General features: G+C 40.3%; 3 protein-coding genes, 1 long non-coding RNA gene, 2 other non-coding genes and 1 pseudogene across 12 annotated transcripts; 5 read left to right on the forward strand and 2 right to left on the reverse strand.

Annotated features, from left to right (window-relative positions):
• The first annotated feature begins 7,770 nt into the window (after positions 1–7,770).
• LOC118716615 lies at positions 7,771–8,265 on the forward strand (annotated as a pseudogene).
• A 13,246-nt stretch (positions 8,266–21,511) lies between these two features.
• On the forward strand, positions 21,512–134,516 carry DENND4C (DENN domain containing 4C). 6 transcript variants are annotated; one of them, XM_036434143.2, is made up of 33 exons: positions 21,512–21,588; positions 50,681–51,002; positions 56,156–56,408; positions 58,443–58,512; positions 60,430–60,599; positions 64,385–64,623; positions 66,132–66,198; positions 67,057–67,115; positions 68,347–68,491; positions 71,742–71,917; positions 78,323–78,423; positions 78,931–79,149; positions 83,279–83,424; positions 84,553–84,588; positions 84,670–84,800; positions 86,662–86,794; positions 91,027–91,233; positions 95,123–95,251; positions 95,671–95,815; positions 96,134–96,280; positions 105,278–105,400; positions 106,376–106,522; positions 109,542–110,701; positions 113,205–113,382; positions 114,050–114,159; positions 114,451–114,626; positions 117,392–117,574; positions 118,705–118,900; positions 121,034–121,279; positions 122,407–122,524; positions 132,559–132,709; positions 133,924–133,988; positions 134,228–134,516. In XM_036434143.2, exons 2-33 carry the CDS (start codon positions 50,698–50,700, stop codon positions 134,362–134,364), a joined length of 5,868 nt encoding a protein of 1,955 aa, XP_036290036.1. In that variant the 5' UTR covers positions 21,512–21,588; positions 50,681–50,697; the 3' UTR covers positions 134,365–134,516. The 6 variants fall into 6 exon arrangements, with proteins under 6 accessions (XP_036290036.1, XP_045436227.1, XP_036290035.2 ...); XM_045580271.1 differs by lacking the exon at positions 21,512–21,588 and adding an exon at positions 50,569–50,590; XM_036434142.2 differs by lacking the exons at positions 21,512–21,588; positions 133,924–133,988 and adding an exon at positions 50,569–50,590.
• Positions 72,394–72,525, forward strand: LOC118716838. Its single transcript, XR_004987289.1, has one exon. It is a non-coding gene; the product is annotated as a small nucleolar RNA SNORA72 (small nucleolar RNA).
• Positions 133,718–136,329, reverse strand: LOC123652157. The gene is made up of 2 exons (XR_006741323.1): positions 136,068–136,329; positions 133,718–136,037 (listed from the first exon to the last, which is right to left on the reverse strand). It is a non-coding gene; the product is annotated as an uncharacterized LOC123652157 (long non-coding RNA).
• A 1,095-nt stretch (positions 136,330–137,424) lies between these two features.
• On the reverse strand, positions 137,425–141,040 carry RPS6 (ribosomal protein S6). The gene is made up of 6 exons (XM_036434156.2): positions 140,889–141,040; positions 140,215–140,346; positions 139,483–139,693; positions 139,164–139,310; positions 137,657–137,814; positions 137,425–137,553 (listed from the first exon to the last, which is right to left on the reverse strand). The coding sequence occupies exons 1-6, from the start codon at positions 140,892–140,894 to the stop codon at positions 137,458–137,460; spliced, it is 750 nt and encodes a 249-aa protein (XP_036290049.1). The 5' UTR covers positions 140,895–141,040; the 3' UTR covers positions 137,425–137,457.
• Positions 141,041–163,559: 22,519 nt separating this feature from the next.
• ACER2 (alkaline ceramidase 2) lies at positions 163,560–190,688 on the forward strand. Of its 2 annotated transcripts, XM_036434154.2 has the most exons (6): positions 163,567–163,815; positions 172,716–172,830; positions 173,564–173,705; positions 181,633–181,770; positions 184,211–184,348; positions 186,677–190,688. In XM_036434154.2, the coding sequence occupies exons 1-6, from the start codon at positions 163,708–163,710 to the stop codon at positions 186,861–186,863; spliced, it is 828 nt and encodes a 275-aa protein (XP_036290047.1). In that variant the 5' UTR covers positions 163,567–163,707; the 3' UTR covers positions 186,864–190,688. The 2 variants fall into 2 exon arrangements, with proteins under 2 accessions (XP_036290048.1, XP_036290047.1); XM_036434155.2 differs by lacking the exon at positions 181,633–181,770 and having other exon boundaries at positions 163,560–163,815.
• LOC118716804 lies at positions 185,625–185,780 on the forward strand. Its single transcript, XR_004987265.1, has one exon. It is a non-coding gene; the product is annotated as a U1 spliceosomal RNA (small nuclear RNA).
• Positions 190,689–210,769: the final 20,081 nt, after the last annotated feature.

Below are 210,769 nucleotides of genomic sequence, written 5' to 3' on the forward strand. Positions count from 1 at the left end.
AATATTTATTGGACAAATATTTGCATATATTTATTGCCCTTCATGCTACTGTCTGTCCATTTTTCCATGTAAATATAATTTTATGTCATTTCTTATGTAAATGTGTCATTCGAATTTTTAATTAATTTGAAAGAGCCATTCATATAGATGGCTAATAGTAAACCTTCATATATTTATTATAACTTTCTCTGCAATAAAGTCTTCCAAACTGGAAAAATCTAAAATACTAACAAATAAGTGATTGATTTAAATACATTGTTATTCGTTCATGTAATAGAATATACAAGGCTAATGTTAGAAAAAGTGAAGTAGCTCCATATGTGCTGACAAGGAAAAATGTCCATGATATACTATTGAGGGAGAAAGACTAGGTGCAAATATAACTCAAAATGACTCTTGTTTTGAAAAGGCTATGTATTTAGGTACACACAATATATATGTATTGTGAAAGGTCTGGAAGTATATGAACAAATTATTAAAAATAGTCACCTATGGAGTGAGGAGTTGAAGAAAGTAAGAAGATATTTTTTTTTCTACATAAAATAACTAGTTTGACAATTAGTATTGTTTGGAGTATTTATTTATTTATTTATTAATATATTTTATTGATTTTTTACAGAGAGGAAGAGAGAGGAATAGAGAGTTAGAAACATTGATGAGAGAGAATCATCAATCAACTGCCTCTTGCACACTCCCTACTGGGAATGTGCCCGCAACCAAGGTACATGCCCTTGACCGGAATCGAACCCGGGACCCTTCAGTCTGCAGGCCGATGCTCTATCCACTAAGCCAAACTGGTTTTGGCTGTTTGGTGTTTTTATATCAATATAAAATGAATTCATAATGAATATGTATTACTTTCCCAACTGAAAAATGTTAATCAATAAAAATGGAACACATTTTAATTTTTGTGTAGCCATATCTTATCTTGTATGGTTTTTACCTTTGGCTTCAAACCTAGAAAATCTTTCTTGAGCCAGAATTATACCATTATTTTTTATTTATTTATTTTTTTTTTTAATATATTTTATTGATTTTGTACAGAGAGGAAGGGAGAGAGATAGAGAGCTAGAAACATCAATGCTCTTCGACCAGCTGCCTCTTGCACACCCCCTACTGGGGATGTGCCCGCAACCAAGGTACATGCCCTTGACCGGAATTGAACCCGGGACCTTTCAGTCCCCAAGCCGACGCTCTATCCATTGAGCCAAACCGGTCTCGGCAATATACCATTATTTTTTATTTTAACATTTTTATAACTTTTTTTGACACAACTTTAATCAATTACAATTTATTTTGCTGTGGTATGACTCACAAAACAATAAAAATTCATTTTTTCCAACTTTATCTTGTTACAACTTGTTTTGTATATATATTATCTGTGGCTGAGTTAATTATTCTGTTCCACTCACCTATCTTTCTAATTGAATAATAATATCACACTTGTTTTAATCATTATACCTTTAAATACATTTTATTTTTAAAATATTTTTATTGATTTTAAGAAAGAGGAAGGGAGGGGGAGAGAGAGAGAAACATTGATGTGAGAGCACAATGTGGATTGGCTGCCTCCTGTGCTCTACCCACCCACTGGGGATCAAGCCGAAACCCAGGCGTGTAACCAGACCAAGAATCTAACCAGCAACCTTTTGGTGTGAGGGATGATGCCCAATCAACTGAGCCACACCCTCTGGGACTTAAATACATTTTATTGTCTGAGAGATAAACAAAAGATAACCTATGGTCTGAAGGGAAAATATTTACAGCACATATAATGGAAAAGTTGTAAAGAACCTAAATATGTCAAGAATGCCTTTAAGAGGATTTTAGCTGCAAGTATCAGATATTTATCTCATATGGCTTTAAAAATAAAAAAAAAATTTACTGACACACAAATGGAAGTCCAGAGGTGGGTAGGGCTTTAGCTTCTGTTTGATCACTCAGGCTCTGTTTGCCAGGTGATTTTCTCGGCCCCAACCCCTCCCTGGTAATTTGGCTTTATCTTGGAGACTGACTTACCTCAGGAAAGCAAGCTGGCTTCCAGCAGCCCCTAGGGCATTTCCTCCCAAACCTTCTCTTCCAGGTCTTTTCCTTCAGTTCAATTGTGCCAACCTAGGTAACTTGCCCAACTCTGGGCCAAAAACTGTGTCCCAGGTTAATGCTTTGTGAGCATGAATCACTCCCTGGCAGAGTTTTCTGTAGCACTGGCCCTTCAATGCCTGTCCCAAGTTAACTTCCCTATAGAATTCTTTTCTTATAAGCAGAAATCTCCAGAACTCCAGAATATGGCCCAGTTTCATGATAGACCTGTTTTATTTTATTATAGTATTTTTATAATAGTTTTGTTTCTATGGCTAAATTACATTAATGTGATCTATGACAACAAAAAAGCTGATACTTATTAATAATTTCCTTTTAGATATCATAACCAATGCCTAACACCATAGCCTCACTTAAAGGTCCAAGTTGAGGGAATGTCAATGAATATAGGCCAACATATTATCATTTTGAATCTTCAGTTAACTATTAAATGAAATTTATTGAGCACACTACTTGAAATTTACTTGGGAGGAAAAACCAACTTACAGAAAAATTTAAATCACAGAATATGTCATGTAATGTTCCAATTTTTGTCTGTATTCAATAACCTGGAACTAACAATAATAACCTGCAAGAGGAAAAAAAGGTAAGTACTATTAAAAACCAAAACACTGAGAAATATATAAATCCAAATAAAATAAATTAGAATAGTGTTATCTAGAATGCTTTAGGAATAATACTATTGGATAATAATGTAAAGGCAAAAAGCTATATTACAATTTGGTTGATAGTTTAAGTTTAGTTTTTTTTTAATAGAAGTTTGCATGTACTATTTGAATAGCCCAAAATTACTGATCTGTAATCACAAGAACATATTGAGGATTCTCTTGCATGTAAAAACACATCAAAGTTAATGGATATTTATTTATTATCATTATAACTAATAATATTTTTAATGTAAGTAAGGAGTGACAGATCCAGGTGTAGAAACTTTGGGGTCGGTGGGGGTAACTGGAAGTCATCTGTTCAAAACCCTTGCTTTCACGCACAATGTACTAAATTCTCCCATAATCTTCTCTTGGCAATTTCTTCTGCCCGTGTTTATCCCCTTCATAAGAAAATGTTCTTGGGAGAACTGATAAAAGCCAGAGCTCCAGAATCACATAGACCTGGGATCCAATTTAGTCTCAAGATCTCTGTGGACTTGCGCAAGTTATTTAATCTCTCTGAAATACAGATTCCTAATCTATAAAATGGAGGAAATAACAGCACCTACCTCGTGGGGTTCTTATAAGTCTTAACTAAGTTAATGTACATAATACATTCATTAAACCTCCTGGCAGCTATTATAATTATCATTATTTATCAAGTTTTCATTCCTGTATAAAGCAATGCAATACCATGTTCCCCAAAAAGTTGCTCTAAATTGATCTTGTTGGGTGGCTCAGTTGGTTGGAGCATCATTCCATATACCAAAAGGTTGTGAGTTCAATTCCTGGTCAGGACACATACCAAGGTTTCAAGTGTGGTCCTGGTCGAGTACATATAGGAGGCAACCAATGGATGTTTCTCTCTTACATTGATGTTTATCTTTTTCTCTTTCTTTCTTTCTCATATCTTTAGGTGAGGATTGAAAAACATTAAATTGATCTTAATATAAATATTCTAATATTTATTTTCTAATATTTCAATGGCACTTTCTATAGAAATAGGACAAACAATCCTAAAATTTGTATGGAACCACAAAGTACCCCAAAGGGCCAAAGCAATCTTGAGAAAGAAAAACAAAGCTAGAAGCATTTCGCTCTCTGACTTCAAACTATATTATAAAACTACTAGGCACCTGTTGCAGGAATATTCTTGCAGGACTTCCTGTGGGCTTCCTTCCAGCCTGCCCCCCCCCCCCCCCCCCCGCCCCAATCTGCAGCAGGCAGGACAGGGCCGCCTGCCTCACTGCACCTGTGTCCACTGCCACCACCATCTCCAAGGCTGTGCACACTGCCACCTCGGCTGCATGCCTTGCCCCACACACCTGACCCACTGTGCCCTCTGCTGCAACTGCCTCCTGCTGCCTCCAGCAGCCGCAGCTGCCTTGCTTTCCACTTTCTCTTCCCCTTCCTTCTATGCTGCTTCAGTCTTCATTCCTCCCTCTTCCCTCCCTCTGTGTATGCAAATTAACCAATATCTTTGTTGTGTTAATTTGCATACTTGTGCTGATTGGCTGATGGGCGTGGCTTGTGTAGCAGAGGGATGATTAATTTGCATATTACTCTATTATTAGGTTATATAGTAATTAAGACAGTATAATATTGGCATAAAAATAGACATATAGATCAATGGGACACAATACAGAGTAAAGAAATAAGCACACTCATATATCGTCAATTAATTTATGACACAGGAACCAAGAATATATGGGAAAAGGACAGTCTCTTCAATAATTGGTGTTGGTAAAGCTGGAAGTCACATGCAAAAGAATCACGCTGGACCATCCTCTTAGAGTATAAGACTTATACCATACACAAAATTAACTCAAAATGAATTAAAAACTTGAATTAGGACTTGAAATCATAACACTCCTAGAAGAAAACACAGTAAGCTATTTGACATAGGTCTTGGTGATGGTTTTTAAAAACATATATATTTTTATTGATTTCAGAGAGGGAGAGAAAGGGAGAGAGAGATAAAACATCAATGATGAGAGGGACTTATTGATTGGCTGCCTCCTGCATGCCTCCTCCTGAGATTGAGCCCAGAACCTGGGCATATGCCCTTGACTAGAATAAAACTGAGGACCCTTCATTCCACAGGCTGATGCTCTATCCAGTGAGCCAAATTGGCTAGGGTAGTGATGATTTTTTTAAATTTCTGACTCCAAAAGCAAAAGCAAGGAAAGCAAAAATTAAGAAAAACAGTTTCTGTGCAGCAAAGAAACCAATAAGATGAAAAAGCAACTTGCTAAATGGGAGAAAATAATTGCAAATCCTAGATAGATTTTTTAGCATGTTGCTCCTAATAAAAGAGCAACATGTTAATTGGCCATACCTTCATGACACCCACCAGCAAATGAGGATTGAGCATGCAAATTAACCTAACAAAGATGGTGGGTTAATTTGCATATACAGGAAACCAGTGGCAGGGGACTAGGTGGTATGCTTGCATCATCACCATGGTGACGCTGCAGGCATTCTGTACCACCCAGGCTCTCTGGGCCTCTGGGCAGCGTGGGAAGGCAGAAAGGTGGCTCTGGGCCAGAGGGAAAAGGAAGCTTCAGCCAGAGCAAAGGCAGAGCTGGTAGCCCGGGGAAAGAAGGCCCATTCTTTTGTTTTGTTTTGTTTTTTTAAATATATTTTATTGCTTTTTAACAGAGAAGAAGGGAGAGGGATAGAGAGCAAGAAACATCGATGAGAGAGAAACACTGATCAATTGCCTCTTGTACACCTCCCACTGGGGATGTGCAGGAAACCAAGGCACATGCCCTTGAATGGAATCAAACCTGGGACCTTTCAGTCCACAGGCCAATGCTCTATCCACTGAACCAAACCCATTAGGGCTGGAAGGCCCATTCTTACATGAATCTTCGTGCATCAGGCCTCTAGTATCTGGTAAGTAGCTAATATAAAAAATATATAAAAAATTCATATAGCTTAAGAGCAAAAACACAAAATCCAATTAAAAATGATCGGCTGTCTCCTGCACAACCCCTACTAGAGATTGAGCCCACAACCTAGGCATATGCTGGGAATCAAACCTGTGACCTCCTGATTCATAGGTTGACACTCAACCACTGAGTCTATGAACCGGGAGTTCATGGTTTGATTCCTGATCCAGCAATTTCACTTCTTGGTATTCATCCAAAGAAAACAAAAACACTAATTTGAAAAGATATGCAACCTTAAGTTCACTGTGGCATTATTTGTAATAGCTAAGATATGGAAATAATTTAAATGTCCATTGATGGATTAATGGATAAGTTGTTTTATACACACACACACACACACACACACACACACACTGCAATATTACTCAGCCATAAAAAACATCTTGCCATTTGTGACAACATCAATATACCTGGAGGACATTATGCTAAGTGAATAATTAGACAAAGACAAATACCCTATGATCTTTCTTATCCTATATAATCAAAGTGTAATATGCAAATAGACTGAACAGTGGAACTACCAGTTGGGGTGGGGTGGGGCCAGCAAGCAGGTGGCACCAGGCCAGCCAAGGCATGTGCCAGTGGGCAGAGAGAGGGGATGGTGGTGACCAGCAGCGGCAGAGGGGCAATTGGGAGGGTGAAAGGGGACGATGGGGGCCGGGGTGGGCCTCTCACTGCGGGAGCCTTCCCTGATGGGCCCGCTGGTTGCCTCCCGCAGAGGGAGGCCAGACTGTGACTTAGACCTGAAGCCATCAGTTGGACATCCCCTGAGGGCTCCCAGACTGTGAGAGGGCGCAGGCCGGGCTCAGAACCCCCCTCCCTAGAGCACAAAGATTTGTGCACCGGGCCTCTAGTATGTAGATAAAAACAAAACAAGAAGAAAGAAAGAGCTCAAAAGTATAAAGAACAGATTGGTGATTGCAAGAGGTAGGGGGTAGGTCAGTGGATAGAGTGTCAGCCTGCGGACTGAAGAGCACGTACCCCAGCTGGATCTCCAGTAGCGGGAGTGCAGGAGGCAGCCAGTCAATGAGTCTCTCTCATCATAGATGTTTCTCTCTTTCCCTATCCTTTCCTCTCTGAAATCAATAAAAATATTAAGAAAAACAAGAGGGCGAGGGATGAAAGAAATGGGTTAACTTTTTTTTTGCCGAAACCGGTTTGGCTCAGTGGTAGAGTGTCGGTCTGCAGACTGAAAGGTCCCAGGTTCGATTCCGGTCAAGGGCATGTACCTTGGTTGCGGACACATCCTTGGTGGGGGGTGTGCAAAAGGCAGCTGGTCGATGTTACTCTCTCATTGACGTTTCTAGCTCTCTAACTCTCTCCCTTCCTCTCTGTAAAAAAATCAATAAAATATATTAAAAAAAAAAAGAAATGGGTTAACTTTTTTTCTTTAAATTAGCTGAATAAAAATTTTAAAATTATATATTCTAGTTTTCTAAAACCACTCAAATTTTAATCAACATTGATATCAACTTATGCAAATTACTTTAATCTTTTCTATATTTTAAGATCCATTTTGATGTAAAATATAAATATATTTAACATTTTGATATATGTTTCTAATGAAAAACATCTCTGGAGATCAAAGATTCATATGAATCAGCCATAAGGTCCACATTCTATTTATTCATACACAAAACCCAGCTTAATCATTTTAGTCACATATATTCACTTCCTGGAAAAAAAAAAAAAGGAAGCTTTATTTCACCTAGGTTTATGTAATTAATGACTTGAATTAATTAAAAGCAAGTATCATGCCACATTTTAGAGTTCTCAGATGAGAAACGGAGACTTAGAAAGGTAAGTGATCCATTCAGGTTTCATAGGTAGGCAGTGGCATATCTGATATCAAAAGCCCAAAACTTCTAACTCATTTCTTTCCAGGATACTGTGCTATATTTCAAATGAAAAAAATTCTAAATTGAATTCAATCCAATCACTAGTTTATCTGGATAGCAAAAATGAGGGGACTTTTGCTTTTACATGCTTTCCAGCTCTAGAGCACATTAGAATTTATATATATTTTAAAAATGCATCAGGCTTAAAATAGAAGCTAAAATAGTGTTTTAAAAATTTTATTGATTTTGCTTTTCTGCTGGAGGCCCGAGTGGCTGCGTTCGAAATGGGCAAGTTTATGAAACCTGGGAAGGTGGTGCTGATCCTGGCCGGACGCTACTCCAGACGCAAAGCCATCATCGTAAAGAACATCGACGATGGCGCCTCAGACCACCCCTACAGCCATGCTCTGGTGGTTGGAATTGACCGCTACCCCCGAAAAGTGACAGTTGCCATGGGCAAGAAGAAAACTGCCAAGAGGTCAAAGATCAAGTCTCTTGTGAAAGTTTATAACTACAATCACCTCATGCCCACAAGATTCTCTGTGGTTATCCCCTTGGACAAAACTGTTGTCAACAAGGACGTTTTCAGAGACCCTGCTCTAAAACACTAGGCCCGACCGGAGGCCAAAGTCAAGTTTGAAGAGAGGTACAACACCGGCAAGAACAAATGGTTCTTCCAGAAGCTGCGGTTTTAGATATTTTTTTGTTTCTGTCATTAAAAATCCATAAAAGTAAAAAAAACAAAAAAAATTAAAAAAAAACATTTTATTGATTTCATAGAGAGGAAGGGAGAGGGGGAGAGAGGTAGAAGCATTGATGAGAGAGAAACATTGATTGGTTGCCTTCTGTATGCCTTTTACTAGGGATTGGAGCACACATCCAAGGCATGTGCCCTGTCCAGGAATTGAACCGGTGACTTCCTGGTGCATGGGACAATGTTCAACCAACTGAGCCGCAGAGGCCAGGCAGTTTTGAGTTTTTGTTGTTGTTGTTGTGTTTTTTGTTTGTTTTGTTTTGTTTTAACCTTAATTATGTATATAAAAAACAACTAGCAGAGAAGAATTAGTAGTGGAGGTGGAAGAGCCAGGGAAGGCTCAGTATGAAATAATGTTCTGGCTATGAATAAGGTCTTAAGTAATCTGATGATTGGGCAAGCCACCACTAGTCCAAATTCCTGTCTCTTGGAACCGTCTTCAAGATTCTAGCTAAGTGTCTAGTAAGTCCCTAAGAATTCTGCATAAATTAAAAGTGCTCAAAACTGACTATAGTTCCTATTGAGAATTGTAAGCACATCATCTGCAAAAGCCCCCTTTCTACTTCCTGGCATAATTGTTTTTCTTACATTAACTTTCTTTTGTTATATTATATATTTTTCCTATTTATTTTGTTTATTGTTTGTCTTCCCCCACCAGAATATAAGCTACTCAAGGGCAGGAACTTTTGTCTGTTTGTTTTTGTTCTATTCCCAGTAGCTAAATAGTGTAGGCAAGCAGCGGACATTCAATAAATACTTAATTTAATGAGTGAAAAATCACTGGCCCTTTGCCTTCCCTTTACTTAATATGAATGGCAATTTTGGCATGTTTCCCAGTTAAATTATATACATAATTGTGGGCCTTTCTCCAAAAGCAAAATCTTTTTCTAAAATTTTACTAAACACTCATTTTCAACATACTAGGACATTGCTAATAGTGTTTTGATTTTTAGGTGCCTTCTGACCAAACCAATCTATAAGTCCAGTTTTAAATAATATTTATATGTTTAAAAAGTGAAACAGTTAAAGAATATTAAGATCAAAGTTAAAAAGAAAATGAACTATTATTGAACTAAATCTAAACAGGTAAACTTAAAAATACTTCTGAGTTTTGTCCCAAAATAGATGGAATCTTCAGAAAAGTTTTCCTAAAGTACTGACTCTATGACTATTAAACAAGTTAGCACTCTGCTTGAAAATTCTTGTGATGCCATGACTTGCAAAATATGTAGTGAAAAAGGCTTGTGACGCTAAGTGATTAAAATAATCTAGTAGAGATGAAAGGAGAGTACATATTCATGAGACAACCCTTGAAACAACAGTGGAGATGTTTTTTTCCTTAAGCTTTCCAAAAATCACGATACTTTTACACAACTTTGCTACATTTTTTTTTTTAAAAGTATTTTAAATGATGATGCTATGTTAAAAAATAAAAAGCAAAAACAAATCAAAAGACAAGATAATGGGCTGGCCAGGGTGTGTGAGAAACTTGGCTTCCTCCATTGCCAGGGAAACTCAAGCCTTCTGCTTGCTCCATGGCTATAGCCATTTTGATTGTGTTAATCTGCATACTCTCTCCTGATTGGCTGGTGGGTATGGCTTATGGGTGTAGCGGAGTGATGGTTAATTTGCATAGTACTCATTCATTAAATAGGATGTTTATAGTCCCCACCATCATCTTCAGTCACTGTTCAAAATTTAAGTTCTTTTTGTCATGCTATTTGTGCTGCTCACATCTTTACTTCCCATTCCCGACCTCTAGTGGAGCACACCAATGGGGCTTTTAGGAGTGGGTGCAGATCTCCTATGATCTCCTTCAGCTACATTCTTTCTTTAGTATGCTGAGTGATATTTTTCCCAGCAATGACACGCCCAAGTCCCTTCTGTTACAGATATTTTGGAGCCATCACTACTCTCTCTTCCTTTACAAATCTTTCCACTCTGGCTTCTGAGATTTTCCATGATGAACAGATTTCTCCTCTACATACTTAACCTATTCACTGAATACTTTCCACCTGGCTCTCCCATGAGGACTCCTAATTTAATTAGAATTCTTCCATGAGCACATTGTTTGTTCCTGTCTGTAGTGGAAGCTGTTCACTCTGTAGAAGGCAATGTATCTGGAATTAGCACAATGTATCAGAAATTAGGGTCTCTACCTACATTTCCAGTATTTATTCACTCAATTTTGGTAAAAATCTTTGCTTTCTTTGAACTTCAGTGACCCACTCTCTAAGCCATGATTATCTGCTTTAGTTTTTGGCCTCCTTTTTGGATGGAACAATAAATCAAATTAACTTTTGTTGGTCTCCTAGTGGAGGAGTTGGTAAACTTTTTCTATAAAGGATCACATAGCATATATCAATATTTTTCTTTGCTGGCCATGTGGTCTCTGTTACACTCTCCAATTTTGATACTGTAATGCAAAAACAGCTATAGAGCCGAAACCGGTTTGGCTCAGTGGTAGAGCATTGGTCTGTGGACTGAAAGGTCCCAGGTTCGATTCCGGTCAAGGGCATGTACGTTGGTTGCGGACACATCCCCGGTAGGGGGTGTGCAAGAGGCAGCTCTTCGATGTTTGTCTCTCATCGACATTTCTAGCTCTCTATCCCTCTCTCCTCCTCTCTGTAAAAAATCAATAAAATATATATATATTTTTTTAAAAAAACAGCTATAGAAAGTAGTAAACAAATGGGCAAGGCTGTGTGCCAATCCCTGTCCAAATATATGCCAGTCAATATGACAAAGGCTTTGCATGTATTATCTCAAGAGAAACTACCATGACAATTTCCCTAAAGGGTTAGGATAGTAAACAATGAAAGTTAAGCACCTAGCATAGTGACTGGCTGGCCTATTGTAGATGCTTGATAGATGGTTGCTGCAAATGATAATAATCTTAAGTGACTCTGCAAGATGGATATATTATGCATGAGGAAATGGAGACCCAGGAACATCAAATAACTTGTACAGGGAGCAAGTAAAAAATACTAGGATTCAAAAAACTTAATTGTCTGCTCTATTCTTTCCTAATGAATGCAGTTTTGATTGCACTTTATCTAACTGTATAAATCTAGGTGAAATGAATAGTAAGTTCCAGGAAATATGGATCTGGAATTTAGGGGAGTAATGGTAGTAGATTTAAATTTTGTCTTCTTTTAATTCCTTAATTAATGATCCTCATCACAGTTATTAGCACATCAAAAGAGTATTAAAATCATAATTAACCTGTGTTACTAATGTAGACACAAACACAATTTTTTCTTTGACAAAACAAAAAAAAAAAAAGCTCTAATAATTCTTAATGAAGGTAACAGGCATAAACACACACACACACACACACACACACACACACAAAACTATTAAATTGAGAATTAACATGTTACTCGTTAGTTAAGACAGAATTGCTGGTCCTGGCTGAATAGCTCGGTTGATTAGAGCATTGTCCTCACACTTCAAGATTGTGGGTTTGATTTCAGTAAGGGCACATGCAAGAATCAACCAATGAATGCATAAACAAGTAGAACAATAAAAATTGATGTTTCTCTCTCTCTCTAAAATAGATGAAAAATTAATTTTTTAAAAAAGGTGTCCTGCCCTGGCTGGTTTGGCTCTGGATAGAGTGTTGGCCTACAGACTCAAGGATTCCAAGTTCAATTCTGGTCAAGGGCATATGCCCAGTTTTGGGCTCGGTCCCAGTAGGGGGTGTGCAGGAGGCAGCCAATCAATGATTCTCTCTCACCACTAATATTTCTATCTCTCTTTTCCTTTCCTCTCTGAAATCAATTAAAATATATATATGAAAGGCCTACTCCTCTGGCCCTGTCTAAAGTAAATTTGAATCCTGTATTATGTCACCCCAATAAATTCAATTAAAGAAAATAATTTGCTAATTTGTTCTCTTTCCATGGTTATTGCTATCGTAGAATTGTTCACAACCATATTTAATGCTCTAGAATTAACTCAAATAATTTTCTTACATACAGTGACAGGAAAAAAATACAGATAAGATTCCCAGAGATTTTCAGATATGCTCAAGCATATTTTCAGGACTGGAGAGGGGGCCAGCTGTGGTTAACTGATTCTAGAAATTAGAAATCCTAGGGATGGAACAATGACCAGAAACATGAAGGCTGAAAATTGGTGAGAATAGACTCATAAAAGTGCTGCTTAATTATTTGTTTGATTCACTAACAATTATTTACTATTACTATTGTCTAGGTACCAAAGATACAGTAGTGAATAAAGTATATGTCTTGTCCTTATGAGTTTCTATGCTGGTAGGAAAGATGGATAGGAAGCACATAAATAGATAGTAAATGTCAGTGACCAGAGTATGGGAAAATTTTAAAACAGGACAGAATGATATAATGTGAGTTCTGTTTTAAATAAGGTAGAGAGGGAACACTGAATTAACAACACTAACCATTGTATATAGCAGAAATAAAGTTAGTTTCCTGAGAGCATCTGTTCACATTTGTGTCAATTGATCAACACAACCTTTTCTAATGTTTGTTTTTATTTAGACACCTTATTTCAATAGAAAGATCACACCCCTCAATGACCAGACTCACAACTAAGGCAGCTGCTCCACACAACTTCATGTTGTGCACCAATAAATGGCAATCAATGGTCTGTAGGCCTTGGCCTTATGTGGCTCTCTGGCATTGGCCCCTGAAAGTGCTGAGCAGTTCTCCTAATACTGACCCCTGCTCCATTTCTCCTCTATCTTGCAAATGATATCCTCCCTAACTCCCAGTTCTTTTTTCTTTTTAAAATATATTTTTTATTGATTTCAGAGTGGAAGTGAAAAGGAGAGAGAATCATTGATTGGCTGCCTCCTGCATGCCCCCCACTGAGGATCTAGCCTGCAACCTGGATTGTGCCCTTAACCGGAATCAAACCTGGGACCTTTCAGTCTGCAGGCCTACACTCTATCACTGAGCCAAACCAACTAGGACTCTAATACTATACTAGTATTCTCTGAAGCATGGAAGAAGCTGGAAAAAGTTAGGATTAGGATAGCAACATTCTAGTTCACCAACCAAAGAGTGTATGGCAAATTCAAATTCTTTACCTACTTTAGAGGAGAACATCACTTGGCAAGAGAGAGGAAATAATGGTACCACATAAAGAAATAAAGTAGCTTAAAAAGAAAAAGGAATAATTTTTTTGGGGGGAGGGTGCAGATGAAATGCAGGGAGGAAATTAAGAGTTGTAATTTGAAAATGTAGTGCTAGATGCCATTCAGGTGCTGAAGGAAGTTTAATAGTTGAAGCAAAGTGATAGCTCAAGCAAATTGGGGTTGGAGAGGTAAATTTGTAAGTTAACAACATATGTAGCTAGCATAAACATCATTGAAATAAATGATATCACTTAAGGATAAAGAGGTTAAACCTGGAACAGGGGTTAAAAATCATTCTCTTTTCTATGGATCCTTTTTAGAGATAGTTTCTAGGATTTATTCATTTATTCTTTTCTGTGTGATAGGAATCATAAAAAGAGGGAAAAATTATATGTATTGATTTCAGAGAGGAATGGAGGAGAGATAGAAACATCAATGATGAGAATCATTGATTAGTTGCCTCCTGCACGCCCCCTACTAAGATCAAGCATGCAACCCAGGCATGTGCCCTTGACCTGAATCAAACTCAGGACCCTTCAGTTTGCAGGCCGATGCTCTATTCATTGAGCCAAATAGCCTAGGGCATGAGGAAAATTTTGAATGGATATTACAGGGTTGTCAGGATCAAATCCCAATTCTTTTTGTCAGGGGATGTAAAACAATACTTAGCCTATTGAACTTAAGTTTAATATAAGCTGGAAATTGAGTATTACTTCTGAGATTATTTTTAGGCAGTCTCTGGTTCTTATGATTAGACATCTTTGATCTGAATAATGAACCATCCTTAGTCTCTACCATAGTCCGGCTGGTGTAGCTCAGTGGTTGAACATCAACCTATGAACCAAGAGGTGATGATTCCATTCCTGGTCAGGGCACATGACCAGGTTGTGGGCTTGATCCCCAGTGTGGGGCATGCAGAAGTCAGCTTATCAATGATTCTTTCTTATCATTGATATTTCTATCTCTTTCTCTCTCCCGCTTCCTCTTTGAAATCAATAAAAATATATATTTTTAAAAAGTCTCTACCCTATACTAGTATCCTCTGAAACATGGAAGAAGCTGGAAAAAGTTAGGACTAGGATAGCAACATTCTAGTTCACCAACCAAAGAGGCATATGGCAAATTCAAATAGATCCTTGAGGAGTGGGGAGGGATAAAAGATGATGCAATATCAGTATTTCTAGGTTATTTTTCATTAAAAATTTAATAAAATATTTAATAAAATATTAAAATAGTTTTTAATGGTGAGAATAGCCTTGTGGTTATGGTTTTTTAAAAAGATCTTTTAGAAATACATGTTGAGGCCTAACTGGTTTGGCTCAGTGAATAGAGCATTGGCCTGCGGACGGAAGGGTCCCAGGTTCGATTCTGGTCAAGGGCATGCACCTTGGTTGCAGGCACATCCCTAGTAGGGGGTGTGCAAGAGGCAGCTGATCGATGTTTCTTTCTCATCGATGTTTCTAACTCTCTATACCTCTCCCTGCCTCTCTGGAAAAAAAAAAAAAAGAAAGAAATACATGTTGAAATATTTACAGATGAAATGAAATGCCAAGTATTTGCTTCAAAATACTTGGGGAGGCCCTGGTCAGTGTGGCTCAGTGGTTTGTCTATCTAAGGGTCTTGGGTTCAATTCTTGGCCCAGGGCACATCACCTGGGTTGCAGGTTCACTCCTCAGACCCGGTCGAAGAGCATGAGGGAGGCAACCAATCAATATGTTTCTCTCACGTTGATGCTTCTGTCTCTCTACTTCCCTCCACTCCAAAATACCATTGGAGGCTTGGTGCACAAATTCGCTTTTCCTCAATTCTCCACTATGAAATCACCAAAACTGAGACCGGGAGACTCTAGGTGAGTCCTTAAATTTTACTGGGCCTTAAACTTCCCATCTGTCAAATGAAATAATTAAAATAGATCGCCTCTAAAGATCCCCCTCAGCTCCAAACCTATGATTCCATGAAAAACTTAAAACAACTATTTATTGGAAAATTTCAAAAAGGCATACAAAGTAGGGAACAACATAAGAAAGCCTCAAGCACCAATCACTCTACTTCAATATATGTACACTTGTGTTTTACCTAAACCCCTACTTACTTATATCCCTATTGCATTCTTTTTTCTTTTTTTGTTCCAATTATAAGAGAATATCCTATATAATAAAAGACTAATATGCAAATTGTCCCCTTGACCAGGTACCAGGAGTTCAACCAGAGGATGGGACCGGCCCACAGGCCAAAGCCTCTCCTCCCCACCATCCTCACTCCTCATTGGTCCCCCCCCCCCAGATTGGGGGCAGGGCCAGCCCGACCAACCAATCAACTGCCTATGTCCTCTCCCCCAGGCTAGCCTGGCCCAATCAACCCTGATTGGGGAGGGCGGGCTGGACCCCACCTGCGCACGAATTTGTGCACCAGCCCTCTAGTCTCTTTAGAAAATTATAGAGATAGAAGTAATTCATAGAAGAGGTGGGCTGAGGAAGTGAGGTGGGTTGAGGAAGTGAGTTATGGAGGTAAAGGAAGGGCCCTAGGAGCTTGGGAGTAAGGAAGATAATGATAATGCACCAGGGAAAAGGGGATAGTGACGGGGAGGGGAGGAAAGCCTCCTGGTATGCTCCCAGGAGGGAAAGCCTACTGCATTATTTCAAGCATATCTTGGGCATCATATGAAATAAATTTTAATAAGTTATCTTGGAGCAAAGATAGTCCATATATAACAGATCTCGTAAAGTCAGTCTTTCCACTTCTGAATACCTTCTCTCACTGCAACTGTAAACATTATCACTAAACTCAGCATTATAGGACACTAAGTATCATATGCTAAACCCAGTTATATTCAGTAAAAGAAGAGCTACCATTAATGAGCACTTGCTATCTTCCAGGTATTACAGTGCTATATTAGTTATCTAATGCTGTGTGACAAATGACCTCCAAATTCTGTAGCTGGAAATAAGAAACATTTATTATCTCATAGTTTCTGTGAATAAAGAATCCAGGAGCAGCTCAGCTGAGTGATTGTGGCTCAGAGATAGTCACAAGGCTGTAATTGAGGTGTTGGCTGCAGCCATTTCAATGCGCAAGTTGGCTAGGACCTAATTCTGAATTCCCTTACAGGGTTACTAGATGACATGGTAGCTGGCTTCCCTGAGATTGAACAATCCAAGAGGAAGAGAGAGAGACTCTAAGATTATAGCCACAGTCTTTTTTTATTATTATTATTGATTTTTTTACAGAAAGGAAGAGAGAGGGATAGAGAGTTAGAAACATTGATGAGAGAGAATCATCCATCAGCTGCCTCTTGCACACCCCCAATGGGGATGTGCCTGCAACCAAGGTACCTGCCCTTGACCGGAATCGAACCCAGGACCTTTCAGTCTGCAGGCTGATGCTCTATCCACTGAGCCAACCCGGTTTCGGCTAGCCACAGTCTTTTTTATAACCCCATCTTGTTAGAGAAATCTCATCACTTCTGATGTATCCTGTATATTTGAAGCCAATCAATAAGTCTACCACATACTCAATGGAAAAGGATTACACAAGGGCATAAACCAGGAAGCAGGGATCATCGTAAGCTACAATGAAAGGCAGCCCATCATATACTAAGTATTAATTACTGTTTGATAGTTATGGCTTATTATAAATTAACTAGTGGACCAGTGCACGGATTCATGCACATTGAAAGGAAATTAATTAGAAGAAATATTTTAATCATTATTCACCCTTTCTCTATTATAGAAGTGTCAGAGAAAAAAAAATTAGTAAAATGTACATGAAAATAATTTACAAATTGATTAATAAACATGATATAACAACAAAGACATGATATAAAAAATAAGAAAAACATGATATAAAAACATTGATAAAAATTAATGACTGATAAATTGATTAAACTTATTCTAATATTTCCCTGATACCACATTAAGAGTAAAAACACTTTCAGATGCTTGGTTAATTTCCCTTGTGATGAAGTATTTATAACTTTAACTTTAATGTCACACACTCTTCGAACTCGAGAGAAAGCAACATATAACTGACTATGTCTGAGAATGGGTTCAGGTAGGAATATTCCTAGTCTGTCTAGTGTTTATTCTTGTGATTTATTAATAGTCATCACAAATGCTAGCATCATGGGAAACTGTCTTGGAATTAATTTAAATGGGAGGCCAATGTCAGATGGGGACAAATCAATTCTTGGAATCAGCACAACCTCTCCTTCCACAGATCTTGTTAATACTTCAGCTTCGATTATGTTAGGTCACAATCTTTTGATAATAAATCTAGTGCCATTACAAGACCCTATTTACTATTAAGATTTCTCAGGATTATGATGATTGAACTCACTTTCAATTTTAATCTATGGCACGGCATTCCCAAAGGAGTAATACTATTAATAAATTCAATGGGAAAAATTTCCTTTTCAGCATCATCTGTTGAATCGATGGAATTATCACTAAAATAGGTGTGAAAATCACGCATGGGCCAATCAATGTTTATTTTTAAATTGCCAGTGCATATCATATGTACTGGCTGGCAGGCTGGTCGGTCGTATGGTCGTACGGTTGGTCACTTAGCCTTTTATATATATACATATATATAAATGATCTTAATTCTTTTTTAAAAAATATATTTTTATTGATGTCAGAGAGGAAGGGACAGGGAAAGAGAGATAGAAACATCAATGATGCAAGGGAATCATTGATCACCTGCCCCTACACCCCCCAGTGGGAACTGAGCCAGAAACTCAGGCATGTGCCTTTGCTGGAGTCGAACCTGGAACCCTTCGGTCCACAGGCCTACGATCTATCCACCAGATAGGGCTGATCTTAATTCTTAATATAATTCCACCCACTTTACAGATGAGGAAAATTAAGTAACTTGGCCAAGGATGGAGTAGAAGAAAGTGGGGGAAACACAGACTGATTTACTACAGTCATTCATCAAGTATTTTATAAGAGCCTATTATATATTGGTTATTCTGCTAAGTACAGAGGATATGGAAGAGAAACATGACATGTGAAACTCTGTGACATATGTCAACTGCTCTCTCAGGGCTTACAATCTAGCATGGATTTCAGACATTAAGAAATTACAAAAATAATTACAATAATCAGATTAAACTGATAGAATTATAATACTTGGGTTAAACACGGAGTTGAGCAAAACAGATAAAAAGAAGTATAAAGTATAAAGGTCTTTGAATATTCCTGTGAAAAGCAATGTTTAGAAGTTTTGGATTTTGTTGTTGTTAATCCACATCTGAGGATATTTTTTCATTGCTTTTTAGAGAGAGTGAAAGAGGAGAGACACACAGAGAGAAACATAGATGTGAGAGAGACATATTTGATCATTGCCTCCCGACTGTGTCCTGACCAAGAATGGGGATTGAGCCTGCAACCGAGGTACATGCCCTTGACTGGAATTGAATCTGTGACCTTTCAGCCCACTGGCTGAAGCTCTATCCACAGAGCCAAACTGGCCAGGGCATGTTTAGAAGTTTTTGATTAGAACAAGAATAAGAAGATGAAAATAACATGGCATGCTGCAGCATTGAATACGACTGTCAAAAATATCTTAATTGAAAAATAAAATTAAAAAATAGAATTTTAAGAAAAATTTCAACATTTCCATTCAATTCTTTTTCACTGCTGATCCACAGAAATCTTCAGTGACTATACCCAGTCAGATGTCTGGATTACCTTCTTTAAGTGACAATTCTTTTATCTTTTATCTATATAGGCTTAACTGAAACTTCGATATTATAGTGATTATGACAATTATGTTGTTATTGGAGTCTCCAGTTCCCCTTCCACTTTTTAGACAAATATTTATATGTTAGCCCAGCTGGTGTGGTTCAGTAGTTGAGTGTCCACCCATGAACCAGGTCACAGTTCGATTCCCACTCAGGCACTTGCCCAGGGTTTTAGGCTCCATCTCTAATAGGGGGCATGCAAGAGGCAGCTGACCTATGATGATTCTCTCTCATCATTGATGTTCCTCTCTCTCTCAAATTAATAAAAATTTATTTTAAAAGATTAAAAAATATTTACATGTTAAAAATTAAAATGAATTATTTTAGCCCTGCATACATAAGAGGGCAGTTGAGAAGGTAGTTGAATCAAAAAGGCTTTTAGACTTAAGAATAGTTGTCTTAGAAAAAAAATTAGGTTCAAAACACACAAACTCATTCTAGAAAATTTTGCCCAGCTGATGTGGCTTAGTTGATTGAGTCTAGTCCCATGCACCAGAGGTGGCCAGTTCGATTCCCAGTCATAGCACATGCCCAGGTTGCTGGCCTGAACACCAATGGGAGTGTGTAGGAGGCAGCCGGTGGATGATTCTCTTATCAGTGTTTCTAAGTCTCTCTCTCTCTATTCCTTCCTTGGTAAGATCAATGAAAACATATTTTTAAAAAGAAATGTATCCATTAAAAATTTGTCTATATTAAATGTTTCTAAACTACAATATTAATTTCACCTTGAGAAAGGAACAAGAAGTCCACAAGCTAAATTTCTAAGCATTAAACTTGTCTAGATTGTCACTATCAAAGATTGGTCTCCAATGGCCTCAAACTCAATCCAACATATTACTAAGTAAGCCTTATTTCTATTGCTATGCATTTCTACTAAATCCATTGTAACTGCTAATGTGGTTAGGAAAGCAGTTTCTGTTATTGGCTACAAAATTCAAATGATCCATATTAAGCAACAAACTTCAGTAGTTGACAACAGGGCCTTCATGACCAAGTTCTAATCTCATTCTTTTTGCCAAAAATGCAGATTGAGTAGAGAGTAATTCTCAAGAAAATGTTCACATGGGAATCCTCATTAGCTAGATATGCACACATCTTACCAGTTCTAATTCTGACCTGCCATGGAACCTGTGAAGTCACTCCAAATATTTCTTAGTGGGGGCAGAGGTTAGGAGGTAAGCGTTCTCCTAATTTCCAATAATTTTAAAAAAAAGTTCTCCTAATTTGCTTCAAACCATTTGCTCCTTACCGGGCAACTATTCTTTTTCATTTACTATAAGAACTTCACACCGTTGTCAAAAAAAAAAAAAAAAAAAAAAAATCTCGCCAAATTTGCATCGAGGCGAAACAACCGTGCACGCTGTCCATGTAGATAAGGAAGCTGCACTTACTCAGGAGACAGGAGAGCACTGATTATTTAAATGAGCGATTTCCACATTCGCAGTTCCCATTCCGAAACGTCGGTGGCCGCGGCGGCCACGCGGAGCGCAGCTCAGGACTCCCACGGGCGCTGCGGCCGGGAAGGGACCTTCGGGAGCGCCTGTCGGCGGGTCTCTCTCTTTCTCTCTCGGGTCTCAGGGGCCCCACAGTCACGCGTGGAAACTCCAACTCCCACCTTGGGAAGGAAGGGAGCTTCTGACCCGGAGATCTGCATCCTCAGGGACTTGGAGCGACCGGGCGTCCCTTTACCCGGGAGCAGCCGCCACCTGCCTGAGGCCGAGGCAATAGCCCGCAGCAAGCGGTGAGTCTGGGCCCCGCAGGGAGGGGTGCAGGGGAGCGCCCTGGGCCCTCTCTCCCCCTCTGCTTCTGCTCCGGGCTGCATGCAGACGCGGAGCGGGGTCCCGCGGGCTGGCTGGGCTGGTCGACACCCCGCATCCGCGGGGGTCCCCGGGCGGGGGTCAGGGGGCGGAGCAGCGGCCGCGGCCTTGGCCTCCAGGGGGCGTGGCTCCTCGAAGCTCCGCCCCCGAAGCCGCCCCGCCCCGCCCCTCCCCTTCGCCCTTCCACCCGCCCCCGCAGTAGGAAAAGGAGAGGGAGGAGGGTAGGAAAGTGCTGTTCTGTGGAAAGGGGCGGAAGGAGGGCAGGAAAAAAGAAAGAAAAAAAAAAGGAAAGAAAAAGGGAACAGAAACATGGCCGTCGGCGGCCTGGACGGCCGCGCCGCGGACAGCTCCTAGGCGCCCCGGCGCCCGCACGGCCGGCCGGCCTCGGCGGAGAAGAGGCGCCGCCGCTGCGCGTCCGCGCTCGGCCGTTACCCGCGCTGCGCGCGCGGCGCCCCCCGAGACCCGGCCCGAGGCGGCGCAGGCGCAGAGAGGGCCGCGGCGGCAGCGGCGGCGAGAGCCAGTCCCCCGCCCGGCCCCGCCGAGGGCGCCCAGGCCGCGCAGCCGGTGCGTCCATGTCCCAGGAAGGGCCCGCGCCCTGAAGGAGCGGCGGCAGGTGAGCGGCGGCCGAGGGCCTTGCTTTTGCAGAGGATCCCTGTGCGCGCGCGCCTTCTCGGGGCCCGCGCTCCGGTGCGGGGAGGGCGGCGACGCGCAGGTAGCAGCGCGGGGTGGGGAGTTCCGAAGGCCGGCCTGCGGGAGGGGGGGGGTATCCGAGGAGGCGGAGAGTGGTCGGGGCCGGCGTCCCGGCCTAGTTTCTCCGCGGTTTCCGGGGGCGGGGAGTCCCCGGAGCCTGCGGGGCGTGATGGAGGAGAGGCCGGGCCAGGAAGGGCCTCCCCGCGCCGCCGCCCGGGCTCCGAACCACTGGTGGGGAATCCGGGGGAGGGGAGTCTGGGCCCTCGGGACGCCCGGGTGCGGGCAGGGTGGGGCGGGGATGGGGGCTGTGGCCGGGCGGGGGCTGTGGCCGGGAGGCGGGAGCGAGGGGTTCGTTCCCCCGAGGGATCGCGGGGCTCCCAGGCGAGGACGCCCGGGCGCGGACGCCCGGGCGCGGGCAGGGTGGGGCGGGGATGGGGGCTGTGGCCGGGCGGGGGCTGTGGCCGGGAGGCGGGAGCGAGGGGTTCGTTCCCCCGAGGAATCGCGGGGCTCCGGGGCGAGGACGCCCGGGCGCGGGCAGGTGTCGCAGGTAAATTGAGAGCATTTCCTCCTCCGCCGCCTACCTGGGCCGCTCCTGGCGACTTCTTTGTTGGGGAAAACTTTTAGAGAAAAAGGCAGGTTCCATTCAGCTCGGAGTGACGAAACACTAAACCAGCGAATGAGCCCCTAGTGCTGACTTTTGTAAAGAGCTGTAACTTTGCTGCATTGAGGAGGATGCTGTGTTTTCTCCGCCCCCCCCCCCTTTTCCCCCCCTGCTTCATAGACCTTTTCCCTCCCTCAGCCGTGCCTCATCAGAACAAATAAGGCATGACCTAGTTTCTAAATAGTGCTCCCCCCCCCCCCCAATTATTTGTGTGTTTCACACGGCAAACTTTAGGGCAGTTTGCTCAGCTACTTACTTGTGCGAACTTTGAGGGAAAGTGTCGTGTCTGGTAATGAACCTCCTCCAGCCGTCTCCGTGATTTTTCCCCCAAAGACATTGTCAAGCCTAGGAGTCTGGGAAATAGACTGCAGAATTGAAATCGCCTGCTTAATTGTGTGCAACCCCGTGTTGAGGCGTTCCCCCTGAGCCCCAGTTCTTCCCTTTCCGTCTCGCCGCAGGTGAAAGGTGTATGTGTGTGTGTGTGTATATGAGGTGGTCATGGGTATTAAGCAGCTATCTGAAATGCAGAGCTATTTTGTGAGTACACGTGAGAAGAGCAAAATTAGTTGCAAAAGGTAAACATTTCTGAGCTTTAATACCTTTTCTTGATTAACATAACCATGAAAAACCCCAGGTCTGTATTTTATTTTGTTGGTACTTCAGTTACAAAGTTGGCAAGCTGCCTTCTTGGTGTGGGACTGGGAACTCGGAAATGAACTTGGATTTGTATTCAGGAGGAAGCCTCTCATAGAGGGGCTCGTTTTTCTGGTAATGGCAAACTCAGTCTACCCTGTCCCCTCTTTGGTATCTCCTGTGGACATTGAGGATTATCCGTCTAATCTTTTGTGTTACTGGTTTTAGTGAACTGATAATTGTTCAGATTTGTTCATTTGGATAATAGAAAATCCATGATAGAAATGTTGAAGTTGTATTTTGGAGTATTTTACTATAGAACCATTTGTAAATTAGTGCATTATGTTGTTGAAGTAAGTATAGTATTTATAGTAGAAACTTGAACTTTCAAGCTGAAGAAATTGGCATGTGAGGATTGTTCTTAAAATGCAAATGTTTTAGTCGAAACCGGTTTGGCTCAGTGGATAGATTGTTGGCCTGTGGACTGAAAGGTCCCGGGTTCAATTCCGGTCAAGGGCATGTACCTTGGTTGCGGGCACATCCCCAGTGGGGTGTGTGCAAGAGGCAGCTGATGGATGATTCTCTCTCATTGATGTTTCTAGCTCTCTATCCCTCTCTTCCTCTCTGTAAAAAATCCCCCCCCCCCCCCAAAAAAAATCAAACAAACAAAAAAAGCAAATGTTTTAAATTACAAGGAACTGCAGTAGTGTGTAGGTTATAACAACTCATGGTGCCAGACTGGGAAGTTACTTGTTTGAAGATTCTCTATTAAGAAACATGTTAAATATCTGTGCGCTAAAAGCTAACTTGTAGCTATATATAGGATTTTGCTTGATGAATAATAACCCAACAAGGTACCTTTGCTCTTTGAATATCTGTGAGTTAAAAACCAAAACATTTTGTATTTTCATTGGAGTTTCTTTGCCAAGACAGATATTGATTTCACATTGGCTTTGCTGCTCAGTTTGAAAATTAGGTTTCACTTTTATCCTTGCAACTTAAGTACAGGTTGTATGTAAAAAGAAAGCTGCTGAGTCAGAGACAGGTTGTCTCACTTGGTCTTTCTGATTTGCAAAACAGAATTTCTCTTCTAGTTTGAGTTTCTAATATAATATGTTTACTGAAACTTAGGTAGTAAGGATAAATAAGCTTTCATAATAATACATGGATTAAAATTTTATCTTTTCTATGCTGGTGCCACAATTTGTACCTCTTTCAGATTGTCAGTTTGACAGACTTGTAATAATGGAGTGCTTTGTTGGAATTGGAGATCCCTTATAAGAATTAAAACTGGGAGAAAAAGTTGTAAATAGTATAGCTGGTGTGAAACAGGTCTTTGGCATTATTATTTGAAATCAATAATGTGGTGAAGGCCTGGGGTAAGGGGTTTTGAGGGGGGGCAAAAGTAGGGAGAATGGGCAACATCCATAATACTGTCAACAATAAATAAAATAACTTATTTTTGTGGGATGAAGTTAGTTTATAAAGTTCAATGTTTTTCTACTTATATCTACTTGACATAGTACTGTACTTATATAAATAGGAGTAGAACCAACATTGGTATTTGAAAATCTTTTTATTGGAAAAGAATGTAACATGATTAAAGGAAATTTAAAAGAAAAATTTTAATTCTTATAATACTTTACATTTTCCTGTACTTTTATTCTATTGTACTTGGATTATATATATTTTTTTACATTTAAAAAATTTTTTTGCTTTTAGAGAGAGGGGAAGGGAGGGAGATAGAGACAGACAGACCGATCAACATTGATTTGCTGTTCCAATTACTTATGTGCATTCATTGGTTGATTCTTGTATGTGCCCCGATTAAGGATTGAGCTGGAAATCTTGATGTGTCAGGACCAGGCTTTAACCAACTATATTAATTGGTATAATGTTACTACTTCTACCTATACTTGTTTATAATTCTGTTGTTAATGTTCATTTTGTTGTCGTTTTAAGCATAACATATTTTACTGTCACAGTTTATTTAACCCTTTTCTATCTTTGACATTTTAGTATATCTACTTTTTTACTCTTAAAATAATGCTATAATGAAATCACTTTGCTAACACGATGGTCCAAGCCAAATTACTTTTTACATCTTTGAAAAAATAAAGATTTTTTTGCTGTAATATTCTTTCTATAAGTTTTCAATTACGGTCTATATTCAGTATTGTTATGTATTAGTTTCAGGTGTACATTTTAGTGGTTAGACAATCATATACTTATTTTACTGTATGTTCCACTTGATGTTTCTGGGACTCATCTGGCACCATACTTATATAGTTATTATAAAACCAGTGGCCCAGTGTACGAATTCTTGCACATAAGGAAAGTAATTAGAATAAATGTTTTATGCTATTCGCTCTTTGTCTATAATAGAAGTGTCAACCAAATTCACAATTGGCAATGACAGATGCACAAGTCAGCTTAGCCTTTTATAGATATAGAATAAACTTGCTTAATTAGAGCTGCTTTCTGATTTAGCTAAACCTTTTACAGTGCAGTGAAGCAACCCCAACTTCTCTTTTAGGTAATTGTCAGCAACACAGCAATAAATATCAACACAAAGCAGATTATTGTAGATCATGCAGGGAGAACAAAGGGTAAAATATTTAACGTCAGCAGTGTTTGACTATATTGTGCACAATGAGAAAATCTGGTCATTTTCAAGGTCCACCATTTTTTCTTTTCAGTCGGGTCAAGTTTCTAAGCTTTCTAAATCTCCATTTTCCAGCTAATGAAAAGAAAATAGGATTCCACTGAGTTTCCTATAAACCTACTTGAGGACTTCTGTGAGGATCAAATGAGATGAAGGATGGGAAAACGCTTCACAGACATTTGGTTAAAGTGTAAAATGTTTCCACTTGGCTATAAAGCAAGTCGTGTTCTTGGGCTGAAGAAACTCCAAGGAGGGTAGTCACTAGGAAGAGGAAGCCAGGCATTGCTACATGGTGTCATTACCCGGGCGCCCACAGCCACTGTTTCTGGGCTGGGCTGGCTGTGGGCTGCATTTTTTGCCATGGCAGCATTGGCTGCGATTTGATGAGGTGTTACTCTAGGGTCATGGCGGGGCCTGTGTCCCACTTGAGGGAAACTGAGTGTTGGTTTGTTGGTGCCAGGTCTGTGGTGCCGTTTATTTTTAAATGGCCAGTGCGTGTCATGGCATCTCCTGTATTGAGTGTTTGCCCCCTCATGGTCAGTGCACGTCATAGCTACTAATCAGGTGGACACTTAGCCTTTTAGATATATAGATTGGCCTATTAGCTATACATCTTTTTTTTAAGTAGTTGCCTAAGACAACTACTTAACTATTATAAGGGTTTATAATATTTAAGTTATCACAGTTCAGCCTATATAATAAAAGTTTAATGTGCAAATTGACCGAATGGTGGAATGACCGGTCACTATGATGCCCACTGACCATCAGGGGGCAGACACTCAACTCAAGAGTTGCCCCCTGGTGGTCAGTGCGCCCTCAGAGGGGAGCACCACTCAGCCAGAAGTTGGGCTCTTGGCTGGCGAGTGCAGAGATAGTGGCAGGAGTCTCTCCCACCTCCGTGGAAGCACTAAGGATATCTGACTAATGGCTTAGGCCCGCTCCCAAGCCGTCAGTCGGTCATCCCCCAAGGGCTCCCGGACTGCAAGAGGGCGCAGGTCAGGCCTCTAGTCTTTAAATAGTACTATATCCAGAACTCTTAATTCAGTACACTCTGTTCTACATTCTCTTCCATTCTTTCTCATCATTAAAAATATTGAGCGGTTATGAATATAAAATTAATGTATGTAAAATACTTTAAACATAGCTCATGCTTTTATTTATATTGGGAATAATAGTTGAAAAGTTCATTAGAAGTTCTTGAATCTGCAGATTGCAAGTTTTTTCCAACCTGCCTCAGCTTCTCACTTCCATGATCACACCCAAGACTCTTAATCTGACTGAATATTACAATGGACTGGGCAGCTAAAAAATATTGATAGTTGTGTGCCATCTTTCGAAATTCTTATTTTACAAATGCCCCAGTGCACGAAATTTGTGTATATTAAAAGGGAATTAGAAGAAATATTTTAATACTGCTATTTGCACTTTTTCTATAATAGAAATGTCAGAGATGAAAGAAAATTAGTAAAATGTATATAAAATCTCCCTCCTGTCAAGAGTCTGGGGCATGCTGTGGGACCTAGAATCAAAACCCTGCCCATCACCCACAGGTGCTTCGAAAATGCAAGAAACCCAGACTGGTTCGACTCCATCCCCATTGGGTCGACCAAGACCGACCTCACCCCCATTGAGTGAGAACACGACTTGCTTTATAGCCAGGTGGAAACATTTCACACTTTAACCCCCCTGACAAGCACTTCGGGCAGCCTCAGGTCCCCCACCCAGGGGGTGTAGCTTAGGTCTCCCACCCCTCCTAGCACTGGGTGGGGGGCTGCAGCCTCAGGTTCCCTGGCCTGGCACTAGGTGGTGGGGAGGGGTGCAGTCTCAGGTCCCCTGTCAAGCCCTGCCAGGCGGGGGGCACAGCCTAAGGTTCCCTGGCCCTAGGTCCCCTGTCAAGCCCTGCTGGGCGGGGAAAGCAGCCTTAGATCTCCTGTTAAGCCCCGCCAGGTGAGAGCCCTGGCCTGAGATCCCTAGTAAGTCTGCTGGGAAGGGGGCAAGGCCTGAGACAGTGTCACACCTGCAGCTGGGGATGCAGGCAAGCAGCTTCACCTCAGTGCTGGGCAGGGACGCACACAGGCAGCATGACATTAGTGCTGGGGGCAGAAGTCCCTGCCCCTGTCCCCTCCCCCCAGCTCCTGTGCGTGCGCAACCCATTGCCTGGTCGTGACTCAGATACTGTTAGGACCAATTAGTATATTATCTCTTTATTATATAGGATTGGTCTGATATATTTTTAATGTGTTCCAGCTGGCTTTAATGTGGAGTCAGAGTGAAGAACCATTGCCCTAGACCAGTGGTTGGCAAATTCATTAGTCAACAGAGCCAAATATTAACAGTACAACGATTGAAATTTCTTTTGAGATCCAAGTTTTTTAAACTTAAACTTCTTCTAATGCCACTTCTTCAAAATAGACTCGCCCAGGCCATGGTATTTAGTGGTATTTTTTACTCAAAGGGCCAAAGAACTGCATGTGGCTCGAGAGCTGCAGTTTGCCTCCGTGGCCCTAGACTTATCACCCACTCTATAACTTGAAAACTATAAGCACCTAATTTTGACTTCCATGTCTTCTTTTGCCAACTCACATATTCTAGTTTCCTATTTTGACATTTCTGGCATTTCATTGAGACCTCCAGACCATTAGCCAAACCACATTTTCATTGTCTGTCATACTGTCATATATAACTAGAGGCCTAGTGCATGAAATTTGTGCATGGGTGGGGGAGTCCCTCAGTTTGGCTTGCACTCTCTCCAATCTGGGACCCCTAGGGGGATGTCCAACTTCTGATCTTAAACCAGCAGTCGGACATCCCTCTTGAAATTCGGGTCCACTGGCTCCTAACTACTTGCTCGCCTGCCTGGTCACCCCTAAACCCTTCTGCCTGCCTGCCTGATCACCCCTATCTTGTCCTCCCCGCCAGCCTGATCAGGGATGCTGCAGTCTGGCCTCCCTCTGCGAGAGGTGACCTGGCAGATCAGGGGAAAATGCCACCCCCATTATCTCGCTGCTGCTGCTGCTGCTGCTGCTGCCGCCACCGCCACTGCTGCCACTGCTGCCACTGCTGCCACTGCTGGCCTGAGCCTGGGCCCTTTGCAGCCGTCTGTGGCTGCCTGAGCCTTGGCTCTCGCAGCTACTGTGACTTTGTCCAGAAGGATGTCTGGAAGGTTGTCTAGAAGAAGTCTGCTCTAATTAGCATATTACTCTTTTATTAGTATAGGTTCTTTCCTTACCTAATTACATTGATCCATTGGATGAGAATTTTAATGCCTGCTAGTGCTCTGTACTATTTTGTGGGGTCAAGTTATCAACTCTCTCTTCCTCTCTTTTCTCTAATCAGGGCAAAACTTCAGACCTGATTAAACCCAATTCTTTGCCAGTTCTATGGTTCCTTGAACCTGAGCAGCTTCACTGAGAAAGCAAATAACAGTACTGACTAGGTTCACTTTAAGCTTATGGCCAAAAATATAAACATGTGCCCTTAGCATTAGCTAGTCATTTTTCTCTTCCAATTTCATTACTAAGAAGTCTGTTTTTCCTTTTCTTACTTTTAGCCAGATATATATGTATATGGCCCCTCCATCTATGCTGTTGCCTCTTGCCTATTTAGGAATTTTGCTTCTGGAGTTATCCTTTTTTTTTTTTCTTTTTTCTTCTATATCATCTTTTCTTTCCTGCTGAGTCATTTTTACAAGCATGTAAATATACTGTAACATCTCTGTTTTCTCTCTCACACACACACATCCACATCCACCTTTCTTATTTACAGCAAAAAACGTAAAAAAGAATTGCTCATACTCATTTTCTCTACTTTCTCACTTTGTCTTATTCTACCTCTCATCAACATTTGACAAAGTTAATTGATTAGTCCCTATTATTTTAAAAAATATCATTAGTTTTCTGGATGCTATAATATTCTGATTTTTTCTTTTTCTTTTCTGAATCATGGCAGTTGCTTCTTGGTCTTGCCTTCTAAAGGTGAAGTGCTCTATGCTTAGGCCTTATACCTTTTCTTCGTGTTATCAGAGAAATGTTTGGATGGTCTTTCTCCATTTCTAGTGGGAGTAGAGTTCTTGGGCTGCCATTGGAATAAGCATTTCCAGAGTCCCTACAGGAGGATAAGATATGCTAAAAAGCTTTATTTGTGTGGAATTACATCCCTGGATTGCAAAGTCTCATTTCCCTTCATCCAGGCCTGGAAGAGGTGCAACTGGGGATTCAACAGAGCTAAAAGTAAAGCCAGTGTCCAGAGTATCCATTCCAAGGTGGACCTGAATTCAAGGGAGCCAAGAGAGTACTAAGAATCCCATGGGAATGTAGAGAGAAAGAGAGAGCGAAGGGGGGGAAGGGGAAAGGAAGGGAGGGGGGAGGAGGGAGTGAGAAAGAGAGAGAAAGAAAATTCCTTTGTTTAGGAATTTAAGTATTCAAAATCTTCCCATGCTTGCAGTGGCCATACCTACTCTGGTGTGACCTGTTCCTAGGTGTGAGGGACAGACAAGTACCTTCCCTATGTCACTAAGACTTCATTGGGCATGCATCTGTTCTTCCCGTGTCTTGTCCCATCCCCCAGTGGGGGACAGATATTGGTACGCTGGAGAAGATTAAATTGCAGCTTCCTAACAAAGTTGCACAAATCACATGCCCACAATATTTGACTTTCTCTTTGTCCTTTCCAGTTAATAACTAGGTTATTAAAACAGTATCAATTAGTATTTGACACTTTTTAGGGTATCTTATCTAATTCCATGGTTATAAGTATCATTAGTTTGTTATTGATTTCATCTTTATTTTTATTGGACTGACTTTTCCACTTGAATGTTTTAGTAGGTATCTCAAACTTGTCCAAAACAGAATTTTTGGTTATTTTTTCAAACCTACCCTTTCATTAGGCATCACTATATGGCAGCTCCATTCACCTACTTGGTGAGGCCACAAACTGGACACCATTCTTCCTTTCTCTTTTTCTCTTCATACCTCCAATCCATCAGCAGCTATTTTACCTTTAAACTATATCCCAAATCTTGCTATTCTTGTCCTCTACTTCTTTGCCCTAGTAGAAGCCATTATCTCTCTTCTGGACTAATTTTGCAATTTCCTTCAAACTGCTTTTTCTGCTTCTGATCTCTTCTCTAGTCTGTTAATAGCAGCATGTGATTTTTAAAAAAATATATTTTATTGATTTTGTACAAAGAGGAAGGGAGAGAGATAGTTAGAAACATCGATGAGAGAGTCATCAATCAGCTGCCTCTTGCACACCCCCTACTGGGGATATGTCCGCAACCACGATACATGCCCTTGACTGGAATCGAACCTGGGACCTTTCAGTCCCCAAGCTGACGCTTTATCCATTGAGCCAAACCGGTTTCGGCGTGATTTTGTTTTTTAAAGACATGTAGAATCACTCTCATCTACAGATTACTGGTAGCTTGCCATCACATCCTATATAATAAAGGGCTAATATGCAAATTGATCAAATGGCCCAACGACTAGTTGCTATGACACTCACTGACCACCAGGAGGCAGATGCTCAATTCAGGAGCTCTCCCTGGTGGTCATTGTGCTCCCACAAGGGGAGCGCTGCTCAGCCAGAAGCTTGGCTCTTAGCAGGCGAGGGCAGAGGTGGTGGCGGGAGCCTCTTCCACTTCCGTGGTAGTGTTAAGGACCTCTTGGGGAATGTTGTCTGCCTGCTTAGGCCTGTTCCCCATGGGGACTAAGCCAGCAGGTGGACATCCCCCAAGGAGTTCCAGACTATGAGAGGGCACAAGCCAGGCTGAGGGACCCCTCTACCCCATCAGTGCATGAATATTGTGCCCTGGGCCTCTAGTTTATAATAAAACCCAAAGACCTTATCTTAGCCTAAAAGGTAATATATGATACCTCCTTTCACTGATTTCATCTTTGTGCCCTGACTGGGAGTCAAATGTGACTGCCTGGTTCATGAGGGACAGACAAGTACCTTCCCTATGTCACTAAGACTACATTGGGCATGCATCTTTACTACTAAGCCACATCGCCCAGGCCTGATGAACATTTTGACACATTAACTCTCTCTCTGCATTTTATTATTTTTTTTTACTAAACCATCTTTCCTATATAATAAAAGGTCTAATATGCAAATGTCCCCTTGGGAGTTTGACTGGGAGTTCAACTGCTCACTAATTCATGATTTGCTGTGACATGAGCTGACCACCAGGGAATGGGCGTCGATGACGTGGTGTTGGCAGAGGGCGGCAATGGGGGTGCTGCTGGTCCCAAAGGGCCCTGATAGGCCCCGACGAGAGTTGGACTGTGGCGGGATGGTGGAGTAGGTGAGTGAATGGCACCAGGCTCACCTACTCCACCATCCCACGGGGGCCCGATCACCCCACAGACAGTGACCAGCGGTGGTGGTGGGGTGTGGGGCTGCTGCCTGGCTCCTAGGTGCTGAGGGAGCCAGGACGGGGGCCCAGCCCCCATTGATTGCTTTGTAGGCAGGTGGGATGGTGAGGTAGGTGAGGGGGCAGTGCCAGGCCAAGGCAGGTGCCAGGCAGGGCTGTGGTGCTGCAAGGCTGTGAGGCTGGGGGTGTGAGCTGGGGCCCAATCCCCTCAGGCTACCCCAAGGCACTGGGCCTCTAGTTTGAGAATAAGTTCAGCATGTATTTCTGAAGAACAAGGACATTCTCTTATACAATACAATAAATACATTAGGAAAATTAGCTTTTTTACAAAATTATCTGATATATAGTCTACATTAAAATTTTCCCAATAATATTCCTTGACAGCATTTCTTTGTTTTTCTGTTTCCTGATCCATTCTAATATCACTGATGCTAGTATCACTGATTATGTTTAGTTGTTACTTACATGGTAGATTACTTGGAGTTTCTACATAGACAGTCCTGTCAGCGAATAGGGACAGTTTTATTTCTTCTACCTGTAAAATTTTTTTATTTATTGATTGATTTTAGAGAAAGAGGAAGGAAAAGAGGGAGACAGACACTGATTTGTTGTTCCTCTTATTTATGCATTCATTGGTTGATAATTACTATATGTGCCCTGACCAATGATCGGACTGCAACTTTAAGAAAAATATATATTTTATTGATTTTCCACAGAGAGGAAGGGAGAGAGATAGAGACTTAGAAACATCGATGAGAGAAAAACATCAGTCAGCTGCCTCCTGCACATCCCCCACCGAGCTGGGGATGTACTCACAACCAAGGTACATGCCCCTGACCAGAATTGAACCTAGGACCTTCAGTCTGCAGGCTGACGCTCTATCCATTGAGCCAAACCTGTTTCAGTTCAAACCAAACTTTGATGTATCAGGACAACGCTCTAATCAGCTGAACTACTTGGCCAGTTTTTCTTCTTCTTTTATTTTCTTCTCTTGGGGTTTATTTTTGCTGTGTGTGTGTGTGTGTGTGTGTGTGTGTGTGTGCGCTTTCTTTCTACTTTCTTAACAATTGAAGGAATAAGCTGTTTTGCATATTCACAACTGAAAACCTATTTTTCAGTTGCGAATATGCAAAACAGCCCTCTAAGTACTGCTTTAACTGTATCCCACAAATTTTTATATGTTGTCTTTCCCTTTTTGTTCAGTTCACAATATTTTGTAATTCTTTAAATTTCCTCTTGAACCATAAATTATTTAGAAGTATATTTAAATTCCAAGTGTTTAGAGCGTTTCCTATTATCTTCATGTTGCCACTTTTTTGATTCTCAGATTTTAATCTTTAATCTAGAATAATACCTTGGACTTTTTTTCCTTCATGATATTATTTGTTTTTTTAGAATTCTACCCTTTAGTTTGAGTTTGTCTGCCTCATCCCTCATGATTAGATGAAGGCTATGCATTTTTGTCACTATATAACTAATATGATGTCTTTCTTAGTGTATCACATCAGAAGGTATGTCATATCAGTTGGACAAATTATTAGTGATGTTAACTTTGATTACTTGGTTGAAGTGGTGGCCATCAGATTTCTGGTGATACATTTTATTTCTTTGTAATTATTAGTATTTCTAGGGAAGAGTCTGAGATTATATAAATATCCTATTTCCAACCTCCTATTCAATGGTTTTAGCATACATTGATAATTCTTTCTCAAATCTGAATACTGTGATGATTGTAATGTGGTTTTTGTAATTTACTGGTGAGAGAGAGAAAATACATCTATTTGTTGTTTCACCTAACGCATTCATTCATGATTCTTATATGTGCCCCGATGGGAGTGGGATGGTAGTGAATCAAAAAACAAAACCTTGGCCTATGGGAATGATGCTCTAATCAAGTGAGCTAGGGTGTAATATGGTTTTTGATTTTTACTATTATGTTTATTAGTTAGCATTCTATTGTGAAGAACATTCCTTTCTTTCCCTCCCCCTTTTTCACTTTTTATAATATCAGTATGTATACAGGCTTAAAAAAAAATCAATGTGTTATATATATGTGTGTGTGTGTGTATGTGTGTGTGTGTGTGTATACACACACCCCATTACTGTCATTCATTTTGATGCTGAATGATTCAGTTTGGCCAATGGGAGACTCTTGAAGCTAGTTCCTGTGTCCTTTTGATAGGACCCCATTAGTCTTTGAGCAATGGTTTTTTTAAAAATATATATTTTATTGATTTTTTACAGAGAGGAAGGGAGAGAGATAGAGAGCCAGAAACATCGATGAGAGAGGAACATTGACCAGCCGCCTCCTGCACAACCCCTACCGGGGATGTGCCCACAGCCAACGTACATGCCCTTGACCGGAATCGAACCCGGGACCTTTCAGTCCGCAGACCGACGCTCTACCACTGAGCCAAACCAGTTTCGGCTGAGCAATGATTTTGTTTTTGTTTTCTCCTTTGCATAAGGTGTTCTAAGGGTATCATGTACTCTTCCTGCCCAGTTTTAGTATTATTGGCCATTTTTCCAAGGAGCTCTAGTATCCTACGGTGGAGGATAGTTTTAAAAAATAGAAATTTAGCTGTGGCCAGTTTGGCTCATTGAATAGAGAGCTGGCCTATTGACCAAAGGGACGGGCTCGATTCTGGTTGGGGAACACGTGCCTAGGTTGCAGGATTGATCTCAGGCCGTAGTCGGGGTGCATGTGAGAGTCAACCAATCAGTGTCTCTCTCATCAATGTTTCTTTCTCCTCTTCTAAAAAAAAAAAATTTAGGTGTTGCATTTGTTTATTGTTTGTGGGGTGACACTGCTTCTGGATTTTATTTTTAGCAGAGAGAAGGAGGAGATACATATAGATACATTGCTAATAGTTTTATTGAGCTATAATTCACATACCACACAATTCACTGATTTGAAGTATATAGTTTGTTGGTTTTTAGCATACTCACAATTGTTCAATTATCACCATGATCAATTCTAGAACATTTTTATCACCCCAAAAGAAACCATATACCCATTAGCAATCACTCCCCATTTCCCCCAACCCCCTAGCTTTAGTCAGCCTACCATTCTACTTTCTCTTCTATTTTGAACATTTCATATAAATAGAACCATACGCTGAGGCCGGTTTGGCTCAGTGGATAGAGCATCGGTCTGCGGACTGAGGAGTCCCGGGTTCGATTCCCGTCAAGGGCATGTGCATTGGTTGCGGGCATATCCCCAGTGGGGAATGTGCAGGAGGCAGCTGGTCAATGTTTGTTTCTCGCTCTCTATCCCTCTCCCTTCCTCTCTGTAAAAAATCAATAAAGTATATTTTTAAAAAAGTTACTTGGTTTAGTTCTTCTTTCATTTCCTTTTATATGGTTACTAGAGGTCTGGTGCATGAATTCATGCATGGGAGGGATCCAGCTGGCCAGCCTCAATTGGGGCTGATTGGGTCAGGCCTGACTGGGGGGAAGGGACGTGGGAGGTTGGCTGATTGGCCCTGTCCCTGATTGGGGTGTGAGAAGCTGATCGGGAGTGGGATGGCTTGGGGTAGGGGCCACAGGCAGTTGGTCTGATGGCCCTGCCCCTGGTCGAATTCCCTGTCAAGGAGAAAATTGCATATTAGCCTTTTATTATATAGGATATTTTCAATTTGATACATAGCTTGGTTCATTGACTCACATAACTTTAATGGTGAAGTTAGATTTTTAACCAGGTTAGATTTTTTAAAGGATGTTTTTATTGATTTTTAGAGAGAGAGAGAGAGGAAGGGGGAGAAAGAGAGATAGAAATATCGATGAGAGAGAAACATCATTAATCGTCTGCCTCCTGCACACAATCCAGGCACATGCTCTGACCAGGAATTGAACTGCAAGCTCCTGGTGCATGAGAGATGCTCAACCAACTGAGCAATGTTGGCCAGGCTAACCAGGTTAATTTAATGGAATATAGAAATTGTTCTTTTGTAGACTTAACCTTTTAGAACCGGGGTGGTCTGTGGGCTGTATAAGGCCTGCAAAATCATTTGGTCTGGCCCTGCCAAGGCAACTTCAGATGGGACTTGAAATTCAAAAAACCTAGGACCTGTTTTCATAGCAACCTACATTTATATTAAGTGAATTATATTAAGTGAATGCTATAATAAATATGCAAATGGCCCCTGGCAGAAAAAAAGTTCCCCACCCCTGCTTATGTGTTTGTTAATCTTACTAGTGTTTAATAATTTTTATTTAGTTGCCAACATTTTAAAAATTGGATATTTACATAGAAATCCTGGGTTCTGACTTCTCTTAAAAAGGCAAAAAGGAAGTTCTGGTTTTGCTAAGTTCATTTGACAACAATTTGGATGGATCTGACTACTAGTGGCCGCCTGTGTTTTCTGGTTCCCATGACTGGCATTTGTGTTTGCAACTCTTCCCGCCCCACTCCTCCTCCTCCTCCTCACCTCTTTACACCTCCCCCTTGTCCTTCTCCCCCTCCTTCTCCCCTCCCCCTCCCCTCCCCTATGCTTCCCCCCCCCCATGTTTATATTGTTTTTATTGATTTCATAAAGAGGGAGACAGGGATGGAAACATCAGTGGTGACAGAATCATTGATCGGCTGCTTCTAGCATGACCCCTTCTGGGGATCAAACCTATAACCCAGGCAAATACCCTGACTGGGAATTGAACTGTGATCTCCTAGTTCATGGGGAGATGCTCAATCACTGGGCCACACCGGCTGGGCACAACCCTTCTTCTTTGTAAAACTTGCAGTGGCAGGTGTAATAGTAGAGGATTGCAATGCTTTGTGTTCTGAAAAAGGAACTGATTTTATCAGAGATGACTTACTTTTTCACTTTTGTAGTTTCATGACCCAGCCAGCTTAACTGTTGTTGATAATGTTTTCTAAATGGAATCACCAAGGACCTATTTCAAATTGCTTATCTGTTGCAAAAGAGAGTATAAAACTGTACTCTCTTCGTTGTTTAAACAAAGTTCATCTTTCATTTTGGATGGTTTGGAACACACAGATATTATTGAAACTTTAAAAAAAGTCTTTTTGTTACAGTGAGAGGAATTGTGTAAACTACATTTAGCCTTGTAAATTGAAGTTAATAACATTTTGCTGTTGTCAACAGCATTTACTTATTAAAATGTATGTCATTCTAAACAGTAAGGTGAAATGAAATAGATCGCTAAAGGTTATCTTAGCTGTATCTGGAAAAAGTAATTTAATGAATTATAAATCTAAGTTTTTACAAGTATTTTAAATTATTTTAAAAAACCCTCCTTGACCTGATAGATATTTATAGAGTTCTCTGTCCAACAACAGAACACTTATTTTGCTAAAGTCCACATAGTATATTTGCTAAGATAGACCATATTCTTGGCCATAAAATGTCTCAATAAATATAAAAGAATTCAAGTCATACACGTTATATTCTCTGAGCACAATGCAATTAAATTAGAAATCAGTAACTGATGATTCTTGGAAAATCCCTAAGTGTAAAATTTGGAACTGGAAAACACACATTTACGTATGTATGAATGAATATTTATATGTATTCTTAAATCCTCCACCTGGGGATATATATAGAGAGAAAAGAGTGGGGGGAGAGAGAGAGAAGAAAGGGAGAGAAACATCCATCAGTTGCCTTCCATACATGCCCTAATTGGGAATCGAACCTGCAATCCTTAGGTGTATGGGACACCACTCCAGCCAACTGAACCACTCTGCCAGTGTTTTTCAAACATTTTTTTTTATTGACTTGAGGAACAGAGAGAGACAGAGATAGAGACAGACATCAATTTATTCCACTTTTTTACACATTGATTGGTTGATTCTTGTATGTGGCCTGACAAGATCCAACCTGCAACCTTGCTGTACAGAATTACTCTAACCAACTGAGCTACCCAGGCCAGGGCTGAAAAACTTACTGTTAAATACCCTCTTGGACAAAGAAAATGTATTTTCTGAAAGGGAAATTAAGATATTTTGAACCAAAAGAGAACATGATAAATTTGTGGTATGCTGCTAAAACGTTGCTTAGGGAGGGATTCATAGCACTAAATATCTACATAGAAAAGAATAAAGATCTGAAGTTAATGACCTCAGCTTCCAGCTTAATAAACGAGAAAAAGAAGAGCACATTAAATTTTACATAAACAGAGGAAAGAAAATAATAAAGATAAAAGTAGAAATTACTGGAATATAATACAGAAAAGCAATAGAGAAAAATCAGTGGAATGAAAAACTGGTTCTTAGAGAAGATCAATAAAATGGATAAATTTCTAGCCAGACTGATAAGGAAAAAAAAAAAAAGACACACAAATTAATAATATCAGGAATGAGAGAGATGACATCACTACATAGTCTACTGATATTAAAAGGACAATAATTGAATATTATAAACAACTTTCTGCCAGTAAATTTGATAACTTATGTGAAGTGGACAAATTCTTTGAAAGACACTTGGTATAGACTGAATGTCTTTGTCCCCTTCTCAAATTCTTATCTTGGGACCTAAACCCAAATGTGATGGTATTTGGAGGTGGGGCTATGGAAGGTGCTTTGGTGAAGAGAGTAAAACTAAAACCCTCATGAATGGGATTAGTGCCTTTCTAAAAGAGACCCATAGAGATTCCTGGCTCTCTCCTGCCAAGTGAAGTTTCAGCAAAAAGACAGTCTCCTATGAACTAGGAAGCCAGCCTTCACCAGACACCGAATCTGCCAATGCCTTGATCTTGGACTTCCCAGCTTCTAGAATTGTGAGAAATAAATGTCTGCTGTTTATAAGCCACCCAATCTATGGGGTTCTGGTATAGCAGCCTGAATGAATTAAGACAGACACAAAGTATGAAAATATGCTCAAGAAGAAATTGAGTAAACTTTAAAGGAATCAAATTTATAGTTAAAAATCCTACACACACACACACACACACACACACACACACAAAACAAAAACAAACAAACAAAAAAAAAACCCCTCCAAATCCAGATGATTTCACAGATGAATTTTATCAAACATTTAAGGATAAAATAATACCATTCTATACTAACTCTTCTAGGAAATTGAAGAGGAGGAAATTCTTCTCAACTCATTGTCTGAAACATCACTTTGCTACCAAAACTAGATAAAGACATTGCAAGAAAAGAAAACTCCAGACCAATAGCCCTCAGTAACATAAAATTTCAAATGAAAATTTAGCAAATAGAATCCAGAATATAGAAAAAGGGAATATATCATGATCAAGAGGTATTTATCTCAGGATTATAGGGTTGGTTAATTTGAAAATTAATGTAAATCACCATATTAACTAGAACACAAAAAACCATATAATTTCAGTATTTTTTATCATATATATTTTCAGCAGAAAAAATACATGATAAAATCCAACATCTGTTCCTGATAAAAGTCTCAAATAGAAAGGAACTTCCTTGACTTGAAAAAAGTGCATGTATGGAAAACCTACAAGTAACATCATATTTACTGTAAAAGAAATAATGCTTTCTTATAGGATTAGGAATAAAAGATGTCCACTCTCAAACCCTCTCCCCTTTTTTGATCAAAGAAATGTGTATTTAAACCTTTCTGCAGCATCTTTACTCTTAACACCATAAACATAAATACAATTATAATACTCATTGGACAATAGATACATTATTATTGTCATGGTAAATTGGTATATTCTTTTCAAAAGGTAAGAAAGTAACATATAACAATAGTTACACAGGCATTTATATACTCTGAAATAGGAAGCTGACTCCAGGCATTTATAACTTAATAGAAGCCCAAAAGTTTAATTTGGGGAAATGATTATGCATTCTCTTTTTACTGTGGTAACATATATATATACGTAATATGTGTCATATATATGTAATATGTGTGTCATATATATGTAATATGTGTCATATATATGTAATACATGTCATTTTAACAATTTGTAAGTGTACAAGTTCAGTGGCATTAAATACAAATCAGTGTTGTATGACCTTTGCCACTGTACACTCAAAACTTTCTCATTATCTCAATATAAACTCTATACCCATTAAACAATAATTCTTCATTCTCCCTTATCCTAGCCCTTGGTAATCTCTGTTTTACTGAAGTGGAATCATATAATCTTTTTCCTTCTCTGTCTTGTTTATTTACAATAATTTAGCATAATGTTTTCAAAGTCCATCCATAGTGTAGCATTGATCAAATTTAATTCCTTCTTATGGCTGAATAATATTCCATTGTATGGATATATTGCATTTTATATATCCATTCATCTGTTGGTGGACACTTAGGTTGTTCTCCCTTTTGGTTATTGTGAAAATTATTGCTATTACTATGATCTTGAGCATTTATTCATGTGCTTATTGGGTTATTTGTACCTCAATATATCTTCTTTGCTCATCATTTCTTTTAAACATTGTACTGGATGATCTAGCCAGCACAGTGAGGCAAGAAAAATAAAAGGAAACTACATTAGAAAGAAAGAAGTAATTGGGTTTATTTACAGACACATCATTATCCGTGTAGAAAATTTGATATAACTTTCAAAACAAGCTCTGCAACTCAAGCAACTTTAGCATGCATTGCATTATGTAAAACCAATAGATAAAAATCACTTGTAAAAAAAATTCTCAAAGTCACTAATCATCCAAGAGATATAAATCAAAATGACAGTGAGGTACCATCTCACACCTGTCAGAATGCTATCATCAACAAATCAACAAATGACAAGTGCTGGCGAGGATGTGGAGAAAAAGGAACCCTCTTGCACTGCTGGTGGGAATGCAGACTGGTGCAGCCACTGTGGAGAACAGTATGGGATTTCCTCAAAAAAGTAAAAATGGAACTCCCATTTGACCCAGTGATCCCACTTCTAGGAATATACCCCAAGAAACTAGAAACACCAACCAGAAAGGATATATGCACCCCTATGTTCATAGCAGCACAATTTACAATAGCGAAGATTTGGAAACAGCATAAGTGGCCATCAGCAGATGAGTGGATTAAAAAACTGGTACACCTACACAATGGAATACTATGCTGATATAAAAAGGAAGGAACTTCTACCATCTGCAACAGCTTAGATGGACCTGAAGAGCATTATGCTAAGTGAAATAAGCCAGTCAAAGAAAGGTAAATATCACATGATTTCACTCATTTGTGGAATATAATGAACAACAAAAACTCATGAACAAAAACAGATCCAGAGACAGAGAAGCATCAATAAGACTGTCAAACCTCAGAGGGAAGGTAGGGGGTAAGGGAAGAGATAAACTAAAGGACTTGTATGCATGCATATAAGCCTAACCAATGGACACAGACACCAGGGGGGTGAGGGCATGAGTGGAGGGCATGGGAGGGGGGAAAGAGGGGTTAAGGATACTTATGTAACACCTTAAGAAAAAAAATGATACATGATTTAAAAAAATACATGTACTACTAGTGGCCAGGTGCAGGAAATTCTGCATGGGTGCAGTCCCTAGGCCTGGCTGGGAATCGAAGCACGAGCGTCAGGCGTTGAAGGGCAGATCCCAGCTGACCTCTGGCTCCTGGGCAGCACCTTTGCCTCCGGGCCCCCACACGCCCCCCTCTGCCTGAGTCCCCATGCGGAGATGTGGTGAGCATGGCTGGATGCTGCAGGCCAGGGCGCAGCGTGGGCCCCTGGGCCACCCAGTGATGCTGCATGGAAGCTGGGTGGGCAGCGTGCTCTCTCCTGGCCGGCCTTGCAGACTGGCTCCTGTGTGAACCCACAAGGACCCCGAATGGCCCCTGTGGTCCTGACAGCTGCAGCCTGGCTCACCCGGAAGAGGCTGTGCAGGTGCAGGGATGGGCAGGGGGAGTGAGAGCAGACTTGAACTCGGTGGACACCCTCCATTCTCACTGCACCTCTGGGGCCGTGGTCTATGCCTGCCATGTTTCACACTGTCCCCTGGTGGCCAGCACACACCGTAGCAAGTGGTTGAACTCCTGGTCCAACCACCACCCGAGGGGACATTGCATATTAGGTTTTTATTGTATAGGATTATCACTATACTGTCTTTCCTCAACTTAAGCCTCCTGTTTTTATTTATTTTGTAATGAAATTTAAAATAGAAATTCTGTAATTAGTTATGTATTGCTGAGTACATCAAGAGGAACTTTAAAAATACATAGAAATGATAAAATTACAAAGATATTTTAATAACATGGGAAAGGAATAAATCAAAAGCCAAAAAAAAAACCACACCAATTGTATTTTTAGATAGTAGCAGTGAATAATTGGAATTGAATTAAAAGAAATAGTATCATTTACGGTAGCATCTACAATAAAATAAGTACTTAAGGGCCAATCTTAGGAAAGAAGTAAGAAACTTATTTGTTGTAAACTATAAAATATTGATAAGAGAAAAAATTTAAAAACCTACAGTAATGCAGAACTGAACATTTTTCATGGGTTAGAAGATCCAATATTGCCAGTCTTCCTTAAATTGACCTACCAATTTAGGAATGTAAAATGGTACATCACTCTAGGAAACAATTTGGCAGTCTCAAATAAATTTTGCTAGACCTTTTTTTTTTTTTTTTTTTTAGAAATTGACAAGTGAATTCTAAAATGCTTATTGAGCCGAAACCGGTTTGGCTCAGTGGATAGAGCATTGGCCTGTGGACTGAAAGGTCCTAGGTTCAATTCCGGTCAGGGGCATGTACGTTGGTTGCAGGCACATCCCTGGTAGGGGGTGTGCAAGAGGCAGCTGGTTGATGTTTCTCTCTCATCGATGTTTCTAACTCTCTATCCCTCTCTCTTCCTCTCTGTAAAAAACCAATTGAAAAATAAAATAAAATAAAATGCTTATTGAAATGCAAAGGACATTTGCAAAGATAGTTTTGAAAAAGAACAGAGTTGAAGATGACTACTGTCTGTTTTCAAGATTTATTGTAAAGCTATTAGGTCTAGTAATAATGAATGTCGTTTTCTAATACTTTTTTTAAATCGAATTTATTTAAACGATACAACAAAATTTAATCAACAATATAGTTGCCGTTGTTTTCTACTACTTGTGCCCAACGCTCAGGAAGCATTTTAATCTCTCTGTTGTAAAATTCTTGTGACTTTTTTTTTTTTAATCAATCTTTATTGTTCATATTGTTACAAAGGTTCCTCATTTCTTCCCCCCTCCACCAGGTTCCCACCCCACCCTCCGCCCCCTCCCAATCCCCCATTGTCCTCATTTATAGGTGCAGTTTATGTTCAGTCTCTTCCTCCCTGCCTTTCCCCGATAGTAAATCCCTTTTCAGATAGTAAATCAGTTACTTAGCATTTTCTCATATCAATAATACCACCACATGCCCAATGATACATTTCACACAAAAGACATTTCCAAATAGGTCAACCAGCCTCATCCAGGCCCCACCCAAGGCACTCACAGATCAACACCCCAGCCCTATACTAACTCAACACATCCAGATCTAAGCCTTCATCACTTGATTCAGCAGACCCTCAAGTTCCCACAAAAGTTTCCAGCCATGTCTGAGAGGCAGCCGTGGGGTAGGGGCAGGCGAGAAGCGAGCTGTTCCGGGCCTGGCTGCTCCGGGCCTGGTCTCTGTTGCTCTGGTTCGTTCCACAACCAGCTGCTCCAGGTCTGGTCACCGCCGCTCCTGACCTAGTTGCTCTGGACCTGGCTGCTGCTGCTCTGGGCCTGGCCGCACCCGACCCGGCTGCTCTGGGCCCGGCTGCTCTGGGCCTGGCCGCTCCCAGCCTGGCAGCCGCTGCTCCAAGCCTGGCCGCACCAGACCCGGCTGCTCCGGGCCTGGCCGCTCCCAGCCTGGCAGCTGCTGCTCCGGGCCTGGCCGCAACCGACCCGGCTGCTCCGGGCCTGGCTGCTCCCAGCCTGGCAGCTCCTGCTCCGGGCCTGCCCCCACCAGATCCGGCTGCTCCGGGCCTGGCCGCTCCCAGCCTGGCAGCCGCTGCTCTGGGCCTGGCCGCACCCAACCCGGCTGCTCTGGGCCTGGCTGCTCCCAGCCTGGCAGCCGCTGCTCCGGGCCTGGCCGCTCCCAGCCTGGAAGCCGCTGCTCCGGGCCTGGCCGCACCAGACCCGGCTGCTCTGGGCCTGGCCGCTCCCAGCCTGGCAGCTGCTGCTCCGGGCCTGGCCGCACCAGACCCAGCTGCTCTGGGCCTGGCCGCTCCCAGCCTGGCATCCGCTGCTCCTGGCCTGGCCGCACCAGATCCGGCTGCTCCGGGCCTGGCCGTACCAGATCCGGCTGCTCCGGGCCTGGCCGCTCCCAGCCTGGCAGCCGCTGCTCCAGGCCTGGCCGCTCCCAGCCTGGAAGCCGCTGCTCCGGGCCTGGCCGCACCAGACCCGGCTGCTCCGGTCCTGGCCGCTCCCAGCCTGGCAGCTGCTGCTCCGGGCCTGGACGCACCAGACCCGGCTGCTCTGGGCCCGGCTGCCCCGGGCCCGGCCGCTCCAAGTCTGGCCGCTCCCAGCCTGGATGCTCCAGGCTTGGCTACTGCTGTTCTGGACCTGGCTGCTCCCAACCCGGCTGCTCTGGGCCCAGCTTCTCCGGGTCCGGCCACTCGGGGTCTGGGTATTCCTGGACTGGCCACCCTGGGCTTGGCTGCCTCCGCCTCAGGCCTGGCTGCCACTGCCCCAGGTCTGGCTGCTCCAGTGCTGGCTGTTGTTGCTCTGGTTCTGGCTGCTGCTGCACTGGGGCCTGGCCGTTGCTGCTCCGGGCCCGGTTGCCATTGCTTTGTGCCTGGGCACTCTTGGCCTGGCCGCCGCTGTTCCAACATTCTGTCCTTTTTTTTTTTTTTTTAACGCGTTTATGTTGCAATGTTGGCTGGTGAGTTGAGTTCTGACTTAGTCTTTGATTTTTCAAGATCTTCTTTGTATTCTTTCTTAAGTAATTTTACTATCTTTTGCTCTCACTTGATTTCTTCACATTGAGAACTTTGGTTTCTTCCTCCTTGTCCTGGGAGCTCAGCAGGTTGGCCTGTGGCACCCCTTTGTTCTCCGCAGGCTCCCGCGCTGCTCCAGCCTGTTGCCGGGGTCGGCGCCGCCCAGGAAGCAGCCCCTGGCCTTGGCTCCGTTGCCCGCGCTCAGAGGTCGATGGCTTGGGGGTACCCCCCCGCCCCTGGGGCCCCGTCGCCCGGCTCCCTGCCAGCGCCCAGCTGGCTGGTGTCCGGCAGGGGCTCCTGCTCCCTGTCGCATTCCTCCAGTCTGGAGCTTTTTTTTTTTTCTCCTTCCCGCTAGGGGAGTCTAGGATCAGAGTCAACAGACTGTCCTCTGCGCACAGTGCGCGCGACTCTGGGGGCTCCGCTTTTCGCCACTCCCCTGGGATTCTGCCTCACAGCCCTGTCTCCCCCTGCCCGAGCCTGGGTCCCCAGGGTCTGTCCAGGACTGGGGTTCAGAGCAGTCCGGACTGAGGCTCAGCGCCACCGGAGGCTTTGTTTCTTCACGCTAGGGTAATTCAGCATCAGAGTCAACATTCAGTCCTCTGCCCGCAAAGGGGGCCCTGCTTTTCGCTGGTCGCTTGGGATTCCGCCTCACAGCCCCGTCTCCCCCACCGGAGCCTGGGTCCCCAGGGTCTGGCTCATAACTGGGGGTCAGCGCTGCCGGTTCGGGGGTTTAGCCCAGGCTGGGGGTTTTATTTCCTTCCTGCTAGGGAACGCCAGGCAGCACCCAGCCCTCTCCTCCTCTCTGGCTGTGACCTCTCTGCGCGTGTGCGTGCAAGTGCGCAGCATGTCTCCGTACCTTAGGCTTTTTTTCAGCTCCTCTGATTTTCCTTCTGGTTTTCTCTTTCCTTCTTGTTGTAGAATTTTCAGTCAGTCGACTACCTGTAGCTCTGGGCGATGTCCACTCTACATTTTAGTTGTATTCCATTGAAATTGTTGTGTGCTGCTGCGGTTAGGTGTCTACCCAAGCAGCCATCATGGATCCTCCTCTCAAATTCTTGTGATTTTGATGCTAAAAATTCTGTCAATGCATTTTTGAGGCATTCTTCATTATTAAATTTTTTTCCAAGAAGAAAGTTTTGCAGAGAACGAAACAAATGGTAATTGGAAGGGGCAATATCAGGAGAATGTGCAGGTTGAGGGAGAACTTCCCATTCCAACTGGCGTAGTTTTTCAGCAGTGATTCTTGCAGTATGCGGTTGTGTGTTATCCTGGTGAAGAATTACACCCTTCCGATTAATCAGCGCGGGTTCTTTTTCTCTTAAAGCTTGGGCTAACCTTTTCCAATTGGGCACTATACACTGCACTTGTAATGGTTTGGTTAGATGGTAAAAGTTCATAATGAAGAATTCCTTTAAAATTCCACCAAACACACAACATCACTTTTTTCGCATGCAAGTCAGGTTTTGGCGTGGGCTGCGGAGCCTCATTTTTGTCCAACCATTGAGGCCGCCTTTTCAAATTAACATACAGCACCCATTCTTCATCTCCGGTAACAATTTGCTCTAAAAACGGCAAACGGTTTTGACGAGAGAGGAGCGAACTGCAAATTGTGACTTTGATTACGGTTGTTGTTGGTCAACTCATGAGGAACCCATTTTCCAAACTTTTGGACTTTGCCAAGTGCACACAATTGATTGGAAATTGTTTTTTGTGAACAATTTAAAGTTGTCGCAAGCTCTTGTTGGGTAATTTGAGGATTTTGCACCAAAAGAGCTTGAAGAGCTTCTTGATCAAAATTGGACACATGGCCTCGACCACTCTTGTCATCTAACGAAAAATTTCCCTCGCGAAATTTCTCAAACCAACGCTGGCATTTTCTGGCGCTAACTGCATCTTGACCAAGAGCACTACAGATGTTTTTTGCAGCCGCACTTGGTTTTCTTCCTAATTGGAACTCGTAAAGCATGCAGTGCCGAACATGCTCTTCATCCGCCATCTTCTTAGCCCTAGTTTTGCAACAAAAACCAAACCAAACACAAACTTTTTCAAGCAAAACTTGTTAATTGCACTTCACACGTTCTGTAGATACCATGTGTTTGAAGGTTATGTCAACGCCAAGCAAGATTTTAAACGAATGTTTAAAAACGACATTAATTATTACTAGACCCGATACATTAATCAAAAACAATGTGGTACTGACATGTAGACAAATAGATCAATGGAACAGAATAGAAAATTCAGAAATAAAAACAAATAATGGAAATTAATCTTTGAAAATGGGTGATATAGTGAGAAAAGATGGTCTTTCAACCAGTGATGCTAAAAAAAAAAAAAAATGGATATCACGCCAAAACCGGTTTGGCTCAGTGGATAATGTCGACCTGCAGACTGAAGGGTCCTGGGTTCGATTTTGGTCAAGGACATGTACCTTGGTTGCAGGCACATCCCCAGTAGGAGGTGTGCAGGAGGCAGCTGATCGATGATCCTCTCTCATCGATGTTTCTAACTATCTCTCTCCCTTCCTCTCTCTAAAAAATCAATAATATATATATATTTTTAAAATGGATATCACTATGTAAAAAAAATGAATCTTGACTCATACCTTACACCATATAAAAATTTACTCCAAATGGATTACAGACCTAAGTGTAAAACCTAAATTCATAAAACTTTTAAAAGAAAACCTGGGAGAAAACTTTTATGATCTTGGATTAAACAGTGATTTCTTTCTTTTTTTTTTTTTTTTTTAAGTCTTTAAAAAAAAAATTGATTTCTTACAGAGAGGAAGGGAGAGAGATAGAGAACTAGAAACGTCGATGAGAGAGAAACATCGACCAACTGCCTCTTGCACACCCCCTACCAGGGATGTGCCCGCAACCAATGTACATGCCCCTGACCGGAATCGAACCCGGGACCTTTCAGTCCGCAGACTGACGCTCTACCACTGAGCCAAACCGGTTTCGGCTAAACAGTGATTTCTTAAATATGGTACCACAACCATGGTTCATAAAAGAACAGATTGACAAATTGGACCTCATTAAAACAAAATTTCTTTTCAAAAGGCACTAGTAAGAGTTAAAGGAAAGCCACAGATTGGGAGGAAATATTTGCAAAGCAAATGTCTGGTAAATGACTTGTCTCTAGAAATATAAAGATCTTCAAAAGTCAATAATTAGTAAACAAGCAACTCAATGAAAACATGGGCAAAGATTTGAACAAACTTTATAAAAAACATATGAATGGAAAATAAGCACATAAAAAGATGGTCCTCATCACTAGTTAGTAACATGCAAATTAAGACTATAGTTAAGTTTCATTATTGATGTATTAGAATGTCTAAATTTAAAAGATTGGCCTAATAGAGTGTTGGAGAGGATGTGGAACAACTGGAACTCTCATATACTGATAGTAGGAATGTAAAATGGTACTTCACGCTAGGAAACAATTTGGCAGTTTGTTAGAACTACATACACCTACCAGGTGATCCAGCCATTTCATCTTAGAAATTGACCAACAATAAATGAAAGCATATGTCCAGAGGGTTTGTACACTGGTGTTCATGACAGCTTTAATAGCCCTAAACTGAAAATAACTCACACGTCCACTATATAGGTGAATGGATAAACATATTGTGGCATATTTAACAGTGGACTATTCAGCAATAAAAAAGAACAAGTTATTGATACATAAAATAGGATAGATGAATCTCAAAATAATTATAATGAGTGAAAGAAGCCAGACAAAGAATACATACTATAATGATTCCATGTATATCAATTCTAGAAACCAGCCTATGGTAATAAAAAGCAGATCATTCATCCTCTTGGTGGAGAGGGATAATGAAGGGTACAGGAAAATTTTGGGTGTTGATGGATATGTTTACTGGTTTGACAGGTGTATTTATAAAAGCTTACCAAATTGTACACTGTAAATATGTTTATGATTTTATGTAAATTATACCTATCAAGAAAGTTGTTTTTGAAAAGCATATAAAAATCTTTGGAAATATCTAAAATCTCAGAAGCTTAATTTTATTTTTAAAGGTATTGAGTTTAAAGATAATAGAAATTTTGACTCAAAGTTCATATTCTCTAGGTTTTTACCATGTAGTTCTCAAGTCTCTCAATGTGCATTTTCTATAATTGTATCTTCTTTGGTTATAGTTTTTTATGCTCTGTCTGGTATTTATATATGAAATATCTAATGATTCCTAAATATAGTTTATATGGTGTTTACATAAAGTTTCTTCACTATAAGGGACTGACTCCTAACTGGATTAAGATAGTGATTTAGTTACACGTATTACCATTACCTTTCTTTTTTGTGAGTTAGACCTTGACTAATTCATGATGAACTCTTTTTAAATGTAAAGTGTAGCCGAAACCGGTTTGGCTCAGTGAATAGAGCATCAGCCTGTGGACTGAAAGGTCCCAGGTTTGATTCCGGTCAAGGGTATGTACCTTGGTTGCAGGCACATCCCCGGTCAGGGGTGTGCAGGAGACAGCTGGTCGATGTCTCTCTGTCATCGATGTTTCTAGCTCTCTCTCTCTCCCTTCCTCTCTGTAAAAAACCAATAAAATATATATTTTTAAAAATGTAAAGTGTAGCTGTAGAAATTCTGTAACTTAAAAGAGAATGGTTTTTTAATTGGTCTAAATATTGTTTATTATGTGCATTTTGCTCAAAGGAAAGCACTAGAGCCCACCTCTGATAGTTTATTTACTTTCCATTGATTTTTAGAGAGAGTGGAAGGCAGGGAGGGAGTGGAGTAGAGAGAGTGAGCGAGAGAAAAACATCAGTGTGAGAGAGACACATTGATTGTTTGCCTCCCACATGTACCCCAACTGGGCTAGGGATCAGGGATCAAACCTGTACCCAGGTATATGTCCTTATTGGGAATCGAACCTGAGACCCATTGGTGTGCAGGTTGGTACTCTAACCACTGGGAAAAACTGGCCAGGGCCAGTTTGATTATTCTTAATAGAGGCTTAGGCACATGAAAGGATCATAGTAATCTTGCAAATGAACTTATGCTCCAAATTTGTACTTTGTAGGAGGTAAAAGCTCATAAGATGATACTAACATAGACTTTAATAGAATGACAACAATCCTATATAATAAAGAATAATATGAAAATTAACCCTCATGCCCTCACAAGATGGTTGCCTATGAACAGGCTGGCAGGGGGGTTAGTGAGGGATGACCAAATGACTGAACAGGCAGGCTGCATGGGGTGACCAGGCCGGCAAGGGGGGTAGTTGGGGTCAACCAGACTGGCGGCGGGGGGGCGGGGGGGATGAGCAGTAAGAGGTGACCAGGCTGGTGAGGGGTTGCACTTGGAGCTGACCAGATTGGCGGGGAGGGGAGGGGGCGCGCGCACACAGTTGGGGATGATTAGGCAGGCAGGGAGTCAGTAAGGGTTGACCAGGCTGGCAGGGAGGGTGCAGTTAGAGGCGACTAGGTTGGCACTCAGAGACAGTCATGGGCAATCAGGCTGGGGGGTGGGGGGGCAGTTAGGGGTGAGCAATTAGGAGCCAGCGGTCCAGGATTGTGAGAGGAATGTCTTGACTGCTGGTTTATGCCTGATCCCCGGGATCAAAGCCTAAACAGGCAGTTGGACATTCCCCCAAGGGGTCCTGGATTGGAGAGAGTGTAGGCTGGGCTGAGGGGACTCCACCTACCTTACCCCTCCCCCCCACATTAATTTTGTGCACTGGGCTTCTAGTTTGATTATAAATCCAGGTGGGAAATGGGTTAGTTGATCATTGTTAACTCAGGAATACTTTAATTTTAGAGAGCCAGCATAAAGTATTTTATTTAATTGATTTTTTCCCCTCTTCTAGGAAATATAATAGCAGCCATGATAGAAGACAAAGGGCCAAGAGTGACCGACTACTTTGTTGTGGCAGGTCTCACTGATACATCTACTCTATTGGATCAAGAAATAAATCGTTTCGATACTAAGTCAACTGGACCTAAAGCTCCAATTATAGACATTGCAGTTATTAACAAATCAGCTGGGGAAACAGTACCTGAAGGTTATACTTGTGTTGAAGCCACTCCATCAGCTCTCCAAGCAAATTTGAACTATGGAAGTCTGAAAAGCCCAGAACTTTTTCTCTGTTATAAAAGAGGAAGAGATAAACCACCCCTTACCGACATTGGGTACCATGACTTATTTTCTTTTGCTATAGTGAAGGGAAAAATTTTTATTTAAGGTGCATGGGAATAGGAATTTGAAGTCCTTGATAGTTCTATTATTATTTGTTATTTCAGGTTCAAGTATTATATTACATTTCTCTGTCCACCCTTACTGAATTTCTTTGCATTGTACTTAAATCATTAAATCAATTCCTTTAAAAGTGCTGAAATGAAGACATAGAGCCTGAAATGTGATTCCATTTCTGTTGTACTTATCAGATAAGGTTATTAAATATAAAAGAATAAGAAGGTACAATAAAAGACAGTTTTTTTGTTTGTTTTTTTAGGAGCTACTTGGGTTATGTGATGGTTTTTTTTCAAAGCCCTGAACTTATTTAACAAAGTGGTATTTCTGTTTTAAAAAATATGACTGTGCTTTGTGGTTTTTAGTACCACAGGGAGGGTATTTACAGTTTAGAAGAATAGTTGTTATGAGATAGTTACTATCTAATCCACAGCTAATGAACAGTTTTCTCTGCAAAAGCATTTTATCCAAATGTATTTTTAGAATAGCTATATTTTTCCATATATACATGCAATGTATTACACTGTTCTGTTTATTACAGTTACCATCAGTTAGTAAAAACATAGGTTCTTGAGTATCTTGGAAAATATTTAGGATCAGCTTGTCCCTTTATATAAAACACTCTGTTGGAATTTCCTGAAGATTGCATTTAATTTGTAGGTCTATTTGGAGAGTATTGCCATCTGGAACCCTGCAAGTTTGCTGAATTTAGTGGCTTTAATAGCTTTCATTTGGATTTTTAAAAATGATAGGATCAAGTCCTCTGCAAATAGAGATGATTTTCTATTTCTTCCTTTGCAATTTGCTTTATTTGCCCCCTAGTTTTATTGCTCCGGCTAAAAATTAGAGCACAACATTGAACAGCAGTGGTAAAAGCAGGCATCCTTGTTTTATTTCTCATATTAGGTAGAAAATTTTCAATCTTTCACCATTGAATATGATGTGAGCTGTGAGTTTTTCATAGATGCCATTTATTATGTTAAGGAAGGTTCCTTTTACTCTTGTTTTTATGAGAGAGTTTTATCATGAAAATGTTGAATTTTGCAAAATGCCTTTTCTTTGTTAAGATGATAATGTGGATTTTTCTTTTAGTCTATTTATGTGATGTATTATATCAATTGATTTTCTTATGTTCAAGCTCTCTTTTAATGTAATTATAATACCACATCTCAAAAAATTATTAATTACTTAGTATCATCATATACAAATTTTCCTGATTATTCCATGGATTATTTTTGTGTTTTTCAAAAAGATACTTTTATTGATTTTAGAGAGGAAGGGAGAGGGAGAGAGAGCTAGAAACATCATGATGAGAGAGAATCATTGATCAGCTGCCTTCTGCACGCCCCCTACTGGGGACCGAGCCCAAGCCCCAGCATGTGTCTCTGATGGAAATCGAACCTGGGACCCTTCAGTCCACAGGCCAACACTCTATCCACTGTGCCAAACCGGCTTGAGCTCCATGAATTATTTTTAAGCAGTTGGCTGCTGGTTATTCTGTTGATAGTTGTTCAGATACTGTACTAAGAAAGGTAACAAGCTGCTGCATTTTACTACTACTTGTTGTGCTCATTACCTCCTCCAGTGTTGCAGTAGAGCTCTGGTGAAATTATCCTAAGGTCTTTATTTTTAAATTTATTTATTTATTTCATAGAGGAAGGAAGAGGGAGAGAGAGAAACATTAGTGATGAGAGAGAATCATTGATTAGTTGCTTCCTGAATACCTTTCACTGGGTAGCCCATAACCTGGGGATGTGCCCTGACTGGGAATTAAACTGAGACCTTCTGGTTCATAGGTCTACGCTCAAACACTGAACCACACAGGCCTGGCCAAAGGACCTCATTATGTTTAACTTTCCAAAGCTAAAAGATGGACCTTTCAGCACCACCCTTTTAACTCTTTTTAGTATCCACCCTGTTTAGCTTCCATCATTTTCCTTCAAGTCAGTGCAATTAGGATCGTAGTCATACAACTTTATAGGATCACCAGAGGCCCTGTGTATGAAATTTGTGCCTGTGGGAGGCAGGTGTCCCTCAGCCCAGCCTGCACCCTCTTCAATCTGGGACCTCGCAGTCAGACATCCCTCTCACAATTCAGGTCTGCTGGTTCCCAACAGCTTGCCTGCCTGCTTGCCTGATTGCCCCTAACTGCTTCTGCCTGCCAGGCTGATCACCTAACCACTTTTCCGCCAGCCTGATCATTGCCTAACTGCTCCCCTGCCAGCCCGATTACCCCTAACTGCCCTCCCCTGCCGGCCTGGTCCCCTCCAACTGCCCTCTCCTGCATGCCTGATTACTCCCATCTGCCCTCGGAGGCCTGGTCCCTCCCAACTGCCCTTTCCTGCTGGTTATCTTGTGGTGGCCATCTTGTGTATTGGAGTGATGGTCAATTTGTATATTACCTCTTAATTATATAGGATTAGTTACAGGAGCCAGGTTAGAAAGGGTTGAGAAATGATTGGCACTTGGAGTCATAGAGGCTTCTTTTTGAAAGCTTGACTTGAAGGAAAAGAGAAGATAGTTATGGATCTTGCTATTCAAGGTGTATTGTCCATAGGGCCTGTGAGCATGTTAGATATTCAGAATCTTAGGCACTACCCAAATTTACTGAATCAGAATCTGTATTTTAACAAAATTCTCAGAAGTAATGCTTTAGGACACCTGAGGGGCAAGGGGATGCACAGTCAAGGGCTGTTTTTTAACATTTCTTCCAGGAGATAAATAACTTGGAACATCTTTATATTGAAGGCAAGAAACAAGTTGAGAAAGAAGAGCTGATATATAGGAGTAACAGGTAGTATTAATTATGAAATAGATTAAAGGAGTAATAGCAATAGCATGGATGACTGGATTAGCCTTTCATGGAGGGGCTTTTCCTTTGAGAAGGGAAAAGGAGGTTAAAATGAGTGTGAACACCAATTATTGATTGAGGTGGAGTGGTTCTGGACATGTAATGGATTTACTCTCAGTTTTTAACAATTTTCTCTATGGGTTGTCTTAAGAACATAGGTAATATATATATATAGAAGGATGGCTATAGAATAAAATTTTGATAATATCCATGTCAGTTGAAGGAAAACCAGGCAGGGACTTACGTTCTAGCCCTCACTGTTCCCTCTGTTAGCCATCCTTTAAAGGCCATCTTTTCACATCTTCCCCCACTCCCTCTACAGTCATAATAGAAAGGATGCAAATCTCTAAAAGATTGTTGTTGCTTGTGGTTCAGTGGCACAACTTAAAAATAAAATGATGACTTAGATAATTATACTTAGATGTTCTCAGGTTGCAAGTAGCTCTTTATATAGGCATTTAATTTCTTTATTTTTTAACATTTAAGGGACCATATTATTTTTTTCTTTTTTTAAAAATATATACTTTTTTTTCATTGATTTCAGAGAGAAAGGGAAAGATAGAAACATCAACGATGAGAGAGCCATTGATTGGCTGCCTCTTGCATGCCCCTACTGTTGGAAGGCAGATTGAGCCTGCAACCAGGGCATATGCCCTTGGCCAGAATCAAATCTGGGACCCTTTAGTCTGCAGGCCAACACTCTATCCACTGAGCCAAAGTGGCTACAGCAAGGCATTTAATTTCTGTTACAGTATTTTACTGATCGAGGCTTATTAGAGTGTATGGTTGTCTTTTAGCTAATCATGATGATTAAATATTTCTCTCTAGATCAAATAATTGTTAATATCTGGTGACTTAAATGTTTTAACCTGTCTGCCTCCCCCTCCACCCTCTTGCCCCTTAAGCACATTGATGAGGTTTAGAAAATCTATTAGCCACTATTCAGGTCCTCTGTCCATTTTTAATTGAATTGTTTGTTTTCCTTTTGTTGAGTTATATGAGTACTTTATATTTTGGAGATTAAGCACCTACCTCATTTAAATATGAAACTTTTTCATATTTAAAAGGATCAACTTTTGACCTTTTTGACTGATTTATAAACTGAGATATTTACAAAAATAACTTTTTTCCCCCTGAATGTAAGTTGTTAAAATAAATAAGATTTGATATTCCCTCACAATGTTAAATACTCTATAAAGTATAATTTAATAGGATAATATATTCTCTCTTTAATTATTATTTTGTAGTTCATTTTTTAAAAATATATTTTTATTTCAGAGAGGAAGGGAGAAGGAGAGAAAGATAGAAACATCAATGATGAGAGAGAACCAATGATCGGCTGCCTCCTGCATGCCCTACACTGGGGATTGAGCCTGCAACCTAGGCCTGTGCCCTTGACTGGAATCGAACCTGGGACCCTTGAGTTTGCAGGCTCTTTCCAACTGAGCCAAACTGGCTAGGACAGGATAATATATTCATGTCAGATATGTTTATTAAGATAAAGAATCAGACTACTATCCAAGGTTCTTCTCCACTGATTAGATTCATTGACTTTTAAATTAGTATTTTTCTTCAGCGTTTTTTATTTTGTGTTCAAACATGCAGAAAAGATAATGGAAGTTAAGTTTTGAAATGAGGGAGTACAAGTCTTCCAAATTTGTCCTGCTTCCCCCCAGATTGCTTTGGCTGCACGGGTTCCCTTCCATTTCCATTTGAACTTGTACATTGCTGATTTCTATTTAAAAAGGCAACTAGGACTTAGGTACTGTATTGACTCTATAGATCTGTTTGGGAAATACTGAACATTTTACTATATTAAAGTTGCTGATTCATGACCTCATGATGAGATATATTTTTTATTTTTTATTTTTTAACTCATCCAATAAGTAAAGGAGTTTTAAGGGTAAATTTTTGATAGGAATTATGAAGGAAAATTTTGTGAAAACATCTGAAGACTTGTTCTCTAGGAATTGACCTGAGCATGTTTGCGGTGTTGCCCTTTTCTTGTTTCATATGCTTCTTGTAAAAAGCAATAAAAAAAATCAAGTTCTTTGTTTTATTTATACTTCTAGCTGTTGAAAAATAGTAAAGAGATTTATATTTCCCAAACTAATAATTTTAGTTTTTGTTTGCAAATAAGATTTGAGAAACAATAGAAGAGACCAATTATTTTTTCCAAAATTAAAACCAGCATTAAACTGAACTTTATTTACTTCTATTTCTCTCCTTCCTGTCATGCAGAGTTCTATATGAAGGAAAAGAAAGGCTCATTTCAGGATGTGAAGTGATCCAAGCCACACCCTATGGTCGCTGTGCCAATGTCAACAATAGTTCAACTACTTCACAAAGAATCTTTATCACTTATCGAAGGGCTTCTCCAGTTCGGCCCCAGAATTCCTTGGCTGTAACTGATATCTGTGTTATTGTAACCAGTAAAGGAGAAACCCCTCCTCATACTTTCTGCAAAGTTGACAAAAACTTAAATTGTGGAATGGTAAGAATAAAGTTTCATATTTTTTTGGATTCCTGTTGATTATTGAGCATATAATTTACTCTCAGTTTATATTTTCATGATTTTTATTACTTTTAGCTTTCTAATTTTTAATGATTCATAATAATTTAAAAATCTTTAGCTATCTGATACTTTAGAATAATTTCATTCAGAAAATAGATACTGCTGAGACCGGTTTGGCTCAGTGGATAAAGCGTTGGCCTGCGGACTGAAAGGTCCTGGGTTCGATTCCGGTCAAGGGCATGTACCTTGGTTGCGGGAACATGCCCGGTAGGGGGTGTGCAAGAGGCAGCTGGTCGATGTTTCTCTCTCATTGACGTTTCTAACTCTCTATCCCTCTCAATTCCTCTCTGTGTAAAATCAATAAAATATATATTTAAAAAAAAAAAGAAAATAAATACTTAAAGCCAGGAGTTTTGGGGGGGTGTTGCATGCTAATATTGCTTTTGTTATGCTAATTAGAGGTTTAATTAGTTTGGGTATCAATAGTGTGTGTGGTTTTTGGTTTTTGTTTTTTAGGAAAATTGCAGGGAGTCTAGATGGGGACTCTCTTATATATATTTATTTTAAACTAGAGGCCCAGTGCACAAAATTCGTGCACAGATAGGGTCACTAGGCCTGGTTGGCAATCAGGGCTGTTTGGCGCCTTCTGGCTGTCGGCCAGGACCTTCCTTTGTTCCATGCTGCCTCCTGGTGGTCAGCACACCTCATAGCGAGCGATCTCCTGGTCTCCTGGTTGAATTCCCAAGGGGACAATTTGCATATTAGCCTTTTATATATAGAGATATTTACAAACTTTTTTTCAAAACCATTTTTATTGGTTTCAGAGTGGAAGGGAGAGATAATCGCTGAAGGGCTGCTTCCTGTGCACCCCCTACTGGGGATTTAGCCCACAATGCAGGCATGGGCCTTGACTGGGAATTGCACTGTTGACCTCCTGGTTCATAGGTTGAGGCTAAACCACTGAGCCACACCAGGTGGGCTTTGCACACACATATATGATACACACACACATAACTATATACTTTAAACAAATTTACTCTTTTTAAATTCTCACCTGAAGATATTTTCCCATTGATTTTTAGAGAGAATGGGAGAGGGAAAGGCAGAAATATCAATGTGAGAGAAACATTGATTGGTTGCCTCCAGCATGTGCCCTGACCAGGGTCCCAGGCCAGGGAGGAGCCTGCAACCGAGGTATGTTCCCTTGAGCAGAATCGAACCTGGGATCCTTCTATCCACAGTCCAGCGCTCTATGCACTAAGCCCATACATACTTACTTTTTAAGAGGGATCTAATGAAGAAAAAAATTGAACATATACATTTTATTTATAGTTTAATGAGACTAAAGTTTACTATTGGATCAGATTTATCTTGAAAAATATGTTTATATCAAACTAATATTAGTTTGTGGTATAGATAGAGAGGTCTGATGCATCCATGGTTATTAGGACAGATTTGCCTCTGGAGGTAATGACTTATAGCATCCTATTGACCTCAATCTTTCCTCGTTTGGATTCTGATTTCCACTCTAGTTTTTTCTGTCTCTTTCAAATATAGGTAGTTCTGAATGACTACAGAATTTGAACTTTTTGAAACTAAACTTTTTGAAATTGGTGGCAATATTATTTTACTCTTCTTATGTTCTCAACTTCATGTTTGCTGTTTTTTATACTATACTAGAGGCCCACTGCACAAAATTCGTGCAAGCGTAGGCCTTCCTTCCCCTGGCTGCCAGCACTGGCTTCCCTCCGGCTCCAGATCCCAGGCTTCCCTCTGGCTGCTGGCTGGCACCTGAGATCTGGGCTTCCCTCGCAGTCCCAGCTTCATCTGGAAGGACGCCCAGAAGGATGTCTGGTCTAATTAGCATATTATGCTTTTATTATTATAGTCTGTTTTGATAAACATGCTTTAAAGAGACTCCCTGAATAAATAATCAGAATCTTTAAAAGATATTCAACAAAATAAATTTTTTTCTATTTCGTCTTTTTTTAAAACCTAATTTATATTTTACAGTGGGGTTCCAGTGTGTTTCTATGTTATAAGAAGTCTGTACCTGCTTCTAATTCACTAGCGTATAAAGCTGGTAAGTAAACTTAAAAAAATTATCTCTATTACTGTAGTTATTTCGTTAGGAAAGGCAATAATGTATACTTCCTTATGTAGTTTGTGGAATTGACCTATTCATAAATGGAATTATCTGTAATTTTAGCATGTAAAGGCATAACTATTTTCTTAAATACATTACACATTGTAAGATATATTAATATTGTCTCCCCAAAAAGTGTTGTTAATTAAATAGGAACTTTCATCTCAAGCAGGCATTTGTGGAATAAACATGCAGCTGTTTAGTCTATACTAATAGATTAACAGTTCAGTGGAAAAGTGCTTACTCTCTGATCTTTTATATTTTGGCAATCAGAAAGGTGTCAAATTGCATCTTTACTTCTTATATTTCCTTCTCTTATCTCTTTGTGTCTGATTTGAAACCACATGTTACTTGCCATGAAAGGTGGACTTGCTTCCTTTCTCCCTTGTTGCAAAGAATCAGCTATATGGAGGACAGGAGGGCCTGAGAAACTTTTCTGCCATGAAGTGTTTGAGAAATCTATCGCCACATTCTTACTGCACAGTAAAGTGTCAAGGGCTGTAAAGATTTAAGTGTGACCTCTTCATCCCGCTGGTATGGTGGGATAAAAACTGAAAATACAGGTATGCTCCAGTTGTAAATAGAAGAGAAATACTGGAATTCTTCTTTGTGAAAATAAGCAGTGTCAAATACATTTTGATCATGCACATTATTTTTAATAAAGTTTTACTTCAAAGAAACTAGGCAAATTTATATCTGAAAAATGTTGATTTTCCTTATAAAGACATTCATATTAATGGTTTAAACTATTTAATAATATAAAATTACAAGTTCAGTATCATTTAAAAATTTGATACTATTAACATTACTGTAATGTATTGATTGTATGTGATTTTCTTAAAAATATTTTTTTGGTGGGGAGAGAGTGTCACTTTAAAAAAATCTTACGGAAACAAGCATGAAAATATTCAGGTATTTTATATAAGACATATTTTAAAATACAGAGTTTGGAAGATTGAATTTGCACTAAAAAATCTGCTACTGATTTTCAAGTGTTTATCTTGGATGTGGTGTGCTAGAGGCTAACGAACTAATGACATGTAGCTACTTGATTAGGAAGGGGCTATGTTATGTTCTCAGAGTACCCCCTCCTACTCCTACTTCCTTGGTCTCATACTCTGGACTCAGTCACAAAGGGTTTCTATCTCATTTACTTTTCATGTTGCACGTCTTTTATAGTGCTTCTCTCTCAAGATGAATTTAGGGACTGTGATAATTCTGTTTCCTTGGTGTTCTTTCATAATACTTGTTCCTCCCCTGAATTTTTTTTATAGAAGACTAACTGAAATAGTTGATAAATTTTCCTGTGTGTTTCTTAACTATTCCTATAAGATGTTGGTAGTTTGTAGAAGAAAATACATTAAGATTTGTGATCCTGCCGAAACCGGTTTGGCTCAATGGATAGAGCGTTGGCTTGTGGACTGAAGGGTCCTGGGTTCGATTCCGGTCAAGGGCATGTACCTTGGTTGCGGGCATATCCCCAGTGGGGGGTGTGCAAGAGGCAGCTGATCGATGACTCTCTCTCATCAATGTTTCTAACTCTCTATCTCCCTTCCTCTCTGTACAAAATCAATAAAAAAATATATATATTAAAAAAAAAGATTTGTGATCCTATAGAGTTTAACTAGTATATTTAGTACGTTTTATGAACTAAAAGTCCATAGTCCAAAAAGTAACGGGTAAATTGGTTAAATTAGTAAAATTTCTGGTATGACAAGATAAAAATTGATTTTGGAATTTCACACAAATATTTCCATGAAGTTTGCTGTTAAAATATCCTAACAATGTATCACATATACTTTATGGAAAAGTAACTGTGTAGAAAAATTTATCATTGTCTCCTTTCTCCAAAAGGTTTAATTTTTAGATATCCGGAAGATGATTATGAGTCATTTCCACTCTCAGAATCTGTACCTCTCTTCTGCCTTCCTATGGGAGCTACTATTGAATGTTGGGATCCCCAAACCAAATACCCACTTCCAGTTTTTTCAACGTTTGTCCTGACAGGTTCTTCTGCTGAAAAGGTATATATTTTTTCCTCTTTTATTTGACCAATTTTGTTCATATTTTAATCCTATTAAATGATTAATATGACCCAACTAAAAACACACACACACACACACACACACACACACACACACACAAAACAAACCACAACACGTTTTTATTGATTTTTAGAGAGAGAAAGGGAGAAGGATAGAGAGATAGGAAAACCGATGAGAAAAATCATTGATTGGCTGCCTCCAGCACACCTCCTACTAGGGATTGAGCTATAACCTGGGCATGTGCTACCCTGACTTGGAATTTAACCAGTGGCCTTTGGTTCATATGTTTACTCTTTATCACTGAGCCATACTGTCTGGGCCCAACTTTTATTTGAATGTTAGCATTATTTGGACAGAATACATTTTGGATTAAATTTGCACTGTAGTGAAAGGTGAAAGGTCAACATGAAAATTGGTATCAGAATGTCGATACCCCTGAAACTTTTACAGAAAGTAATATAAAGTCTTTCTGGAGAGACATCCCCAAAAATTCAGGCCTTAAAATGAGATTATTGTTCGGTAGGTGTGGCTCAGTGGTTGAATGTGGAGATACGAACCAGGAGGTTATTGTTCGACACATGCCTGGGTTGCTCATTCAATCTACAGTAGGAGGCTTGTAGGAGGCAGCCGATCAATGATTTTCTCTCATCATTGATGTTTCTATATCTCTCTCCCTTTCCCCTTTTCCCTGAAATCAATAAAAAAGGTATTTAAAATAAATAAATTAAATAAAATGAGACTATAATAAAAGCTAGAAGATGTAGGAAGAATCAATAAGACTCATAATACAAAGCTGGATTGGATCTTTTAAGATATTGAAATGAAAGAATAACAATATGAAGGATATTATGGATTGAATATGTAATTGAAATGACTCAAGAACCCTAAAAGCATCAAAGAAAGATTAGGATATTTTGAAAACCAAATAAACAGATTAGAAAAGAATTAAATGTGTAGGAATAAAAAATATGTTCTTAAAATTAAATTTAATGAGTAGTTTAGACAACAGAGAAGACATACATGAAAGGAGAATTAATAAAGTGGAAGATGACACTTCAAATGAAATACAGAAAAACAAAAGCATAAAAGAAGCTTAAATATGTACAGGATAGAATTAGAACAACCAATAGACATTTAATGAAATCTAAAAGGGGAGAGATCAGAAAAGGGAGAGGCAGCATGTAAAGAGTTGGTTGAGAGTTTTTCAGGCTTGCTGAACAATTGAGTCTAGACCCAAGATACCCTCTGAACTTCAGTAGGAAAAAAGTAAAAATACAAAACCACTTCTATTTGTATAGGGAGCATTAAAACCAAATCAACAGAAAGAAGAGACATTTACTTTCAAAAGAACAACTATTAGATTGGCTAATTTCTCAACAAGGATACGAAGAAAAATAATATATTAAAATAGAAGGAGTAAGCAAAGATAGTTTAATACCATGCAGACAACACTAGCCATAAGAGAGAAGATAAATAATAGACCTCACTGGAGTTAAGAATATTTATTCAAAGATATCAGTAAGAAAGTGAAAAGGGAGGCCCAAGCTGAACAGTAATAATGACATAGAATGATAATTTAAAATAAAAAAGATATCAGGAATAAATATTATTTAGAAAAAAACTACAGATGTAGAAATTTTAAAATTTCTTAGGAAATTTGATACAATAGGCAATTTTATTGAAAATTATAACTGAAGCTGACTTTTGGTTCAAACAAAATACATTGGCAGCCTCATTCTACAAGTTTGCAGCCTCTGTATTAAAGATAATGAAGGTTAAAATCAAGCATAGTGTCTGAAATATAGTGAAATACCCATTGAATGAAGGCCATATATTAACTATTGCTTACAACTAAGCTAACTTTTTAACTTAAAAATCATTTATTGATTATCTTATTTAAAAGCAGTAAATAAAATGAAAAATTTAAGATCTTCAAACACTTGAGTTAACAAATTTGACAAGTAGAGAACAACAAAGCCTCATTGAGATGCTTGTTACAAAACCTCTGAGATCACTTTGAAATAATTTTTGTAAGTGTTGTATCTATAAAGACAAGGGTTGCCCTAACCAGTTTGGCTCAGTGGATAGAGGGTCAACCTGTGGACTCAAGGGTCCCGGGTTCATTTCTTGTCAAGGGCACATACCTCGTTTTCGGGGCGTGCAGGATTCTCTCTCATCATTGATGTTTTAATCTCCCTCTCCCTTTGTCTCTGCAATCAATAAGAATACATTTTTTAAACAAAGGAGAAGGGTTAATATGATATATATTACTAAGTAGTCATACGATTTTTATAAGTATTATTCTCTGGTTTGAGAACTTTTTCATCACCCTAAACACAACTTTCCTCACCTCACCGGAAGTCCCTGGTAACCTCTATTCTACTTTTTGTCTCTACAAATTTGTCTATTCTAAGTAAGTCATATACATAGAATAAACTACTATATTTTGTGTCCAGCTCATTTCACTTAGCATAGTGTTTTCAGGGTTCATCCATGTTGCTGTATCTATCAGAATTTTATTTATTTTTAAGGATGAATAACATTCTATCGAATTTATATACTATATTTTGTTTATCCTTTCATCTATTGATGGAGATATGGGTTGTTTTGGCTGTTGTGAGTATTGCTCTATGAACATTGGTGTACAAATATCTGTTTGAGTTTCACTTTTGAATTCTTTTGGGTACACAGGTTTCCACTACTTTCCAAAAGTAGAGCATTCCTATGAAATCTTTTGCAAGCCAAAATGATGTAAAGTGAAGAAACAATTACCGTCAATTTATATAGAAAAAAATTCGAGCATTCCCAAATCCCCAAAATAACTTACCAAACTATACCAAATAACATAATAAAATCTAAGTAACACTAACATATAGTAAAAGCAGGAATGACATGATAAATACACACCATGCTTTATATACCCATCAATTTACTCAAATAATAGACTTTCCATTTTATCTGTTACTGGATGTCAACTAGAGGAGACCACTTTGCTACTAACAGAACCAATAGTAACTTTGGCAGCTTTCAAGATTCTTTCTTTGTGTAAATAGTACAAATGGACTAGGCAAGTTCAACACACGTAGGATGTATTTAGTTCATGATCAAATGCTTAACCATGCCATTTTATGCTAAACATAATACCCTTAGAAGCTCTCTTAGGCTTTTCTGATACCTTAGACACATCTTGCAAAGAGAAGCACAAAATAAGTCTAAATAAAGCACAGATACTCCCAGATACAGTTCAAAGTATGGGCCTTGTTGTGGAGATAATGAGTATGGTTCCCCGGGAAGGAGCTTGGTGATGCCACTCTCACTGCTGGGGTGCGTACTGCTTCTATATTGCTGGTGGCCAAACAAATGCTGAATGCTATTATTGCTTTTTGCCTACTTTCATAAAAGTGAAAATCCTCTTTGTATTAATTCTGTTAGCGTAAACAGGTGCTAATATACGTCTTTTATAAAAGGAAAGTGGCATAATGTGAACTTTCAAAAAGCAGGGAATGTTTGTATACTAAAAGTGGAATTGCTGTGTCATCTGATTATTCTTTTTTTTTCTTGGTTATTTTTTATTAACTTTTGGAGGCACTGCCAAACTGTGTTTCAGCAGCAGCCACACCATTTTATATACCCATCAGCAATGTCAAAATATTTTCATTTATCTGTCATGCATTCTAAGCAAATATTTCTGTGGAATAAGAGAAAAAGAGAAATTAATTTTTAAAAACCCTGAAGTCTTATAATGGAATTCTGTTGCTCTATAGGTATATGGAGCTGCGATCCAGTTTTATGAGCCTTACTCTTCGGAACTTCTAACAGAGAAACAGCTTATGCAGCTAGGTCTGTTGACACCTGTGGAGAGAAAAATGGTCTCCAAATCCATCAATTCAAACAAATGCATTTGTTTACTCTCTCACTGGCCTTTTTTTGAAGCTTTTAGAAAATTTCTCATGTTTATTTACAAACTTTCTGTGTCTGGACCACATCTTCTTCCCATTGAAAAGTACGTATAATGATGAAAGACATGTCTGCTGGAAAAACTGTGTGTGTGTGTGTGTGTGTGTGTGAAGATATATATTTATTTCATTCTTTATGTGACTTTAAGCAGCAAAGTTAAGAGGAGTCACTTCCTTTTTACTTGAGTCATTAACTGAATTTAAAATTGAGGAGTGGTGGGTGAGGATGACCAAATTTTCTTTTGAGAATTCAGCTGAGGAAGAAAACTTACATACATTGTACTGTGTGTTTTTCCTATTTCATTTCTAATAACCAAGAGAAAAATTGCTGTTGATATACACATTTATACACACTCAGTCATATCAATGGTCATTCTAAAATCTAACTAAAACATCTCTAAGCTTATTTTGTTATGTTAAAAGTGAGGTTTTAGTTTTAGCTTTGGTGGAATTCTATACATTTTCCCTTTGATTTAGAATTCCCTTTGTCATGGATATCTTTTGTAAGAAAGGTATATGTGGAGCTCTGTCTTTTGAAAACTATGTCTTTTCTGACTTCTAGTGGCACATTTCCCTTTGTTTATTATAGTAAATAATTTATCCTACTAATAAACCAAGAGGTGTCAAGAGCTTGGTGGAAATGTATTTTATATATATATATATATATATATATATATATATATATATATATATATGTGCGTAGACATAGATTTTTGTTACATTTTGAAAATTTTTCCATTATAGCAGATAGATTACCAACAAAATATACTACTTTCATGGATAAGTTGGGAGTAAAGTACTGTGCATAAACTTATCATACCTTGGTATAGAAATATGGTTTCAACTTTCAGATTGTACTCATGGAATGACAATCTAATGGTTCATAATTCTAGATTTAACTTTCAACCTTCATATTATCTTAAAATTGTTTGAATTAAAATTTAATGTGAGTGACAATATAACAGTCTTTTAAAAAATTAAGTTTTCATAAATAGTTTTTGAAAATAAAATCTGTGTAGTGATTAATTTTTTATCAGTTGAAGTAATACTTGGCATTTTAGCAGCCTCTAAAATCTTAAAACTTTGGAGAAATGTAAGAACCATTATTTTTAAGTGGAAAAATAGAGAGGATAAGTGACTTGCCTAAAGTTATAGTAAAGTAATTATATTACATTTATATTTAATATTTAATTACTAGGATTAAATTCTATATTAGTTTTAATTTTTTATATCAGGGTTAATTGGTTCTCATATTGGCACTGATAATCAGGGCAATATAAATTTGCTTCTTTCATGAAAATCATATTCATATTACTCTTATTTTTTTTGCAATAATAGAGGATAATGTGGACTTTAAATCAGTAAATATGTTTTGCATTTCAGAAGTTTAGTAGGATGAGTACATTTATTGCACTAAATTTATTTAGTTAGGGTAAGTTTTAGGTAAGAGGCTTGGTCATATTTGGGAAGATATATAATGATATTTAAGATTTAAAAAAATCTATGAAGCATTTTAGCTAAGTAATTATGACTTTTATTTCTAATTCTTTTCCAGGCACATTTCACATTTTATGCAAAATATCCCCTTTCCTTCACCACAAAGACCGAGAATCCTTGTACAGGTAATCAAAACAGAGTATATTTGATGGGAGCCCTGAATATATTCATTATTATCATTGTAGAGTGGGGGTTCTGTGACTCTTTGGATTTGAGGTGGGGGAGTATGCATTCATAAAGTCCTTGAATTTCTGGTATTTTATATCTTTACTAAACATCCTTTGTACTATTTTTTTGAATTTTGGATGTACAAAATTGTAATAATTTTAATTCCTGATTCATGACATTATCAACATTGTTTCCACGTATAGACTTTTTGTAGTTGATTTTCATAACTTAAAATCCAGAATTATGGGCATGTTTTTAATATGGGAGTGACTGATATTAAATATGAAATAAGTTAAGGTTGGAAGGTAAAAGTGAAATAGTCTATAATAGTGCTCTTCAAACTATTTGAAAGGACTAGGTTTTTTTTTATTTCCAATCTGTGACAGACCTACATAAGTGTACAGCTTGTGACATATGGAACTTACTATGTGAGATCTGCATAGGCATGAACAGGTCTATATCCTGTCCAAAGACATAAGTTCACTGGTCTTGATATTGGATGTGTGGGCAGGGTCAGATTGCCATAAGAATTTCTTAATGGCTTGCTCTCCATTTATATATTATCTTTTCCTAGACCCATAATGGTTTGCAAATTGGCACTTTGAGTAGCACTGATCTACAGAGACAAACATTTAGAAATTTTTTTCTGAGATATAGAAAGTATAGCCCTGCAGATGAATCTGTGTGCCAGTAACCCGCTACTGCCCTCCAGTTGTGTTAGTCTGCACAGGAAAGTGTTTTCCATGTTATCCATGATCTATGTTTAGGTTTCAAAATTGGCTAGGTTAATTTATCTTTTTTTTTTTTTTTTTAAGCTGTCAGTCCATGATGCGCTAATATTATCGCAGCCAGTTTCTACACCTTTACCATTAAGGTAAATAATGCTATCTAAAATAATATATTCATTTATTTGGAGCAGAATGCTTTAAAACATTTTAAGGGTTAGGATAAGAAAGTGCTATTTTTGCAAACTATGTAAGTATAGCTTTAATGTTTCTAACTTTGATAGCTTGATGAATGGTGGGGCCATTTAAAATATAGAATACTTAAGAGAGTTGCAAGATTAGATGTAAGGAATACCTTCCTTTTCTTCTCATCTCCCCTCCCCATATTCAGTTCATAACTTCATGTTCAAGGTGAACTGATTGTAACCTCCTAAAATGTCTTAAATCAACTACCATGTTTCCCCTAAAATAAGACATCCTCCAAAAATAAGACCTAGCGCATGGAGAGATAAGACATCCCCTAAAAATAAGACCCAGCGCAACTTTGGGAGAAAAAATTAATATAAGACACTGTCTTATTTTCGGGGAAACAGGGTAGATTATCTTCATCTGCATCACTAGTCTAGGCCACATGTGTCAAACACAAGGCCCGCGGGCCAAATCCGTCCCGCCAGGCCTTGCAATGTGGCCCGCACTGCGCTGTCATCACTGCACTCCGCTGCGTTTCCATCACAATGACAGTTTATGACTTTTCAGTAAACCATTCGGCCCGCGATTTAGGCTGGATTTTAGATTTTGGCCCCTTCTCTGATTGAGTTCGACACCCCTAGTCTAGGCAAACATGATCTTTCACCTGGACCACTTAAGTACCTATTAATTGATTGTCTTTGTGTGTCGTGTGTGTGTCCTCCCCCTCCCCCATTTAGTTCTTTATTCATACTGCAGCCATTGTATTCTTTAGTGAATCCAAACATAATTGTGTTATTTTTATTTTGGCATTATATCTTCTTGCTATTTTCATCCCCTCCCTTACTATGCTTTAGTCACAATAGATTTATTTCAATTTCTTGAATCTGACAAGTCCATATATATTCTTTCCTCCCAACCCCAAACCCCTCTCTCTATTTTTTTGAGTCTGTTCATGTGGTTCATCTTCAGGAATATATTTCCTGGTAAATACCTCTTAGTTACCAAGGGATAAATTTGAATCATTCTGTTAAACTATTTCATTAGATTGCTACTTTTCAGTGATAACTAAATCAGAACTTGAAGTTAACACTAGATTCTAGCTCTATTAATATATAGGAAATAATTTAATTAGCATATCTTAACATATTTTAGCACAATAGTTCATTCATCTTTTTTAATCTCTTTTTCTAGTGGAGCCAACTTTAGCACCTTGTTAATGAATCTGGGTCCTGAGAATTGTGCAACATTGCTGCTCTTTGTTTTACTTGAGAGTAAGATTCTGCTGCATTCGCTGAGGCCAGCTGTGTTAACTGGAGTAGCTGAAGCTGTTGTAGCTGTAAGTATAGTATTTTTCCTTTTAGCACAGAATTATTGACAGAATTTTTACTCTGAAGATAAATTTTCTTTAACAAAAATAACTTTGGAATTACCAGTATAAGTTTAACTTAAAAACAATAGTTTGGCAAAGAGAAATTTTCTCTATTTGAGAGAAACTTTCAAATTCTAATTGCTTATATTCTAGAGTTTTTCAGAGAATCTATGTGATTACATAATAATAAAAATTGTGAATGAAACTATATTAAATGAGAGGCTCTGGTCAATTTTAGCTGATCTAATAATGGAAATAAATTACACAGTTACCTACTCCCAATTTTTAAGAAAAATTCTTTATTTAAAGTATTACATATGTCTCTTTTTCCCCCCATTGACTTCTCCCTGGCCACTCTCAGCATCCCAACACATGCCCTCACTCCCCTAGTGTCTGTGCACATTAGTTATGCTTATATGCATGCATATAAGTAGGTCCTTTTGGTTGGTCTCTTAACGTGTGCGTGCCCCCCATCCTTCACCTCCTCCAGCCTTCTCTGAGAGGTTTGATGGTCTGTTCGATGCTTCTATGTCTCTGGATATATTTTTGTTCATTGGCTTATGTTGTTCAACTTTCTTCCAATTTTAACTTTTAATCTTTATGAGCCATTAACATATAGAAAATGCTAAGTGATTTTGAAATAGGATAATGTGCAAATTCTTGGTAGCATAGAGTAAGCACTGAATTAATACTTGTTAAATCAACAAATGGAATATGTTTCCAAGATCTTAAGCTGGTCTGAGAAATGTTTCGAGGACTAAAAACAATGCTAATATGTGCGACGATTTATGGGAAGCAAATAACTTCATTATATACATATTAATGTTCAAGTTTCCACAATTGCATGTGAAAGTAAAAGTCATTATAACATGAAAATATTTATTAATGAACTGACCAATTTTAGCAAGTTCTCACTCAAATATTTCTTCCTGTAAAACATCCATTCCCCTTTGTCAAAATCTTTGTGGCCCAGTCTCTTGATCAATTTCAGCAGTATAGTTCAAGGACAGGTGGATAAGTTGTAACATAAAATTAGAAATTTTATGAAAAATGCAAGATTGCATGGAGTTTATGTCACTAATGTTGGAGAGCTCCCTGAATTGCATGCAGTACCACTGGTAAGTGAGGACTTAGCAGTTAAGCAATTTGAAGAAGAGAAAATAGAAAAGAATGCTGACAGGATAAATTCTTCAAATGGAGAATGATTTAAATATCAAAGAATATAAAATAATTAATGGAGCCCTGTAGCAAAAATTAATGAAGCAAATGAGTATTTTTGTAACAGTGACCCTATTTAAGGTTGCATTGCATAAGTCAAAGGTGAAGACACGGGTGCCATATTTTGCTGTCAGATAGCTTTATACCAAAATTTTCTTAAGTAGTTACAGGTGAACTGAAGACAGTCAGTTTTCACTGAAGGAAACCTGAAATCCTTATAAGTTTTCTGTGCTAGTGGCTGACTCTGTTCTCTGATCTTCTTTTCTAATACTCTTCCCCTTGATTACTCTGTTCCAGCCACACTGGACTCCTTGCTACCCCTGAAGCATGTTCGGCATGCCCCATACCTTACAGCCTTAAAGCTGTTCTTTCTCTTTGAAGCCCTCTTCTAGATATATATCCCTGTGGCTAAATCCCTCTTTCATTTTTTTCAGTTTTCTGTTCACTTGTCACTTTCTTAAGGAAGCTTACCTTGTTTTTCCTATTTAATAATACAACTTGTTTTCTTTTTTTTTCTTTCTCTCAACTATAATCCTCTTGACTTGACTTTTTCACTTTTCTGTAGCGCTTAGCAATCCTGACATGGTCTATATTTCATTTATTATGTCTTCTGTTTATTTTCTGTCTCTTCCTGCTAGATCAGGAGTTGGCAAACTCTGGTCCAGGAATCAGATCCTGCCTGCCACCTGTTTTTGTAAAATTTTACTGGGACATAGGCCATTTGTTTACATATTACCCATGACTGCTTTCACGTATGAAGACAGTTAAGTATTGTGAAAACAATGTGGCTCACTAGTCCTACATTTCCTATCTTTTATAGAAAAAGTTTGCTAACTCTTATGCTAAACTGTATACCTCATGAGGGCAGGGATCTTTATTTTATTCACTGTTATGCTCCATCATTTAGAACAGTGCTTGGCACTTATTAAGTACTCAAGATATTTGGTGAGTAAATAAATGAGGATAAAATTCCATTTTTAATAACCACCTGGAATAACTGGCAGAGATATTAAATGCTAAGGGCATTTCTTTGGAGTGAGGGATGGTGGATAAGATAGGAATTGAACTAGACCTAGAAAGACAACAAGAATTTTTATAGTAGAGGAAAAAATTTTATCATCAATGATTAAAATTTTAATATTAGCTGATCATTAAAATTTTGATCTGGATTTTTAGTTAACCTTGTCTTTTAAAAATACACATAAGCATATGTGATACAATTAAGTTAGAGCTTTGTAAAGCAAACCTGGTAAAGATTCTTAAAGTATGTTTTATTTTATTTACTTACTTATTGTTGACAGTGTTACAGATGTCTTCCATTCTCCCCTCTTTAGCCCCTTCTACCTGGCCCTTGTCCCATCCCCTACTCTGGCCATCACAACAGTTGTCTGTCTGTGTCCATGGACCATGCATATATGTTCTTTAGCTAATCTCTTCATCTTTATTTTTATGATGTCAAGCTTTGCTGAATTTGGATAATTTTATGCTATTTGAGTGTTTAGGAATTTTTGTTGTTGAAATTTTCAATTGAATATTACTATTCCCAGGGGAATCATTTTAATTTTTTTTATTCCTTGTTGCTTTTAGTTGGATTTTAGTCAAAGGTTATCTTGAGATGAAATGCATTGAGATTTAAAGATCATGAGTTTGTTTTATAATTTTTTTAGGCAATTCTATACTTAGACTTTTTCTGTAAAACTGAGTATGGGTTTTATATAGACATTAGAAGGACTAACATCCAAAGAGCTGTCAGTATTTTTATTGTGCTTATGATTATTGTCATGCTTCAAGGTTTTAATTACATTGGTTCATAGCTTTAATTACATTGGTTCATTATTGCTTAATAATATTTTATAGTCATTTAGGTTTTGAAATGATGTTTAAGGTAAAAGAAACTAGACTTAACTGCTTCTTAGTGGTCCCTTTCATTAATATTGGTTAATTACATAATTTATTGCAAATTTCAAATTTGGCTAATTTTTAAAAACTTTTTCCCCAGATGATCTTTCCATTTCAGTGGCAATGCCCATATATTCCCCTTTGTCCTCTCTCACTGGCGGCAGTGCTTAATGCACCTGTACCATTTATAGTTGGAGTTGACTCAAGGTATTTTGATCTGCATGAGCCACCACAAGATGTTGTTTGCATTGACTTGGATACAAACATGTTATATATGTAAGTTGATTCTTTTTATGCTATCTCCCGTTTCTATTTTTTCTCATATTCAGATATAGCTCATTGAAAGCATCTAGAAATATGCTATTTTTAAAAGTTGTTAACAAGTCTTCATCAGCCCTAGTCAGTTTGGCTCAGTGGATAGAGTGTTGGGCTGCAGGTTCCATTCTGGTCAAGGGCACATGCCTGGGTTGTGGGGTCAATCCAACATGTAGGAGGCAGCCAATCAGTAATTCCTTCTCATCATTAATGTTTCTATCTCTCTCTTCCCCTAACTTCCTCTCTGAAATCAATAAAAATATATATTTTAAAAAACTCTTCATTAGTGAGTCACAACCAAAGCAGAGTATCAGAATCCTGGAAAGCTCTATGGTTTTGAAAAGAACATCTCTACATTATAGTAGTTTATATTTGCATAGTAATGTTAATGGCAGGCAGTCAATCTAAAGAGAATAGGGATTAAAAAAAAAAGGTTACTGCGAATATTCTCGCTGTTCTGATTTTGTAATAATCAGGGCAGGCTAAACATTCGCTATATTAAGACCATGCATGTGTCCCCAGACCTAGTTCTTGCCCTAGGTCTGGTTTTCTAAATGCTGGTGATAAGCCACGTCTGATATATATGATCAGCCTCAGAAATGGCAGGACAGCTAGTGCAGTAACTTGGAGATAACCACTGTCAATTTCATGTTTACCATTTGCCATTAAATGAATTGTAAAATTATTATTGTTTTGTTTTCCAGAAGAAAAAAAAAAAAGGTTAAACACTGCTTTCAGAGCTGAAGAGTTGATATATTCTTTAGGTTTAATTCAAAATCCATGTGTAGCTTTTAAAAAATGGGTTTACCTGTTTGAGTTTAGTTACAATATAGGGTAATATTATGTAATTTCCTTAGTTGTCAAGATTTAAATTTTATAAGGATTTATTTTTAAAAGGTATGTTATTGATTTTAGAGACAGGGTAAGGGAAAGAGATACAGAGTGAGAGGAACAGAAAGATATATAAAGGAAGGGAGAAGGATAGAGAGATAAAAACATCAATTGGCTGCCTCCTTCAGGCCCCAGCCTACAACCTTGGCATGTTCCCCGGCCGGGAATTAAGCAATGACTTCTTGGTTCATGGATTGACCCTCAACCACTGATCCACACCGGCCAGGCTGTAAGGATGCATTTTTATTGCAGAAAATTAATATTAAAAATTAGTGATAGTTTTCCCTGACTGGGTGACTTGGTTATAGCATCATCCTATACACCAAACCATTATGGATTTGATTCTCAGTCAGGGCATATATGTAGGTTGCAGGTTCCATCCCCAGAAGGGGAGCATCAGGTGGGGGCGCATATGGGAGGCAACCAATGAATCTTTTTCTCTCTTTATGTTTCTTTCTCTCCCCTTTCCTCTTTCTCTAAAGTCAATAAAGAAACAACATATCATTGGGTGAGGATTTTAAAAAAAATTAGTCATAGTTTGTGTTTTACTGGAGGTGATAAATATATACAGTAGTGGTATAACAAGGAGTTCAGAGAGTAGTATACCACATTAAAGGAAGCAGCTCTGATCAATGCCTAAAAGCAAACTGCTCCACACTCCCCCAATCCTTAATGGGAAATGTAGTAAGTATGGAAAATTTCTTCATATTGGTGCCAACTTGTAGATCTTGGAGGACTTATTCTATACTGTTTGAGATTAAGAGAAAATGAAAAGAGTAAGAATTTTGGTGAGACTTCAGTGGTCACAGCAAAAGAATTGTTTGGAAATACATCCCAAAGTGAACCAAAGGAATAACTTAAGGAAAGAAGAAAACATTTGTTGTAACTTTCTTTTTTTATTTTTTTTTCAATCATAACTCGATATTTTTCTATTGATTTTTAGAGAGAGGGAAAGACAAGAGAGAAACATTAATGTGAGAGAAACAACCTGATTGGTTGCCTCCTGCACTCGCCCTGACCAGGGCCTGGGCCGAGGAGGAACCTGCAACCAAGGCATGTGCCCTTTACGGGAAATGAACCTGGCGCCCTATGGTCTGAAGGCTGATGCTCTGTCCACTGAGCCAAACTGAATGAGGCATTTTGTTGTAACTTTAAAAATAATTTTGAAATGGTTCTACCATTGTAGGTTGAAACTATAATTGTGGTGGCTTTTTACTAGGTATATATCGATTTACTTATAGCCTAGAAGTAAACTACTTGAATGCACTAAATATTTCTTTTAGCAACATTTTGTTGTTTTTTAGCTGCTATCCCTGAAAAATAGTTATTTCAAGGATTGTATACATTGTGGTGCTTTTGGAAATGATTATTTATGAAGTTGTAATTCAGATGTTTACCTTATTTTATTTGCTGTTATGAATAAAATAATAATATAGAGATTCTTAATTTGGCCATTTTTAAATAACTTCTAAAATGTTTATTGATTAAAACATTGTTTTTTAAAATAACTTTAAATTTTTTGCTTAATTGTACTTAAAGAATTATGAGATATCCCAGTTACCCCAAAATTATACAGGATAATGTAAATAACTCTCATGTACACACCATGCAGATGGAAAAAAAATAGAGTATTACCAATAAATCTGAGATCCTGTATACATATCTTGCATCATCTTGAATTTGCTATTTATTATACTTGCCATTCTTTATGAGATTTATCTATGTTGATATATGTAGTTCTACTTCAATTTCAGTGTTTACAGTGTTGATGGATATTTAGATTGTACCTAGATTTTTACAATTATGAACAAGGTTGCTATGATCATTATTGTGCATATTTCTTTGAGTTCATGGGCAAGAATTCCTCTGAAGCATATACCTTAAAGAGCCAATGTTGGTTGGTAGGCTTTGTTAATGCCATGTTAATCTTCCAAGTTTACCGCCTCTTCAGCAGCAAATGAGAGTTCTGTTTATTTCATATTTTTGCCAATACTTGTTATGGTCACTATTAAATTTTTTTTGCCAGTTTGATGGTAATGGAATCTCACTGTGGCTTTAATTCACATTTATTTCCCTAATTACTTACAAATAGTACATTTATATTTCTTTTGCCCTTTGGTTTTCCTCTCCTGTTAATTGGACTTTCCCTTTTTTTGGTAAATTTTCTTGTTTGGTTGTTTGCCTTTTTCTTTCAATTTGTGTAAGTTGGTTGTAGGATCTTGAATTAATTTTTGGTTTGTGTAAGTAGTTCCTCCCACATTGACTTGTCTTTTCATTCTATTTATCGTATTCTTTTGATGAACAGAAGCTTATTTTAATCAATCAGATTTATTATTTTCTTTCATGGATTGCTGTTTTTGGTTCTTATATATGAAATCCTCTGCTCGAAATGAAATACTATCCTGGATATTCTTTTTTTAAATATATTTTATTGATTTTTTTACAAAGAGGAAGAGAGAGGGATAGAGAGTTAGAAACATCGATCAGCTGCCTCCTGCACACCCCCAACTGGGAATGTGCCCGCAACCAAGGTACATGCCCTTGACTGGAATTGAACCTGGGACCCTTCAGTCCACAGGCCGACACTCTATCCATTGAGCCAAACTGGTTTCGGCTACCCTGGATATTCTTAAAGTGGTCAGGTTCTGCCTTTCTCTGTAGGTCTTTAATTCAGCTAAACTTGGTATTAGTGTATGACATAACATAGAGATACCATTTTATTTATTTATTTTTTACATGGACAAACAATTGTCACACAGCACTATTTATTGATTAGTGAGTTCATCTCTTCCCTACTGGTCTTCAGTGTCAACACTATTACATACCACCTTCTATATTAGCATGGAATATAGCATTCATGTTTATTATTCTGTTCCTTCGTTTTAGTTTCCTGCTACTATAACACTATCTTATTTTATTTTATTTTAATTTTTTATTGTTTAAAGTATTACATTTGTCTCCTTTTATCCCCATGGACCTCTTCTCAGCTACTCCCACCTCCAGCACATGCCCTCACCCCCCTACTGTCTGTGTCCATGGATCACTATCTTAATGACTTTATAATTAAATTGGGTACAACATGGATGAACCTTGAAAACATCATGATCCCTTTTATATGACCTATCCAAGTAAATCTAAACACATAGAAAATAGGTTGGTGAAGATAGGAGAATTGGGGAATCGAAGGTTAGTGACTAAGGGGATGCAGGGTTTCTTCTTGAGGTGATGCAAATATTCTAAAATTGATTGTGGTGGTGGTTACACAACTGTGATTGTATTAAAAACCATCTAAATGTACCCTTCAGGAAGACGAATTGTATGGTATGTGAATTATATCTTAACATTGTTTTAAAAAGTTGTGATGTGAGCCCGGCCAGTGTGGATCAGTGGTTGAGCGTTGACCCATGAAGCAGGAGGTGACAATTCTATTCCCAATCATGCACATGCGCAGTAGGCAGCCTGTCAACGATCCTCTCTCATCATTGGTGTTTCTATGTCTCTCTCCTCCCTTCCTCTCTGAAATTAATAAAAATAGATTTAAAAAATGAGTTATGATGTGATATAGCAAGTCCCTTTACTCCTGTTCTTTACAATTGTTTTGATATATTTTGTCCTTTCTTTTCCATTTAAATTTTAACATCAGTTTGTTAAGTTCCACACAAAATTATGTTGTGATTTTGGTTCGAATTCTATTAAATTTATAGATTAATTTGGGAATGAATGGCATCTTTTTACATAGTCTCCCAATCTATGCATGTGGCATTTTACTTAATAAATATTTTGAAATTGTGCAATAAACTTGCATCTTTCTCAGTAAAGACAATGCACATCTTTTGTTAGACTTACCTATTCCTATGTAACTTACAGTTTTTATTGTTACTATAAATGGTATTTTAAATTACATTTGTGCTTGTTAGTTATTGGGTATAGGAATATTAAACTGATTTTTATATAGTGGGTTTGCTGCCCAGCAACTTAGTTGAATTCTTTTAACTTGTTTGTAGATTCTCTTCAGTTTTCTGACTATAAGCAATTACATTATCTACAATTCTTATTTTTTAATTTCTTGTCTTAATTCTCTGGCAAAAATCCTAGTGAGATGTTGAATGGTAGAAGGTAGGCATAGCCAGTATCTTATCTTGTTTCTAATTTCAAAGGGAAAGATTTAAGAGTTCATCATTAAGTATGATTATTGCTTTAAAGCAAGAATTGACAATCTAGCCCAAATCCTGAATTTACAAATAAAATTTTAGTGGAACACAGCTTATATTATCCAAGGCTGCTTTCATGCTACAGTGGCACATTTCAGTAGTATGACATAGGCATGATGGTCCTCATAGCATGAAATATTTATTATCTGACCCCAAAGTTTCCTAGCTCTATTCTAGGGTTTTGGTAAAACCTAGAATAGAGTTAGGAAATAATAATAAATTAAGGAGTTTTTCTTTACTTCTAGATTAAGAATTTAAAAAAAAATCATAAATAGGTGTTGAATTTTATAGTACTTTTGTACAACTATTGAGATGAATATTAAAATCTTTAATCTCTGTGTGGTACATTACATTATAAAATCTTATAGTTGTAAACAATTCTTATATTCTTGATAATAAGCATCATCTTGCTCTTGTTTTTTTTTTTTTTTTTTAAATATACTAGTGGATTAACTTTTCTAAGAATTTAAGATGCTTGCATTGATGTTCATAAATTATATTGGCTTGATGTACAGCAATAGGTGCAGCCCGTGGTTTGTACATAGTGCTTTCGTCTTTATAGAGTTTTAAATGTTTCTTATTTCTATTAAAATATTTCATTTAACTCATGCATTATTTAAAAGTGTTCTTTTTGGCCCAGCCAGTGTGGTTCAGTGGTTGAGCATTGACCCAGGAACCAAGAGGTCACTGATTCGATTCCTGGCCATGGCACATGCCAGGGTTTCAGGCTATGTTCCCAGTAAGGGGTGTGCAGGAGGCAGCTGGTTGATGTTTCTCTCTCATAGATGTTTCTGTCTCTCCCTCTTTCTCTAAAAATCAATAAAGGAAATAAAAAATAAAAGTGTTCTTTTGAACTTCCAAGTAGTTTTTGCTTCAGTGCTCAGTTGAATTGTGGTGAGAACATGCTCTATATGTCACTGACACTCTAATATTTGTTGAGATTTGCTTCTAATAGGTAATTTAAAATCTCAAGTCAATTAAGTTTGACACTTAAAATAATTCTAAAATACTGTTGAAGCAAGAATTTAGTGTTGTATTCATAACTCTAGTATTGAAAATCTGTGTTGGAGGGTTAGTATGAGATGACCAAATTTGATTCAAGATAATTGAAATTGAGAAGCTCCTTGAAAACTACTTGTTCAGACTGTCTGTATCAATTATAGCTTCAGTAAAAATACCCTTTCTATATTTTTTTTTAATTTGACATAGAATTTTAAGTAAAAGCAGGTTGAAATGTCTTATTAGTTATATTTTTATTTAATAGATCTGATGAAAAGAAGAACATGAACTGGAAGCAGCTTCCCAAAAAGCCATGCAAAAATTTACTTAGCACCTTGAAGAAATTGTATCCCCAGTTATCCTCAGGTAAATGTGAGGAAAAGGAATATTTTAATGAAAATTCTTCTTACTTTAAACACAATTTTGCTCTGCTTAAAAGAAGTTTCATTATAAAACAAAATTCCAGTAACAAGAAATTAATATTGTGTTTCATGATTTTTTAAGTGTGTTGTTTGTGCTGTCTGCTTGAGCATCTCTGTTAGCCCGAATCAATGATGCCTTTGCATTAATGGAGAGAGGAATTTCAGGAAGTCACAGGCTTTATTTTGATAGTTTCCTTAATTGTTCAGTCATTATATATATATATATATATATATATATATATATATATATATAAAACATTATATATTAACTAGAGGCCTGATGCACGAAAATTGTACAAGAGTATCTCCTCCCAGCCACGGCTGCCTCGGCCCTTGCCAAGGCTTCATCCGGAAGGTTGTCTGGATGGTCATTCTGCTGTTTGGCTGTTCAGTTGATTTGCATATTATGCTTTTATTATTATAGATGTCATTTTCTTGTTTTATTTGCTAGTTCACCAAAAAACTCAAGAAGGTTCAGCAATTGAGATGACTCCAATTGAAGCAGATTTCTCCTGGCAAAAAAAGATGACTCAACTTGAGATGGAAATTCAAGAAGCATTTTTGCGCTTTATGGCATCCATTTTAAAAGGATATAGATCATATCTCAAACCAATAACAGAGGCTCCTTCAAAAAAAGCCACAGCCGTTGATTCATTGTTTGACCGACAGGGTGAGTGGCATTGAAAATACAATTACTTTTTATAGAAAAGAATACATATTTGGTATTGCTACCAAAAAATATTTACTTTCTGAATTTTTTAAAAATTAATTTTTTTTTTAATTTTGAACTTTTAGAAATTAAAATTAAAATATACCTCCGTGTGTTTGTAGTCTGATTCTATGAATATAATTTCTTTTTTTATAATTATATTTTTATTGATTTCAGAGAGGAAAGAAAAGGGAGTGAAAGAAGCATCAATGATGAGAGAATCATTGGCTGCTTCCTGCATGCCCCTTAGTGGGGATCGAGCCCACAACCCAGGCCTGTGCCCTTGACCAGAATTGAACTTGGGACCCTTCAGTTCGCAGGCCAACCCTCCTGTATTCATGGAGCTAAACCAACTACGGCTGAATATAATTTCTTATATCCCATTTTTCCCCCTGAGAAATCTGAAGCTGTAGGACTTTTACTATAAAAAGCCAGAGATGATGCTTGTATTTATAATACTACCTAATCAGTTATTTTAGTAAAATGTAATTTGCTTTAGATGTTTCTTCAGTTTTGCATAATATTTTGATTTATATACTCTTTGCTTTAAAATATTTCCTAACAACTAGTTTTTGGAATAAAGCCACCAGTTTTAAAATTTAAAAATAAATACATCTTTGTTCCAGGGGGAAACACTATGCTCATCTTCTTTATTTTAGGGAATTATAAAGCTTGTTATTATTCAGCTACTCTTTTAATATGTAGTAGCAACCTTACATTTTCATTAGTATTTATATAAAAATTATGTTACATTTCTATACTTTTATTTAGCAGTTACTTCATAATAATCTGTATTTTCCTAGCAATCTTTTTCTCTTTTATTATTTATCTTTCAGAATAACTTCTCTCTCAAATATTTAGCCACTACTTAGCAAGCTCAACTAATTATTATGTAGGGATATAAAGAAGAATTAAATCTCGCTCTATGGGATACTAAATAAGAAACAACCTAAGATGATTTTTTAAGATAGAGCAAGTACTCGAGAACACAAATTTTATACAGTTAATTCAGTGAGAGGCTCTAAAAATTAAGAAAAAAACATTTTTTCAAATGAATATTTTGGAAGATTTATGAAGGAAGAGCATGACTTTGAAGAACATAGATAAATGAAATGAGCAGGAAAGGATTTTTAAAAACAATAGGCATTAAAAATTGAATCTGAATTAGAATTTCTTCCTTGCTATTTATGAAACCTTTCTGGGGTTCTATCTTCTCATTAATAAGATGGGAATAACACCTAGTTTATGCATAGTTGTGAAGATTAAGAAAATGTATGTGGAGCAACTAGTAAAAGTACAATATTCAGTACTCATCATAACAGCTCTTATTGTTAGTGGTAATAATGGAATGGAAGAAACCTCAACAACCAAAGCACAAGGCATGTGTTTTAGTTCGTCAGGTCTATCATAACAGTACCATCGATTGGGTGGCTTAAACAACAGAAATTTCCTCATAATTGTAGAAGCTAGCTAGAAGGTCAAAAATCAATCTGTTGGCAGGATTGGTTTCCTCTGAAGTCTCTCTCCTTGGTGTGTCATTGGTTGTCTTTTTTTTTTTAATATATATTTTATTGATTTTGTACAGAGAGAAAGGGAGAGAAATAGAGTTAGAAACATCGATGAGAGAGAGTCATCGATCAGCTGCCTCTTTCACACCCCCCACTGGGGATATGCCAGCAACCAAGGTACATGCCCTTGACCGGAATCGAACCCGGGACCCTTCAGTCCCCAAGCCTATGCTCTATCCATTGAGCGAAACCGGTTTCAGCTGGTTGTCTTTATTGAGCATGAAAACAGCAAAAAAGGGAGGATCTGATTATTTGTTAAGGAAAGGGTTTTTTTGTTTGTTTGTTTGTTTTCAGTGAGAGAGACTTGAGTATGCTGATAAGAGCTAGTAGAGAGAGGAAGACTTTCTGAGAATACTGAAGGGGCTGGAATCCCAGGCTGATGTGGTAGGCTTGACCTTAGATAGGAGTACTGGACAGATCCACTAAAAAAAAAAAAAAAAAAAATAGGAAGGAATGAATGATAATTGCAGCAAAAGTAATATATTTTATAGTGAGATAATGAAGGTCTCACTTAATGATTTTCATTTTTTTGGCAATATAAGGTATCGTCTTTAGGGAATAGGGGAAGAAAACATGGAGGGAGAACATTTAAAAATTGCAAATAACTGTGAAGTAATGGGTAAAGGGAAATTATGTTGATTCCAAAAATGTAGTAGGGTTGCTGGTGAGGGACAAAGGTATAGTATTATATAAGTGATTCTGATCCACCTAATTGTAGAAACCCCTCCCCCCCCCTTTTTTTTTTTAACTTGGGCTCAGCCACACTGGTGCAGATCCAGAGAAAGCAGACAAATATATTCCTCCAGGGCTAGGTTATATACTATCAGGCGTCTTCAAACTACGGCCCGCGGGCCACATTCGGCCCGCAGAGGAGTCTGATCCGGCCCGCCAGGTTTTTTGGGCAGTGAGCGCAGCCGAGGTGTTACAGTAGGAATTAGTAGTTCATATAGTCCGGCCCTCCAGCTCTCTGAGGGACCGTGATCTGGCCCCCACTTTAAAAAGTTTGAGGACCCCTGTAACTAGATGGATTTGCCAAAAAAGACAAAGGACATAAGAATTGAGAGTGTTGACAAGAAAGTAATTGAAATGATGGACATGGAAATGGAATCAGTATTGGATAGATAGAGAAGTGAAGACAGGGAGGGAGTAGGTAGAATGGAAAAAGGGTAAAGAGATTGTAGATTTCAATGAGTTTACCTTCTACCTTCTTCCACCCCCTAAGCCCCCCCCCCCCCCCCCAAAAAAAAAGCCTTTGTAAGAGTACTTAAGTAAGCAAGCAAACCAGACAGATAGGGGTAATGGTCAAAGAATAACATGCAAATTAAAGATTTAGGAGGCAGATCTTTTTTGTTTTTTAATATAAATTCTTTATTGTTTAAAGTATTACGTAAGTCTTCCTTTTTCCCCATTGACCTCTCCCCAGCTCCCTCCCCGACCCTCCCAATCTGTCCATTGGTTATGCTCATATGCATCCACACAAATCCTTTGGTTGATCTCTTACTCCCTTACCCCACCTTCCCTCATAGATTGGACAGTCTGTTCGATGCTTCTATGCCTCTGGTTCTATTTTTGTTCATCAGTTTATGTTGTTCATTGTATTCCACATATGAGTGAGATTGTGTGATATTTATCTTTCTCTTACTGGCTTATTTTACTTAGCATAATGCTCCCCAGTTCAATCCATGCTGTTGCAAATGGTAAGAATTCTTTTTTTTTTTTTTTTTTTTTTTTTTTTTTTTTTTTTTACAGCAGCGTAGTATTCCATTGTGTAGATGTACCACAGTTTTCTAATCCACTCATCTGCTCATGGGCATTTAGGCTGCTTCCAAATCTTAGCTATTGTAAATGGTGCTGCTATCAACATAGGAGTGCATATATCCTTTCTGATGGATAATTCCCACTTCTAGGCAGAGCTATTTTTAATGATAGCAAGAAAAGGCCAGAGTGTGTGTGTGACTTTGTGTACAAGTTGGTGTTAGAGATGGAATACATCACAGATCATTGACAGGATTTGATTGTTTGTGCTCAGTGGATGTTGAAGAATGATGATGTAGGAATTGGAGAGGAGAAGGTTTTGAAATAGGTGCCCTGGTCTTCCGTGAATGAAGGAGAGTGTTCCTAAGACAGTAGATGACTAGAGTTGATAGGGAAAAGGGTAGAATACCAGATGCTTGAATCTTCAATGAGCAGAAATTTTTACAAGACAATACAAAAATAATTGTCTGGTGGCATTGCAGAAGAATGACATAGACACTACTTGTTTGAGAATATGTAGAATATCAGAAATTTCTACTTGACAGCTGTAGGACTAGAGCTTTCTTATAAGAGATTCAGATTTCAGTGAAAAGGTTAGTGGTATAAGTTAAGCATTTTTGTAGTTGAATCATGCAGAAGGATGATTATACGGTTACTATAAATAAAAATATATTACTATTATATTAATATGTATAAGTTTAAAATAATGTTTAATATAACATCTAGTTCCACTTTAAAATTTGAATTTAATTGTAATTTTGTTTCAGGATTTTTAAAAAGTCGAGATCGTGCCTATACAAAATTCTACACCTTTTTATGCAAAACACAGATTTTTATTCGTTTCATTGAAGAATGTAGTTTTGTAAGTGATAAAGATACTGGATTGGCATTTTTTGATGACTGCATAGAAAAGGTAAAAGTTTGTCCTATATAGCAATGTTAAGGAAAAATTTTAAGAGTTTGGCTAGCTGTATGTATAATCATCGTCATCATTATTATTAGCCCAAATGATCTGAAGGAGACAACATAGGCGGTGTGTGTGTGTGTGTGTCTGTGGGTACATGCCCTTACGTGTACATGCAAGTGTCTGACTCTGAGCTTAGTATAAGTAATTCTCCTGTGTCTAGTTTCTACCATACATAGCAAATTTTTCTCTTTGATTCTCACTTTGTAACTATGAAGTATTAAATTGACCCTATTAAAACTTAAATATTTAATTTATATGAATTTTAGTAATTAATTTACAAAATTTATTTTTTTAGGAATAAATGGAGTCCTATATTCTTTTGTTTCAATGTCTTTCCAGATACTTTTGCTAATCTATTTCTTTTGTCCTAATGGAGGTTATTTGGAAATATGTTAAGTTTTTAAGCTTTATTCACCCATCCTAAGGAAATTCAAATTGATTCTTCACAATTGATGACTGACTTAGATATATATTTTTTTCATCTTTAATAGAATTCTTATTTTTGCTATGTGGCTCTTGGGGCTGATTATTTATACAAACTATATATTATATAAAATTTAAGATTATATCCAAAAAAAGGTAGAATATTATGACATTGTATTTTTTATGGACTCCTAATGATTCATATGCCTTAGAAAACTTGATTAACTTTCTCCCTTTCAGTGTAATCTAAAACTTCAGGGATACAATTAAAATTATTTAACATTCTAGTTTACTTATAAAAATGATAGTCCAGTATCATCCAGTTAGAGGATGCTTAGATAATGTCAGTCACTAATGCAGGAATTTAATAATAATTAATTTTTTATTTGAGAAGCCAGATTCCTCTTGTGATTTGCCATCTTTTGCTAGTGAAGGATTTATGAAAAAACTACTAAAAATAAATTATTTTTTAATAGCCTGAAAAGAAGTATTATATTTTAGCCTAATATGGTATAGAGTCCCCAGAATTGTGAAGGGTTTTTATTTGTCCAGTATTAAAAAAAGATACTTTTTAAAAATAAGAATTTAAGATAATCTCTATTAAATTCACAGCAGACATTTTCATTAAGAATTTTTTTCTTTTTTTTCTAGTTGTTTCCGGATAAAGGCACAGAGAAAACAGATAAGGTATTTTTTCCTTAAGTTTTTGAAATTTCAGAATTAGGTCTTGCTTAAATATAAATTAACTGGGAAATAAATATTTTTCAGATTGATTTTGATTCAACAGATGATACCAAATTGATAGAGTTAGATGATTCACAAAAAAGTGAGCACACTGTATTCATAATGCCACCAGAGCCACCTCCTGATGATGCAAAGGACCTGTCGCCAAAGTACAGGTAGCAAGAATTCTTTAAAAGAGCTCTGTGGGCACAGATTTAATGACTTATTTTTTTTTTATTTCTGATTATTAGTAGATACAAATATTAATCATTTGTGAAAGTCATTTTCAAAGTTCAGTGAATTAATGGAAATGAATATTTTATAATGTCAGTGGGTAATGTAAATTAAGACTTGGACAGTCTTGTTTGAAAATAAGCCAGCTGTTGATCACTGGTCACCTAAACATTCAACCATATTTTAATCTTTAAAAAATTTATTTACTTTTGTGAGGTTCTGCCTTCGGGGTTTTTGTTGTCAATATAAAGACTGTAATTCTTACTCATTAGGAAGATGTCAGAGTAAACCTAAAAGTAGAGGGGCAGGAATCATTCTTTAAATGTAAAGAATAGGATTTGGATGGAATCTTTTGAGAAATTAAAATGTATTTGATTGTTATTGTTATAATTGTTATAAGCACAATAAACTTAGAAAAGCAAACTACAAAAAAGAAAACTAGTACATCATTTTAGCACCTATACTTAATCTTTTAACAACTGTATTATATCTTTCCTGTCTTTTAGTGCATAAATTTGCACTTACTATACTTAAAACAAATATGGGTTCATCTTGTACATATTCTTTGTAACTTGTGTTTGCCTTTAATGGCCTGCACATGTTTCCATGCCAAAAAATATTTTTGTGTCATATCATTTTGAATGACCACATTACATGTATTTATTGTGATTTATTTCACTAGTCTCCTGTGGATTGTTTGTAGTTCTTTGCTGTTTGTATCTTTGTGTATATAAACAGTTATTTTCTTAGGCTGTTTTCTTAAAATAATATCAGGAGTAAAGAAAATATAAAATAACTGCCATAAAAACATGGAATTAATATATAATCTAAGAATGAAGAATATATACCATACGGATTGAGTGGCTTAATTAAGTACCATTTGATTGCATATTAACTATAGAATTCTATTTCACTGTGGCTTAATCACTATGCATTTGGACTCCAGGTATTGACAAACAAGATAAATAGAGAAAGGCAATACTTCCCAGAAGAAAATTGGCCAAAGGAGGCAATTTGCGAGAAGATATCCCAATAGACAGTAATATGAAAATATATTAAGCTTTTCTAGTATTCAAAGAAATGCAAACCAAAATGATGAGTAAAGGCACTTTTAATCTATCATATTGAAGATAAGCTATACTACCAGTTAAAGTGTATGTTAGAGTCTATGCAGATATAGCCTTTCTGGAAATAAATTTGTAACGATTTATAATAATTTTTATTCTCTTGATAAATATGGATCATAGCAAATCCTGATATTAGGATATTCATTATCCTAAGAAATTAACCAAAAGTATTTACAAAGATACATATACAAAGATATTAATTACAAAAATTTAGAAATAACCTAAAATGCCCAGTAGTAAAAGGGTAAATTATTGTATATACCTAAAATGAAAATATTATGAATTTTTTCTTTTAGATACCAATGCAAGGTACTTTTATGAAGAAAACCAAAATTATAAATTATACTAAATATTATTTTTAAATATTAATTACCACCTGGGTTCTGTTGCAAGGATTAATTCGTCTGTCAAGTATAAGATATCAGGTTTTTCCATGGATTGGTTGAAAAAAACAAATAGGGTGGGGAGGATTCAAAGTTTTTATATAGGTAGTCTATATATTTCATAACTATGTCATCTTTCATTTTTTGGAGAAAAAAAATGTTTTCTGTATAAGGATTTGGGGGAATAATATTGGGTACTATTTAAGGTTTAGAAATAGTAAACTAAATCATGGAATAATATGAAGAGTTAATGTATTTTAAATCAGCAATTCTAATTTTGCTTTTCATTTTAGTTACAAATACTTTCCAAGACTGGACCTTAAGCTTTTTGACAGACCACAGGAATTGAAACTTTGTTTTAATAGACACCCTACTGGGAATAGCATTACAAACAGTCCAGCTCTCATGGCTAAGAGAAGTAAACAGGTTAGATATTCTTTATCTAATACATGCTTATTAAAAATGTAAAATATGTATATGTGATATGCAGCTTATACCGTATTTTTCGGCGTATAAGACGACTTTTGAAACGAAAAAAAGTCAACCCAAAATCGGGGGCAAAAGACCAAAATTGCCCAAAAATTACCTGCAGATCTTGACGGCAAAGTAAGTCTTTTCTTTGAAGTGGGGGGTAGTCTTATACAACGAATATAGGCCTAAACCAATGTTTTAACTGTAAAAATTAGGGGGTCGTCTTATACGCCAGAAAATACGGGTAGTTTAGAATTATCACCCACAGTAACCATTTGAAGACCCATTGTGGTTGATAATGAACTAAACTAGATTTCTTACAATCTTACTTACAATGTTGAGGCTGAAGTTTTTGAACGCTTATTAGTATATTTATGCTTTAAAAGAATTCTTGGGAACCAAATACACTTTTTTTTTAAAAGATATATTTTATTGATTTTTTACAGAGAGAAAGAGAGAGGAATAGAGAGTTAGAAACATTGATGAGAAAGAATCATCGATCAGTTGCCTCTTGTACACCCCCCTCTGGGGACGTGCCTGCAATCAAGGTACATGCCCTTGCCCGGAATCTAACCTGGGACCTTTCAGTCTGCAGGCCGACACTCTATCCACTGAGCCAAACTGGTTTCGGCCCAAATACACTTTTTAAAAAATTTTATGGATATAGTAGAAGCCCAGTGTATGACATTCCTGCATGGCTGGGGACAGGGGATCCCCCTCAGCCCAGCCTGTACCCTTTGGCAGTCTGAGACCCACCAGCTTAGGCCAGGCAGGCGGACATTCCCCAAGGGGTTATTAACACTGCTGTGGAGGCGGGCGTGGCTGGTCATTCTGCCATTCAGTTGATTTGCATATTAGGGTTTTATTATAGAACTAGAGGCCTCTTGCACGAAAATCCGGTTCACTAGGGGAAGAGGTCCCCTCAGCCTGGCCTGCACCCTCTTACAATCTGGGACCCCTTCAGTAAGGTCCCTAGGCCTGGCCTGAGATCAGGGCTTTCCTTCCCCAGGCTGTAGGCTGCTGGCCCCACCCCTGCTGCTGCCACTGCTTGCCATCTGTGCAGTGCTGCCCCTCCTCCCCTGCCACTGGTGGCCTCCCTTTGCAGGTGACAGGCTAGGTATAATAGCTTGGCTGGCCTGGGCCTCCCTCTTCCTTTGCGAGGGGGAGGGGGGGTGGGCCCTAACTGCTAGTCTGCCTACTTGATCACCCCTAATCACTCTGCCTGCCTGCCTAATTGCCCCTAACCACTTGCTTGGGGGCAGAGCCAGCCTAGTGAGGGGCTGTCTGCCTACCTAATCTCCCCTAACTGCTTGCTTGACTACCTGATCACCCCTAACTACTGGTCTGTCTACCTGATCACCCCTAACTGCTGGCCTGCCTACTTGATCATCCCTAACTGCTGGCCTGCCTACCTGATCACCCTAACTGCTGGCCCGCCTACCTGATCACCCTAACTGCTGGCCTGTCTATCTGATCACCCCTAACCACTCTGCCTGCCTGCCTGATTGCCCCTAACCACTTGCTTGGGGGTTGGGCCAGCCTGGTGAGGGGCTGTCTGCCTACCTTATCTCCCCTAACTACTTGCCTGCCTACCTGATCACCCCTAACCCCTCTGCCTGCCTGCCTGATTGCCTCTTACTGCTTGCTTGGGGGCGGGGCCAGCACTAACTTCCAGTTGGTCAGCCTCCGATCGTTACTGGTCATTACGATCCAGGGTTTTTATATTTATTAGGATAATTTACATGCCATACAATTCACCCATTTAAAGTATACTCAGTGGCTTTTAGTATATTCACAGGGTTGTGCAACCACACCACAATCAATTTTAGAACATTTTTGTCACCCCTAAAAGAAATCTTGCACCGTTTAGTTGTTAACTTCCAGGTTTTCCCCCCACAGCACCAGGCAACCGCTAATCTATTTTTTGTCTCTATAGTTTTGTCTATGCTGGGCATTTGATATAAATGGAATTGTATAACATGTAGCCTTTTGCGATTGGCTTCTTTCACTTCTAATGTTTTTAAGGTTCATCCATGTTGTTGCATCATGTATCAGTACTTCATTTATTTTTATTGCTGAATAATATTCCCCTGTATACATATATACCACATTTTATTTATCCTTTCATGGATATGTGAGTGGTTCCTACTTTTTGGATATTATGAATAGTGCTGCTATGAATATTTGTGTGTTTTCACTTCTCTTGGGTGTATCCCTAGAAGTAGAATTGCTGTGTCATATGGCAATTCTTGAACTTTTGGGAGGAACTGTCAGACTGTTTTCCACAATGGCTACACCAATTTCCATTTCCACCAGCAGTGTATGAGAGTTCAATTTCACTACATCCTTGTCAGTTCTTATTATTATCTGTCTTTTTTATAATATTATAGCATCCTATTTGGTGTGAAGTGGCATGATTTTGATTTGTGTTTCCCTCAAGGTTAATGTAAATGTACTTTATACTGACTACTACATTCCAAAGGGAGTGTGAGTGAGTTAACTTAGAATATCTTGCTTTAATACCATATCTGATTTAAGCTATAGTTAGGTATGAATTAAAATTAAACATCTTTTATACATATACTGACATTTTGGGCATCTTATAAACATGGGAAATTTCAAAATGAAATTCTTAGTTCAGGTTTTACCAATTCTTATATAATCCCTCAAATCTGAGATTAACCTGAGGTGTTCCTTAACTTCATATAGAACACATTTCTCTCAAAGTTGTCTGAAGGGAATTTTTTTTAGTAAGCTGCCTACCAGCTTACTAAAGGCAAGTTTCTAAAATGGGAAAATTTTGTTACTAAGTTTTTTGTTTGTTTGTTTGTTTTGTTACTAAGTCTTTAAATCTCATTTTTATCATCTTTTTCTGTTTTTTCAGACTAGCTAGAAAAGGAAAGGAACTGTATTTTCAAATATATCTTTAAGTCTCATAGGAATAAAGATCATGAGAAAATTAATACACCAGGATATATATTTTTTTAGAACATATCCCAGTAGAGGGATCTTGAGTGCAAGGCACACTATAGAAGTTTGATTTATCTGGAAGACTCTATCAGCATCTAGAATTAAAGCTCAGCAGGTGATTTTGATACCTTTTCTATCTTGCACTCAAATCAGAATGATAATCAGGTTGAAAACATGACTATCGAACAGTTAGGTAGTAAGGTCTATGATCTTTCTCAGACTATGTTGACTTCAAAGAAGTAGAGCTTTTTATGTAATCATTCAGTGAAGGAATTAACAGACTGTAGTGAGGGAGGTTAAAGTGGAAATCTTGGCAGAAAATAGTCTAGGTCAGTGGTCGGCAAACTCATTAGCCAACACAGCCAAATATCAATTGTATAACGATTGAAATTGCTCTTGAGAGCCAAATTTTTTAAACTTAAACTTCTAACACCACTTCTTCAAAATAGACTTGCCCAAGCTGTGGTATTTTGTGGAAGAGCCACACTCAAGCCACACTCTCTGAGCCGCAGTTTGCCGACCACCGGTCTAGGGCATTTTAACTTTTTAGTAGGGAGAAGAGTGAGAAGACTAACTTTTCAAAAATGACATTGAAGAACTTTTGTAAGCTATTAATGGTTAAATCCCTTTCACCCATCAAACATGAGTGCCTTCTATGTGAAGGGCACCTAATTAATTATTATATTATCATATTATAAAAATATGAATCTTTTCTGCTTTTAAGGAATTTCTAGTGTATTATGCTCACCATCAAATAGTTATAGTACAATATAAGTGCTTCTGTAGGTGAATGTGAAAGGCCATGTGGCACTAAGTAGGAAGCCACTCACAAAAGTAAAAGTATGAAATGCTTGATTTTAGAGTAAAATTTGACATTATATTCTTTTTTCCCTTTTCCTTTTCACTTCCCCCATTGTAATGAATTTTAGTAAATACCATAATGTTTTTTTTTTTTTTTTTTTTTTTTTTTTTTTTAAATATATTTTATTGATTTTGTACAGAGGGGAAGGGAGAGAGATAGAGAGTTAGAAACATCGATGAGAGAGAGTCATCGATCAGCCGCCTCTTGCACACCCCCTACTGGGGATGTGCCCGCAACCAAGGTACATGCCCTTGACCGGAATCGAACCCGGGACCTTTCAGTCCCCAAGCCGACGCTCTATCCATTGAGCCAAACCAGTCTCGGCAAATACCATAATGTTTTATTCTCTTTCTAGGAGATAAAAACAGCTCATAAGTTGGCGAAGAGATGTTACACAAATCCACCACAATGGGCCAAGTGTCTCTTCAGTCATTGTTTCAGTTTGTGGTTTATTTGTCTCCCAGCCTATGTTAGAGTTTCTCATCCTAAGGTCAGAGCACTTCAGCAGGCATATGATGTACTTATTAAGATGAGGAAAACAGACGTGGATCCGCTAGATGAGGCAAGTATAACAAATTGAGAATGTTACAAAGTTAAATTTTATTTTTACATTTTTAAGAAAAGTTATTTCTCAGTTGCTTTAAAGTATCCTCAAATATTTTCATTATAAGCAATAAAGGCAAAACATTTACTTTGTTTCATAGGGATACGACTTATTTATTTTAAAATATAATTATTTTAAAAATTACTGCTTTGGAATGGAGCTGAGACTTCTTATTTATACCAGATTGTTTGTCCTTGATAAATAGAAAATAATATTGATTACATTTTATTTTATTTATTATTATTTTATTATTATTTTTTTAATATATTTTATTGATTTTTTACAGAGAGGAAGAGAGAGGGATAGAGAGTTAGAAACATCGATCAGCTGCCTCCTGCACACCCCCAACTGGGGATGTGCCTGCAACCAAGGTACATGCCCTTGACCGGAATCAAATGCGGGACCCCTCAGTCTACATGCTGACGGCTATCCACTGAGGCAAACCGGTTTCAGCTACGTTTTATTTTTGATATAACTTTGTTAGGAAGCAAATAGGGAGTAGACTTTCCACTAGGACTTATGTTATGAAATCAGTCTATGTTTCAGATTACGTAACTGAAATGTAGTTCCAAGTTTCTCAATCTTGGTACTACTGACATTTAAATTTTTTAAATTTATTTATTAGAGAGAGTTGTTATTCTACTTATTTATACATCTCATGATTGATTCTTGTGTGTATCCTGACCTGGGATTAAATCTGCAACCTTGGCATCCTTGGTTAGGGTGCCACTAACCAATTGAACTACGTGGCAAGGCACTAATGACATTTTGACCTGCATTATTTATTCTGGGGGCTTGTCTGGGCCTGTCCTGCACATGGTTGGATGTTTACCAGTATACCCACTAGATGGCAGTAGCAAACCCTTCCTATAAGGGCAATCAAAAGTATCTCAGATATTGCTTAGTGTCCCCTGGAGGACAAAATTGCCCACTGGTGTTGGTAATAATAGTACCTTCCTCATAAGTTTAGTTTAATGCTTAAATCTGTTAATGTACATAATGTGCCTCGAATAGTACCTGGCTCCTAGTAAGCACTGAGTGAATGATGTGTTACATGTTTTACATACAATCTCTTTAAAAAATTTTTTTTAAAAATTGATTTCAGCCAAACCAGTTTGGCTCAGTGGATAGAGCGTTGGTCTGCGGACTGGAAGGTCCCAAGTTTGATTCCAGTCAAGGGCATGTACATTGGTTATGAGCACATCCCCAGTGGGAGGTGTGCAGGAGGTAGCTGATCCGATGTTTTCTCTCATCAATGTTTCTAGCTCTTTGTTCCTCTCCCTTCCTCTTTATAAAAAGAAAAAAAAATCAATAAAATATATTAAAAAAATTGATTTCAGAGAGAAGAAGGGAGAAGGAGAGAGAGAGAAACAAAAAAATAATGAGAATTATCAATCATCTGCCTCCTGCATGCCCCCTACTGGGGATCGAGCCCCCAACCCAGATGTGTACTCTGACCAGGAATCAAACCATGACCTCCTGGTTCGTGGGTTGATGCACAACCACTGGGTGATACTAGCCGGGCCACACAAAATCTCTCTTAAGCTTTAGAAGCATCCTAAGAGATAGTGATAATAGTTGAAGAAATTGAGTCACTTATTTAGTTTTTCTCTTTGTTCTCTTTTCCCTTTAAAATTATTTTTAGTGTTAAGATAATTATAAATGATATATAGAACCAGATTAGAATTTAAAATGAAGTTGAAATAAAAAATCAGTAATAGATGTCTGGGAGGAAGGAGAGAGAGAATGAGAGCACAAGGATAGAAGAGAAATGGGATTGAAGAGAGCACATTATAGCTTGAGCAATAGCTATATATTTTTTCTTTAAAATAAAAAGATCTGAAACTAATACAGCATTTATAGTATTAAGATTTGATATTGCTGTGGGCATACTAAAGCTCATTTTTCTCTAAGTATTATTTGTATATTTATAAAAGCTTTTAAAATAATGCAATGAATGCATAAATACGTGGAATAACAACTAAAAAAATTTTACAGTACTTGATCAGAATCAGTGCTTTGTGTTTTTAAAAATTCTGATAATTTTTATATCTAAGAAGCATTTCAAGATGTTTTAAGTTTTTTGAAAAGTATACAATATTTTAAGTGTTTTAAAGAATTCTGCAAATACTGATTATGTTACTGTACTCTAAATTGAAAGCATCATTCTTGATTATTTCTTTGATAAGTTATAAGTTCACAAGACATGTCAGAAAACTATTTTCTGAAAACTATTTTCTTTCAAAGGTATTAAGTTCTGTTAGTCTCTGGTACAAATAATGACATTCTCTTATTTTCTAACATGCAGCAATTGGAACTAGTAAGCTAAGAAATTTTTTCTATTTCAACAATAAACACCATGATAGGAGGTTTAAAATTTCAAGGTTGATTTCTTCTATTTTTAACTACTAACAAGTTATATCGAGAAATTTGTAGTATGCTGAAGTAATTGCATCTCTACTGCTAGAAGAAATGTTTGTTTAATACTTAAGAATGCATATTTGATGCATTTTATCTGTTTATTGATTATACATAGACTAGCACATTGAAATTTTTCACAGTATTTTCATGTATATTATTTCCTTTGGTATTGCCAACAACTCTGTGAGGCAGTTTATATATTAGTTACATTTTAAAAAGAAAGAAATTTAGCCCCAGCCAGTTTGGCTCAGTGGATAGAGCGTCAGCCTGCAGACTGAAAGGTCCCAGGTTTGATTCCGGTCAAGGGCATGTACCTTGGTTGCGGGCACATCCCCAGTAGGGGTTGTGCAAGAGGCAGCTGATAGATGATTCTCTCTAATTGTTGTTTCTAACTCTCTATCCCTCTCTCTTCCTCTCTGTAAAAAATCAATAAAATATATTTAAAAAAATAAAATAAAAAGAAAGATACTGTGCCTTATTCATCTTAAAAAAATAAAAATAAATTAATAAATAAATGAAAAGAAATTTGAAACAGATGAATTGACACACAGATAAGCTTCCCAGCAAGTAATTAATGTGCATGTTCAGGTCCATATTTCATCAGAACCCACATTCTTCATGTTTTCCACTATCATCTTTTTTTTTCTAATATATTTTATTGATTTTTTACAAAGAGGAAGAGAGAGGGATAGAGAGTTAGAAACGTCGATGAGAGAGAAACATCGACCAGCTGCCTCTTGCACACCCCCTACTGGGGATGTGCCCGCAACCAAGGTACATGCCCTTGACTGGAATCGAACCCGGGACCTTTCAGTCCGCAGACCGACGCTCTACCACTGAGCCAAACTGGTTTTGGTTCTACTATCATCTTTTAATAAGTGAAATTCTAACTTTTAGGAATACCCAGTTGTCCTGTCCTCTTCTGATCAAATTCGGCCTCCCCTTGGTAAACACATATGCCAAGGAAATCCTTTGCTAATTATATTTGTGTTTCTATCTTTTTTCACATACTTTTTAAAGACATGGTTTTACAGAATTCTTTTTATTATATTGGCATCCTAGATAATATTGTCTTTAATTCCTTTGGCACAGAATATTATATAGGAGAGAGCTATTTTAATCATACTTGATTTTAAAAATGAATTTTTAAAATTATGGATAATAGTCATTCTCTTTGTGCATACTTAGTTACTGAAACAAATGGCACACATGCACATAGATCTTAAGTGCAACATACAATAATCCTGGTACTTCCATTAATGAATGAGTTTTACAAATAATTTACCAAGACATTCAAACCACAACAATTGAGAAAGTAGTGCTTAATAACTTTGAGAAGAAGAATTGGGTAAATCATATAAAGTCTCTGCAAATCACGGATGGACTGTGTGCTAACTACTAATGCTTTGATGTTATTTTTTGTTAGGTGTGCTATCGAGTAGTGATGCAGCTTTGTGGACTTTGGGGCCATCCTGTTTTAGCAGTCAGAGTCTTATTTGAAATGAAAACTGCTAACATAAAGCCAAATGCAATTACTTATGGTTATTATAATAAGGTAAGTAGGATTGACATTGGGCAATGTGTGCTGCTTATTCAGACTGATAATTTTTTGCCCTAGCTGGTTTGGCTCATTGGATAGAGCGTCGTCCTGTGGACTGAAGGGTCCCCGGTTCGATTTCTGTCAAGGGCACATGCTAGGGTTGTGGGCTCAATCCCCAGTAGGGAACATGCAGGAGGAATTTCCTGCATATTCCTCTCAATGATTTCCTCTCAATGTTCATGTTTCTATCTCTCTCTCTCCCTCTCCTTTCCTCTCTGAAATCAATAAAAATATATTTTTAAAAATGATAATTTTAATACCTTCTTTTAGAGGGTTTGGGGTATAATTTTTATATATGTACTATATATATATGTATATTTTCAAAAATAAAATATTTCTAATAACCATTACTTTTACCTTTATTTTACTTTTAGGTAGTTTTGGAAAGCCCATGGCCTAGCAGTACCCGTAGTGGTATCTTCTTATGGACGAAGGTACGGAATGTGGTACATGGCTTGGCACAGTTTAGGCAGCCACTTAAAAAGTCCGTGCAAAAGTCACAGGTCTCCTCAATATCAGGTAATACATGTGACTGGAAAGATACTTTCTTGCTGAACCATAATCTTCAGAGTTATCTGAATTTTAATTATATGAAGTATAATTTAATTATATGAAGTATAATTCCTGTAGTTTGAAGTATAATTATATGAAGTAGAAAACATAAATCCTGTATAATTTTTTATACAATTAAAGATATATTATCTTAGCTCCAAATTTCCCCCCCACCCCATATTTAGAAAGTGTTCTGCAACTTTAAATGAACTCTGGGTCATTGATGTTTAGTTTCAGAGATTGTCAGTGCATGAATTATTGAACTGCTATTGTCCTTATCTTTAGCTCCTCAGAGTGCCACAGGTGGAAGTGATGGGGACACGGTGAGCCACGGTAGCGTGGATAGTTCTAATGATGCTAACAATGGGGAGCACACAGTCTTCGTCAGAGATTTAATCAGTCTTGATTCCATTGATAATCACTCTAGCACAGGTACTAAATCTGGATTTACTAACCCTTCACTTAATCTCATGTTAAGTCTTTCCATTTTAAAAAAGCTTTTACACCCCTCTTGAGTTTGGGTAATATGAGCTTTAGGTACTTTTAAAATAATGTATATAAATGCAGAAATTATACCTTTGATTTCTGTTCACCTCTCTTTATTTCCTATAGTTAACTTTGGAGTGCTGTGCAAAAGGCTCTAGGCATGGAACTTCTCTGTATTTGTTCATCATTCATTTGTGAAAGTAGATGATATAATTGTTAGTGAATGTGCAATGAGGAACTTGAATGTTAATGACAAAACTTGCAAATCTTTTTTTGAGATTATTAGTATTAAAGAGGAAAGAAAATAATTTGCACACCATGAGAAAAAGTATTTTCTGCATACTCATTACCTTAAATGACACTTTTAAAAATCTAAGAAATATTGAAGCTACTTTTACATACAAAGCTATGGGCATAACCTCTGTCCTCTGAAGGTAGAATTAAGCATAATTAAAGGTAGAATTCAGCATAACACATTGAGCAGATATATAATATGTGTGTTACACATCTTATTTGTTCTTTTTTGTTTTAAAATATCTCAGGCTTTTCTTTAAAAAGAATTCTAATTCCTGTGCTTCATCTGATATCTTGTCTCAATGACTGAAGTTTCCATTCTCTGCTCTTCTTTGCTCTGCTTTATGCTCTGTGCTGTTTCTTGGTGCTGCATTTGTCCTTGGCTGTCATGGTGTGGGGGTACAGACAGGCTTATATGACATGAAGCTATGGATACACGTGTGCGTTAATTCTACTATTGAATATTAACCACTTCAGGTAATTTACCATTTATTAAGTTAAATTTTGCTGACATGCAAGGATTGGGGAGAGAACTTTTGTTGTATTTTAAATTGTTTTCAGTGGAAAACAATTTTAGTTTGTTGGGCTTTTTCTCTTTCAGATAAGTATAATCATATATGTGCTACTGAAAATATTCAACTAAACTTTATGATTAATTTGTTACCTTATTTGTAAATATACTATACTTTACTATAATTCTTTTTTTTCTTTTCTTTTAAATAAATCTTTATTGTTCAGATTATTACAGATGTTCCTCTCCCCCCCCCCATAACTCCCCTCCACCTGATCCCCCCCCCCCCCGCAACCCCATGCCCTTACTCCTACCACTGTCCTCATCCATAGATATAAGATTTTTGTCCAATCTCTTCCCGCACCCCTCACGCCCCCTTCCCTCCAAGAATTGTCAGTCCACTCCTTTTCTATGCCCCTGATTCTATTATATTCATCAGTTTATTCTGTTCATCAGATTTTTTATTCATTTGATTTTTAGATTCACTTGTTGATAGATATATATTTGTTGTCACTTTGTTCATAATTTTTATCTTTACCTTTTTCTTCCTCTTCTTAAAGAATACCCTTTAGCATTTCATAATACTGGTTTGGTGGTGATGAACTCATTTAACTTTTTCTTGTCTGTGAAGCTATTTTCTGACCTTTAATTCTGAAACAGCTTTGCTGGGTAGAGCAATCTTGGTTGTAGGTTCTTGCTGTTCTTCACTTTGAATATTTCTTGCCACTCCCTTCTGGCCTGCATAGTTTCTGTTGAGAATCAGCTGACATTCATATGGGTACTCTCTTGCTGCTTGTAAGATTCTCTCTGTCTTTTGCCCTTGGCATTCTAATTATGTTTCTTCGTTTGGTCCCCTTTGGATTCCTTTTTGGGGGGGTTCTCTGCACTTCCTGGACTTGTAAGTCTATTTCTTTCACCAGGTAGTAAAAGTTTTCTGTCATTATTTCTTCTAAGAGGTTTCCAATATTTTGCTCTCTCTCTTCTGGAACCCCCATAATTTGGATGTTGGTACACTTGAAGTTGTCCCAGAGGCTCCTTACATTATCTTCATATTTTTGGATTCTTTTTTATTTTTGCTTTCTGATTGGGTATTTTTTTGCTTCTTCATATCTCAAATCTTTGGTTTGATTCTTGGGGTCCTGTAGTCTGTTTTTGGATTTCTATATATTAATATTCTTTATTCCAGACAATGTATGCTTAATTTCTGACTGGTCCTTTTCAATTTTTTTTTTTTTTTTTTTTTTTTTTTTTTTTTTTTTTTTTTTTTTTTTTTTTTGCATTCTCATTAAGATCTCTGAAGGTCTCACTAAGTTCCTCAGAGGTCTCACTAAGTTTCTCGGTGGTTTCTAGAAGATTCTTGAGTAATCTAACTTTATATCCAGTAATTTGCTTTCCTCCATTTCTTTCATTTGTGACATGTTTATCTCTGCATTTTGGCTGCTTCCCTGTGTTGATGATGTGGCTTTGTGTGGTATGTGACCTATAGGGCCCAGTGGCTCAGCATCCCCAATCGCCTGAGGTGGACACTCTTGGTGCACCCCTTTGTGGGCTGAGTGCACAGTCTTGTAGAGCCTTGGTTGCTGTTGGTACACTGGGAGGAATTGACCTCCAGGCCAATTGGCTGTGAGGATCAGCTGTGTCTGTAATGGAAGAATTGCTGTGCTGGAGACACCTTTATGGGGCAGGACTTGCTTCAGTGGGGCTTTGGTGCTCACTGAGTCTGCCTCTTGAGTATGTCATTTATGCATGTGAGGAGTTGAAATCCGGTGTTGTCCCATACTGACCTCTAGGTACACTGGCTCCTGGTTCTCCAAGGAGGTGCAAGTCAGCAACTGCCTGAGGCTACCCAGCAAGAACTACAGTGAGCTGGGACTGGTTTGGCTCAATGGATAGAGCGTCGGCTTGGGGACTGAAGGGTCCCGGGTTCGATTCTGGTCAAGGGCATGTACCTTGGTTGCGGGCATATCCCCAGTGGGGGGTGTGCAAGAGGCAGCTGATCGATGACTCTCTCTCATCGATGTTTCTAACTCTCTCCCTTTCTCTCTGTATAAAAATCAATAAAATATATTAAAAAAAAAAAAGAAAAGAAAAGAAAAGAACTACAGTGAGATCTGCAGATTTCTCCTCTTTGTTTGGGGTTTAGAAGTTTTGGAGCTCTCTGACCCAACTGCAGTTTGTTAGGTTAAGCTGCAAAGGGCAGGTCATTCATATGCAAAAGCTGCTGCTGTAGTGGGTTTGTAAATTGACTGGGGCGGGGTCTCAGGGAATCACCAGAGCATAGCAAACAGCAATTGCTGCCAGTCAGCTGTCTCTGTGTCTCTGCATTTCCGCATCCCTGCTTCTCATGTCCCAGCACAGTAAACAATGATTCCTATGAGCACCTCTGCGAGAAAGCCACCCTCACTTTCCCACCCAATGCCAGACAGTCCAGCTTCTCTCTGTAGGAGTCTGGGTCACCAGAGTCTTGCTGGAAACTGAGTTCAGAACAATCAAGAGCTTTTATCTCCCTTTCAATTGGAAAAAATAGCACACCCAGTTGCCAGACCGATTTGCACACCTCTGTACCTCTGCTTTTCTACGCCTCTGAACCTCCTTCCTGGTCTCAGTGCGTATTTTTCTTTCCTTTTAGTTGTAGAACTTCTACTCAGCCAGCTTTCCCTTGGTTCTAGGGGATAGTTGTTTTGTTTTTTAGTTGTAGTTTTGATATGGTTGTGAGAGGCAGCACGTACAGGTATTTATTTACCTTATACCGATATTTTGGTTTCTCCCTTACTATAATTCTTTTAAAAAAAAATATTTTATTAATTTTTTTACAGAGAGAAAGGGAGAGGAATAGAGAGCTAAAAATATTAATGAAAGAGAAACGTTGATCAGCTGCCTCTTACACTCCCCCTACTGGGGATGTGTTCGCAACCAAGGTACCAGCCCTTGACCAGAATCAAACGTAGGACCCTTTAGTCTTTAGGCCAATGCTCTATCCACTGAGCCAAACCAGTTAGGGCCCTTACTATAATTCTTACTTTGTGGTTTGTTTATAGCATTATTGTGTTCAATGGTTTTATAGTCATTAAAGCTTTCAGTGTTCTAGCTGTTGAGGTGGTTTTTGCTTGCTAAAACTGATCTGAATTATTATTTTTTTAATTTTATCTTTATTGTTGCAAGTATTACAAATGTCCTCACCCTTTTCCCCACATTGACCTCCTCCCTCTCTATTTCTGTCCCCACCCCAGGCCTTCACCCAAATATTGTCTGTGTCCATGGGTTATGTACATAAGTTCTTTGATTGTTCTCTTCTCCCCCCTGCCCCCTTTCCATCTGAGGATCCTCAGTCTTTTGCATACCTCCATGTCTCTGGATCTATTTTGTCAGTTTGTTTTGTCCATTAAATTCCACATATAAGTGAGCTCATGAGATACTTGTCTTCTTTGACCGGCTTATTTTGCTTAGCATAATACTCTTTAGGACTTTCCATGCTGCCTCAAAGGGTAAGAGATCCTTTTTTATTGCTACATAGTATTCCATGGTATCTGGAAGTGGGATCACTAGGTCAAATGGCAGTTCCATTTTTAATTTTTTGAGGAAATTCCACACTGTTTTCCATAGTGGCTGTACAGTCTGCATTCCCACCAGCAATATACTAGGGTTCCTTTTTGCCACATCCTCGCCAGCACTTTTCATTTGTTGATTTATTTCTGGCAGAGGTGAGGTGGTACCTAATTGCTGTTTTAATTTGCATCTTTCTGATGATTAGTGACTGAGCATTTTTTCATATGTCTCTTGGCCATTTGTATGTCCTCTTTGGAGAAGTGTGTATTTAGGTCTGCCCATTTTTTGATGGGATTGTTTGTCTTCCTTTTGTTGAGTTGTATGAGTATTTTATATTATATATTTTGGAAATTATCAGATGTTAGCAATATGCTCACCCTTAAAGGGGTTTACTTTTCATTTTTTTGATACTGATTTCTTTTACTCTGTTGAAGCTTTTTATTTTGATGTAGTCGTGTTTGTTTCTTCTTTCCTTTGTTTCTCTTGCCCTAGGCATTGTATCAGTGTAAGTTTTATTATGTGAGATGTCTGATAATTTGTTGCTTAAATTTTCTTCAAGGATTTTTATGGTTTCACGACTTACACTTAAATTTTTTTTTAAATATTTCTTTATTGATTTCAGAGAGGAAGGGAGAAGAGAGAAAATCAATGATGAGAGAGAATCATTGATCAGCTGCCTCCTGCACACACACACACACACACACCCCAAACTGGGGATCGAGCCTGCAACCCAGGCATGTGCTCTCAGCCAGAATCGAACCTGGGACCCTTCAGTCTGCAGGCCAAAGCTCTATCCACTGAGCCAAGCCGGCTAGGGCTAAATCTTTTATTCATATTGAGTTTATTGTTGTGTATGGTATAAGTTGGTGGTCTAGTTTCATTTATTTACATGTAGCTGTCCAATTATCCCAATACCATTTATTAAGAGACTGTCTTTACTTCATTGTATGCTCTTGCCTCTTTAATCAAAAATTATTTGGGCATAATGGCTTGAGTAGATATCTGGGTTTTCTGTTCTTTACATTGATCTACATGCCTATTCTTATGGCAGTACCAGCTGTTTTGATTGATCTGAATTCTTAAGTGAAAAACTACCTGCATAGTTACAGAGTCATGTATGAATCATTGAAAGTCAACATAAGGCTAAGTTACAATCCTCTTTGTAATTTTATTTTATCAAGTAGAAATTTTTATGAGACTTTCATTTTGAAGCCACCTTATTTTATTTCCTCCTGTATGTTTTCTAATACTTATAAATGAGATGGATTGCACTTAGGAAATACCAAGAAAGTAATATTGTGGTATGAAATCATTTCACCAGGAATAATAATAATAATAAATACTCTCCTTATTCCTCTAAATTTTTAAATTTGTCTCCTTTAATAGAAAAAAGTTCTCCTAGTAATCCTGTGTAATTGATGTAAAGATTCCAATAGTTGGAGAAGAAACTTCAGATCCCTTTTTCATGTTTCTTTTCAGCTGCATTTCAAATGGCAGAAGCCCCTGTACTAATAAATTTACAGTTATTGTATATCTCTGTAGAGTTTCTAATGATGTCATTTTATATTTCTGGAGACTTATAGCCCAGATGCTTAAGTTACTCTTTTCATTAAGAATTATCTTGTAGAATCTTTTCCACTTGGTACTTGATACTGAGTCACTTGTTCGGGAGCATATCTGGGCTTGATCAGTTTACTCAGTTCCTAGTCTAGTGTCCTTTCACAGCACCACAGTGTTTAGCAGCCTTTCTGAAGGAGCCAATAGGAACATGACAAATTAGTCATTCTAATGGCATTTAAAGAAGTTTAGTTCTTTTTGTTATGTATTAGGCAAACCCAATGTTTAACCAACAGTGTAACAAGTGGTAGTGGAAAGTATAAGACACTGTATTTTTTTTTATGTGTTTTCATTGATGTTCTTTATAAAAGGATTGTCTAGTAATTGGCCTTAGTTTGGTTTTAAATGATATAATTTTAAGGCCAAAATAAACTTTCAAAAACTTCATTTTTAAATAATTTCAAACTTATAGAAATGTTGCAGAATAGTAGAGAATTCTTAAATAACTTTAATTTAGATTTGCTCACTTTTTGTCTCATTTGTTTTCTTTCTATAAGGATATTTATTTTTTGTAATCATGTGCAAGCAAGTCAATATATCTTGCCCTGTTACTGCTTAATACTTTTCTTTCATAACCACAGTATAGTTACCAAATTCAATTGATAGACTGCTTTAATCTATAGTCTGTGTTACAATTTTGTTAATTATTGTGATGTCCTTTGTGGTACTTTAACTCCCTCTCTTTATTCTCCTTTAACCTGGCACAGTTCCTCACCCTTTCCTTGTCTTTCATGACCTTGAACCTTTGAAGAATTCAGTCCAGTTATTTTGTGGAATGCTCCTCAGTTTGAGCCTGCCTCATACACCATGTGATTAGATTAGGTTATGCATCCACGGCCCTGCTACAAAAGTGATATTGTTTCCTCAGATTTTCATGTGGCAGAGGCACACAGTGTCTGCTCCTCATTGGTAAGGTTAGTTTTGATCACTAGTCTCAATGTTTGGTTTCTCTTAGTTACTGTTACCCCCTTGCAGATAATAATCTATCTGTAAAGAGACACTGGGAGGCTGTGCAGTAATAGCCTCTGTCTTATCACATTTTCTCTTTTAAATTTAGTATCCATTGAAGATTCTTGCCTGAACCAGTCTTTACTGTGATGGTTATAAACTGGTGGTTTTACCAACTCTATACTCTCTCCACATTTATAAGATGGTATTCTATCATATATCCTTTAGGCATGCCTCCTCCATGTTGTTGTTTTGTATTTTTTTAGGGAAAGGAATAGAGAGATAGAAACATCGACCAGCTGCCTCCTACATGCCCCTACTACAAATCGAGCCCACAACTGGGCAGGTACCCTGACCAGAAATCAAAGCCGCGACTTCTTGGTTCATGGGTTGACACTCAACCACAACCACTCTGGCCGGGCTCTATCGTGTTTTGGAGCACTTCCTTTCTTGCATAATAAAATGTTCCTGGCTTACTCATACCTTCCCTTCCTGAACTCTGGAATCAGTCATTTCTTCAAGGATCCTAAGTTTCTTTTAAAGGGCAATACATTTTAGAAACAAAGGTTTGGGCTATAGGTGTGTTTACTACTACCAAGGTGTTACTGCTTCTAGACCTTTTCAGCAGAGCTAGAAATATATATAATAGAAATACTTCTGATTCCAATCAACCCCACAGGTTTTTCTTTGCCTTCCTTCATTATTATTATTATTATTACTATTATTATTATTTTAAATATATTTTATTGATTTTTTTACAGAGAGGAAGGGAGAGAGAGATAGAGAGCTAAAAACATCGATGAGAGAGAAACATCGACCACCTGCCTCCTGCACCCCCCACCCCCCACGGGGGATGTGCCCGCAACCAATGTACATGCCCTTGACCGGAATCGAACCCTGGGACCCTTCAGTCCACAGACCGACGCTCTACCACTGAGCCAAACCGGCTCCGGCAATTATTATTATTTTTTTAAATTCTTTGTTCCACAGTAAGAATTTTGGCTCCCAGAAATATTGTCACATTTACTCATTTGCTCAGACCTGAGTGATACATAATTTCAGAATTGCTACATCCATTCCCCTGCGAAAAACAAACCCCTAAGGATTTCAGGAATTGACTGTTATCCCCAGACTTAGAGTATATATTCAAAATAATGTGTTCCAAAGTTACTTGTATGAGTCCTCCCATCCTTCTAGTGTGGTTATGCTATTCATATGAAATAGAGTTGGTTTCATTTGTTTCTGTTTGCATTCAATTTTAGTTATTATACTTTCCCTCCCATATTCCCATCAATAAAATTACTTTATTGATGCATTTTTATGAATATTTAGAAATTAGGGCTTTTCTAAAAATAGAAACTATAGCCGAGACCGGATTGGCTCAATGGATGGAGTGTCGGCTTGGGGACTGAAGGGTCCTGGGTTCGATTCCGGTCAAGGGCATGTACCTTGGTTGAGGGCATATCCCCAGTAGGGGGTGTGCAAGAGGCAGCTGATCGATGACTCACTCTCATCGATGTTTCTAACTCTCTCTCTCCCTTCCTCTCTGTACAAAATCAATAAAATATATTAAAAATAGAAACTATAACAAGCCATATTTAGAAAAGTTTCTCTATCCCTTCCATCCTATTTTGCCCCACCTTATGTAGGTAACAAGTTTTGTTTTTGTTTAAATACTCCTTCATTTCTTTTTGCAAAAGCAAGAAAGTATAAGCTTGTTTTTATTTCCCCTTTGTACACAAAAAGTAGCATTCTATAGATACACTCCAAAAGACGTCTCATCCAATTCTATTAATTTTCAGATAAGGAAATTAGGATTCAGTGCTTTCAAATGTATAATGGTTGGTATTCCTGTTCCTACTGTTCTTTGCTTCTTACTATTTTTAAAATGTTCTGTGTGCTTTGTAAGTTTTCCTTTTCTCTAGGTTTAATTATGTAGATAAGTGTCATTTTCTTTTGAAATGTTATAGCTGGATTGTAAGTATATGAAAACATTTCTATGTAAGCCTGCATTGTTTTTTTCACAGGTGGTCAGTCTGACCAAGGCTATGGGTCTAAGGATGAACTTATAAAGGATGATACAGAAATTAATGTGCCTGAAGAACAAGTAGCAAAAGAATTGATAACTAAAACAAAAATGCAAACAGAAGGTAAGTACTGATATTTTCTAGCTTTACTTAGAAAAATACCTGTGTTAACTAAAAGTGTTATTTGATAATTTAGTTGATAATTTTTAGAAGTGTAAGGTCTGAGCTTATAAGATACTATGTACCATTATATATGATAGGTTTTAATAGTATCTGAATTTTAGAATTTAAGAGGTCTTTAAAGATTCAGTAGGTTAGCCTTCTGTGACTCATTAAAGTATCTATTTGCGAAATATATATAACTACTTTGTGACAGAACCAAGACTAAACTTTGAGTCATCAAACTTGTATTCTAGTGTCCCCTTTATTTTAAAATGCTAAGTCCTTCAAATATCTAAGTGGATATTTTTTACTGGTAGGTTAAATAGTCTTTGTGGTTTCTTGTTTTTGTTTTTTTTTAATGGAACTCATTGAGGTAGAAATGGTTTGTGGTAATCATTTTATAGAAATATGGAGGAATATTTTGGCTTTATGGTAATAAGATGTTCTTCCTATCTTTTTACACTAAAGTATACTTTCTTTGCCCTGGAAAGTATGGCTCAGTGGGTTGGATTATCATCTTGTACACCAAAATGTGGGGGGGTTTGAGTCCCGGTCAGGGTGTGTATGGGAGGCAACTGAATCAATTTCTTAAGTATACTTTTTTCATTGATGTCACCTATTTTATGCTCCAGTTTTGCAGAAGCAAGCCCATCTCCTACTTGACAAGTGATGAGTATAACTGAAGGCCTGAGCATTATTTAAGAATGCTCAAGTTAGGATTATTGAATGCTAAAATAAAACTTTTATCTTAGTCAATACTGGCAGCATTTATGGAATAAAGTAAATCAGACATAACTAGTCAGTAATAAAATAGTCATATATTCATCCCCACTTGGAGGTAGAAAACTACATAGAATGTATTAAAATCAAATATATGTTTTTTTTCCAATATTGGTACAATTAGGAACGATAACATCCAAATGTTTTTTCCCCCAGAGGTGTGTGATGTCTCTGCTGTGGTGGCAAAACATTCACAAGCTAGTGGAGAGCCACACAGTCCAACTGAGCCTCCTGCGTGGGGCAGCAGTATTGTGAAAGTTCCATCTGGTATATTTGATGTCAATGGCAGAAAAAGCAGCACTGGTGAGTCTTTATGTATTATTAAATATTTAAAATATACTTCTACAGGTATACATGTGCTTAATGACAGCAAAGTGTTGACTTAATTACAGTATAATGAACAGGCTGAAGAGCCAGAAGTAAGTTTAAATCCTATAAATGAACTAATATTTAACTTTTAAAAAGAGAGGTTTTTAGAGTTTTTAGTTATTTGGAATACCTTTTCTTGTAGGAGTGCCTGTTCAGTTTGGTTCCACTCTCTCATAATAGGTAATGAGAGGGGACTATATGGACTCCTTTTCTCATTAAGAACAGAGATGAAGCCTGGCTGGGTGGCTCAGTGGTTGGTCATCAACCCATGCACCAAAAGGTTGCCAGTTCCATTCCTGGTCAGAGCACATGCCTGGGTTGTGGGCTTAATCCCCAGCAAGGAGCATACCGAAGGCAGCCAGCCAGTGTTGATGTTTCTCTCTCATAGATGCTTCTATCTTTCTCTCCCTCTCATTTCCTCTCTCTAAAAATCAATAAAAAAATATATTTAAAAAAAACCAAGAGATACAGTGATGTGATCAAATTCAAGTGCACTTATGTATGGTAGTATAATTCCCGTCACTGAAGGGAAATGGGAAAAAAAACGATTGACATCATTTACTATCTACACAAAATGCCAGTGGGCCTTTAATTTTAGCCCAGTTGTTGTTGTTTTGTTTTGTTTTTTATATATTTTATTGATTTTTTTACAAAGAGGAAGAGAGAGAGATAGAGTTATAAACATCGATGAGAGAGAGTCACCGATCAGCTGCCTCTTGCACACCCCCTACTGGGGATGTGCCCGCAACCAAGGTACATGCCCTTCACTGGAATCGAACCTGGGACCCTACAGTCCACAGGCTGACGCTCTATCCACTGAGCCATACCGGTTTCGTTAGCCCAGTTGTTATAAGCACCCCGAGTCACTTATTTGTGATTAAGTATTTATAATGAATAATTGTTATGTGTGACTATCTTAAATTTGAGTTTACTAATTTCAAATATGTTACAGCCTCCAAAGTACTCTTATTTTTTGGTGTTTTTGTTGTTGTTGTTGTTTTCAAAATACTCTTTAAGGCATATATCTAAGTGTAGGATTTTAAAGGATAATGAAATTAGCCTGTATCCTGTGCTTTTTGTTAGTAGTTATAATTCACTTCTCTAAGTCAACTCTCTTGTCTGTAAGTGTATCTATTGTATGACTTTATAGAATTTAATTTGCCTAGCTTTTTAAATCTATGTAGTAATACTTCTTATTCCTGAAGTCTTTTTATTTTTTGTATTTACTGTGACATAAAGTCAGTTCATTTTTTTTTGTGTGTGGGTGTGAGGGGACAGCATACAGGAGGTGGAGCTAAAAGTTTTTTGAACAAATAATTGATATATGTTCTGTATCCCATTTTCCTAACCTGCTGTTAGCAGGTTAAAAAAAAAGGGGGGGAGGGCAGAGTTTTCTTCCTCAAAGGGTTAGAATCTTCTCAGAATACTGAAATGGACGTGGTCTGGAAACTGGTGTGTTTCCTTCCCTTTTTACTCATCTTATTTCCATGTTACATTCTGATCTAGGAAGATTTAGTTATTAAGAAAGGAGATGGAAATGGGGCTTTTCCCAATACATCAAACAGTTAAATTCATTTTAAAATTGGACAAAATGTTCTACTAAATTTCTGCAGATACTATGAGAACCAGTAAATTGTAAAAATCTGTTTCTTAAATATTGGTAAAAGTTTTCAAAGCAGGTACAAGTTTGTAAAATATGCTTTAAAAATATCTCTGAATGCTTATTATTAGTTCTATTTAATTGGTATGATTATAGTTATTAGTTGGTACCAATTTGGAAGATTAAAAAGAAGCTGGGGCCTGGTTGTGTGGCTCAGCTGACTGAGCATTGCTCCATGCTAGGAGGCTGCTGGTCCACACCCTGCGTAGAGCACATGCCCGGGTGGCATCTCGGCCCCCAGTAGGGGTATGTGGGAAGTAGCCATCTCTGTTTCTTTCTCTTTGATGTTTCTATCTCTTTCCCTCTCCCTTCTTCTCTCTAAAACCAATAAAAACATATTTTAAAAATCAAAAGAAAAAGAAGCTTGAAATCAGTTTGGAAAATTAAAAAAGAACCTTATTAAAGATTTTGTCTTCAAATCTCTCAAGTCATAATGCTTTTTGTTTTTAATCCTCACCAAGGATATTTTTTCCTATTGTTTTTTTTAAAAAGAGAGGGAGAGAGGGAAGATGGAAAGGGAAAAAAGGAGGCTGAAACCGGTTTGGCTCAGTGCATACAGCCTCACATACATTGTATGTGCATCACATACATTGATGTGAGAGAGACACATCTATTGATTGCCTTCTGTATGCACTCTGACCAGAGCCAGGGATTGACTGCAACCCAGGTATATGCTTCTGATGGGAATGGAACCCTTTGGTCCAAGGGCCAGTGCACTAACCACTGAGAAAACGGGCCAGGGCAGTCATGCCTTTTTAAAAATATATATATATTTTTATTGATTTCAGAGAGAGGGAGAGATAGAAACATCAATTTTAAGAGAGAATATCTGATCGGCTGCCTCCTGCATGCCCCCTACAGGGGATTGAGCCCCAAACCTAGGCATGTGCCCTGACCCTGGATCGATGTGGCCTCCTGGTTCATAGGTTGACACTCAACCACTGAGCCACATCAGCTGGGCCAGAATATATTTTTAAAGTTGGATACTAAACCCTTAAAATGTAGATCTATATTTATAAATGAGATATATTTTAATAAACAGTACAGGTATATATTGCATGATCTTTTTTAAAGTGTGTGTGTATTGCATAGAAGATGAATTAAAATCTTATCTCTGGGAGGCAGGGTTGAATGGAGTTTTTTGTACTTTTTTTTTTTTTGCTTTCTTTTTACCCTCTGAATATTCTGAATCTTTTATGGAGTATGTGTAACTTTCAAGAAATCAGACAGTTTTAAAATAAAACATTATTTTAGTCATCAGATTAATTTTTAATACTGTACTTTCTCTTTTAGGTAGTACATCAAATGCAGTATTTTCTACTCTAGATCCAATTGAAGATACAGTCTTTGGTGAAGTTACTAATCTCAAGAACGGTGATAAAGGAGAAAAGAGACAAAAGCATTTTCCAGAGAGGAGTTGTAGTTTTAGTTCTGAAAGTCGAGCAGGAATGTTGCTAAAGAAGAGCAGTTTGGATTTGAATTCAAGTGAAGTAGCTATCATGATGGGAGCAGATGCCAAGATTCTCACAGCTGCACTGACATATCCTAAGACTTCTCCACTTCATATTGCAAAAACCCATAGCTTTGAGAGTGTTGGCTGTCATCTTGCTGATACTAGGACTCGTGGGCCTGAAAGCACTTGGGATTCTGAGCACAGATCTTCAGTGTTGGAGATGCTTGAGGAAAGCCAAGAGCTCCTAGAACCTGTGACTGATGACAGCATAGCTACAACTGCTATGACAAAGGATACACATGACAGTCTACAAAATGATAGTGACAGTAATCAGTCCAGAGACTTAAAAGCAGAGCCCAAAGATCTAATAAATAAAAGAAGTAGTTTATATGGTGTTGCTAAAGCTGTTGAGAGGGAAGATGTTGAAACTGGACTAGATCCTTTGTCTCTTTTAGCCACTGAATTTATAGTAGAAAAAACTGATTCTGAAGATAAGTTGTTTTCTCCAGTTATTGCACGTAATCTGGCTGATGAAATCGAAAACTATATGAACCTCAAGAGTCCCCTGGGTAGCAAGTCTTCTAGTATGGAATTACACGGAGAGGGAAACAGAGAGTCTGGCACTACCACTGCACTTATTCACCCTTTAGAGAGGCGATCAAGCCTACCTTTAGATCCTGACCCACCAGCGCAGGAAAAGCCTGAAAGTGAAAAGAGCTCCCCTGCAGTGTCCAGGTCTAAAACTTTCACTGGGCGTTTCAAGCAGCAGACTCCCTCTCGAGGTCACAAAGAACGTCCAACTTCGTTATCAGCACTGATGCGTTCTTCACCACATGGCTCATTGGGTTCTGTGGTAAATTCTTTGTCAGGGCTAAAGCTGGATAATCTACTCTCAGGGCCCAAGATAGATGTCCTAAAATCGGGTATGAAACAAGCAGCGACAGTAGCCAGTAAGATGTTGGTTGCTGTAGCGACTGCCTACAGCTACTCAGATGATGAGGTAAGAATGTTTTATGTGTGTAGTCTTATCTGATATTAGAAAGTTTATAGTATTTTTAATATACAAATTATTATTTAGAGATTTCTGTAACTTTGATGTTTATATTTTAAAATTTTGTATATATCTTATTTCTTTAAATGACTTGAACCTACATGTAAGGAAATTAATAATGAAGAAATAGAATATCAGGGCTATATAATTGCATAGATCAATACATTTAGTTCATTTCTTTGAAAGCACTAATGATTAATGTTTTAATTTAATAATGGTGCCATGTTATATTGGCATAGCACTTCACTTTTTAAATAAATTTACCTTTGTTTTCTTTTTAATATATATGAGCTCTTTTCACAGCTTAATCCATAGATTTCATACTGCATAACAAAAACTGGTAATTCTTTTAAAAATAATTGTAAAGAGAATTAATATTATATCTTCTTATGACAATAGAAGTGGGGAAATTTTGCTTATTTCATAGAAAACTAAAATTTTGCTATTGTGTTTAAAGAATCATAGTATTTTAGTAGAAAAAACAGATCTATAAATGTTTATTATTATAGCACTGTGTTCTAGGTATTGCCATAAGTTACATATTTATTTTTATACATGAATATACATGCTCACATATATTTAATTTTTGTAGCAATCCCATGGGTTGGTACTACTATCATATCATCCCCATTTTATAAATGAAGTATCTGAGATTTAGAGAGATTAATTAACTTCCCCAAGTCATACAACCTAGTGAGTGGCAGAACTAGGATTTGAAGTTTTGGAGATTGGCTCTAGAGTTCATGCTGTTGACAACTATAGTAGCAAAAAAGGGACCAATATCTTAGAAAATGTTCCTGTGGGGACTGTCCAAAAAGAGCAAAGCAAATGATATCTTAAGTTGGGTTTTGATAAATTGAAAGCTTTGGGTAGTCAAAGTGATCAGAGGACAGAATGTGTATCTGAGAGAATAATGGGGAAAGTATGAAGGCTTAAAGCATTCATTTTCAAGATAATATAATCAATTTCAGGTTGCTAAAATTCTAAATAGTAAGTAGAGACAGGAAATTAAATTGGACAGATAAGATTTGTATACTATTTGAAGGAAAACTTTATAGGCAAATTTAATTGAATTAAAAGTACGGTATTATAACACAAATTGTATGTTGCATTTGAAGAGCTTACAGGTCAGTTAAGGAAAGACTAAATAAGCTAGCTTCAAAAGTATCTTAACCTGGCATTATTTTTTAAAAAAGGTGAGCTGTTTCATATTTGAAATTTTATCTAACAGTGTTTTTAAAAAGCTTTATACAGAGTAATTTGGACTTGGAATATATGATTGTAAATTCCAAATGGTCATGGAACTTAATTTTTCTTTTCTTTTCAATGCTATAGCCCCAATACCAGTGCCTGGCAAAGCAAATAAGATATACCTAATCAATAATTTCAAAGGAAGAAAAGAATAAAAAATCTATTAAATGTTTATTGTGTAAAAGTAGCTCAAGGGAATTCATCAGTGTAGCTTATATAAAATTTAAGGCATTCTGAATGTTTAAGATGTTCCAAATACATAATAGTACATCAGTAAATTGGATTAGTATGGAGGGGTTTAAATAATGTCATTCATTCTCATTAAATCGTCTACAAATAAATTGCATAAGCAGAATAGATTAAAAAACAATAGATTTAAAGCAGTTTCTATTTTATAAAAATTTATTATGCATATTTTAAAATTAGGAGGATATACATCAAGTTTTGTTTGTACTCTGGGTATTGGTATAAGTGCTTTTATTCCCTGTTTTGCATATCTATATTTAAAATTTTTTATCATTTGATACGGTTTTATAAAACAGAAGACACAAGTCTTCTTTAAAGCAAAAATTAAAAAGACCACTTATTGAGATGTTTTATTTAAACTAAAGCATCAATAATCACGATGGTGAAAGACTAGTGTTTGGAACTTTATTCATAATATCTCTACTGTTGATGGTTGTTACTCTGAAAATCATATTTCCAAATGAAAGTCTCACAATCTTATTTTAAATGACTTATATTTTCAGATGATATAATTAAATGTTAGAGAAGTAATTTTTATAAGGTCAGATACCTAATATGTGATGGGGAGCCAAGATTTCACTCTGGCTCTGACTAAAGCTCCCACTCACTTGTGTTGCCATCCCCCATCCCACTGGACAATGAACTCCTAGGGTCCCTTCATTTTATGATACTGAATATTGAAAGTATTCAGTATCAAAATATTGATACCCCAAACATAACCAGGGGCCCAGCAAAATCTTAAAGTATAATATAGGTCATTGCTTGAATATTTTCAAGTTTGGAAGGGAAATTACAAATAATAGAAGAAGTTCATAGTTTTGAAAAATATGGGGGAATGATTTATTTAGGCATTATAAAGGAGTTTCATTCTGAAAAAGGTAAATATATTCTCATTAATGAAGGTATTATTTATGTGTGTGTGGTTTTGTGTTTTGTTTTGTTTTTTCAATTAAAGGAGGAAACTAGTAAAGATTACAGCTTCCCAGCTGGCCTTGAAGATCATGTTTTGGAGGAGAATATGTCGCCTAACACAAGTATCTCAGCATTGATCCCCAGTGAACTTACCCAGAGTAACACAAGCCTTGGCAGTAGCAACAGCAGTGGAGATATAGGAAAACCCCATTACTCAGCAGGTATGGGAAGGACTGTCCTGTCTTCTAATATGTGCCCTTACCTTTCCGTTCTCCCATCACACATAAAATAAGCCTCATTTGATGAGATGATCTCACAAATAGATTTTAAATATAGCCACATCATACTGTCACTGTTATTTTATACGGTCTACAAATACTAATTAATGATTTTAGTTATCTATATTTGTGGATTATATCATTCGTTCTTAAACTTCAGTGAGTATCAGAATCACCTAGGTAGCGAATATATGATTATTCACTATATGATTCTTTCAACTTCTCAGGACATTTGAACTTTTTCATAATAGAAATCTGGGTAAAATAGAATTATAATTTTAAAAAATAACAGAACTAAGACATTTCACTGTTACAGCAGAGGGAATCTCAAACTCTGGTATTCAAGCAGAAAACTGGTTAAAAATACACAGACCCTATCCCACAGACTCAGTCTCAAAAATTTTAGCCTAGAACTTAAACATAATATACATATTTTTAAGTAAATTCCCCAGGTGATTCTGATATGGATATATAATAAACCTTTTTATATTGAGCCATTTGAAAATAAATAGCAGGTGTCATATACTTCCCCCTAAATGCTAAAGTATGCATTTCCTAAGAGTAAGGACATTCTCTTACATAATGTGATATGATGGTTACTTCTTTCTAGGAGAACTTCTACTTCCAAGAGGCATAAAAGGGCAGGACTTTGACAAATCAGATCATGGTTCTTCTCAAAACACCAGCATGTCTAGCATCTTTCAGAATTGTGCAATGGAGGTAAAAGTTCTATTTCTGCTCATGATAAAGTGGCTGTGACCATATTTTTATTTCATAAGTGACATTTAACAGAATCCTATGATACCCTTGTCAACATAATAAAATAAATATTTATTTTGAATTTGTTTGATATCTTTATAAGCAAGGCAATAAAACTGGTAGATAAAATAATTGAACTCCTAATTCCAAATTTGATCAACAAAAGAAATAAAATTTTGTTTATTAAGGTAGAATTGTCTCTTAAAGTCGTCACTGTGGCGCTTTTCAGTGTCTGCAAATTTCTGCTCTTAGGTTTTGATGTCAAGTTGTTCACAGTGCAGAGCTTGTGGAGCCTTAGTTTATGACGAAGAAATTATGGCTGGATGGACAGCAGATGATTCCAATTTGAATACAACTTGCCCATTCTGTAAAAGCAACTTCTTGCCTCTTCTCAATATAGAGTTTAAAGACTTCAGAGGCTCTGCAAGGTTAGTATTGTAAAAGTTCCCTTTAGGTAAGTACTCCCCAACCGTATGACTCCTTGGGAAAGAGTGAAATACTCATGGTATGTTCCAGGTGTTCTTTCTTTTCTCTCCATCACTTTCTATATTTGAATAGAAAATAATAATAATAATATAGAAGATTACTTTTCCATTTTATTTAACATATAATTGGCAGTTAATTCTTATAGCTAAACTTTATAGATAATTGAAATCTCCAGTGTTAGTCATTACTATAAACTTTTTGCCACAGTGACCTTAATTATATCTTCTGGCAACAAACAAAAAGATGGAGGTGGGATGCTTGAACTCTTCTTAAATGGTAGTCAGTCCTCTGTACAGTGAAATGACCAAATTCTGAACAATGAGAAGGAGTCTAGCTGATCTATAATCATCCATTAAGTAATTGAGAGTTTGGTAATTATGCTAACCTAAGTAATTATACTTAATATTCTATTTATATTATTGAGCATATTGTCTACTTTTAACTGCTTTAAAAAAACATCCAATTGTATAGGTGTTTCCTTTTTATTTTTCCTTTTGGCTTCAGGTGTGGAGCTGAGTGAAATCATACTCTAATTTCTAATGTAGTATCAGTGGTTGTATAAGGGCCTCTTTTATTATCTTCCTCCCCCTGCCCATTTCCATTTCCATTGCTTTGTCCAACAAAGACATTGTTCTGTGATATATCCTTGAATATATATCCTTATAAAATACATTATTTTGTAGGATTATGTATTTTTAACTTACATATTAGAATAATGCCGAAAGTCTCTATTTTTGTAATCATTCAGTTTAAAATCTGAGTTGCTATATGTAAACCTAGTTGATTTGTTTTCTCCTGTTGGAAGTTAATACCTCATTTTACTTTTCTGTTATCCTTGTGTTGGATATTTCAGTTGCTTCTAGTTCTTTGTTGCTATAAATATCACTGCAGCGATACAGTACAATGTAAAATACATTTCTACTTCTGGACTTGTGAAGTAGTTTCTCCCAGAATAAGTCTTAGGAGTGAGACCATTGGGTCATTTCATACATGATTTCAATAAACACTGGAAGATTTGTTTCCCAGGTGGCAACACTCCCAGTACTAGTTTCTAAGGATTTTCATTTCTACATCTCCTTACCAGCATTTGGTATTACCACTTTTCTGATTTTTATATTCTAATTGGTATTAGTGGTATCTCATTCTTATTTGAATTTCTTTGATTACTAGAGTTTGAATACCTCTTCTTATACTTGTTATTCCAGTACTTTCTATGAATTGCCTGTACCATTACCTTTTTTACATTAAGCTTTCTTTTTCTTATTGACTTATACCTTGAATATTCTTGAAATTAACTTACAAAAGAGAAATAATTAATTTTGCTGTCCTCACCCATTAATCTTAAATGTTATGATTTGTGTTTTTCAAGTCTTGTCTTAAAAATTCCTTCCCATCTGCAGAACATGAAAATTTTCTCCTGAACGTTCTTCTGATGTTTAGGTCTTTCATATCACATACACCTCAAATTCCCATATATATACTGTTCTCTTCTTTTTGTCAAGATCATATTATTTTTATTATTATTTGTGTTGTGTTTATAAATTCCCTCATGTAGAATTTTTTTTCTTATAGTTATACTTATTTTTTAAATTATAAAATTTCAGAGTAACTAAGTTCCTTAAAAATATTTCATCTAGAGTTTTTATTGGATTTTCATTAGATTTATAGATTAACTTAGGAAAAATAGACATTTTCAATACTCTCATCTGTGAGATTGTATATAGCTTCATTTAAAAAAATTTTTTTTATGTACTTTTATTCTCCATATATCTTGTACTTTTTGTTGAGTAACTGTGTTTCTTAAACTATTGTGTAATCTTATTTTATATTTTCTAATTGAAAAGGAACATAATTGATTTCTTCCCAATATGTCAGAATGGAAAATTTCTAACTTACAATTGTTTAAAGAATTTTTTCTTGCAGTGACACCCAAATATCCACCCCTATATTCTACAATTAGCATTTTACTGTACTTGCTTTATTACCTATTTATCCCTCCAGCCAAAAGTAAAATGTAGACATTTATATACTTCTTCAAAAGACTTCAGTATTCATATAATTACTGGATTTCAGGGTTTTTTTTTGACGTAAAGTTAGTATATAGTAAAATGTACAAATTGAGAATGTATACATTTGTATAAATTCAAACCTTTATCAAGATATAGAACATTACTATTACCTCAAAAAGTTCTCTTAATGCCCCTTGCCAGGCCCAGCCCTCACCCTGACTATCCCCCAACCCCCCCGAGAAAGAGGAGAGAGAGATAAGGAAAATAAAAAATGAATTAATACAGGGGAGAGGAAAGGACTAGAGACAAAAATGGAGATTTTTTAAGGGGAAAAAGAGGTATTATAAACAATTACAGGTTGATACATGTTAAAATGCTGCTGTTGCTTCTCTTTTTAAACTCAAAATTAATGTAACATTTTGCTTTTTATCTTCCTTCATAGTGTTAATGATTTTCCAAAACTGAAGGAATCATATATTGAACTATAATGACCTCCTCTACATCTTACATTTGAATAGTTTAGGACAGGAGAGAAAGAATGAAAGCAGGAGTGTGTGAGTTTGAAATAGGCAGTATTTCTATGGGTTATGTAATTCATTAATTACTGTTTTACCGTAAAGTGATTCTAAATATGAAATTTAGAGGACTTTAGCATTTATGAAGTTTTTTTTTCATTTGGACTGCTCCATATTTTTTAGCTTTTTCCTGAAACCAAGTACCTCTGGTGACAGTTTACAAAGTGGCAGCATTCCATTGGCAAGTGAGCCTTTGGAGCCTAAACCTGTATCCAGTTCAGCAGAACCTGACTTGATCAACTTGATGGGTTTCCGGAAACATAACCAGACCATTACTGAAGAAACAAGCACTGCAGTTGAATCAAGGTACCATATGGTATAGAGAACTCCTCACAATAAATTGGACATTCTTGCAAAAATTCCATCTTTAAAGATACCCTGACTCCTGTAGGCATAATTCTGGCATTTAAATTGTATGCTAGGCATAAACACTAAAAATAAAAAAGTAAGTTTTGGTCTCTATCCTTAGGTGGATCATAGCCTGGTAGAAATTAAATACTTGTCAATCTACATGACTTATTTGCATGCAGCACAGTTCTTCTATATGATTTTGTTTAATAAAGATGAAATAATATTTGAATAGAGCAACTGAATGGGCACTTAATCTGTTTTAAATGAAACCTGTTGTCTACTATATATCCTTTTCCCAACCTTCACCAGTCATTGACTCTATCCTAAGAATGCCTGAAGAAAATTTTATTTAAAAAAATATTTTTAAAAAATTTATTTTAGGCCCTTAGCTGTTTTGACTCAGTGAATAGAGTGTCAGCCTGTGGACTGAGGAGTCCCAGGTTCAATTCCGGTCAAGGGCACATGCCTGCATTGATGTTTCTATCTCTCTTTCCCTCTCCCTAACTCTCTGAAATCAATAAAGATATTTAAAAAATAAAAATAAAAAATGTTTTGCTGAAACCGGTTTGGCTCAGTGGGTAGAGCGTCGGCCTGCGGACTGAAAGGTCCCAGGTTCAATTCCGGTCAAGGGCATCTACCTTGGTTGCGGGAACATCCCCAGTAGAAGGTGTGCAGGAGGCAGCTGATCGATGTTTCTCTCTCATCGATGTTTCTAACTCTCTCTCTCTTCTTGTAAAAAAATCAATAAAATATATTAAAATAAATAAATAAAAATGTTTTTAAAAACTTGATTTTAGGGAGAGAGAAATATTGAGAAATATCCTGCACTCCCCTTACTGGGAATAGAACCCACAATCTCAGACATATATTCTGACTGGGAATTGAACTGATGACCTTTTAGGGCATGAGCTGATGATGCTCAACCAACTGAGCCACAATGGCTAGGGTGAAAATGTTATTCTTATCAGTCAGTAATGAATCCTCTTAAATATATTTAATAGACTAAAATTCATTGTAGAAAATACTCCAATTCTACAGATTTAGATTATTTTACAGAACCAGTTTTCATTTTTTTTTTTTTTAAGTGATGAAATAAAGAATGCCAGCGGAGATGTTCAAACTATGGAAATTTCACCTGTACCTAATAGTTTATCAAAGCGGAATGTATCTTTGACTCGAAGTCACAGTGTTGGAGGTCCATTGCAAAATATTGACTTTTCCCAGCGACCATTTCATGGCATTTCAACAGTTAGTCTTCCAAACAGTCTGCAGGAAGTTGTGGTATGTAACAACATTATAATTATATTGTGTATTCTTGTAAGAATGTATTAGCACAGTAATACATTCTGTAGAAGATTTAAATGACATGAAAAACGATAAGAATTTTTTATAAACAGAAGGTTTTAAAATTTCAAATATGTACAAAAATAAATGGAAGAGTAACATAAATGAGTCCCTTTGAGTCAAGATTCAGTAATTTTAAACTTATAGCCATACTTCTTTCATGATTTATATCTTATTCATGTCACTACGAAATTTTAAACATATATTTCATTTGTAAATATTTCTGTATGTATCAAACTAAAAATAATAATTAAGTGACTCAGTTTTTGTTCAGATTTCTAATTGTTTAAAAAATGTCACGTATGTTTGTAGTTTGAGGACTCAGGAACAAAGAAGGCCCATGCATTGCAATTGATCTTTTTTTTTTAATCTTTCTTAATCTGTACACTCCTTTTTCCTCTTGCAATGTATTTGTTGATTACAACCCTATAAATTGGTAATTTTGCCTAGAAGATTGGTCAAATTCAGGTTTTTTTATTTTGTTTTGCTATTTATTTTTGTAAGACAATATCATTAGTGGCTGTATGTTCTTCCAGTGGAGACATGAACTGTCTTTGTGATTTAGTAGCTATAATTGTCCCATTGCCCAGATCAAGTTATTCATTTGGAGCTTATAAAATGATAGTCTGATTCTGTCATCTTTATTATATGGAATAAATCTATGAAGAGAAACTTCCCTTAGGTCTTCTGTTTGGTTTTCTAACGATGCAGTTTATATTAGAAAGGCAGTCCACCTTCCCCTTTTTATTAACCAATTTTCAGAATAACAAGTTGGGTTCTTAGCATTCTTCAAGGTGACCCATTAATTTGGGGAAATAGAGTGTCATTATGAAAAATTGATTTTTAACATTTATGTTTACATCCATTGTCGTTATCCTTATTGATATTAATTGCCTTATCCCATCTTTGCTCAGCTAGAACTCTCTACAGAATGATGCCTTATTCCTTATGACACAACTCTAGTAGTCTTTAAATTTATTTTTTAAATTTTCTTGCTTTCTTTTATGACAAGATGTTTCCTGCTCATGTATTATTTTCCTTCTGCAGATCTAGAGTCTGCCATTTCTCTAAGAAACACTGGTTCCTTTTAGAGGGAGATGATATTTAGATACCTCACACTGGATACTAGGGTTATAAAGTCTAGGTTGTTTTTATTCATTATTTTATTTATAAAATTGCTTTTTGTTGCAAGTGTAAAAATGATTTAGATATAATTTTAAAAGGGGTCAAAGAACATTAACACAAAAATTGCCCTATCTCTTTAGAATTAACACATATTTTTTGGTATCAACATTATAAAACATATGACATGTAAACATCTATTAATTTTTAAAATTGACAAAAGAAAAATCAAATCATACACAGCCCATTGCTCTTATCAACTCCATCATGTTTAAAATAGGATCTAGCCCTAACCTGTTTGGCTTGGTGAATAGAGCCTTGGCCTCAGGACTGAAGTGTCCCAGGTTCGATTCGGGTCAAGTCCATGTACCTTGGTTGCAGGCACATCCCCAATAGGAAGTATGCAGGAGGCAGCTGATCAATGTTTTTCTCTCTCATAGATGTTTCTAACTCTTTATCCTTTTCCCTCTCTGTAAAAATATCAATAAAATATATTTTAAAAATAAAAATAAAATATGGTCTGTTATATGGGTCACTAATTTTTATCTTAGCTAACTGAAAGGTAATTATGATTAAGTATTTTTTGTTAGGTTTTCATTAGGATGTCCTGCATGTATCAATTGCCAGAAAATAACTGATTTTGAAGAGATAGAGCAGCATAATCTCTTTAAGAAAAACTTTTATTTTTTAAATTTATTTCAGAGAGAGGAAGGGAGAGGTAGAGAGAGAAACATCAATGAGAGAGAACAACTGATTGGCTGCCTCTACAAGCCCCATACTAGGAATTAAGCCTACAACCCAGGGCCCTAACTGGGAATCAAATTGTGACCTCCTGGTTCATAGGTTGATGCTGAACCACTGAGCCATGCCAGCAGGACAGAGAAGTACTCTTAAACATACCAAATTAAATAGATAATATTCACTTTTTTTGTATTTTTTTTTTTTAAGGATCCTTTAGGAAAAAGACCAAATCCTCCCCCTCTTTCTGTGCCCTACTTGAGTCCTTTAGTGCTTCGTAAAGAACTTGAATCTTTGCTAGAAAATGAAGGCGATCACGTGATCCACACATCCTCTTTCATCAATCAACATCCGATTATTTTCTGGAACCTTGTATGGTATTTCAGACGTTTGGACCTTCCTAGTAACTTGCCAGGACTTATCCTCACATCTGAACATTGTAATGGAGGTATACAGGTAGAGTGTCAACTTCTATACTTACATTACATTGGTAGGCTAGGATGAGGCTTAAAGTAACAAAGTATGCAATAGTGGCTTAACAAGATGCAGGTTATTTCTCTCACTTAAAAGTTTGGATAGGTGATCTAGGGATGTTACTGTTAGGGACCTGAGATGCTTCTGTCTTTTTGCTCAGCTGTACATGACCTCCGTTTCCAAGTTCTACACCAGGATGGCTGACTCTCTTCTAAGTTGTCACATTCACATTCCAGTTAACAGTAAGGAGAAAAATTGATAGAAAAGAGTATGTCTTTCATTCTTTAGGGACAGTTTCTGCAGGTATACATATTTCCATATGTAGTCATTTATCCTGATCTTAGTTATACGGTCATTTCTAGTTGCAAGGAGGCTAGAGAAGGTAGCTTTTGTTTTGAACTATCATATTCCCAGATGAAATTCTCACAGCAATCTTATTTTAAAAAGACTCATATTCTGTGCAGCTGAAATGAATACAAAATACAACTGAAAGAAGAATAAGGACCCATATTATCCATATTTTTCAGATGTATAATTAAGTTAAAGAAATTATTTTTGCAAGGTCGCATAGCTAATATGTGATGGGGAGTCAAAACCCCACTCTGGCTGTGTCTAGCTTTAAAGCCTCCTAGTCAATTGTTCTGGGAATCCCAATCCCACTAGGGACAGTGAGCTCCTAGAGTTCCTTCATTTTGATATTGAATATGAGAGGCACCCACACCCAAACATATACCAGGGGCACACACAACCTTAAAGTAGTACAAAGTCTATTTTGACTCATTTATTTTAAGTAGTAGTCAGTACAACAAGATTGTAGAACTATTGCACTTACTCTTGCCTTAAAATTTGTTGTAATGGCAGTTAATCTTTCATGTAGCCACTGTGCTAGTTACCATGTTGTAATGAGCACAGTGTATCCTTGAAATTTAGAACGAGAAACTTGACCTTCAGAAAATAACATAAATCTTCAGATTTAAATAAAAATTATTGCACAAAATTTTAGGTTCAGAGTTTTGAAAGAACTCATCTGTTTTAGAAAGTCAAGTTTGCTGGATTCCCTGGTAGTTATTATGGTAGGGGCACTAATGCTTTCTATTGCTCTTTTTTAGCTTCCTCTGTCATCTTTGTCCCAGGACAGCAAACTTGTATACATTCAGCTGTTATGGGATAATATCAACCTTCATCAGGAACCAGAAGAGCCTCTATATGTCTCATGGAGGAATTTTAGTAAGTAAAATAGAATTAAAGACATAAAATTCTTAAAACTGTAGAGTACTATTTAGCAATAAAGAAAAATGGACTGGGACTTGGGGGACTAGAATTAAGAGTTAAGAGAGAAACAAGTCCTTTTGCATTATTTTAACATTTTTTCTTTATTTTTAGTATTTCTTCAAGATTCTATTTTGGTTTAAATTGATTTGCTATTATATTGACCCATTTAACTAAGTCAGGTCTCTACATGAATTGAAGAGTATTATTTTATGATTTTTCTGTCAATACCAATTTGGTTAGATATTTGGAGACTAAATTCTATATAGTAGAAGAGTAATCTGGATGTGTTGGAATAGTATAATTTCAGTTATATGGATATTAGTCTAAAAAATTCTAGCTTATTTTTAGTCTTTTATATTTAGAATGTATTTTTACAGGTTTTGTTGTTAATCCTCACCTAAGGAAACTTTTCAATTGATTTTTAGAGACAGTGGAAGGGAGGAAGAGCGAGAGAAAAACATCAACGTGAGAAGGACACATCGATTGGTTGCCTCCACCATAGCTGGGGATAAGCCTGCAACTGAGGTATGTGCCCTTGACTGGAATCAAACCAGGATCTCTCAGTCTGTGATCCAACACTCTATCCACTGAGCTAACTGGCTAGGGCTATAAGGAATGTAGAGGATTATCATCCAGTTCAGAAACTCTGTGAGTAAATAAGAAACCACAAACAATCAATTGATAAGTGAGCAATTGCTATCAACAGGCAGTTCATGGAAGAAACATTAAATGGCTTATATAAACTGTGTTAGTTTGCTAGGGCTACCTTAACAGAATACCACAGACTGGGTATCATGAAATAGACAAGTAATTAAAAATATTCTCTAATTTTTGATGGGATGAAATTTAGAACTCTTAAGAATGAACTTATTAATTGGTGCTTTATATGAAGAATTGGCATAAAAATAAAATTAAGACATATAAGAATTAAGTGACCAATGGGAGGGCATGAAGGTGGGTAGGGGAGGTAATGGGGGAATAAGGACACACATGTAAGACCATATCAGTTAAGTAAAAAAAAAAAAAAGAATTGAGTGATAACTTTCAGGAATGGCAGGCAGTATGAGGAGCTCTGCCACTACTTCATAAGAACAGAGAGCTCTGAAATTCTCTCAAAAGATTATTGTAACCCTAGCCGGTTGGGCTCAGTGGATAGTATGTCTGCCTATGGACTGAAGGGTCCCACGTTCGATTCCAGTCAAGGGCACATGCCTGGGTTGTGGGCTTGGTCTCTATTTGGGGGCGTACAGGAGGTGGCCAGTCAATGATTCCCTCTCATCATTGATGTTTTCCTCCCTCTTCCTCTCCCTTCCTCTCTGAAATCAATTAAAAAAAATTTTTTTTAAAGGAAATTGTATTTGGAACTGAGAAAACTCTTGGAAATTATGGAGATTTAGGTGAGCAAGGCAGTATCACGCTGATACAAAAACCAAAGATATCCGTAAGAAAACGAAAATCTATATCACTTATTAATATGGACATAAAAATTCTCAATAAAATAACTAACCAAATCTAACAATACAGAAAAAGAATTGAACAGCCTTGACCAAATGCAGTTTATCCCAGGCATGCCATGTTCGTTTAACATTTGAAAATCAATTAATGTAAACACCATATCAATATAATAAAGGACCAAACCTGCATGATTGTCTCAATAGTTAAAATATTTGTTGAAATCCCGTCACCCTTTGTTAAAAACGCTCAAGCTAGAGCCCTAGCTGATTTGGCTCAGTGGATAGAGCATTGGCCTGCCTAAAGGGTCGGGTTCGATTTTGGTCAAGGGCACATGCCCAGGTTTCGAACTCGATCCCCAGTAGGGGGCATGCAGTAGGCAGCCCATCAATAATTCTCTCTCTTGCCCTAACTGGTTTGGCTCAGTGGATAGAGCATCGACCTGCGGACTGAAGGGTCCCAAGTTTGATTCCAGTCAAGGGCATGTACCTTAGTTGCAGGCACATCCCCAGTAGGGGTTATGCAGGAGACAGCTGATCGATGTTTCTAACTCTCCCTCTCCTTTCCTCTCTGTAAAAAATCAATAAAATATATTAAAAAAAATAATAATTCTCATAATTTGTTTCTATTATATCTCTTCCTCTCCCTTCCTCTCTGAAATCTATAAAAATGTATTTTAAAAAACATTCAAGCTAGAAATAGAAAGGAACTTCTTCAATTTGATTATGAGCATCTATGATAACTGGCAGTTTTCTTTTTTTAAATATTTTTATTGATTTCAGAGAGGAAGGGAGAGTGAACTAGAAACATCAATGATGAGAGAGAATCTTTGATCGGCTGCATCCTGCATGTCCCAAACCAGGGATCTAGCCCACACCCGGTCATATGCCCTGACCGAGAACTGAACTGTGACCTTCATAGGTCATAGATCATAGGATCATAGATGAACGACGCTCTACCACTGAGCCATGCTGGCTGGGCTGACAGTTTTCTTAATGGTGAAAGACAATACTTTAAACTAAATACAGGAACAAGACAAGATTGTCTGTTTTTATCATTTCCATTCAACATTGTACTGGAGGATCTTGTTAGAGCAATTAGACAAGAATATAAAAGGCATCCAAATTGTAAAGGAAGCTTAGATGGTGTGGCTCAGTGGTTGAGTGTTGATCTGTGAACCAGGAGGTCATGATTCTATTCCCGGTCTGGGCACATGCCTGGGTTTCGGGCTCGATCCCAGCTGAGAGTGTGCAGGAGACAGCCAATCAAATGATTCTCTTTTATCATTGATGTTTCTATCTCTGTCTCCCTTTCCCTTTCTCTTAAATATATATTTTTAAAAATTGCAAAGGAAGTAAAATTAACTCTATTTGCAGATTATGTGCTCTTAGTATAGAAAATCTTAATGAATATGTATATGCAAACACAAACATAAGTTCAGCAAAATTGCCGGATATACAGAAACCAACTGTATTCCAATACACTTTCAATAAATAATCAAAAATTAGGAAAATAATTCCATTTATAATAACATTAAAAAGAACAAAATTTAGGGGCTGGGTGACAAAGGTGAAGGGATTAAGGAAAACAACTCATACACACAGACAACATTATAATGATTATCAGAGGGAAAGGGAGGTTAGGTAGAAAGGGTATAGGGAAGATAAATGATGATGGAAGCAGACTTGACTTGGGGTGGTGAACACACAACACGAGATGATGTATTATAGAATTTTACACCTGAAACCTATATAATTTTATTAACTAGTCACCTCAAGAAATTCAATGAAAAGAATAAAATATATAGGAATGAATTTGCTGAAAGTACAAAACGTATATTTTAAAAACTAAAGTTATTGTTGAAAGAAATTAAAGACCTAAATAAATGGAAAGAAATGCCAAGTTTGGAAGAATTACTATTGTTAAGATGACAGTACTTCCAAATTGTTCTATAGATTCAGCAAAATTCCTATCAAAATTCCAGGTGGCTCTTTTTTTTTTTTTTTTTTTATCTTACAGAAATTGAAAGGCTTATCCTAAAAATCACATGGATATTCTAGGGACCCAGAATAGCCAAACAATCTTGAAAATGAAGAACAAAGTTGTTGGATTCATACTTCTTAATCTAAAAATTTAGTACTAAAGCTATAGTAATCAAGAAAGTGGAATGTTGCATAGAGATAGGCAGTAAAGGTCGATGGAATAGAGTTGAGTTTCCAGAAATAAACCCTTACAAGTATTTTCAGTTGCCTTTCAACAAGAGTTTCAAGATCATGAAACTGGGACAGATGGTGCTGGAACAACAATCGCAACATGAAAAAAAAATTTTTTTTATTACTTCCTCAAATTATACATAAAAATTAACTCAAAATGAATCCTAAAAATGTTTAAGAGTTAAAACTATAGTACTCTTAGAAGGAAACATAGGAATAAATCTTCGTAGCCTTGTATAGGGTTAAGGTCTTAGATTCTATACCACCAAAAGCACAAGCAACAAAAGGAAAAATAAACTAGACTTCATCAAAGACAAAAACGGCTGAGAAATAACCAATTATATAAGTGCAATGTCAACCCAGAATAAAATAAGGAAAATACTTGCAAGTAATATATTTTAAGAGAATATATAAAGAACTCTTACAACTCAATAATAAATAACTCATTTTTAAAAATTGGCAAAGGATCTTGTATTAATCTACTTGGGCTGCTGTAATAAAATGCCCCAGACTGTGTAGCTTATAAAAATCAAAAGTTTATTTCTGTCAGTTCTGGAGGTTGAAAGTCCAAGATGAGGATGGTATTAGCCTGGTCAGTTAAGGACCCTCTTGGACTGCAGACTTCTCATTATATCCTCACATGGTAGAAGAGGTAAGGGATCTCTTCGATGTCTTTTTTTTTTTTTTAAAGGGCACTAATCCATTCATGAAGACTGCCCTCATGTCTTTATTATCTCCCAAAGGCCTCACCTCCTGACACCATCACATTGGGCATTAGATTTTCTTTCTTTTTTTTTTAATTAAATTATTATCTGTGTACATATTTTAACATTTGCCTCCCCCCCCCCCCCCCCCACCCCCCCCCCACACACACACCCACCCTCTGGGCATTAGATTTTCAACATGTGAATTTTTGGGAAACACATTCAGCCCATAGCAGAATCTAACAGTTCTTCAAAGATGGCTAAAAGCAAATGAAAAGATGCTCAATATCACTAGATGCAAATAGAGAGAAACCACTTCACATTCACTATATTGGCTATAATCAGAAGGACAGATACTAACAAGTATTTGTGAGGCTATAAAGAAATTGATAACCTCATATACTGCTAATTACAATAAAAAATGGTGCAGCTGCTCTGCAAAAATTACACAGTTCCTCATATTAGCAATAGTAAACACCATATGACACAACACTTGCTCTTAGGTAAATACCCAAGTGAAAACATATGTTCACCTAAAAACTATACACTATTCTTAGCATTTTTTAAAATAACCCAACAGTGTAAACAACCTATATGTACATCAGCTGACAAATGGATAGTTTGGTATATCCAAGCAACAAGTATTATTTGGCAATAAAAAATACTGAATACTGATATTCTACAACATGGATGAATTTAAAAACATTATAGAAGAAGCCAGTCACAAAAGAGCATAGAAAGTATGATACCGAGAAACCAAGATGGGGGCATAGGTAAACACCTAAATTATTGCCTCGCACAATTTCAAAACTACAACTATCAAAACAAATATCATCCAGAACCACAGGAAAGCTGGCTGAGTGGAAATTCTACAATTAGAAGGAAAGCGGAAAGCACAGGGAGAATCAGAGGAGCTGCAAAAGGCTGAGGTACAGGACACGCGCTCGGGTGACTGAGTGTCTGGCTGGCTTTCTCTAGCAGGAAGGAGACAAAAGCTCCCGACTGCACTGACCCCCAGTTCCGGGCAAGACCCTGAGGACCCAGGCTTATATGGGGGGAATCTGGACTGTCAGATGGAAACTCAGGGGAGCCGCGAGAGGCAGAGGTGTGGAGGTGCGAGTGCACGAAGAGAAACTGACTGCTAAATGCTGCTGGCTTTCTGTAGTTGATGGGAAACAGAAGCTCCCCCACTAAGCTGAACTCCAGTTCCGGGTGAGAATCTGGGAATACAGATTCATTGGAGGAGAAACTGCAGTGGGCGAAACTCGAGGGCAGCTTACTCTTGGAGGTGCTTGCAGCAATTACCGAGGGGCACAGACCCAGGGCCATCATAAGGCAGGGGTGACTGGAAGCCAAGACTGTCTGCTCAGTCCTGAGAGACTGCCCCATCCAAGCTGAGCAGAGGCTTTTGCAATTTTGCAAGTCTTGTCTCATAAGGTTGTCTCCATCACAGAAATTCTCCCGGTGTAGACACAGCTGATCCTTACAGCTAATTGGCCTGGAGGTCAATTTCTCCCAGTGTACCAACAGCAATCAAGGCTTAACTACAAGACCGTACACCAGCCCACAAAGGGGTGCACCAAGAGTGTCCACCTCGGGTAACTGGGGAGGCCACGCCACTGGACCATATAGGACACGTAGCACACAAAGCTACCCTACCAACTCAGGGAATCAGCGGAAATGTGGAGTCAAACAGACCACAAAATAAAGAAATAGAGGAAAACAAACGACTGGATATAGAATTCAAAACCATAGTTATAAGATTTTTCAAGAATTTCCTAGAAAAGGCCGATAGATTTAGTGAGATCCTCAAGAATATGGAAAAGGACCAACTAGAAATTATACACTGACTGAAATAAAAAATATTATACAGAGACCTAACAGCAGACTAGAGGAACGCAAGAACCAAGTCAAAGGTTTGAAATACAAAGAAGCAAGAAACACTTAACCGGAAAAGCAAAAAGAAAAAAGGATAAAAAAATATGAAGATAGTGTAAGAAGCCTCTGGGACAACTTCAAGCAAACCAACATCAGAATAATGGGAGTGCCAAAAGAGAGCAAGATACTGAAAACCTATTTGAAGAAATAATGTCTGAAAAACTCCCCCACCTGGTGAAAGAAATAGCCTTAGAAGTCCAGGAAGCACATAGAATCCCATACAAAAGGAATCCAAAGAGGACCATACCAAGACACATCATAATTAAAATGGCAAGACCAAAAGACGAATATTAAAAGCAAGAGAAAAAGTTAATTACCTACAAGGGAGCACCCATACGATTGTCAGCTGATTTCCCAACAGAAACTATGCAGGCTAGACAGGAATGGCAAGAAATATTCAAAGTAATGAATAGCAAGAACCTACAACCAAGATTACTTTACCCAGCAAAGCTATCATTCAGAAATGAAGGGCAGATAAAGAGCTTCACAGATATGAAAAAGCTAAAGGCTGAAAGTGGTTTGGCTCAGTGGATAGAGCGTCAGTCTGCGGACTGAAAGGTCACAGGTTCTGGTCAAGGGCATGTACATTGGCTGCAGGCACGTCCCAGTAGGGGGTGTGCAGGAGGCAGCCAGTCGATGTTTCTAGCTCTCTATCCCTTTCCCTTTCTCTCTGTAAAAAATCAATAAAAAATCAATAAGAACCTTTAAAAAAAAAAAAAAAAAAAAAAAAAAAAGAACACAAACACCAAACAAAAAAAAAAAAAAAAAAAAAAAAAAAAAAAAAAAAAAAAAAAAAAAAAAAAAAAAAAAAAAAAAAAAAAAGCTAAAGGAGTACACCAACACCAAACCAGTATTATATGAAATGCTGAAAGGTATTCTTATACAAGAGGAAAAAGAAAAAGGTAAAAAATTATGATCAACAAATACAAATAAACAAGTGAATCTAAAAAGCAAGTGAATTAAAAATCTGATGAACAGAATAAACTGGCAAATCTAATAGAATCAGGGGCATAGAAAGGTAGTGGACTGACAGTTCTCAGGCAGAAAGGAGTATGCAGGAAGAGACTGGACAGAAATCGTATACCTATGGGTGAGGACAGAGGGGGTGAGGTAAGGGCAGAGGGTGGGGTGGGAACCGGGTGGAGGGGAGCTATGTGGGGGTGGGGGAGAGGAACAATTATAATAATTTGAACAATAAAGATTAAATTAAAAAAATATACCACGTACATGAAATATATAGAATAGGCGAAGCTGTGGAGATAAAAGTAGTGTTTACCTAGTAGTGGTTGGGAAGATAAAGGAGTGACCCTTAGAGATTTTTGGTGGTGAACAAAAATGTTTTAAAAGTTTATTGTGATGGCTGCTCAACTCCAAGAAAATATTCAAAACCAGTTTTGTAGTTTAAATGGGTGAATTGAATGGTTTGGGAATTATTTTAGTGTCTCAGTAAAAGTGTTATTTTAAAAATGGAATTAAAAAAGCCGTTTTTATTACATTTGGGTTAGGCTCTAAAATCACAACAGCATGAAAATAAGTCCTTTTTAAAACCGTTTCCTATTCCAAGGAAACATTTAGCAGGTATCGGGTCTAGTAATAATTAATGTCGTTTTTTAACATTCGTTTAAAATCTTGCTCGGCGTTGACTTGTATTGACATAACCTTCAAACACGTGGTATCTACAGAACGTGTGAAGTGCAATTAACAAGTTTTGCTTGAAAAAGTTTGTGTTTGGTTTGGTTTTTGTTGCAAAACTAGGGCTAAGAAGATGGCGGATGAAGAGCATGTTCGGCACTGCATGCTTTACGAGTTCCAATTAGGAAGAAAAGCAAGTGAGGCTGCAAAAAACATCTGTAGTGCTCTTGGTCAAGATGCAGTTAGCACCAGAAAATGCCAGCGTTGGTTTGAGAAATTTCGCGAGGGAAATTTTTCGTTAGATGACAAGAGTGGTCGAGGCCTTGTGTCCAATTTTGATCAAGAAGCTCTTCAAGCTCTTTTGGTGCAAAATCCTCAAATTACCCAACAAGAGCTTGCGACAACTTTAAATTGTTCACAAAAAACAATTTCCAATCAATTGTGTGCACTTGGCAAAGTCCAAAAGTTTGGAAAATGGGTTCCTCATGAGTTGACCGACAACAACCGTAATCAGAGAGTCACAATTTGCAGTTCGCTCCTCTCTCGTCAAAACCGTTTGCCGTTTTTAGAGCTAATTGTTACCGGAGAAGAAGAATGAGTGCTGTATGTTAATTTGAAAAGGCGGCCTCAGTGGTTGGACAAAAATGAGGCTCCGCAGCCCACGCCAAAACCTGACTTGCATGCGAAAAAAGTGATGTTGTGTGTTTGGTGGAATTTTAAAGGAATTCTTCATTATGAACTTTTACCATCTAACCAAACCATTACAAGTGCAGTGTTTAGTGCCCAATTGGAAAGGTTAGCCCAAGCTTTAAGAGAAAAAGAACCCGCGCTGATTAATCGGAAGGGCGTAATTCTTCACCACGATAATGCACGACCGCATACTGCAAGAATCACTGCTGAAAAACTGCGCCAGTTGGAATGGGAAGTTCTCCCTCAACCTGCATATTCTCCTGATATTGCCCCTTCCGATTACCATTTGTTTCGTTCTTTGCAAAACTTTCTTCTTGGAAAATTTTAATAATGAAGAATGCCTCAAAAATGCATTGACCGAATTTTTTGCATCAAAATCACAAGAATTTTACAACAGAGGGATTAAAATGCTTCCTGAGCATTGGGCACAAGTAGTAGAAAACAACGGCAACTATATTGTTGATTAAATTTTGTTGTATTGTTTAAATAAATTCGGTTTAAAAAAAAGTATTAGAAAACGACATTATTACTAGACCTAATAGAAGAGCTAGGATCGAAACCTATAGCAGCCAGTATTTCCTGTTGTCTTATAACAGAATTTTGCTATTTGGTTTTACACAAATGAAGTATTGCTAGTTACCTTAAGGAGCTATGTTGTATGAAAAATACAACAGCTTACTTTATGACAGGCACTTAGAATGAGGCTAGACTGGGGAATTATTGGATACATATTCCCATCTCAACTAACTTTAATACTGTAATCCCAGCTGCTAGGATTACAGTATAAAAGTTTTCCCTTTTTCTGGGCCAACCACATGGTGATTTTATTTTTCATGTTAATATGATTCAATTCCGGTATATCACTGAAGCACTTTTGTATCTATGAAATCTATATAAATGTTTGTTCTTAATAATTCTAGAATTAGCCTTTATCAATTAAGATTATATTCTATGTTTAATAGAAAATAACAGAAACTTAAACACTAAAGATTGTTCTCACATAAACTATGAAGTAGATTTTCTAGGACTGATCCACAACTGCTCTGTCGTGAGGGACACAGGCTCTTTCTATTGTGCCTACTTTTTCATCAGTAAAGGTGGCTTTATAGTCACAGGATGGCTCCTGGAATACAAGTTGTCACCCCTCCTCCCTCAAACAGGAAGTCTTAAGTTCAGGGAAAGGGCAATGGGAGTGGTCTCTCCTATCAGAAACAGGAAAAATATTTCTTAGCAGTCACATTGCCACATAATTTTACTAGTAAAGAGGTGATGTTGAATAAAAAGCGAGAAAATGCTACAACTCTGGAAAAAACTCTAATAGAGTGGTTGAAATATTCTTAATTACTGTTTTTATTATTAGATTCTGAAAAGAAGTCGTCTGTCCTGTCAGAAGAACAACAAGCAACAAGCACTTTAGTGGAAACCATCAGGCAGAGTATTCAACGTAATGATGTTCTTCAACCCATCAACCTGCTTTCACAGCAAATAAAGCCAGACAAGAAAAGACAAAGGTAATAATTCAATGTTTACCACTCAAAATAATGTCATGTTAAAAACTATTTAAAATAGCTCTAGTTGTAAAAGAAACATATACTCAGTGTGGAACATGTTTTAAAAAGTACTTATTTGAGCACAAATAAGTATCTGTTTCAGGGGATAAATTTTAAGAGGTAATTCATGTCAAAAGTGTATGAATCTTTGGGAAACATTAATACTATTCATGGAAACCCTGTGTGAATTTGTTAACATCTATATTATACATATGTTCTACTTGGTTCAGGCTCTGTCATGTCCATACATCTTTTCCATTCTTGAGGGACACTAAAAAAAAAAATAGTTTGGGAGTTAGAAACTATTTAGAAAAGTGATGGAAGTAGTGAATTACAAAGGATGTGGAGCTCTCGTGATCCTCTTACTATTGTCTGCAAACATGCTTGGATCAGTACTCATCCCAATGTCAATATGAGCTTGCAGAGGAATCTTCAGAAAACAGTAGTACAAAGATAATGAAATGGATGGATCCTCTAACTGAGGTACAGATGGCTTCTTTTAGTCTAAAAAGCACCTCGTTTCAAGCACCTGTAGTATAAGGCAGGAAAGGAATATTAGAAATGACCTGCTATGGCCTCTAAAGCTTCTAGAGCTACATGGAGCATCCTCAATCAGCATTATTAATTTTTTGTTCTGTGTAAACACTCAAACCAGTTTACTTAAATTGTTTATTTTTAACAACTGAGTTATACAGCTTATTTTTAAGATTTAATTTGTGATATTTTTATGTCCACCAATCAAATAACGGTGATCTTTTATTGTTGGATTAGATAGATCATTCCCCCTTTCACTCTGTGTCCAAGGGTTTTAGACTCCTTAGAAATTGCTACTTTGTCACGTAAAAGATGACAAAAGACCCTGCCTTTCCAAGTTTTAATTAGGAATTAGAAGTTATAGTTAAAAAAAATTTTAAGTTAAACCATTTTTTGTTTTTAGTGTGAAACTTTATGCCATCAACTTAATTTTTAAACTTAAATAGATATACGAAGGAAGTAGTTGTAAAAATAGTTAAGAACCCTTCTCCCAAAGGTGCCATCTCATAACTGTGCCACATATCAAAACTAGGACATTGTTAGACCAGAGAACTTAATTTTTTTTTAAACAGTTAAAAATGCCTTCACATATTTATTTCTATACTTTTAGCCTATTGACTCTAAAAATATTTGTTTTATAGGAGTTTATACAGAGAAATCCTCTTCTTATCATTAGTATCTCTTGGAAGAGAGAATATTGATATTGGTAAGTTGATTAGAGCACTATTTTCTGTTTCCTTACATTTTACTATTTCCAAATGTAATTTTACGCTTTATTTTCAAGTAATTTTATTTCCTAAAGTAATTTTAAAATTCTACTTGCCTTTAGAAAGACTTCTACTTTTGATTATGTGGTGTGTGTGTATATATGATTGGACTACCATATATAAATGCATAAATTCTTTAACACATTATAACTGCATTTTTTGAAATTGTCTTTTTCAGAGGCTTTTGATAATGAATATGGACTTGCGTACAATAGTCTATCTTCAGAAGTCCTTGAAAAGTTGCAGAAAATTGATATTCCACCAAGTGTCAGTGTGGAATGGTGCAGGAAGTGTTTTGGAGCCCCTCTCATTTAAACTACATTTCAGATACACAATGCTGGGGGGAATAGACTCAGTCTGAAAACTTTAAAGGTTTGTTCCAAATGCTAAGAATTGGTGAAAACCAAAATTGTCTAACTATTTATGGGACAACATATGAAACCTAACATACCAAATCACCTAGAAATAAGAAAATACAATTAAAATGCCCCAGGGTTTATTCTTAACGGTGTATCTGCCTCTTCTGAAAACCGTCTGGATTTCTCAATATTTGCAGTTTGATGAGAAATTGCATTCGTCATTGGCATTGTTTATATTTGAAGCTAACTGGGTTTGGGGAATGACAAATTAAACTTGGCTAACCCTAATACAAATGAAATGTTTTAAGAGCAAACTCTGTGTGAATGTGGCTGTGTATGTATGCGTATATACAGCCATATTATATTTATTAAAATTTATAGATTATGTATTGCAGTTTTCCAAAAGGGGTCTAAGTGACTACTAGTAAACTCACCTGTAGTCATTAATTTCAAAATTACCTGAAGTCTGCTGACAGCCACCTTGCCTGACTTTTAAATTTAATACATTTATCTTCACCCTTCATATTTTGTAATATTTTCCTTAATGGATTTTATCTTGAATATCCAGTTACTTCCATCCACTTCCCAATAGCATGTTGATATACAATAGCTTTATAATTTAATATTATACATCAGTCAGTTTAAATGAAATTGGCTTTAATTTCACAAAATTTGAACATCCTTAAAAGTGCCGTATGTATAGCCTGGACCAGAAATTGTTTCAGGCCCAGTAAATGGTTATTGGTCACTTTTTAAAACCTGTGGGATAAACTTGCACTGCAGTTTTATTCTTGTAAAATATATAGATTTGTATGTTTATTTGTGCATTTGTAAATAGTTTTTTTTAGGATAAATCAATTAAGTCAATACAAAACTATTGTGCTTGTTTGCCAGATTTAAGAAAATCATGACCTCACATGCCTGACAATTATGCCTTTTGTTAAAAGCCCTTAGGAGCAGCAAGATTGCCTTAACTCTGCGTGGTGTAAAATGCCAGTGGTTGTGTGTTTTACAGTAATTATACATACGACTAAATCACTGGGTACAAATTATTTACTGGTAGGTGACAGCACAAATCTATCTGGTATAATCTTTTACATCTTGTTGCTGTGCCAGTCTTTCATCATTTAGGGTTAATCTGACCTTTATAGAATTCTAGTTTCAATTTATTGTGAAAGAAAATTATGTACAGTTCTCATTACCTTAAAAATGGATCTTTTGCACTAACTTTAGAGTATATATTTTTGCAGTTAAGACTTGGTACTAGTTTTAATACTTAACAATTATAAAGTTTGTAATTATTCTTGTATATAAAAAGATGGAGGTTGAATGAAAAGGAAAAATTCTTGTTACCTTTTTAAGCCTCCGGAAATGTTACACAATTGGAACCTTTGTGATCTTTAGAATTCCAAAATTATCTTTCTCTCCGTTTCTTCTCTGTAGCCTGAAACTAAATTACTTCCCACTAAACAAAGAAAGAAGTCTGTAATGAAGATTTCCTTAACCAGTTAAAAATATTTGTATTCAAGTTTTCTAGTAACTTTTTGTTAATTCTAAGTAACAGCCGTTATATATTGGAAACTTGAGTCTACTGCAGTCATTTAGAAATATAAATTTTAAAGGCCTTTTCTTTCTAACACCTACCAGAAAGGGTACCACCAAAAGCTTAGAATCCCCCCAAAAAAATCTCATTTGAATTTCTAGTTTTAATACTGTATGAAACAACATAATCTGTTAACTTCTGAAAGTCTGGTAGTCTAAAATTAATCCAGATTATCCTAAAATGTGAACACTAAGTGGAAGCCCCTTTTGTCGTCCTGTTTATGCCACGCTATCTGATTTCAGTATGCTGGCAGCACCAGTGATTGACCAGTCCAAAAGGTAAATGTAGTGTCAGTCACTGAACATGGCGCTTAACGTATTAAACTAACCTGCCAGAACTCATGAGCTAAAATAGTGTAGACAAGCCATGTGTCCACTTTTAGAAAATGCACTCAAAATCAGAAAGCAGTGGGATTCATGGTTTGTATATTAGGGCCAACCATATATGTACAGACCTATACACCAGACTTGCCCTTTTGGCCTTGTTATCCTGACTGTAGTATGTCCTTTTTATTATCTTTAAAAATGCTCCATTTTCCCTTTGTAATTTCTATAGTCAATTGCAAATTAAGACTTTTCATATTCTATTACTAATACCATGTATTAAGAGTAATGGGGATCTCTTACTGTTATCTAAGAATCTTGCATCTTACGGTCCAGAAACTGGCATTGGTCGCACACGGGAACTTAATCTGTGTAAAAACTACTTTAAAATTTTACTCACCTGTGGTTAAACTACACTTCAGCAAACGAGCCTCTTCATCCTTAAAGCCTAATGTGCCTTTTTAAGATCCTTCTACCCTGTAAAGGATAGTTTTGACTGTAATTATCAGAAACTAGATATGGCACATTAGAAAAAGTATACTTTCTCTTTATGCATTCTTTATTGATGCAAGTTTTTAAAAAGGCATAGTCAACTCCTTTTCAGAGTGAAATAGAAAAACAGGAATAATTCACTGGAGTTGAAAGCTTTGTTAATGTAGTAAATTTGCACTGGTTTTAAAAGCTTTGTGAACTTTTGCAAAACTGCATCATTAACTATGCTTTTAACAAGTAATCTTTTTTTATCACATGTGACAAATGTCCATCTTCCCAAGGGCACTTTTCATGTATTGTGCATAGATGTTTTAAGAAACTGTATTCCTCAAAATAAAATGTATAAAAGATTAACAATTCTATCATTTATTTCTCTGTTCTATGATTCACTGCTGAAAATCCCTTATGCTAAGAATCTTTTCCTGAGCCACCCAGATTCCGAAACAGTATCCTGCACCTCTGAATTTGAAGGACACATCACTTTTTAAGTTTTAGTCTTTAGATTGCTGTACACAGTATTCCTTTTTCTATGACCCGAGTTTCTCTCCATTTATCTAAATTTTATCATCAATGAACAGTCTGGTAAAGGGGGTTTCACATTTGCTCTCCTTTATTTGTTAGTTACAAAATCTCATTTTTGACTGGATTCAGACTTAGAGGTAGAAGCTCTCAGAGAGGACAGTCTACGTCTCTTCGCAATTTGCTCCTGGCGTTTTTCTTTGGCCTCCTAAACAAGACAAAAAGAGTAGTCAAAGCCTGTCTGTGTTAAAAATCTAAACCCAAAGTGAGGCGTGACTCCTCCCCTGCCACCCCAATCATCTTAAACTGACCTTTGTTCTCTTAGCCAAAAGTTTAGCATATTCTGCAGCCTCTTCCTTGTTCTTCTTAGTGCGTTGTTTTTTCAGAGCAATGCGCCTGCGTTTGTGTTGCAGGACACGTGGAGTAACAAGACGCTGAATCTTGGGTGCTTTAGTCCTAGGTTTCTTACCTAAAAATTTAGATGGCTTAATCACTTAATACAAGCCTTGTTCATTAGGACACACACCTCACCTACATTTTAAAAACTTGAGCAACAGACGCAAACTTGAGTTAGTATCTACAAAAACTTATTTGTATAAGGCCTTTTAAGTCAAATTTGAAATATTTTACAACTTAAGGATACCACCACTTTGCCAACAAAAATACAAGTCAAGCTAAGTATTATACAAATATAAAACTGAAGTCCTAAACTGAAGTCCTTCTAAAAGAGACCAGGCTAATACTACCGTTTCCCTGAAAATAAGACAGCGTCTTATATTAATTTTTTCTCCCAAAACTGCGCTATGTCTTATTTTCGGGGAAACATGATAGTTGCCAGTGTTTTCCTAATTAGCACCTTTAACCCTCAGTAAAGACAGTTTATTAAGTCAAGCCTATTTGGATGTCAAGATCATAGGTTAATTTTTTGAACAATGAAGTCACACTCAGCTTTCTTCGATCACTTTGATTTCCTGCCAGCTACTAAGGTAAATAATCCCCTAATATCAAGACACAAGAATCATCTTAAAATCACCTGCCAGCTAGCACCTTTACTACACCGATGGTTATTTCCAAAGTTCATGGGGAACTCCTGGGAATTTGCCAATTATTTTTTAAAGCACAAGTTACAGGAGGCCAATACTATATCCTCAACCTTTAAAATAGTATCCGGCACATAGGTTGTGTTGGATATTTGGCATGAGACCAATGAACTCACAATAAGCCAGGTACAGGTTTACCTGAAAAAATAAAACCCAACCAACACCCTCCCCCGAGATTTGCCAGGAGAACCCAACCTGAATATGCCATTTACTCCATTTAATCTACGTGTTCATACAGCAATATTAATGTTACAAAACATTGCAGCCACAGACTACAGGATAGTCATGATGGGTTATGTTGCTTAACAATGTACCTTCTAAAAATAAAACTCCCAAATACCCATTACCTATATTCTGAATACAGTATAAATCTAATTCTCATAACTCTTACTATTGCTACTCATATCCCATAGATGAAAATGAGGGTCAGAAGTTAAAGCTAGGTCAGTTGATGAAAGCATGTTATTAGAGTGAGAGCACATTCGATCACAGCCCTAGAATTTATCATTTTTCCAACTTTTAACCTAAAAGCAATGAACACAGCTAGAAGGCATTGGATGTAACAAGGATTAATACCAACAAATGTCATGTCCCTCCAATATTTTCCTAAAATCTCCAGGTGAGTTGTAGGCAGATTTTGTTCTAACGAGAACTCAAAACACTAGAGACAGATTAATAACCAAATTAAGCAAGCCCTAAATGTCATAATATCCCCTACCTTCTTTGGTTAGAGGCTTTCTCACAACATATTTTCGGACATCATCTTCTTTAGAGAGATTGAAAAGTTTGCGGATTCTGCTGGCTCTTTTGGGCCCCAGGCGACGAGGCACAGTGGTGTCAGTGAGGCCAGGAATATCTTTCTCCCCTGAGACATGTGAACAAAGACATTTTAATTCAACTTCCTTTCAAAGAACCCTAAATTACTGCTTTCATTGGTAAAAACAAAACATGTCATGGATATGACAAATGAAAAAGCCATTTGGATAATCAGCTTTAAATCAGTCAGCAATAACTGAACCCAAGAACACAAACCTCACCTTTTTTCACAATGACCAAGTTGAGAACACTGAGGTTGGCATCCACAATGCAACCCCGAACAGATTTGCGTTTTCTCTCTCCAGTCCTCCTGGGTCGGTAACAGGAGTGCCCCTTACTCAGCAGCAGGCGGACTCGGCCATGGGTCAAGACACCCTGCTTCATGGGGAAACCTTGTTTGTCGTTCCCACCACTGATTCGAACCACATATCCCTGCAGAATGCAATGACATTAAAAGTAAAGGGCTGTGGCCTCTATGACGTCCACTCAGTTCTAGTAGGTACAGTTCATTAAATACAATTTGAAACAAAATTCCTCTGCTCACTCATGTTTGTCTACATTTGCCAATCTTCCAAGTTCAGTTAGCAAATCCCTTGCAAGCAAGCTCTATTTCTAACCTCTGCGTTACTAGAGGGAACAGTTCTAGGGTAAGAAAGATTACATGGTAAGAGACCAAAGTATCCGCAAACAAACAAACCAGACATCCTTTCTTGGCACTTTTAAAAATACCCTTTGGAGACCATTAGCTTGCAGCGCAACTAGGTATGTATGTTTCCTCATTTGAGCTATGAAACCCCGCCAGGTGATAGCTCTACCTCGTAGGATGAGGTCTGGGAGTCACTATCCCAAGGTGAGCAGACAGAACGAACCGGAGTTTGAAACCAATTACACAGCCAATTACCACCCGCGTGTACCACCATCCCAAGAGCCGCAGCAAGTGAGATCAATCTCACCTTCCATTCTTCACCCAGAGCGTCGGCGGCAACTTCTGTGGCCATTCGCTTCTCATAGAAAGTACGAAGTTTGCGCTCATCGTCCACTTCGATGAGTTTCTGGCAGCCAGTGGCTGGGAAAGAGATGTTGAGCTAAGGATTAAACGGAGGGGGAAAGAGCTTTATGAAAACTACACAACCATCGGCAAAGGTATTCCACTGCAAAAAGCCTTCCAAGTCCAACCCCCAACCATAGTCAGCAGCAAAACGGATAGTCGGCTTTATTCAATATAAAGCACGTGTGTGCAATAACGCGCGACGAGCCCCGCGCTAGAAATAGGACGTCGTCTGTTAAGCCCCCCCCCCCCCCCCCGCAATGACTCCGGGGACGAGGGAGCTCCGCAGCCGGGCCCCTTGGAGTAAGGGGCCCAACCGACAGCAGAGCCTTATCCGCCCGGCTAGGCCTGAGGGCGCCGCCACCATTACGCTCCCGGCCCCACACAACTCCAGCGGCAATCACACGCCATCCCCTCTCCCAAGGAGCTCCAGGCCCACAAAATAAAAACTTCCTCCTACCTCAGACCCTCCTCTACCTAGAACCTGGACTTTGGAGAGTTACAAAGGCAGCGACGCCGTGTCCTGGGGCTCGATTCACGTCCCCCGAGCCTAAGCCAACGCCCGCCATTTCCTCCTACCTTCATCCTGAAGCAGCCGACAGCCTCCGCGGCGCCACGAAAAGAGGCCTAACTTCCGCTTAACCCAGATCACATAGGCACTTCCAGTTCTCGCGAGATGGGCAAAGCCTGGGAGAGCGGAAGTGGTCATGGGTAGTCGGCGCTTCCGGAGGAGGGGCTAATCTACAGTCCGGAAGTGGATTTAGCAGCCTAAACGCACCGGAGGCGTAGTTTCAGCGTGGCGGCGGGTTTTGACGGAAGGCTGGATTCCCCAGCCTGGTCTTTCTCGCGTTACCCTTGACCAGGAAGGAGCCCAGCTCAGTCTCGGACTCTGCATCGGATGTTGCCGAGGAAGGGCGGCCCGGAGTTCAGCTCTCTTGGACTCTCCTGCACCTCGGACTCGGAGGGGCGCATCTTGCCCTGGTTCCGCGGTTCGCAGCAAGACGCCATTTTTCTCTTAAAATACTCCCATCATCTGCGTAATCCTTGTTCTGTCACAGAACAACACTCTTAGCCACCCTGTCGCAAGAGCCAAAAATCACAATTACCCCCAGGCCTGGCCACCATCGGTATCTACTAAATAGTCTTGCTTTGTTTTGCCTTTGCGATCTTTTTTAAAAAAATATATATTTTATTAATTTCTTACAGAGAGGAAGGGAGAGGGATAGAGAGTTAGAAACATCGATCAGAGAGAAGCATCGATCAGCTGCTTCCTGACACCCTCCCATGGGGATGTGCCCGCAACCAACGTACGTGTCCTTGACTGGAATCGAACCTGGGACCCTGGAGTCCGAAGGCCGACATTCTATCCACCGAGCCAAAACAGGGCGCCTTTGCGATCTTTTTAAAGCGAGAAATATTACTATGTCAAACTCCTCATCCTGGCATGACAAGCTTTCCTCAGTCCCAAACTCACCAATTGCTGTTGGTTACTACCATCGAAGGTTTTTCAGGTTAGATGTCCCTCCTAAGAGAAGCCTTTCCTGACCACATCGTCTCACATAGTATCCTCATTCCTAGTACAGCACAGTTCTCTTTTATAGGACTTAAAAAAAAAATACAGAAATGGGTTGCTTATGGCCCTTCTCCTCTACGAGGTGAAAAATTAAACCACCTCCCGGGTCTTAACTTTACCAGGGTAAGTGTACCAGGTATTAAGTGCACGGCACGTAAGTGTTCAGTAAAAATTTTTAAAAGTTTTAAATTGATTTTAGAGAGAGAAAAACATTAATTTGTTGTTCTACTTATTTATGCATTTATTGGTTGCTTCTTGAATGTGCCCTGACAGAGAATCAAACCTGCAATGTTGGCATATCTCAACAATGCTCAAACCCAGTCAGTAAATATGTTTAAATGAGTATAACCCTAGCTTTGGTATGTTTTAGTCTGAGTGTAGTATAGTATGGAGCCAGCCATCAGAGGTAGAATAAGTGAAACTATTAAAGTAACTCCTGAATCAGCATGGTGCAACTTTTAAAAATGTATACATTTTATTGATTTCAGAGAGGAAGAGAGAGAGAGAAACAATGAGAGAGATTCACTGATCAGCTGACTCCTGCATGCCCCCTACTAGGGATCAAACCTGGGATCCTTCAGTTCACAGGCTGATGCTCTATCCACTGAGCCAAACTGGCTAGGGCAACAATGGTGTAACTTTTAATAGTACAGAAAGATGTGAGAAAGATACAAGTTTATTTGATAGTCCTCCAGAACATTCTGGGAGAACAAGAATGAGAACCCAGGCGCTAGCCGGGTGCTCAGTGGTTAGAATGTGGATCCACAGACTTAAGGTTCTTGGGTTCAATTCCGGCCAAGGCACCTACCTCCACTGCAGGCGTGATCCCCGTTTTCAGTTATTTGGGGTATATACCCTAGGAGTGGAATTGCTGAGTCATATGGTAAGTCTGTGTTTAACTCCTGGAGGAACTGCTTATACTTTGACAGCAGCTGAACTGTATTACATTCTCACCAGCAATGTATGAGTGTTCCAATTTCTCCATGTCTTGGCCAACACTTGATAATTTATTTCTTTTTTAACAAAATTATAGCCATCTTATGGTAACTCACTGTGGATTTGTTTTTCATTTCCCTAATGATGTTGAGCTTTTTAAGTTCTTGTTGGCCATTTGTCTTTTTTGGAGAAATGTCTGTTTAAGTCCTTTACCCATTTTTGGGGGGAGGGGGAGCTCTATTTTTATTGAAGTATCCGTGAGTTAATGTTAGGCGAACAGTAAAATCCAGGCCTATTGCATAGGGTTTTTTATATATATATATTTTATTATGGTAAAAAACACATATTTGCCTTTTTTTTGTTTTGGATATTTCTTCCATTGATTTTTAGTGTGGAAGGGAGGGCAAGAGACAGAGAGAGAGAAACATCAATATGAGAGAGACACATTAGTTGGCTGCCTCCCACATACACCCCAACTGGGCTGGGGGGTCAACCTGCAACCCAGTTATGTGTCCTTGTCCGGAATCAAACCCGAGACCCTTCAGTCTATGGGTTGATGGTCTAATCACCCATAGACAAATGGGCTAGGGAATATTTGCCATCTTAGCCATTTTAATATATATATATATATATATATTAAAATGGCTAAGATGGCAAATTATTTATTTATTTATTTATTTTTAATTGCCCTGGTTGGTTTGGCTCAGTGGATAGAGCGTTGGCCTGTGGACTGAGGAGTCCAGGGTTCGATTCCAGCCAAGGGCACATGCCTAGGTGGTGGGCTTGATCCCCAGTGGGGGGTGTGCAGGAGGTAGCTGATCAGTGGTTCTCTCTCATCATTGATGTTTCTATGTCTCTATCCCTCTCCCTTCCTCTCTAAAGTCAATAAAAATAATTTAGAAATACATATATTATCTTGACTGATTTCAGAGAGGAAGGGAGAGAGAGAAACATCAATGATGAGAGAGAATCATTGATTTGCTGCCTCCTGCATGTCCCCTAATGGGGGATCAAGTCCAGAACTTGGACATATGCCCTTGACCGAAATAAAACCTGGGACCCTTCAGTCCACAGGTTGATGCTCTGTCCACTGAGTCAAACCAGCTAGGGTACCATCTTAACCATTTTTAAGTATACAGTTCAGAAGTGCTAAGCATATTCACATTGTTGTGAAACAAATCTCTAGAACTTCTTTTTAACTCTTTTTTTTTAATATTTCTTTTAAAAAATATATATTTTATTGATTTTTTACAGAGATGAAGGGAGAGAGATGGAGAGCTAGAAATGTGGATGAGAGAAACATCGACCAGCTGCCTCCTGCACACCCCCTACCGGGGATGTGCCCGCAACCAACGTACATGCCCTTGACCAGAATCGAACCCGGGACTTTTCAGTCCACAGACCGACGTTCTACCACTGAGCCAAACCGGTTTTGGCAACTGTTTTTTGTTTTTTGTTTTTTTTTAACTCTTTATTGTTGGAGGTATTACGTATGTCTCCTTTTTCTCCTATTAACCTCTCCCAGCCCGCTCAGAACTTGTTTTTTATCTTGCAAAATTAGGTCTCTAGCCATTAAACAACTCCCAGTACCTGTTAACCGCCATTCTGCTTTCTCTTTCTTTGAATTTGACTTCTTTATAGATACTTCCTGCCCAGCCAGCTTAGCTCAGTGGTTGAGCATCAACCTATGAGACAGGAGATCACGGTTAAATTCCTGGTCAGGATGCAAGCCCGGGTTGTGAGCTCAATCCCCAGTGGGGGGCATGCAGGAAGCAGGCAATCAGTGATTCTCTCTCATTGATGTTTCCATCTCCTCCTCTCCCTCGCTGAAATAAATAAAAACATTTTAAAAAATGAAAAAGCTGTGGTACATTTACACTATGGAATACTATGCAACAGTAAAAAAGAAGGATCTCTTTGAGACAGCATGGAGAGACCTGGAGACTATTATGTTAAGTGAACCAAGCCAATCAGAAAGACAAGTATCCCATGGTCTCACTCATGTGGAATCTAATGAACAAAATAAGCTGATGGACAAAATAGACCCAGAGACATAGAAAGGTGGAGCAGACTGACCAATCTCAGAGAGAAGGTAGGGATGGGTGGGAAGAGATTAACCAAAGAACTTATCTGCATACTAGAGGCCGATGCACAACATTCATGCACTGGAGGGGAAGTCCCTCAGCCCAGCCCGTGCCCTCTCGCAGCCTGGGACCCCAGAGGGGTCCTTAGCGCTGCCGCCGCCACCAATGCGCTTGCCAGCCATGAGCCCAGCTTCTGGCTGAGCAGCACTCGCCCAGTGGGAGTGCACTGACCACTAGGGGGCAGCTCTTGCTTTGAGCATCTGCTCCCTGGTGGTCACTGCATCAGAGAGACCCGTTGTTTCACTGTTAGGTTGATTTGCATATTAACCTCTTATTATATGGGATTGTTATTAAGGGAATGCATAACCCATGGACACAGACAATAGTGTGGTGGACCTGGGGCAGGGTGTGGGTTAGAAAGGGTCAATGGGGGTTGGGAAAGACATTATAAAACTTTCAACAATAAAGATAAGTTTTTAAAAAAAAGAAAGCTTTTCACATCTCATCTAATTAATCCTGAAATATGTTAGGTAAGGATACAGCATATTTTGTTTAATTCTGGAACTATATAAAATAAACTAAGCATACATAACTTAAAGCTGGGGGAGGTTGGCTGCTCTAGTGGCCATATATGTGATAAGAAGATGAAACAGCCTTACTGCTGATAAGGAGATTTAATGGTCTGGATAGAGGATTAAACCAGCCACAACATTCCCTCAAACCACAGCCTAATGCAGAGCAAGGCAAAACTCTGCAATTCTCTGAAGCCTGAGAGGCAAGGAAGCTGCAGAAGAAAAGTCTGAAGCTCGCAGAGGTGGTTCATGAGGATGAAAGAAAGAGCCAGCTCTTCACATAAACGTGCAAGGTGAAACCGCAGGTGCTGATGTAGAAGCTGCAGCAAGCTTCCCAGAAGGTCTAGCTGAGACAGCTAATGCTCATGGCTACACTGAACAGCAGATTTTCAATGCAGACAAAACAGCCTTATTCTATATAATAGAAGGATAATATACAAATTGATCCTAATGGCAGAATGACTGACCAGGAACGACCCGTCTCTATGATGTGCACCGACCACCAGGGGGCAGATGCTCAATGCAGGAGCTCCCCCTCTACCACTCCCAGCCACCCCAGACAAGAATTTTCATGCACTGGCCTCTAGTGTTGCAATAAAATACCATCTAGAACTCTCATAGCTAGAGAGGAGAAGTCAATGCCTGGTTCTAAAGCTTCAAATGACAAGCTGACTCTCTTAGGGGCTGATGCAGCTGGTGACTTTTAAGTTGAAGCCAGTGCTCATGTACCGGTACCATCCAAAAATCCTGAGGCCCTTACGAATTATGCTAAATATACTCTGCCTGTGCTCTACAAATGGAACAAAGCCTAGATCCCTAGTGGGGGTGTGCAACATGGATAGACCTTGAGGTCATTATGCTAAGTGAAATAAGCCAAACAAAGACAAATACTGGATGACCTGACTTATATGTGAAGTCTTAAAAAAAAAAAAAAAAAAAATCAAGACTCATAAAAACAGAGATTAGAATAGTAGTTACCAGAAACTGGGAGTAGGGAAAAGGGGAAGATGTTTTAGACACACTGAGTGTTAAGTGTCTGTGGGATATACAAGTGGAGACATCCAATAGGCATGTTTGGATGTTAGGGTTAGGGTTAGCGTTAGGGTTAGGGTCAGGCACATATTTAGGTTGTGGGTCCGATTCCCAGTAAGGGTACACAGGGGAGGCAACTAGTTGATGTTTCTCTTTATCTCTCTCCCTCCTTCACTTTAAAATCAAACATATCCTTGGGTGAAAATTAACAAAAAAAATCTCAGAGTTGTGCAACAATCACACAATCTAATGTAAAAAGATTTCTATCATCCTGCCAAAGAAACCTCATATCCATTAGAAATTATCCCCCATCTCCACTCCCCAAAGTGCTGCACTACCCAGCCCTAAACAACCACAAACTTACTTTTGTCTTTATAAATTGGTCTATTCTGGATATCCTATATAATAAAAGGGTAATATACAAACTGACCAAATGGTAGAACAACTGGTTGCTATGACATACACTGACCACAGGGGGGTGCCAATCAGCCAGAAGCTGGGCTCATGGCTGGCAAATGCAGCGGTGGTAGGAGCCTCTCCCACCTCCCCAGCAACACTAAGGATGTGCAACAGCCCCTGAGGGTTCCCAGACTGCGAGAGGGTGCAGGCCGAGCTGAAGGACCCTTCCCAATTTTGTGTACCAGGCCTCTAGTTTTATATAAATGGAATCATACAATATGTGGCTTTGGTAACTTGCTCCTTTCACTTTGTTCCCATTCTTTCTTAAGCCATAATCCATAAGTTAGGATTGTGTACCCACTTAAACTACCCTTTTAAAAAAGTAATTAACAGTAGTCATCTTGTTTTTCTTCCCTCCTCACAAGCTGTGCCTTCTTAACTTCCTTGCTAGTTTCTCCTTCTCTTCCCTCTAGACATGGAAGTCCCCAGGACGCAGTTCTCCTCCTCTTCTCTTTTCTATCTGACCCCCTCTCAGCCACTCTCCTGGTCCCTTGGTATTGGAGAGACCACTAAAAATCTGCTCCCACAGAATTCTGCTACTAGGAATATGGAATAGGCATATTTCCCTTTTTCTCATGCTATGTACAACTAAAAAATTCCAGACATTATATAGAAAACAAGCATCTGAAATGTGGAAAGAAGGCAGTCTGGTGAGAGACCTCAGGCCTCAATAATGGCATGGTGGTGAGTTCCCTGGGTTTTCTTTTCTTTTCTTTTTTAAAAATATATTTTATTGATTTTTTACAGAGAGGAGGAGAGAGGGATAGAGAGCTAGAAACATCAATGAGAGAGAAACATCGACCAGCTGCCTCTTACACCCCCCCCCCTCCCCCACAGGGGATGTACCCGCAACCAATGTACATGCCCCTGACCAGAATCGAACCTGGGACCTTTCAGTCCGCAGACCGACGCTCTTACCACTGAGCCAAACCAGTTTCAGCTGGGTTTTCTTTTTGCCTCAAACATCGCAGACTTGGAAATGAAGAAGCCAGCCACTCAAAGTGCAATCTTAAAAGCAGCCAGAGAAAAACAACATTTACTTAGATGAGAAAACAATTTGAATGACAGTGATTTCTCATCAGAAGAACCCGAGCAAAAGAAACCAGAAAAACCAAAAGCAGAGAGAACACAAAGCAAAAAATAAAAGAGCATAATTAAGCCGTGACATACCAATCATTACACTACATGTATCTTTATTTCAGTTACATATTGACACATAACTACCGTGCTTCCCCAAAAATAAGACATCCTCCGAAAATAAGACCTAGCGCATAGAAAGATAAGACATCCCCTGAAAATAAGACCTAGCGCAACTTTGGGAGAAAAAATTAATATAAGACACTGTCTTATTTTCGGGGAAACAGGGTATATGTTGATATTTCATCTAAAATACTTCTTATCGTACACTGTGCTGAAAAGCTTCTCCCAATTCATTGTCCTAAGGCAGTGGTCGGCAAACTCATTAGTCAACAGAGCCAAATATCAAAGTGCAATGATGGAAATTTCTTTTGAGAGCCAAATTTTTTAAACTTAAACTTCTTCTAATGCCACTTCTTCAAAATAGACTTGCCCAGGCCGTGGTATTTTGTGGAAGAGCCACACTCAAGGGGCCAAAGAGCCCCATGTGGCTAGAAAGCTGCATTTGCCGACCACGGGCCTAAGGAATCGCCTAGGGAAGAGCTTTCCTGGTCGCGCTGATCACACACATGAAATTCAGGTTGCGATCCCCTTAGGAACATAAAGACTTTGTTAGCTGGAGACAGGAGAATGTCCCTTCTGGGCCTGACAGGCTCAGCTAGCAATTCTGGCAACAACTGGCACTGGGTTCTGGCAGTTTCTTGCATGGTTGGAAGTTGAGAGTGGAATTTAATTTGGTCGAACTCATCATCCAGGAGGAAATCACAGAGACCCAAGGGACACCCCAGGGGCACTCCAAAGAGGGCTGTGGCTCAGAGCCGACCTGGATCCCACCCGCAGCTTGTTCCTAACTAACTGGCTGGACAGGTGGCCACCATGTTTGTAGTTAGTTGGTATATGCAAAAGATGCCCAAGTGGTTCTCTAAAATTGTCACTGCAAATCCTATCAAAAGGCTTCTTCAGCCAAAACCGGTTTGGCTCAGTGGATAGAGCATCAGCCTGTGGACTCAAGGGTCCCGGGTTCGATTCCGGTCGGGGCATGTGCCTTGGTTGCAGGCACATCCCTGGTGGGGGTCGTACAGGAGGTGGCTGATCCATGTTTCTCTCTCATCGATGTTTCTGACTTTCTATCCCTCTCCCTTCCTCTCTGTAAAAAATCAATAAAATACATATTTAAAAAAAAAAAAAGGCTTCTTCAAAATGCTCAACCTAAAATACACTGGCAGCTTTTCCAAGTGAAGAGAAACCTTATAAGCAGCCAAAAGTCTTATGTTCCTGTCCACTCATTTTAGGAATTGGCAAATCTTTTTTAGAACTAATTTCTACAAATTTCCATACTCAAGAGGAGAGTGAAGTTTCGCCTAACTTCTGTATCATTTGCTCCCCACGCTGCACTGCTAATGAGCAATATTAAGGGTCTGTGGCTCTTCTTCATGTCTACTCTGGAACTTTCCTGGCAAGGACTGTCCCCATCTACAGAATACCCAATACCCAGCTACTTGTCTCCATGTTACAATGATTAGAAAATTTAATAAAAAAAAAAAATGATGTTCTCACTAGTCCCAATCTTTTTCACTCCAAGGCCTCTGACCTCATACATGGACCTCTCGATTTCCGTGGCCAACTTTCTCTCCCACTTTGTTCAGAAGTATGAAGTGCTTTAGTCTTCTCTCATTCTAAAGATGTGTCTAGATGTTCATATATACTCTCCTCCTCTCCCTCTTTCTTAGCATATGGTTCTGTTAGGACACTTGGTTTTAAGTCACAGGAAACCAACTCAAACTGGCTTACGCAAACATGTGAGTCTACTATAAAGGTCCTGGGCATCGTGGGAACATCTGCACGTGGCCACAGCAGGAACCAGGGGCTGTTCAGTTGGACCACCTCTTGTCTTTACAGCCCTCTTTGGGGCTGCTTCAATGTTCTTGTGCACCGCTGACCAGTTCTGCCTGCTCCTCCATCCTTCTGGTAGGACAGGTCACCAGTAGTGCCCCTGTCCACATCTCTAGTCCATAAGGCAACCAAATGGAGGTGGAAGAGCTCAAATCTGATTCCAAATTCTCACCGATGCATTCTGATCAGCCAGCTTGGGTCATGGACTAATGAACTCTAGCCAGAGAGGTGGGTCACAGTGTATTACCATGGCTGTTCCTATGATAGGGGCAGGGGAAAGTGGGAGGTGGGCAGCCTCCACTGAAGCATCAGCAGAAGGTCCCAGAAAAAGAGGGGATGTTACAACAGACAAAACAATCTCTCTACTGCACACCATTCCTTCTCTCCAGACAAAGTGTAAGATCTTGAGTTTTCTATTTCACTTCTTCTCATCTCCCTCAGTATCTTTACCCTTTCTTTTTTTCCCTTTTATATTTTAAATCTTTCCTCCACCTGAGTGACTTTCCCTTTGGCTCAAATTTGCTCAATGCTCTCCTCTATGCAAGGAATGTCCCTTAACCCTTCTTTCAGTTCCTGCCCCTTCTTTCTTTTCCACCAAATAAATTTCACCTGCCCCTTCTTCACATTTTACCCCAATCTGGCCTCCTCTCTCCTGGATCCCCCTGCCTCCATTTCCCTGAGTTGTTTATTGATCTCTGAGAGGCTGAAGATAAGGCAGAGTGAAGAAAGCATGAGGTTTACAGGCCATCGTGACGCGGCCCTTCCACTGGGTGTGACGTCTCAGACGTACAGGGCCAGCTTCCTCACAGCACATCTCAGGAGCCACAGAGCCGGCCAAAAGGGCCCCTGGATTGTAAGGCATGGCACTGACCAGTCCCTGACCTTTCTAGCTTCCGCGTTCCACCTGAACACGAGCTGATAGTCATCTTGTTTACCAAGGCCTCCCTTGGTGAAAGGGCATTCTCGTGCAGAGTGTGGGACGGTGCCCTCTCTCACCATTTGTCGTTTGCTTCCTGGCCTGTGCCCTCTGGAATGAAGGGGACAGGTAACAACCACAGGTTTGACTGGAACTGCTGCTTCAAGTGCACCCCCTCCTAGAGGCTGGGCCCTTGGCACTCGCTGAACCAACCTACCTTCTGGTGTTCTTGGCTACATGGGTGTGTGGGGACACTTTATTTAAGGAAGCCCTTTGCTTCTTTAGTTTTTAAAAAACAAACACTTTTAAACACATACAAAGTAGAAAGGCTAATTGAATGTGTCTACCACCCCATTTCAACAGTTATCCATGGAAGTTATTCCATCTATACCACCAAAACAACACTCTCCCTTAATATTCCAGAATAAGTCCCATATATTTTGTCTGTAAATATTTCAGTAGGTATCTCTAAACAACAATGCTCCTTTTATGGATTTTTTGTTTGTTTGTTTGTTTTGGTCACTAAAGTTATACTTTGCATACAATAAAATTTACCTTTTTAAGGTATACAGGTCTGAGGTTTTATAGGCTCATTTAGTCACATAACCATTAGAATCAGGACACAGAACAGTTCTGTCACCCCTCAAAGTTCTCCCTTCCTCACCTCTAAGTAACTTGACAGCAAATGGCACCCGATGTTAGACCTCAGTCCTCGAGTTTGGCTAAGAGAAGAATTCAGAGCCAAGGAGCTCAAATACAAGCAAACGTTTATGTAGAAAGTCACAGAGACAGAAGAAGTGAGCCAGCCAGCTAGGCTGCATGGGCTAAGAAAAGCAAGTTACAGAGGCAAAAGAAGGACCCTTGGAGCTCAGGAGAAAGGAAGCAAAGGGGGAAGGAAAGGAGAGAGAGAGAGAGAGAGAGAGAGAGAGAGAGAGAGAGAGAGAGAGAGAGAGAGAGAGAGAGAGAGAGAGAGGGAGAGAAGAAGAAGAAGAAGAAGAAGAAGAAGAAGAAGAAGAAGAAGAAGAAGACGAAGAAAAGGAGGAGGAGGATGAGGGAGGAGGAGGAGGAGGAAGGAGGAGGAAGGAGGAGGGAGGAGGAGGAGGAGGAGGAGGAGGGGAGGAGGAAGGGGGGGGGAGAGGGTAGTAGGGGAGAGGGGAGGAAGACTGAGCCCTTAATCTTATGGGGTTTTATCTGCTTCTCTACAGGTGGGGATAATAGGGGAGATCTTGGATCTCAATAGAATATTCATCAGCTTTCCAAGATGTCTCCTCAGGGTTGTGGTCTTTACTGATTGATCATTAGTCATTACAACTGGTCGAGATGTTATCCACGTGTCACCTCTCCTGGCCTTGTGGCTTTTCTGAACCTGGGGCTGAAGCACAACTGAGGCCTAGATGCCACCTCATTTGATGAAAACTCTCTATGGTAGGCAGACGTGAGGCTTTGTTCCTACCATTATTTGATTTGGGTGAGAACCTCACTGTATTGGGGCTTAATGATTAAGGAAGTGGTAGTGCAAAGGGGTTGTATGATGCTATTCTCCATCCCCTTGTTCCTCCTCTAAGGGGTCTACCACAGGACCAGTGATGTGCCAGGGGAGGAAATGTCAGGGAGGGTCCAAACCAGTGATATGAAAGGTCAGGGGATCTAAACCGCATGACCAGTGATATGCTAGGAGAGGAAAGGTCACTTTGGGAGTGAGGTCCCACCCTACAATACTTGTAATCCCAGTTTTACCTGTTGCTAGGCACCTGGGCTTTCTGCCCTGGTTAACTTCTGTACCTGGCCTATCATTCCAACTCTGCTCATGTCTATCTAACTGACTACTGTATCATAACCACAGATCTAGTTTCTATTATTTAGTTTTACCTTTCCCAGAATATCATAAAAACAGAATCATAAAGTAGACTTGTGTTTTAAAACAATCATCATACCGAAACCAGTTTGGCTCAGTGGATAGAGCGTCGGCATTTGGACTAAAAGGTCCCAGGTTCAATTCCAGTCGAGGGCATGTACCTTGGTTGTGGGCACGTCCCTGGTGGGAGGTGTGCAAGAGGCAGCTGATCGATGATTCTCTCTCATTGATGTTTCTAACTCTCTATCCCTCTCTCTTCCTCTCTGTAAAAAAAAAAAAAAAAAAAAAAAAAAAAAATATATATATATATATATATATATATATATATATATATATATATATATATATATATAAAGAAAAAGAAATGTGTCACCACTCCTGGAGTGGTTACCTGGCATGAGGCTTTAAAAATAAATAAATAAACAAACAAACAAACAAACAAATAAAATAAAACAATCATCACACCATCATTAGCATCTCCTCCAATCAACAAAAATGCCCCACTATCATCAAATATCCAGTGTTTACATTTTTACAATTGTCCTGCAAAGTATCTGTTGACACTTTGACTTGGGAGCTAAAAAAGCCTCCACATTGCAATTGGTTGTTATGTCTCTATGGGAAATGTATAAGTTTCCTCCCCATTTTTTAAGAAATTGAGTTGTTACAGTGTTTTCCTTATTCTGGATTTGTTGATTGCATCTGCATGTTGTCATTTCTTCTGTTCCCTCCAGTCTTGCAACTGAAATATGGCCCTTGGACCAGCAGCACCACAACATCAGAGGCAGTTTGTTAGGAATGCAGACTCTTGGACTCCACACAAGAGCTCCAGAATCAATCTGCATTTTTAAACAAGATTCCTAGGAGATTCGCTTCTGTGAATTGGCAATGAGAGCTAAGTTTTTTTTATCTAGTTTAGGTTCTATGCTTTTTGGCAAGACCTCTTTGTAGATGGTGTCACACCCTTTATTACTAGTATTTTCTATTTCTCTCTCCTCTCTGATCACTCTTGTCTGCCAGAACTGGTGCCTCCTGGTCACTTAGGTTTCTATAAATGCAGGCACGCCCAAGGATCTGCCCTTTTCTCCTCCCTACTGTGTTTTAGTGAGCTCATTTACCCCCCGGGCTTTCAAGTATCACTTTTTTGTTGTGACTCACAAGTCTTTCCAATCCTGATCTTGCCTGGATGTCCTGACTTGCCTTTTCAGTTGCTGAGAGAATATATTTTTCTTGGATGTTCAGCCTGCCCCTTTAACTCAACAGATCATCTATCTTCCCTTTTGGGTTAGTAATTTAGCCATTTTCTGATCACTCAGGCTAGACTATTTGAAGTTGCCTTCCATTTTTTCCACCCTTCTATGTCCTACCTCTAATCAGTAGTTAATCTCTATTAATTCTCCTTCTGTATTTATCAGCCTTCTTTAGGCTCTGCTGCAGTAAGAATCTCAAATCTCAGTGGTTGACAATCCAAAGTTTTATTTTTTGATCATGTTATAAGTTGGCTGGGGGTTGACTGCAGCTCTGCTCTGCTCTGCGTGTCTTTATTCCAGGATCCAGTCCCAAATTGAGATATGGCAGAGGGTCAAGAGGAATGGCAGAACTAGGAATCAATTTCAAAGCCTCTGCTCAGTCATGGCACAAATCACCTCCATTCACAATCCACTGGTCACAGCCATGTCATTGGGGTAGGAAAGTATGTTCAAACATCTGGATTCAAAAGTACAATTTATCACGAATCCTATTTTATACCTCAGTCATATATCTTATTTCAATTTCTTTTACCCCTGCCTCCACCCCTCAGCTTAGAATCCACATGCTCTGGGAAGCCTTTCTAATAGGCTCAGACAAGGTCAGATCCAGCAGAAATTGTGGTTAAGTGACATGGAGGCTGCTGGAGTCCCAGGCAATTCCTCTTAAAGGGCCAGCACATGAACTTACATGGCCCCACTCCCTTTGAGCTCCAGTGTTGAGCTGTGTCAGTAGTCGGCAAACCATGGCTCGTGAGCCACATGCGGCTCTTTGGCCTCTTGAGTGTAGCTCTTCCACAAAATACCATGGCCTGGGTGAGTCTATTTTGAATAAGTGGCATTAGAAGAAGTTTAAAAAATTTGGCTCTCAAAAGAAATTTCAATCGTTGAACTATTGATATTTGGCTCTGTTGACTGAGTTTGTCAACAACTGAGCTGTGGCATTGGGCAAACCAGGAAGATATGGGAAAAACTGGATTGTCTGACATTGGGGCAGGAACTCTGGGGCAGCTTTCTCCCTGACTGGGGAGCCTTCAGGAGTCATTGTTCCTGTGCTGGGACCTCCCCCATTGCAGAGTCGACTGGCACCATATCTGAGTTTCTATCAGACTAGCTCACACAGTTCCCTCCACACTGATGATTCCTTGGGATCCCATCCCATCTAATTTGTAGTCCCATCCAAATTATATGCAGTGGCTTTTCCATATGAATGGCCTGTCCTTTCTGTATCAGGCTTCAGACTTTCCTAAAATCTCAAACAAGCATCAGCTTGCATCAACATGTCCCATACCTATCAGTAAGAGGCCAGAGAATTGGCACTAGCACCAGCCTGCATTGCTCCACAGCTTGGCCTTGTCTGGGCACTCCCAAGCCCAATGCAAGTAGCAGCCATTTTCAGATCTCTCTGTAGCTCCTGGCAGGTGGCTTCAGGTAGTGGCTGACTTCTCACCTCCCGGTAGGCCCCAGAGCCAGTGCACTGAGTGGACAGCTTCAGACCATACCAGATTAAACTCTACACATCCATAAGTGACACACCCAAAGAGCAGACTCAGAGAGCAACAAAGTCCCACTGAAGTTAGTCCTGCTCCTAAAGGTATCTCCTGCTTAGCAGCTCTTCCACTGTTGTCACAGCTGGTCCTCACAGCCAACTGGCTTGGAGGTCAGCTCATCCCAGTGATACCAACAGCAATCAAGGCTCAACTACAAGACTGTGCACACAGCCCACACAGGATTGCACCTAGAGTACCCAGCTTAGGTGGTTGAGGAGGTGGAGCCACTGTGCCCTATAGGATACCTATTACACAAGGCTATTATACCAATTCCAGAGACATAGCAGCTATCCTAATACATAGAAATAAACACAGGGAAGCAGCCAAAATGTGGAGACAAAGACACATGTCACAAATGAAAGAATAGGAGAAATCTCCAGGAAAAGAAATAAATGAAATGGAAGCAAGCACACTACTGGATACAGAGTTCAAAACAATGATTATAAGGTTTCTCAAGGATCTTAATGAGATCTTCAATGAGAGCTTTAAGGGACTCAGTGAGAGCTTCAAGGGTCTTAGAATTTCAAAGACATGAAAAAGGGCCAGTCAAAAATTAAGCATGCACTAACTGAAATAAAGAACAATTTATACGGATTCAACAGTAGAGTAGAGGATTCCGAGAATCAATCAACGATTTGGAATATGAGGAAAAGCAAAAAGAAAAAAAGAATCCAACCAGAAGAGCAAAAAGAAAAAAAGAATCCAAAAGTATGAAGATAGTGTAAGGAGGTTCTGGGACAACTTCAAGTGTACTAACATTCACATTATGGGGGAGAAGAGAGAGAGAGAGCAAGATATTGAAAGCCTATTTGAAGAAATAATGACAGAAAACTTCCCCTACCTGGTGAAAGAAATAGACTTACAAGTCCAGAAAGCACAAAGTCCCAAACAAGAGGTACCCAAAGAGGGCCACACCAAGACACATCATAATCAAAATGCCAAGGGTTAAAAACAAAGAGAAAATCTTAAAGGCAGCAAGAGAAAAGCAGTTAGTTACCTACAAGGGAGTTTCCATATGACTGTCAGCTGATTTCTCAACAGAAACTTTGCAGACCAGAAGGGAATGGCAAGAAATATTCAAAGTGATGAATAGCAAGGCCCTACAACCAAGACTACCCAGCAAAGCTGTCATTTAGAATTGAGGGTCAGATAAAGAGCTTCACAGACAAGAAGAAGCTAAAGGAATTCATCACTACCAAACCAGTATTACATGAAATGTTGAAGGGTATTCTTTAAGAAGAAGAGGAAGAGGAAGAGAAGGAAGAAGAAGAAAAATAAAGATAAAATATGAACAATAAAATGACAAATATATATCTATCAACAATTGATTCTAAAAATCAAAATAAACAAACAAGGAATCTAATGAACAAAATAAAGTGATGAATAAAATAGAACCAAAGGCATGGAAACATGGAACAGACTGACGAATCTTGGAGGGAAGGGGAGATTGAGATATGGTAGAGATTAACCAAAGAATTTATATGCATATATGCATTACCTATGGACACAGACAATAGGGTGATGAAGGCCTGGGGCAGTGTAGGAATCAGGTGGAGGGGAGTAATAGGGGAAATAGGGGAACATTTGTAATACTTTCAACAATAAAGATTTTAAAAAAAGAAGCAAAAATATCTTACCTATAATTCCTAATGTCTGTTTTTTGTGTTTTTTTAAAAAAATATATATTTTCTTGATTCTTTACAGAGAGGAAGGGAGAGGGATAGAGAGCTAGAAACATCAATGAGAGAGAAACATCGACCAGCTGCCTCCTGCACACCCTCTATTGGGGATGTGCCCGCAACCAATGTACATGCCTTTGACCGGAATCAAACCTGGGACCTTTCAGTCCGCAGACTGACGCTCTATCCACTGAGCTAAACCGATGTCTGTTTTATTCTTTTGTCATTGAGATTTCCTTCCTAAGGACCTACTCTTTTCATATCATCTATTTGTCTTTTAATTCAGCCTCCACTTCTGCCACTTTTGCAACTGAAACACAGAATCTGAAGTTCCCTGAATTATTACCCTTCCTCTGACTCCCATCCTTCTGTACATGCTGTTCCTACTGCAGAATTCCCTCTCCTCAGTGCTCTGCCTGGTGAAATCCTATCCATCTGCACATCCAAGTTCTGATATTACCTCCTCTGCTGAGACCCCCTGGGCTCTCAGTGCAGACTTGGGCCCAGCCCTTTGCTTCCACATTCTGTCTGTACCTCCATTTTAGCAATTACCATGTAGTATTCTCATGGCTGGTGTGCCTCTTACTTAACTCAGGTCCATGAAGCCAAGAACAATGCTTTGCCTTTATGTGAAGCCTTGCACAAAACAGGTGCTCAACATTTCTTACACCTTTGCCAGCTACAGTTCTATCAAAGAAACACCTTCTCTATCCAGAATCAGCAGTCAAAATACATGTCCATAAATTCCATGCACTTCAGGCACAGCCTCAGACTTCCAATCAGAATCAACCTACTCTTATTATGCACCCCGTCCTAACACTGTTTGTGGTTTTCCAGTGCAGATGAAAGAAAGGAGAGAGGCACTTCTAAAGACAGGCCCAGTGACAATAGCAGGAAGTGGCCTGGGATGTATCATCAGTCAACAACCAGCAAGCAGCAAACGTGGCCACCTTCTTGGAGTGTTGTCATTCTGTTTCCCTGTGAGGCCCTGCTTCCTACAGCCCTCTCCCACACGTCTAAGCCTGGAGACTTTGTCTTAGGTTAGAAAACAAAAACAAAAACAAAAACCCTTACATCTTGTGTTTCCTCCTTAGCTGATGAGGGGGCCAGTCCCTGAGCCCCTGGCTTCCTGGTGATAAGCCTGATGGAAGGATGACTTCCTTTATGGCAGCAGCAGTCTTGACTTGGACCCCCCCCCTCCCCCCCCCCCCCCCCCCCCCCCAAAAAAAAGCAAAGTTTCCAATCTACAGGGAATTTCTACCCCACCACACATTGGCTAAAACAAGCTTGAGTGTGGCTCAGAGTTACTCGGGGTGGGAGGGGCAGGGAGGAGGGCTTTTCAAGCCAGAGACTGTTGAACTCCAACCCCAGAATTCCTGATTTAATAGCTCTGGGCTTCGGACCTCAAAGTTTGCATTTTTATCAAGTTCCTAGGTGATGTGAATGCTGCTTCCCCTTGCTTCATTTGCACAGGTGCCTGCATTTTTATTTTATTTTTTCATAAGGAAGATTTGATAATTTCCAGCAGAACCAGTGGCACTGGATATTTGTCATAAGATACAGTATTTACTTAGGCCAAATGAACATTGTTTTAAACTCTGTAAAAACAGAAGATGCTGGCATCCTGACTTCCATGTAAGGTTCTCTGAACCCTGTTCTCTCTCGGATCTGTATCACTGACTCATATTTAGACCCAACGCACCTCAAGCAAAGCCGCTGTCAGAACTGCGCAGTGCACTGTTCTCTCCTGTCACCCACCCTTGGCCCCGCTCTCCCCAAACTCTGTTTACACCAGATGTCACTTAAATTTTTTTAAAAAGTTGATTTCATAAAGGAAGGGAGAGGGAAAGACAGAAACATCAATGATGAGAGAGAATCATGGATTGGCTGCCTCCTGTATATTCCCTACTGGGGATCAAGCCCGCAACCTAGACACGTGCCCTTGACTGGAATTGAACCTGGGACCCTTCAGTCCACAGGCTGATGCTCTATCCACAGAGCTAAACTATCCAGGTCCAGATGCCACCTTTTATATTAAAACATTAACTGTGGTCAACAAGTATATGCATAATCCATGGGCCCAGACAATAGTGTGGTGAAGGCTTAGGGCAGGTGGTGGAAACGGGCTAGAAGTCAATGGGGGAAAAAAGAGGGTATAGGTAATACTTTCAACAATGAAGATTTGAGAGAGAGAGAGAGAGAGAGAGAGAGAGAGAGAGAGAGAGAGAGACAGGAAAAAACAAAACAGTAGTCATCAAGGCTACTATATCTACTATTAATATAAGTCCATTTATAAAGTAATTACCCAATGATAGGTCCTAATGTTAAATAACTAAGTTTATATGCATTGAAAAAATGTTCAGTGGAGCCAGTCAAAAGTCGCAGAAAACTTTTAACACAGTTGCAAGACCAGCAAACCAGTGACTTTGGAGGAATTAAACTTGTGTCCTTGATTTACCAAAGGCCTTTGGCTTGAGCACTCTCTGTGCAGCTGTAATTAGAACCCAAAGGGTCGGTTTGGATTTTTAAACAGAATTGTCATTGACAATAAGACTTCCTATGCAGGCCCTAGCTGGTTTTGCTCAGTGGTTAGAGCATCAGCCTGCAGACAGAAGGGTCTCAGGTTTGATTCCGGTCAAGGGCACATGCCTGGGTTGCAGGCTTGGTCCCCAGTGGGGGGTGTGCAGGAGGCAGCCTATCAATGGTTCTCTCTCATCATTGATATTTGTTTTTTAAATATATTTTATTGATTTTTTACAGAGAGGAAGAGAGAGGGACAGAGAGTTATTGTAGAAACATCAATGAGAGAGTATCATCGATCAGCTGCCTCTTTTTTTTTTTTTAAATCAATCTTTATTGTTCATATTATTACAAAGGTTCCTCATTTCTTCCCCCCTCCACCAGGTTCCCACCCCACCCTCCGCCCCCTCACCACCCCGCATTGTCCTCATCTATAGGTGCACAGTTTATGTTCAGTCTCTTCCTCCCTCCCTTTCTCGGAGAACAGTCAGTCCACTCCCCTCCCATATCACCGACTCTATTACAATGAACAGATCAGCTGCCTCTTGCACACCCCCTACTGGGAATGTGCCCGCAACCAAGGTACATGCCCTTGATGGGAATCGAACCCGGGACCTTTCAGTCCACAGGCTGACGCTCTATCCACTGAGCCAAACCGGTTTCGGCTCATCACTGATATTTCTATCTATCTCCTTTCCTCTCTGAAATTAATAAAAATATATTTTTAAAAAAATTCCTGTGCAGGAAGAAAATTCCCCATCACTCTTTTATCGGGACTTGGAGAGAAGGATGAATTCTCTCTGGTGAATTCCCTATTTCGTTGGTGCTAAATTTCACATTGTTTTGCACGGTAACAACGCTGAAGTACACACATCTGACAATGAAAGGCATTTTATAATCATGGCCGGCCAGATGGAAGCTGAGATGTACTGTCACTGCCTGAACATGCACAAACTTAGTGGTCATTCCTGGTGTGATGACTTGGCATCTGTGATCTCCATGTTTCTCTCAGCAAATCATATAAGAACTGTCTGGAAAAGAAACGTGCTACCTGCTGTCTAAAACCTTCCATCGACGCCTTCAAGTAAGATCAAGAATGTGCCAGCATCAAAACGTGTGCACGAGGGGTCAGTGTCTTGAGAGCTAACAGTGGAGTACGCTTCAGACATCTGCATCAGCAGCACCTGGTGATTATGGACACCAAGGCCCCAGTCAAAAATGATTCAGGAGAATAGAGATTCTGATTGTGAAGGAATGAGGGAAATTCATTCACTAATATTTACCTTTTTATGTTTGCACAAGATGACATGATAATGATGAATGTCTATATCTACAAGCTCACATTCAATACATATTTTAATGATTCTAAATGATAAAAAAATAATTACAAATAGTTTAATTGGAAGTATCTTTCTTTTTAACAGAAGCTCTCAATCTTTTTGAACTGAGGACTCAATTCATTTATTGATGACCATAAAGAACTTTTGTTGCCGGGACCGGTTTGGCTCAGAGAATAGAGCTTCGGCCTGCAGACTGAAAGGTCCCAGGTTCAATTCCCGTCAAGGGCATGTACCTTGGTTGTGGGCACATTCCCAGTAGGGGGTGTGCAAGCGGTAGTTGATTGATGATTCTCTCTCATCGATGTTTCTCACTCTCTATCCCTCTCTCTTCCTCTCTGTGAAAAATCAATAAAATATATATAAAAAAAAGAACTTTTGTTTGCCCTAACCAGTTTGGCTCAATGGATAGAGCATCGGCCTGCTGACTGAAGGGTCCCAGGTTTGATTCTGGTCAAGGGCATGTACCTTGGTTGTGGGCACTTTCCCAGTGGGGAGTGTGCAGGAGGCAGCTGAATCAATGTTTCTCTCTCATTGGTGTTTCTAACTCTATCACTCTACCTTCCTCTCTGTAAAAACAAACAAACAAACAAAAAAACCCTCTTGTTTATGTGGTACTATCTATCAACATTTAAAAAAATATATTTTATTGATTTTTTACAGAGAGGAAGAGAGAGGGATAGAGAGTTAGAAACATCGATCAGCTGCCTCTTGCACACCCCCTACTGGGGATGTGCCCACAACCAAGGTACATGCCCTTGACCGGAATCGAACCAGACATCCTTCAGTCCGCAGGCCGACGCTCTATCCACTAAGCCAAACCAGTTTTGGCTATCAAGATTTTTGATATTAGAAATTTAAAGAGACTTTGAATACTGGAGAATACACAAGCACACGTTCCATTCTCAGTGAGAGAGATGACACACAGTCTCTGCGAAAAAGCCAACCCATGTACACAGGTGAGAGAATGAAAGCAAAAAGGGGCAGATGATGTCACAGTGTTAATAGGAAAAGAGTTTTGACTTTGTGATACCCTGCACCCTTAGCCACTGGCATATAAAATAATGGTGTATTTTACACCATTAGAGTTAATGAATATGGTATATGTCCACCTAAAATATTAGAAGGGGTAAAATCTTGGAGAACTGTTGTTGGACAGCTGGTGTAGCTCTCTGAGACACTGGGTATCCTGTAGGTCTGGGGACTTCTGACTCAGGAGAAGGTACCGTCAGTGTACCTAGTGGAACTGGCTGTGGAGGAGGAATACTGGAAAGAAGTTGGGGCAAAGATGAAAGGAGTGTGTTTGGTACCCAAGGGAAGAGAGCTGGATTTCCTGGAGACCAGGAGGGGAGTTCCTGCCAGTGATGGAGATTTGGGGTGACATGCACATGGCTGTAGAAGACGGACACTGGGTACACAGGGCACCAGCCAGGTTCCCACCATACAGGTGGGATTCAGGGCCCCTCCATGTAGGCATCCCCAAGGAGATCCTGGGGAAAGCCACCAAAGATTGCTGTCCAGGGCCTCTTCTGCCACTTTCCTGACCCGAAATCCTAAAACTGCCCAAGGAAGGAGGATCAGGGGAGACAGAGAAAGAGAGAGAAAGTGAGAGAAAAGTTGAGATTGGCTTTCTCCAGGAATTGCTGAGACCAGATTAGCTTTGATTTAGAAACTACAGAATAAGTTACAGCTGCACAGCAAAGTCCTTAGGAGCAGGCCTGAGACCATCTGACTTTGATTTCTAGCTCTGCCACTTTCTATCTGGAAAGGCATTGCCGTGGGATCCCGCTGGGAGCACCAAATGAGAGATACACATAAGCTCTTCAAACGATGCCTGGCACATAGTGAGGGTCATCGTGACATGTACCTTGGGTGTCCTGGAGATGTCACATCTGCCCTGCTACATTCTTGGAGGGTTGGGATGGCTGAAGTTTGACCGCCAGCTCTATTGTTAACTAGATTAAGGCCTAAACCAGAGTCCTGGGGACGGAGGGCAGGAACATATTCGAAGTTGCATTAGTGCTCCATCTGGGAGTGGGCAGCAGAAGCCGCGTGGGAGGGTCCTGCAGGCCCAGCCCACCGGGCCAGCCAGGCCTTACCTGCTTCGGAAGGACCCAGGGCCTCGCTCAGGTGTGAGCACAAACTTCCCAGGACTCCGTAGGGGTCGAGACACTCCGCTCCTGAGTTCTCCTCAGGCTTAACTTTCCCCAGGGCGGGCCGGGCGCTCTTTGCACAATTGGGGTTGGAGGTTGGGTGGAGTCTGAGCCCGGAGGTGGGCGCGGGCCGGACCGTCGAGGCCCTTGACGCCTGCAGGGACGTCGTCCCGGGGGCGGGGCCTGCGGGCGAGGGGCGGCCCACAGGGGGCGGGGCCTGGCTGCGGCTGGGGAGGGGGCGGGGCCTGGTCGGGCGGGGGCGGGGCCTGCGAGAGAGGGGCGGCTCACGGGCGGAGCGGGGCGCGGGGAGGCCGGCCCCGGGCGCCACATCCGGCGGCCGCCCGGAGAGCATAAAACCGCCGCTGTCGCCGCCGCCGCCGCTGTCGGCGTTGTTCGCAGCCGCTCTGGCTTCCTCTCGGCCTCGGGAGCGTCTGCTCCCATGCTCCGGGGCAGCCATGAGCACCCCGCACTGGTGGGACCAGCTGCGGGCCGGCAGCTCGGAGGTGGACTGGTGCGAGGACAACTACACCATCGTGCCGGCCATCGCCGAGTTCTACAACACGGTGCGGGGCGCGGGGCGCGGGGCTCGCGGGAGGGGCTGGAACCTGGCGGTGGCTCCGCGAGTACCCGAGGCATTGCATTCTCTCTCTCTCTCTCTCTCTCTCTCTCTCTCTCTCTCTCTCTCTCTCTCTCTCTCTCTCTCTCTCTCTCTCTCTCTCTCTCGGGCCAGGGTCCGCCCACGCTCCCTCCCCGCCCGCTCCCTCCAGGTCTCCATCTGTCCCGCTCTCCTGCCCCTACCGCGTCGGCCGGGCTCGGCTTCCTCCTCGGGTCCAGTCTGCTGACTGTTGTGTCGTGCGGTCCCCACCCGTCCTGGGGCCAGTTTCTGGTGTCAGCCCGTCTCTGCGTTGGGCCGGCTGCGGGGAGCCCGCGGGGACCGCTCCGGGCCGCCCCCGGGGTCCCCGGGGCGTGACGCAGTCGGGCCGCATTGTGCGGTTTTGCTCTGAGCACCTGCCCGGGAGCCCCGGGCACCGGGCGGCACCCCCGCAGGGCTCCGGAGCGGGGCCCACGCTGATCGTGCTCACTGGCCCCAACCCGCGTCTGCATCCATGGTTCCTTTGGGCCGGAACCAAGTTAATTACTTATAGTTCTTACTTCCTTGCCTTGCTTGGTACCCGGTCCAGCGCCAGCTCCAGCTCAGCGCCCCCTGGCCAGGGGTGTGCACGCTCTGGATCTGAGGTCCGGGGAGGGAAAGGGAAACTTGGCAGTGATTGTGGACATGATTTCTGGACTTGCCTAGGTCTCCAGATAGTGCAACACCCCCCCTGCAGAATCCTGTGTGCTTGTTAGTCTTGGTTGGAGGAAAAGCTTGGCAACTGCGAGGGGAAGACCTGTGCCCACGGCTCAGGATTCTGGCACCAAATGCAGGACTTTGCTTGGTCATCTGAGTGGTTTATCTTTTCACGGGGAGCAACAGGAACTCCCGGCTTAAGGTTCATTGAGAAGTTGAGGTGGTTCTTTAGAATGTTCATTTAGATTTGTTCATGTAGATTTGCTGGAGGGAACGTTGGCGTCAGCCAGGTGTTTATTGCCTGGAAGGGATCTCTGCTGAGCTGGGCCCTGCCCTCCTGGTCACGGATGAGCAAACCGAGCTCTTGAGAAGGGAGCTGGCATGGTGTCTTTTCTGGTGGGTGGGGGCCACAATTCAGAAGTCTGTATCCTGGGTCCTCTTGTTGCTGAAACCCACGGCTGCGGCTGCCCTCTCTACAAACACTCCTGCTTTTATATGGCTAGGTTAGTTCCTCAAGATCACCTTGTCTTCTGCTCTTCGTAGATACAGGTAGTGGAGGAGGCCACACCTCACCTGTCCGTGTAGGGGGCGCCCACATCACTATGGAGCCCGGCTGGGTTCTTTCAACGGCAGTGACTCAGGTTCTCCATTTGAAAGTGGAGACCACTACCAGGGATTTCACCAGTTAAAGAAGAAATGACAGCTGGGGGACAGGGTCTCCTACTCTCTGCAGAGTCATAATCGGTGGAATCTGAGGCCAGCAGAGAGTCAGGCCTGGTTATTTGGCCAAAAGGTTGTATAGCTTGCACTGGGCCTGCCTTGAAAAGCCCCAGAGTGCTGGATACAGGGGAGGATTTGTTTGGTTTCACTTTTAATCTGGTTCCATTGGAGCAGATAGGTGGTGGGTGCCAAAATCTTTTTTTTTTTTTTTTTTTTAGAAATCAACTGTTGCCCTGACCGGTTTGGTTCAGTGGATAGAGCATCGGCCTGTGGACTCAAGGGTCCCAGGTTCGATTCTGGTCAAGGGCATGTACTTTGGTTTCAGGCACATACCCAGTAGTGGGGTGTGCAGGAAGCAGCTGGTTGATGTTTCTCTCTCATCGATGTTTCTAGCTCTCTATCCCTCTCCCTTCCTCTCTGTAAAAGAAAAAAAAGAAATCAACTGTTGATCTTTAGCTGCGGCATCGTGGCTGATTAGCCCAGCTGGTCTGCCTGACAAACCTTACTCTTTGAAATACTTACAAGCCACAAAATGTGCTTCAGCAGTGCCCAGAGCCTAAGGTCTCAGGGAAGTGGCTGGTCACCAAACTTGGTTGGTCCAAGAGTTTAGCAAAAACCATAGCTTCTCTGTCCCCGTGCCCTGGTTATCGGTGGTGCTTATACGTCACTGGACAAACCTCTTACTCCTGTGCTCAGGAAGGCAGTGAGCCTTTACTTGGAGATTAGCATCTAATTAAATCCTCATAGTAAGGCAGCAGGTGTGGTTATCAGTCATAGGAGAAAATAATAATTATCACTAATTTTAGAGAAGAAGTTTAAGGAGTTGAAATGTAAAGTCAGAAGCCTGGGAGAGGGATCCAGAAGACTCTTTGGGGTAGCACAGTGGTCAGCAAACTCATAAGTCAACAGAGCGGCAAACCGCGGCTGGCAAGCTGCATGTGGCTTGAGAGCTGCAGTTTGCCGACCACTGGGGTAGCACATCGCTACTACAACTTCAGTTATGCCAGTTTCCATGGATTGTTTACTGTGTTGCTGAAGCTCTGCTGGGCCACCCTCGGAAGTGATTGCTATTTTCTGTGCCCATTTTATAAAGGAGCAAACCGGGGCCTAGACAGAGTATGCAACTTGCTGAGGTCAAGAAAAGAGCAGAGCCCAGCCGGTGTGGCTCAGTGGTTGAGTGCTGAGTGTTGACCTATGAACCAGGAGGTCATGGTTCTATTCCCGGTCAAGACACATGCTTGGGATTTGGGCTCGATTCCCACTGGGGGGCGTGCAGGAGGCAGCTGGCCAATGATTCTCTCTCATCATTGATGTTTCTCTCTCCCTTCATCTCTGAAATCAATAAAAATATACTTTAAAAAAATGGCAGAACTAGAGTTAGAATTTGGTCCATCTGATTCTGCTAAGGTACAACTCGTGAAGATACAAGTGCCATGGTAGCACCTTAGATTTGTTTATGTGGCACATACATCTATTTGTTATTCAGTTGTGTGTTTTTTTAACTTAAATCCTGCCTTGGGACCATTTGATGCTTGATTTGAAAAGTTTGTGTAAAGTAGTTTATTGTTTTGGTTGTTGTTTATTATAACACTAATACATGATTATGGTCAAAACTTCAGAGTATTCATGTTGTAAAATGAAAAATACCCTTTCTTCTGTATATTTGTTGTTGTTATTAATCTTCACCCAAGGATATTTTTTTTCCATTGATTTTTAGACAGAGTGGAAGGGAGGGAGGAAGGGTCAGAGAGAAAGAGAGACACATTGATTGGTTGCCTCCCACACATGCTCTGACCAGGGCCAGGGACTGAACCTGCAATCCAGGTACTTGTCCTTGACCAGGAATCGAACCTGTGACCCTTTGGTTAGACCCATGCTCTAACCACCAAGAAACACTGGCTAGAGCTCTTCTGTATCTTTTCAGACTTTTTCTAGGCATATAAAAAGCACTGCAGCCCTAACTGGTTGGCTCAGTGTACAGAGCACTGGCCTGTGGACTCGGAGTCCTGGGTTGGATTCCTGTCAAGGGCACATACCCAGGTTGTGGCTGGGTCCCCAGTAGGGGGCGTGCAGGAGGCAAACAATCAATGATTCCTTCTCATCATAGATATTTCTGTCTCTTCCTCTCCCTTCCTCTCTGAAATTAATAAAAATACATTAAAAAAAGTGCTTGTATTATTTGTCTGAGTCTATGAAATATGTATGTATATTGCATATTAAACCCAATCTAAGTTTTTTTCAACCCAATTGAGCTACTACACAAACTTCTGCACCTTGGTTTTTTTCACTTAATATGTCTTGGAGATAGTCCTATAGTGGCTCTTATTTTTCTTTTTACAATGTCTACATAGTATTTCATTTAATGGATTAGCCATAATCTATTTAACCAGTTAATTCCTTATTGATGGACTTTTAATGCAATTGCTGTTTGTTTTTATTAGTTTCTGAAAGTGATGCATATCATACATTATATAGTCATTCTGACTATCCTCATACATGCATCTGGATATATTTTTGCAAGGGCTAATCCTAGATCGGGAATTACTGTGTCAAAGGGCATATTCACTTTAAAGTAGGGGTGTCGAACTCAATCAGAGAAGGGGCCAAAATCTAAAATCCAGCCTAAATCGCGGGCCGAATGGTTTACTGAACAGTCATAAACTGTCATTGTGATGGAAACGCAGCGGAGTGCAGTGATGACAGCGCGGTGCGGGCCACATTGCAAGGCCTGGTGGGACGGATTTGGCCTGCGGGCCTTGTGTTTGACACATGTGCTTTAAAGGCTGATAATTATTGCTAATCTTTTTTTATTTTCAATTTCAGTTGACATACTTTATTACATAAGTTTGAGGTGTACACACCCCAGTGATTAGACATTTATGAATTACTAAGTGATCATCCTGATAAATCTCATCTGACACCATACATTAGAATATTAGAACATTATTAAATATTAGATATTGCCTATGCTGTATTTTATATCCCTATGACTATTCTGTAACAACCCATTTGAATTTACTAATCTCTTCACCTTTTTCCACCCACTCCTCTAACCCCCACCCCCCTCCCACCTTGCCCTAAATCTTATCATCCTTTGCTTCAGCCAAACACAAATATCTTCTCTAAGAACACAGCCTTTTGCTTGAGCACGTTTTGCACTATTTCTTCTATGTACAAGTTTTATTACATTTAGTTTCGTTTTTAAAAAAAAATATATATTTTTATTGATTTCAGAAAGGGAGGGAAAGGGAGAGAGAGAAACATCAATGATGAGAGAGAATCACTGATTGGCTGCCTCCTGCATGACCCCACTGAGGATCAACCCCAGCATGTGCCCTGACCTCCTGGTTCATAGGTCAACACTCAACCTTTGAGTCATACCAGCCAGGTGAATTCGGTGCTTTTTATTTTAATGTTTAGGTTTTAAGGCCCCAGCCACACTGAAGAGGAAGACTCCAGACCTAGCTGCTTTGGACAAGTGGGGTGGGTGTCTTTTAACCACTGGACTTAGCCTTTGGGGACTCTGTTGCTGGGCAGTGACTCGGGGACAGAAGGAAATCAGCTGGTGCTGAAAAAAGTCTTGAAGCAAAACATGCATAAAATCAACCTATGATCTGTTACCTCCCCCAGTCAGATAAGGAGAGTCCTCTTTATATGCCAAAAGCCACATCCCATTATCTATAGGACATAATCTTTCATCCATCCATCCATCCAACCACCCATCCATCCACTAGGCAACTTCTGTGTGTCTTCACAGAGACCGGACCCACAGCCATCTGGGTGGTGAAGGCCATAATAAGAGTGTGTGTAAGTCACCCAAGTGTTAGAGCTCGGCATGGGGTTGGTGTACAGTGGAGGGTGGAGTGGGGGGATTTTGCAAGACGACTTCTGTGTAGAGTGACCAACCCGTCCTGGTTTGCCAAGGACAAAAGTGGACTTGCTTGATTTTAAAAGTGAAAGTTCCATGTCCTGAAAACCCTCCTTAGACCCAGGCAAACCAGGACAGTTGGTCATCTCAGAGGCTGGAGGCGAGCAATGGGATGGATGGTTAGGAATGTGCATACAATGAAGACACACAGGGAATTTTCTTATTCAGGGTGTTGACCCTTATCTGCTTATGAAAAACTCAGAGCCTCTTGCTTTGTCAGTATTTACCCTCTGCTGGGGAAGTGCCCATTCACATGCATCAGGATGAGATTGCAGTGTGGTCATGAGATTACTTTGGTGCAAATGTTATGTGGGAATTCATAGAATGAGGAGTTTTCTAAGGAAATAATACATTAAAAATTTTTTTGCTTTCCTTTCAATTAAAACAATCTGTTTTACAGGCATTAAATAATCCAATTCTCCAAAGGATAATCCAACAATAGGCTTTAAAAAATACCTCTTGTCTGAACTATTCTTCAACTTTAGTGACCCCATTTGATTCTGAGAGGAAGTTTCATGTCGCAGGAGATATGGAGCCGCTGAATCCGTCTTTTAACCACGACTCATTTGCTTTTCCGTATTTCTTTGGTAGTTCCTTCCTCTTTTTGTCTTTGGGGAGCGTCTCCTTCTAATTTGATTTTTTCCTTTTCATAGACTGACTTGTTTAAAAGGCCTGGTGAGGCCAGCAGATGTTGATAGATGGGCTGTGCAGAAGTTCATAATGTGATTTCATATTATTTGGGTGTATCTGTTAAAATGGTGCTTCTAAGTGAACTCTATTATGTGCATGAAAAAAAAGTGTTTTGAAGTATAATAATTTTACTGCAGGTTTCATAAATGACTCATGCTTTTGTGAGTAATGTGTCAATACATTTAAAAGTGATTCATGTATACCTTGTTAGTGTTAATATAAATTAATAGGGCCATTTGGGGCAGCTTGGCAGCAGTTAGCTGCCCTTGGCTGATGCCAGGGAGCCTGAGAGGACTTGAGGCAATAAAGATATATTGGGGATAAAAAACAAATGTGTTACAATTTTCCAACATTGTAGGTGGGGTTGTAAATCGGTGTCCTTCCTCTGGGGAATGGCTAAAAAAAACCCACAGAAAACCAAAAAACTCCTGCCAACTGCAGCACTTTTCGCAAGTGAGGAGATAAATCTATATGAACTAAGATGGAAAGATTTATAAAGCATGTTGTTAAATGAGAAGAGAACGTTGCAGCCCTGGCTGATGTGGCTCAGTTGGTTGAGCTGTTGTTCCAAGCACCAAAGATCACCAGTGTGGTCCCCATCAGAGTAGACCACCTAGAGGAAGGTACCCCGTTTTCTAGAACGATGCAGCCCGCTAGGGGTTTCAGCCTGGGATTTTAACCAAAGGCAGCAGTCCTGTTCCCATTCAGTCCCCGACAAAGGATCTTATCTGTCTTTCCTGGTATTATTTCTCTCCCACTCTGTCTTTCTCCTCTTGCTGAAAATGGTGTCACCCCTAATCTCTCTTGTTCACAAAAGGTGATGGAGACCTATGTTGGCCACTGACGGTGTCAATCCTTATCTGTCGTAGGCCTCAAGTTCTGGGGTTTGCGGAAGCATTTTGTATAGCTGTGCACCAATGTGGTTTTGTAAGTCTGGAAAAAGCCTTCTACCTTTCCCGGTCCTTTCAGTTCAGTTCAGGCACTCACCCTCATAGTTCGTGCTTTAAAATCCCCCGTGCCCGTGGCTTTTCAGACTTCCTCTGCCCCATTCCATCTCTGAAAGCACTCTCCTTTAGTCCTTTTGAGTGTACCCCTCCCACCTCATTCCCACCACTTAGACTTAGCTGTTCACCTTCTGCACTTAGCCGTCTCTCCACACTTAGAGATGAAATGTAAAAAGCTGAATATTCCCACCACTTCATACCTTCTAGGATGGCCTTCACCAGGCAAAACCCCCAGAAAATAAGTGTTGGTAAGCATATGGAAACATTAGGACCCCTGTACATTGCTTGTAGGAATGTTAGATGGTTCTGTTGAAAAGAGGCTGGTGGTTTCTCAGTAAGTTAAACGTAAAATTACCTTGTTGTCACTGGACAGGGGCCGGGCTGAGATGGGTCTGCCCCAGCACAGCTACTCTGTCCAGAGCGGTGGTCCCGGGCCACGTGTGGCTCCTGAGCACGTGAAGTATGGCTGGTCCTAAAGGAGACGTGTGGTCAGTGTGGGATTCACACTGGGCTTCACAGCCTGGATCAGAACGAAGAGAATGGAAAACATCTTATTAGTGATACTTACATAGTGATTACATGTTGAAATGATAATATTTTAATATTATATTAGATAGAATATGGTTTTTAAAAAGCCAAATGCTGCCCAGACGGTATAGCTCAACAGTTGAGCATAGACCCAGGAATCAAGAGGTCACTAGTGCGATTCCCGGTCAGGGGTTGTGGGCTTGGTCCCAAGTAGAGGGCTGTAGGAGGCAGCCGATCAGTGATTCTCTCCCATTGATGTTTCTTGCTCTCCCTCTCCCTTCTTCTCTGAAATCAATAATATATATATTTTATATTATTATATATTATATATATATATAAAATATATATAAAATATATATATATATAAAATATATATATATATATATATATGTTTTTTTTTTTTTTTAAAATAAAAGCCAAATGCCTTCTGGAGAGATAACAGAGAGGCTTAAATCGCACTGAAGTCTGAAAGATAAACTGGTACATCATTTTGTTGCCCAGTCGGCTTGGCTCAGTGGTTGAACCAGGAGGTGAAAGTTCAGTTCCCGGTCAGGGCACTGGGTTTCACACTCAATTCCCATGGGAGGTGTGCAGGAGGCCGCTGATCAATGTTTCTCTCTCATCGATGTTTCTGACTCTCTATCTCTTTCCCTTCCTCTCTGTAAAAAAATCAATAAAATATATTTAAAAAATAAAAAATAGATAAAATGGTATAATTTTAAAGCTACAAATTTGATATTCACCTGGAAGTAGGTTTTAGAGTGAGAAAGTGACAGAGGAAGACGGGGATTTAGGGAGAATCTGCCTCCTGAGGGCCTGGGAGGAGAGGCTGGCCTTGCTGGCAGAAAGTTCCTGGGGCTCCAACTTGTCTAGTTCTCCTGACCTTTATTTAACTTTATCCTTACCATTATTTAGTATAGATTTTATGGTTAAAAAAAAATGTATGGGCCAGTAAATTACAATACGATGCTGCTTAGTTGGTCTAAGCGGGAAAAGAACAAGTCCCGGATTCTTTGAATCCAGGGGGAGCAGCTTTCAGACGGCAGTGTTGTTATTGCTGCTGCTCTGACCAAAGCGGCGGGAAGGAGCCCGCTACATGCTTATTCAAGTTTTACGTTTTCCTGATTGTGCATCTGCAGGAAGGAAGGTTTAAGTGCTTAGGCAAGATGCATGGCCACATTGATCTCAGTTTGCAAAGGACATGCTTGGAACAAGTTGCTTTGTGTTTTGTGTTTTGTTTTGTTTTGTTTTGTTTTCTCCCCCTTTTACTTAATATTTATCTTTTCATTTTACATTTCCCCCCAGATCAGCAACGTCTTGTTTTTCATTTTACCTCCCATCTGCATGTGCTTGTTCCGCCAGTACGCAACGTGCTTCAACAGTGGCATCTACTTAATCTGGACTCTTTTAGTTGTAGTGGGTAAGTGGACCCGATTGGGAGCATGGGCTGAAAGGGAGGAAATGGAATTCCAACACTTCCTGTCTCCTGTGAACATTGTGTTTTGTAAACCAAAGTCACTCTGACGTCTTAGCGTACTTTCATGTTGCTTGCTGGAGGCCAAAAGCACTCTTGTGAATATGGGCTCCATAACAAGGTTGGCGGTCATTATCACTTAATTGCATTTGAGAGTTCATTTGTGTCACTGCTATTGGTGGTATGCCAATGCAGTTTCTGAGAACGTCTGAAGAAAGTCATGTGGGACAATTGAACTCTGATGAGACTGTGGCTTCTAATGGACTAAAGGTAAAAAAAAAATCTAGTTGTTTGATCCTTCATTGTTCTGGGAAATTCTTGGGCAATTTCCACTTCCTTCCACAGGCAGATTGGCAACTCTTAGCAGGGAGAGAATGTTGACTTCTTTTTACTGCCTGATCCCATGCAGGCTCTGGATGAAGAGAGACCGTGCTCAGCTATGGGATCATTAACGTTCTGAAGTGCTGACAGTTAGGCCCTCCTTAAAATTCTCTGTCTAGACTTAAAGTCTGCATGCCTAGGTGGTGTGAGTTTCTCCCTTCGGTTTCTTTTTTCAAAGAGAGCGAGCGATCTGGCAATTGTGACGGTGGTTGGTGAAAGGCTCTCCTTAAGCAGTGTATTGAATTTGTGAGTCTTTTCTTCTTCGGTGACACTTGTTATTGGTTGTAATTGATTCTAGGAATTGGATCCGTCTACTTCCACGCAACTCTGAGCTTCCTGGGTCAGATGCTTGATGAACTTGCAATCCTTTGGGTTCTGATGTGTGCTCTGGCCATGTGGTTCCCTAGAAGGTACCTGCCAAAGGTCTTCCGGAATGACAGGTAAGCTTGTGCTAGCCCCTGCTAGGTGCAATACCCGGCATCATGTAATATGTCAAGAAACATAGCTCATGATGAAGCCCAGCCTGGTGACGAGTTCATCGCACACCTGTTTAATACCCCCTGATTGTTCAGAGTCTGACAGTATAAATGAACTGACAGAGGATTCTACATGCTTAGAGAAGAATTTCTATAACGGACAGAATGTCAAATGTCTCCCTTATTTGATATGAGAAAAATTGGAAAGGTTGTCAGTGGGGGAGATATTCCTGAAGGGCAGTTCAAAGACCCTGGATTTCCTGTTAGAATATTTCTTTTAGTCCAACCTACTCCACCATTTTATAAATTTACAGTAGAATCCACTAAGGAATTGGTTCTTGGAGCCATAATTACTGTAGTTGTCCAAATACAGTGTTTTTGCTTCTGATCACACACACACACACACACACACACACACACACACCCCTCCAAAGTGGAAACCCAGAATTTCAGGAAAGGATGCACTTTAATATCCATTGTGTTATGCTTATATGCTTGAGTATTCATCCAGTAAATACTTTTTGAACCCTTACTATTTACTATGCATTTTTCTAGGCTTCTAGGCACTGGGATGTATCAGTAAATTAAACAACAGAACCTCTGCCCTGGATGAGCTTACACTGAGATTGGGGAGATTGTGAATCAACAAACAAACATAAATACTATTAGGGAGAGAGAAGTCTGTGACGGAAATGAAGCTGGTTAAGGGGTTGTAGTAACTTGGAGCTTGGTCAGGGATGCCTTCCTGAGGAGCTGTATAAGGGTATTAATATCTGAGGGAACAGAAGGGAGAGTTACCCTCATAAAGATAAATGTTCCCAGAACATATTACCCACATGTTTGTCAAGGTATCTATGGATAAATAGTCTAAAAGATAGGGATTCAGTTAAGCAAGCTGGAACAGGGACAGGAGCTATACAGTATTAACTATTGTGTATGGACTGAGATGGAGGCATGTCCATGAAATATAATGGATACAAAATCACACTGTAGAACTGTGTGTGCAATATTCTAATTTTAGAATGAATGAAACAGCCTCTTGTTGAGTATATATGTCTTTGTACGTGCACACAAATGCCTGGGAGGATGAGGACAGCTACCACCACTCTTAGGAATTGGGGTGGGGAGAGAGCTTTCATTTTTACCTTTAAAAAAATATATATATGTACATATATATATATATATATATATATATATATATATATATATATTGATTTCAGAGAGGACGGGAGAAGGGGAGAGAGAGAGAGAGAGAGAGAGAGAGAGAGAAAGAGAGAAACATCAATGATGAGACAAAATCACTGATTGGCTGCCTCCTGCACACCCCTCACTGGGGATCAAGCCCGCAACCCAGGCATATGCCCTTGACTGGAATCAAACCTAGGACCCTTCTGTCTGCAGGCTGATGGTTTCTCCACTGAGCCAAATGGCTAGGGCTTATTTTTACCTTTAATCTACACTGTTTTCCTTTTTACAAAGAGCACATGTCAATTTTTAAAAAATATATTTTATTGAGTTTTTACAGAGAGGAAGAGAGAGGGATAGAGAGTTAAAAATATCGATGAGAGAAAATCATCAATCAGCTGCCTCTTGCACTCCCCCTGCAACCAAGGTACATGCCCTTGACCGGAATTGAACCCGGGACCTTTCAGTCCGCAGGCTGACGCTCTATCCACTGAGCCAAACCAATTTTGGCAACACGTGTTAATTTTTAATATGAACTTTTTTTAAGTATCTTATTTTATTTTAAAATATATTTCATTGATTTTTTTTTTTTTTTTTTTTTTTTTTTTTTGAGAGGAAGGGAGAGGGATAGTTAGAAACATCAATGAGCTATCTCCTGCACATCCCCTACTGGGCATGTGCCTGCAGCCAAGGTACATGCCCTTGACCGGAATTCAACCTGGGACCCTTTGGTCTGCAGGCTGATGCTCTATCCATTGAGCCAAACTTGTTAGGGCTGAAAATGTATTTTTAAATGAGGCAGGGAGAAAACACACTATAAATGGATTAGCTGTAGGATCTTCATCATGGGTAGCAGGAATTGAATTAAATAGTGTTATCTCTGAGTATAATCAAGTAGAAAGAGGTCTCCTCAAGAAGGTTACTTATCAAAAAGTGAAAGAGAAAAAAAAAGTGGAGAGAGGGGGAGGTGAGGAAGGAGGGAGGGCGAGAAGAGAGAGGGAGCGGGAGGGTGAGGAAGAGGAAGAGAGACAGAGAAAGAGAGAGAGAGACCCGCTATTTACCAGTCGAAGTGAAAAGGAGGTACTCCCCATCTTAGATGAAATAATGAAATCCGGTCTCCATGTGGCTGAGGCCTTGTCCTCAGTGGAGGAAATGCACATTAAACCACACAGGTTGGTTTAGCTGCTCTGGTTTCTAGTCTTGCCCCCTCTCTTGTTCAGCTTCAGGACAACGACTGAGGGTGGTCAGAAAGCCTTGTGAGAGGGAGGGGTGCGGGAGGGTCGGAGGCAGTGACATCAGGCAGGGTCATGAGGTGAGTTTGCAGGCGGACTTTCTGACTCTGTCCCTTACGCACACCATTTCCTCTTGGCTTTTCCTGTTGTCTCCGAAGGTGCCCACCAGCCCTCCGTCCTTTCCCTGAGCCTGGCAGGGGTCGGTCGGGTTGAGAGTTTTGCTCTTGGCTCTCATCTTTCAAGTCCTGGCATCTGAACGAGAAGTGGAAGACATGGGAGCAGGGTTCTGTTTTATTTGTTTGTGGCACTCTGGAGGCCTGGATTGAAATTCCAAGGGACATGTTTTAATGCACTCATAAGAGAGAAGCTCTTTCTTTTCTCGTTTCTTGAAGTTGTTATGAGCAGGAGATGAGAAAATGGGGCAATGGCTGTAGTAATTCGCGCTTACCACCTGAAATAATGAAAACATAGCATGAGGAGGCAGGGAAGTCTGGGACCTTTGGGGCTTTTCCATCACCAGCGCCATTTCTCTGTGGAAGCTGTGACCCCTCTTCTCAATTTGAGCACAGCCCTTTGGCGGCACTGACCACCACGTATGCATATATCCCTAGCCTTGGAGAGTACCTGGGTTTGAATCCTAGCTTCCCGGTTTATAAACTGTATACACTCTAACTTTCTATTTCCTCATCTATAAAATTAGGTAGCTCTAGGGTTTTTGCGAGATGACTGCAGCACTTCGTAGGTACTAAGATCAGGGTGATTGCTCAGAGTTAGCTCTCATGTCTGCCCATGGCACGGAGAGGTTGCCGAGATTGCTGCTGGCCTCTGTGAGGTATGCATACAGATGGAAGGAGGGAATGGGCATTGAGGATTCCAATGAGCAAAGACAGAAACGGTGCCTGTTACAGGAGGCCGCTCCCTCTAAGTAAGGATGTCGATTCCACTTGTCTGTCTTCAACTTGCAGTGATGCGGGGAGTGAGGAGAGCAACCCCTTCGAGGGGCTCAGGGCCCCGGACAGGTGGCAGCTCTACAGGAAGTAGCAGGCCAGACCACAGACTTCAGGTCAATACCAGCATTTCTGAAGACCAGGGATTGCGTGGCTTAGCTGCCTGAATGCATCAGATAGTTAGCATTGATCTCTCCTTTTTGTTTGTTTGTTTGTGACCTAGAATTTGCTGGACTGTTTCTAAAAACCTTTTCAGAGTAGTTCCTGTGGGAAACGCAGGAGAGGAGTGAGCATAGAAGCTAAGTGACTGGGTCAGACAGATATGGATTTGAATGATATACTTTTTTTTTTTTTTTTTTAGAGCTCTGATACCTCATTTTGCTCATCTGTAAAGTGGAGATAATAGCAGTACTATCTCATGGGGTTAGAAATGTATGATAAAATCTTACAAAGCGTATTAAGGACTCACTCAGTGCTAGCAGTAATTATGAATGACTAATAGGGATATGCGTTTGAAGATAAGGATGACTAGAACAGCAGGCATTATGTATATAGGAATAATTGGTGGGTTTAAAAAAAGAAGGGCATTTTTTTCTTCTTGTCTAGAATGTTCTTACGAATTGTCAGGACATACACTCCACTATAGATGATTATTAATAATTTTTAGACATTTTTGTTTTGAGAAAAAAAAACAAAAAACAAGAAGTATTATAGACGAATTATATCCATTCTAAAACAATTTATCCTGCTGTGGTTTTTGAAGAGTTTGCTCTGCAAAGTCTAGGGACAGACCTCACTTTAGTATCATGCAGCTCATTTTTTGACTCCTGGATACCAAGGGTGCAGGCTGGGGTCTGCGTGTCCTGCTCTCATGCTGACTAGGTGACTTGGGGTCACCATCTCCAACTCTCAGAGCCTTATCAGTTCCTCACCTATAAAACGACAGGGCTTTTTTGACCTTCCAGACCAATTGCTGTGGTCCTGTGACTGTCAGGGGCTTGTCCTAAATAGGTTGTTTGAACACTACAGGGTAGTTTAAAGCAGTGGATCTTAACCAGGGACCTTTCTGCCTCTTAAGGGGCATCTTGGAAGTTTATAGTGCTCACAATGATGGGACATTTTTCTCACCAAAAATTGCATTTTACTTCAGAGGAGTAAAGGGGCCATTACAAATACTTGATTTTAAAAATGGGCAGAGGGCCTGACCGAGTGAAAACTACTGCTTTCAGTGGTAGCTAAAGATAACAGTAATAGGTTTGTTTTAATCATAATATGGTGATGGTGCCGGGTGGCTAGGTTTTGGTTTGGGGAGCACAAGAAGAAGGGGTACTAAGAGTTCCCTGACCTTGTGTTCAGTTGGAGCCCACAAAGGGCCGGATAGTTGACAACAGGATCATTGCTCAGAAACAGCCTGTGGGCCCCTGGCTGCTGGCTATCGCTAGCTCTCTCGTACCGAGGGCCTCAGTCACTCCGGGCCTGCTGGGCTGCCACGTGATTTCTGGTGCCTTCTGGTTGCGACATCAGGCTTTCACAGGATGTCCTGGATGGCCAAGCAGCCTTCCCCAAGCACATTCCCCCACACCCGCTGGACTGATGTAGGAGGTGGCTGCCCTCGTCCCGAAAGCGTGTTGTGTCGAGCTTGCTGCCTTTGAACTCTGGCAGTAGAGTCTTCGGTGATTGCAACACCAGCTCAGTCAGATTTCCCCCGCGCGCGTGTGCTGTTATTAACAACAATAATATCTTAAAGAGCATTTATTCTCAAGCGGTGGCAGTGATTGCGGGTTTTATGAGCAGACACGGTGTACCGGGCACTGTATGGAGTGCTGCGATGCTTGCAGAAACCCCCTTAGGCAGGTGTCTTCACTGGCCCATGGGAAACCGGGAGCTTGGGCAGAGTCCCGTGATTTGCCAGAGATGCCACAGCCACTGCGTGAGGAGCAGAGTGGACACACACGGGTCACACCGGAACACCCGTGCTGAGAACTCTTGTGGCTCTCTCGAACCTGTGTCTGAATCCAAACCACTGGGTACAGGGAGGTGAGGCCATGTGGAAGTGTTAACTGTGTTTCCCCAGTCTAACAAGGTCCAAAGCCGTGGCATGTGTCACAACTCCTCAACCCAGGGGAGAGGGTTGTTGTGGGTCCCCAAGGGTTATACACATGATGGGGCTGGGAGAGCAGCAGCCTTTTACCCAGTAGCTCAAGGATGCCAGCCAAGGTCAGGGAAAAACACGATTCTCCCGGGGTTTGCCGCCTGGATCCTTTCCCAGACATATTTTCTTCCTCTGGTCGAAGTTCAGGGCTGCAGTTCCCGTTCGTTCCGCTCAGAAAGTTGGCAGCTTGATCAATGATTTCCTGTGCCTTGAAGATAAATGGTTTTCCTCTTAAGAGATTAATTTGTATTTTTAAGGTTTCAATGAACTTTGATTTTTTTAATGAAGGAATTTCATTTAAATTAGTTTCCTAACTGTGACCTGTTCCAGGGCTCTTGGCCAAAGTAAACTGTGTTCATCCCAGAAACGTCAGGAACATCACGAGCTCTTACGTTTCAGGCATAGATGAGGCCGTAGGGACGATCTGGTTCAGACTTTTCATTTTCTCGATAAGGAAGTGGGGTCCCGAGGAGAGAGGAAGCAGCACGATCAGGATCACGTCGCCGATTCTGGCTCTTCCTATTGACAGCACCTCCACCCAGAGTGAGAGGAGGCTGTCAGTCATTTTTCTAAGATTTTTCGTGTCAGAAATTTGTCAACACAAAATGCCAATGCATCCTAGACTGTGGATTGTCAGTAAATATAGACACGATCACAATGCTTTAAAGACTTCTACTTTTGTGAGCTAGACACAGGAAGTTTCTTTTTGCGCGCGCGCGCGCGCGCGCGCGCACACACACACACACACACACACACACACGATATTTAGAGAGAGGAGGGGAGAGTGAAACATTGATTGGCTGCCCCCTGCACGCCCCCTTACTGGGGATTGAACCCGACACTGGGGCATGTGCCTTGACCAGGAAACCAACTGGCAACTCTTCCGTGCCTGGGACCACACCTAACCAACAGAGCCACACTGGCCAGAGTGACGTTTTTCTTCTAAACCAGGAAGCTTGCAGAACGGGGGCTGATAAACTCTGTTCTGTGGGCCAAACTGGGCCACTGCCTGTCCTTCCAAATCAAGTTGTCTTGGAGCACAGCCCTGCCCGTTCACGCCCTTACTGTCCACAGTGGCAGAGGGAAGTCACTGTGTGACCTGCAGAACCTAAAACATTCACTGTCTGACCCTGTCCAGAAATGTTTACCAAATCCTGCTAACAAACGTTTTCCCGTAAAACATGGGAAAAGAATGAGAAGACAAGTATCCATATCTCACCCTTAGGGGACTGAGGTTGATTATAATTTTGCCGTTCTCGTGGCTGAGTATTTAGAAAATTTCTGGTTATTCCCTGAGGATAAATTCCTAGAAGCCTGTGAGTGTGAGTGGTTCTTAGGCTCTGGGTACGTGGTGCACAATTTCTTCTCAGCTTCCACTCCCACCAGCAGTGCCTGCACTTTGTCCACATTTGACAAACAAGACCTCCTTAGTTATGCAACTTAATAAAAGGAAGATAAATGATCCAATAAAAAAAAGGGCAATGGACCTAAATAGAATCTTTTCAAAAGAAGACAGGAGGAAGGCCAAGAGACACATGAAAACATGCTCAAAGTCACTGATTATCCAAAAGATGCAAAACAATGTGGTACCACCTCACACCTGTCAGAATGGCCAACATCAACAAATCAACAAACGACAAGTGTTGGTGAGGATGTGGAGAAAAAGGAACCCTCATGCACTGCTGGTGGGAATGCTGACTTGTGCAGCCACTGTGGAGAACAGTATGGAGTTTCCTAAAAAAACTGAAAATGGAACTCCCATTTGACCCAGTAATCCCACACCTAGGGATATACTCTAAGAAACTGGAAACACCAATAAGAAAGGATATATGCATCCCTATATTCATAGCAGCACAATTTACAATAACTAAGACTTAAAAACAGCCTAGGGGTCCGTCAGCAGATGACTGGATCAGAAAACTATGGTACATCTACACAATGGAATACTATGCTGCCATAAAAAGAAGAAATTCTTACCATTTGCAGCAACCTGGATGGAATTGGAGAACATCATGCTAAGTGAAATAAGCCAGTCAATGAAAGAAAAATACCACATGATCTCATTCATTTATGGATAACAAAGATCATTATAAACTGTTGAACAAAAAGATAGATACAAAGACAGTAAAGCATCAAACAGAATGTCAAATTACAGTGGAAAGTTAGGGAGAGGTGGGGGAGATAGATCAACTGAAGGACTTGTATGCATGCATATAAGCATAACCAATGGATGCAAAACTCTGGGGGCAAGGGCATGTATGGGAGTAGGGTAGAGGGTAATGGTAAGATATGTACACATATAATACCTTAATTAAAAAACGAGAAAAAAAAAGACCTCCTTAGCTAATGGATGGGCTTTGCTTTCACCGATGCAGGGGCAGGTTCAAGGCAGTGGTCTGCGTCCTGTCCGCGGTTACAACGTGCCTGGCATTCGTCAAGCCCGCCATCAACAACATCTCTCTGATGACGCTGGGGATTCCTTGCACTGCGCTGCTCATCGCAGAGCTCAAGAGGTGGGTGCCTATCCCTGCCCTTCGCTGTCCCCGCGACAGGGACACACCAGCTCCTGGTTCTTCCCTCCCCCGAGTGTGGAGGAGCAGTTGGACTTTTCGTTAGCTCCTGACAGCTGTTTGAAAGCAAGTTCGATCTCATTTCCTGAAAGAGGGAGCAGTTGTTTTGTGGGTGCAGCAGCTCTTAGGGGTCCAAAGCTAGCCTAGCAGAAACATCTCCAGGATCTATCGATAGTGTGCCCCTGACCGAGGGGCCTAGAGTGTGTAAACGCTAAGAAAGGAGAATAGGTTTGTTCATGTGACAGGAATAAGGAGAAGAGTCCTAAAGGGGCAGCTGCAGTCACACACAGAGGGAAAAAGAAATGCATGTCTGTGTGCAAGGTAACATTGACTTCTGGTGTAGGACTGTCGATGGCTACTTTCTCTGAGACCTCGTTTCTTATTCACAAGCCAGCAGGAAAGCCTTTTGTCCTTGGGTGAGCATTTTTCTTCGGGGAGCTGTATACTCGGAGATCAGGCTGATATGGGGAAACATTTTAGCTGAGCTCTTTGTGTACACAACTATCATCTTTCGGCCCCCGTGCTCTTAGAAAACGCTGCTGCTCTGTGCACCCGCTTTTAGAAATGCATGACACTCTCACTGCCGAGGACATGGTATCTTCTCTCTGTCCCCCAGTGAACGTCACTCTGTGGAATGTGTTGGTCAGCTCTCAGTCTTTGTTTTGAGCAGGGACATGTACATTTCTCTCCTTTGCTCTGCCTCTGGGGGTTGCGTTGATTGTCAGCAATACCAGGCAGGGCCAAAGGTGGCCGAAGAGGTCGGTAAGCCTGCCAGCTGGCCACGGAGGGACACTGTCGGTCTTGCCTCTTTGGCTTCTTTGAGGAGCCTTCAAGGACCAGGGAATTAAGATACCTATTTCCGAACACTAACAGATCTTTTTTTTTTTTTTTTTTTTTTTTAAATATATATTTTTATTGATTTCAGAGAGGAAAGGAGAGGGAGAGATAGAAACATCAATGATGAGAGAGAATCATTGATTGGCTGCCTCCTGCATGCCTCCCACTGGGGATTGAGCCCGCAACCCGAGCATGTGCCCTTGATCAGAATCGAACCCAGGACCCCTCTGTCCACAGGCCGGTGCTCTATCCACTGAGCCAAACCAGCGAGGGCCACTAACAGATCTTGAAACCCTTTGAAAAACACACTCAGTTAAATAGCTGATAAAGACATCTGAAATGGATTTGGAATAGTCACCTTTTCTCTTTCTCATTAGCCTCAATCCTAGAGCTTGTTTCTAGTCTTTTCATTGTCCTTTCTGAGCCTTCTCTCAGAGCAGGAGGAAATAACCTTTATTATGACTTGGGGTCATGATCTGACGTTTGCTGAAATTTTGGTGGTGGTGTCACATTACCAAGTGACTCAGCTACATGTAAAATATTGTAAAATCGACTCTCCCCCCCCCCCCCCCCCCCCGATTGTAGGAGTGAATTGATTGTTAAGGAAAACTTTGAGAATGCAACAGAGGGTCAAGGAGAGAAGCAACAGTAGACTTCTGCTCAGATTTTTCTATTCTAAAGTTGGGTTCTGCTTTTGCACTTAACCTCACATTGGCATTTTGATCCAAGCCCTGAAAAGTGGGGTTATACCCAGTGGCAGTCAGGTTTGGATAAGCCCCAAGTGCAAATAAGCCTGGTGTGCGGCATCTGGCAGGGTCTGCCCTTCGCCAACAGAGGAAGGGACAGTGCAAGCTTCCCTGGACCCTGACTGGGCAGTGCTTCCCTCCCAGCATCCCAGGTAACAGCCCCATCCCCCCTCCTGGCCAGGGGAATCACCATATGACATTCCACCTCTTTCTGCCACTCAGCACACACACTGCGTCTCCAGCTCTCTGTGCTGGGCTGTTCCGTAAGCCAAACTTTCTGGCATCAATTAAACTGAGTGTATACTCAGTGCTAGACCAATTGCCTATATATTTATTGATATTTGCTTCTGTCAGATTTCATTTTACCTTTAAAAAATGGCAAGGCTAGAAGCCTGTTTATTTTGCCTTTTAGAGTGCAGAATAAATTGTCTCTATAGTTGATTTGAGCTTCTGACATGGAATGACTTATTTTCCTGAGAGAGCTGGAGAAGAATAGGTTTTGATCAGGGGAAGGGTTGGGGTCCATTGTGGACATGTTAAATGTGGATCTATCTGAGACATCGGTGGACATGTCTAGAAGGCAGCTGGGTTTGGAGTCTGGAGACAGGGAGGGGCCTGGGTGAGAGGGATGGCTCTGGGGCCCCTCTGTGTACATATGGGACCCACATCCACGAGCTGGCGGAGTGGCGGTATGTGGGGTAGGAGTTCCAGTGCCAAGGGGCTGGGAGATGTGAGGAAGCAGACCCATGGCTGGGGAGGTGGGCGGAAACCAGGACTGATGACATCGGGGTCCCGTGCAGGTGTGACAACGTGCGCGTGTTTAAGCTGGGCCTCTTCTCCGGCCTCTGGTGGACCCTAGCTCTCTTCTGCTGGATCAGTGACCGAGCCTTCTGTGAGCTGCTGTCGTCCTTCCACTTCCCCTACCTGCACTGCGTGTGGTAAGCCCTGCCGGGGGGTGTGTGTGTGTGTGTGTGTGTGTGTGTGTGTGTGTGTGTGTGAAGGAGGCTGCAGGACCGGGAGGCTCCGTTCTCCTTCCAGGTGCCCAGGGACGGGGGAGTCTGAGTGCCCCCTCCCCTCAGACACTGTCAGACTTTTCAGAAGCAGCAGAAACGACTGTCCAAAGCAGAATGGGCTCCCGGGAACTGGCTCAGCCAGAACAAAAAGACCTAATTGTTTATGCTTCAAGTCTGGGTCTCTGATCTCTAGCTCCATTATTAACACATAACGGAGCCTGAAAACCGAAGCTGTCACCTGAGCTCTGGCCAGACCACTCGGGCGGGAGAGGCGGGGAAAGCCTGGGGCGAACGTGGGGGCCAGTCCAGGGACGTCCAGCCGGGAACCACAGCGAGGTAAATATGACCTTTCTCAAGGTGTCGTACCTTTTGGTCAACCCACGTTCCCTTTTGGGTTTGAATGATCAGGTGAATTCTGGGGCCTCCCAGGTCATCTATGGACAGTCTCACCCATTCATTTCACAGGTGAAGGCAGTGGCCCAGAGAAGTAGAGTTGTTCATGACTCCAGCTGGTCATATAAAACCAGCCTCGGTGTCCGATAAGAGGGACTTGGAGCACCTGTACCTGGGGTGCTCAGGAGACACTATTGGGTAAAACACTGAAGCTGGTTGCGAAGTGTGCAGCATTCTCTCAGACGCTGAGGAGGAAGCTGAGTGGCTTCCTGGCAACCACTTCCACTCCAAACCCAGTCACCTTCCCCTCGCTGTCCTCCAGGACTTGTAATGCAAGCAACAACGGGGACCAGGGGAAACATGTAGGATGTCCCTTGCAGATTGAGAGCCTCCAGGAGGGAATTCCATTGGTAACGAGTTGGAAAAACTGTTAGATCTGATTCAGACGAAGTTTGACTTCTGTCAGGAGATGCCTCAAAACCAGATGGTTGGGAAGCGTTCACTTGCATTTCCTTGAACATGTGACCTTGTATATATAATCCACCTTGAGACCCAATCTGCTCCCAGTTTAAGGCTTGGGGACTCCCATTATTGTATGTTAATTCTAATTGAAAAATGAATAATAATAAAAAGGCCTGGGGACTTCAGAACTCTTTGCAAAAGGTGAAATAAAATAGAACAGCTCAAATTGGGATTCCAGCCTTAGTATCCATTGCCTGATATTTCAACCTTGACTCACACTAGTGAGTTTATAAACACTTTATATGTTTGTTGAGTTATAATGACAGATAATAGAACTCGCAGATTAATACTTACCCTGCGGGGAGATGCCATGATCACAGAGGTAGTTTTCCCGGGCGAGGCTTATGCATTGTGCTCGGTGTGCTGACCTTGTGATTTCCCCGAATGTGGGAAATCAGCTGCATGACATGTGGTAGTGGGGACTGCCTTCCTGCTCTCCCCTAAAAAGCAAAACAAAATGCACAGATGTTAGTGTGTGCTTTGGTGAGTTCTGGTAAGTATGTACACCTGTGTGAATATGACCTCATTCAAGATACAGTACATTTTTGTTGACCCAAGCAAGTTCCTTGGGCACACTGACAACGTAAGTAAAATTCGAGATTATACTGCAATAATTTTGGTTTAAATTTCAATTTGTTTTTAAATTTGGTGTACTTTCTGCTTTGTTTGTCAAAATGGACCATCTTTTTGACCCGGTTATAAAATGGCTTGCTTTTTAATAGCAAGTTTAAACAATATAGAGGAATATAGAAAGAGTGACGCTCTCATAATTCCATCTACCAAAGAGAGAACGGTTGTTAATGGCCTGAAGTATATCCTTCTTGAATATATGTATGTCTCCATTAGGCTTTTTAAAAATAAAAATAGCATCATTCTATACATGATGCAAACTGGTCCTTTGCTCTCCCTCACACAAATACTAGGTCATGGACAGCTTTCCTTACTAAGGCCTGTCTGTTATCTTCATTTACTTTGTGTGTCTGATCAGTCTTCACAGTGTGCTTTGTAAGTCCACCCTCTTAGCCCCGTTGTAAACCCTGGGCTCAGTCTTCTGGGTGGGATCCCAAAGGCATTTGCATGGTGGTTCCTGTTACCAAGCTGGAATATCAGAACATTCTAAAACAGGCTGTTTGCTCCAGATTTATCATTCCCCTGCTCACCGGGGATTGCTGACCTCCTTTTCCCCTTGCTAATGAGAAGAGGCCCCCCAAAGGTCAAAGGTCATGCATCAGGAAGGGTGGGTCAGGCCAGAAGGGGTTGGGGGGAGGCACCCGCAGCAGGCAGCGCAGCCTCTGCCAGGGCAGGTCTCACCTCCCGTCCTGTCTCCCTCCCTTCCAGGCACATCCTCATCTGCCTGGCCGCCTACCTGGGCTGCGTGTGCTTCGCCTACTTTGATGCCGCCTCCGAGATCCCTGAGCAAGGCCCGGTCATCCGGTTCTGGCCCAGCGAGAAGTGGGCCTTCATCGGCGTCCCCTACGTGTCCCTGCTGTGCGCCCACAAGAAGTCCTCGGTCAAGACCACGTGACGGAGGGCAGGCTTCTCCGCCTCAGGCTTCTTGCCAGCAAAGACCCCTGGGGGGTCTCAGAGTTGGGGGTGGGGTCTATTTTCTTAAAAAATGCTATTTTCTTGGGCTTTCCCTGGTATGTGTGGACCCCAGGACTCCACTGCTCCCAGAGATGGAGCCAATAGGGGGACTCAGTGCCTGCTTCCTGCGGGTCTGAGGGCTCCTGACCCAGCCATTCCTGCTGACAGTCAGATCCTGCCACAGACAGCACCCTCCACCCTCTGATGGAGGACGCCAGGTTCCCACATGGGAAAACCACACACACGCACACACATGCACACTCACAGGCACACCTGTGGCTAGGGAAGCTAGCTTTCTGCTTGTAGCACCCAAACACCCGGGTTTCACATGCCTTTGTGGATCCTTTCACTTCTACCTCTGCCGAGAGATGGAGACCTGACAGGTGAGGGTAAAGCGAAGGAGAAAACCCCTCTATGCCAAAACGACTCTCCATTCGAAGCCATTTCTGAAGATGACAAAGGGTTTAAATACTGATACTGTTGTCCCCCAGCCCAGCCCGGGAGCCTCAGACACAGAGGGGTCGCTGGGTCCCTCCCCAGACCCCATCTCCCTGCCTGACTTCTAACATCCTCGAAGGGCTGTGACAACCGTGAGGGTGGGCATCCGGGCTCAGAACTGGGAGCAGCCACGAAGTTTGGAAATGAGTTCTCATTGGACATCTCCTGTATGCAGCCTGGACATTACCTCAAGAACATCCCCATTCTTTCTCTGACTTTCGCTATGGTGGTGATCTCCACGCTGTCTGTAGATGCTCCGAGCACTGGGTCCGCAGCCTCCAGTGCTGGCAGGAACCATGCACCGGCTGCTTGGGCCTGGGCTGGAGCAGCAGAGCGAAGCTGTCGCTTCCGAGTTTTTCTCACCTAAAGTGACACTGGCTACGACCAAGTCTCCTCTTCACCGGAATGGACGGGAGACTCCACACCCTCATGAAGGTGTGAGGGAGGGATTCAAGACCTCAGGAACACTCATTCTCACTTGGGCGCTTCCTGCTTTGCACCCTTCCCCCCGTGCGAGGGCAGGGCAGGCTGCCCTTGTGCAGCCCGCAGACTCGCCACTGTCTCAGGCACCTCCCAGTGGGGCAGCACAGTGTGGGGTCTGGCCAGCAGCTGTTCCTCCGGCTGGAATCTGCACAGGATCTAAGGCAAAACCCCACGAAAGAACGGAATTTATAGTTTAAGAACGAATGACTTTATCTTCTCTGGTTTTCAAATTATTTTAGCAGCAGAACCCTGTTGGCAGTAAGAAATCTTTACGGAACCCCAATGTGTGAAGTGGGCTTTATTAGCTTAAATTTACTTTAAGGTTAAACATACAGCAGTTCTTTAATCTAGGAGGCAGTGAAAAGGCAAATTAACAATTTGGTGGTTTTCAAGGTAGGAAAATGTGGTATTGAATGAGTGTACATATCGCTATACTGTAGTGTAAAAACATATTCTAAAAACTGTACTTGGGTTAAATATTTCAGGAACCTCTAACCCACCTCTATGCAGCCTAGGTGGTTCATGAGACAGAATTGGAAAACTGCTGAGTCCTTTGGGTTTCACGTCTAGAATTTCTAAAAGGGGAATGTCAGACTGTCCTCTGCAGGTTGGCTTAGCAGGCAGATCCTGGTTTCGTCCATTCTGCATGATGAATGCCCCCAAGGAAGGGGGTTGGTGTGTTCTAAGCCCACCTGTCTTAGCGTGGGAGCGTACACCAGGAGAAGCAGAGAGAGAGGGTAGGGCGTGTCTGTGCGTGTGTGTGTGTCTGGAGGGTTCCTTAGCGAGGGGAGCGTTGTCAAGGATGGACCATTTACCTCCATCAGATGCAGGGCAGCTTCCCTGGGGAGCACTCCCTTCAGCTCCCAAGGCTTTGACCTTCTGGAAGTTTTGGGGTACCCTTTGGAAACGGGGCTAAGCGGTGACTGCTGGAAGTAAGAAAGTAGCCTGACTCTCCGAGCACAAGGACTAAGCTCAGATGTCAGGAGGAATGCTTCTGATAGGAAAACAATGCCCTGCTGGGGGTTGGTTTTAATGCAACGAGGGCTGAGAAAGAAGTGGGGAGTGGGGTGTATTGAGGAGGGCAAAACATAACTCGATTGAACTGTAGCTTGCCAGTGTGGGATGGCAAATCAAGAGAGTATTTAAGTTAGGTGGGTGGTATTCATATTTATAGTTACATACATATTTATAATGCCTTGATAGCACTACTTGCTCTTTAAAGAAAACTGGGATACTACAAAATAATCGGAGAGGTAATCTATTTCTATAGCTCAAGGACAACCATTAATATTTTGGTATATTTCCTTCTAGTCCCCCCCCCCCCCCCCCAGTTGTATGTAGATGTTTTCTAGAGCTGATGGGTTGTCCTGTAGTTTAAACGGAATGTGAGTGGGAGTTGGGTATTTTGCACAAAGAGCAGGCCTCGACGTGCACTTGCATTAGCGCGACCCTGGAGAGCTCGTCACTGGATTCTGAGTCTGACTACTGAGTCTTCCCTGCTGATGGAGCCGCGCGGAGTCATGGACTGGATTCTACCGGATCTGCTTCTGCTCTGAGACTGACGAGTAATAGGAAGTAGTATTAAAATGTGGTTCTCAGGTTTTGATTTTATTGAATACTGTTTGCCAATTTAAAATAAGTGAAGGGCTTATTTCATTAGAGAAGGTGCAATCAAGAATCTTTCTCTCCCACCTGCCAAGGAAGGAAGTGGAGGTTTCACACTTGGGAGTTAGGTCACGGCAGTTGCTCAGCATGGCTGTCAGATTGCTGTTCTGGGTAGAGTTTGCCCCAAATCAGTATCCAGAAGGAATGGATTTTGCATATTAAAAAAGTGTTACCATGTTATTAAGTCAATGATTCTTATTGAATACTGTTTGATTGATTATTGATTTTTAGGGAAAGAAATATTTATCCCCTTGATGAGTATACTATTATAAAACAAACACTTCAGTGAAGGTGCCTGGGAGCAGGTAGTATCTGAATCTCTTTGGTCACATGCTACCTTTTGGGGAACTCTGTGCCTGTCCCTCTGAAGTGTGCCTGAGCTTGAGGGCCATCAAACACGGGCTTGTAAAACACCATCACCCGTTCTGATTATTGGGCTTCTCAGGTGGGCAAAGCATCTCACCAGTCCATCGTGCTTACATGAGCCAGTGCCGTTGTGGTGGCCCAGGACTGGATGGGAGCCCGCCCTGGCTCTCCCTCCCTCACGCTGACCTGGGACCGCTGTGAGGGACAGGTGAGGGCGGAAGCTGGACTAGCCAGAGCCCCGACCAGAGCTCCTTTCTCCAGAGGGACTTGGGACCTTTCCTAGCCAGCCTTTGCCTGGGTGCTGCCTCTAACTGGCCAAAGAGAAGTCTCGGGCCAGGTTGGGATTCCTCATGGATTTTATAACATCATTCTCCTATGGACTTTTTTTTCTTGAATGGCTCCTACTATAAGGGACTAATTGTTTGAATTGTATCTTTATATGTTAAGCCAGATTTAAGAGTATTTTATAACCACGATTTGTAATGAGAACAAATATAGTATTTTCAGATATATTCTTTCTGTAGTGTATACTTTATGCAGGGTGTGTGCTGTGTAAGGTGTGTGCCCACTGGCTGTGATGGCATGCAACTCTGTTCTTTGGGAGAAGTGTAAGGCCTTTTGTAATGGAACTCTTGCACCATTCGGTGAACTCTGACAGCTCTGTTTCATAATAAAGCTGTGATGGCATTTTCTGTGAGTAAATATGTATGTTTGTAGTTATTTCCACAATGACTTTGAAATGCCTGTGTAAAAACGCATTAAATGGATTTATAGCAAAGCACATTTACGCAAATTCATTCATTTAAAAAAAATACTTTTTATCGATTCCTGAGGGAGAGAGAGGAAGATAAAAATATCAATGAGAGAGAATCATTGATTGGCTGCCTCCTACTGGGGATGGAGCCTGCAACCTGGGCATGTGCCCTGACCAGGATTGCACTGTGATGGCCTGGCTCAACCACTGACTCACAATGGCCAGGCCCAAATTCATTTGTTAATTTGGATTACCACTGTTACGAAACATACTTAAAATTAGTGTAATTGTTAGCTTCTGCTCCAAGCTATGAAATCAATACATCTAGACATTTCCCAATATACACTACCTAAAAGCAGATTAAAAAAGTGTTACCATGTTATTAAGTCAATGATTTTTATTGAATACTGTTTGATTGATTATTGATTTTTAGGAAAAGAAATATTTATCCCCTTGATGAGTATATTATTATAAAACAAACACTTCAGTGAAGGTGCCTGGGAGCAGGTGTCTGAATCTCTTTGGTCACATGCTACATTTTGGGGAACTCTGATTAAAAGTTCTATAATGATGTCAGGTGGATATAAAATCTCAAATACAGGAAATAACTCATCTGTGCTGGATTTCGTCCAGTCACTGGGGGGGAGGAAGATCATATGACATTTCAAAATAGTAAGTGACTGTAGCAGGAAAATTCCTTATCAACCCATTTTTCTTAAAATTTTTGTGTTTTCAATGAAATAATTCAAAGGTCAATGTCTTTTAACGGGAGATATGACCAGTGGAGAGGAACGACTGGACTAGCACGGTCAATACGTTGCAGCGGATCTGTTTTCCGGGCAGGGGCGAGGGGGCCAGGAGCCTTCGGACAGCCCTGGGGAAGCAGTCTATCTTCTCCCGAGGAAGATGCCCATGCATGTCTGATGTCCCTAGAAGCAACCCAGGTTTACAAACAACCCTCCTGCATGACAGGACACTAGGCCAGGATTCAAATCCTCCTGCTGAAACTGTGCACAGCTCAGCTGTCTGACCGTCCTCTGAGACCAGCGCTCCCCACACTCCCTCTCTTGTAAGACTATATTATGAGGGGCCAACGGGTGGGCAGGAGGGAGGAGGCCGGGGGCAGGGAGACAAACACGGGCCTGAACTTACATCCTAAGCGTCCTCAACAAACCGGGAACTTCCATTTTCCTCACAGCCTGTCATGGTTTATAGTTCCAGACCCACCTTCAGATGGTATCTGGGCCTGGCATAGCATCTGTGTACTTTTGCATGGCTGAAATTTTCCATAATAAGCATTTGCTTTTTTTAAAGAGTGGCATTTGGGTTTTCATCCTCCGCTCTCTCTGGAGCCGGGCTCAGCCTCACCAGCTGAAGGAGTTACCTTGCCTTAAGTGGGCACTTGGGTCTCTGACTACCTCCAGGCCTGGCGACACCCAGCTCACCTGGGAAATATCAACCTCAAGAGCGGCTTTTTGTTTGTTCATTTTGTTTTCTCATTAAAATAAGACTTTTGATTTAAGCTGCTTTTGCAATTGAGAGTAGATCATAAACCTGTTTTTAAAATGTAAGGAATAACCATAAAGTCAGCCAGTAGAGTTTATTTTTGAGTTAGGGCTGGTGAGGTGACAGTGGCTGAAGGTAAGGCCAGGAGCATGACTGACAGAAAGTGCACAATGCCATAGCGACATCCCCTAGGCAGGGTGGGGAACCTTTTCCTACCAATGGCCATTTGGATATTTATAACGTAATTCGAGGGCCATACAAAATTTTCAACTTAAAAATTAGTCTGCTATAATTGGTCAGGCACTTAATTAACTCATCCCTAATGCATTGGCAGGGTCAGACCAGACCAGATGATTTCTCTGGCCTTATACCGCTGGCGGGCCTGATACCCCCCCACTCCAGAGATAAAGCAGAAACCACTGGGTGGGCGAGACCGGCAAGATTCCTGGAATAATATTGCCATCTTGTGGCCTTTTTGGGTATTGCTACCAGTGCCACCCGAGAAGCCCACCTCCATTGCTACTCATCCCAGAATTCAATTTTATTGTTTTAAAACTCCCACAAATTATGCAACCTCTTTCTGGGTCCAAATATGTTTCCTTAGATTTTTTTTCTTGGATTTTTAAAGAGCATCTCTATGCCTTTCTATTCCTCTCCTCTTTCCACAGAATCTCATTCTTCATCCCCTAGGCCAGTGGTCGGCAAACTCATTAGTCCAGTGTTTTTCAACCTTTTTTGGGCAAAGGCACACTGTTTCATGAAAAAAATCACGAGGCACACCACCATTAGAAAATATTAAAAAATTTAACTCTGTGCCTATATTGACTATATATAAAGTAATTCTCTTGAATAGGAATCAAATAAACACAAAGAAAGTATTTTATAATTACTTTATTATGAAATATTAAGTAAACAAAATAGTGAAAAATTATAAAATTCTTGTCTTGTCTGCACCTACGGCACACCAGGCAACATCTCGCGGCACACTAGTGTGCCGCGGAACAGCGGTTGAAAAACGCTGCATTAGTCAACAGAGCCAACTATCAACAGTCCAACGATTGAAACTTCTTTGGAGAGCCAATTTTTTAAAACTTAAACTTCTTCTAATGCCACGTCTTCAAAATAGACTCGCCCAGGCTGTGGTATTTTGTGGAAGAGCCACACTCAAGGGGCCAAAGAGCCATATGTGGCTCACGAGCCACAGTTTGCAGACCACGGCCTTAGGCTTTTTTAATTTTTATTTTTTAAAACATATGTATTATTGATTTCAGAGAGGAAGGGAGAGGGAGAGAGAGATGGAAACATCAATGATGAGAGAGAATCACTGATTGGCTGCCTCCTGCACTCCCCCTTCTGGGGATCGAGCCCAAAACCCAGGCATGTGCCCTTGACCAGAATCGAACCTGGGACCCTTCAGTCCACAGGCCAACGCTCTATCCACTGAGCCAAACCAGCTAAAGCAGTCCTAGGCTTTTTTTTTTTTTTAAATCTGAAAAATATCATAAAACAAATATTTTCCTGATATAAAACCAACCTAACATAAATGTGATCCAGAGTTTTTTCTTAATCCACTGGAGTTAAATTTAACTTTTGGGATTGACAGTTTTATTTACACAAGTCAAATGCCAGTACAACCCAAGTCGTTAAGACAAAATACAGTTCGAACCAATACTTAGCAAATGCCTGCTTTGTATTCGGTGTGTGCTAGCTGCTAAGGGCTCTGTGATGAGTGTGGAGGAGAAGGAGACCTCTAGCTCTGCCGAGATCCTTGCATAGAGAGGAATGAGCGGTGCTGGGAGGCAGGCAGGAGAGAACATGGCTTGGCCAGAGGGGACTAGGGTTTGAGAATTATAGCCTTGAACTGATGGACCATGAGCCATCCTATCTAATAAAAGGCTAATATGCAAATTGTCCCCTTGACCAGGAGTTCAACCAGGGGCAGGGGCAGCCAGTCAACTCCCAAGTCCAGCAGGCCCCAGCAGATCAGGCCTGATTGGGGCAGGCTGGATCCATCTTTGCACAAATTCATGCACCAGGCCTCTAGTGTTTAATAATAGCCACTTTTAGCTGGTGAAGGAATTGTATTTTTTTTTTTTTTTTTTTTAAAGAAGGTCCAGCATTTCTTTCTTCTCTCTCTCTCTCTCTCTCTCTCTCTCTCTCTCTCTCTCTCTCTCTTTCTAATATATTTTATTGATTTTTTACAGAGAGGAAGGGAGAGGGATAGAGAGCTAGAAACATCAATGAGAGAGAAACATCGACCAACTGCCTCCTGCACACCCCCTACTGGGGATGTTCCTGCAACAAAGGTACATGCCCTTGACCGGAATCAAACCCGGGACCCTTCTGTCAGCAGGCCAAAGCTCTTCCACTGAACCAAACCAGTCAGGGCATATTGTTATTTTCTTAAAGCAAGCCTTACTTGCGTGCCCTCCCATAAGTTATCATTCACATAAATTGTCCTGATGACTCCTCACGACTGTTTTGTGAGGTGATGATTGTTATGATTTGTTCGGGATGAAAAAACTTGAGGCTCAGAAATGTATTTATCTTTGGTATTAGGTGGAGAGTCAGTGCTTGAACCCAATACTTTCAGGTCTTAAGTTTAGGTCTCTTTTTACAAAGGATTTAATCTTATTTTTAAAATGGCAAAGGACGTCAGGGTTTTCCTATAGGTGGACATCGCGCTGGAATTATCCAACTAAAACTACCCTGTTAATACAAATGATTTAGATGCCGAGTAGCAGTTGGTATGTAGTAGGTGCTCAATAAGTGGCAGCTAATGATCAAGAAACCCACCACCCAACAGTCCGGGACGACTGTGTTGTCTTGTGGTCAGAGCGGGCACTCGTGCGTTTCAGCCAGATGATTCCCTGGGAATCCCGAGTCTGAGATCTCGTCGAGTCTGTAGGTCAGTGTCCTCGTGTGCAAAATGGAGGTGATAGCAGTTACTTCAGGGGACCATCCTGGAGGTGAACGAAATGTTTCCTGAGTGGTGGAGACTGCCGCTTTCCCACCCCGAGAGCAGGCGCCTCCTCGTTCTTTAAGGAGCAGCTCTGGCTTTTAGACATGAGGATGGCTGTCTGAAATGCAAGTCTACTCTTTGCATCCTTTCCCCCGTCGGTTCTGTTTGAAGAGACAGAGCTTCCAGGAAGCTTCCTGTGACGGTTAATTTTCTGTGTCAGCTTTCCTGGGTTCGGGGACGAGCAGGTAGCTGGTAACACGTTCTTCTGGCTGCGGCTGTGAGGTGCCACGGGTATAAGTGAGCTGGAGTCCACAGACAGAGTCAAGAAGATCATCCTGCTCAGGTGGGCATCAGCCAATCCCGGGGGCCGGGGTGGAACAGAACCCCGGAGGAAGGGCCGGTAGCTCTCTCTGCATGAGCTCAGACACCATCTTCCTTGTGCTTGGACACTGGGCTCCTGGTTCCCAGACCTTCCATTTGGGCTTAGACTGGAACTGCAGAGCGGCTTCCCGTTTGTTCACATGAACCAGCCCCTCATAATAAATCACTCTACCTACCCACCTAACTACCCACCTACCTATCCACCTACATACCCACCCACCTACCCATCTACCTACCCACCTACCCACCTATCTACCCACCTACATACCCACCTAACTACCCACCTACCCACCTACCTACCCATCTACTTATCCACCCACCTACCCACCTACCCACTTACCTACCCACCTACCCACTTACCCACCTACCTACCCACCTACCCACCTACCTACCCACCTACCTACCCATCTACCCACCCACCTACCCACCCACCTACCTACCCACATACCTACCCATCTACCTACCCACCTACCCACCTACCTACCCACCTACCTACCCACCTACCTACCCACCTACCTACCCACTTACCTACCCACCTACCCACTTACCCACCTACCTACCCACCTACCCACCTACCTACCCACCTACCTACCCATCTACCCACCCACCTACCTACCCACCTACCTACCCATCTACCTACCCACCTACATACCCACCTACCTACCCATTTACCCACCCACCTACCCACCTACCCACTTACCTACCCACCTACCCACTTACCCACCTACCTACCCACCTACCCACCCACCTACCTACCCATCTACCCACCCATCTACCTACCCACCTACCTATCCACCTACCTACCCATCTACCTACCCACCTAACTATCCACCTACCTATCCCCTACATAGCCACCTACCTACCCACCTATCTACCCACCTATCTACCTACCTACCCACCTACCTACCCACCCACCTACCCACCTACCTACCTACCTACCCACCTACCTACCCACCTACCTACCCACCTACCTATCCACCTATCTATCTACCTACCCATCTATCTACCTACCTACCCACCTACCTACCCACCTACCTACCCACCAATCTACCTATCCACTTACCTACTCACCTATCTACCTACCTGCTTACCCACCTACCTACCTAATACCTATGGTCTGTATCTCTAGAGAACCCTGACTAACATGCTTCCTGTAGAAACAGCTGATACCTCCCTCTCCTCCTTTTATTTGTTACCCTTCCTCTGTGCTGCTCCTTGGGGTGTGAATGTGGGTCTGGAGCTCTGGTTGCCCTTTGGGAACATGAGGACAAGCAAGCACCACCCCTTGGGAGTGACAGGAGGATGGACTGGAAGGAGCCTGGGTTCCTGTAAGCCCCGTGGAACTGCCATACCACCCCTGGGCCGCCTGAGTGATCGGGAAAACCTGTTATCTTGTTTGTAAACTTTCCTTGGCTCTTCTGGCTCATGCAGGTGGACATACTACCCGATCACACCCTTTGCAAGTGCCCGGAGCCTGGAGGGGCTCAGCATGCCGGTAAGTGACTTGAGGATTCAATGCTGGGGGCACAGCCGACAAGCGAACCTCACAGCCTGGATGTGGAGGGTGAAGGGGGGGTCAGGATTGGGGAGAGGACACTGGGGCCAGGAGGCCTGGGTCACACCATGGTGGGCAGTTAGTCAGACAGGAGCAGAGCAAGGGCAAAGGGCCAGGCACAGAAGGTCACCAGGGCGGAAAGCCAGGAGCCTAGAAACAATCGCAGGCTGGGACCTCGCCCCCAGGTGACCTTTCCTTGCCCAGCACATGCGGTTTGGAACCCCTGACCTTTCCTCCCTAGAGATAACATCTAGGCCTCCCTGGCATTTCAGCTCCAGGCCCAGAAAAGCAGCAAAACCAGATAAGCCACAACAAGGCTGACCTCTGACCCAGCTGCATTGGATAATGACTCTGCCCTGGGTCAGGCCGATCAGTGGAAACCTCAACATCTGGAAAACATCTCTAATGAGATCTTCCCCTGAGACCTCCCCTAAAACCTCCACCCTTAGAATCCTTGGGAGAAGAACCCAGTTGCAGGCTTCCTCCCAGGAGCAGGCCCCGCCCTTCCCTCCCCCCCTCCCCACCTCCCCCAGGCACATTACCATTACCTTCCTCACTCCAAGTTCCTGGGGCCCTTCCTTTGCCTCCATAACTCACTTGCTCAGTCCATCTCTTCTATGAATGACTTCTTCCACCTCTTTATAAATAAACTAGAGGCCCGGTGCACAAAATTCAGGCATGGGGAGGGTATCCCCAGCCTGCACCATCTCCAATCTGGGACCGCTCAAGGGATGTCCAACTGCCCATTTAGGCTCGATCCCAGCAAGATCAGGCCTAAATGGCCAGTCAGACATCCCTCTCACAATCCAGGACTGCTGGCTCCCAACTGCTGGCCTGCCTGCCTTCCTGATTGCCCCTAACCACTTCTGCCTACTAGCCTGATGACCCCCTAACCATTCCCCTGCCAGCCTGATTGATGCCTAACTGCTCCCCTGCCAGTCTGTTTCCCCCTAAATGCCTTCCCCTGCATGCCTAGTCACCCCTAACTGCCCTTCCCTGCAGGCCTGGTCTCCCCCAACTGCTCTCCCCTCAGGCCTGGGTCCCCCCAAACTGCCCTTCCTTGCAGGCCCAGTTGCCCCCAACTTCCCTCCTCTGCTGGCCTGGTCACCCCTAACTGCCCTCTCCTGCAGGCTTGATCTCTCCCAATTGCCTTCCCTTGCAGGCCTGGTCCCTCCCAACTGCTCTCCCCTGCTGACCATCTTGTGGTGACCATCTTGTGTCCACATGGGGGCAGCCATCTTGTGTGTTGGAGTGATGGTCAATTTGCATATTACTCTTTTATTAGATAGGATGTTCTCTTATTGTTTGAGTCTTGGCTCTGAAATCTTTCCTGCCCAGAACTCAAGCACCAAGGTTGCTGAACCCAAGTCCAGTCTGAGCCCGATCTTGCCGCCTGCAATACCTTCATCTCTTCTCTCCCGGGCTTCATTTTCCTTAGTGGAGAGAGGCTGGACTAGCCTTGGACTGTTTAGCAGCAGACATCATTTTTCTCATGGGAACCACACATATAATAGACCAGGTACAAGTAGGACTTCTGACGTTAGGGTCCGTCCCCAGGTGGCCAGGGGAGAGTTCTGAGGTTTCTCAGGAGCACAGTGTGAAAGGCACAGAACCAACTCCGCCCCCCCCCCCCCCCCCCCCCCGCCCAGTTGTGTCCATGGTGGTGGGAGGCTTCTTCCAGTGTAGGAAGCACAGGGATTCCTAACCAGTGGCCTCAGCAATCTAAACTTTTGCAGTTTTATTTTTTATTTTTATTTTTTATTTTTATTGATTTCAGAGAGAAAGGGAGAGGGAGAGAGAGATAGAAACATCAGTGATGAGAATCACCGATCAGCTGCCTCCTGCACGCCCCCGGAGGATCAAGCCCCCAACCCAGTAAGTGCCCTGACCGGGAATTCAACCGTGACCTCCTGGTTCGTAGGTCAATGCTCAACCCCTGCGCCCCGGTGGCCGGACATGTGAGATTTTATTTTGCTGGAGCTGCAGATCCCTCCAGCCCCCTGAGGCTCTGGGGAAGGAATTACACCACTGGTCACAAAACGGGGCCCAAGGTGGAAAGCTGTGCGGCACAGCCTGTGCTGTGAAGTAGGAGCTCTGAGGGCACATGTCTTGAGCCCGTTGTGGTCACGGTGCCCTGTGGTCACGGTGCCATGTGAGGACGGATGAGGTCATCCTCTCAGGGTCATCCACAGGTCAACAGTGGGACTTCAGTGTTTCTTTCTTTTCTTTTTTTTTTTTTTCCCTTTTTTAATTTTTTAAATATTTTATTGATTTTTTACTGAGAGGAAGGGAGAGATAGAGAGCTAGAAACATCAATGAGAGAGAAACATTGACCAGCCACCTCCTGTACACCCCTTACTGGGGATGTTCCTGCAACCAATGTACATGCCCTTGACCGGAATCGAACCTGGGATCTTTCAGTCCAAAGACTGACGCTCTATCCACTGTGCCAAACCAGTTTCGGCACTTCAGTGTTTCTTTAAAAAAATAGAATTGGGAAGGAAGCAAGCCCTTTGAATATAGTGTTTACTGCTATTGCTGTTGTTATGCCCCGTGCAATTGTTGGAAAGCTTTAAGTGGTCATGTTTGTTTATCGTTTCCTTAAAAATTGTAAATACCCATGTGTGTGCCAGGCACCCAGTCCTTTCCAAGCTTCAGTGGACTAAGTTCTCACAGTCCGAGGTGGGTGACCATCTAGGCGGGCTTCTCAGCGTGTCCCAGGGAGCTCACTGACCCACATGAGTTGCTTCCTTCAAGGAGGGGAAGCATGCCAGCCCCTGGAAGGGCAAGGCCTTGGGGCCAGGCGTGGGCACAGAATCTCAGCAACTGGGGACAGAAACTGCAACCTGGGCATATACCCTTGACCAGAATGGAATCTGGGACCCTGCAGTCCACTGGCCGACGCTCTATCCACTGAGTCAAACTGGGTAGGGCTCTTTCTGTGCTTTTCAACATAGGATCAGCTCCGAGTAACAAGGAAAGTCACATTCTTTTTAATATTCAAACCACAAGAGCCTGAGCCCAGGCCTTGTCCCTCCAGGGAAATCTCAGACTTCGGCTGCTGCAACCCCTTTGGCCACTAGGTGTCGCCAATGACCTCGCAGCCAACCCCCGGGGAAGAGGTGGGCGCTGAGTTTCGTGCAGACCTGGGGTCAAATGTGGGGGCCGGGGTGGATAGCAGCAAAAACGGTTTCCTGAGAGGGTGGAACTCGGACCCACGACCACACTAGGGGAACAGGTCAAGGGCGGATGTACGGCAATGCGTGCGGGAAGCAGATGGGGCGCTGAGACTGCCCCGTGTCCCTTGTGTGCTAAGGGAATGGTTTCTCCCTCCGTCCTGCTGCAAAAAGAGGCTTTGAAATGCCTGTTCTCTTGTCTGGTAGACCTCAGCAGGCGGTCCCCTCATAACGTTGTTTAATGTAAGTGCTTTCGGAGTCTGAGTGCTTACTCTTCTCTGTGGTCACCTGAGAAGCGAGAGGTTCTTGCAGCCCTACAGGTGGATGGACGACTTGGGCCCTGGTCTGGGTGCCGTGACCCACGTTCGGTGTGAATCTGGGCAGTGGCTCTGCCCCCTAAGCACCTGCACCAGAGAGAAAACAAGACCTGCAAGGCCGCTTTCAGCTGTTTGATTGTCTCCACTTTGTGAGCTTCATTTCCCCGCAGCCCAGAAGTGGCTCAGATTTTGCTAGCCGATTGAAGGCTAGTGTGAGAGATATTATGGAAGGTGGCGGAGATGGGGGTTTCTCTCCAGGTGAGATTCAATGACGCGCACTCCACCTCAACTTCCTGGTGTCAGGGAGACTAGGGTGGATTGCAGCCTGAACTCCAACCAGCTACTTGACTGGGTACGCCACTTAATTGCGAGCCTGTTTCCTCATATGCAACATGAGGGAATAGCTACCTTTCCAAAGACTGGATGGTTCATTTCATGTGTCCTTTTGGCTGGGCTGTGGGGTGCCCACATATTTGGTCACACATTTAAGGGATTTCTGTGAGTGTATTTAGGAGGAAGCAGATAGCCCTCCATAACGTGGGTGGTGGGTCTCAAACAATGAGCTGAAGGCTCAACTAAAACAAAAGACCGGCTCTCCCTCAAGCAAGAGAGAATTCTCCAGCAGATTGCCTTTGAACTTCATCTGTGACATGGGTGCTTCCTGGTTCTAGAGCAGGTGGGTCTTGCAGTTGAACTGGGACATGGCTCTGCTGGGTCTCCAGGCTGGCAGTCTACCTGCAGATTTTGGACTTGGGATTCTCCCTAACCATGTAAACCAATTCCTTATAAATAAAATAACATATTGATACACCACACACACACACACACACACACACACACACACACACACACACCCCTATCTGGAGAACGCTGATAACACAGATGGCCATGAGGATTAACTGGAATTACAATGTAAAAGTCTCTGGCACAGTACTCAGTGCTTCCTAGGTGCTCAAACCATGCTCCTTTGTTATCCAGCCTTCCAATTTTCTTGGTCAAGCATCAACTAGACATCAATGAGAAGAAGAAATCAGGTCCAGAAATCCACCCATCAGTCTGTGAACGCTGCCCATTGGCAGTGGACCGCCTGGCTTCTGTCAAATTGTCCCTGTGATGCAGACGTTTCTCATCTCAGGACACGCTCCTTCCCCACCTGGCCCCATTTTCTCCAGCCTCAGAACAAGGAGGCACGTGGCTTTCTTTGTTCTCTGTCGCTAATTGCTTCTTGGTGGGTGAGAGTGGGAGGGAGAAGACAATTCACTCTCCCCCCACAAGAGTCTCTATTCAGCCCCATGTGCACCTGGAGCCTGAGAGGCGAGGGGGTGGGCTCATTATGCTTTTTCAAAGAAAGAAGACCTCTTTCAGCCGAGAGCTTCTTGCCAATGGATAGGAATATAAGGATTATTTTTAGCGTATTTGAAAACTTTCTTTTCCCTATTGCACTTTGGAAGTCGAAAGTGCTTTGCTGCTGTTAACCTTTTTTTTTTTTTTTTTTCCTATTTATGATGAACATTATAATAAAAAAGACCCACTTACACTATCGCTTTCAGGTTGTTTTATTAGTATCGTTCTTGCAGCTTAGAGCTTGTTCTATGTATTATTCTTCTACGGCAGCATAACACAATACCGTAACTTAGCATCCAGAACACACCTGTTTGTTACCTCCCAGCTCTGTAGGTCAGAACTCCAGGCCTGGTAGGCAGGCCTCTCTGCTCAGGGTCTCACAAGACTAATACTAATGTGTCAACCAGGCTATGTTCTCATCTGGGGCTCTGTGTTCCCTTCCAGGCATATTCAGGTTGTTGGTAGAATTTTTTTATTTTTTTTTAATTTTTTTTTTAGCAAGCAAAGATGGAGATTTATTGAAGAACAAGTACAGACTCCACCATTGACCCCAATTCTAAAAAATCCCTAAGCCTGCCTACATTCCCCCAAAATTCCTGCTTCACTTTGAAAATTTATTTTTCTTCTCTTAATTATTAATATACAGAAATTTAATAAATATTTCCATTAAACCACACATACACACAAAATATATATAATATTGTTACGCCCAGACTTTGTGATCCCCAAGGACCACCAGGGAGCTGAGTCTGATGCAATAAACAAAAGAGCCTCTTCCATGCCAGCATGGGCTCTGTCCCACTCACACCGACAGCATGGCGGAAGAGCTGTTGGTAAAATTTAATTCCTTGTGGTTGAAGGACTGTTTTCTTGCTGGCTGTTAGCTGGGGATGTTCTGAGTTCCTGAAGCCCCCTCAGGACTCTTGCCACCCGGCCCTGTCCATCAGCCCTCATGCTCTCACGCTTTGAATATCTCTATTAGGGAAGGGCCTAATATATATATATATATTTATTTATTTCATATGTTTGAAAAATATATAGATATTTATTTATTTATTTCATATGTTTTAAAAATATATTTTATTGAATTTTTACAGAGAGAAAGGGAAAGTTATAGAGAGTTAGAAACATTGGTGAGAGAGAAATATTGATCAGCTGCCTCCTGCACAGCCCCCACTGGGGATGTGCCAACAACCAAAGTACATGTCCTTGACCTGAATCGAACCTGGGACCCTCCAATCCATAGGCCAATGCTCTATCCACTGAGCAAAATGAGTTAGGACTGAAAAGTTTTTTGTTTTTTTTTTTAAACAAAACACAAATACAGAAAACCATACCAATGTGACTTAATGACTTATTCCCAGGCAAACAGCTATGTAACCACCACTAGGTCAAGAAATAACCTTCATCACCATCCGAGAAGCCCATCTATGTCCCCCATTCCAAACACAGTTCCCTTCCTTTCTCCCCCAACAAGTAATCTATATCCCATTTCTATAACGTTTTTACTTTAAAAAAATATATTTTATTGATTTTTTACAGAGAGGAAGAGAGAGGGACAGAGAGTCAGAAATATGGATCAGCTGCCTCCTGCACACCATCTAATGGGGATGTGCTCACAGCCAAGGTATAATACATGCCCTTGATTGGAATCAAACCTGGAACCTTTCAGTCCGCAGGCCGATACTCTATCCACTGAGCCAAACCGGTTTCAGCACGTTTTTACTTTTTATCCAAATGTGCATTGTAAACACCAGGTTTCATCCTGGACATCTACAAGGCTTTGATGTGTCTTTTAAGTCTGTCTCTTTCAGTGTTTATCTTATACGTTTCCCCGCCCCTCTCTCTATTTTCCTTTTACCCTGTCTGTGGGAGAAGCTGGTCCGTGTGGCCTGTGGAAGTGCCTGCAGTATGATTTGCTGACTGCATAGTCCTCAATAGTTCACCACGCTCTGCAGATTGGTAGCTGGACCTAGAAACTGGCGTGGACTCAGGTTTGATATCCTTGGCAAGACTTCAGGAGACACATAATGTCTGGTGTCTCTCTTCTCATGATGTAAGTGATGCTGGCAGCCGCTGATGCTTACTTAATGCCTATCCCTAGTAATTTACTGGGGCTTGCAAATCAGTGGTGTTCTAATTCTGTCATCCCTTTTTCATTTAATAGATGGAGTGCTTTTATTTATTTTTATTTTTAAAATGTATTTTTCAAAATCTTCACCCAAGGATATTTTTCAATTGATTTTTAGAGAGTGTGGAAGAGAGAGGGAAAGACAGAGAAATATTGATGTGAGAGAAACACATTGATCGGTTGCCTCCTGCACAAGCCCTGACCAAGGGAGGAGCCTGCAACTAAGGTACGTGCCCTTGACCAGAATTGAACCCTGCTGACTGATGCTCTATCCACTGAGCCAAATTGGCGAGGGCAGTTGGAGTACCTTTTTTTTTAATTTTTATTTTTTATTTTTTTTAATTGATTTTTCTTACAAAGAGGAAGGGAGCGAGATAGAGAACCAGAAACGTTGATGAGAGAGAAACATCAACCAGCCATCTCCTGCACACCCCTCACCGGGGATGTACCTGCAACCAACGTACATGCCCTTGACTGGAATTGAACCCGGGACCTTTCAGTCCGCAGACCGATGCTCTACCACTGAGCCAAACCGGTTTCAGCAAGTTGGAGTACTTTTTATAAAGAGAAAATTCCCTTCATCTATTATTGATTATTCAGTGATAAGGATCATATAGGGAAGCAGGGTACCTCTTTGATTCTCCCCCCCCACTTTAGCTAATGCTTTTCAAGATTATAAAATTGGTTCCCTGTCATCCTCCAAAAAGGACCAAATATGTAATTATGAACACATGAATTTCAACATATTTGATGGATTTCAAACCCTTGTGATTATTATCGCTTGTACTCAAATTGTTCCATTTTTGGCCAGCATGAGTCTCTTTAAATGGGTTCTTTTTTTATTTTTTATTTTTATTTTATTTTATTTTTTTAAAATAAATGTTTATTGTTCATATTATTACAACTGTTCCTTTCCCCCTCCCCCACCATTGCTCTCCTCCACCAGGTTCCCACCCCACCCTCTGCCCTTTCCCCCACTCCCCATTGTCCTCATCCACAGGTGCACAGTTTATGTTCAGTCTCTTCCCACATCTCCCTCTCCTTTTTTCCCCAAGAATCATCAGTTCACTCCCCTTCCATACCTCTGATTCTATTATATTAAACAGCTAATATTGTTCATCAGATTTTTAAAAAAATTTCCTTGGTTTTTAGATTCACTTGTTGATAGTTACGTATTTGTTGTTCATAATTTTTATCTTTATTTACTTTCTCTTCTGAAAGAACCCCCTTCAGCAATTCATATAATTCTGATTTGGTGTTGATGAACTCCTTTAGCTTTTTTTTATTAGTGAAGCTCTTTATCTGACCTTCGATTCTGAGTGATAGCTTTGCTGGATAGATTATCTTTGGCTGTAGGTTCTTACTATTTATCACCTTGAATATTTCTTGCCATTCCTGTCTGGCCTGCATGGTTTCTGTTGAGAAATCAGCTGACAATTGTATAGGTGCTCCTTTATAGGTAACTACCTTCTTTGTTCTTGCTGTTTTTAATATTCTCTCTTTGTCTTTTGCTCTTGGAATTTTAATTATGATGTGTCTTGGGGTGGTCTTCTTTGGATTCCTTTTGTTTGGAGTTCTGTGCGCTTCCTGGACTTGTAAGTCTAGTTCTTTCACCAGGTGGGGGAAGTTTTCTGTCACTATTTCTTTCAGTATGTTTTCGATATCTTGCTCTCTCTCATCTTCTGGGACCCCCATAATTCTGATGTTGGTACGCTTGAAGTTGTCCCAGTGGTTTCTTACATTATCTTCAACTTTCTGGATTCTCTTGTCTTCTAGCTTCTGTGGAGGAGTGTCTTCTGGCTCTTTATGTTCCAAATCTTTGACTTTATTCTTGCGATCTTCCATTCTGTTTTTAGGACTCTGTATAATATTTTTTATTTCAGTCAATGTAGTCTTTATTTCTTATTGATCCCTTATCATTTCTTGTTGATTCCGTATTAATTCTAGTTGATCTCTTTTCATATCCTCATAGGTCTTATCCATCTTTTCTAGGAAATTCCTGAAAAACCTTATAAGCATAGATTTGAACTCTATATCCAGTCGCTTTTTGTCCTCCATTTCTTTCGTTTGTGATCTATTTCGTCTCGGCATTTTCACAGCTTTCTTGAGTTGGTAGCCTTAAAAGTCTCTGTGTTCTGCTTGGATGGAGCGGGGTTTCAGGGAGCCTGCAGCTTTGGCTTCTGTCAGCCCCGCCCTATGCGGGTCCTTAAGTACTCGCTGCAAGCACCTCTGAGAGAAAGGTGCCCTCGATTTTCGCCTGCTGCCAAACAGTCTATACTCTCCCCCAATGAGCCCGGTATTGGGGTTCAGTTCAGTTGGAAGTGGGATTGGAGGTGGTGTTCAGAGCAGTCTGGAACCCCTGTCTCCTTCCCTCCAGGGCACAGCCAACCGTCCCTTCTCTGCGTTCAATGTGCTCGCCTCCGGGACCTCCTTTTGCCGCTCCCCTGGGGTTCTGCCTTACAGCCCAGCTCCCTATGGATGAGCCTGGGTCCCCGGGGTCTGGCCTAGAACTGGGGTTCAGAGCAGTCGGAACTGGGGCCCAGCACAGTCTGAGCATTTATCTCCTTCCCGCTAGGGCACGCAGGCCAGGCACTCAGCCTCCGGCCTCTCTGCGCGCGCGCTGCGTGTCTCTGTACCTTAGGCTTTTACAGCTCCTCCGTGCTTCCTTCTGGTTTTCTCCTTGCTTCTCGTTGTAGAATTTCCAGTCAGTCGACTTTCCTGTAGTTCTGGGTAATGTCCATTTTATATTTTAGTTGTATTTTATTGAAATTGTTGTGTGCGGCTGCAGCTAGGTGTTTACCTGTCAGCCATCTTGGAATGACTCTCTTTAAGTGGGTTCTTGAATGCTTTTGACATGATCCTAGAAATTGGCAGTTTCCTTGTTATCCAGTAGGACAGGTTCCAGGGTCATCGGGAACATTTCCGACCTGGACCTGGGCTCAGCCAGTACTGGAAGAAGCCCCGCCTTTCTTCTCTCTCTGTGGATTATTTATTTTAGTGAGATGTTGCATTTCAAGACCTAACTAGGGATGATCACAGCTGGTGGCTTGGTCATTGTCTCTAACTTTTTCAGTGGATGGAGCTAGTGGACAGGCTGGACAGTCACATGAGGGGCTCAGAATTGCTCTCTGTCAATGGCTCATAATACCCAAGATCCCTCAGCCCTCGCTGACCTTAAGAGCTTCCCAGAAGTGTTCTCTGAGAGAGAGGGTGCCAGTTTTGCCATTTGAGCCAAACTCTAGTTTCAGCGACAGTGTTCTACCCACTTAAGTTTCTCATTGCAGCTTTGGGTAAAGACAGCACACTTACTTCTTCATTCCCTATTCTCGGGCACCACACAGGGGCTCACGTGGAAGCTGTATCTCCTCCCCAGGGTACAGTCATCCTTCCAAACAGCCTGTGCCCCAGCGGCTCTTTATCCTCTGGTCATATGGTACCACATCCCGGTGTCCCCTGACTGGCCACATCCACTATGGTGATTGGACACACTGTTTAATGCTGTCTCCACCTATAGCTACCCCACCTAAGGAAGTAATATGTATCTTTCTTATCACATTAGCTCAACAAATTTGAGGAGGAAAAGTCATGAAAAACTTGTCTTTCCCACTTCCCTCCTCCACCTCCTCCCCTGCCTTTGAAACCAGACACTGTGGCTAAAAGAAGCCTCGCCATGCAGAATGTGTTTTCTTCTGTCACTCCTGTACCTTCCTCAGCGGAACTGTCACCATCTACCCCTTCCTAGTTCACTTTTCCTGGTCCAGGAATGGAGGCCCATCACCCGACCCTGGGCCTCTAGCTCTGGGTAGACACAACAGCCTGGTCCTGCCTTTGTGTTAAGACTGCATAAGTCTTAACCCTAAGATTTATGCAAGTCTGACAGTTGATAATCCCTACCTAGACTCATAAACAGGCCTTCCCCACTCCCCATCTCTCTCTTTCACAAATGCACAGCTCACCCAATGTTCCAACAGGGGTATTTGCACAACAGTTTTGTACAGCGGGGCTGATGACAGAGTCTATGGCCAGGGGATGCTGTGACAATGAAATGAGGTAGGGCCTTGGGTCTCAAACTTGGCTGCATATTAGAATTGCTGGAAGAGGTTCAAACATCCCAGGTCCATCAAATCAGGATTCCAGATTGTGGAAGCCATCAATCAACATTAAAAAAAATATACTGTATTGATTTTTTTACAGAGAGGAAGAGAGAGGGATAGAGAATTAGAAACATCAATGAGATAGAATCTTTGATTAGCTGCTTCCTGCACCCCCCCCCCCTCCCCGGGGATATGCCCGCAACCAAGGTACATGCCCTTGACTGGAATTGAACCCGGGACCCTTCAGTCCCCAAGCTGACGCTCTATCCATTGAGCCAAACCGGTCTCAGTGGCAATCAACATTTTTAAAACCTCCCTAGGTCAGTAGTCGGCAAACTCATCAGTCAACAGAGCCAAATATCAACAGTACAACGATGGAAATTTCTTTTGAGAGCCAATTTTTAAAAACTTAAACTTCTTCTAATGCCACATCTTCAAAATAGACTCACCCAGGCCATGGTATTTTGTGGAAGAGCCACACTCAAGGGGTCAAAGAACAACATGTGGCTCTCGAGCCGCAGATTGCCAACCATGGCCCTAGGTAAACCCAGTGTGTAGCCACATTTGAGAGCCAGTGAGATATGACTTGCTATAAACACTCAAGGCATGGTAGCAGCTTTTATTACTATAATTAAAAATTGAGCGAGAACCCCCCAAATGTAATAGCCTGCTGAAATCGAAGGCTTCAGCAGTCTAATAGGTTGCTTAAAAGTGTAGGACCCAGGTTAATTTCCTCTGTAATTCATTCATCCAGCAATGACTCAGCATTTACTAGGTTCTGTGAGAAATTCTTCCTCCCCATTGGAAAGTAAAAGATTTCATATCACCTTCAAGATGAAATTTGAGTTCTTTAGGTCAGTCTGGCCCCGCCCGTTCCCCTCATGCCCGGGACCTGCCAGCACCAGCGCCCACCTGCTGGGAAGCCCAGCCCTTCCAAACTCTTTGCCATCCTCCCAGGCCCTGCTGGGCCTCTGTGCCCTCTGCACACTCCTCCCTGTGCTTAGGACGCCCTTCCCACACTAGCCCTCTCCTGTCCCACCTGGCTTGCCTTAGAGGATGGATTTCTGGACACAGAACCTGAGAGCAGATGGGTGCCCAGCACTCGCTGGCAGCCTGCATTTGTGCCCTCTGAGGAAGAAGCTGGCCAGTGTCCTATTGGTTTCTGAATTCCTCCAGCACCCTGCAGTGGGTAGTGATGAGTTCTCAAGGTCTTCTCTCCGTGGACAGGCTGGGCAACTCTCTGCTCTCCCTGAGGCTTTCCTCACCTGGTGGAGACTGCTCAGGCGCAGGCTGGCTTCTTTCCTTTGTCTTGCTTGCCTGTTCAGTTGTGCCCTGACCCCAAGGAGCTGCTCCCCTGGGCCCCTCCCAGGGAGAGAACATTTCCTTGGAGGATTCCAGAGGATTCCTCCCCATTGTTCCTCTGGACAGCTCAGAGCCCTCTACTTGGAATGGTGAGACCTGGAGGAAGGGTTCTCTAGTCCTGTTCTCCATGTATAAACATCTTTGAGTTTCTTGTGTATCTTGATACTATTTTGTGTGTGCATATACACAGGTGGGAGTCCAGTATGCACACTATCCCACACTTCATTCTTTTTGCATAATAATATAGCCCAGAGCTTTTCCCATAGCAGCACAACCAGAAATGCTCCATTCCTTTCAATGTCTACATAGCAGTCAACCGAATAAATGTACTATGTTTTAGTCAACCACATTCCCTACTAGTGGCAACTTAGGTTGTTTCTAGTTTTTGTTATAAATAATGCTGCAGTGAACATCCTTTTAAAAAAATTCTTTTTAGCCGAGACCAGTTTGGCTCAGTGGTAGAGTGTCGGCTTGGGGACTGAAAGGTCCCGGGTTTGATTCCGGTCAAAGGCATGTACCTTGGTTGCGGGCACATCCCCGGTAGGGGGTGTGCAAGAGGCAGCTGGTCGATGTTTCTCTCTCATCGACATTTCTAGCTCTCTATCTCTCTCCCTTCCTCTCTGTAAAAAAAATCAATAAAATATATTTTTTAAAAAATTCTTTTTAATCCTCACCTAGGGATATGTTCTCATTGATGAGCAAGAGGATAGGAGGGAGAGAGGGAGAGAAGGAGAGGAGAGAGGGAGAGAAGGCGAGAAAGAGAGACGGAGAGAGGGAGAGGGAGAGGAGAGAAATTGATGTGAGAAACATTGATCAATTGCTTCCCATATGTGTCCTGACTGAGAATTGAACCTGCCACCTTCGGAGTACAGGAGGACACTCCAACCAACGGAGTCACAACTGCCAGGGCTGCAGTGAATATCCTTGAACATCCTCTTTTGTTTGTCTAGACTAGATTCCTAGAAGTGTAATTTATAGAGTCAATGTCAGGTTTGAGCCTTGATCTGTTCCCAAAGCACATGCTCTTTGCAGAATGGGTCTCTGGTTACCCAGTGTCCCTCCAGGCTGCTGTAAGACTAGAGGTCTCCAAAGGGAGCATGGACCATGTACATGTGTGTCTGTGTGGTGATACCATTCTCTTCCCAGGCAGGCCCAAGAGGTCCTGAACTGCGCATCATCAAGCTCTTCCAAGAAGGTCCAGATTAGTTGTCTTTTCTGTGTCTTCATTTTTAAAAAAATTTTTTTGAGACATG

Source organism: Pipistrellus kuhlii, unplaced genomic scaffold (assembly GCF_014108245.1).
Source record: "Pipistrellus kuhlii isolate mPipKuh1 unplaced genomic scaffold, mPipKuh1.p scaffold_m20_p_12, whole genome shotgun sequence".
In the NCBI taxonomy this organism is placed as follows: Eukaryota; Metazoa; Chordata; class Mammalia; order Chiroptera; family Vespertilionidae; genus Pipistrellus; species Pipistrellus kuhlii.

Excerpts from the sequence above, each read along its gene's own strand:
- ACER2 (XM_036434154.2), top strand. The coding sequence starts at position 163,708 with ATGAGCACCCCGCACTGGTGGGACCAGCTGCGGGCCGGCAGCTCGGAG. Across the intron at positions 163,816-172,715 it reads TCGCCGAGTTCTACAACACG|ATCAGCAACGTCTTGTTTTT; the intron begins GTGCGGGGCGCG and ends ATTTCCCCCCAG. Across the intron at positions 173,706-181,632 it reads AAGGTCTTCCGGAATGACAG|GGGCAGGTTCAAGGCAGTGG; the intron begins GTAAGCTTGTGC and ends TCACCGATGCAG.
- DENND4C (XM_045580271.1), top strand. Across the intron at positions 106,523-109,541 it reads TGGCAGAAAAAGCAGCACTG|GTAGTACATCAAATGCAGTA; the intron begins GTGAGTCTTTAT and ends TTTCTCTTTTAG. Across the intron at positions 114,160-114,450 it reads TTCAGAATTGTGCAATGGAG|GTTTTGATGTCAAGTTGTTC; the intron begins GTAAAAGTTCTA and ends TTCTGCTCTTAG.
- RPS6 (XM_036434156.2), bottom strand. Across the intron at positions 139,311-139,482 it reads CTTGGTCATTGTGAAAAAAG|GGGAGAAAGATATTCCTGGC; the intron begins GTGAGGTTTGTG and ends CACATGTCTCAG. Across the intron at positions 137,815-139,163 it reads AAAGCCTCTAACCAAAGAAG|GTAAGAAACCTAGGACTAAA; the intron begins GTAGGGGATATT and ends CTAAATTTTTAG.